Source organism: Meriones unguiculatus, chromosome 14 (genome assembly GCF_030254825.1).
Source record: "Meriones unguiculatus strain TT.TT164.6M chromosome 14, Bangor_MerUng_6.1, whole genome shotgun sequence".
Taxonomy (NCBI): domain Eukaryota; kingdom Metazoa; phylum Chordata; class Mammalia; order Rodentia; family Muridae; genus Meriones; species Meriones unguiculatus.
The window spans coordinates 89,083,691-89,333,290 of record NC_083361.1 but is presented as its reverse complement, the minus strand read 5'-3'; the positions used below and the strand labels follow the sequence as shown (position 1 = coordinate 89,333,290).

The window sequence follows — 249,600 nt, the reverse complement described above, 5'->3', positions numbered from 1 at the left end:
AGGGTTGGTGAAGATCATTTCCCAATCTGTAGGCAGTCGCTTTGTTTTGATGACTGTGTCCTTTGCTTTACAGAAGCTTTTCAGTTTCATGAGGTCCCATTTATTGATTGTTACTCTTAGAGCCTGTGCTGTTGGTGTTCTGTTCAGGAAGTTGTCTCTTGTGCCAATGAGTTCTAGGGTATTCCCCAGTTTTTCTTCTAACAGGTTTAGTGTGTCTGGTTTTATAGTGAGGTTTTTGATCCACTTGGACTTTAATTTTGTGCAGGGTGATAAGTATGGATCTATTTGCATTTTTCTACATGTAGACATCTAGTTAGACCAGAACCATTTGTTGAAGATGCTATCTTTTTTCCATTGTATTGTATTGTTTTGGCATCTTTGTCAAAAATCAGGTGTCCGTAAGTGTGTGGGTTTATTTATTACTTTTATTCGATTCCATTGATCCACCAGCCAGTTTCTATGCCAGTACCATGTTTGTTTGGTTGTTTTTGTTTTATTTATATTTATTTATTTATTTATTTATTTATTTATTTATTTATTTTTACTGTTGCTGTATAGTACAGCTTACGATCAGGGATGGAGATACCTCCAGAAGATCTTTTATTGCAGAGGATTGGTTTAGTGATTCTGGGTTTCTTGTTATTCCATATGAAGCTGAAAATTTTTCTTTCAAGGTCTGTAAAGAATTGTGTTGGTAATTTGATGGGCATTGCATTGAATCTGTAGATTGCTTTTGGTAAGATGGCCATTTTTACTATGTTAATCCTGCCAAGCCATGAGCATGGGAGATCTTTCCATTTTCTAATATCTTCTATTTCTTTCTTCAGAGACTGGATGCTTTTTTCATATAAGTCTTTGACTTGCTTGGTTGGAGTTTACACCAAGGTACTTTATGTCCTTGGTAGTTATAATGAAGGGTGTTGTTTCCCTAATTTCTTTCTCTGCTCATTTGTCCTTTGTATACAGGAGGGCTACTGATCTTTTTTAGTTAATTTTGTATCTGGCCACTTTGCTGAAGGTGTTTATCAGCTGTAGGAGTTCCCTGGTAGAATTTTTGGGGTCACTGATGTACACTATCCTATCATCTGCAAATAGTGATACTTTGACTACTTTTTTCCAAACTAACTCCTCTTTATCTTCTTTAATTGTCTTATTGCTCTAGCCAGGACTTCAAGAACTATGTTGAAGAGATATGGAGAGAGTGGGCAGCATTGCCTTGTCCCTGATTTCAGTGGGATTGATTGAAGTTTCTCTCAGTTTAGTTTGATGTTGGCTAGGGGGTACAGAGATAAACAGAATTCTCAATAGAGGAATGTTGAATGGCAGAGAAACACTTAAAGAAATGCTTAACATCCTTAGCCATCATGGAAATACAAATCAAAATAACCCTGAGATTTTTACCTTACACCTATCCGAATGGCTATGATCAAAATCTCAAGTGACAACACATGCTGGAGAGGATGGGGAGAAAAGGAAATCCTCCTCCATTGCTGGTGGGAATGTAAACTTGTACAACCACTTTGGAAATCAATCTGGTGCTTTCTCAGACAATTAGGAATATATCAAGATCCAGCTATAGAACTCCTAGGCATATATCCAAAAGATGCTCAAATATACAACAGGGACATTTGCTCAACCATGTTCATAGAAGCTTTATTTGTAATGGCCAGAATCTGGAAACAACCCAGATGTCCCTCATTGAGGAGTGGATACAGAATTGTGGTACATTTACACAATGGAATACTACTCAGCAATTAAAAACAAGGAAATCATGACATTTGTAGGCAAATGATGGGAACTAGAGAAGATCATCCTAAGTCAGGTATCCCAGAAGCAGAAAGACACACACAGTATATACTCACTTATAAGTGTATAAGTGGATATTAGACATGTAATATAGGATAAACATACTAAAATCTGTACACCTAAAGAAGTTAATCAAGGAGCACCCTGGGTAAGATGCTCAATCCTCACTCAGAAAAGCAAATGGGATGGACTTTGAAAGAGGGAGAAAACGGAACAGGACAGGAGCCTACCACAGAAAGATTCTGAAAGACTCTACCCAGCGTGGTATCAAAGCAGATGCTGAGACTCATAGCCAGACTTTGGGCAGAGTGCAGGGAATTTTATGAGAGAAGGGGGAGATAGAAAGACCTGGAGGGGACAGGAAGAGAGCAACAGAATAAAAAATTCTGGGTACCGAGGTCTTTTCTGAGACTGATACTCCAACCAAGGACCATGCATGGAGATAACCTAGAACCGCTGCACAGATGTAGTCCATGGCAGCTCAGTGTCCAAGTGGGTGTCCTAGTAATGGGAGCAGGGACTGTCTCTGACATGAACTGATTGGCCTGCCCTTTGATCACCTCCCCTTGAGTGGGGAGCAGCCTTACCATGCCACAGAGGAAGACAATGCTGCCAGTTCTGAGGAGACCTAATATAATAGACTAGGGTCAGATGGAAGGGGAGGAGGACCTCCCTTATCCTCCCTTATCATGGGAGGAGCATGAGGGGAGAAGTGGGAGGGAGGATGGGATTGGGAGGGGCAAAGGAGGGGGCTACAGCTGGGATACAAAGCGAATAAACCGTAATAAATAAATAAATAAATAAATAAATGTCAGTTTTCTCTATTTTCACATTACTCAAATACACATTCCCCTGCCCCCAGTCTTCCTCTTCCAGTTCTGCATTGGCTAGCCAGTTCTATGTGTGCTGAGCTGTCTTCCATTTCTGTGTGGCAGGTACAGAATTACAAAGGTGTGTGGATGCTGAGAACAGACAGTTCTTGAGTCCCTTAGACCCTCAGACTTACTCTGTTGATTGTTTTTTGTTTAGTCTTTTGCCACAAAACCCCTTTCCACTTCCTTTTCTCCCGAGGCCTTCACCATGAAAGTAAGGATTGCATTTGCCTCATTTTAAAATCTTTTATTACCTGGTCATTACTATATTCAGGCTGTCTTAACAGTTGCATTCATGCCACTCACAGTGTTTCTTTTTATTTTGCTAGTTTGTTTTCTTTTATAAGTTATCCAAACATATTTAAAATATAGTTTATTGTCTTTATTTAAAACAACCTTTATTTTATTAAATAAAAATAAAAACCAATTTAACAATAATGTCTTCCCATCTTGTCCTCTATGCCTAAGATACTTTTGTTAACATCTCACACACCGTCTTCTGAACCACTCAGTGACTGTTAATGGCTGCTGTCTTTATTCCAGGTACTAGTCTTATGTGCCTGACAAAAGCACATTGCAGACCATCTTCAGGTCAATCTTTTCTTTTCTTTTCTTTTCTTTTCTTTTCTTTTCTTTTCTTTTCTTTTCTTTTCTTTTCTTTTCTTTCTCTTTCTTTCTTTCTTTCTTTCTTTTTCTTTCTCTTTTTTTTTGAGGAGAGCTTTTTTACTTTCTTTCAAAGACAAGAAGCCTTTCTGTGATCAGAAATACAAGATAGATTTTTATCTTTTTTCTTTTCCTGTGAATCACTGCTGCTCAGTCAGTATGAATTGTCTCAGTTCACGTCTCGAAGTCCTACCACACTCATGGGTATGGACGGCCCTGGCTGCTGAAACTTAGTCCTGTTAGTGCACAGGGCGACAAAGACCCTCACCAGCACTTACAGAACATCCGACTGTCACATAGTACACCCTTGCATACCTCTAAGGTACGGTAGAGGAGACAAACATTTTCCCAAGTAGATGCACATATAATGTATACACATTCGTACACACATACCTTTATTCATGTGCTGGTCAAAATTTTTAAAAATGTACACATCTATCACAAAATGGTATCGAAGACTGGACACGTGTTTTGCTTGTCCCAGAAAGATGAAGCTCAGCAACAACAGCCCTGGAAGCCTGTTACCAGAGACTGTGGTAAGTCTTTTGCAGAGTCATGTTCTTGCAGTAAGCCCTGTGAAACCACCTTTCCAAAACGAAGGGGAAGTGACATGAAAGAAGCAGGCCTTGCTCATCTTTGCAAGAGAAATATGAGGAGGATCTTCACCCAAAAGTGCACAAACATCTGTGACTTCATTATCAATAAATGCTCCAACAAAAAATGAAAATTTTGTTGAGTCAATTTCTTTAACTTCTTTTTATTATTATTATTATTATTATTATTATTTCCAATGCAGTTTATTCAGGAACATTGAACAATCCTCGGACCCCGGGGAAAGCCAGCCCACAGCTTAAATAGCCTCTGGGTAGCCAACCCAGGCGTGCCACGGGGGCAATGCAGATAGGTCCACATACATGGAAGCAAGCCAGATCCTCAGCCTTAGCCAAATGTGGAATTGTTCATGACAGAGAGCACTCACCATCGGGAAGGTGGAAGGCGAAAACCAGCTCCATCTTTAAGGCATAGCATTCCGCAGCTCTCTACAGTTCCCCCTTTTTGTTTTTAAATTTATGTTTGCCTGTACATGTATATACGGAATCCAGAAGAGGACATTAGATCCCCTGGAACTGGAGTTACAGACAGCTGTGAGCCCCCATGTGGGTATCGGGAACCAAACTGAGGTCCTCACAAGAGTAGTAAGTGCTCTTAATTGTCGAGCCATCTCCCCCCTCCCCGTTTCTGTTCTTAATGATATTATTTTCTGCCTATGTTTACTTCTGTTAATTTTTAATAGTAGCTCTCCTTAAGCTGCTGGATGAAGCATCTCAGAAGACAGTTATGCTAGACTCGTGTCTGAAAGCATAGCAGTTTTGTTAATAGTGTCAGGGGCTGGCTGTCTCATGGAGTGGGTCTCAAGTTGGGCCAGTCACTGCTTTGCCCTCCCCTCAATCTCTGCTCTATCTTTAGCCCTACACTTTTTGCAGGTGAGACAAATTTTGGTTGAAGGTTTTATGGGTGGCTGGTGGGCCTCTCCCTGTCATAACTGTCTTCTGAGAGTGTTTTTCCAGCAGCTGATGGAAACAGGTGCAGAGAACCGCAGCCAACAATAGGCCACGCTTGGGAAGTTTTATGGAGAGTGGGAGGAAGAGTTGAGGGAGTCTGAGAGGTAAAGGACACCACAAGAAGAGCTACAGAATCAACTAACCTGGGCCCTTGGGAGCTCACAGAGACAGGGCCACCAACCAAAGAGCACACGTGGGCTGGATCTAGACACCCTACACATATGTAACAGATGTGCAGCTTGGTCATCATGTGGGTCCCTTAACAATGGGAGTAGGGGCTGTCTCTGACCCTGTTGCCTGCCTTTGGATCCCTTTCCCCTAGCTGGGCTGCCTTGTCTGGCCTAAGTGGAGAGAAGTGCTTAGTCCTGCTGTGGCTTGAGGTGCCAAGGTGGGTTGGTACCCCTGGGAGTCCTCCCCTTCTCTAAGAAGGGGAGGGGGATTGGGGCAGGTAGGGGTTGTGAGGGTAGGGCTGAGAGGAGAGGAGGGATCAGGCTGTATAGTGATTAAATAAAAATTAATTACAAATATTAGTTCTAACTGTGTACTCCTAATGAGTACAGTTTATTTTTTCATTTTTCCCCCTAGCTTTTTGGGATTGGGAACTTGGATTATTGATCTGGGATCTTTCCTTTTCTAATGTAGGTGTTCTTTTCTTAAAGTAGTTCACTACTTTAAACTGTGGCTCCATACATTTTTCCCTGTGTTATACTTTCATCTCTATTCATCCAGTCTTTGGGTATATACACAGGAATGGTAGCTGGGTCATGTAGTTATTATTTTCAGCTGATTTCTATAGTGTACACCAATTTTCACTTTCACCAGCAAGAAACAAAGAGTCCATTCTTCCATATCCTCATCAGCACTTGCTGGAATTTTTAAAAAAGTGTCATCATTCCGATTGAGGTGAAGTGGTCTCAAATAGCTTTAAATTGTTCATTTGTATGTCTTTTGAGAAATCGCCATTTAATTAACCTTTTTTTATTGGATGCTTTGGTTCTTCAGTGTTTATTACTTCTTTTTTATTTTATTTATTTATAAAAAATAATGTTTATTATTTTTTTTGAGGTAGGGTTTCTTTTATAGACCTGGCTTTCCTGGAACTCACTCTGTAGACCAGGCTGTCCTTGAACACACAGAAATCCACCTGCCTCTGCCTCCTGAGTGCTGGGATTAACGGCATGAGCTACCACCTGGCTGCAGTTTTTTTGTTTTTTTTTTTTTTTTGAAACAGGTTTTCATGTAACCCAGGCTAGCCTTGATCTTCAAATTTATATTGTAACCAAGGACGGCCTTGAGTTCCTGAGTCTCCTGCCTCTGCCTTTCTAGTATTGGGATTACAGGCAGGCACCATTTTGTACTGCAATTCCTTACATAGTATCGACCCCCCCCCCCCCCGCCTTCATGTATAGTTAGGAAAGATTGTTTCATCTCTCCAGTCTTTAAAATTTGTGTGCAGTTGCACATGCATGCAGAAGCGTGTGGGTCATCATGTGGGTCATGATGCGTGTTTGTAGATCGGAAGACAAGCTCACCTTCCACCTTGTTTGAGACAACACCTCCTGTTCACTGCTGCCCACGCCTGGTGCTCACCAGCATCTGGGGATTTTTCTGTTTCACTTCATCTCACTGCAGTGTGTTCAGGGGGTAGAAAATGAGCTCTTCAGGCTTGTGTGGCAAAGGTTTTTGCCCTGTCTCCCCCTTCTCCATCCTGCAGGCTGTCTTTTCCGTCTGTGGCCACTTCTTGAGATATTTACGTGCTGTCCAGCTTTCAGTTCTTTTGGGTGTGTGCCCAGAAATGGAATTGTCATAGAGTAATTTTGCCTTTTGAGCAATCGACATGCTGATTCCAGAGCAGTTGTTCTGTTTGAGATTGCCATCAACAAAACATAGTCTCTAACACCCTGGCCAGGACTTGTTATTTTTTGTTCTTTTAATCTTAATTTAAAATGTTAATGGTAGCTCTCCTAATGAGTACACAGTGGTATCTCACTGTGGTTTTGATTTGCATTAACTTGCACATTTTACTTTTAATGATGCAAGAATTTTAATCAGATTTTTCTTAGTTCTATTCCTTTTTCTTTGAGGTTGCATTGAGTATTGGCCCTCCGGGGTTGTCTCATAATTAGTTGGGGACTGAGTTTATGACTGAGTCTGAACACTTTTATGTATTCAGTTTTAGAATTTTATATGTTTCTCTTGAAATATTTAGTGTCTCAGCCTCTATTTTTATCTGAAAAATGGATATAATAGTAGTGCCTTTTATCATTGGGTTATTTTGAGAATTAAATGATACAGTTTGTGCTAACACTTCAAAACAGTGACAGGAATATAGGAAAGGCTTAACCCATGTGAATGTTACGATGTTATTGTGTTGCTAGATATCTAATTCTGCTCCTATGGCTATGTCTTTTTTTCTGGGGTTACTAATTATCCAGAGGTAGTGTTCCTCCTGGCACCAGTGAAAAGGTTTTCATTTCCCCTGGGGTTTACTGGACACGTGCGTGGTGACCCCAGGGGTGGCACCGGCACCTGCCTCCAGGAGTAGGATGCCCATGGTGTCTCAAGTATCTAGCTATAAAGGTCCTGCACAGGCCAAGAGCTGTGATACCCACACAAGCCGACGTGATCAGCATGCAGTCTTTTTTCCTGTTGCTCCTCTCTTTTCAGGATGAGTGGTTCTTTAGCTTTTCTCAGTCTCTCAGCTGACATTGTGATATAATAGGTGAGTTGAAGAACACTGGTGGTGGCAGAAAGAGGGACCGGCAGGTGTGCGTGCGTGTGCACGAGCATGCGTGCGTGCGTGCGTGTGCATATGTGTATCCGCAGAGGACAAGGACAGAGGCTGAATGAGGAAATGCATATGTGGGAGAAAGTAAAGGAGTAACACAGACAAATTATATGAGAGAGGGGTTATGGCATGTCAGAGCATAGATGGAGACATCACTGGAACTTATGGTGGACACTGGAAGAGAGAGAAATGAGAGTCCACAGAGGGGAGTAGAAAATGCTGGGAGGATACGGTGAAGAGTTGGTTCTTGATAAAAATTTGAAGCAGCTGGAACCAGACGGTAGGAGGCAAGGGGTGCCAGTGGACTGCTTACACAGATAGCTGAGATTTTGACCATCATCTCCTTTTGGTGGAATAAAGAAAATACTAGATAAATATTAATTTAGCAGTTTCATAGCTCATTTGTTCAAATATTTCATAAATGCTAGTGTGACAGATTCTTTGCTTTCTGTTATGAACTCCTGTCCTAAAGTGAGAATTATTTACATTTTTGTTTCATTTATTACTGTTATTGTATATATGTGCATATACACACATATATATGTGTCATTTGCATATGTGGCATGAGTGCTGCATGTATGGAGACAACTTGTGGGAGTTGGTTCTCTCCTGTGAGTTCCGCAGATCTAAGTCAGGTCCTTGGGCTTGTGTGTGCTTTTACCCGCTGAGCCACACAATGAGCTCAAGTGAGAACTGTTCAGGACTTTTTTTTTATTAGTAATCTGGGTGTCGGGTTTACTCAGCCTGGAAAGTCCACTTCATTCTGTCCACTGTCCTGCATTTTTGTAGAGCAGATGTAGACACTGATTGCTCACAGAGCTGGGACTTGCTACAATTTTGCTTTATCACAGGAGAACAGAGATGATCATCACCACACATGACATACTGGTCATTCCTATTTGGACACACTCTCCAAAATATTTATAGAGAATTAAACTGGTAAGAAGGTGGGCATTTTTCTTGAACTGCTTATTCATAAAAATGAAAAAAAAAAAAAGAGTCCTGATGAGCAGCAGAGGCTGTGAGGTCCAGTGCTTAGGGAGAGATTAGTAAGAACATGTAAATTTTTGCTAGGCAAGGGAAATACATTCAAGGGATCTATTTTGTACCACAGTGGCTGTGATTAATAAGAGCACATTATATATTTAAAATATATGTATTTAAATTAATTTTTAAAATGTCTCAGAAAGTAGATTTTAAATATTACCACTGAAAATAATATGAAACATTACATACAATACTTCACTTTATTAGATATGCCACAGTGATTATGTGTGTGTTTGTATAATGTAAACCACACATAAATTTTTATTAGTTAATTAAAAGTGACTTACCAATTCTCTAAAGAAGTGATGGTGAGTCAGAGACCTCAGTGCCTCTGCAGCATAAGTAATGCTGGCTTTAGACTGTGAAAATTTGGAACATGCTGGCTGAGTGCCTGTGAGTAGGAGTGAGGACAAAATTTGAATTTGTACCAATACATTTAAAGGTAAACATTTTCCAAATTGGAAACTGCACCCCATTAATATGTGCAATTAATGCATGTTAATGAGCAAAGTTAAAAAAGAAAGTTCTTGAGCCACAGCTCACAGTAAACCTGCTATAAATTGTGCTGCTGTGTCCATCAGGTGCATGGCTTCAGTGTGCAGGCTAGAGAGTCTGAATGGCGAAAAACACTTGAAATATGAAATGCATTTACAGGGAATATGGTAAAGTGAAATTTATGCTTGTGTAAATAAGTGTCTAGTAATTCAGGTAGGCAAAAACAAAACAAAAAAACCAAAATCAGCTCATGGAGTCATCTAGCAGTTACACAGGATGGATTTATGAGTACAATCTAATATGTTATTACATTAACATCTTCCAAATTCAGACTGTAGAGATACAAAAGGCCTTTGTGTAAGCCCAGACAGAAAGAATGGACAATAGCAAAATCTGTATTCAGGTAGGACTTGCAGAGCGAAGGAAAAGAACAGAGCTGGGATAGGAGCCACAAGGAAGCATGGTTCCTGCACGTCTTCCCTGCGGCTCCCACTCTAGCCTCCTTGGCACTATGGCTATTCTCCTCACTCTACCACGGCCCAGGAACTTCTGTAGATTACAGAGACAATCCCGCTTTGTTTCTGCTGAGACAGACGGTCTGTTTTCAAAGCACTCGCACGAAGTCTGCTGGGTGGTTCTGAGCCAGGCTAAGTCTGGGTCTGGTCTAGGCTTGGGTCCACCTGAGAGACGTGCTTGGGGGCGACTCTCTTCTCTTGGCTGCTTCTGTTTCAATTTCCAACTCTTTCCTCCTGGGAAAGGCGTTTCATTTGGTCCTGCCTGGGTGAAGAATGGGGTCTCAGGATGGTGTCCGTGGTGCTCAGGTGTTTGCTTTCGGAAAAGGTGCAGTGGGACGATGGCCAACCAACGCTGACGAGGCAACAGCAATTGCCCTCACTGTCTCGGCACACTCCCTAATGCTCATGGTGCCTCAAAGCTGACTATTGTCCTCTCGTTGCTGAGGAGAAAATAAAGGCACGCAAAAGTAAAGCAACATGGTTGAGACCACCTAGCTGGGCGCGGGTCTGTAAGTCAGTGTTCCCACCCACCTCACAGGCCCCTTCATCCACACCGCTCCTGAGCGCTTCTCTACCATTCTGGCTCTCTGGTCCCCTTTGTAAAGGGGGCCAGATATTTTATTGCTCTAAAATATCCCTTTTGAGCCCTCAGGAAGCTTTCTGTGAGATCACATGTGCCTTTTCGTGATCCTCACTCCCATGTTCAACCCATGAAAGCCTAGAGCCCATCAATGCTGTTTGGCAGAGAAACTGCAGGGCTGAGATACTGACCCTAGGAAGCACTCGGTGTAATGACAGTCCTTTCCAGTCAGTAGCATTCCTTGAAGAACTCCATCAACAGCTACTGAGACCCCTGCTTGGCATCTCAGTCTTGTGGTTGTACCATATAGTTGCAAGTGAAGAGCAGGGATTAAGTGAGGGCTTGTGTCTAGTGCATCCTGCTTTATTAAAAAAAAAAAAAAAAGAAAAAGAAAAAGAAATTAGTAGGTAGGAGAGTTGGGAGAAGTAGTAATGATTTAAATACCAAAATCTTGGGCTGGAGAGATGGCTCAGCCATTAAAGGCTAGGCTCACAACCATAAATACCAATATCTTTTCTTCTAAGGAAGATGGATCTGTTGTCTGGTGTGGCTTTCTGTTTCTGTAGACTTGAGACTGCCTGGAGGCGGGGCAGTCCCATCACAACCCCCTCCTTTAGTGCTCATTGAAATGAAGCTCAGTTGGAGAAAGTGTTCAAGAGATCTGGCTTGAGAGGTGTCATATGATAAATCTGCTTGGCCTTTACCTTTTTTGGGTCTGGTTCTGCTCTCTTCCTAGTGTCCACTTGGAGTCCCATTGTTCCTTCCTCGAAGGGCACTTGACCCAGAGGCAGGAAGATGGACTCTTGAACTGAGGATTTTACCCTTTGCATGGCTTCTTCCTTAGGGCTCCTGGAACATGTTTATTAGGATGTCTGTTTAGTTTTTATGTGATGCCTTTATAGTTTTGATTTTTTCTTTATTATCTATTTTATTTATTTATTTATTTATTTATTTGAGATAAGAACCTGTTCTCTAGCTCTGGTCTGCCTGGAGCTCATTGTGTATCACAAGCTAGCCTCAAAGTGCCCATCCTCCTGCCCCAACTTCCTAAATGCTGGGATTATAGCTACATATTAGCATGCTTAGCCCATGGAGTCTTCATCAAGGTCCTGTCTAGATAATTAATGACTAGCCTTTTCCATAGTCCAACTAGCTGACAGAGAATTAGCTACAGAGACAAACATTCCATGAGTGCTGGATAGCTAAGACAAGGAGGATTCAGAACACTTTTTAGTAACAGGGAGACTTGGTAACTTCTGGAATGAAGGAGCAAGTATGGAGAAAGCAGGGCTATGTTGGAGTTAGTAAAGGCCAAAGGGACAGAACACACTGATTCTCTGTTCTCAAGACAGTTTCACCAGAAGAGGGGACCATGGGATTCAGGGTTATGTGGCTAAGGAGATGTAGAATTGACCAGAAGGCATTTGGATGGAATTTCTGGAAGCACAGGTTCATGGCAATGGTGATGAAAACTGTTCCTTCAGATTCATTGGCTGCCCCTGTTCACTGCCTTCAAGGAGGTTATGAATCTGGGTCAGAGAGGACAGATTTATACCTTATCTGCCTTCCAGTTTCTACTTGGCTCTCCATGTCCATCACATAGGGTCATGAGGGCAACAGTCCCAAGAAATGCTCCAGGTAACAAGCAGAGAAACAATATGATTACATATAATCGAGTTTAAAGACTGTTTAGTTAATATGTCTTCAGGAAGGAGATATATTAAGAACACATTACAGAGTAGTGTGTCTTAGGGAGCTACTTTAAGGCTAGGGCAAACAAGAGGAAGGGGAGAGAAATTTAGGTAAACACAGAACAAAATGTGAGGAACAGACAAGTACACACTCGGTAGCAGGTAGTTTGTGCTTGTGTGGACATGTTAGAATGAATGTTAAATGATATGGTGGGTCAGAACACAGGGGACAGGGAGAATAGAGACAGGTGCAACTTCTACCAGTTCTTAAAGCACATTGCCACAGGAACTGTGTGCAGATAAGCCCTCAGGGCCAAAAGCCATTGCTCCACCCTAGCCACTATCCTCTAGATGAACTTCCTCGTGGGAACTCAGCAAGTCACAAGTTCACACCTGCGCTTGTGCCTCTGCACACACTCAGGAGTTCTTTGTCCCTTCACCAGCAGGGACTCAGCACTACAGTGAGCATCATGGTTCACAGCAACATCACCATCTTCCACCCCACAGTTTTTGTGCTACTTGGCATCCCCGGGTTAGAGGCTTATCACACCTGGTTGTCTATCCCCCTGTGCCTCATGTATGTCACTGCAGTCCTTGGGAACAGCATCCTGATAGTGGTCATTATCACAGAACGGGACCTTCATGAACCCATGTATATTTTTCTCTCCATGCTGGCCATCACAGACATCTTACTGTCCTCCACCACTGTGCCCAAGGCCCTTGCCATCTTTTGGCTCCATGCCCACAACATTGCCTTTGGTGCCTGTGTCACCCAAGTCTTCTTTGTCCACACAATGTTTGTGGGGGAGTCAGCCATCTTGTTAGCCATGGCCTTTGATCGCTTTGTGGCCATCTGTGCCCCACTGAGATATACAACAGTGCTAACGTGGCCCACAGTGGGGAGGATTGCTCTAGCCATTGTTGTCAGGAGCGTCTGTATTATCTTTCCTGTGATTTTCTTGCTGAAGCGGCTGCCGTTCTGCGGAACCAACATCGTCCCCCATTCCTACTGTGAGCACATTGGGGTGGCCCGCCTGGCTTGTGCCGACATCACGGTTAATATCTGGTACGGCTTCGCAGTGCCCATCGTCATGGTCATCCTGGATGTGATCCTCATTGCTGTGTCCTACTCACTCATTCTCCGGGCAGTGTTTGGTTTACCCTCCCAGGACGCCCGGCACAAGGCTCTTGGCACTTGTGGGTCGCACCTGTGTGTCATCCTCATGTTTTACGTCCCATCCTTCTTCACTTTACTGACCCACCGCTTTGGGCGAAACATTCCCCGACACGTGCATATCTTGCTGGCCAATCTTTATGTGGTGGTGCCACCGATGCTGAACCCCATTGTCTACGGGGTGAAGACTAAGCAGATCCGCGAGGGTGTAGTCCACTGGTTCTTGAACATCAAGACCCAGTGTTGTTCCTCTCCTTTGGGATGATTGGTCCCTGTGAATCTAAACATCCAGCTTCCTCAAGGAAGCTCACCAAGGAGCACACATCTCTGGACATGGAGGACTTTCCTCTGGCCTCATCCTTCTCCTTGTCCCACTTTTCTATTGTCTATTTTTTCTATTGTCCTCTTTATCTCTTTCTCTTGTTTAATGTTTGCTGCCTACTTCATACATATCGTTAAAAACAGAAATGATAAACTAAGTGTACAACTCTCTGATATGAGCATTTGACTGTCTCAGAAATTGGACATGTGATAGGAAGTAAGGCTATAAACAAATGAATACATTAGACATATCTAATATATGAGGAGGCTCTGGTATTTTACAGTCCCTAATATGATTTTTTAAAATAGAATCAAGTAAGCTTGGCTTGGTGGTTCATGCCTGTAATACCAGCACTCAGGAAACTGAGGCAGGAGGATTGATCTGGGTTTGAGAACAGCCTGGCTAACAGAGTCATTTTAAGACCAACCTTAGTTATAAAGCAAAACTCTGTCACAAATAAACATCAACAACCAAAAGAAAATAAAGTTCTCCACTAACTTCTGTGGTATCAGGTGTTTTTGTTTTTTTTTTTTTAAACTATGGAAAAGGCTAGTCATTAATTATCTAGACAGGACCTTGATGAAGACTCCATGGGCTAAGCATGGTAATATGTAGCTATAATCCCAGCATTTAGCATTTTTTTTGTTTGTTTAAAAAAAACAAAAACAAAAACAAAAAAAGCATGTATGTCCTTCTGCCTTTTCAGAAATTGTCTCATTCTTTAAATTTCACCTCAAAAACTACTTTGTCAACAGGGTAGTGGTGGTGCACACTTTTAGTCCCAGCACCCAGCGGGGCAGGGACAGGGGTTGGCATGGGAGGAAACTGCCTTGTCTCCCGAGTCTTTCCCATTTGATCCAGACAAGATAAGGCGCCTACTTTCGCCTGCCTAGTTCATCTTACACATTTTCTACATGTGCAGAATTAGATGTAGTGGGTTGCTCATTTCTTTGTAACCAGAAATGACTGCAAACACTTTGAAACCAGAAGAGTATGTATCTTTCATATTTCTACCATCACATGTGAAAAATGTCTGGCATTTAATGAACATTTGGGAAGTAAGTGAAAGTACGATGATCATCCTGAACTCAGAACATGAATCTCTAGGATGCTTTGGAATAGCCAAGAGCATCAGTCCACAAAAACAGTGATGGTTTAACATCACCAAGGCAAGTCAGCTGCTGCAGGCAGCTCTTACTTCTCACATGTGGGCTCTAACTCAGACACTAGGAAGAGACAGGGCAGGGAGATACAGGGATGCTCTTGGCTTCCCTACCTGGGGTATATGGAATGGTCACATTAGCAGAATTGTAGTATTCTCTAGAGACTCACTTTCTTGACCCTTGCTCCTTCATAATTACCTAGGAAAGATCATATCCATTTCTTCAGCTACCAGCTACTCTGTGAGCACTAAATTCATGACTTTACTCTAGAATTCATGTGTGTGAGTGTGTGTGTGTGAGTGTGTGTGTGTGAGTGTGTTTGCACACACACACACACACACACACATATACTTATTCACTGGATGTCACCTCTGGAACAGAACTTCCAAGCCACACACACACACACACACAAAAAAAAAAAAAAAAAAAAACAAAACCCTTTTTTTCTGTGTTCCTTTTAAATTAGGGCAATCTCACCAACTTTACCAAGCAGGGAACCCTAGAATCCTGTCAACTTCTTTCCTTCAGATCTGCTCTTCAGTAAGTTATTATCAGTACTACTAATGATGAAATTTCTTGCATAGTTATGTAGGTGAAGTAGATGGAGTCATATAAAATTTTATTTGAATTTTTCATTCTTTTCTGTGAATGAAAACCTGGAAATTCATTTAACATTTTTTAGTTTTCTCCTTTTCATATATAAAATAGATAGTTTGTGGTAACTATGGGGACTCTCATAGATTTATTGAGAAGGTTAAATGAGATAATCCATAAATATGCACACATATATCACTTATATAATCATAAACTTATGCAGCAAATATTTTACTAGTATTTAGTTATTTGTTTAATTATATTTTCATATGTAAATTTTATTAATTACAGTATATTCACCTTGTATCCTAGCTGCAGCCCCCTCCCTTGTGCCCTCCCAATCCCACTTTCCCTCCCTCTTCTCCTATTTCCCTCCCCAAGTTCACAGATACAGGAGGTCCTCCTCCCCTTCCGTCTGACCCTGGTTTATCAGGTCTCCTCAGAACTAGCTGCATTGTCTTCCCTTGTGGGCTGTAAGGCTGCTCCCACCTCAGGGGGAAGTGATCAAAGAGCCAACCACTGAGTTCATGTCAGAGATAGTCCCTGTTCCCCTTACCTGGATACCCTCTTGGACACTGAGCTGCCATGACTATATCTGTGCAGGGGTTCTAGGTTATCTCCATGCATGGTCCTCGGTTGGAGTATCAGTCTCAGAAAAGACCTCTGTGCCCAGATTTTTTGGTTCTGTTGCTCTCCTGGTGGAGCTCCTGTCCTCTCCAGGTCTTTCTATCTCCCCCTTCTCTCATAAAATTCCCTGTACTCTGCCCAAAGTTTGGCTATGAGTCTCAGCATCTACTTTAATACCCTGCAGGGTAGAGTCTTTCAGAGTCCCTCTGTGGTAGGCTCCTGTCCTGTTCCCTGTTTTCTCCCTATTTCAATGTCCATCCCATTTGCCTTTCGGAATGAAGATTTAGCATCTTAGTCAGGGTCTTCCTTCTTAATTAGCTTCTTTAGATGTACAGATTTTAGTCTGATTATCCTATATTATATGTCTAATATACACTTATAAGTAAGTATATACCCTGTGTGTCTTTCTTCCTCTGGGATACCTGACTCAGTATGATCTTCTCTAGTTCCCACCATTTGCCTGCAAAGTTCATGATTTCCTTATTTTTAATTACTGAGTAGTATTCTATTATGTAAATGTACCACAATTTCTGTGTCCATTCCTTAGTTGAGGGACATCTGGATTGTTTCCAGGTTCTGGCCATTATGAATAAAGCTTTTATGAACATGGTTGAACACATGTCCTTGTTGTATACTTGAGAATGTTTTGGATATATGCCTAGGAATAGTATAGCAGGATCTTGAAGTAGCACGATTACCAATTGTCTGAGAAAGCACCAGATTGATTTCCAGATTGGTTGTACAAGTCTACATTCTTACCAGCAATGAAGGAGGGTTCCCCTTTTTCCACATCCTCTCCAGCATGTGTTGTCACTGAGTTTTTGATCTTAGCCATTCTGATGGGTATAAGGTGAAATCTCAGGGGCATTTTGATTTGCACTTCTCTGGTAGCTAAGGATGTTGAGCATTTCTTTAACTGTTTCTCTGCCATTTTTATATTCCTCTATTGAGAATTCTCTATTTAGATGTTTACCCCATTTTTTAACTGGGTTACTTGATTTGTTGCTGTTTAACTTCTTGAGTTCTTTATACATTCTGGATATTAGCCCTCTGTCAGATATAGGGTTGGTGAAGATCCTTTCCCAGTCTGTAGGCAGTCATTTTGTTTTGAGGACGGTGTCCTTTGCTTTATAGAAGCTTTTCAGTTTCATGAGGTCCCATTTATTGATTGCTACTCTTAGAGCCTGTGCTGTTGGTGTTTTGTTCAGGAAGTTGCCTCCTGTGCTAATGAGTTCAAGGATCTTCCCCACTTTTTCTTCTAACAGATTTAGTGTGTCTGGTTTTATGTTGAGGTCTTTGATCCACTTGGACTTTAGTTTTGTGCAGCCTGATAAGTATGGATCTATTTTCATTTTTCTACATGTAGACATCCAGTTAGACCAGCAACATTTGTTGAAGATGCTATCTTTTTTCTATTGTATAGTTTGGCATTTTCGTCAAAAATCAGGTGTCCATAAGTGTGTGGTTTTATTTCTGGGTCTTCTATTTGATTCCATTGATCCACTATTCTGTTACTATGCCAATACCATGCAGTTTTTATTACTGTTGCTCTATAGTACAGCTTGACATCAGGGATGGAGATACCTCCAGATGTTCTTTTATTGTAGAGGATTGTTTTAGCAATTCTGGGTTTCTTGTTATTCCAAATGAAGTTAAGAATTTTTCTTTCAAGGTCTGTAAAGAATTGTGTTGGTAATTTGATGGGAATGACATTGAATCTGTAGATTGCTTTTGGTAAGATGGACATTTTTATTATGTTAATCCTGTGAAGCCATGAACATAGGAGATCTTTCCATCTTCTAATATCTTCTATTTCTTTCTTCAGAGACTGGAATTTTTTTTCATACAAGTCTTTGACTTGCTTGGCTAGAGTTACACCAAGGTACTTTATGTCCTTTGTGGCTATTATGAAGGGTGTTGTTTCCCTAATTTCTTTCTCTTCTCATTTGTCTTTTGTATACAGGAGGGCTACTGACTTTTTTTTAGTTGATTTTGTATCCAGCCACTTTACTGAAGGTGTTTATCAGCTGTAGGAGTTCCCCGGTAGAATTTTTGTGGTCACTGATGTATACTATAATATCATCTTCATATAGTGATACTTTGACTTCTTTTTTTCCAAACTGAATCCCCTTGATCTCCTTTAATTGTTTTATTGCTCTAGCAAGGACTTCAAGAACTATGTTGAAGAGATATGGAGGGAGTGGGCAGCCTTGCCTTGTCCCTGATTTCAGTGGGATTACTTTAAGTTTCTCTCCATTTAGTTTCATGTTGGCAATAGGCTTGCTGTATATTGTCTTTACTATGTTTAAGTAAGTGCCTTGTATCCCTGATCTCTCCAGGACTTTAAACATAAATGAATGTTGGATTTTGTCAAATGCTTTTTCAGCACCTATGGAGATTATCATGTGTTTTTTTTTTTTCTTCTAGCCCTTTACTCTCAGGTAATGTCTATCTTAGTGACTTAGGTGTGTTTCTTGTATGCAGCAGATTGTTGGGTCTTGTTTATTCATCCATTCTGTTAGTCTGTGTCTTTTATTGTTGAGGTTAGTCCATTTATGTTGAGAGAGATTAATTACCAGTGGCTGTTGATTGTGTTACTGTGTTTGTGTGCTTGGCTATATTTAGTTTTTCTGTAGTGAGGTTATTTATTTCCTGTGTTTTTCTGAATGTAGTTAGCTTTCCTAGGTTGTATTTTTTTCCTTCTAGTATCTTCTATAATGCTGGATTTGTGTGCAGGTATTGTTGAAATTTGTTTTTGTTGTTGAGTATCTTGTTTTCTCCATCTATGATGACTGACAGTTTTGCTGGGTATAGTAGCCTGGGCTGACATCTGTGTTCTCTTAGTGTCTGCATGATATCTGTGTAGGCCCTTCTGGCTTTCATAGTCTCTGTTGAGAAGTCAGGTCTGATCCTAATGGGTTTGCTATTATATGTTACTTGGCCTTTTTTCTTGCAGCTTTTATTATTTTTTCTTTGTTCTGTATACTTAGTGTTTTGATTATTATGTGGCAGGAGAATTTTCTTTTCTGGTCCAACTTATTAGGTGTTCTGTGGACATTTAGTATGCTTACAGGTCTTTCCTTTAAATGGGGGAAATTTTCTATAATTTTGTTGAAAATATTTTCTGGGCCTTGGAGACAGGAATTTTCTTTTTCCTCCATTCCTATTATTCTTAGGTTTTGTCTTTTCATGTTGTCTTGGATTTCTTGGACGGTCTATGTCAGGATTTTTTTAGATTTAACATTTTCTTTGATGGATACATTGATTTCTTCCATTGTATCTTCCACACCTGAGATTCTTTCTTCTATCTCTTGTAGTCTGTTGGTTATTCTTACCTTTGTATTTCCTTTTTTCTTCCTTAAGTTCTTCCTCTCTGTGATTTCTCCATTTGTGTTTTCTTTAATTTTTCTAATTCTGTCTTCAGATCTTGAGCAGTTTTGTTGATTTCCTTCACCTGTTTGACTGTGTTTTCCTGTTTTTCCTTCAATTCCTTCAGCTGTTTGTTTGAACATTCCTCTGTTTCTTTTATTTCTTTCAGTGAATTAATTATTTCCTCTCTGAAGGCCACAAGCCTTTTGTCTGCATCTTCCTGTATTCTTTACAGAGGCCATAATCTGTTTGAATTTATCTTCCTCTATTTCTTTATGCATTTTGTTTCCTATATTATCCTCTTCATAAGCAGAGATGTAAGGTCATCTTCTTAAATTTCACTTATGATAGGGTGTCCAGGGCTGATTGCTCCTGGATAACTGGGTTCTGGAGATGCCATATTGCTTTGGCTTTTGTTGTTTGAGGTTTTATGCTGTCATCCACCCATCTGGCTATCTCAGGTGTTGCTTGTTAATTTCTGGTGCCTCCTGGAATCCTGGGGCAGGGAGAAATCCTCTTGGCAGGAAGATGATTTTTCCTAAAGGAGGCCTCCTCAGCTTTTTGGGTTGGTTACCGAATGGCAGGTGCTTCTCAGGAATTGCCACAGCTCACCTCAGGCATATATACCTTAGTGGTAACTGCTGTCTTTGTTAGTCAAGGGGCTCTCCTCTCACCAGAAGAAGTCCTGGGGACAGCTGCCCTGCTGGTGGGTTTCTTGCTCTGAATTTAGTGAGCTGATGTTGCTGCTCTACACTGTGTTTTCTAGGCACATCCCTCTTGAAGAACCAGGGAGCCCTGCACCTTGGTCACTTTAGCTAGGGATAACTGGTTGCCTCTTGGAGCAGTATCTGCAGGACTGATCCCGTGGATCTCAGGCTTCTGTAGGTCTGAGGTAGGAGCTCTGTGCCCTGGTACCCAAGTGTTAATCAGTGGCAGGTGAGTGCACTGCCCTTGCATGAAGCAGGAGGCTAGAGCCTGGAGCCTGAAGGAACGCAGAAACTTTTCCGGAGCTGGGTGTCCTGAGGTTGGACCTGATGTTTTCCCTACCTGGGGTTTTCTCCTGACAGGTGACCCAGTCTGTGGTGTTTTGGGGTCCACAGTTCAGTCTGGGATGGTGAGTAGAGCATGCAGGTCCAGGTGAATGGCTCCCCACTGGTTACTGGGCTCCTGCAGGAACCAGGAAACTTTTCTTGAGAACTTTTCTGGAGAGGGGTTAGCTGAGTGCCCTGAGGTTAGACCTGATGTTTCCCTCACTGTGGGGTTTCCTCCTGACAGGGAAACCAGTCTCTAGTGCCCTAGGGCCCACAGTTCTGTCTGGGATGGTGAGTCGGGTTCCTGCCAGACCCCAAGATCTTTTCCAGGGATTGTCTGGGTGATCTGAGGTTGGCCCTGATTGTTTCCTTCACCATGAGATTTTCTCTCGACTGGAAATCCCAGTGTCTGGTGTTGTGGTGCCCACAGTTCAGTATGGGATGGTGATCAGAACATGCAGGCATGTCGCTCTGGGCTGGCAACCAAGAAACTTCTGGGACCCAGGAACTCTTCTGGGTTTTAGCTGGGTGACCTGAATCCAATATCTTCCCACACTGTGGGGTTTCCTCTCACTGGGGAAACACAATCACTGGTGTTTGATCTGTTGGTTGGTGTGCAGTCACTGCTGTCCTGCTCGTCAGACACAGTGTCCTCCTGGTGCTGCCATCTTGCATCTATCCTATAGTCTTATTTTTAACATTGCCCTTGCAAAGTACCAATGAACTTTGTCTCATTTCACCTCATAGTTTATATTAGTTTCTTCCTTCCTTCCTTCCTTCCTCCCTCCCTCCCTCCCTCCCCCTCCCTCCCTCCCTCCCTTCCTCCCTCCCTCCCTCCCTCCCTCCCTCCCTCCCTCCCTCCCCCCTTCTTTCCTCCCTCCCTCCCTCCCTCCCTCTCTCACTCCCTTCTTTCCTCCCTCCCTCCCTCCCTCCCTCCCTCCCTCTCTCCCTCCCTTCTTTCCTCCCTCCCTCCCTTCCTTTCTTCCAACCTTTTTTCCTTGCTTGTGTTTAGACAGTTTCTCTGTGTAGCTCTGATTGTCCTAGAACTCATTTTGTAGACCAGGCTGGCCTTGACCTCAGAGACCTACCTGCTTCTGATTTCTGATCTGGGATTAAAGGCATGTGCACCACCATGCCCAGCTTTAGTTTCTTAAATGAATATTTTGAATATTTTATCCTAATTACACATGACTCTGTGCGAAGCAGAGTTGTAAAGGCTGAACACGTCAAGCTGCTACTTTCTGTCAGATATTCAGACGATCGCTCATTAATTGCACGATGTTTCAGAATATTCATGTAGGCATGAAATAGTGACACATAGTTTGTAAGTTGATGATCCTTGGTCAGGTAAGAGTAGGGCGTACAGAAATCTTTTGAGTTTTGCACATGATCATCCAAAAGAAGACAGCATTCAGTTTTTCATTCATTCCTATGACCATTGATGCCTGTTTCCGTGTTCACAAAATTATTGTTGATTACACAGGAATTTATATTTGTATATAATCTGGTATTTCATTGCCAAAGCAATGTAAACTAAGTATTACTTTAACAATACTGACTTAACCATCCATCGCTATTTTAAAACATGCCACTGTACAGTAATACATTACTGTATAGCATAATAGATAGCATTAATGATGGTAGTAATGACTATTGTGAATGTGGGTATATAGTGGTCCCCACAAGAGGCTTACGTGATAAGGACTTGGTCTCAGTGCAACATATTTAGGTGAGACCTTTTTCCAAATTGTGATAAATTAGATGAATTATTGTTTTTTAATTAAAAATACTTATTTATTTAATTTTATGTGCATGAGCATTTCGTCTGCATGCATGTATGTGTACCACATGTGTGCCTGGTGCCAACAGAGGCCAGAAGAGATCAGCAGAGATACAGGAATTGGAGTTATAGATGGTTGTGGACCACCATGTAGATGCTGGGAGTCAAGCCCGTATCCTTTACAAAAAACCAGAGATCTTAACTGCTGAACCTGTCATCTCTCCAGCTCCTACAGGTGGGAGTTTTAAGATGTACTGGATTATGATGGCACTGGTTTTATCAGTGGATTCATCCACTAGTGAATTTATAATTTGGTATAATTGTTGGGAGGTTTCAGAAACCATTGCTCACCTGCAATTTCAGCGTCTTTGTGTAAAGATAAATCTCTCTCTCCCTCTTTCATTAAAGCCAGTAAAATATACACACATGCACGCACACTCTTGTGCTCATGTAAAGCGCCTCCCGATCTACTGTTTCTCCTTTATTCTACAAATTTCTATGTATATTGAAGAGTGTGGCTATAGGTGGAATCTTAATAATCTACGCATTGAGTAATAGCAGCTCAGATTCACTTAAATGCCCGCATGCTGGTGATCTGGAGCCACCAGCAGATGTATGTGCAGAGACTGTAGGCAGGGTTCCCTCTGGTTTCTGAGCTGGTGATCTCTGGAGACTAGCTCTACTGGGGTTTGCCTGTGTCTAACCAAGCTAGACATTCTCCACAGAATGCTGGTGAGGAAGCTATCTCCTGACCCAAAGGATTCTAAGATGAGGTACAAATATCACCCAATCCACTCCAGAGCAGGCATCATATGTGGAGGAAGAACGTTCCCTTCAGCTGGGGTGAGTTTCGGGGCTGTTTGGTTTCTAGGACTTCTAGGTTTTCCCTGCCTGATGTTGATCTTGATAGGATCTTTTATATCTTCTGGGGAGTGGGCTTTAGCAGACGCACTTGTTTTGACATCCTGAACAACTGTGTTGTGCAGGAGTGGGACTAGAGTTATTTTCCCCCAGAATATTAAAGTAGCTTAAATTGTTGAAATATTAGGAGCAGGTATATTAAAAATTATAACTTCTGTTTGCTTAAAACGTTTTCACTGATGCAGAATTAGGATAATATTATAATTTTGCTGGCCTCAATTCAAGAAATTCACCAAAAGAATTTAAAACTAAAGTCATAGAACCAATAATAAAATTGGATCTATAACTTGGTCTATAATTGGTCATTATTAATTCACAAAAATATGCATATGGGTTTCCATTTTTCTTTCATGCTTCAGACATGGCTCAGTATTGTGTTGTCACATACTTATCTGTGCTTCAAATTTTGATCCCTTGTTCATTGTAGACTTTTACTTAGTATTTTTTCTAAATATTATTTCTCTTGAGTGGTGACTTTTTTGTATACTTGGTAAATTTCTCACTCCCTTTATTTTAGGTGATTCAGCATCGGGAAGCCCAAGCCATAAAGAAATGACTTTTATAATATCTTGAATTCCTATGTGAACTTCAAATGGGAACACGATGTGTGTGTGTGTGTGCATATGTGCTCTTGTGCATGTGTAGAAATCAGAGGACTTCTGCACCCTGTCCTGTCACTCTCTGCCTTACTCCTTTGAGACTGTCTCTTGCTGAACCTGGAGCCTGGCAGCCAGCAAGCTTCGGTGATGCTCTTGTCTCCAACCTCCATAGTGCTGGGGTTATGGACTTGAACCCCTACATCTGGCTTTTTTAGTGTATAACAAGCACGTTTGCAGACTGAGCCAGTCTGAAGATGTCTGTAGATTCTCTTGCTGTTGCTGTAATTTTAGAAAGTAGATGGCAGAAGTTACTGAACAGAAACATTTGCAGAGTTAAAACTTTTAAAGGTGCTGGGCGATGGTAGAGGGTGCCTTTAATCTCAGCACTTAGGAGGCAGGGGCAGGTGAATCTTTGAGGCTAGCCTGGTCTACAGAGTGAGTTTCAAGACAGCCAGGGTTACACAGAGAAACCCTGTCTCAAAAACCAAAAACTAAACAAAAAACCCCAAACAACAACAACAAAAAATCAACCAACCAAAACCAAAACCAAAAAATCCCCAAAGCAAAAAGCAAACAAGCAAACAAAAAACAACAAAACAATAAATGTTTAAAAGCTATTGTCAAGTTACTGTCCAAAGTTTCCATATAAAGTTACATGTCTCAGCATTGAGTTTTCTTTTATGTTTTTAAGATGATGTATTTCATTTCTTTAAATTTATATGATTTTAACTTATTTAAATTTTATGTGATTGAGCATCTATTCATATGTATAGATCGATTTTATTATAGCGTATATCATACATATTGATTCTTTGCATGTTTAAAAATACTTCTTTATGTATTTTACCAACTTTTATTATTTCAGGACATTAAAATTTTTATTGCGAGCTTTGTCTATATCTTTCTTCTAGAATTACATTATTTTGATATCCTCCTCTGTTTTTACAAAATTACTGCTTTTTATTGGAGCTGGTTCTCTTATTTTACGCAGATCTTTCAAATGCCAAAAATGTTTTATCTTGAACACTCATTTTAATTTTAAATGTTTTTTATAGTTTTGCTTTTTAGGCATAACACTTTATTGGAAATTTCTATTTGTTCACCTAATAAGTTGGGAAATAATCTTATTCTCTTACGAAGTAACATAGTCAAATATCCCAGTGACATTAATTGAATGGTTTTCCCCCATTAAATTTAAATTGTAAATTCCCAATACGTTTCTATTAGTTGCTTTGACTTCTGTTACATTGTGCTGATTTGTTCACTAACAGTAATTAGTATTGATTTTGTGTTTCTCTGCTAGGCAGTATGTTAAGGAGTCTGTAAAATATATTTGATTTAATTCTGACAAGAAGAGTTTGAATAATTCACCATTTCAGAGCATGTCAAATTTCTAAAATGTAAAAACCTTGTCTTTTAAAATAAATCAGTAGCAAAAGTTTGGAAGTCTGGGATGTGAATTGAGGAGGACTTCCTGGGTGGTAAGAAATAGGCAAAAATTTGGAAGACTTTCAAAGTAGAAAAATTTGTTTTAGATGAGTAAAGTGCTTGCCAAAAAGCTCGCCAAAACTGGAAAATCGAAGTTCTGAGTGGAGCAGGCGACACTGTAAATTAGCGTTGACAACATGTCAAAGATGAAAAAGAGAGTAATGCAGGACTGTGCTATTTATGCCAAACAGGAAAGCTATGAAACTATTTAACATTACAAATTGAAGAGTGTTGGCTTTATCCTGTAAGTTAACAGGGCTATTAAAAAGAAAATATAGGGACTAGGGGGATGGCTCCAGGGGCAGGAGTGCTTGTGAAAGCAGGAGGGCCTGGGTTCAGATCACCAGCACCCATGCAATTAGCTGGACAAGTCTGTAAGCACCCGTAACTCCAGAGCTAGGAGGTGGGACAGAGAATCCTCAAAGTTTGGTGTCCACTCACCTAAAACTACACATTTTAGGTTCAGGGAGACATTCAGTCTCAAAAAAGTGCAGAGTGGTACAGAGAGTCACCGACCTCTTCTTCCTCTAGCCTTCTCATGCACATGTACACACACACACACACACACACCTTACACTCACCAAACCAAACCAAACCAAACCAAACCAAACCAAACCAAACCAAACCAAACCAAACCAAACCAAACCACAGAAGCGTTGTTTAGAGCCTGTCGCGAAGCCTGCGTCAGAGCTGCTGAGAGTACAGGGCTGAGGATGGCAAGTGTGGCGCAGCATAGGAGACAGGCGAATGGAACCAGCGAATGATCAAAGCCTGGGAAAGAGCTGTGTGGAAGTGAGAACGCGGATGTGCGCATGGGTTGCAGACACTGCCGAGGCACGGCCAGGAACACGTGTTTGCAATGCCGTTGTGGGGAGCGGAGCAGTAGCAGGATGCTTTCAGTCACCGCGGTGTTTGCTCACCCTCTTCCAGAACTCACAGCTGCTCCACCGACCGCCTCTCCATCTGTTAACCTTAATTTAATACTTTAGTTTTGTCTTCACAGGGCGGCTCCTAAAGCCAGCATGCTTGGAGCTAACTTCACCGTCATCCACCCGACTGTGTTCATTCTGCTTGGAATCCCAGGACTGGAGAAGCACCACCCCTGGCTTTCTAGTCCTTTTTGCCTCATGTACACTGCTGCCGTCTTGGGAAACCGAGCCCTCATCCTGGTTGTCCTGAGTGAACGCACCCTCCACGAGCCCATGTATGTCTTTCTCTCCATGCTGGCTGGCACTGACATTCTCTTGTCAACTACCACTGTGCCCAAGGCCTTGGCTATCTTTTGGTTCCATGCTGGGGAGATCCCTTTGATGCCTGCATTGCTCAGATGTTTTTCATCCATGTTGCCTTTGTGGCTGAGTCAGGAATCCTTCTGGCCAGGGCATTTGACCGCTATGTGGCTATTTGCACTCCTCTGAGATGCTCAGCCATCTTAACTCCTGTGGTAACTGGAAAAATGACCCTGGCCATCTGGGGACGAAGCATTGGAACCGTCTTCCCGATCGTATTTCTGCTGAAGAGGCTGTCATACTGCAGGACCAACGCCATCCCACACTCAGACTGTGAGCATGTTGGTGTAGCCAGGTCGGCCTGTGCCGGCATCACTGCAAATATCTGGTATGGCTTCTCAGTGCCCATGGCTTCGGTTGTGGTAGATGTTGCACTCATTGGTGTTTCATACACTTTGATCCTCCAGGCTGTGCTTAGACTTCCTTCCCAGGATGCCAGACACAAGGCCCTCAATACCTGTGGCTCTCACATTGGAGTCATTCTCCTCTTCTTCATACCATCATTTTTGACTTTCCTTACTCATCGCTTTGGCAAGAACATTCCTCACCATGTACACATTCTCCTGGCAAACCTCTGCGTGTTAGTTCCACCCATGCTTAACCCTGTCATCTATGGTGCGAAGACCAAGCAAATTAGGGACAGCATGACTCACATGTTGTCTTTTATGTGGAAGTCTTGAGAGCCATCACAATTCATAATGCTGTCTCAGTTTCTGTTAGCAAAAGGAGAGTAAGAGAGAAAACTTGCCATGAGTTCCCATGTTCAGGAACTGTGTTATCTGTTGCATAATTATTGCACGGCAGAATAAAATATATATGGGTTTAAATCATGGTTCTATTACATTCTGATGGTGAGCCACGGGGAGTTCATATCTTTTGGAAATTTAATCATAACCTGTAAAATAAATCCTTCTACCTATGTTCTAAGCTTCTTGTGAGAATTAAGTTGAGTATATGAACCACTTGGTATAATGCCTGGCATTGTATGGGTTCTCAATAGCTCCAATTCTAACTTGAAGCATGTTGCCTGAAAAAGATAGTTTCGATTTTATTTGTGTGAGATTTCTAGTGTCCAGAGGCCTCTCTTTCATCCCATGCTTGTCTGCTTAGACATACACCACAGCTGTCATCTTTTCCAGAACAGCTGCAATAAATAGAAAAGTAGGAGAAAAATATCACAGAGTGACTCAAGAAACACCAAAGTGTTTAAATATGTTAAGGTTGGGATTGATTGCATTTACGTGTAAGGGGATTTGATCTATCTATCTATCCATCTATCTATCTATCCATCCATCCATCCATATCTGCTTCTGCTTCATCTAGCAAGTGTGTCATGTGAAACAGCACAGGCACAGTCCATACAGAGCTGAGCATCTGGGCCAAATGCATGAACGAAGAATAAAGAGATCAGATCGCATCAGTCATATAAACATGGAATGTTATCTACACATCCTGATTCTAGGTCCATTATTGTTCCCTCCCCCCATCAGTTGTCCGGCTTTAAAATCTCAATAAATGTGATATTTCCAAATCAATAGTGCCAGCTTAGTCTGTGCACTGTGTATATGCCTCTTGCCCACAGAGACTGAAGGAGGTATCAATTTCTCCAGAACTGGAGTTACAGATTGTTTGGGCTGGGAACTGACCCCAAGGCCCCTGTAAGAACAGCCGGTGTTCTTCAACGCTGAACCATCTCTCCAGCATCTCACCCCTTGTTATATTCTGACACCTCCCACTCTAGTCCTTTCTCTATGCCCATGCTTTTTTGTTGTTTTGTGACCCACTGCACTTCCCCAGGATTGCCTGTGTTCATGAGTTTGGACCTACCATGGAGCATGGAGGGCTCAGCAGTGTAGATAGCTGAGAGTCCAGGAGAGAGCGCTTGCTGTTTTCAGTTATTTTGAACTATCTCTTGGCATTTTTCTTTCTGGGTCTCACAGTCATCTCAGAATAGACACGTCTACATTAGAAAGGATAGCCTACGCTACCCTATGTACCAAGTCATAAAACTTCAGGAAAATTAGCAAAAGAAACGTCACTGCTCTTTCATTTACAGTGTTGCTTGTGGCAATGAGAGCTGTTCTTCATGTAGTGGCTGTGTGGTTAAAATGTGAAATATCACTTAGAGTCTCATGCTGTCGAACACTCAGTCTTCTTTCCTGGTGCTAACATGTTGGACTAAGAGCTCCATAGGCTCTTGTTTTATTTTTCTTTCTTTATTTTGAGTCAGCGTCTTGCTATGTAGCTGGGGCTGGTCTTAAATTCACGGTGTAGACCAGGCTGGCCTCAAATTTGCAACCTTGAATGCTAGGATTACAGCCCCTATGCCTGGCTGTATGTTACTTTTTAATAGTTAAAATGTTTCCTTAGTTGAGCTGTTGGTTTCTTTGGGAAGATGTCTTTATTGGAGTCCCAGCTGACCTCTCATGGTTTGATTCCTTTGTGTGCCAATCAGCACAGCCCAATGTCCTCCAGAGACATAATTCTTAGTTTTTCTTAATTTTTCCCTTGGTCGCCTCTGTGTTCAGCTCTCTAACATGCTGGAAGATAGTCAGGAGTGTTAATGCTTTATTAGGAAGGTATTACCTTTACTCTGACCTTTGCTGTTAATCGCTTTATATGAACTGTTTATTGGGCGCCACATTCATAACACACACCTCTTCCTTAGGCATTTTACTTAACTGATAATTTGATTGGAATAGTTCTGCTTGAAGCTTTGAAAAAAAACCTTATTGTTTGACATTTTTCTAGAGGTAGTGGGTTTTTCCATGTCAGTAGGGTTCAGTTTATTTTTAATCCGATGTGTTTCTTCCCATAACGTGTGTGTACCCCGGCCTGTATAATGTGGGAATTAGGCTACACAGAGTAAGGAAACTCATGTTACAGGTAGGATTAAGATTGCCAAACAACAGATCTTAAATCAAGAATATTGCCCTGAGTTTCGTGAGTGAAATCCAATTTAGCTACAAGGGTCCAGCAAATGATGAAGAACCCCAGGGGTGCTGAGATTGGTGAGGCTAAGGGGAACAATGCAACTATTGCTAGTGTTGGAGGCAAAGCAGCACAGAAAGCCAGGAAATGTGGGCAAAGGAGTCAGAATCTTCCAGGGCCTGCAGAGCTATCTCCAGAAAGGCTCACAGCCCTGCCCATACCTTTATTTTAGCAAAAAAACACACTTCAGACTTCTGACCTGCAGGACTGGAGGAGAATAAAGACATTGTTTCAAGTCGGTGGGAATTAGTTGCTTTGGCTGCAGGAATCCAACACGCTCACCTTTACATCTTGTTTCCTCCTTGGAAAGTGACCAATTGTTTCGATATGTTTCCTGCTCAGTTCTCACTTAGCTCTTAGAAATGTGGTCTGATCTCACAGGGCAGGACAACCTTGAACCAACTGTGTCCTCATTCACTGAGCTCACTTCATTTTCTGTGCTAACTTGGTCACTATTAAAATTTCATGCTCATTATGTGGCTATTCACTTACTTCCAGCCATGTAAGGGGATGAGAGATTATAGAACACACAATCCTGTTAAACACCAGCTACTTAGGATAAAGGTTCCTGGAATTTATTGGAGTTTTCTCGCCTCTAGATGGGGCCACACAACTGGCTATTGTCAAGAAATATAAGCAGAAGTAATTTGTGCTCCTTTCATGGGGCATTAGGTATCCTGCACATTCCCACAACCTCTGGAGAACATGTTGATGATGGCAGCATTTAAGGTGAAAGGGTTTTAGAAGTCCAGGTAAAGACATGGAGGAGCACCATCAGCAGCCACTCGTCCGGAAAGATCACGGCGCTTTACAGTATGTGCGCGTTTGAACAGCACGGTCTTTTGCTGCACGAAGCAGCTCAGCACTTGAAGTTGTTCTACTGATGCTGGTGCTCAATTACTCTGATTCTCAGATCTGTTGTGTGCCAAGAAGCAGATTTAACAGGAATTTCAGAGGACAGGGCAGCTGTGTTTGGTCACCCTAACACTGCCCACAGACTAGCTGTTGTGTGCTTCATTGGGTGGATGACTGGGTTAGAATGGCTTCCGTGTTCATCTTTTACCCCAGCTCTTGTTTGAGATCCCGAAATTGCAGGTTTTGGATGAAACACCCACCTCACTGGGAAACGATGCAGCTTTTCTCCTACAGATGCCTGAATATGGCTCAGATTCAGCCTTCCTTAATTAAGGCGGATTACTTACGGTTGTGCTGTAGTTTGGACCTCCCTATGTCTTTCTGTACTAAACCACGTAGTTCTGAGTTCCTCATGGTTCTTATTGTTGCACGCCCAGAGCCTGTTTCCCAGGCATCTGATCATCAATCATGGATTCATTCATAGATGTCTCTAAAAGCTGTCACAGTTGTGTGTGTGCTTATGTGTGTGTATGCATGTGTGTTCAGATAAGTCCTTTCTATATAGTTCGGGCTAGCCTCAAAGTCATGATTCTCTTTACTCTGCATCCCAAGTGTTGGGATTTCAGGTGTGCGCCACCCCACTCACCTTCATTGTTTTTATCTACTGAGTAATACACCACCTTTTACATTCTCTTACTATTTGAGGCATCCATAGTAAAGTTGTTAGGTAGCTGCAGGAACAGGTACTCTGTGCTAGACGTATTGTTTTGTTCTTAGTTATACTACAGTTAAAAACTATAAATATTTCAGTGCTAAAAGGGCATATAGAATTTTAACAGGCTCTGAATTTTATTACCAAATAAATTATTCCTCTTTGGAAATCACATTTAGACACGTTCTCTTCTATCTATCTCTCTTTCACTACTTTCTCTTCTTCTCCCTTCTTTTCCCCCTACCCCCCCATTTCTTTTTCATTTCTTTCTGGTTTTAAGGTCACATCTAGGGCCCCAGGCATACTAGACGCACACTCTAGCACAGAGCTCAACTGTCTCTTGGTTCCTGAATGTTGTAGTCACATAGAGAAGTGTCAGCTCTGTCCATGCACAGATGAAGAAAGAAAACTGGAGAGGTCGGTGAACTGCAAATAAGGTAGTTTCTTCTTGTCCTTGGGATTGTTGTTGACAGACAGAATACAAGTTGTTCAAGCAGAATTGGAATTTATTAATTTATGGGACAGAAAGAAAAGCTTAGAACCAAGGTATTTGCCCATGCAAGTAGGATGTTAGATCTTTATTTTGAGTCCAATCTTCTATAATCATCTAACATTCCCAGCTTGTTGCATCAGAAGGGAACATGGCCAACAGACCTCAAGTGACTTAGAAAGTCATCTTCCGTTTGGATAACGTGTGTGTGCAGATTCCTTTCTAGGTGTGGGATATAGAAGTGGTTTGACTTATGAAATACATGAGTGGTGAACCTTCCCTCCCCATTGTTAGTATATTAATTATATTATTATATCACATCATGTTATATATTATATATGTTATTTTTTACTCTTATGTATAAGGTTTGTTTCATATGAAAGATGCCGTCCTGATTTTGTGCCTCCAGTTGAGCGACAGCATGACTTCTTACCACTAAGGGATTTCTTCAGCACAGGCAGAAATTGGAGAGCATCACGTGCCATAGCAAACACTTATGCAGTACAGGAGAAGAAGTCGGGTGCCTCGGGCATCTTCACTGACACTTGGTAAAGCTCGGGAGCCAGGAAGTAAAAAAACAGGTCAAAATGCGAGACTCCCCCTTTCCCTCTAGCTTCTTCACATCAGAGACAATTTCATGAATGGTATATCTCAACTCGTGGTTAGATCTAAATAGTTTTCTACATGTCCTGGGAAATAGCACTTTGGGGGGGTGTAGATGAAATATTTGTTAATATTAAGGTGAACATTTCTTCTGTTTTCTAGTCACAATCAATACCTGATTATGAATCTCAGAATAGGTTATAGGTTTGTGTGGTCTGAACAAGGTATATCTTTGTAGGCTCCTGGGCAGGCATACAAGCATTCACAAGGCATGATGTGGTGGTTTACTAAGCTTCCTTCCTTCCTGAGGCAAAAAAATCAGAGCTACTTAAAGCATTTTGTGCCAAGTTCGCTTGAATTGTTTGGGCTCACTGACATGGGGTGATGGCTCCCCGGAGAGGCTCAGAGTGGGCCTTGACAGAAGTACAAACATCATTTCAGCTCTGGTCTGTCATGCAAAGTGGTCTAGTGAGCTGCCAGAGCTTCATGAGACCTCTTCCTGGAAGGCAGGCACCAGGACTTCAGCCGCTCCCTTCCTCCAGGATGTGATGTTAATTTTTGGGAGTCCATTGTTTCAATAACCTTTTGCCAAAGGGAGGGTCGTGTTTCCTCTCCAACCAGGGTGATTACAACTGTTTTAATTCACTTGGCAGGTGGAGATCATAAGTAGTTTGTACCTTTCTTTTGGGGGCCGACTCTGCTCAGTTTCTGCATTCCGGTTAACTACCTTCCTTTTGCGAGTAGGAATGAAAGGGGATTGGCTGATAGCCAAAGGGAAGGACAGGGTGTCTCTTTAGAGTATCTCCTCCCTTTTTGTTAAGGATTGTTTTAGCTATGCTGGGCTTTTGTTTTTCTGTGTGAAACTGAGTATTGTCCTTTCAAGGTCTGTACAGAACTGTGTTGTAATTTTGATGGGAGTCTCATTAAATCTATAGATTGATTTCAGTAGAATGGCCATTTTATTGTGTTAATTATACCAATCCATGAGCATGACAGATCTTTACATCTTCTGATATCGTCTTCAATTTCTTTCTTTGTTTTTCCAATTCACTTTGCATCCTGATTGGAGCTCCCTCCTCCTCTTTTCCCAGCCCCCCTCATACACCACTCCCTTCATTCTCTCCTCTCCTTCTCCTCAGAGAAGGGGGAGGTCACCATGAGTATCTGCCTGCCCTGGCACATTAAGTTACTGCAGGACTAGACACATCCTCTCCCACTGAGGCCAGACAAGGCAGCCCAGTTAGGAATGTGGGATCCAAAGGGAGGCATCAGAGTCCGAGAGGGCCCCACTCTAGTTGTGGGGGAGGGCGCACATGAAGACCAAACTGCACATCTGCTACATATGTGCAGTGGCTTTAGGTCCAGCCCATGCATGCTCTTTGGTTGGTGGTTCCGTCTCTGTGAGCCCACATGGCCCAGGTTAGTTGACTCTGTAGGTCTTCCTGTGGTGTCCTTGACGCCTCCAGCTTCCTCAGTCATTCCCTCAACTCCTCCATTGGACTCCCCGAGTTCTGTGTAATGTTTTTCTGGGGGTCTCTGCATCTGCTTCCATCAGCTGCTGGGTGAAGGATCTCACAGGAGCTATGGTAGGCTCCTGTCTATAAGAACAGCATAGTAACATTAATAGGGTCAGGGATTGGTTCTCTCTCATGGGATGGGTCTCAAGTAGGGCCAGTCTTTGTTGGCCATTCCCTCAATCTCTGCTCTATCTTTGACCCTGCATGTCTGGTAGCAGGGCGAATTTGGGTTGAAGGTTCTGTGGTGGGTTGGTTTGCTTAGCTTTCCTCTGGAAGTTCTGTGTGGCTACAGGAGGTGGCCACTCAAGCTCCATATCCCCCACTTCTAGGAGTCTCAGCGAGGATGACCCCACAGACTTCCTGGTGCCTCCCCTATCCTGGATCTCTGGAACATCACAGAGATGCCCCATCTCTGATTTCAGTTCTCTCACAGGCCTTCTCTCTCCCAATTTCCCTACTCCTAATCTCCACCTCTGTTCCCCTCCCCATCCTTCTCCTACTCAGTTCCCTCTCTCCATCCACAATCCATGCCTATTTTATTTTCCTTTCTGAGTGAGATTCAAGCATCCTCCCTTGGGCCCACCTTGTAACTTAGCTTCTTTGGGTTTGTGAATTATAACACGTTTACCCTGTCCTTTATGGCTAATATCCACTTATAAGTGAGTACATACAGCATATGTCTTTTTGGGTTTGGGGTTCACTCAGGATGATATTTTCTAGCTCCATCCATTTTCCTGCAAACTTCATGATATCCTTTTTTTTTTTTTTTTTTGGTAATTGTTATTACTTACAATTTATTCACTTTGTATCCCAGTTGTAGCCCCCTCCTCACTTCCTCCTGGTCCCAACCTCTCTCCCTCGTTCTCCCCGATCCCTCTCCCCTAGTCCACTGATAGGGGAGGTCCTCCTTCCCCTACTGTCTGACCCTAGCCTATCAGGTCCCATTAGGACTGCGTGGATCCTCTCCCTCTGTGGACTGGCTAGGTCGTTCCACCAGGGAGAAGTGATCAAGGAGCAGGAAACCAAGTTCATGTCAGTTGCTGTCTCTTCTCCCCTTACTATGAAACCCACATGGAGACTGAGCTGTCTATGGGCTACATCTGGGGTCTAGGTTCTTTCTGTGCATGGTTTTTGGTTGATGCATCAGTCTTTGCAATCTCCTCTGGGCTCAGAATTTTTAGCTTTGTTGTTCTCCTTGTGGGACTCCTGTCTTCTCCAGGTCCTTCTATATCTCTCTTCTTTCATAAGACTCACTGTGCTCTGTCCAAAGTTTGGCTGTGAGTCTCTGAATCTCCTTTAATCTCCTGGGTGCAGTCTTTTAGGGGATGTCTGTGGTAGGCTCCCATCTTGCTTCCTCTTTTCTACAGCTTCTGGTGTCTATCCTGTTTTCCATTCTGAATAAGAATTAAGCATCTTCCCTAAGGTCCTCCTTGTTGTTTAGCTTCTTTAGGTCTGCAGATTTTAGTATGTTTATCCTATGTTATATAGCTAATATCCACGTATAAGTGAGTATATCCCATGTGTGTCTTTATGCTTCTGGGTTGCCTCACTCAGGATGATCTTTTCTAGTTCCATCCATTTGCCTGCAAATATCATGATATCCTTGTTTTTAATAGCTGAGTAGTATTCCATTGTGAAAATGTACCACAGTTTCTGTAACTATTCTTTAGTTGAGGGACATCTAGGTTGTTTCCAGATTCTGGTTATTATAAAATAAAGCTGCTATGAACATAGTTGAGCAAATGTCCTTGATGTATGGTTGAGCATCTTTTGGATATATGCCCAGGAGTGGTATAGCTGGATCTTGAGGTAGTACTACTCCGAGTTTTCTGAGAAAGCACCAGATTAATTTCCAAACTGGTTGTACAAGTTTACATTCCCACCAGCAGTGGAGGAGGGCTCTGCTGGGATCAGTAAGCAGGCATCTCTATGGCCAGCCCCAAGGGACATGACAAACTGGTTATCAGTCATTTGTGAAGCCACCAAGAAGACCACCTGCTGATCACCTGGAACCACTGTGCATGCCCTGGGTCACCTTATAAGAGAACTCCTGGAGCCCCTCCTCTCTCTTTCTCTTCTGCCTTGTCTCTCTGTGATGCCTTTCCCTTCCCTTCCCCTAATAAACCTCCCACGTGGAATCGGTCTCGTGGTGTGATTTGTGAACTCGTCGTGTAACCTTCACAGCCACTTGTTTCCTAACAGGTTCCCCTTTCTCCACAACCTCTCCAGCATGTGTTGTCACTTGAGTTTTTGATCTTAGCCATTCTGATCGGTGTGAGATGAAATCTCAGCGTCGTTTTGATTTGCATTTTCCTGATGACTAAGGATGTTGAACATTTTTTTTTTTTTTGCAGTAATAATTTTTAATTCAAACAGCCGGATGGTAACAAAGATTTTTTTTTTTGCCTTTTTAAACACATATTTACTTATTGGGGGTGGGACACAAGGCCCATGCGAAGAGCTGAGAACAACCAGCAAGAACTGGCTCGCTTCTTGCATTACGCAGGTAACAGAGATTGGATTTAAGGGCATCAGGCATGGCAGGAAGCACCTTTACCTTCTGAGCCCACCAGCCTGGAAACAAATACCTTATTTTACAAAAGAAAGTTGTCTCCTCTCTGGTGGAGGTCTCTTCAGCTCAGTTCCCTCCTACTTCATTCTCCCTGGTGAATAATCTTGGGTCTTCCATCCAGACTCTGACTGGCATCTCTGTTCCTGGCATAGCCATCTTCCTGATTCACCCTCCCGCTGAGCAGCAGCTACCCTCTGCCTCCTTTCAGCCCCTCTCCCCAACTACTAGAAAAGGCCAGTTTCATCCCTTTGTTTTCTGTTTGTTTGTTTGTGTGTTTTCAAGACAGGGTTTCTCTGGGTAGCCTTGGCTGTACTGAACTCGCTGTGTAGACCAGGCTATTCTAATTTACACCCATCTGCCTGTCTCTGCCTCCCTGAGTGCTGGATTAAAGGTGCACACCACCACACCTGGCTCAGTTTCATCCTTTTAAACAGCTCTCTCTTGCACAGGAGTCTTTTCAGCTCGTAGAGTCAATTTATGACCTCTATTTATTCAACATGTGTGCATTTCTGTTGGAAACTAATAGAACTGTTCTGTCTGCTTACAAAACTGCTTTGCAGGGCCTGGAAAGTTCTGAGGCCCCCAGGATCCTGCTGTTCAACCTCATCACCCAGGATTGCCATCCTTGTGGCCGTGGGACGCATTCCTGATGAGCGCACCAGAATCTTTCACAGCTCTACCCTACCGCACCCCAGGACAACCCCCGTGCCTGTTTCACATTCTGCCATCATCAAATCATTTGCAGTTGCCAGCCCTGCTTTCACAGCACACTGCGGCTCTCTCCCACGCCCAGCTGTGTGCCACCCTCTGCCTATGACAGACCTCAGCACATCCTTCTGTAAAGGTCCAGAAAACAATTATTTCTGCCTTCAGGTGGTCTTTGTTCTGACTGCTGAACTCTGCCACTGTGGAATAAATGGTGAGTAAGTAAGTCCAGCTGTCTTCTAATAGATCTTTCCTTCTGGAAACAGGTCACGAGCCAGCATCTGCATTTGCCAAACTCTGGTCCAAAGCATCCTTTCCCCTAAGGGCCAGTCTCCTCTTGTTTCCTGAAAAACCTGGCCACTTCTCTTCTATGAGGTGTTCTTCCCCATCTCTGCACACAGACTCCATTTTTTTACACTCCCTTTCTATAGATACGCTTTTTAGAGGTGGAGAAAACGCTCCTCCCAAAAGTCTCTTGCCTCCTTCTACGTGAAGGAAGCTATGTGATTCTAACTCTGGCCTTCATTTACTGCCCTTATTCCTCCCAGGAGACATGAAGCAACTTGGATCAGACTAGCCCATTCTTGCTAAGTGCATCAAATTGCCTACAGAGAACATATGAGTTCCTCAATCATGCCAGTGGGGCCACATTGCCTGGGTAAAGTCTGCCCGCTGCTGCCTGGGCCTGGGTGGTGAGCTCCTCCCACAACTGTCCCGTTCAGCTTATTCAGAAATAACTGTAATACTTTCTTCTTTATCTGACTTCTTTATTGTCTCTTGGTTGGTTCAGGAGTCCAGAAAGAAACAAGGATGCTATGTATTAGACATCACTGAACCCTGAAATTACACCAGCAGCCGCAGCTTCGGAATGTTGCTCAGCAATTTTCTTTGTGTAAAGTACAGAACAATTATACTACAATACACAGACCCAGAGAGGCTCAAGAAGGGGTGCAAGGATCTCCTTGGGAAGGGAAATAGATTTTGCAAGTAGACTAAGGGTGGGTAGATGGGAACAGAAGGGCTATTAGGAGGGTGAGGGAGGGGAGGAGTCAGAAAGAACTGGGAGAGATGTATGGAATAGGGGGACATTTAGGGCCCATGTGGAAGCCTAGTGCAGTGGAAACTTCATGGAACCTGTGAGGGTGACGCTGGTGAGGACTCCTTGTAAAGGACGCAGAGCCTGAACCAGCCATCTTTCATAACAAGTAAGGCTTCCAGTGGTGGGACCGGGACACCAACCCAACCACAAAACTTTTGACCCACAACCTGTTCTGACTTCAAGATGTGCTGAGGCCAGTGGTGGCTTAGAGCTCATGGGAATAGCCATCCAAAGACTGCTCTAACTTGAGGTCCAAGTCAAGAGAGGGAGCCCATGACCAACGCTTCCTGGATGAGCAGGAGAGACCTAGGGCAGATCCAAACACAATAGACAGAAAAAAAGTGAGTGAAATGATGTCTAATGATACTCTGTGGACTCATAGACTGCTGCTTAGCCCAGCTGTCACCAGAGAGGCTTCCTCTGGCAGGGGATGGGGGTAGATTCAGAGACTCACACCCACACATTAGGTAGAGCTGTGGAAGAGAGGGGAAAAAGGGTTGTAGGAGCTAGAGGGGTCAAGGCTACCATGAGAACATGGTCCAGAATCAACTAAACAAGACCCCTAGATGCTCACAGAGACTGCAGCAGCAATCATGAAGCCTGTATGGTGTCTACTTTAGGTCTCCTGCGTACATGCTGTGGTTGTGTAGTATGGGTTTTTGTGGGATTCCCAAAAGTGGGAGTAGGGGTGTTTCCGACATTTTGTCTGCTTTTGGGAGTGTTTTCCTCCTACTGGTTTGCCTCACCCAGCTCTGATATGAGGGTTTGTTCTTAATCTTATTGCATCTTGTGCTGTGCTTAGGTGATATCCCTGGGAGGCCTGCTCTTTTCTGAAGGGAAAGGGAGAAGCATTGGGCCTGGGAGGGAAGGGAGGTGTCAATGAGAGCTAGAAGGAGTGGAGGGAGGGGAGACTGCGATCAGGATGTACTGTATGAGAGGAGGATTAAAAGAAAATCTCCTATCAGGCCGGGGATTTAGCATAGGATGATAGTTACAAAATCAGGCAGAAAGGAAAAAAAAAGTGGGGTGTGTGTGTGTGTGTGTGTGATGTATATTTTTATGTATCTCACCTTCACCTTGACACAGTTCTTTGCTATTTAAAAAATTATATATAAACCATAGTTTTGGTTCAAGATCCTGTACTAGTCACCACCAGACCAAAGCAAAATGGAGTCACTTGTGCTAAGTCTCGTGTAAATCACCTGAGCTTTGTATTGGGCCATTATTTTTTTCCTATACAAGAAGTTCTAGTCAACTTGAGTCACTACAAAAAGAGAATATTCTTCAGTCTTAACCCTTTAGGGAAAGTAACAGAAAAGCTAATCTACTTTTTGCTGTTTCTCTTTCTTTAGCACTTTTCCTTAGCACTTTAGCCAACTACCTCTGCCCAGTTCATGGAAATGTTTATTCTATTTTATGAAGTGACTTGGTACTCAATTCTAAAATGATAAAATTTTAAAATTCAATTTAACGTATAAACTCAGTTTATTGTAGTTTTACCTTTTACTGCTGCATTCAGTAAGTATTCTTAGTGGGTAGAGTTGCTCTTATGCAAATATGAAATTTAGTTAGGGTCAAATTATTACCTAAAATATCAGTGATTTTGGAACATATTTTTGTGTTAAAATAAGCATGATCAACTATTTTCTACCTGAAAAGTTGTCTTCCTTCCTTCGTTCCTTCCTCCCTCTTCCTTTGTCTTTCTTCTGTTTTGTTTTTGTTTTTCAAGACAGTATTTTTCTGTGTAGCCCCGGAGGTCCTGGAGCTCACCCTGTAGACCAAGCTGGCCTTGAACTCAGAGATTTACCTGCATCATGCCAGTCAGAATATGAAGGTGCCAAGGGTTTCTAACTTTACAAAGAAATAGGTATTCTAGCCAGGTGTGGTGGCACACTCCTGTAATCTTAGCACTTGGGGAGGCAGGGGCAGACAGATCTCCATGAGTCCGAGGCCTGCCTGGTCTACAGAGTGAGTCCAGAACAGCCAAGGCTACACAGAGAAATCCTGTCTTGAAAAACGACAACAACAACAACAACAACAACAAAGAATTTAAATTTTTCTGTCTCCCATCCTTTCTGGTGTTATCCCATATTCCTAGTGTCTACCTTTCATTGACACGACTTCTCGTAATCGATATCTTTGCCTTCACTTTCTCATTGCTTTAGTGCATCCATCTAGGGTTCTGTCAAAACCCTAAACACCTTTTCTAGCAACCTCGTCGTCCAAAATCCAACCATGTTTTAACTTCCTAGTCAACCTCACGAAACTTTCCTAATTCATTTTCCACATATGTGCGTCATAAGATATCACAGAAAGTGAGAGTTGACATTTATGAAAATCTTCCAGCGTAACTTTGCATATTCAGTGTACTTTCCAAAGTAGATGAGCTTGAGTAGATGCCCCTGGAAATTGGGAGAGATGGAATTTTAACAAGGTATTTTGTTCTCAAAGTCTATTCTTTCTTTTTCCTGCAATGCCCCATTTAATGTTTGGACACTTATAGTCAGTTTACTTCCTGGACACATACTCACTCAAGCCAAACACCTTCTGGAAGCCCAGCCTCAGCTCCTGAGTCCTAAGGGCATATATCATGGGGTTAAGCGATGGGGGAATGATGATGTGCAGCATATTGAGGAGAACGGGGATGAGGGGAACCTTCCTTCTTGCTAGGTGAGTGACAGATACTACAATAAGAGCTGTGTAGTAAAAGAGAATGAGGATGAGGTGGGAGCTACAGGTACTGAGGGCCTTAGATATTGCTTCAGTGGAGTTGAGCCTGAGCACTGAGCGAATAATCAAAGCATAGGAAGCAAAGACCAGAATCATGTCACTTCCAACCACAAGCCAGCACAAGGCCAACTGGTAGAACCTGTTAACAGTGATATCATCACAGGCCAGACTAATGACACCCAAGTTAGAGCAAAGGCAGTGATCTATTTCATTCCTGGAACAGTACTGTCTATGGGCAGCTAGTACAGGCACGGGAATAGTCAACAGGCCGTTCCTGAGCAGCATGGATACTGTGGCTTTGATAACAAATGGTTCAGTGACGATGGAAGGATACTGAAGGGGATAACAGATGGCTACATATCTATCCACTGCCATACATAGGAAGATGCCCGACTCCATGAACATAAAAGAGTGGATAGCATAGATTTGAGCAAAACACTGAGGGAGGCTGATGGCTTTGTCATCAAACCACAGGATGGCCAGGATCTTGGGAATGCTGGTGGTAGCCAAGCCAATATCTACTGAAGCCAACATACCAAGAAACTTATACATTGGCTGGTGCAGGCTAGGCTCACGGTAGATGGTGATGAAGACTAGGAGATTAGCACCAAGAGCCACCATGTAAAGCAGAGTCAAAGGCAAGGAGAGCCAGTGCTGGAACTCATGAATGCCTGGGAATCCCAGCAGGACGAACTCAGACACCTGGAACTCTGAGCTGTTGGCTGCACACAGGTCAGTACTCATTTTGTGGGATGTCTTGTTCTCAGCATCCGCCTGTGGATTAAGGGGAAACAGAAAGACCATTGTTATCTAGGCTGAGCGCAAGGGAATAGGTCTCCCCTAATGTTGTGGGCATTTGAACATCCTGAATTCTCAATGAAACATTTAGAAAAATTCCAGATAGGAGCAAAACAACCCAAATGTTGATTGTTTGATTGTTGTTTTTGTTACCTTTTCCCCAATTTGTCTGGTGGTTTTTTATGTACTGTGATAAATATTTACTCAGTTCGACATATACATAATTTAAAACATTTGTTTCATATTCCACTATTCAAACATGTAACAGTTATAGAACATTATTTTTTCCTTAAAATTTTTACCAATATTCATGTCTGGAGGGCTGTTAATTCTTAATGATTGACATTTTGGTTTATAGCATAACTAATTTGTATGGAATTGGTTTTGCTGTTAATGAGAGGTATGCAGACAAATTGATTTTGAATAACTCAGCATGGGTTCTGCTTCAAATGGTTATTATGCCATTATTGTCATATAGTGAAGATACACATAAGCACACACACGTGTGCACATGGACACATATACACACAGAGCACAATTCTATTCTGGGAATCTACTGTTTTCATTTCTGGTTATTTTTGTATAAATATCAGTAAGTTTTTTTACACACAAAGTTTCATTCCTTTCACTGTTCTCTTTAATTTTAATTGACATTCATGTACTAGTTTTCTATATTAACTTCAGAATTTCTGTATCCATTTATAAAATAGCATTGTTTGGATGAATTTTGGGAAAAAAAGAGCCACTTTTGCATCAAGTCTTTAATTAACCTACATAGATGATTTCTTCCTTTATTTACATCTTTTGAAATTCTTGTTCCTATTACAATGGAACCCACTTGGATACTGAACTGCCATGGGCTACATCTGTGCAGGGGTTCTAGGTTATCTCCATGCATAGTCCTTGGTTGAAGTATCAATCTCAGGAAAGACTCCTGTGCTCAAATTTTTTGGTTCTGTTGCTCTCCTTGTGGAGCTCCTGTCCTCTCCAGCTCTTACTATTATTTCCTACTTCTTTCATAAGATTCCCTGCATTCTGCCCAAAGTTTGGCCATAAATCTCAACATCTGCTTTGATAGTCTACAGGGCAGAGCCTTTCAGAGGCCCTCTGTGGGACTGCTTCTGACATGAACTGATTGGCCTGCTCTTTGATCACCTCCCCCTGAGGGGGGAAGCAGCCTTACCAGGCCACAGAGGAAGACAATGCAGCCACTCCTGATGAGACCTAACAGACTAGGATCAGAAGGAAGAAAAAGAAACCCTCCCTTACCAATGGACTTGGGGAGGGGAGTGTGTGGAGAAGGGGGAGGAAGAGAGGGATTGGGGGGGGGAGGAGGGAGGGAACTAGAGGGGGGATACAAAGTAAATAAAGTATAATTAAAAATAACAATTCTGGCTAATCTTGTACCGGGTGGCTGGAGTGGGCAAGAGTGCTTGCTGCTTTTCCAAGGGCTGGAGTTTGTTTCTTAGCACTCATGTACATCACGGGACTCACAAAGACCTGTAATTACATAATTCCAGATAGAGGGAATTTGACATCTTTTTCTGGCCTCTGAGAGTACATGTACATACAGAGACACATACACACATACACATAACTAGTAAAAAATAAACCCTTAGAACGTCATGTGCGATGTTCTTACAATTATTAATATTTTGAGATTTTAAAAAAGAGAATATGATTATTTCGCTGTTATGTCCTTAAAGATACATTTTCTTGCATATGACCTTTATATTATTATTTTTGTTATTTTTGAATTCATTAACTTTGATAAGCTTGTGCTGTTTACATCTTGTATTTATTTGCTTACTTTTTGAGACAGAGTCTCGTATAACCCAGTTGGCCTCACACTCGCTCTGTATCCAAAGATGACTTTAAACTTCTGATTCTCCTGCCTCCACCTCTCAAGTGCTAGGGATATAGAGTTGTGCTACCACGCCCAGCTCATTTTGTGCTCCCTTTAAAAGTGTTGTGATTTTAAAACACTTTTGTATTGTATCAAGTAAATAATTACTGCTGGTTAAGAGTTCGTTATATTTGTTATTTTCCACAAGGCTGTTTTTGTCTTCCATTTCATCCATTTTGCTAATTTATCAATAATTTCCACAATTTCCAATTGCCGCTGTTTTTGAAACATTTTTCCTAGATAGAACAAAATGTTGCATAAACAGTATTTTTCCTTTTTCTAAACATTTATATCCCTTCAATTTTGTTTCCTGTCTTAATGAAGTGGTGAGAAGTTCATGGATAGAACATCAGTGTAAAACAATGCCACTATGCTCATATTTAAACCATCCATTATGTTAATGGAAAGTCAGTTAGAATTTACATTAAACACTGTATTTTTATTTTTTGTCTTCGACACTATGTATCTTTTATCAAACATAATAAAAGAGTCTTTGGCGTTTATTGTTACTGCTCTGGATAGACTCTGACTGCCGAGTCTCCTGGTCCATCAGTCGCTGATCAGTTCAGACGTCAGCCTCATTTATCTCTTGTTTCCTGATCACAGATACTGATCCCTACCTAAGTGAAGAACGGAGAGAAGGGAAGTATTGGAAAGGATGTATTTTAAAAAGAAAAGAAAATCAAGTTTGGGAGCCAGAGATGAGATCTATAGTCAGAGAGCAGCAAGGGCTCCAGGCCCTTCTCTGGTTTACTTACCCCTTCAGAAGGTGTGAAGAGGCTCCCTGTCAAAGGGCCTGTGTTCAGCCTCTCATCAGAAGACATCCTTTCCCTTGGTCCTCACATCTGGAATCAGGCGGTTTAACACAATTCTCCAAGTTGCCTGCTTTTGATGTGCTGATTGTTAGGCCCTCATTACTCAATCCTCAAGAGCCCAATGCTTTAAGTCTTGCCTTGGGAATAAGACTCAAGCTCTCATTGGCAGGTAGCCCTGGTCTCAGGCGTAGCCTCACAGACCATGTTTCACCTCAGGTTCCTCAGACATTAAGTCACTTCAGTCTCATTAATCACTGCCATAGTTATAGGAAGGTTTGGAAGGTTCTTTCCCTGTCAAGATAGTTATCTTTAGTTGTATCTCTTCTAAAGTCCTCACTCTGCTCTATCTACTCTTATTTGTATTCTTCAGACTTTTTTCTTTAATTTAAATTTTTATTTTTTTACAATTTATTCATTATGTATCCTGATTGAAGCCCTCTCCCTCAACTCCTCCAAAACCCCCTCATTCCCTCCCCCCATCCCCTTCCCCTAGTTCACTGAAAGGGGGAGTTCTCCTCCTCTGCTATCTGCCCATAGCTTATCAAGGACTGCGTGGATCCTCTTCCTTTGTGGCCTGGTAAGACTGCATCATCAGGGGCAAGTGATCAAAGAGTATTCAACTGAGTTCATGATAGAGGCAGCCCCTGTTCCCCTTACTCCGGGACCCACATAGAGACTGAGTTTCCAATCAGCTACATCTGAGCAGGAGTCTAGGTCCTCTCCATGCATGGTCCTTGGTTGGTGCATCAGCCTCTGAAGGACCTCCTCCTGGGCTCAGATTTTTTAGCTTTGTTGGTCTCCTTGTGGGACTCCTGCCCCTCTGTGTCCTTCTTCAGACTTTTAAATCTTACTGCCATTTCATTTGTCTTACCCCATGTGTTGTTCTTGCTAAGGACCTCAGAATGCCAAAATACTGGATATACTTTAGAACTTGATATTACTAAAATCCTTTCCCTGTTGATAGGTTCTTCCTATAAGACCTTGTCCTCTTTTTTATGACAAGTTTTTAAATGTTAAGTTAGAATAAAGAGCTGTGAGATTCTCCTTGACAGAAACACCAGTCTGTTTTCACCAACCAATCTCTTTTGAAAAGAAATGAATTAACACAGTGGTGGTTGTTCTTGTTGTGCAGTGCTAGACAGATGGCTCAGTGTTTAAGAGCACTGACTGCTCTTCTAGAGGACTTAAGTTCAATTCCCAGCACTCTATTGGTGGTCCACCACAATCTGTAACTCCACAGGCACCGGACACCAACTTAGGTGGTCCACACATATATGAGGGGGAAAAATTCATGCACAAATAAAAATAAATAGTTCTTTAAAAGTGTGCTCAATTTTTTTCTGTTATTAGTGGAATTAAATGACAACAGTGTAATGGGATGTAATTACACCTACGGTTCGGTCAAAGGTGATTACTTGGTGATGTCTGAAATGAACTAAGAATGACAGAATAATAAAATGGACCCCAGTAGGTTAGATCGTTTTACAAAAAAAATTGTACAACCTTGGGGATGGTCTTGTTGATCTTCAGCAGAAGCAAACACTTCTAAATTTAGAGGTGGGCCAGAATCCACAAGTTAATGCCCTAACCTGCTTCCTGGAGGAGTCTTCTAGGATTTCTGAGATGGGTAGTCAGGAAGCTAGTCTAGTGATGCTCAATGGTAAGTAAGAACAGGCAGACAGATCAAATCCATTGGCTGCCTCTGAGAGTCAAAGCTGTTCTGATGAAGAGCAGTGAGCACGAGAGCCCACAGTGAGGCTGCTGTCAGCCACTATAGCCACTGTGTAGCTAGTGGGTTACATGGTGCCCTAGGGGGTACTGCTACTTCCTGCCTGAGACAGGTAAGTATTGTGGATTTCAAGTAGTAGCTATGCCAATGAATGCAATTCACGCATCAATAGATATCACCAGAGTGAAATCTCTGGCCCGCCGCTGCCCAAATAACGACACGGAGGCCTTTCATTAACGTGAGAGCTTGGCCTGGCCTTAGTCTTATTCCCAACTAGCTCGTATCACTTAACCCGGTTATACTAACCTAAGTCCTGCCATGTGGCTCATTACCTCTCCTCAGTACCTGTACCTGTTTCTCCCTCTGTGTCTAGCTGGCAGATCCCTGCGCCTGAATCTTTCCCAGAGTTCTTATCTTTTCCTGGAAGTCCCACTCATCCTCTTCCGCTTTGCTATAGGCCTTTCATCTCTATATTGAACCACTGAGAAGGCGATGGGGAAACTGTTTACAAAACACTTAGACAGGTGATAATTCATAAAAATAACAATACCAAAGTCAGGTCTGTGCTCAGCTCTCTCCTGGCACAGAAATCAAGACAAGCTTTTCACAGTTCAGGAGATATTATTCCAACAGGGGCCTAGAACAGATGTGTAAGTGTGTGTGTGTGTGTGTGTGTGTGTGTGTGTGTTTGCTGGAGTGCTATACCATTGAGCTATATTCTAACCCAAATTTTAAACTCTGGATCCTTTGTTTAAAAATTCTCATACCAAAGGACTCACTTTATTATCACAGAAGCAACAGAAAAAGTAGTTATCTATTTTTTGGAGTGATGGATCCAGTTACCAAAGAGAAAAAGGGTAGGAGTTCTCCTCCTCTGCTATCTATCCATAGCTTATTAAGTCTCATCAGGACTGCCTGGTTCCTCTTTCTTTGTGGCCTGGTAAGGCTGCATCATCAGGGGCAAGTGATTCAAACCCAGAATCGTGAAACCAATCCTCTACAATAAAAGATCTTCTGAAGGTATCTCCATCCCTGATCTCAAGCTGTACTATAGAGCAACAATACTAAAAACTGTATGGTACTGGCATAGAAACTGGCTGGTGGATCAATGGAATCAAATAGAAGACCCTGAAATAAATCCACACACTTATGGACACCTGATTTTTGACAAAGAAGCCAAAACCATTCAATGGAAAAAAGACAGCATCTTCAACAAATGGTGCTGGTCCAACTGCAGAAAAATGAAAATATATCCATATTTATCACCCTGCACAAAACTAAAGTCCAAGTGGATCAAAGACCTCAACATAAAACCAGACACACTAAACACGTTAGAAGAAAAAATGGGGAAGATCCTTGAACTCATTGGCACAGGTGACAACTTCCTGCACAGAACACCAACAGCACAGGTTCTAAGAGCAACAATCAATAAATGGGACCTCATGAAACTGAAAAGCTTCTGTAAAGCAAAGGACACTGTTGTCAGAACAAAATGACAGCCTACAGATTGGGAAAAGATCTTCACCAACCCTATATCTGACAGAGGTCTATTAGTCAGAATATATAAAGAACTCAAGAAGCTAAACAGCAACAAATCAAGTAAGCTAATTTAAAAATGGGGTACAGAGCTAAACAGAGAATTCTCAATAGAGGAATATCGAAAGGCAGAGAAACACTTAAAGAAATGCTCAACATCCATAGCCATTAGAAAGATGCAAATCAAAATGACCCTGAGATTTCACCTGATACCCATCAGAATGGCTAAGAAGAAAAACTCAAGTGACAACACATGCTGGAGAGGTTGTGGAGAAAGGGGAACCCTCATCCACTGCTGGTGGGAATGTAAACTTGTACAACCACTCTGGAAATCAGTCTGGTGCTTTTTCAGACAATTAGGAATAGCACTACCTTAAGATCCAGCTATACCACTCCTATGTTGAGTTCTTCAGTCCACTTAGACTTGAGTTTTCTGCAGGTGATAAATATGTATCTATTTGCATTTTTCTACATATGGATACCCAGTTAGACCAGCACCATTTGTTGAAGATGTCTCCATTTTTGATGTGCTAAGGCATGTGCAGATCCGGGTACCCAGTTCTTCAGAAGAACACGGTGACTGAAGCTGCAACCCGGGGGAATGAAGGCAGGTTCAAGGAAGAGAAGCTTTTCTGGTTGCAGATGCTTTACAGATGAGTCTTCCACATGTCTGAACAGGTCAAGTCCAGCTGCATTATGGGACAAGAGTAAACACTGAACACAGCTGCCTCGAGCGAGATGGTAACTCTGCCACTAATGGCTTCTATTTCCAAACTGTCGGCTTTAAAGTTCTGTCCTTCCTGGCTGTGTAGGAAGTGCTGAAGGTGAGCAGTCTGTCACTGACACTCCCCCTGCGCCTCAGGACACAGTACTCCACAGTTGTTCCTGCCGTGGTCCACACCCCCAGTCTCCACCTCATTGCATGTCTGTTCCGGGGTTCCCGAACCCCTCCTTCCTCTTCTCTATGTCGACTCACCGTGGCAGACTTTAACTTCAGCTCATTCCAAGTTATCTTTGGTGCACAACTACCTCTGAGAAGAACTAATCCATTTCTGTTTGCTTCCCTAAGCCCATACACTCAACATTCACAGATGGGCGGCTTACACAGCCTTCCTAAACATCCGACTTCACATAGGTCCACATTATGTCACTATTTCTGTGAATAAACCCTTATCTATGTAATCTCATGGAAGTGTCTTTACTCATTCTTACAAATGATGACTTTTATTCTTTCTACAATCCCCATTGACTTTTTCTTTAACATCTCACAGGCATTCTTTTTTCTCAGCCACCAGTATGACTAACTGAGTTAACAATCTAACTTTCTGTTACCTGAATTTTCTAGACTTTCTAAATATTCAAGTTGGAGAAACGTTGGGTATGAACTCTGGTGGTAACACTCGATATATTTGTTATTAACTTCTTTTGAATTTACTTTTTGCCCTGAAATCACAAATTCCTCCTAAATTTTAACTCTCAGATATTTGTAAAATACTTCAGTGAATGTCATGCGTGGAATAAGTTACAAACTGGCAGGCAAGATTTCAGGTTTTTTTTTTTTATTTATTTCATTGCTTCAGGAGTTGAGTGTTACACATTTTGCTGTCACCTTGCATTGCTGTTGTAGTTACATGACCACACAGACCTGTCAAACATAACTTCTATGCTTCTTTCTACTTCCTGTCTTATCTAAATTGGTCTTTTTCATCCCACTAACATTCAGAGTCCAATGTCCTCTTCTCCAGAAGATCCACAGTGGTTTGTCAACTTTGATAATGAATCCTATATTTTATGATCTGCCTTTGTTTCTCTATAAGGTTTTTATTTGTCAGCATCTATAAAATCTTTCAGTGTCATAGTGTTTTATTTCGAAGGAAAGGATCGGATCTCAATAAACTTCTTAACCACAGGCCAGCTGGGCAGGCCCATCACGGTGTATAACATCAAATTTAATTAAATTTAAGCTACGCCTATTTCATATTCTAGTGATAAAACATTGGCAGTCCATTTAAGATTCTAAGCCTTGATTTATCCTCGGAGGTAAAATAAAGAAGATCAACCACACAAGCTTATTTTAAATATTAATCAAAGTATATATTCAAAGTCTAGACTGACATTATTCTATAAGATGTGGTTTTCATTATTACCAACATAAATTATTGACTGAAATCTCAAATTTCTTTCCTTTTCTCTTTCCATCCATAAATCTCTTTCTATGTTTCAAATGTCTGTATTTTGTTATCTTGTAAGAATTCATTGCTGTTGCATCCATGTGAGTTAGCAACAAAAACAAGTTTCTGTTTAATCTGGTTCAAGTGACTCACCTCTGAAGCATTAAAAGAAAAGTTCAGATGATACATTAGTGACCACATTTGTCTTAAGAGAAAGATGAATTCTGAAATAGTATTAATTTGTTCTGGGATTCACACACACACACACACACACACACACACACACACACACACAAAGTCAGAGGGAGGAGCAGACCTACTAGTCCACAGAGGAAGACTTTGCAGCCAGTCCCGAAGACACCTGATAGACCAGGGTCATATGAAAGGGAAGGAGGTCCTCCCCTATCAGTGGACTTGGAAACCAGCAGAGAGAAGATGAGGGAGGGAGGATGGGATTGCAAGGGAATGAGGGAGCGGGATACAGCTGGGATACAAAGTTAATAAACTGTAACTAATATTAAAAAATAAAATAATTCACCCATGAGTATTTAGTATCCCACACAAAGAGAAAGTTTGTTCTTTTTCTTAGCCATGTCCTTCTGATGTGAGCCTAGCCTGCTCTTCCCCCTCTCAGCAGAGAAGCAATAGCACCACTGAGCATTGGGGAAGTGAGTCCATGTCTTTTACAGGAGCATTCTCAGGGGTTCTGAGGGGGAATGGTGCTGTTCTTCAGCATCGGCTGCTTCTTTGTGCTCTGTGGCTTGTGTGCCCAGGGTAAAAGCCTGAAGATGCTGTGTAAGTAAGTGGTCCTTTGTGGGCCTTGCAAAAGCCAGAAAAGCCTTTGTCTCCAGGAATCTGAAGAGATAAATGCAGGATGTGGAAGACAGTTAGAAAATGACTGGACTGTATCTCCTCACATCATGCAGATCCAGCCCAATGCATCTGTCTTTTTTCAAGTCGTGCTTGAGTTCTGTAGGGCAGTGTGACCTGTCTCTTTTTGTTCCCATTTCTCACTGTTGTGTCCCTGATTACCTGCCCTTTAAGACCACCGAATCCTTGAAGAGTGGGGTTGATGCCTGACTTATGGGAGACTTCCCAGAGCATGATGCAGCATACCTGGAACCTAATTTGTTCTGCCAGTGGCTGGGTAAGTTAACACATGCTCAAAAGATTAAATTATGTAATAAATAAGGTCTTAAAAGACCTGAAATTATGGTAACTTGATGAAGAAGAGGCTGGACCCCAGAGACAGGAACATCATAATAAACAGAAGAGTGTCTACTGAGAGTTGACCACTGAACCTTGATGATCCCATCCTACAGGACACTGTGGTGCTTTATGGGAGAATGGGCTCTGCTGAATCTAGCTGTAAGAGACAAGAACAGTGTTCTAGATGTGTAGAGAGAAGCAGGGGTTTGGTCATTGGAGTCACTTCTCAGGCTGCCTCTAGAGGGCAGGAAGGCCCCTCTCTGTGCTGTGACCTGACTCTCTCCTTAATCTCCTTAACAGTGGCCTGGACTCCATGGAAGTATGGAAAAGGGAAAGAGACAAGAACACAGCCTCAGGTGCAGAATAGTGGGTCTGTGATAATTCCCTGATATAACAGGAAGAGAGCAAAGCACTCAGAGGCATGGCTCCACCTAACACATCTCAGAGAACCTAATAAGTCAGGCAGGACACTCTCTTCTTTGTCTCTGGGCTGTCCTTAAGCATGTGTCTTTGGAAGCTTTGTGTCAGCAGCGAGAGAGACTCAGTAACACAGGGAGAACTTAGGGCGAATCTTGCCAGGCTCAGGAAGGTTCCACTAAGCCTTCCCCCTCAGCTCCAAAGCTTCCAGGCACCTGTCCAGCCTCCACAGTGACACAGTGGTCTAGCTTTGGAGGGGTGAGGAGGGGGACTTTGTGCTGCATAGCAATTCCTGAATGTTGAAGAGAAAATTAAACACATCACTCAAGACCTGCACAGCTAAAGCTCCTGAAATGGTAAACACGATTAGTAGGCTCCTCCTGCGCCAGTGTGCTGTGAGGATGAGAAAATGTGAATGTACAGAAAGGCCTGTGAGTGTCTCCAGCTGACCATGAGGTTCGGCGAGATGGCTAGGTGTCTGTGCACTAGCAGTTAAACCCAGCAATGTGTCCTCTGTGATCTCTGTGTCTGTGTGCTTAGCTCTCCCTGACAGTGCCTCTGCCAGACCTGGGAAGAACAAACACGCTAAATCAGGGAAAATATCTAAAACTACTAAGAGGTGCTGGGCTGGAGAGAAAGTCCAGTCTGTCAAGCATCTGCAGTGCAGGCACTGTGGGCAGAGACAGCGATGCTCGACCTCACAGACCAGCCTGAGTCAGCGAGGTCAGGGTCAGTAAAAACCCATACTCCAAAACCATGAGGAGCAGAGAGAGCGAGGAGGACACCTGTCAACTACCTCTGGCTTCCTCATGCAGATACACCCATGTGTACATGTGCACACATGAACAAAACTATGTACATACACCACACGCACAGAGACACACTATCAGGTGCACTAAAGCAGTTGTATATGCAGAGTTTCAGCCCCATTAACCAAGCTGAGAAATATTTCTTGTCATAGAGCTGTGAAAAAAATCGGCAGTCAGTAGGCTGTCCTCAACCCCAAGTTCTAAATCTGACCTCATTTTCCACAGCCCAAGTTCTGTGCTTCATCTGGTTTCTGGTTGTGAAAGTTATGAAAGTCCCTTCATGATAATTCTTCAAAGGAGGGACCATGACTGTGAACAGGCTCTGGGAAATGGTGTTAATACAAATTGCCAGGTCCCGGGGGACTCACAGCACATCTGGTCAAAGCCTGAGTTAGCCTTGAGACTGGCTGCAGATGCATGCGATGAGTCGGCTTCCTAGAAGGATGGTGGATGGTCAGGACACAGGGCTAGTGGAGGCACCTGCCCGGGGCTGTGTGTCGAGGCTCTGGCAGCGCTGACTACGACCCTAAGCCTGAACATTCTGAGAGCCGCACTAGGAAACACCTGCTCTGTGCGCCATGAGCCTCAGAAGAGAGGATAGAGGCTTAAAGCACTTTCCAAAAGCAATCTAAATTTCATGGAACAGGAGAAGACAGTGAGATGGCTCAGTAGGTAAAGGTGCTTTCCATGAGAGCCTAGCAACATGAATTCTATTTCCAGACCAACATAAAGGTGGAAGGAGAGAATGGACTCCACAGAGTTGTCTGGTTCACACACATGCAAGATTTCTCTCTCTCTCAATTGGATGCATTAGTGTTCTCTTCATATATGTCTTTCACTTTCTTGGTTAGAGTTACATACCTAGATACCTTATATTATTTGTGGCTATTGTGAAGGGTGTTGTTTTCCTAATTTTTCTCTCAGCCCATTTGTCATTTGTATACTGGAAAGCTACTGATTTTTTTTTTTTAGTTAATTTTGTATCCAGACACTTTGCTTAAGGTGTTTATCAGCTGTAGGAGATCTGTGGTAGAATTATGGGGGTTGTTTGTTTGTGTTATCATGTCATCTCTGAATAGCAATATTTTGACTTCTTCCTTTCCAATTTCTATCCCCTTGGTCTCCTTTGCTTGTTTTATTGCTTTAGCCAGGACTTCAAGTACTATATTGAAGAGATGGAGAGTGTGGGCAGCCCTGTTTCTCAATTTAGTGGAATTACTTTGAGTTTCTCTCCATTGTTGGTTATTGGCTTGCTGTGTATTGCTTTTATTATGTTTTGGTATGGCCCTTGTATCCATGATCTCTCTGAGACTTTTATCATGAATGGGTGTTGGATTTTGTCAAAAGCCTTTTCTGGATCTAATGAGATGATCACGTGATTTTTTTCTTTCAGTTTGTTTATTGTGAATTACATTGATGGATTTTCATATGTTGGAGTACCACTGCATCCTTGGGATGAAGACTACTTGGTCATGGTGGATGATGTATTTGATGTGCTCTTGGATTTGGTTTTCAAGTATTTTATTGAGAATTTTTACATCAATGTACATTAGGGAAATTGGTTTGAATTTTTCTTTCATTGTTGATTTTTTGTGTGATTTATGCAGGGTGACTGTGGTCTCTGTAGAATTTTGTGCTAAAAATGTCTGGGCGTTGGCCTTTTTTGTTGTTGTAGTTGAGAGAATTTTGATGACTGCTTCTATTTCCTTAGGGGTCATAAAGCTGTTTAAACTGTTCATCTGATCTTTATTTAACTTTGGTAAGTAAAATCTATCAAGAAAATCATCCATTTCCTTTAGATCCTCCTATTTTGTGGAATACATACTTTTGAAGTAAGACCTAGTCATTCTTTGAATTTGTCAGTGTCTTTTGTCATGCCCCACTTTTCATTTTTGATTTTGTTGATTTGGATACTGTCTGTCTTTTAGTTAGTTTGGCTAGGGGTTTTTCTATCTTGTTGATTTCTTATTGAACCAGCTCTTGGTTAATTTCTTAGTTATTGATTTCAGCCCTGAGTTTGATTATTTTCTGATATCAACTTTTGTGTGTGTTTGTATCTTTTTGTAGTAGGGCTTTTATGTGTGCTTTTAAGTTGCTAGTATGAGAACTCTCCATTTTCTTTATGAAGGCATTTAGTACTATGAACTTTTCCCTTAGCACTGCTTTTATCATGTCCCATAAGTTTGAATATGTTGTGCCTTCATTTTTGCTAAGTTCTAGAAACACTTTATTTTCTTTATTTACTTCTTTCCTAGCCCAGTGATCATTGAGTAGAGAGTTGATCAGTTTCCATGAGTCTATAGGTTGTCTGTTGTTTCTGAAAAAGAGTTTTCCTTCTTCTGTTGTCCATCCTCTTTCCCTTTCTAAATGGGGATTCTGCATTTTAGCCAGTGTCCTCCTTCCTGATTAGTTTCTTTAGGTTTACAGATTCTAGTAGGGTTAGCCTATTTTACATGTCTTATATCTACTTATGCGTGAGTATGTACCCTATGTGTCTTTCTGCTTCCGGGATACCTCACTCAGGATGATCTTTTCCAGTTCCCACTATTTACCTGCTAATTTCATGATTTCCTTGTTTTTAATTGCTAAGTATTATTCCATTGTGTAGATGTACCACAATTTCTGTATCCATTCCTCCACTGAGGGGCATCTGACTGTTACAAATAAAGCTGCTACAAACATGGTTGAGCAAATGTCCTTATTGTGTATTTGAGCATATTTTGAATATATGCCTAGGAGTGGTATGGCTGGATCTTGAGGAAGCACTATTCTTAATTGTCTGAGAAAGGGCCAGATTGATTTCCAGAGTGGTTGTACAAGTTTACATTCCCACCAGCAGTGGAGGAGGGTTCCCCTTTCTCCACAGCCTCTCCAGCATGTGTTGTCAACTTGAGTTTTTGATCTTAGCCATTCTGATGGGTGTAAAAGTGAAATCTCAGGGTCGTTTTGATTTGCATTTCCATGATAGCTAAGGATGTTGAGCATTTCTTTAAGTGTTTCTCTGCCATTCAATATTCCTCTATTGAGAATTCTGTTTAGCTCTATACTCCATTTTTTAATTGGATTACTTGATTTGTTCCTGTTTAACTTCTTGAGTTCTTTATATATATACTGGATGTTATCCTTCTGTCAGATATAGGGTTGGCGAAGATCCTTTCCCAATCTGTAGGTAGTCGTTTTGTTCTGATGACAGTGTTCTTTGCCTCTGAAAGACTTATGGCCAAACTTTGGGCATAGTGCAGGGAATCTTATGAAAGAAGTGGGAAACAGTGAGAGCTGGAGAGAACAGGAGCTCTACAAGGAGAGCAACAGAACCAAAAAATCTGGGTATAGGGGTCTTTTTCTGAGACTCCAACCAAGGACCATTCATGGAGATAACCTAGAACCCCTGCACAGATGTAGCCCATCTTAGTTCAGGGTCCAAGTGGGTTTCATAATAATAGGAACAGGGAGTGTCGTTGACATAAACTGATTGGCCTGCTCTTTGATCACCTCACCCTGAGGGGGGGGGGCAGCCTTACCAGGCCACAGAGGAAGACAATGTGGCTACCCCTGATGAGACCTGATAGACTAGGATCAGAAGGAAGGAGAGGAAGACCTCCCCTGTCAGCGGACTTGGGGAAGAACATGTGTGGAGAAGGGGAAGAAAAGGTGGGATTGGGAAGGGAGGAGGGAGGGAGCTATGTGGGGATACAAAGTGAATAAAGTAAAATTAATAAAAATTAAAATAAAAATATCAAAAAAGAAATACAGTTTTAATCCATTGTGGTTTGATAAGATATAAAGTGTTTTTTGATTTTCTTGTGTCTGTTGAGGCTTTCTTTGTGCCCAAGAAGATGATCAGTTTTAGAGGAGGTCCAGTGAAGTGGGAAGAAGAGTGTATATTCTTTCTTGTTTAGGTGAAACATTCTGTAGACATCTGTTAGGTCCATTTGATCCATGGCATCTGGTAGTTTCATTTTTTCTTCGTTTAGTTTCTATCTCGATTTGTCCATCGGAGAGAGTAGGATGTTGGAGTCTCCCGCTATCAGGTGTGGTTTCCACGTGAGGTTTAGTGTTAATAGTGTTTCTTTTACGAATGTGGATGCCCTGGCATTTGGGGCTTAGATGTTCAGAATTGAGATGTTATCTTGGTGGATTTTACTTTGATTAGTATGCAGTGTTCTTCCCCATATTTTTAATTTTGATTGAAAGTCTATTTTATTAGATATGAGAATAACTATTCCAGATCGCTTTTTGGGTCTGTTTGATTGTAAAATCTTTTTCAAGCCTTTTACTCTGAGTTAATGTCTATATTTATTTCTGAGATTTTTTTTTAAGCAGTACATTGATGGATTTTGTTTTCACATTCATTCTGCTAGCCTGTGTCTTGTTATTGAGGATTTGAGTTCATTGATGTTGAGAAATATTAATGACCAATGATTGTTACTTCCTGTTATTTTAATGTTGATGTTGACAGAGTGTATATGTGTGTTGTGTGTGTGTTTCCATTCCTTTGGTTTTTCTGATGCAGGATTATCTATTTGTGGTGTTTTTCTGGGTGTGGTTAGCCTTCCTGGCTTGGCATTTTCCTAGTAGTATCTTCTGTAGGGCTGGATTTGTAGATAGATATTGTTTAAATTTGTTTTTGTCTTTGAATATCTTTTTTCTCCATTTATGGTGATTAAAAGTTTTCTTGGGCATAGTAGTTGGGGCTGACATCTGCTGTCTCTTAGTGCTTGTAGGCTATCTGTCCAGGTCCTTCTGACTTTGTTGAAAAGTCAGATGTAATTCTGATAGGTCTGCCTTTATATAAGAATTGGCCTTTTCCCCTTGCAGCTTTTAATATTCTTTGTTCTGTGCATTTAGTGTTTTGAATATTATGTGGCAGGGTGATTTTCTTTTCTGATCCAATCTATTTGGTGTTGTATAAGCTTATTGTGTGTTTATAGGCATTTCTTTAGGTTGGGGAAATTTTCTTCTATGATTTTATTGAGAATATTTTCTGTGCCTTGGAGCTGGGAGTCTTCTATCCCTATTATTCTTAGGTATGGTCTTTTTTTTTCATATTGTCCCAGATTTCTGTTCTGTTCTCTTCTGTAGGTTTTCCATCTCCAGGATTGCCTCAGATTGTGTCTTCTTTATTGCTTTTGCTTCCATTTTCAGGTCTTGAACAGTTTTATTTATTTCCTTCTCCTGTATGACTGTATTCTTTTGTATTTCTTTATGGGATTTATTCAATTTCTTCACCTATTTCTTTGAGGGATTTATTTTCTTCTTTCACAGCCTCTATCATTTTCATGACATGAAATTTAAGATTTTTTTTTCTTGTGCTTCAGGTGTAATAGGGTATCCAGCCAAGGCTTGCTGAGGTAGGATAGCTGGGTCCTGGTGGTGATACATGGCTCTGTGCTTTGTTGCTTGTGTTCTCATGCTGGCTTCTAGCCACTTGGTTGTCCCTGGTGTTATCAAACCTAGTGGTGCCTCATGGAAGTTGGCCTCTTGAATTGTAGGTAGAGTTGGTGGTATATGCAGATGGAGATGTGGCCCAGGTAAGGGAGCACACCCTGACAATCTATATCTGTTAACAATCACACCTACTATTTACTGGGGAATGGCAAATTCTTGAGATATCATCAGATGTGGCATTAGGCACACTGTTTTTGTGCAAGAAATATCTGAAAACTAGTACCAATTAGTGTTCATAAAAAAAGCAAAACTAAAGATAAAAAGGTAGAAATTGAATTAGAAATAATGCAACTTCCCGTATAAATCCAACTAAAAAACATATCTATCCTTTTCTATAAGTCAGACTATACAAACTTACCTTGGCTAGATATAAGAAAGAAAGAAATGATCTTATGTAAAGTTATTTTTTTCATTTTCAATTGATTATAAAATTATTTCTACTAGAACAATAAAACAAGGATAACGATTTTATCCATTCCCTTTCTAGATACCTCAAGGAATATGGTGGTTTGAGCGATGGAAGAGATGATTTGATCCTGCATAAGAGACAAGACAGCACTGACATGTAAGGTAAGGTGGGAATCCAGGATGGTAACCAAGGAGCCAGGATAACTGTGCCTCAGTCATCTGATGCCTCTACAGCAGACTTGTATGGAAGCTGCATTGTAGTCAGCAACATAAACTTACTGAGACTTTCCTAGATTCTGGCTCATATAGACAATGATGGAAATATACACATATTTTCAAAATCTTTACCTTGATAATATTTGTTTTCTAAATGTGCACTATACAGCTCACACTGGAAGATGGAAGACCCAACAGAAAGTGGAAGTGCTCCTGACTCTGAGAAGCTGGCAGAATCTAAGTTTTGAATATCAGGCTTGCAGTAATCCCACTGGAAGGCGTCCTTCTGCCTGTATTAGACACCCATGTCTGCACACACCCCACCATCTCTTCTGCAATATTCCTCATTCCGAGCCAATATCAGCAGCTACCAGAGCAGCTCCACATTGCTACTTATGAAAGCTGGTTACACTATTTAGAGCAGCTTCTCAGAGACGCTGAAGGGAATTTTCATGCCCTAAGCTCCACCCCATCCCTTCTCTCCGCAATGGCCACAGGGGCTAAGGCCACTTCAGCTATCTGAACTGGGAGCATACAGCTTATTCCTCGTGGAGTCAGATAAGAAACCACAGAAGACAAACACAACATAGAAGCAATGCTAGGGGAGAAAAGGAAGTTAAGTAAAATAGAAATGACATAGGGTATTTTAATCAGCTATTCTGAACATCTGAAAGCAAATATTTCTAGAGTTAAGACCTTGACTATTAAAAATGAAGAATACTCTTAGAAAAATGTGTTTAAGGGAGGAGTGTAATGGAGACACTTCTTGACTTCTTCAGAAGTTGCATAACTCAGCCTTAGGGAGGCTCGCAAGATGGCAGTGCCTGGACAACTCTGACCAGCAGCACAGCAGGATCGGCACAGTCAGTACTCGAGGCCCTAAAACACAAGTGACTGTGTTTCCCAGGTGAGAGGATACCCCACGGTGGGGGATTCAATCATCTTTAACTCACCCAGCTAAACCGCAGAATTGATCCCGGTTCCACCAGGTGCTTGGTTGCAGGCCCAGAGCCACAAGCCAGTGTGCTCTGATCACTGTCCCAGACTGAACTGTGGGCCCCACAACATCAGAGACTGGGATTTCCAGTCGAGAGATAACCCCACAGTGCAGCAAACGATTGGGACGGACCTTAGGTCACCCAGACAATTCCTGGAAAAGACCCAGGGTTCTGTGGGTACCCAGCAGCTAGCCCAGACCCGAGCTAGGGAACACAGGCGCCAGCACAGAGTCCTGCCTGCACGCCGGACTCGCTGCCCCAGATAGAACTGTGGGTCCCAGGGCACCCGAGATTGCGCTTCTCTGTTGGGTGCAAACCCACAGGGAGGGGAACAGCAGGTCTGATCTCACCGATACCACCACCCTGAAAAGGTCTCGGGAAAAATTAAAATTTCGGCAGAGGCACAGGTGCCCAATCGCCAGAAAGGCGGAGCCACGCTCTTCTGTGCCTTCGGGTTCTACTTGCCATCCCAGACAGAACAGCAGTCCCCAAAGCATAGTCTGGGTTTCCCTGTCAGGAGGAAACCCCACAGTGGGGGGATCATCAGGTCCAACAATCAGGACACCCAGCTCCAGAAGACTTCACGCAGGCTCTAGGCATTAGCCTTCTACTGCAGACATGAGCGCCATGCTCACCTGCCATTGAGTTCTGCTAGGGCACAGGGGCACAGAGCTGCATCGTCAGACCTACAAAAGCCTGAGAGCCATTAGAGCAGCCCTCAGATACTGCTCCAAGGTGCGACCAGTTATCCCTAGCTAAACTGACAAAACTGTGAGAATCCCTGGTTCTTCAAGAGGGCTGCACCCAACAATTATACCTTAAGAGCAACAGCTGTAGCTCACTAAATTCAGAGCAAGAAACCCAGCAGCAGGGCAGCCATCACCAGGACCTCCCTGGTGAGAGGAGAGCCTTCCTGAACACCACAGTTACCGCATAGGTCCATACACCTAAAGGGATCTGTGACAATTCCTGAGAAGCACCACCATTTTGTTGACCATACCCAAAAAACTGAGGAGAACTCCTTCAGAACCCCATCAAGTGGATTCTCCCCACCCCAGGACCCAGCAGGCACCAGAAATTAACACCTGAGACAACACCTGAGACAGAGAGATGGGTAGAGGCCAGCAAAAAAGCACAACCAATAAAAGGCAAAGTAATATGGCATCCCCAGAACCCAGTTATCCAGGGGCAAGTTGCCCTAAACACCCTAACATAAGTGAAAGTCAAGAAGATGACCTTACATCTATGCTTATGAAGAGGTTAATGAAGGAAGCAAATAAAATGCGTAAAGAATTAGGGGAAGATATAATAAAACAGATTATGGCCATCCGAAAAGAAATACAGGAAGATGCAGCCAGTTTGTGGCTTTCAGAGAGGAAATGAGTAAATCACTGAAAGAAATAAAAGAAACAGAGGAATGTTCAAGGAAACAGGCAAGGAATTGAAGGAAAAACAGGAAAATACAGTTAGACAAGTGAAGGAAATCAACAAGACAGTTCAAGTTCTGAAGATAGAATTGGAAAAATTAAAACACAAATGGAGGAAATTGTGGAGAGAAAGAACTTAGGGAAGAAAACAAGAACTACAGAGGTAAGAATAACCAACAGACTACAAGAGATGGAAGAAAGAATCTCAGGTGTGGAAGATACAATGGAAGAAATCAATGTATCCATCAAAGAAAATAATAAATCTAAAAAATTCCTGATACAAACCATCCAAGAAATCCAAGATAACATAAAAGACAAAACCTAAGAATAATAGGAATAGAGGAAAAAGAAGATTCCCATCTAAAAGGCCCAGAAAATATTTTCAACAAAATCATAGAAGAAAATTTCCCCAACTTAAAGGAGAGGCCTATAAGAATACAAGAAGCCTACAGAACACCTAATAAATTAGACCAGAAAAGAAATCCTCCCACCACATAATAATCAAAACAGCAAGTATACAGAACAAAGAAAAAATACTAAAAGCTGCAAGGGAAAAATGCCAAGTAACATACAATGGCAAACCCATCAGAATCACACCTGACTTCTCAACAGAAACTATGAAAGCCAGAAGGGCCTGGATGCATATCATGCAGACCCTAAGAGAACACAGATGTCAGCCCAGGCTACTGTACCCAGCAAAACTCAGTTCTCATAGATGGAGAAAACAAGATATTCAATGACGAAAACAAATTTCAACAATAGCTACACACAAATCCAGTGTTACAGAAGATACTAGAAGGAAAAATACAACCCAAGAAAACTAACTACTTTCAAGAAAACAGAGGAAATAAATAACCTCACTATAACAAAACAAAAAGTAGCCAAACACACAAACACACTACCATGCCCAACATCAATATCAAAGGATCTAACAACCACTGGTCATTAATCTCCTTCAACATCAATGGAGTCAATTCTCCAATAAAAAGACACAGACTAACAGAATGGATGTGTAAACAAGACCCAACAATCTGTTGCACACAAGAAACACACCTAAGTCACAAAGATAGACATTACCTGAGACTAAAGGCTGAAAGATGGTTTTCCAAGCAAATGGACCCAAGAAGCAAGCAGGAGTAGCCATTCTAATATCTGATAAAATAGACTTTCAACCAAAATTAATCAAAAGAGATGGGGAAGGACACTTCATACTCATCAAGGGAAAAATCTACCAGGAAGATATCACAATCCTGAACATCTATGCCCCAAATGTAAGGGCACCCACATTTGTAAAAGAAACATTAATAAAACTTAAATCACACATAGATGCCCACACATTAATAGTGGGAGACTTCAACACCCCACTCTAAACAAAGGACCAGTCAACAAAACAGAAATTAAACAAAGAAACAATAACTCTGACAGAGGTCATGAATCAAAAGGACCTCACAGACATCTATAGAGCCTTTCACCCAAACACAAAAGAATTCACCTTCTTCTCAGCACCTCATGGAACCTTCCCCAAAGTAGACCATATAGTTGGTCACAAAGCAAGACTCAACAGATACAAGAAGATTGAAATAATCCTTTGTATCCTGTCTGATCACCATGGACTAAAGCTGGACCTTAATGACAAAAATAGCAAAAGGCCTACACACACATGGAAACTGAACAACTTGCTACTAAATGACAGCTGGGTCAGAGAAGAAATAAAGAAAGAAATTAAAATCTTCCTAGAATTCAATGAAAATGAAGGCACAACATACCCAAACTTATGGGACACAATGAAAGCAGTGCTAAGAGGAAACTTCATAGCACTATGTGCCTTCAAAAAGAAATTCGAAACATCTCATGCAAGCAACTTAATGGCTCACCCAAAAGCCCTAGAAAAAAAGAAGCAGACACACCAAAGAGGAGTAGTCGGCTGGAAATAATCAAACTCAGGGTTGAAATCAATAAATTAGAAACAAATAAAACAACTCAAAGAATCAATAAAACGAAGAGCTGGTTCTTTGAGAAAATCAACAAGATAGACAAACCCTTAGGCAAACCAACTAAAAGGCAGAGAGACACTATCCAAATAAACAAAATCAGAAACGAAAAGGGGGACATAACCATATTCACTGAAGAAATCCAAACAACCATTAGGACATACTTTAAAAGCTTATATGCCAAAAAATTTGAAAATCTTAATGAAATGGACAATTTTCTTGACCAATTCCACATGCCAATGCTGAATCAAGACCAGGTAAATCAATTAAATCCCCCTATATCCCCTAAAAAAATAGAAGCTGTCATCAAAAGTCTCCCATGCAAAAAAAGCCCAGGACCAGATAGTTTCAGCGCAGAATTCTACCAGACTTTCAAAGAAGTGCTAACACCAATACTCTTCAAACTATTCTACAAAATAGAAAAAGAAGGAACACTACCAAACTCATTCTATGAAGCCACAGTCACCTTGGTACCTAAATCTCACAAAGACCCAACAAACAAACAGAATCTCAGGCCAATCTCTCTTATGAACATCGATGCAAAAATACTCAACAAAATACTTACAAACTGAATCCAAGAACACATCAAAGATATCATCCACTATGACCAAGTAGGCTTCATCCCAGGAATGCAGGGGTGGTTCAATGTACAGAAATCCATCAATGTGACCCACCACATAAACAAACTGAAGAAGGAAAACCACATGATCATCTCCTTAGATGCTGCAAAGGCATTTGACAAAATCCAACATCCATTCATGTTTAAAGTCTTGGAAAGAACAGGGATACAAGGCACATATCTGAACATAGTAAAGGCAATATTCAGCAAGCCCATAGCCAATATCAAACTCAATGGAGAGAAACTTAAATCAATCCCACTGAAATCAGGGACAAGGCAAGGCTGCCCACTCTGTCCATATCTCTTCAACATTGTTCTTGAAGTCCTTGCTAGAGCAATAAGACAATTAAAGTAGATCAAGGGGATACAAATGGGAAAGGAAGAAGTCAAAGTATCACTATTTGCAGATGATATTATAATATACCTGAGTGACCCCAAAAATTCTACTAGGGAACTTCTACAGCTTATTAACACCTTCAGCAAAGTGGCCGGATGCAAAATTAACTGAAAAAAATCAGTAGCCCTCCTCTATACAAAAGACAAAATGGCCAAGAAAGAAATTTGGGAAACAACACCCTTCACAATAGCCACAAAGGACATAAAGTACCTTGGTGTGAACCTAACCAAGCAAGTCAAAGACTTGTATGAAAAAAAAAATTCCAGTCTCTGAAGAAAGAATTAGAACAAGATATCAGAAGATGGGAAGATCTCCTATGCTCATGGCTTGGCAGGATTAATGTAGTAAAAATGTCCATCTTACCAAAAGCAATCTACAGATTCAATGCAATTCCCATCAAATTACCAACACAATTCTTTACAGACCTTGAAAGAAAAATTCCCACTTTCATATGGAACAACAAAAAACCCAGAATTGCTAAAACAATTCTCTACAGTAAAAGATCTTCTGGAGGTATCTCCATCCCTGATCTCAAGCTGTGTAATAGAGCAACAGTACTAAAAACTGCATGGTACTGGTGGATCAATGGAATCAAATAGAAGACCCTGAAATAAACCCACACACTTATGGACACTTGATTTTTGACAAAGATGCCAAAACCATACAATGGAAAAAAGATAGCATCTTCAACAAAGGTGCTGGTCTAACTGGATGTCTACATGTAGAAAAATGAAAATAGATCCATACTTATCACCTTTCACAAAGCTGAAGTCCAAGTGGATCAAAGACCTCAATATAAAACCAGACACACTAAACTCCTTAGAAGAAAAATTGGGGAAGAGCCTTGACCTCATTGGCACAGGAGACAAGTTCCTGAACAGAACACCAACAGCACAGGCTCTAAGAGCAACAATCAATAAATGGGACCTCATGAAACTGAAAAGCTTCTGTAAAGCAAAGGACACTGTCATCAGAACAAAACGACTGCCTACAGATTGGGAAAGGATCTTTACCAACCCTATATCTGACAGAGGACTAATTTCCAGTATATATAAAGAACTCAAGAAGTTAAACAGCAACATATCAAGTAATCCAATTAAAAAATGGGGTACAGAGCTAAACAGAGAATTTTCAATAGAGGAATATTGAATGGCAGAGAAACACTTAAAGAAATGCTCAACATCCTTAGCTATCATGGAAATGCAAATCAAAACGACCTTAAGATTTCACCTTACACCCATCAGAATGGCCAAGATGAAAAACTCAAGTGACAACACATGCTGGAGAGGTTGTGGAGAAAGGGGAACCCTTCTCCACTGCTGGTGGGAATGTAAACTTGTACAACCACTCTGGAAAGCAATCTGGCACCTTCTCAGACAACTAGGAATAGAGCTTCCCGAAGGTCCAGCTATACCACTCCTAGGCATATACCCAAAAGAGGCTCAAGTACATAATAAGGACATTTGCTCAACCATGTTTGTAGCAGCTTTATTTGTAATAGCCATAAGCTGGAAACAACCCAGATGCCCCTCAGTGGAGGAATGGATACAGAAATTGTGGTACATCTACACAATGGAATATTACTCAGCAATAAAAAAACAAAAACAAAAACAAAACAAAACAAAAAAACAAAACAAGAAAATCATGAAATTTGCAGGTAAATGGGATCTGGAAAAGATCATCCTGAGTGAGCTATCCCAGAAGCAGAAAGATGAACACGGTATATACTCACTCATATAGACATGTAATATAGGATAAACCTACTAAAATCTGTACATTTAAAGAAACTAATCAAGAGAGAGGACTCTTGCTAAAATGCTCAATCCCTATCCAGAAAGGCAAAGAGGATGGACATCAGAAGAAGGAGAAAATAGGGAACAAATCAGGAGCCTGACACAGGGCCTCTGAAAGCTTCTGCCCTGCAGACTATCAAAGCAGATGCTGAGACTTATGGCCAACCTTTAGGCAGAGTGTAGTGAATCTTATGAAAGAAGTGGGAAATAGTAAGCCCTGGAGAGGACAGGAGCTCCACAAAGAGAGCAAGAGAACCAAAAAAATATGAGCACAGGTTTTTTTTTTTTTTTTTTTTTTTTTCTTTCTCTGAGACTGATACTCCAACCAAGGACCATGCATGAAGATAACGAAGATAACCTAGAACCCCTGCACAGATGGCAGTTCAGGGTCCAAGTGGGTTTCATAGTAATAGGAACAGGGACTGTCTCTGACATGAACTGATTGGCCTGCTCTTTAATTACCTCCCCCTGAGGGGGGAGCAGCCTTACCAGGCCACAGAAGAAGACAATGCAGCCAGTCCTGATGAGACCTAATTGACTAGGATCAGAAGGAAGGAAAAGAAGTCCTCCCCTATCAGTGGACTTGGGGAGGGGCATGTATGCAGAGGAGGAAGGAAAGGAGGAATTGGGACAGGAGGAGGGAGGGAACCATAGGGGGGATACAAAGTGAGTAAAGTGTAATTAATAAAAAATTAAAAAACAAAAACAAAATCAGCCTTAGGTTAGAGCTGACAAAGATTCATGTAGTCTTACTTATTGGGAAGAAAGACTGACAACCAGTTCTAGAGAAATGACTAAGCAAATTGAATCTTATCCATATGTGGAAATATTATGCACCCACCAAAACACATAATCACAAGATGGCTGGTATTATCTTTAAAATAAAATAAGTAAGTTGCAAAAAAAAGAATTTTCATAACAATGAATAATTTTAAACTGAAAATTGTTCAAAATTCAATATATTCGATTTGAGCAGATGAAGGGGTTCAGTGGGTAAAGTGTTTTGCTAAGCAAGCGCAAGGCCTTGAGTTCGGATCCCCAACACCCGTATAAAAGCCAAGTGTGGAGGTGTATGTCTGCAATCCCAGCTCTACCCGGGTGGGGCTGGGCAGATGCTGACATCTTACTACTCAGCCAGCAAAGCCCAGACAGCCTCCAGGCTTACTGAGAGCCCCGCTCCGGGTGGGGCTGGGCAGATGCTGACATCTTACTACTCAGCCAGCAAAGCCCAGACAGCCTCCAGGCTTACTGAGAGCCCCGCTCCGGGTGGGGCTGGGCAGATGCTGACATCTTACTACTCAGCCAGCAAAGCCCAGACAGCCTCCAGGCTTACTGAGAGTCCCGCTCCAAAACTGGGGTAAGGAACACTAAAGCAAGACAAGTCTTTCTTCAAAAATGCACCAGAATCTTTTTCTTTATGGTGATATCCTCACCTTTAAACAATTTTTTTTTCTGGTTACCTGGTTACTGATTTACATTATGGTGATATTTTCAGAGTCTTTTACACCTGGAAGTTCTTCCTATTGTGTACCTAACATACCTTAGGTTTAAACTATAACACACTAATTCTTGATAATATTAATAACATATATATATCATGCCAGGGTGGTTGTATCATATTTCTTTTGATAGCACTTAGAAGAATGCCTGGAGTGAGTGGCAGATAAAATAGGTGTTGATCAATTCCTGATGGCGTTACAGCCAGTAAACCTCTTGTAAATTAAAGATGCTGCAAGTCACGAATGTTCTTCACACGCCTACCGCGTTGACCACACTAGCTTACTAGCAACGTGAAGAGTAGATTTCAGCTGCTTACTTCCACGGGCGCGCAGTTTCCTGACAACCACATTTCAGAGACAGTGCAGCACTTACAAGGGCATACTATCACATACATTAACTCGGAAAAGATCAAAATTCAAAACCAAATGGCTTGGGATGAGTGAATATCACTTTTGCACCATGGTGAAACTGGAAAATAGGAAGTTGAGAACCAAGTGTATTTATGTGATGAATGAATAGATGTGGTCTCCACCTCAACACAAATTAAATAGTCGTTGGCCGTAGGAGGGAAAGAACTATAAACAGAAGCATTAGTCTCAAAGGAAGCTGTAGACACTGGTATGATGAAGTCTATGAAGTTCCACAGTCCTGGGCATCAGCATTCACTTGGGAATGACTTCATCAAAAACAGACTCCTGTAGTGCAAATTCAGATGAAGAGAGCTCACCGTGTGGCAGCTATGGAGCAGGAAATGTCCGGCGTGATGGGGGCTGGTGGACAGAGGAACTTCTACTGAGATCCATTTTTTTTTTTTTTAATTCATTGGCTAAACCAATAGCACCTCATAAGCTGGACCAAGCTGAATATTATTTAAAACTTAGATATTTTGTACATTTTGGACATATTTTTGTATTCTTAAGTCACTAACCACTGGGATTGTGATGAGTTTAGAAGGAAAAATAACTTAGAATGAGGGAGCCTTTTGTTTAACCACAAGAGAACGGCTACAATAAACTTCTAATAATTATGCTACTAGCACATGGAATTGAAGCACCAACTAAATGAAACAGTGTTTAACTGGGGCCTTAGAACAGTTTATATGAATGAGAGGTGAAAAGACCAGAGCACTATGAGGCTCATGGCACACAGAGCATGCGTTTCCTAGTGCAGCTCTCAGGATGTTCAGGCTTAGGGTCGTAGTCAGCACTGCCAGAGCCTCAACACACAGCTCCAGGCAGGTGCCTCCACTAGCCCTGTGTCCTGCCCATCCACCATCCTTCTAGGAAGCCGGCTCATCCCATGCGTCTGCCGCCAGTCTCAAGGCTAACTCAGGCTTTGACCAGATGTGCTGTGAGTCCCCCGGGACCTGGCAATTTGTATTAACACCATTTCCCAGAGCCTGTTCACAGTCATGGTCGCTCCTTTCAGGACTCATCAGGAAAGAACTTACATAATTTTCACAACCAGGAACCAGATGAAGCACAGAACTTGGGCTGTGGAAAATGAGGTCAGATTTAGTATTTGGTGTTGGAGGAAGCTTACTGACTGCTGATTTTTTTTCACAGCTCTATGACAAGAAATATTTCTCAGCTTGGTTGATGGGGCTGAACCTCTGCAAATACATGCTCTAATACATCTTGGTAGTGTGAGTATGTGCATGCATGTGTGCATGTGTGTGTGTGTGTGTGTGTGTGTGTGTGGTGTATGCCCATGGTTCTGTGGATGTGTGCACATGTACACATAAGTGTATCTGCATGAGGAAGCCAGAGGTAGTTGACAGGTGTCCTCCTCGCTCTCTCTGCTCCTCATGGTTTTGGAGTATGGGTTTTTACTGACCCTGACCTCGCTGACTCAGGCTGGTCTGTGAGGTCGAGCATCGCTGTCTCTGCCCACAGTGCCTGCACTGCAGATGCTTGACAGACTGGACTTTCTCTCCAGCCCAGCACCTCTTAGTAGTTTTAGATATTTTCCCTGATTTAGCGTGTTTGTTCTTCCCAGGTCTGGCAGAGGCACTGTCAGGGAGAGCTAAGCACACAGACACAGAGATCACAGAGGACACATTGCTGGGTTTAACTGCTAGTGCACAGACACCTAGCCATCTCGCCGAACCTCATGGTCAGCTGGAGACACTCACAGGCCTTTCTGTACATTCACATTTTCTCATCCTCACAGCACACTGGCGCAGGAGGAGGCTACTAATCGTGTTTACCATTTCAGGAGCTTTAGCTGTGCAGGTCTTGAGTGATGTGTTTAATTTTCTCTTCAACATTCAGGAATTGCTATGCAGCACAAAGTCTCCCTTCTCACCCCTCCAAAGCTAGACCACTGTGTCACTGTGGAGGCTGGACAGGTGCCTGGAAGCTCTGGGGCAGAAGGGGAAGCCTTAGCGGTAACGTCTTGGGTTTGGCAAGATTCCTCTTTCCAAGGACTATACTTGCTGTTGAGTCTGTCTCCCTCAGAGCTGAGTCAAAGTTTCCCGTTCAAGAGCACATTCTTGAGGACAGGCCAGATAAAAGAAAGACAGTGTCCTGCCTGACATATTAGGTTCTCCGAGATATGTTAGGTGGAGCCATGCCTCTGAGTGCTTTGCTCTCTTCCTGTTATATCAGGGAATTATCACAGACCCACTATTTCTGCACCTGAGGCTGTGTTCTTATCTCTTTCCCTTTTCCATACTTCCATGGAGTCCAGGCCACTGTTAAGGAGATTAAGGAGAGAGTCAGGTCACAGCACAGAGAGGGGCCTTCCTGCCCTCTAGAGGCAGCCTGAGAAGTGACTCCAAGGACCAAACCCCTGCTTCTCTCTACACATCTAGAACACTGTTCTTGTCTCTTACAGCTAGATTCAGCAGAGCCCATTCTCCCATAAAGCACCACAGTGTCCTGTAGGATGGGATCATCAAGGCTCAGTGGTCAACTCTCAGTAGACACTCTTCTGTTTATTGTGATGTTCCTGTCTCTGAAGTCCAGCCTCTTCTTCACCAAGTTACCATAATTTCAGGTCATTTAAGACCTTATTTATTATATAACTTCAACATTTGAGCATGTGTTTCCTTACCCAGCCACTGGCAGAACAAATTAGGTATGCTGCATTGTGCTCTGGGAAGTCTCCCATAAGTCAGGCATCGACCCCACTCTTCAGGGGTTGGATGGTCTTAAAGGGCAGGTAATCAGGGACACAACAGTGAGAGGATTATAATTGGGAACAAAAAGAGACAGGTCACACTGCCCTACAGAACTCAAGCATGACTTGACAAAAGACAGACGCATTGGGCTGGATCTGCATGATGTGAGGAGATACAGTCCAGTTCTTTTCTAACTGTCTTCCACATCCTGCATTTATCTCTTCAGATTCCTGGAGACAAAGGCTTTTCTGGTTTTTGCAAGGCTCACAAAGGACCACTAACTTACACAGCATCTTTAGGCTTTTACCCTGGACACACAAGCCACAGAGCACAAAGAGGCAGCCGATGCTGAAGAACAGCACCATTCCCCCTCAGAACCCCTGAGAGTGCTCCTGTAAAAGACATGGACTTCTCCAGCGCACAGTGGTGCTATTGCTTCTCTGCTGAACGGTGGAAAAGCAGGCTGGGCTCGCATCAGAAGGGCATGGCTAAGAAAGAGAATAAACTTTCTCTTTGTGTGGGATAGTAAATACTCATGGGTGAATTTTTGTGCTTGGATAGATTTCCATGGAGCTCTCAACAGAACTATCACTATTCCTTTAAGGGAATGGTGAAGAAAAACAGACTGGAAATATGTTCTCATAGGCTATTGGCCCTTTATAGCTGTTATATGGAGAGTCTCAGGGCATTATTATAGTCATTACTGACTTATGGAAAAGTCATTCAGAATAATCTATTGATGTGCAAATCGAAGAACTCAGTTATGCCTGACCTTATAGATATGTGCCTGAGCCCCTGCAGACATTAATCCTATTTTAGAGTTCATCTGCCTCTTAATGGAGATAGAAAGTCACAAAATATCATCCCATATTTTTGTTGGAACTGTGGAGGAGTGAATCACATGGACCAGACTAAACATTTTTTTTTCTGTGCCTGTTTTTAACATGCATAGAGACAGTGGTAATGAATTATTATAATGTGACAGCAAGAGACAGGCATATGAAAAATTTGAAACACTGGGGAGTCTTCACTGCCATGAAAAATGATAAATTATAAGGGAATTTTTTCTTAATCATCTTTTATTATTAGTGTTAATAACAGTACCCGTAATTTATAGAATGACATGAATCTAGATTTTGAATGTATTACTTGATAGATACTTATAGCAACTTTCACAGATAATATTATTTTACTGTTATATGAGAAATAAAGTGCTAGGAATTTTAAGTAAACTGACAAAGTTTTATACTGGAATACAAAATAGACACAATTTAGATTTTTTTGAAATTAATTTATTTGTTGTGAAGGCCCAACTTGAGGTTATGGAGTTTAATGATATCTAATTCTAAGAGTGTAAGACACAGAAATAATTTTTATAATAATGAAAAATCAGAATGACATAAAAAATAAAGGATGAACATAAAATATGAGCAATATTATCAGGGTTGGAACACTGCTGTGAGTCTGTGAAGGAGAGGACACTGGATTCTGGACGAATGGACGAGAGGGTTCAATTCTGACAAAGGACAGAGGAGACAGGAGCACAAGGCTCCCATGTAAAGTAGGCCTGAGTGATTGTATACATACAGGAGCTCTGGCAACAGCAGAACATACGTGTATTGGAAACAAGCAACTGCTAGGAAAGCAATGCCGTGAGGATGAACTCAAACTCTGGCATGGCAGGCTGAATCACCCCATACCTCATATTCACCACAGTGGTTTACATAGAGAAGTGATAAGGTAATAGCTGAATTTTAGAAAGATCCTGTGACTTCAAAGTGGAGAGTTGGTTAAGATAACACCTAAGAAAAATACAGGTACAGTAGAAAAATTCAGGCTAGAGAAACATGGAGTATGTACTCAGGCATGGAACTGGGGACTGAGAAAAAAGAATGACTTTGAAATATTGGCGGTAAAGTGAGTGGGGACTGTTGAAATGGGAAAAGTCATCATTTGTAAGATGAGTAAAGACACATTAGGGATACATAGATAAGGGTTTATTCACAGAAATAGTGACATAATGTGGACCTATGTGAAGTCGGATGTTTAGGAAGGCTGTGTAAGCCGCCCATCTGTGAATGTTGAGTGTATGGGCTTAGGGAAGCAAACAGAAATGGATTAGTTCTTCTCAGAGGTAGTTGTGCACCAAAGATAACTTGGAATGAGCTGAAGTTAAAGTCTGCCACGGTGAGTCGACATAGAGAAGAGGAAGGAGGGGTTCGGGAACCCGGAAACAGACATGCAATGAGGTGGAGACTGGGGGTGTGGACCACGGCAGGAACAACTGTGGAGTACTGTGTCCTGAGGCGCAGGGGGAGTGTCAGTGACAGACTGCTCACCTTCAGCACTTCCTACACAGCCAGGAAGGACAGAACTTTAAAGCCGACAGTTTGGAAATAGAAGCCATTAGTGGCAGAGTTACCATCTCGCTCGAGGCAGCTGTGTTCAGTGTTTCCTCTTGTCCCATAATGCAGCTGGACTCGACCTGTTCAGACGTGTGGAAGACTCATCTGTAAAGCATCTGCAACCAGAAAGGCTTCTCTTCCTTGAACCTGCCTTCATTCCCCCGGGTTGCAGCTTCAGTCACCGTGTTCTTCTGAAGAACTGGGTACCCGGATCTGCACATGCCTTAGCACATCAAGAATGGAGACATCATGACTCTGGGGTCTTTCCACTCTTCTTCCTCTGCTCTGCTGATCATGACCCTCAGCAATTCCAGCTGGAGGCAACCTCAGGCCCCTTTCTTCCTAGTAGGGATTCCAGGCCTGGAGGAAAGCCAGCACTGGATAGCGTTGCCCCTGGGTGTCCTTTACTTCCTTGCTCTGGTGGGCAATGTGACTATTATCTGCATCATCTGGGCTGACTCATCCTTGCACCAACCCATGTACCTTTTTCTGGCCATGCTTGCTGCAATTGACCTGGTCTTGGCCTCCTCCACTGCACCCAAAGCCCTCACGGTGCTCCTGGCTCATGCCCATGAGATTGGGTACATTGTCTGCCTGACTCAGATGTTCTTCATTCACGCCTTCTCCTCCATGGAGTCAGGCATACTCGTGGCCATGGCCCTGGACCGCTATGTCGCCATCTGCCACCCACTGCGCCATTCCACCATCCTGCATCCAGGGATTATAGGGCGCATTGGGACGGTGGTGCTGGTACGCGGACTGGTCCTCCTCATCCCCTTCCCCATCCTTTTGCAGAAGCTTGTCTTCTGCAGGGCCACTGTTATAAGCCATGCCTACTGTGAGCACATGGCCGTGGTAAAGCTGGCCTGTTCTGAGACCACAGTGAATCGAGCCTACGGGCTGTCAGTGGCTCTGCTGGTTGTTGGGCTTGATGTCCTGGCCATTGGCATTTCCTATGCCCTCATCCTCCAGGATGTGCTGAAGGTCCCAGGGGGCGAAGCCAGACTCAAGGCCTTCAGCACATGTGGGTCTCATGTTTGTGTCATTCTCATCTTCTACGTGCCTGGAATGTTCTCCTTCCTCACTCACCGCTTTGGCCACCATGTTCCCCATCATGTCCATGTTCTGCTGGCCACGCTCTATCTCCTTGTGCCACCTGCCCTCAATCCTCTTGTGTATGGGGTAAAGACTCGACAGATCCGTCAGCGCGTTCTCAGGCTGTTCTACACAAAAGCATCCGTTTGAGCACATCCTGTATATTGGAGCTCATGGCTGGCATGGACTGTGTGAGCAGAAGCCATTCTACAGTGAACATTCCTACGTCCTATTGTCTGTGCATTGAAAACCCACAGGCACGTGGCTCAACAGTGTGTTGTGATGTCTTTAGATATCTGTGTTTTTGGATATGTCTTCTTCATCTTTTTATTCTTTATCTCAACAATTCTCCACTGTCAGGGGATGAGGGTTTTTTTGTTTTGTTTTGTTTTGTTTTTCCATAATCCAATAACTGATCACATAGCACTGTCTGGAATGAGAATGGCCAAGTCCCAGTCTGTGCCTGGTTTAGGGTTGAGAGTGTCTTTGAAATCTCTAAGGCACTTCATTGTGTGCATATCAGATGCTGACAGTGTTTCTTAAAGGAAACAAAACCGTCGCATCCTGAAGTAGCTCCTTTCATTGTAACATAGATGTTACTTCTTTGTTTAAAACAAACATAATTGAAGCAGGTACTGTATGTAACTTATTCTTGGAGAGAAAAGATTTTCTAGGAATAATTGCATTTCCATGTAGTTATTTCCTTTTTAAAAAAAGCTTGTTTTAAAATTTATTCATATTTTTTGCTTAACAAAAACTCCAGACAATATGAAGTATTGACTATGCTTTCTTTATAAGTGTTAATTTTATAAAAGCAATTGTATATTATTTGCATCTAACAAAGCTAGCAAATTGTACTAGGCTCTGATGCACAGCTTTGGTCTAATAACTTCGTTATTTAAAATGAGTTTCTCTCTTGGAAACATTAAATATAGTGTGACATCAATCATCTCATCCGCCCCTGGAGGTGGGACCCAGTTACAAACTGCTGGAAGACTGCCATACTCGGAGTTGGAAATACATCTAAGATCCTTTGTGCTTTGAAATTATAAGGTATTTTGCTCAGCCCCAAAGAAGTCAAAATGTTGCTACATTGGGTTAGAATGCTCAGGTAATGGAGGTGTGCTGTGGTGAAGAAGCTGGTTAGGGTTTCTGCTCTCACCGTTTTTTTGGTATATTTTACAGCTGGTGGATACTTTTTTTTTTTTTTTTCAGAGAGACTGAACATTGTTTAGTTTGGCTGGCATTTGAGATGAGATAATGAGGATGGATAGGAATGATTCTCCCCTCAGGAAGAATTAGGCTTTTATTAATAGGTATGTCTAGACCTTAAACTCTTCAAATTATTCTAGGGAAACCCAGGATATGACATAGTTTACTCATTGGGAAAAAATATTTTTGACCTTAGAGGCATTTTGTTTGTCCTGCATATAAAAGGAGGAATGTTCTCTTTCTCATTACTAACATCCCTTGGTGTTTCCTGAGCTCTGAAAAGGCTTTCTTCATCCACATGATGGTAGTGTAATTCTGGTTGAGGATGAGAGAGTAATAGGACAGAAGAGCCTGTATCTTTGATGCTGCCTGGAACAAAAACTGTGACTTGAATCTGAAACAGAAATAAACTTGTGTTTGGATTAGGTCACAATATGTTTGTGAAATCTTTGTTGCAACACACTAACCTATAGCTTAAAAAGTGTGTGTTGGAACTCATGAGATGGTTCAGTAAAGCAATTGCCACAAACACATGAAGATCTAGAATTAATGTAAAGCCATGCATGTTGGCATGTCTAATTCTGATGCTTTTCTGGGAGAGAGAAGGCAGAAGCTTGCAGGCCAGATAATCTGCTATATTCAGTCTTGTAACAAAGAAGATGCCCAAAAAACTATGATATTTGTTAGTTTCCCCTATCTTTTTCATTTTATTTATTCTGATGTTATTATTATTATTTTCTTACTCTTGTTCATTTCCAAGTTAATTTATTCTTAGTTTTTCTAAATTATTAAGTTGTCAACTTAGATGACTGATTCTTTTAAAAAATTACTTATTTATTACAGTTTATTCATTTTTTATCCCAGCTGCTCCTTCCTTCATCCCCTCCCAATCTCACCCTCCCCTCTTCATCTCCTCCCATGCCCCTCTCCAAGTCCACTGATAGGAGAGGTTCTCCTCCTCTTCCCTCTGACCCTAGCCTATCAGGTCTCATCATGACTGGCTGCATTGTCCTCCTCTGTGTCCTGGCAAGGCTACTCCCCTATCAGGAGGAGGTGATCAAAGAGCAGGCCACTGAGTTCATGTCAGAGACAGTCCCTGTTCCCATAACTAGGGAACCCACTTGGAGACTGAGCTGCCATGGACTACATCTGTTCAGGGGTTCTAGGTTATCTTCATGCATGGTCCTTGTTTGGAGGATCAGTCTTAGAAAAGATACCTGTGCCCAGATTTTTTGTTTCTGTTGCTCTCCTTGTGGAGCTCCTGAGATGACTGATCTTTTAAAATTTAATTTATCTATTTATATGTCTGTATATCAGCACTGCTGTACAGTGTTTTTGGAAGCCAGAAAAGGTCATCATATCCCTTGGGACTGGAGTTACCGACAGTTGTGAGCTGCAGTGTGGGTGCTGGGAATCAAATTTGAATCCTCTGGAAGAGCAGCCCATGCTCTTAACTGCTGAGCCATCTCTCTATTTCATATTTTGATTTAAAAAAATCTCCTTTGTTTTCAATTTTAATACTTGAATCTATAATTTTTCTCTATTTTCCTTTTATTTGTATTCCATACATTTGCCATGCACCTTTATCAATTAGTTCGAACTAACTATAGTTACATTCCTACTTTACTTGTGATTTCTCTCTTGATCCATGGGTTATTTAGATGCATTTTTGACTGTTTAGTAGTATTTGATGCCTTTATGTTGTCATTGTTTTTTTTTCAGTTTGGTGAGCATATAATCTGCAACATTTGTTTTGAAATTTATTGTGACACAGAATAAAACAACAACAACAACATTCCCTCCCTGTCTCTCTAATTCCTATGTAGGACTATTTAGAAGCCCTGAATTCTTTCATGCAGAAGGTGAGAACAGATCACCCCACTGTTTTATATGAGAGACTGGATGCCTCCATTTAAACTCAATAGTCCTGAAAAATGATGTACTGAGCCTTACCACCAGTGCCCAGGAGCAGGGACCTCCACCTACAGGAAGAAAATAGCAGCAACTACCTTTATTATCTGAGGTCAAGTAAGAGTAGTTGGGGAATGAGAGGACCAGTGGAGAAACAGACTGGAGTGACATAGAGAACATCGTTTGAATTTAAAATTGTGTTTCTAGTTGTTTGAAGTTCAAGTGCCTTAATGGGAGAAAGACTGTAAATATGTTTATGTTTAAACTTGGACACAATGATCTGCAAAAAATGGGTAAAGACACAGGACCTATACTACAGTTGGAGGCAGTGATGTTGCTTTTAGCTCAGAGAAAACTGAGTGTTTAGGATTATACAATAATCTTACTCAAGTTTAGTTACTTGGGTGTGTGCGTGTGCACACAGACATGTGCACATGGATGTGTGTACGTGGGGTGGCCAGAGGTCGATATCAGGTGTGTTTTCCATCACTACAGTCTTATTTATGTTTCTGAGACAGGCTCTCTGGCCCTCACTGGCCGCCTGGCCAGCCAACCCCTGGGTGGCTCTTGTCTCTACCTCTAGTGCTGGGATTGCAAATACATGCTGCCATATATGGCTTTTTAAAGGATTTGGGTGTTGGAGAGCTGAACGCATGTTCTCAGACAGTGCAGCCAGCACTCACTGAGTATCTCCTCTACTCTCTGAAAAAAATCCCCTAAGGCACAAGCCAGAACTGTGCTGTGAAGCAGTCCTTAATGGCTGATTCTGTGATTAGGTTTCAAAACTATTAAACTAAAGCCATTTGAAATATTCAGAGCACTGATGCTTTTTTTTTTTAAACCAAATGCCATCATCTTTGTTCTGTGAAACATCTCTTTAATGGAAAATTGAAAATATCAACAAGTGTTTTACTATGTCATTATAATCTAACAAAGCTTCAGTGAATGGTGGGGCCGAAGAACTATTGGGTTTACTTAAAGAAAAAGTGATTGTAGTTCATTGTAAAAGAATTTCTTTGATTATTGAGCAGAAATTGATTATCCATTGAATGTGTATTGAGAGGGAGAGACAGAGTGTAGGCAGACAGACAGACAGACAGACAGACACACACACACACACACACACACACACAGAGAGAGAGAGAGAGAGAGAGAGAGAGAGAGAGAGAGAATGCTACATTTCAATCTTCCTGTGGCTGAAAGTGACTGATTTGGGTCCTAGCCATTCAATTGCTTTTGCTTTCTATGAGAAATGTTCACAGTTCCATGGTCTTGGACATGAGACACACATTAAATCTGGTTACATAACTGCTTACCTGTACACATGGGAAAATTTTGCTTGCCCCTTTACTTAAAAATTCCATTTTAGCTGGGCAGTGGTAGTGGTACTGGCTCCCAGTAGTCTCAGCACTCAGGAGGCAGAGGGAGGTGCATCTCTGAGTTCGAGGCCAGCCTGGTCTATGGAGTGAGTTGCAGGACTTCGAGAGCTGCACAGAGAAACCTTGTCTAAAAAAAAAAAAAAAAAAAAAAATCCGTGTTTATCTTGAAGATCCTGTTCAGTCATATCTCACTCACCAATTTCCAATTTCAAGGCACTACATTAACACGTGGTGCTCTGTGCTGGACAGGATGCTCTGGACAGAACAAATTGAGAAAGATCCAGTCATGCGACTCTTTAATGAGTCTCTTCTGATACACCCTAGAAGCTAGGTGCCTGCCAGTGAGTGCAGCCAACCCAGTTTTAGAATTTTGCAATTGCTTTTTACATTGTTAACCACAACATTAACATCTGACTTTTCCTCCTTGCAGACCTTTTTCCAACTTTCATTTTCCAACGTTAAATAGGCTTTAACAAAGTTGGAGCCCAGTTGATGCTATTGCGTATCACAGTTTCCCACAAGTTGCCAGGCTCAGTGAAGGTGGTGAAGAAGCAAGCCAGACACTTAGAGGGGCTCAGAAGCAAACTCACATACAGGCAAAGAAAACAGGGAGCACAGGTGAAGAGCAGCCTGTCTTACGGTTCCTGCACTATAATAATGTTCTCCCAGCAGAAGTCTTTGAATACTCTGTTGGGTGGATAAGATAAAGTAGGATTTCAAGTTGCTGAGATTTGCATATTTTCTAAGTATCTTTTGAAAGATTTATTTTATTTTCTTAACCGTGCGTGAGTGTGTGTGCGTGTGTGTGTGTGTGCGTGCGTGCGTGCGTGTGTGTGTCTGTGTGTGTGTGAGATGTGTGTATGTATGTGGATGTCTTGGGTATACGAATGCCAGTGGAAGCCAGAAAAAGATATGGGATCCCTCGGAGCTGCAGTTAGAGGCAGTTGTGAACTCCGTTCTTCTGGGAGGGCAGGAAATGCTCTCAACCTTTGTGCCATCATCCCGGGCCCCATATTTTGTCATTTAATAGGAAACCCATGAATTGTCTCCTCGGAACTACAGACTGTCTGTGACCTCAGAGTTTGGGACATCAAGGTTGTGCAGTCACCTAAGCTAAGCAACAGTGCGTTAGTGCCAGGAAGGAGACTCTTCATTATTGGCAAGGCAACAGTGCCTCCGTGTGGCTGGTACCTGGAATAACAGTACAGGAGTGAATTCCAGTTCTCCACTGCGATTTTACCTTTGAAAGGGCAACATGGATTGCTGCAGCCATGAATCATCTGAAGGAATGGGCAGGCATGGGAGCATTAGCAGGCCTTCTGGTGTTGGTCTCCTTGGTTTGCCTGTGGTATATATGCAAGATTAGAGTCTCACAACAGTGTGATGCAGCCATGATCATTCAGGCCTTTACAGCCATTGAAGCAGGACATTCTCCCCAAGCATGGTTGGATACCATAAAAAGCTAAAATGATACGCTCAGGATGCGAGGCTAAGCACTGCACTCAGGGTCAGCTGCTTTGGACCCAGAGAAGAGCATGTCTGATTGCATGCGGGTTGATACCCCAGGTCCCGCCTCTGAGAAAAAGGTATCGGACGGGTCTGATGCTCTTTGGGTGGATGACACCTAAATGAACATCGGTACAAAGTCCCAATTTATTTCTAATATCAGAGATCAGACCTCTACTCTTGCCTGATGCGTCTAAAATAAAAAGGGGGAACTGTAGAGAGCTGCGGAATGCTATGCCTTAAAGATGGAGCTGGTTTCCACCTTCCACCTTCCTGATGGTGAGGGCTCTCTGTCACGAACAATTCCACATTTGGGTAAGGCTGAGGATCTGGCTTGCTTCCATGTATGTGGACCTATCTGCATTGCCCACGTGGCACGCCTGGGTTGGCTACCCAGAGGCTATTTAAGCTGTGGGCTGGCTTTCCCCAGGGTCAGATGATTGTTCAAGGTTCCTGAATAAACTGCATTGAAAAAAAAAAGAAAGGGTTGACAACTCTGTTTTCAGAAATCACTGAGGGATTTTTAGAACTTAATGGGTGGGCCAGCCACTTTATGAAGATTCCGTACTTTCTGCTTAGAGATCATACAGGGCTTTTAGTGGTTAATTTACTAAATAAAAGACACTAAAACATATGCTCTGATTTTCTCTTCTCTGGTGACATTTAAAGCCAATATTCGACCAATCATATATGTCAAGCATTCATCAGGACAGCATATATTCTCAGTATTTAACAACCTATCACTTAGCCAATATATATCTGGGGTCATTTTTATACAAATGAAATATATGATAAGTTTATTCAGCCTGCTATTGAACCTGGAATTAACTACATAATTCAGGTTGTTTTTAAAATTTATATCTTAATTCCCCAGGCCCCCAAGTTCTAGACCTAAAGATATGCGCCACCATATGTAGTTATGCTAACATCAATTTATTTCTTCATCTACAGTTAAGTATTAGTCTTTGGTTTTAAAAACTATAGCTAGTTGCTTATAGATAACCTACTTTTAGAAGGATTTATGGTCAAAATAGCCTGTGAAAACTCCTGACACAGGTCCTCACCTCTCATTCTGCTTCTCCAGATCCAGTCGTCCAGGCTCATCCCCACCTCTGCACCTGCTGCGGTCTCTCTTCTTTCTCTGACCTTATCCCAAATGGATCAGGAGGCTCTTATCCTCTAACCATCCTTCCTAATTATATACCTCAGCCTCCAATATCAACAGGCATCCCCCGGAACACACCAATTGAGCAGAATGGAGAAAGAGACAAGGTAATTGAAGACCTTCACCAATCCCTCCTCTCCTCCAAATTCAATCCCCTAGTCTCATCCCTCACTCTGCAATGGATCACCTGCGGCATCCTTCCTTCCTCCACTGCCAGCATCTCCTGTGGATCCCACAGAGCATCCTCTGCTAACCTCCCTCCCATCACTCCTTGCTTTATCTCAGCACCCGGCTATAGCAGGCATACCATGCCAACCCACTAGTCACTCGTACCAGGGAAGCAGGCAGGTGTCTTCAGATCTTCCCCTCTCACTCCATTCTTCAAGAGCCAGTCCCCGGGTCTCACCCCAGCACTACCGCAGACCTTCTCGACTGACCACTCCTTACTCTCTACCTCCATTCCAAAGAGGCTAAATAAGCAGATCCTGGTGGAGCATTCTGCTTTCTTCTCCACTGCGAATCTCCCACCCAATCCTATCTTATTCCCATTCTTTTTTTTTTTTTTTTTCAATGCAGTTTATTCAGGAACCTTGAACAATCATCTGACCCTGGGGAAAGCCAGCCCACAGCTTAAATAGCCTCTGGGTAGCCAACCCAGGTGTGCCACGTGGGCAATGCAGATAGGTCCACATACATGGAAGCAAGCCAGATCCTCAGCCTTACCCAAATGTGGAATTGTTCGTGACAGAGAGCCCTCACCATCGGGAAGGTGGAAGGTGGAAACCAGCTCCATCTTTAAGGCATAGCATTCCGCAGCTCTCTACAGTTCCCCCTTTTTGTTTTAGACGCATCAGGCAAGAGTAGAGGTCTGATCTCTGATATTAGAAATACATTGGGACTTTGTACCGATGTTCATTTAGGTGTCATCCACCCAAAGAGCATCAGACCCGTCCGATACCTTTTTCTCAGAGGCGGGACCTGGGGTATCAACCCGCATGCAATCAGACATGCTCTTCTCTGGGTCCAAAGCGGCTGACCCTGAGTGCAGTGCTTAGCCTCGCATCCTGAGCATAACATTTTAGCTTTTTATGGTATCCAACCATGCTTGGGGAGAATGTCCTGCTTCAATGGCTGTAAAGGCCTGAATGATCATGGCTGCATCACACTGTTGTGAGACTCTAATCTTGCATATATACCACAGGCAAACCAAGGAGACCAACACCAGAAAGCCTGCTAACACTCCCATGCCCGCCCATTCCTTCAGATGATTCATGGCTGCAGCAATCCATGATGATAATCCTGTGGCTAGTCCTGCGTCCACTCTGGTAGAATTTACTGTGACAATGGCCACTCTCAGCTGCTCAGTGTCATATCCTAATACCCAGAAGCACATTTTACCTGGAATCCCCAGTGGTCACATCTGTCAGGTCCACAGAAAATTTTCTACCAAACAACATAGTGACCACACTCTTCAAAAATCCAGATAAGAAACAGAAACCAAGGAACAAATCAGCAGCCAACAAAGACAAAATCAGCCATCTTCACATAGACCTGTAATCATCCTGATGCCAGATACCTACATACCAACATAGAATCACAATCAATAACATCCAAGACAGTATGTGTCCAGTAGAGCTCAGTAACCCTGTGGCAGCAGGTTCTGGATATCCCAACACAGCAGAAGCAGAAGAAAAAGACCTCAAAACATCCCTTATGAAGATGAAAGAGATATTTTTTAAATCTTTTTAAAATTAATTACAATTTATTCACTTTGTATCCACCTGTAGCTCCCTCCTTCTTCCGATTCCAATCCCACCCTCCCTCTCCCTTCTTCACCTATGTCCTTCCCCCAGTCCACTGATAGGGGAGGTCTTCCTCCCCTTCCTTCTGATCCTAGTCTATCAGTTCTCATTAGAACTGGCTGCATTGTCTTCCTCTATGGCCTGGTAAGGCTGCTCTCTCCTCAGGGGGAAGTGATCAAAGAGCAGGTCAATCAGTTTATGTCAGAGACAGTCCCTGTTCCCATTACAATGGAACCCACTTGGACACTGAACTGCCATGGACTCCATCTGTGCAGGGGTTCTAGGTTATCTCCATGAATGGTCCTTGGTTGGAGTATCAGTCTCAGAAAAGACCTCTGTGCCCAGATTTTTTGGTTCTGTTGTTCTCCTTGTGGAGCTCCTGTCCTCTCCAGGTCTTACTATTTCCCCCTTCTTTCATAGGATTCCCTGCACTCTGTCCAAAGTTTGACTATGAGTCTCAGTATCTGCTTTGACACCCTGCAGGGTAGAGTCTTTCAGAGGCTCTCTGTGGTAGGCTCCTGTCCTGTTCCCTGTTTTCTCCCTCTTCTGATGTCCATCCTCTTTACCTTGATGAAAGAGATCTTTAAAGAGGAAATGAACAAATCCCTTAAAGAAATCCAGTAAAACACAGAGAGAAGGAATGAAGAAACTGTTCAAGACCTGAAAATGAAAATAGAATAAATAAAGAAAACTCAATCTGACAAAATTCTGGAAATGAAAATTTTAAGAATTTAAATAATAACTAGAGAGATAAGTTTCATCAACAAAATACAAGAGATGGAAGCGAGAAAGAAACTTAGCTGCTGAAGATATGATAGAAGAAATGGATACGTCAGTCAAAGAAAATGCTAAATCTAAAAAAATCCTAACAGAAAACATCCAACACATCAGGGGCACTATGAAAAGACCAAATCTTAGAAGGTAGGGAAAGAGGAAGGAGAAGAAATATGGATCAAAGGTTGAGAAAATATTTTTCACAAAAATTACATTAGAAAGGTTCATAGCCTAAAGAAGAAGATGCCTATAAATGTCCAAAAAGCATACAAAATACCCCTATGTACAAAGTAATAAAGGCACTAAATAGTCATAACAAAGAAAGAATATTAACATCTGAAAGGGGAAATACCAAGTATCATAACAGCACACTATTAGAATTACATTTGACTTTTCAATAAAGACTCTAAAAGCTAGAAGATTCTAGACAGATTCTGCAGACTCTAAGAGACCACAGACCAGACGATTATACTTAAAAGTCATTCAGTCACCAAATATGGAGAAAATAAAACATTTCATGATAAGACAAAATTTAAGCAATATTTATCTACAAATTTCTCCCTAAAGAAGTTACTAGAAGGAAATCCCCAAACCAAGGAGGTTAACTACAACCATGAAAACACAGGGAATAATCTCAGACCAGCAAAATCAAACAATGGAAGCACATGACTACACACACACACACACACACACACACACACGCGCGCGCGCATCACACCACACCACCACAACCACAATCAAAATAACAGTAACTAACAAAAATTGATTATTGGTATCTCTTAACATCAATTGTCTCCATTACCCAATAAAAGGACACAGCCCAACAGAAGGATGCAAAACCAGGATCCATCTTTCTGCTGCATCCAGGATACACATGGCACGCACACACTTATAAGTGAATATTAGATCTTTAGTACAGGATAACCATACTACAATCCAAGGGCCCAAAGAACCTAAGCAACAGGAGGCCCCAAGGGAGGGTGTCGGAATGTTCACTCAGAAGGGGAAATACAATAGACAGCAGAAGTGGACGAAGAGAGGGGACTAGACAGGAGATGAAATGGGGAGGGAAATGAAGGTAGGGATCAGATGTGAGGAAAATGGGGGAGGAAGGTGAGAGAGCTAGGAACAAGAAGGGAAATTGAGGGGGGACTTCTCTTTGTCAAGGTGGAGGCCTGCAACAGGGTAGGCTTCTGGGAGGACATGGGTCTGACTCTAGCTGAGACTCCTAACAGGGGGGACATGCAGACTGAAGTGACCACCTATAGCCAGGTAAGACTAGTGGAAGGAGGGAAACAACAACCCACCAACAAAACCTTAGATCCAAAAATTACCCTGCCTACAAGAAGTGTGGGGCTAAGGAGGGAACAAAGACTGAGGGAATGTCCAATCAATAATTAGCCCAACCTGAGCCCCACTTCATGGTAGAGAGCCAGCCCCTGACACTAATAATGATGCTCTGCTATGCTTGCAGACAGGAGCCTAACTTGTCTATCCTCTGGGAGACTCTGGCCAGCAGAGGATCTAGACAGATGCTGGGACTTGCAGCCAAGCATCATTAACCAAAGTTAAGTGATTTAACCAAAGTTAAATCAAGATTGTGTAAGCAATCTAAATAGACCTAAGGAATAGAAGCACTCATTAGAAGTCTCCCAATAACAACAACAACAAACCCAGGGCCAGATGGTTTTAGCACAGGAAGCCCACTAGATTTCAAAAAAGAGTTAATGCCAATAATCTTCAAATTTTTCCACATAATAAAGCGGAAGAAACATTCAATTCATCTTATGAGACCATTGTTTTCCTGATACTCAAACCACATACAGAACCAACAAATAATGAGAATCATGGACTGACTCCCCTTATGAACATAGGTGCAAAAATACTTAATAAAACACCTGCAAACAGAATCTAAGAACATATAAAAAGATTATCTACTATGATCAAGTAGACTTTATGCCAAAGATGCAGAGATGGTTCAATATATGAACATCAATAAATGTATAAATTATATAAATAAACTGAAAGGAAAAAACCCACATGATCATCTCATTAGATGCAAAAAAGGCCTTTGACAAAATCTAACACCCTTTCATTATAAAATTGCTGGAGAAATCAGGGATACAAAGAATATACCTCAACATAAAAAGGCAGTTTACAGCAAGCACATAGCCAACATCAATGTAAATGAAGAGAAACTCAAAATAATCCGACTAAAATTAGGAACAGGACAAGGTTGTCCACTTTCTCTATATCTATTCAACATAGTACTTGAAGTCTTAGCTAGAGCAGTAATACAACTGAAGGAAAACAAGGGTATATACATTTGAAAGGAAAAAGTCAAATTATCATTATTTGCAGATGATATGATAGTATGCATAGTGACCTTAAAATTTCCACCACGGGACTTCTACAAGTCACAAACACTTGCAGCGAAGTAGCTGGATATAAAATTAACTCACAAAAATCAGTAGCTCTCCTATTTACAAATAACAAATGGACTGAGAAAGAAATTAGGGAAACAACACCTTTCACAGTAGGCTCAAGTAATATAAAATATCTTGGGGTATTGCTAATCAAGCAAGAGAAAGACTTGTATCATAAAAACTTCAAGTCATTGAAGAAGACATCAGAAAATGGAAAGATTCCTCATGATTATGGATTAGAAGGATTAACATAGTAAAAATGGCCATCCTACCAAAAGCAATCTATAGATTCAATGCAATATTCAGCAAAATTCCAACACAATTCTTCACAGATCTTGAAAGGACAATTCTCAACTGCACATGAAAAACAAATTCTGAACAATAAAAGAACTGCTGGTGGGATCACCACTCCAGATTTCAAGTTGTTCTACAAAACTATAGTAATAAAAACAGACGTGTTGATCAGTGCATTAAAACTGAGGATTCTGACATAAATCCACACACCTATGGACACCTTATTTTTGATAAAGAAGCCAGAAATGCACACTGGAAAAAAGACAGCATCTTCAACAAATGGTGCCAGTTGAACTGGATGTCTGTAGGTATCACCCTAAACAGAATTCAACTTCAAAGACCTCAGCATAAAACCATGCACATTGATCCTGATAGAAAAAAAGAGTAAGGAAGAGCCTTGAATGCATTGGCACAGGAGAATACTTTCTCAAGAGAACATTGTTAGTGCAGGTACTAAAATCATCAATTAATAAATGGGACCTCTTGAAACTACAACGTTTCTGTATAGAAAAGGAACTCTCAGTTGAGTTTTTTGTTTTAGTCATTCTGATTGGTGTAAGATGGAATCTCAAGGGTTGTTTTGATTTGCATTTCTCTAATGACTAAGGATGTTAAGCATTTCTTTAAGTGTTTCTCTACCATTCCTCTGTTGAGAATTCTCAGATGCAGCCAGTCCATGCGGATCTCTGAGTGAGGGGAGCAGGGGCTGCCTCTATCATGAACTCAGTTGACTGCTCTTTGATCACTCGCCCCTGATGATGCAGCCTTGCCAGACCGTGGAGGACGAGAATCCAAGCAGTCCCGAAGAGACTTAACAAGATGGAAATGGCAGATGGCAATAGTGGAGAACTTCCCCTTTCAGTGGACTAGGGAAGGGGATGAGGGGAAGAGGAAGGGAGGGTAGGATTGGGAAGAGTTGAGGGAGAGGGTTTCAATCGGGATATATAATGAATAAATTGTGAAGAAAAAAATAAAAAGAAAAAAAAAGAAAAGGAACTGTCTGACAAAGTGGTAGCCTACAGATTGAGAAAAGATTATTACCAACTATATCTGATTGGTATCAATAAATAATTGATCAAATAATTCAATTAAAAATGAGATACAGATATAAACAGAGAATTCTCATTAGAGGAATCTCAAATGGCTGAGAAACACTTAAAGGAATGTTCAACATTCTTAGCCATCAGGAAAATGTATATGAAAACCATTTTGTGATTCCATCTTAAATTCTATCTGTCAGAATGGCTAAGATAAAAAATATCACAAGTGATAGCTCATGCTGGTGAGGAACTCACAGAGACTGAAGCAGCAAACACAGGGTCTGCATATATATTTTAGCTTTCAGTTCAGTGTTTTTATGGACTCCTGAGCGTGTGAATGAGTGGGTCTCTGATTCTTGTGCTTTCTCTTAAGCCTCTTTTCCTCCTGTTAGTTTGCCTTGTCCAACTTCAATGTGATTTAAAAAAATATTTGGTGTGCTTTGTTATTATCCCCTAAAAGCTTGTTCTTTTCTAATGGAAGACAGAAAGAAAGTGGAAGCAGATAGGAGGGAACATGGTGGGGGGAGGGTCTGGGAAGAGTAGATGAAGGAGAAACTGTAATCAGGATATATTGTATTAATAATATATTTTCAATAAAGCTGAAAAATAACCCGTGATTGTTATTTCTGCTTTTTTAAGATGAAGAACAATTACCAAAAAAATAAGTTACAGATTCAACTAAGGGAAACGAGATTCATGAATGAGAAATTAGTCATGCTTGTCTCCTTATTTCCCTTTATCCTACCATATTGTCAGGATTTAAGCTATAATTTTAGACTCTGAGTCAATTCAGACTCTGAGTCAATTTATACTTCAAGTTATAGATAGTAGGGACAGAGCAAGATTGAACCAGCAAGTCCAAGTGAAGTGAAATAACAATGACTTGTCACCCAACATGCTATTTCATACTGCAGGTCGGCACTTAGGACCCAGGCTTCTCTTTCACGGGTCCTTCATGCTCTGGTACCTGAGTTTCTTACTGTAGGTCTCTGTGGGATCTAGGGATGTGAGGAGAAAGAATCAGTAGGTTTTAGGGGGCCCAAATTGAGAGACTTGCATCATTTTATCTTTCATTCCATTGACCAAATTCCTCACAGAGATCCAGCTGTCTTTGAGAAAGTCGAATAGGTTCATTTCTGTTACCCACCCTGTAATGGAGGTCCCTCAAATGTTAATCTTGTTATTGGATGCAGAATAAAGTTCAAGATTTTCTTTGTGTGTGGCCCTGATCTAGGACCTCCTCCCTCAGATTGTAGCCCAGTGCTGACCTCCTTGTTTGCCTCCTCCAGGCTCATTCTTAAGCAGACCAGGAGAACCCATTTATACTCACTAGGACAATCAAAGCAGCATTGCTAGCTCCTTTTTTTTTTTTTTCATCTTTAATCATTCCTTCCATGTGGATGAGAAGAAGAAAGTTTCGATTTGTAAGCTATATTTAGAAAGGAGAAAGGAACTTCAACTTTCTTCTAACTTGGTCCTTAAGCTAGGCTTATCTGATATATTCTTCAAATCTGCCTTGACAGTCTCTTCTGATGCTATCAGGAGCCTGGTATTTTATGCAAACATACACATTTCACACACACACACACACACACACACACACACACACACACTGCATCTTTCTGTTTAACATTTGAGTTTATACAGAATTCTGTAGAAATAATGTATGTTTTTTTTCTATGCCCATTCTAGCTCTCAAATAATGACAAGGAGACATATTACGACTATGACTGAACTTCAAAGCACTGTAGCTAGGTGGATCCTCATCTATTCTAACCTGTCTATGTTGGTCTAGACTGCTTCCCAGCCATTGGCCCTTCCTGCCATCTAGTCTCAGCCTGGATTCTCCTGACCCATGTTGTTCCTCATGGTGGCTCTCTCATGGTATCCTCCTCCTCATGGTGGCCTTCTCCATTGGTCTCTCTCTCTCTCTGTTCCACCTGACAATCTCTAATGGATTGGAAGTCTCATCTCAACTTTCTTATCCTGCCCACCTATTGACTACTCAGCTCTTTATTAAGCATCAGAGATGATGGAGAACAATTTTTACACAACCTTGAGACAGGAGGAGAGTCTTCTATAATAATGAGAGCGCCCACATCTGGACTGAAACCAGATCTCTGGACACAAAAATCAGCATCTGAATACACAGTACACAACCACCCTCTCTTAGTCCAATAAAAGGCTCTTTATCTTATGATAATAAACTATACATAATAAAATATTTATGAAAACTATCAAGTAAGAATTCCATTCACAATGTCCAGCCTATTTGTATTTGGCAATCTTGGAGAAAGTACTCTTCTATCTGTCTTATCTTGGTGACTCCAGAGTTCTGTATTTAAAAGATTTTCTATCATAACTTGTATTTTTCAACCTAAAAACATCTACTTAGACGTAAAAACATTTTTTATCCTAAACAACTTAAGCTTATTTGTGAGACTATGACTATATAGTCTTCAACACCTGAGAAGGATAAAGATTATGTGAATAGACAGGAAGGGCAGTCACTAAAGATTCCTCGGGAACATTGGGGCATCACCTTCAGCCTTCTGGCCTACTAAATGACAGACTTTTCTTGTGAAGCAGGAATTATCAAAGACTGCTTGCCTTGTCTTATGGCTGGTCACAGGACTTTGTTTTTAGGACATGGTCAGAGGAGAGAACTAGGCACATCACTATGCCAGGGAATGAAATGCTTGGTAGATTTTTCATCAAAACTATTGTGTTTACTCTGGGCTCTTTTCATTCCCAGGTTCTGCCACAAACTATTGCTATATAATTAGGCCGGTGATGTTTGCATTCACACTAAACATATCTAGATTTTCTCTAATACTATTCTTTAAACAATTGGTATAATTGTTCATATAAAAATTTTGTTTTGTTAATTATTACTCATAACATAGAGACAATGTAAAATATCCAATAGGATTGCATAGTCTACACATAAATACTGTGGCACTCATATTAAGGACTTGAACAGCAAATCTGCAGTATCAGTGGGATACTGGAATGGGAACCATTCCCCTATGGATCCTAGAAGTTGACTGTGCTTGGATGCTATTATGATTAATTTTAATTGGTATTTAGACACAATCTAGAATTATCTGGAAAGGAAGTCTCAGGGAGGGACTGCCTACATGAGGCTGAATGTTGGGCATGTCTGTGGGGGATTATCTTGATGCGTTAGTTGAAATGGGAAGATCTAGTGTAGGTGGCAACGTTCCCTAGGAAGGGATTGGGACCTATACAGAAGTGGAAAAAGAAAGCTGGTCACTCTTGTGATAATTCATTATTCTCTGCTCTTCACTATGAATGTGACACGACCAGCTGCTTCAAGTTTCTATCTTGACCTTTTCACATTAATGGATAGTAACCTGGAATTGTGAACAACAGAAATCCATTCTTTTTAAAGTTACTTTTGTCACAGTCACAGGAAAGAAAATCTAGAGGCTTAGAATAAGAACTATACCCTATTTCAGGTACTGAGGGTTTCCCTAAATCTACACTTACTCTTTCTTAAATTTATTTTTATTTTATTATTATTAGTTTTAAGACAGTGTCTTTGTAGGCATAAGGTTATTGTATAATTCAAATGCTGATTTCTGTACCCCCCCCCATATCTGGCTGCAATCCTTGTTCTGAGAATCTTCTGTCTTAGTGTCGTATAAACACTGCTCCCCAATTGCCCCCGATATGCCAATAAAGCAGCTTACTGACAATCACTGAGCAGGGGATAGAATAGGGCTGGACTTTCTGCCAGCCAGGGGGGAAGGAGTTAGAGGAGCAACTAGGGGATTCAGTCAAGGGAGAGGTCCAAGAGACATCAGTAGAAAGAGCTGAAACAGGAAAAGCTATAAAGTACAAGTTATCTCTGGGGTGTGTGTTGGGATGAAGCCAAATTAACTGGTCAGTTCTTGTGCTGTGAAGCTTGTTAAAATAATATAGTAGAATCTCAATTATTTTTGTGAAAGCCAGGTTAAAAATAGAAACTGAGAAACACAGTTTTATAAAAATAACGGTTATGGGTCTCTCTATAGCCCTGTCTGTCCTGGAACTTGCTTTGTAGACCGGGCTTGCCTTAAACTTAGAGGTCCACTTGCCACAACATCTGACTTATGCTTGCTTTTATAAGTGTGTACACATCAGCCAAGAGAGGAATATTATTTGGTCCATGAGTTTTCTCTCCTCATAGTTGTTGGGGTACATTCTCCATGATTGACTTTTTCCTATACTGTTGACTTAATAGTTCTAAGGAACCCTGAAATTCCATAATCAACTACTGTAACCTAGTAGATCTGTCAACACTTTTGAGATCATTACACAAACTTTCTCTTCATTTCTTCCACATCCTTAATACTAACTATTTCCTTATGTAATTTCATTAACTTTAAGTTCTTAGATACATGGCTTGCATAGATCACCTGATTAATAAACCAGTTATAATGAATACCAAGTTTCATTCTTCCTCTTCTCTACAGAATGGTGGATGGAACTCTGTTTAAATGCTTTCATCAAAAAGCCACTTTACATTCACTGTTGTCATAGTGAGACTTGGATCTGAGGTTCCACACCCTGGCTATGTCTCTGCCTGATTTCTGAATTTGAAAAATAATTTAAATTCTCCATATTTAAATTTTTCTCACATATATAAATGAGTATTTTTATTTCTGTTTAATTATGTTTATGGAAACATCAACTATCTTCAACTGCTATCACTTAGTATATTCATCTCTTCCTTCCTTGTTATCCTCCCTCTTTCTATCCCCTCTATTACTCGTGAAAACTGTATATATTTAGGGCTGAGAGTGTAATTCAGTGGCAGAACACTTGCCTGGCACACATGAAGCCCTGAGTTTATCTTGTACATGCCCAAAAGAGTAGTGTATAATTCACATGTGTGCAAGATGTGATGTTTTGATAGTTATGCATGGTGAACTGAGTACTAACATTCAGATAATTCATATATCCATTATTTCACAGAGTTTTCAGGGTGTGTGTGTGTGTGTTGAGAACACTTAACTACATGTGGTGATGCACTTTTATAATCCCAGCACTCAGGGAGGCATAGGCAGGCTGATCTCTGTGGGTTCGAGGCCAGCCTGGTCTATAAAGTGAGCCCAAGACAGCCAGGGCTACACAGAAAAACCCTGTCTCAAAAAAACCAAAGAGATAGATAGATAGATAGATAGATAGATAGATAGATAGATAGATAGATAGATAGATAGATAGAGAGTTGGCTCATATCTGTAATCTTCAGGGGACCGAGGTGGAAGTGCAGCTGTGGTATGAGGCACTATCTCCAAAACAAAAAGAAAGAAAGAAAAAAGAAAGAAAGCACACATGCAAACATTGCCATAGAAAACGTGAAGAACTCTTGCTCCATGTACTGTACATTGACCTCTGGGGCTTTCTCATCCTTCAGCCTCCATCTGCCTCCTTCCCCCACTCCTCACCCTTTGTAACTGCTATTTTATTGTCTGTTTCCATGAATTCAACTCATTTAGACTCCACACACAGTGGGTATGCACAATAGACATCTCTGTTTCTGGCAATTTTTACTGTGTTTTAACATTTTTTTTTAATTTAGTCTCTTCAGGTCTTTGTGACCTTTTGTAATACTTGCAACGAATTTTATAATTTTTTCCTCTTGGGAAATGGGCCACAGGGCCACTTTAAGTTACCTAATAACAGCACTAACTCCAGGGGAGAAAAGATACACAGAGGAGCATCTACAACACTATGTTGCAGCCAACAGCCAGGAGCAGTGGCAGTTCTGAAGTTGGTGAGTTTCAGGTGTGGCAGGGAATCTGCGTGAAGGAGACACTGAGGACTGAGTGGGCGTTTAGGGGGTTGGTATGGAAAGGAGACAGAGTTATTTCAACAGGGCTTAGAGTACAGGTGCTGACCCTTCCGAAGCACTTCGATCCTGGTGCAAGGCACACTGACCTAACAGTGATTTTCTTAAGAGGTAAAGCTGGGTCATCGGCTGGTGGACCCAACACTGATGTAAGCTCAGCCCCATCATGAGAGGACATAGTGAGAGGTGTCATCCGTGCTCTGTGGAATGGGACCTCATCCAATTCATGTGCTGAATTTCCTGGCCCCTTAATCTTACACTTACTCATTTTCAGATAGTTAGTAATTACTATTTGTAGTTTATATACCACCCAGTGTGTAGGATTCTGAATGGGCTGAAGGTTAACACCTTTAGCTCATCAATTTCCTTTTCAAATATCTCATGATTCTCTATAGTGTCTATGTGTACCTTCAGAATGACTTCTAGGGAAACAAAAATAGCAAAACAAAACAAAACAAAAAACTATCTAAGCCCTAATTTTCAATGACCGTGAGTCACAGAAGCATGTTTTTGATAAAAGAATAAGTAAATGGAATTTATGTTCTAATGACATTGTAATAAATATCAGAAATAGCTGTGGAGAGAAACAGATTTTTGCTTTATAATAAGATCATGGGAGACTAAGAGTAGTCACGGGGAGGCAGTTTATTTTACAAGTTTGACAAGTTATGCATTAGCCTTGGAGGGCAGGAGTGTAAGAATAATAAAATTCTGGACACATGGCCCTGCTTCCATTTCCTCACTATTGAACAATTAGGAGTGTACAATTTTACACTCTAAATAGGTTACATATTTTTCTCTGTCATAACAAAAATATGGGGTTCTTTCAGCTCTATATTTCATGCCTATTTATTTTAAAGTCTATCAGGCTCTCATCATGTCTGCAGGTCACGGGCAAGGTCGGCTGGAGATCATTTTCTCCTCTGAAGTGTTTGGTTTGGGGGAGGCTGTAATGAGACTAGCAGAGTGTGGATGCGGCAAGAGCTCGGGGAGGAGATCGTAGCAGGGGTCACGCATTTGCTCCTCATTTGTAGCTAGACCAAGCTTGATTGAGACCCCTTGAAACTACACAGTCAGATGTCATTTCTTTCACTTTTACTGTGATGGAATGAAATCTGGAAAGAGCTTATCTCTTTGTTATTAATTTGTTAACTACAAAAGCATCCGCTCACAGTCTTTGTCTAACAACTGTCACTTGGCATTTGCAGAGGAGACTCTTTTCTACCAGGCGTTTGTGCATTTAAAATTTTGGTTTCAACAATTTTTTTCTTTTTTTGAGAAAGTAAGAGATGGGTTCTGGAAACTCAATCCATTTAATTTAAGCTGAAGAAACCAGGAGGAATTAAAACAAGAAAGAAAAGAAAATAATTAGCAAAAGTCTTCTTTTACATGAACACCCTGAATGCTTCCAATCTTAACTGTGCGAGGATCTGAAGTCCCCAAGCTTAGGTAATTCTCCTTGGACCCTGGGTAAGGCTGAGTTCTAGAAATCAATACACCAGTTGAACTTGCCTTGTTGATTTTAACTTAGTTCATTTTGACTAAGGACATTCAGATCTACGTCTACTGAGCTTGTCAATACAGAGGCAGAGGTAGAGTATGCAAGGGAGAGAAAGCATCTCCCCCATGTGGGAGAACAGCACTCGAGAAGATTTAAGGCAGAGGGCCACGGCCTCTGCTGGCAATGCCACCAGGGTTCTTCTGAGATCTGACAGGATTGTTGGGATTGTTTATTGTGTATTTTACGGAAGGGTGAGTAAGACAAAAGCCATTTCCTCATCCTGTGCGTAACCTTCCATAAACTGAACCTAACTCAAAAACGTGTGAGAGAAGAATTCGATGCACTTGCAAGGCTGAATCCCGAAGCAGGCGCCTTTAGCACGGGCGCGAAACAGCACACACTGCCACAGGGGCTGCTGCGCAGCTTAGTCCCTGAGTCTTATCCCTAAAGAGAAACAGCCAGAACCCCAACAGGTGAGATTTCAGAATGTGAATCCACATCCTGGGATGATTGGCTCCGGTGTGTAAGGCAACACTGGCAATTTTGCTGACCAGAAAATGGCTTCTTATGTAGCCTTATTTGCCTGACACTAACGAGCTCCCGTTATTCCTTTGATAGATGTCAACTCAAGTTTTGGTTACTTTTCTTAAGCAAATTTATTTCTAATCCTTGAGAGTTCTCTTTCGAAGGAGTTACAGTCTACAGAGTACTGGAGAATTTCTGTCCCTATAGGGAAGCTTTACCGTGGGAGTGGGAAGAGGGAAGAAAAGAGAAATGGTGGGATGGGTATGGTCAAAAGACCATATTTCTCCTCTTGAATGAAAACATCATTATGACACCCATCTCTAGATGCAGAGACTATGTTCCTGAAAGATTTAAGATAAAACATATTTTGAAGGATAGAATGAGGAAGAGAGACTAGTACGGGGGTCATTGCTGAAAGAGAACAGCTATTTAATGGTCTTATTCATGGACATTGTCTGAGCTGGGTTTGGTGATGCACACTCTTAATTCCAGCACTCTGGAGGCAGAGGCAGGTAGATCTCTGAGTTTGAGGCCAGCATGATCTATAAAAAATGTTTCAAGACAGCCAGGGATACACAAAGAAACCCTGTCTCAAAAAACAAAACAAAACAAAACAAAACAAAACAAAACAGAACATTGTCTGCCTTACCACCAGCAACACACCCATCCTTGTGAGAAGCCAAAGAAAAAAAAGTGTTTTTTGAAGATGAAGCCACCTGGAAAATCACTCTTCAGAGACAATTAAAACAGAAAGACACTATCCATTCATCTCTGAAAATATCTACGAACACCCAATTTATTCTATCTCAGAGAAAAAAGCCATTTCTCTTTAAATTATGATATTTTTGAAATTATAACTACATCATTTCCTCTTCTCTTTGCCTCCAACCCCTCCCACATAACTCTCTTCTCTCTCAAATATATACATATGTGTGAATGTGTGTTTATACACATATGTGTGTGTATGAACTTGTTTTTAGGGAGTCATTTCTATCCATTTGACTTATGCTAGCTTTCATTCAATAACATAAAAATGGCACCATTGCTGATGCCCCACATAGCCACGTTATATCCTTTGTGGGAGATCCAACTTTCTGCTATTTTAGTTTGCTTTGTCCTATTACAAACCTACTTATGGAAGGCCACAATTTTGCCATGTTCCAGCAGGGAAACTTTCTCATGAGGGAAACTGATACTCTGTACCTGTCACTGTTTCATGAAGTTCTCACTAGTCTTACATCTCGTAAATCTTTCCAGCATTCTCCAGCACTGTATCCCAGCACATGCTTCCATTTCCTCTGACATGGAAATATCAGTCCCACCTGAAAATTCCCGTTCTTAAATTCAGACTTTAAAACATGTTTTCCCTAACATACAGTATAGCCAGTATACTGTATGCTAATACTTCTTTTCTTTTTCCAATACAAGAAGAAGCACATTTTCATACTTGAAATTTCTCCTCATTTTCAGGCATATTATAGTTTGAACTATTGTTGGGAAGCTTGAAGATTGTTGGGAAGCTATCTGGACACTTCGCAAATTTCTCAGGGTTTTGTGATTTTATGGTATTTCTGTGTGTGCAAATGTGTATGTGCATGTGTGTTTGCATTTTGTAGTTTTTAATTGGCCCTTTTTTCTGTTCTTTTAGTTTTGTTTTACTTGGTTTGGTTTAGTTGCCTGTTTGATTTCTAATGAGGGAGAGGGGGAGGAAGGAAGAAAGAGAGAGAGAGAATGAGAGAGAAGATGTGGATTCAGGTAGTCAGGAGTGTGGGGAAGGATATGGAAGTAGTTGGGAATGAAAAACCATGATCAAAATAAAAAGACAAAAAATGTCTTTGCCCCCAAACAAGTTAATCTTCCTGCTTTTAAAACTCAGTATTTCCCCTCTTCCCATTTGTCAGGAAAATTTAATTCTTTGTGCCATAAAAGCTAAAACAGGTCATCTTTGGCATTGTGATGATGTGGAAGACTTGTTTCCTATTTCTTAAGTTTGTCTCATATTACCTTGATCAATGGCATCTGTCAATATGAATGGCCCGAATAAAATATGCCTAATCCTTTTCTTTTAAAAACTATTTTTAAATTGCATGCATGTGTGTATGTGTGGTCAATGTGCACCAATGTGATTTTGGAAGCCAAGGTTGATTTGGGATGCCTTCCACTAACAACCATCTCCCTAATTCTTTCAAATTTTTTGAAAGAAGAGAATGAATTAATGAATATAAAATATTCAGCACAGTGCTTTTTTGATAAGCAATGATGATAATGATGGTGATTTAAAACTTCACTGGGACAGGTTCAAGCATGACGGAAACTTGAGCTCTTTTCTATCTAGAACTTACCTTTTTATGTTCATTCACTGCCTTCATTATATCAGTCTCTGGATTTCTGGCTTGACTGACATTTCTTCCATGGCATTATCCAGCAACAACTCTGAAGCTCTTGTCTCTGATTTCCTCCTCATCTGCTTCCCTAACTATCAGACCTGGCAGCACTGGCTGTCCCTGCCCCTCAGCCTCCTCTTCCTCCTGGCCATGGGGGCCAATGCCACCCTTCTCATCACCATCAGGATGGAGGCCTCTTTGCACGAGCCCATGTACTACCTGCTCGGCCTTCTCTCCCTGCTGGACCTTGTGCTCTGCCTCACTGTCATACCTAAGGTCCTGGCCATCTTCTGGTTTGACAACAGGTCCATCAGCTTCTCTGCCTGCTTCCTCCAGATGTTTGTCATGAACAGTTTCCTGACAATGGAGTCCTGCACTTTCATGGTCATGGCCTATGACCGCTATGTGGCCATCTGCAAGCCTCTGCAGTACCCATCCATCATCACTGACCAGTTTGTGGTTAGGGCTGCCATCTTCATTATAAGCAGGAATGCCCTTTTTTCTCTACCTGTCCCCATCCTTTCTGCCAGGCTGAAGTACTGTGCTCAGAACATCATCAAGAACTGCATCTGTACCAACCTGTCTGTGTCTAAACTGTCTTGTGATAACATCAGCCTCAATAAACTATACCAGCTTGTAGCAGGTTGGACCCTGCTTGGCTCTGACCTCATCCTCATAGTTATCTCCTACTCTTTTATCTTCAATGTTGTGCTCAGGATCAAAGCTGAGGGAGCTGTGGCAAAGGCCCTCAGCACCTGTGGCTCCCACTTCATCCTCATCCTCTTCTTCAGCACAGTCCTGCTGGTGCTGGTCATCACTAACCTGGCCAGGGAGAGGATTCCCCCGGATGTCCCCATCCTGCTCAACATCCTGCATCACCTCATCCCCCCAGCTCTGAATCCCATTGTTTATGGGGTGAGAACCAGGGAGATCAAGCAGGGAATCCGAAACCTGCTTAGGAGGTGGTAAGCGGCACCCAGTCACCTTCAGAACTCTTAATAAATAGTGGGAAATAGGAAACCATTTTTATATTGGAAATAAATTAACATTTCAAATTCCTAAATGACTTCGACTCTGATTTTTACAAACATCTTAGGCATCGCGAAAACCATTCACTTAGGAATTCTTTTCTCTACTGCAGTTTTAAAGGAAAAATTGCTATGAACAATGAACACAAGTTTTCATGACATTCAGGAAAAAGACTTCCAGGATTTGTAAGGGACACAGAATCATTTCCTGTCTGATTCAGTGTGGCAGAACCCTACCTGGGTTTTGTGCCATAAAGGGATATTTTGGGCAAAACAGACAGTGATGTGAGATGTATCGCTCTTGGGGTGGAACTCTTTTATTTAATTAAATTTTTATTTTTTACATCAATTACATTTTATTTGCTTTGAATCCCAGCTGTAGCCCCCCCCTCATTCCCTCCCAATGCTACCCTCCCTCCTTCATCTCCTCCCATGCCCCTTTCTAAGTCCACTGATAGGGGTGGTCCTCTTCCCCTTCCCTCTGACCGTAGCTCATCAGGTCTCATCAGGACTGGCTGCAATGTCCTCCTCTGTAGCCTGGAAAGGCTGCTCCCCCATGGAGGGGTGTCAAAGAGCCAGCCACTGAGTTCATGTCAGAGACAGTTCCTGTTCCCCTTACTAGGGAACCCACTTGGATACTGAGCTGCCACGGGTGGAGTTCTTTATCCTGAGCACATCAGCTCTTTTATTTTTGGAAGATGTGCCTTTCGGTGGCTCCTGGATATGTCCCTCTCTTTTATCTGCTGTACTCCTCCCTCCCAGATCCAGGCCAGTCTCACTTTATACATATCTGATGGAAGAGACTTCATATTTTTAAATTAAAAGTATTTGTTTGCGTTATGTGTATAAGTGTTGTGCCTGCCAGGCCACCCGGTATCTGGGGAGGCCAAAGAGAGCACTGGGTCTCGAATGTAGAAATAGAGACAGTTGTTAGGTCCCACATGGGTGTTGGGAGCTAATCTTGGGTCCTGTGCAAGAACAGAAGCCACCACTGAGCTAGCACTTGTTACAGACGTAGAACTTTCATCCAGTTTCTGATGTCAGCTGTGTCTACTCACGACCCATCCCAGGTACAAACGAGACGATTTGTCTGTCAGTTCTACTCCCTGTGGCCTCACCGTTTGTCTTGAGCAGTGCTTGATAAAGAGTACCCATAGTTTCCTGCCCTCTCAATGGGTCCAGTGCTAACCTTTCAGATCAGAAAACATACAATATCCTACAGTTTGGGCAGGTCGTATTTAGGAATACATACATATATGCACACAATGACAGTAAAAATATCTTGTGGATTTGAAAGAGAGCAGAGGCATATGGGTGTCTGGAGGGAAGAAAGGGAAGAGAGAGATATTGTAACTATATTGGAATCTCAAAAAGAAATAGAAAGAAGATGTGATTAACGGTGTGTTGGATGTGCTGACTTCTCTGAATTGACCCTTATTCAATATACAACACACGTTGTTCTTTACAAATATGCACAGTATTGTGTATCAATAGAAACGTGTGGTATTTCTTTCATTAAACTAATATTTATAAAACAGATGTATTCAATTTGTTGTCTTGTTCTTTCTTTACACTAAGAAAAATACAAACATTTAAAAGATCTGGAGGGGACAGGAGCTCCACAAGGAGAACTCAGTCCAAGTGGGTTCCCTAGTAATGGGAGCAGGGACTGTCTCTGACATGAACTCAGTGGCTGCTCTTTAATCACTCACCCCCCCCGGGGGGGCAGCCTTACCAGGCCACAGAGGAAGACAATGCAGCCACTCCTGATGAGACCTGATAGGCTAGAGTCAGAGAGAAGGGGAGGAGGACCCCCCTATCAGTGGACTGGGGTAGAGGCATGGGAGGAGATGAGGGAGGAAGGGTGTGTTTGGGAGGGGATGAGGGAGGGGACTACAGCTCGGATACAAAGTGAATAAACTGTAATAAAAATATATTTAAATTTAAAAAACACAAAGCAACTTAAAAATAAGTTTACTATATAAAAACATAAATTTTACTTAAACATCTTATTATTTCAAGGGTAAGCTGCTACAGTCCCTACTTCACTTCCAAGCACTATATGTAAGTAAGAAAGTAGCATCTATGTTACAGTGAATGCTGGTATTCCACACTGTGAATATTCTGGCTGTTTTAAGGGACCGTTTGTCACGGAGGAGCCGTTGATCTGGATTTGATTGTGCTTAGAGGTTTTGAAGACACTCTAAGCAGTGAGTCAGGCTGAGACTCATCGTTCTCATTCCAGATAGTATTGTGTGATCAGTTATTGGGGGAAAGCATGAACGATGGCATAACTAGAGCTGTCACGTACTTCTCCCATCTCCCAATCCTTCTGTCAAAAGTGGAGAATTATTGGGGTTGGAAAGAACGGTAAGAAGAAAGGGAAATATTCATAAGCAAAGCTATCCAGATACATCTCAATAGACTATTAAGCCAGCTATAGCCCCCTCACTCACTCCCTCCCAATTCTACCCTCCCTCCTTCATCTCTGTGGGTATTCTCTGCAAGGACAACTAGAAGGAAGAATGTTCACTGCAGAAAGACTTTTTTCATATACTCCACACCAGCAATGAGCTTTTGGCTGAGTCCTCTATAGCCAACAATTATAATGTACTAATAATTTTAATTAATATAAAATTAAAAAGGCATTTATAATTTTATAAATTAAAATTATTATAATTATTTATAATTATAATATTTATAATTAATGATACCATTAATAATTAGAATGTATTCAAATTTATGGTTTTGTGTAGTGAGTACTCAGGAGCACTCAGGAGTATGCCTGACTCCATGGAAGAGTACTCAGTGAGTACTCAGAGCACTCACTGGTGGATCTGTGGAGTCTTCACCCCATACACAAGAGGATTGAGGGCAGGTGGCACAAGGAGATAGAGCGTGGCCAGCAGAACATGGACATGATGGGGAACATGGTGGCCAAAGCGGTGAGTGAGGAAGGAGAACATTCCAGGCACGTAGAAGATGAGAATGACACAAACATGAGACCCACATGTGCTGAAGGCCTTGAGTCTGGCTTCGCCCCCTGGGACCTTCAGCACAGCCTGGAGGATGAGGGCATAGGAAATGCCAATGGCCAGGACATCAAGCCCAACAACCAGCAGAGCCACTGACAGCCCGTAGGCTCGATTGACTGTGGTCTCAGAACAGGCCAGCTTTACCACGGCCATGTGCTCACAGTAGGCATGGCTTATAACAGTGGCCCTGCAGAAGACAAGCTTCTGCAAAAGGATGGGAAAGGGGATGAGGAGGACCAGTCCACGCACCAGCACCACCGTCCCAATGCGCCCTATAATCCCTGGATGCAGGATGGTGGAATGGCGCAGTGGGTGGCAGATGGCGACATAGCGGTCCAGGGCCATGGCCACGAGTATGCCTGACTCCATGGAGGAGAAGGCGTGAATGAAGAACATCTGAGTCAGGCAGACAATGTACCCAATCTCATGGGCATGAGCCAGGAGCACCGTGAGGGCTTTGGGTGCAGTGGAGGAGGCCAAGACCAGGTCAATTGCAGCAAGCATGGCCAGAAAAAGGTACATGGGTTGGTGCAAGGATGAGTCAGCCCAGATGATGCAGATAATAGTCACATTGCCCACCAGAGCAAGGAAGTAAAGGACACCCAGGGGCAACGCTATCCAGTGCTGGCTTTCCTCCAGGCCTGGAATCCCTACTAGGAAGAAAGGGGCCTGAGGTTGCCTCCAGCTGGAATTGCTGAGGGTCATGATCAGCAGAGCAGAGGAAGTAGAGTGGAAAGACCCCAGAGTCATGATGTCTCCATTCTTGATGTGCTAAGGCATGTGCAGATCCGGGTACCCAGTTCTTCAGAAGAACACGGTGACTGAAGCTGCAACCCGGGGGAATGAATTCAAGGAAGAGAAGCCTTTCTGGTTGCAGATGCTTTACAGATGAGTCTTCCACACGTCTGAACAGGTCAAGTCCAGCTGCATTATGGGACAAGAGTAAACACTGAACACAGCTGCCTCGAGCGAGATGGTAACTGCCACTAATGGCTTCTATTTCCAAACTGTCGGCTTTAAAGTTCTGTCCTTCCTGGCTGTGTAGGAAGTGCTGAAGGTGAGCAGTCTGTCACTGACACTCCCTCCTGCACCTCAGGACACAGTACTCCACAGTTGTTCCTGCCGTGGTCCACACCCCCAGTCTCCACCTCATTGCATGTCTGTTCCGGGGTTCCCTAACCCCTCCTTCCTCTTCTCTATGTCGACTCACCGTGGCAGACTTTAACTAGTATCTATTTTATACTATAGTATAAAACTTTGGCAGGTACTCAAAATTTCTAACCCTTTTTTTCTCATGTAACAGTAAAATAATATTATCCATGCGACTTGTACATATCTACCAAGTTAGTAATGCATTCAAGATCTAGATTCATGTCATTCTACAAATTGTAGCTACTGTTGTTAACACTAATAATAAAAGATGATTAAGAACAAAATCCCAAATGTTTTTAAACTTTCTTGGCAGTGAAGATGCCCCTCTGTTTCAAACGTTTCATATGCCTGTCTCTCGCTGTCATATAATAATTCATTACTAGTTCCTTTATGTATGTTAAAAACAGGCACAGAAAAAAAATGTTTAGCCAGGTCCACGTGATTCACTCCTCCACAGTTCCAACAAAAATATGGGATGATATGTTTGTGACCTTCTATCTCCATTAAGAGGCAGATGCACTCTAAAATAGGACTAATGTCTGCAGGGGCTCAGGCACATATCTATAAGGTCAGGCATAACTGAGTTCTTCGATTTGCACATCAATAGATTATTCTGAATGACTTTTCCATAAGTCAGTAATGACTATAATAATGCCCTGAGACTCTCCATATAACAGCTATAAAGGGCCAATAGCCTATGAGAACATATTTCCAGTCTGTTTTTCTTCACCATTCCCTTAAAGGAATAGTGATAGTTCTGTTGAGAGCTCCATGGAGATCTATCCAAGCACAAAAATTCACCCATGAGTATTTACTATCCCACACAAAGAGAAAGTTTGTTCTCTTTGTTAGCCATGTCCTTCTGATGCGAGCCCAGTCTTCTTTTCCACCGTTCAGCAGAGAAGCAATAGCACCACTGTGCGCTGGAGAAGTCCATGTCTTTTACAGGAGCACTCTCAGGGGTTCTGAGGGGGAATGGTGCTGTTCTTCAGCATCGGCTGCCTCTTTGTGCTCTGTGGCTTGTGTGTCCAGGGTAAAAGCCTGAAGATGCTGTGTAAGTAAGTGGTCCTTTGTGAGCCTTGCAAAAACCAGAAAAGCCTTTGTCTCCAGGAATCTGAAGAGATAAATGCTTTAACTCTGACCAGGCTGTGGAAGACAGCTAGAAAAGGACTGGACTGTATCTCCTCACATCATGCAGATTCAGCCAACATGTCTGTCTTTTTTCAAGTCGTGCTTGAGTTCTGTAGGGCAGTGTGACCTGTCTCTTTTTGTTCCCAATTATAATCCTCTCACTGTTGTGTCCCTGATTACCTGCCCTTTAAGACCATCCAACCCCTGAAGAGTGGGGTCGATGCCTGACTTATGGGAGACTTCCCAGAGCACAATGCAGCATACCTAATTTGTTCTGCCAGTGTCTGGGTAAGGAAACACATGCTCAAATGTTGAAGTTATGTAATAAATAAGGTCTTAAATGACCTGAAATTATGGTAACTTGGTGAAGAAGAGGCTGGACTTCAGAGACAGGAACATCACAATAAACAGAAGAGTGTCTACTGAGAGTTGACCACTGAGCCTTGATGATCCCATCCTACAGGACACTGTGGTGCTTTATGGGAGAATAGGCTCTGCTGAATCTAGCTGTAAGAGACAAGAACAGTGTTCTAGATGTGTAGAGAGAAGCAGGGGTTTGGTCCTTGGAGTCGCTTCTCAGGCTGCCTCTAGAAGGCAGGAAGGCCCCTCTCTGTGCTGTGACCTGACTCTCTCCTTAATCTCCTTAACAGTGGCCTGGACTCCATGGAAGTATGGAAAAGGGAAAGAGACAAGAACACAGCCTCAGGTGCAGAAATAGTGGGTCTGTGACAATTCCCTGATATAATAGGAAGAGAGTAAAGCACTCAGAGGCATGGCTCCACCTAACACATCTCAGAGAACCTAATAAGTCAGGCAGGACACTCTCTTCTTTGTCTCTGGGCTGTCCTCAAGCATGTGTCTTTGGAAGCTTTGTGTCAGCAGTGAGGGAGACTCAGCAACACAGAGAGAACTTAGAAAGGGCGAATCTTGCCAGGCTCAGGAAAGTTCCACTAAGCCTTCCCCGTCAGCTCCAAAGCTTTCAGGCACCTGTCCAGCCTCCACAGTGACACAGTGGTCTAGCTTTGGAGGGGTGAGAAGGGGGACTTTGTGCTGCATAGCAATTCCTGAATGTTGAAGAGAAAATTAAACACATCACTCAAGACCTGCACAGCTAAAGCTCCTGAAATGGTAAACACGATTAGTAGGCTCCTCCTGCGCCAGTGTGCTGTGAGGATGAGAAAATGTGAATGTACAGAAAGGCCTGTGAGTGTCTCCAGATGACCATGAGGTTCGGCGAGATGGCTAGGTGTCTGTGCACTAGCAGTTAAACCCAGCAATGTGTCCTCTGTGATCTCTGTGTCTGTGTGCTTAGCTCTCCCTTACAGTGCCTCTGCCAGACCTGGGAAGAACAAACATTCTGACTCAAGGGGAAAACTATTAAGAGGTGCTGGGCTGGTGAGAAAGGTCAGCCAATCAGATGTCTGCTGTGCCGGCACTGTGGGCAGAGACAGCAGATGCTCTACCTCACAGACCAGCCTGAGTCAGTGAGGTCAGGCTCAGTGATATATCCATAGTAATAAACATGAGAAGTAAAGAGAGTGAGGAGGACCCCTGTCATCTACCTCTGGCTTTCTCATGCAGATGCATTCATGTGCAAAAGTGCAAACATCCACAAAACCATGTGCGTACGCCACATGCACGCACACACATTTGAGCACACACATGCGTGTCCACACAGGCATGCACATACCTGCGGACATGCAAACGTGCGCATAAGCAAATTACCAGGATGTTTTAAACTGGTGTTATTTTCAGAGTTAGAGTTCTGTCAACCAAGCTGAGAAAGAACCATCGCCACAGAGCTGTGAAAAAATCAGCAGTCAGTCGGCTGCTCAACACCAAATACTAAATCTGACCTCATTTTCCACAGCCCAAGTTCTGTGCTTCATCTGGTTTCTGGTTGTGAAAGTTATGAAAGTCCCTTCATGATAATTCCTCAAAGGAGGGACCATGACTGTGAACAGGCTCTGGGAAATGGTGTTAATACAAATTGCCAGGTCCCGGGGGACTCACAGCACATCTGGTCAAAGCCTGAGTTAGCCGTCAGACTGGCCGGAGGTGCATGCGATGAGTCAGCTTCCTAGAAGGATGGTGGATGGGCAGGACACAGGGCTAGTGGGGGCACCTGCCCGGGGCTGTGTGTGAGGCTCTGGCAGCGCTGACTACGACCCTAAGCCTGAACATCCTGAGAGCTGCACTAGGAAACGCCTGCTCTGTGCGCCATGAGCTTCAAATTACTCATTCTCATAAACCAGTCATAGGCCCCAGTTAAACAGGTTTTTTTTTTTCTTTTATTTGGTGCTTCAATTCCAAGTGTTAGAAGCATAATTATTGGAAGTTTATTGTACCCATTTTCTTGTAGTTAAAGAAAAGGCTCCCTCATTCTAAATTGTCCTATCTCCTCAATTCAGCACATTCCCAAAGATTAGTAACTTAAGGATACAGAAATGTGTACCACATTATCTCAGGTTTAAACAATACTAAACACTCACTCCAGCATATGGGTTATATTGGGTTAGCCAAGCTTCCAAGAAAACTGGATCCCAGCGGACTTTCTCTGTCTGCCAAGCCTCTGCTACACATTACATTTATTGCTCCCATACTTACTGCACAGTAAAGTATCTTCATTTAAATTTGCTCTACAAGAGTCTCTTTGTGATGAAGTCAGACCCAAGTAAATGCTGATTGCCTCAAATTGGAGCTTCATGGATATCACCATACCCACTGTTTGCATGTTTATTTTTTTTGGCGGGGGACTAATGCTTCTGCTTATATTCCTTTCCCTTCTGTAGTCACCAACTATTTAATTGAAGTTGGGTGGGAGATCACATGAAATGGAAGTTTCTGGTTTCTTTGAAGACTGAGTTTGTTATGTGATGTTTTGCCAGGGTTGGCCTGTAAGAGGGCACGTGATGTTTTGCTGTGGGCTCTCACATGTGAAAGGCATGACTTGGCCAGCTGAGAACATCCATGGTGGACTCTGAGGAGGGGACATATATAGAGGCCCACGAGCAGTTAGACATCGCTTTTTGGATCAACATTGCTACACTGATCTTCGTGCCTTGACGCTTGACTCCACAGAGAGAAATGTTCCAGAGCGCTTCTCCAGGCAATCCGACTGAGTCCCGCAGCTTTTGCTGACTTCATGTTGATGCTTGGTGTTGGCCTTTGGACTGGACTGCTGGCATTCTAACTACTGAGTCTGAAAAAAGCCTCAAGACACATTGGCCCTTACCATCAGGAAGTGGATAAAAGAAGTCTATAGCTCTTTTCCCTACTAATCTCCTACCTAGGGTTGCCTGGGGCTGGGAGGGAGGCAAAGGTGCTTAAGAACCCTAAATAAAGAAGATTTGATGAAAAATCTAAGCCTACATGTGGTGCCCAATGTTACATCCATCCATTCATCACATAAATAGATAGAGCTCTCAACTTTCTATTTTCTGGTTTTATGACGGTACAAAAATGATAGGCATTCATCCCAAGCCATATAGTTTTGAATTTTGATCTTTTCTAAGTCAGTGTGATAGCATTCTCTTGTAAGTGCTGGGCAGTGTCACTGAAGTGTGAATTGAGGATAACCAGGTACTCATGAAAGTAAACTGCTGAAATCTACAGTGCACTTTGCTAGTAAGTCAGTGTGTTCAATAGCTTAGGTTTATAAAAAACTTTTGTGACTTGCAACACCTTTAATTTACAAGAGGTTTATCGGCTATCGAACCATCATAAATTGATGGTTTATATACTATTCCAGGCACTCTTCTAAGTGTTATCAAAAGAGAGAATATGACCACCTTGGGGTAATACATATTAAGTAGAGTGTAACATAAATATTATTGACAGAGTGTTGTAGTTTAAAGCTAAGGTGTATTAGGTACACAGTGGGAAGTCCTTCCAGGTGTAGGGGACTCAGAAAATACCTCCCTGATGCAAATCACCAACCAGAAGAATTGGTTAAAAGTGGAAGTACATGTGTGTCTTCCTCTGCTGTTCTTTACCTCAATTGTTGGGTCTCTCAGTACACCTGGAGCCATTATTTTGGCTATACTGACTGAGCAGTAAAGCCCCAGCATCCACCTTTCTCCATCCCACTAGATCTGGGATTACAGATGTACACCTCCACACTTGGCTTTTATATGGGCATGAAGATGCAAACTCAGGTCCTGGAGCTTGTTTAACAAACACTTTACCCACCAAACCTCTTTCTCTGCTCCAACTGAATGTATTTCAAAATTTGTACAATTTTCAGTTTAAGATTTTCACTGTTATGCAACTCCATAAAAAAATCAAGAAGTGGGGATACAGAGATGGCTCAGTGATTAAGATTACTGATTGCTCTTCCAGAGGACAGGATTCAATTCCAAGAACTCACATGGTAGCTCACAACTCTCATTAACTCCACAATCTGACACCCTCACACAGACATACATGCAGGCAAACACCAATACATATAAAATAAAGAATATATATATATGTATATGTATATATATTTAAAATCCAAGAAGGTCTGCATTATACCTCTCACTTAAACATATTTTCTAAGAGTATTCTTCATCTTTAAATAGTCAAGGTCTTAACTCTAGAAATATTTGCTTTCAGATGTTCAGAATAGCTGATTAAAATATCCTATGTCATTTCTATTTTACTTAACTTCCTTTTCTTCCCCAGCATTGCTTCTATGTTGTGTTTGTCTTCTGTGGTTTCTTATCTAACTCCATGAGGAATAAGCTGTATGCTCCCAGTTCAGATGGCTGAAGTGGTCTTAGCCCCTGTGGCCATTGCGGAGAGAAGGGATGGGGTGGAGCTTAGGGCATGAAAATTCCCTTCAGCGTCTCTGAGAAGCTGCTCTAAATAGTGCAACCAGCTTTCATAAGTAGCAATGTGGAGCTGCTCTGGTAGCTGCTGATATTGGCTCGGAATGAGGAATATTGCAGAAGAGATGGTGGGGTGTGTGCAGACATGTGTGTCTAATACAGGCAGAAGGACGCCTTCCAGTGGGATTACTGCAAGCCTGATATTCAAAACTTAGATTCTGCCAGCTTCTCAGAGTCAGGAGCACTTCCACTTTCTGTTGGGTCTTCCATCTTCCAGTGTGAGCTGTATAGTGCACATTTAGAAAACAAATATTATCAAGGTAAAGATTTTGAAAATATGTGTATATTTTCATCATTGTCTATATGAGCCAGAATCTAGGAAAGTCTCAGTAAGTTTATGTTGCTGACTACAATGCAGCTTCCATACAAGTCTGCTGTACAGGCATCAGATGACTGAGGCACAGTTATCCTGGCTCCTTGGTTGCTCTCCCCACTCTACCTTACAGGTCAGTGCCGTCTTGCCTCTTAGGCAGGATCAGATCATCTCTTCCATCGCTCAAGCCACCACATTCCTCTGGAGTTTCTAGACAGTATATTAATATAATTCTTTATCATTGTTTTATTGTTCCAGGAAAATAATTTCATAACCAATTTAAAATGATAAAGATAACTTTGCATAAGAGAATTTATTTCTTTAAGCTTACTATCATCTAGCCAAGGTAAGTTTCTATAGTCTGAACTATAGGAAAGGATAAATATGTTTTTATTTGGATTTATATGGGAGGTTGCATTATTTCTAATTCAATTTCTACCTTTTATATCTTCCCTGTTTTGCTTTTCCTTATTAACATTAATTGGTGCTAATTTTCAGATATTTCTTACACAAAAATAATATGCCTAGTGTCATATTTGATGACATTTGAAAAATTTGCCATTCCAGAGTAAATAGTCAGTATGTTTGTTAATAAAAAGTAGATATAGATTCTCTGCTTTAAGGAAGGTGTTAGAGAAAAGCAGGATGTGGGCTGGGTGGTGGTACCTGGGTTGTCGTTTGCTAGAGAGCTTGTCTTTGGAAGACATCTGTGTGATGGCCTGTGCTGGGACAAAGCATGTGTCGATTATCCCTGTCTTTTATGGGTTTCCATTCTGAAGCAAAGTAGATCAACTCACAAAAAAATCCCTAAAGGGAGAGATATTTTTTTATTGTAATTTTCAATGGGAACCAAATAAAATAAGTTCCCATATGCCGTCTACAGGTAAGAGATGACATTGAATTAACATCAAGATCACCTCGAGGTATTATCAAAGCGAAAGGACAAGTGCCCTTCGGTACTGTCCCATGCTGTGCCCAATAGCTTTTGGGTAACTCGTGGTTTCTATTACATTTTTGCTCTAGACTTTACAGTGCTGGGAAGCCTGTGTAGGGCGATCATATAGTGGGCAAAACAGAAAGTAAATGAGCTTCTTTCTACCTCCAAGATGCCTTCAGCTACTCACGCTTTACTCCTTGCCTTCGAGAAAGTCACTGCTATTCTACAGATAAGGGAGGGAAGCTGAGCATAGGAGACGCCAGCCCTCATCAGGGACACTCAGTGCTCAGTTAAATTTCCAAGTGTGGGCTTTCTCAGAGCATCAAAAGTGTAGTTTTATCAGGGCATATCCATCTAGTCTCAGAGAATAGCCCTGGTGTGGAAACCAAGTAAACCTTCAGTTCGTTAACTGTTTCGTAGGTCAGTTATTGCTTATGAGGCAACTAACGGGGAGCTGCCTAATGACTGTAGGAGAAGTCACGGGAGTCAGTGGCTGCCGTCCACAAGCTGCTCCTGAAAGCTCTTGTTCTCATTTCACCCATTGTCTGGGGCGTTAGTGGATGTCTTTGTCACATCTTATCACTGTCATCAAATGTCTCCAAAGAAATCACCAGATACAGTCTAGTGATTCACTGGGGTCTGGCTTCTGACTTGCCTGTGATAACGTCTCTTGGAAGAAGGAAGGTCCAGTGAAGTCTTCATGGCTGGTCAACTTGAAGGCCTGAATATTTTGTTTCAGGGAAAGGAAAATTTAATAGGGAGCGATTACAGACTTCATGTTTTCACTACTGTGATTAAGAAAAAGTAGCTTTACTAACTATGCCTTTGACCTTTGCTGTGTGAAATTAAACAACAATGGCATTCCATTTTAAGAATGCTGATAATATGATTTATTTATCAAGTTAGGCATAAAGAATTAAAAAGCAGCATAAACTGTTATTATCCAAATAAAACCAGGAAATACAGCTTTCTGTCAGTTCTTAGAGGCCGTTAGAGAACGGATGCACACGTGGGACAATGCCAGATACGCTCTTGTGATTTTAAAATTATTTATTCATTGTATGTGTGGGGCTGAGAAGTGTCCCAGGCAAGCCACGGCACACGTGTGAAAGAGAAAGGAGAACCTGTGGGAGTCAGTTCTCTTCTTCCGCCATGTTGGTCCAGGGATTGAACTCAGGTCATTAGTTTGTCAGCAAGCGCTTTTACCTTCTGAGCCAACTCCTAGGCCCTCCTACTACATTTTAATGATTAGCTGGGAAATATACTGCCTCTTTGTGGATATTCATAGTGTGTGGATGATTTATATTTTATCTAGCCCCAAGGTTTTCTGGTGTCAGCCAGGATCAGAAGGCAATACATGGAAGCACAAAGCAACACTTCCTCTATCCTGGTCTCTGACTTCCTCCTCATCTGCTTCCCTAACTATCAGACCTGGCAGCACTGGCTGTCCCTGCCCCTCAGCCTCCTCTTCCTCCTGGCCATGGGGGACAATGCCACCCTTCTCATCACCATCAGGATGGAGGCCTCTTTGCACGAGCCCATGTACTACCTGCTCAGCCTTCTCTCCCTGCTGGACCTTGTGCTCTGCCTCACTGTCATACCTAAGGTCCTGGCCATCTTCTGGTTTGACAACAGGTCCATCAGCTTCTCTGCCTGCTTCCTCCAGATGTTTGTCATGAACAGTTTCCTGACAATGGAGTCCTGCACCTTCATGGTCATGGCCTATGACCGCTACGTGGCCATCTGCAAGCCTCTGCAGTACCCATCCATCATCACTGACCAGTTTGTGGTTAGGGCTGCCATCTTTGTGGCAGCCCGAAATGGAATTCTTACTATGCCGATCCCCATACTTTCTTCTCAACTGAGATATTGTGCACGAATTATCAAGAACTGCATCTGCACCAACATGTCTGTTTCCAAACTCTCTTGTGATGACATTACCTTTAACAAACTCTACCAGTTTGTCATAGGCTGGACCCTGCTGGGCTCTGACCTCATCCTTATTATCCTGTCTTATTCTTTTATTCTGAAGGCTGTGCTCAGGATCAAAGCTGAGGGAGCTGTGGCAAAGGCCCTCAGCACCTGTGGCTCCCACTTCATCCTCATCCTCTTCTTCAGCACAGTCCTGCTGGTGCTGGTCATCACTAACCTGGCCAGGGAGAGGATTCCCCCGGATGTCCCCATCCTGCTCAACATCCTGCATCACCTCATCCCCCCAGCTCTGAATCCCATTGTTTATGGGGTGAGAACCAGGGAGATCAAGCAGGGAATCCGAAACCTGCTTAGGCGATTATAAGAAATAAGATGAGTCGTGGCCTGGGGACAGATACCGTTAATCAGAAACAGTATCTGTGTTGCGCAGAACCTTTAAACATTGACTGTAGGATAGGTACAGGTATTTGCTCCTCTGAATTTCCACTGACACAACGTGAGTGTTTCCCTACAGCCCCATCTGGAGAGCTGCAGCAGTCACATACGGTTGACAGAGGTGGCTTGACACAGACTTGACTCGGTTGGACTGATCCTTAAATTGCATTAAATATTCATACATGCACACAAGGTGTTTGTATTACATCACCTCTTCCAACTGAGCCCCCCCATCATCCTGCTCCCAACGTCATGTCTTTTTTTTTTTTCCCTCAAAGCTCACGTAATCCAATCAGAAAGAAAAACTTGGGGAATGGGTGGGCTCTCTTAAAAACTGTTTAGTCGATTTAATAGATTGGTGTGGGGCTGGAGGCTGAATATAGGACTTTGCACAGGGAAGCAAGTGCTCCATCAGTGAGCTACACCACATCTTAAGCACTCACGTTACTAAGTCCCTTAAAACCTTCAGTGCACATGTGTAACTTTTAATTGTTAAGTAATCGTGTTGAAATAGGACCTGATGGAGCGAAGCTGAGCTCTATGAGACAGTAAAGCCACCACAGATATGAGAAGAATGAGAGCTGAGAGCTGAGCTGCCTGGGTTAGGCCTGGTTCCTGGTTTCTGTTGCACCCAAACCCTGAGGGTCTTGCATTGTGGAGTAATTTGAAAACTTCCATGGCCTCATCTATGTGAGAGGGACTTGCTATATTTTTCATATAATGTATAACTGTAATTTCAATAGTTTCAGCACTTTCCTGATTGTTAAATTGTTTGTGTGTACTTACATGTCAGATCTCCTGTTTCTCCCTAATGCTGCTCATTCCTGTTTCCTGCTTTGAATGATACCCTGACAGATCTTACTAACATTTTATTTGTTCATTGTTTAGTTGAACCAAAAATTTATTTTGAAATGATGTCATATAGAAGTAAAGAGTGAATTAACATTACAGAACTAATTTGATTTTATTATTCTACATCAAACTTAACTTTGATTTTATTTCATTCTTTCTTGTATTGAAAATAGATTATTTTCACACAGTGGAGTCTGATTAGTCTCCTCTCTCCCAACTTTTCTCGGTTCCTTCCCTCTTCCCCTTCCATCCAGATTTACTCCCTTTCTGCCTCATTTTAAACAATAATCATCTAAGGAATAAAACCAAAACAAAATAACATAATATAAAACAAAAGCAAACAAGTCAAACAGGAGAAAATAAGCAACTGGAAGAATAAGGGCAGAGGAAGCAGCATAAGAAAAATGTATAGACACAGAGATACATATGTTCGCGGACACAGGAAGCCGTAAGACCACAAGACAAAGGACCTGTAAAGCATGGCACAGCATGGCGTGCTGGGCACACAGCCTGTCTTAAGGGTGTCTTGTTCCCCAGTGAGACTTCGCTGGAACACGTTTTCAGTGGTTATCGCTTGGAGAGAGCTCCTGGGTTAGGGAAGGATGCCTGTGCTCCTTGCTGCACTCACCTCGAGGACTGAGTCTGCTGCAAACTCCTCTGGGCCCTGTGTCTGCAGTGCCTCAGCCTCTGTGAGCTCATATGAGCATCTAGTGCTGTTCAGTTAGTTTAGTTTCCTTGCTGTCCTCCACCCCCTCTGGCTTTTACACTCTTTCCATTTCCTCTTCCACAGGGTTCTTTGGGCCCTGAGGGGAAGGACTTGACAGAAACACCCTGTTTGGTATGTATGTTTTAAGCAAAATTGTTTGTCCTTTCTTGAACTGTTTTATCAATGCCTGACTTCATGTCGTCCTCTCTGACTTTTCCATCAGATTTAAGTCACCATCTGTCCCCCCCCCTTTTTTCACTTGTTGTCTTGGATGTATACATTTTTTTTTCTCTCTATGTTAAGACCAGCTTGTCAGTCACACAGCTGCAAGATCCAGGCATCTGAGTTGGTTGACTTTGCTAAACATGGATTCTAATACCTGCAGTCCAGGTCATACTCATACTGCAAGTGTTAGTGACGGCTTGATAGGCATTAACTTATCAGAAGCCAGACCTCTTTTGGACAAGTAATTGAGAACTTCCTGTGTGTTATTTCTAAGGGCCACTTGAGAATGGCTTTTGACACACTGATCTAGGATATTATATTATATTATATTATATTATATTATATTATATTATATTATATTATATGGAGATTTGTAAATAAATTTAACATTTATATAATATTTCCTCTCACCTAAAATAGCTTTGATTTTCTTCCTGTTTCATAACATCAAAGTTTGATTCTAACCAAAAGATAGAATGCTTCAAACAATCTTCTATCATCTCTCCCTTCACACTCAGCTGTTGGTTCAGTTTTTTTCTGAGATTATATCCCCCACTTACTGATAATCCTGCTTTAAGCGTATTCTCCTTTTAAAAACGTGACTCTACTGTGTCACTTACAGACCATGCCTACCTTTCAGGCCTCTGTTATCCACGCACAATGCCCTCCTTCACTCACCAGTGGAGTTAACTTGCCCCTCAGTCACGGGTGTGCCCATCCCTAAACTCACCGTGCCATGCGAAGTGCATTATTAATCTTCTCAACTTTACATAGTTTAGAGAAGCTAAAATAAAATGCTCTATGTGTTGTGGGTCTTTTCCTGGATAAAAGTGATTAAAACATCACATCTTGTTTCTTATTTCCTTTGACTGTTTCTTAGGGAAAGACTCATTATTTATATAATACATTCCAAAAAAAAAAAAAAAAAAAAGCACCAAACAAAAGAAGAGAACAAAACTCCCAAGACTTCTTCCCTTGGAAGGAGGCTGAGTTTTGTGTAAACTCTGGCATCTTTTATCTCAATTTAAGCTCTGGTTTTCTCATCTAAGAGGAAAACATTTACCTTCTTATCATGTGATTGAAGGTCCTAAAAGACTTAATTCATGAGGTGATTCTCAACCAGACCTCAAATATGCAATTATCTTCTAAATGCAAACTCCTGGCTTCACTTCCATTTGCTTCTTAGATTCAAGAGCTGCTGGTCTTTATTTTCTAACACACCACCTCACAGGTCATAGGCCTGCCTGCCTGCCTGCCTGCTGTGCCTTCTGTGCCTGCCTGCTGTGCCTGCCTGCTGTGCCTACTGTACCATTTACGGCCTCTAGTTAGAGTTTTTCTCACTGGGTCATCTTTGTCTTTTGAAATTTTATTTATTTATTTATTTATTTATTACAATTTATCACTTTGTATCCTGGCTGCAGCCCCCTCCCTCTTCTCCTCAATCCTTTGGCCTCATTTTAAATGTTGGCAGTTGACTCCCAGTATTACTGAGATGGGCTCAGTCTAAACACAATGTCCTTTACAACAGAAGATTAAGGTCTAACCATGGGGCTGTGAATATAGCTCAGTAGAGCATGTGTCTGTATAATCTGGCAGGTTCTAGGTCCTAGAGCTGAGCTTGGCAGCATTGCGTAAGTAGGTAAATAAAGCTTTGCGTATGAAGCTAGAACAATGACTCAGTGGGTAAAATATTAGTTGAGCAAGCACAAAGACCCGAGGTCTGATCCCCAGAACCCCTATGTAGGGCTGGCATGGCTGCATATGCATGTATGCAGTGCTGGGGCAGAGGCAGAAGGTCCAGAGCAACATGTTAGTCACCATGGTGGAAACGGGTGAACTTAAAGTTCAGAAAGAGGCTGTGTCCCAAGAAAAGTAAGGTGAAGAAGTGACCAAGGAAAGACATCTTGATTTCAACCTCTAGCCTCCATAGACACATTCATGGGCAAGCACATCTGCACACATGTGAACACACGTGCACAGACAACAACTCCAAAGTAGTTAGTTAGAAGATAAAGCTCTATTTCTTCCCTTGTTACCTGTAATCCACATTCCCTCCCTTCCCCTTCATTCTGCCCTTTCCCACTTCTCCCTTCCCCTACCATTTCCTTCTTTCTTTTCTTTCCTTGCCCACAGAATTACATATGCCAGGCAGCACACTACCACCGAGTTATACCCATGGCCCTATGATTTTTTTAATTCCTCTTATTTGCTTGTAACCTTTCCCTGAGACCATGTAGAAATAATTTCTGTGAAGGTAAAAGTCAGCGATTAAATAATGTTCCATCAAATACCTAGAAACTTGGTATTCTATAACAGGTGTATTGCTTACTCCCCTTCCAAACTGTTTTCTGTTTCTTTTATTTTTTATTATTTTTTTATTAATTACACTTTATTCACTTTGTATCCTCCCATAAGCCCCTCCTGATCCCACCCTCCCACCCCCTTCTTCACGCATTCCCCTCCCCAAGTCCACTGACAGGGGAGGTCTTCCTCTCCTTCCTTCTGATCCCAGTCTATCAGATCTCATCAGGATAACTCTGTGAAGTATATTCTCCCTTCCACCTTTATGTTGGTCTGGAAATAGAATTCGTGTTGCTAGGCTCTCATGGAAAGCACCTTCACCTACTGAGCCATCTCACTGTCTTCTCCTATTCCATGAAATTTAGATTGCTTTTGGAAAGTGCTTTAAGGTTCTATCCTCTCTTCCTCTGTGTATTTAAATGCATGTCCACCCCTTCGCCATTGCTGTAGAAGGCACAAAGTCCTGTGCTCACAGACAAGCACTAGGGAAACCAGGAATGTTAAACGCTCAGGGTTGTCTCCTCAAAGAAAGAGATACATAACCTGTTTTCCACCCAGAAGTCTGGGGAGGATGGCATTAAGAACCTGGTTCCCTCTGTGCCATCTCTATGACAAGAACACACCAGAGTCTCCTGTAGACCCTTAAGATGACACACGTGGTTTATCTATAGAAGCTGTCTTCATGGAAGAAGTGACATGTACTTTGAAAAGAGTTTCATCTTAATTGTGCCTTAAGCTTTAATGTGCACAGGGAAATTGTCTTACAGAAACTTTCTTCCAAGTTGTTTTGTACTTAAGTATGCCTAAAATAAACTGCCTGATGTCAGAATTTCACAGTTTGAACCAGCACTGGCTACTGAGTCATGCTGAACCTGACCTTCTTCTTGACTTATGAGAATTGATACTCTGTTGGCTGTAAAGTTTTCAGAAATCCCACACACATTGAAATTATTTAACCTTACACCCATTGGAATGGCCAAGATGAAAAACTCAAGTGACAACACATGCTGGAGAGGCTGTGGAGAAAGGGGAACCCTCCTCCACTGCTGGTGGGAATGTAAATTTGTACCACTCTGGAAAGCAATCTGGCACTTTCTAAGACAACTAGGAATAGCGCTTCCTCAAGATCCAGCCATACCACTCCTAGGCATGTATCCAAAAGAGGCTCAAGTACACAGAAAGGACATTTGCTCAACCATGTTTGTATCAGCTTTATTTGTAATAGCCAGAAGCTGGAAACAGCCCCGATGCCCCTCAGCTGAAGAATGGATGCAGAAATTGTGGTACATCTACACAATGGAATACAATGAAAAACAAGGGAATCATGAAATTCTCAGGTAAATGGTGGGACCTGGAAAGGATCATCCTGAGTGAGCTGTCCCAGAAGCAGAAAGACACACATGGTATATACTCACTCATATAGACATGTAATATAGGATAAACCTATTAAAATCTGTACAACTAAGGAAACTAATCAAGAGAGAGGACCCTGACTAAAACGCTCAATCCCCATCCTGAAAGGCAAAGAGGTTGGACATCAGAAGGAGAAAACAGGAAACAACCTAGGAACCTGCCACAGAGGGCTTCTGAAAGGCTCTGCCCTGCAGACTATCAAAGCAGATGCTGAGACTTATGGCCAACTGTTGGGCAGAGTGCACAGAATCTTATGTAAGAAGTGGGAAATAGTAAGAGCTGGAGAGGATGGGAACCACACAAGGAGAGCAACAGAACCAGAAAATTTGAACACAGGGGTCTTCCCAGAGACTCATACTCCAACCAAGGACTATTCATGGAGATAACCTAGAACCCCGTGGGTTACATAGTAATGGGAAGAGGGACTGCCTCTGACATAATCTGATTGGCCTGCTCTTTGATCACCTCCCCCTGAGGGGGGAGCAGCCTTACCAGGCCACAGAAGATGACAATGCAGCCACTCCTGATGAGATCTGATAGACTGGGATCAGAAGGAAGGAGAAGAGGACCTCCCCTATCAGTGGACTTGGGGAGGGACATGCATGAAGAAGGGGGTGGGAGGGTGGGATCAGGAGGGGCTTATGGGAGGACACAAAGTGAATAAAGTGTAATTAATAAAAATAAAAATAAAAAATAATAATAATAAAAGAAATTATTTAGATTTGTACTAGTAGGAATATAGGCAAGTAGTTGTGTTTTTGTAGCTACAACACTTTCATAACTAGAGCTCATGAGCACCTGATCACCCAAAGCATTTTATGTATTATTATTGTTATTATTATTACTTATTATTTTGCATTTTGAAATACAAGGAAGGTAATATTGCTGTAATGGGCAATTGTGTGGATCTCAGCCTTGAGCACCAGTAAATGAGAAGTAAGGTAATCATATATTATGTGTAAACTATTAATTAGCTGAATAAGATATTAACTTGGACATATACAGCTGCATGGGTACCTTTAGAAATATGCACTCCAGGCTTCACAGGCATGAACACATGCTGTGATACATGAACCCTTTGATATTCTTGGAGCATGGTTAATCTGCCTCTAACTTCTCAAATGCTTCCACAATATTTCTTCCAGAAAAATCAGGGCAGGTTTCAAATATTCTTTGGTGATGTCCCTGGAGGCTTGTGAGGGACAAAACAACACGATGAAGTTTCTATTATTTCCATATAGTGCTTCAGCTACAATGTATGTGTTGTACCTTATCTTGTTTTAGTAACAGTGCATATGTCCTTGCTTCAGCCAAAAATTATGTTCCATTCTCCCACATCTTCATCTTATTTTGACTCTTACACGTTTCATGAAGTCACAGTCCTAGATGAAATCATGTTTTCCTTTCAGTTACTGCTGCTCCACACCCACCCACACACTAAATACCCGGGACACGGACTACCAAATCCCTGTGTCTTCTGTCACCTTTGTCTGTCTTCTACTGACCAAGTGTCTCCTACACCTCACTTTCCAGACTGCGGGTCTCAGGGGCGGCTCAGAGCAGGGAAGCAGCCACAGTAAGGCAAAACTGCCCTCATGTTCAAATGCTCAGCATCCCTGTGTGGAAGGCCCAGGACTTGAGTGAGCTTCCTGAGGCAGCAGCAGAAGTAGCCAGCAATGGTGAGGAGCCACATGGGCATTAGTTGAATTTTAATGTTCTGTGCTAATTTGTGTTGCCATTTAGCAGCCTGAGTCACTAATTCCACCACGTTTCCCTAAGCACCAGCCATGTGTCACTGTTTACAGATGATCGCTTCAATGTGAGATTCAGTTGCCACGTAGTTATGAGGAGAGGACTCCTAAATCATGACAAATTAGCTCATTAAGGCAGTGATTACTCCCTCTTCTCAAAGGTAGGTATGTGAACATGAACATCAGTCATATGCTAATTCTACCTCAAGTGTCTTAGCTCTAAAAAATTCTCACTTTACATACCAGGTAAGCCACTATTCTCATTCCTGATCACGACTTCTCCTGCACATATAGACCCAGAAGTGGTAAAGATAAGTAATATGTTAATTCTACTTTTAATTCTCTTAAGGGCCATTGTACCAATTTCTATAATGGCAGTAGTAGTTTATATTACCAGCAGCAATATATATATATATATATATATATATATATATATATATATATGTCCCTGATATCTGGAATTGTTGCCATCATTTCCTATTTTTCCCTTGGTGATGGTTATTCTAACAGGACTGAGATAGACTCTGAATATAGTTTTCCTTAGATTTTCCTAGTCACTGGGGCTGGAGCGATGGTTCAGCAGTTAAAGGCACACACTGGTCTTGCTGAGGACTCAAGTTTGGCTCCAGCATCCACGCCAGGTGGCTTTTAATCCCCTGTAACTCCAGGTTTCGGGACTCCAATGCTCTCTTCTGGGACCTGTAAGCACTGTACTCTTGTGCAAATACCCTCCCTTCCCCACATACAAATGATTAAGATAAAATGATGTAAAAACCATGCATGTTCTCTGCCCCTCAGCGATACTCCTTCCCTTTGGAAGCAGGACATTTAAGCTTTTGCTATACCCAGTCATCTCCAGAGAGACCACATATGACTTTAAAGCAGAAATCTCTTTGTTACTATTTGTTTGTTTATTTACATTAGATGTGTCTTTGTATCTTCAGAGAGACAGAATCCCATGGGAGCAACATTTCCAAACCTGAGTCTTTCCAATCACAGGAGAGTGGTTATTACATAGCTAACATTTTTATAAAAGCACCCAAATACCAAAGCCACAAACACAGGACCAGTGAGAAGTTGAGGAGCCACACATTCTGTCCAAACAATGATGTGGTCAAATCTGCTCTCAGAGGAAACTTAGCAAGTTCTTCAGGAACTGTGCTTCAGAAAACCAAGTTCGAGTGATCCTTGAAGTTTGTCCTTTGACTTTGTTCTGTATTTCAGGATGTTATTACACCCTGTGAATGTTAGTACATGAAGACACTGAGGACAATTGGTGTCAGAAGAACTTGAGTAGCCAGGTTGGGGGTCAGCTGACCCCATAGGGCATGTCTGTATTCTTGCTCACTGACAGAAACAAAAAGGAAGGAAACCCAAATTGTCTTCTGTCTTTATGTGCTTTGATCCTCCCAAGAAAGGTGGCTACCTTGATTTGATGGTATGTGCATGGTCTTTTAAAAATTCTTTATTATTATTTACAATTTATTCACCTTGTATCCCAGTTGTAGCTTCCTCCCCTATCTCCTTCTGGTCCTACCCTCCCTCCTTCTTACTCTTCTATCTTTCTTCCGTAGTCCACTGATAGGGGAAGTCCTCCTGTCTTCTCTGGGTCCTTTTATATCCTTCCTCTTCTATAAGCCTCCCTGCACTCTGTGAAAAGTTTGGCTGTGAGGTTTGTACCTGCTTTGATCCCCTGCTGGTTGGAGTCTTTTAGGGGACATCTGTGGTAGGCTCCGGGCCTGTTTCTTCTCTTCTACCACTTCCAGTGTCTATACTGTGATCCCTTCTGAATGAGAATTAAGCATCTTCCCTAGGATCCTCCTTGTTGTTTAATCTATATGAGCATGGTCTTATTGTAGTATGCTAAAGCAGTCTTGGTTCACGTCCCTGGTCCCTGGGAGGCCTGCTCTTTTCTGAGGGGAGGTGGAGGGGAGAGGTGGGTATCTGGGAGAGGGGAGGTGGAGGGGAGAGGTGGGTATCTGGGAGAGGGGAGGTGGAGGGGAGAGGTGGGTATCTGGGAGAGGGGAGGTGGAGGGGAGAGGTGGGTATCTGGGAGAGGGGAGGTGGAGGGGAGAGGTGGGTATCTGGGAGAGGGGAGGTGGAGGGGAGAGGTGGGTATCTGGGAGAGGGGAGGTGGAGGGGAGAGGTGGGTATCTGGGAGAGGGGAGGTGGAGGGGAGAGGTGGGTATCTGGGAGAGGGGAGGTGGAGGGGAGAGGTGGGTATCTGGGAGAGGGGAGGGAGGGAAAACTGTGATCAGGATGTTATGTATGAGAGAAGAATTTTAAAAAAAAACAAGAAAGAAAGAAAGAAATGTGGCTACGATGTATAGATTCACAGAGAGAAATAAGATTATGAGAAAGAAGTCTAGAATTCCCCAAAATCAGAGAGAGAGAGAGAGAGAGAGAGAGAGAGAGAGAGAGAGAGAGAGAGAGAGAGATTATACTGGAAGGCTAAAGATCAGCTAGAACTGTGCATATGCAACTTAAGATAAAGATGAAGGGAGAAGCGGTCAATTGATATGAAACTGATCAGAAAACTTCTATGTGAAGCCTGTTTTCTGTATTCAGAAAAAAGAAACATCTCTAAAGGTTGCCTGGGAAGAGCTTTACATCCTGTATCATAGAAATTCCGAACATTCCCCAAATCCAGATATAAGTGATGAGTTTGCCTCACAAGAAGAGAGCACAGCTCATCCTAACAACTTGACCTCTTAGAAAAAAAATAGAGAATAGGTGATTCCTTTAGTTATTTATTATATTAGGGGTCTTACTATATCCTATATAATCTTTTATATTTTTACAGAAAATGCAGAGATTCTTTTTGGTCATTACCAAATACATAAGAGTGTTGGTGCACCTGTGTTTTTGTGTTGATTTTTCACTCTTCAATCATTTTAAATTTTTCTGACCACTAACTATCATAATTTTAAGTTAGTTCTTTGACTATTTATCATGACTTTTTCTATCCCCTTTATCTACCTTCCCACATATCAAGCCCCTCTCCTCTATACTTGTTCATTTTCCAGATTTGACTTTTGGTTTGTTGTGTAACATGCGTAATTAGGGTCATCTGTGTGACTGTTGCGTCGGGGATGCCCACTGGAACCTCATGGAGCATCAGCAGGTGCACAGGTGAAGGCAATGACTCTCCCTTCTTTACTCTCTCCAGAGTGAATGGTTCCGCAGTTAGGGCAAGCTCCCCTAAGTCTCCCCTCCGTCCACACCTGGCTATTGATGGGCATCTTCTCATGCAGACCAGTGTGCCACTGTAGTTGTTGAGAGTCCGTGTTGACCAGAAGATGTCCTCTAGCAGCTCCTCTCTCTGTACGGTGGCTCTCACCTGTACCTCTCTGTACCTTCTTGTACACTGTTCCCCGAGCCTTGAAGGGGATGGTATCAAGGTCTCGTTTAGGGCTGAGCACTAGCCAACCACCACTCGTTCTCTGGACCAGCAGGAGCAAGTCTCCTCTTCCATCCCTGGTCATCAGAGAGACGGGCTTCTCCTGGTGAGGGTCACAGTGGTAAGTGTCTGTGGGCTCCTCTGGGTAAGGTTCATAGTGGTAAGTGTCTGGGCTTCTCCGGGTGAGGTACACAGTGGTAAGTGTCTGTGGGCTCCTCTGGGTAGGGTTCATAGTGGTAAGTGTCTGGGCTTCTCCGGGTGAGGGTCATAGTGGTAAGTGTCTGCGGGTGTAAACATATCTTAGAAGGTAATCAGTGCTGTGGCAGTTTATTCAAACAACAGAACTGAGTCCTCAGCTCATTCTATGGCCGTCACCGCCGTGGTCTTCTCAGTGGGTTTACAGTGTCAGGTGTGGATTCTCTGCTGTGGAATGGGCCTCCAAAGCAAAGGGTGGTAAGTTACCCCCAAACAGTAATGACAGGATAGTACAGGTGCTCACACCTTGCTTGTCAGGCTGACATCACACTTTGCATAGCTTGACGCTTATCCCCAGCAAGCCTACATGGCACGTTCTGTAGATACAAAAGGTAGAAGGTAGGGAAGAGGCTTCCACTTCAGCCCCAGCTTGTGTCTTTGTATCGTGGACCTGAGTATGTTTCACCAATAAATGATGTTTTACTCTCTGCTTCATTTACAGTTTGTTGTGTGTTAGGCAGTAGGAAAAGAAAAGAAAGACGTTTAAAGTGATAAACCAAAAAAAAAAAAAAAAAAAAAAAATCACTTTTTCTGAGAAGTGGAGCTTTTGATAGAAGTATGACGGGAGCAAGTAAGAGTTCATTATTTGGGGACAAAAGGATTCATTTTAAGGGAAAGGAATGACGCAAGTGAAGCTCAGAGTGATTTACACAAGGAAAAACACCCTCTAAGTGTGGCTGCATCTGAGACCAAACTGTGAGGTTCACCTTAGAATATGATGAAAGGAAGAATATTATAGAAAGGAAGTTATTTTCAGTTATGAGTGCTAATGAAAATTACTTAAGATTTTTTGGCTCTGTTGCTCTCCATGTGGAGCTCCTGCCCCCTCCAGGTCTCTCTGTCTCCCCGTTCTTTCATAAGATTCCCTGCACTCTGCCCCTGCACAGATGTAGCCCATGGCAGATCAGTGTCCAAGTGGGTTCTCTAGTAATGGGAAGAGGGACTGTCTCTGACATGAATTCAGTAGCCTGCTCTTTGATCACCTCCCCCGCGGGGAAGGTGGGTACAGCTTTACCAGGCCACAGAGAAAGACAATGCAGCCGGTCCTGATGAGACCTAATAGACTAGGATCACATGAAAGGGGAGAAGGACCTCCCCAATCAGTGGACTGGGGAGGGACAAGGGTGGAGATGAGGAAGGGAAGGTGGGGTTGAGAAGGGATGAGGGAGGGGGCTACAGAGGGGATACAGAGTGAATAAACCGTAATTAATAAAAAAAAGAAAATTACTTCAGAAGAAAGTTGTGTGGTCCAAATAGATGGAAATGGAATACATTATTCTGTTGATGAACACTGGAACCCTCGAATTGTTGCCTGTTTCTTTTCAGATACTTTCAGCCTTACCTGCCATCATGATATCCTCTCCCAACAACACAGGGACCCAGGTGACAGAATTTCTGATGATCTGCTTCCCAGGGATGCAAGACACACAGCACTGTTTTCCATCCTCTTGGCTCCTCTCCTGGTTTTGGCTCTTACAGCCAACTTTGTGTTGTTATTCACCATCCACCAGGAAGCATCTTTGCATGGGCCCATGTACTATCTGCTTGCCATCCTCTCTGTGCTTGATGTCATTCTCTGCCTCACGGTCATCCCCAAGGTCAGACCCTCCAGGCCTCTCAGTTTTCATCTTCAGCAGCTATGTAGGTCTTTGTTTTCCTTGTGTGAATCCTCTTACTCCTGAAGAAAAATGCTCAGTGTGTCACTCCACCCTTAGGCCTGATCCCTCTCAGCTTCAAGCTGTGTTGCCGCTTATTCTTAATGCCAACTTTTGAAGCATTATCTCCCAGTGTATGCCTCCTTTCCTGATGTCTGTTAGTTATATTTTAAAACCCAAACTTCTCCTTAATTACAGAGATTCTCTCATTGTCTCTGAAACTTCCTACTCGTCTATCCAAGGGATCTGGAATGTACTCACTAAAGTTTGATTGGCTTTGTATGCCATGTACTTAGGAAGCATACTGGGAAAGATTCCTTAAAGTATGAAGGGATGGTAGAGTGTCCAATGTAAACATTGGGTTTACTGTCTTTGATCCTCCTGGGACTCATGCATCATTAGATGGCAGATGACTCCCCCGGAACTGGTTTAGAATCAAGGAGTTCGACTGAAGAGATATGAATAAATGCTTTTACAATGAAAGCTTGATCTAGACTTAGAACAAAGTGTAAACTAGAGTGTGTAGATCAGCAGTTCTCAATCTGTGGGTTGGGATGGCTTTGAGGGTTGAATGAACCTTTCACAAAGGCCACATAACAGATATCCTGCACATCACCTGTTTACATTATAATTCATAACAATAGTAAAATTACAGTTTTAAAGTAGCAACAAAAATAATTTCATGGTTGGGGGTTACTACGACTTGAGGAAGGGTATTAAAAAGATCACAGCGTCAGGGAGGTTGCCGTGAATCAATACAGACTTGGAAAGTTTTTCCACTTAGAATATATCCTTGCGGTTTTAGGACTTGGATGGTTTTAACCATTTACCTTGCAGATTTCCTGAGGCTAGATGTTTTAGGATGATAATGAATGCACAGAAAATTGAGAGTGATAATTCCGGCAGGTCCTGCTTATCTTCTGGTTCAACATGAAACCCATCAGCTTTGCGGGCTGCTTTCTGCAGATGTTCATCATGAATACCTTCTTACCTATGGAATCCTCTACCTTTCTGGTCATGGCTTATGATCGCTATGTGGCCATCTGCCATCCACTGCGCTACCCATCCATCATCACAGAACAGTTTGTCATTAATGCAGCCGTTTTTATTGTTTTCCGCAATCTTCTAGCTACACTGCCCACTCCAGTTCTGGCTGCTAGACTCAATTACTGTGCCAGCAATGTGGTGGAGAACTGCATTTGTGCCAATATTTCTGTAGCAAAGCTTTCTTGTGGGGACACTCACCTAAATAAGCTCTATCAATTTGTGAGTGTTTGGTGTCTGCTAGGTTCTGACCTGGTGCTCATCTTGCTCTCTTACTGCTTCATCTTGAGGGTTGTTTTGTGTCAGCAGTCAGGAGGGGCAGTCACCAAGGCCTTGAGCACTTGCGGTTCACATCTCATCCTCATACTTTTCTTCTACACACTTTTGCTAGTCTTCATCTTCACAAACAAGGCAGGAAAGAAGATACCCTCAGAGGTACCGATTCTCCTCAATGTGCTGCATCATCTCATCCCACCTGCCCTCAACCCCATTGTGTATGGAGTACGAACCCAGGAAATCAAGCAGGGGATCATCAAACTATTCAAGCACTAGTTCTGAGATATATGAGCCAAAGAAGGATGTGTGGAAGTGATATTGAAAATTTGGGAATATTTTATTGTTGGTTTGATGTGGATACTGCAATGACAAAATACAATGTTTATGCCGCTCCTTTCATCTTGAACTTACAATGTCAGAATTACCATCACAATGTTTATTCACACTCTCCTCTATGAATATATGATAAACCAAAATTTAAAGATCCATTGACTGTCTTTGATCATGGTCCATCCATCAATTATGCAGCCATTAAATATGAATTTATCAGCTTCTGTGTGTTTTTCAATCTTTATATTCTTAGTGGGTCTCAAATTGTTTTAATTTTTATTTTTGTTAATTACAGTTTATTCACTTTGTATCCCAGCTGTAGACTCCTTCCCCCTCCCCTCCCAATCTCCCTTTCCTCTTCTTCTCTTATGCCCCACCCCCAGTCCAATGATAGGGGAGGTCCTCCTTCCCTTCCATCTGACCCTAGCTTATCAGGACTCATCAGGACTGGCTTCATTGTCTTTCTCTGTGGACTGGTAAGGCTGATTCTCCCTTAGGTGGAGGTGATCAAAGAGCCAGCCCATGAGGTCATGTTAGAGATGGTCCCTGTTCCTATTACTGGGGAACCCTCTTGGACATTGAGCTGCCATGTGTCTCAAAATTTATAGGATAGTGATTAAGGGACACTTTCAAAGAGACACGGGGCATATGAATAGGATTGGGAAAACCAAGAGGGCTTCTTTCGGGTTTTTTTTGTTTTGTTTTGTTTTGTTTTGTTTTTTCTTTTTGAGGGCTTCTTTCAATACTGCAGTTTAAAAATGATTGATAAGCAGCTTGGACCAGGGGTGTGAGTGAAAATTGAAGTTATGAGTTACAAGTTTTTCAGAGAATCAATAAATTGAGGAGATATGTGCTTTTAAGCCTGTCAGAATAGCCCTCAGTAGCAAGTATCTGCCTCTGAAAGGCTGAGGACTCATCCTGTGTTTAGATGATCTTGCCACTAGACCACTGATAGTAGCGGTGTCAGTTTCATTCGAGGAAAATTCCATTAAAACCCAACACACATTCATGCCTTATAACCCCCAAATGAAAATGTATGTAAGACCACAATCAGAAAAATTCCCTACGTCTGGGTCACTTTTCCTGGTATGAAATATCTCATTAATTGTCTGTATAAGGCATAGTGTCATATTATGGCCCGTTCTGTTCACATAGTATAGAGGAAGGAAACAAATCAATATTGAACTTTCTCCTGCGGTCTTCCAGCTCATGTTAGATTCACTGTGACTACAGCGATAACAGAAATGATGTACAGGGCTGTAGTAGGGAATCGGTTTTTGTAGGTGTAGCTGTATATGACAGCTCTAGTTCTAGAATGTTTGTGGGCCCTCCAAACTGATTTCCAAAGTAGCTGCTCCAGTCTACTCTTCCACTAACAACCTTATAAGGGTTCCCCTTCCCATAACTGGGCAAGCGTTAGTTGTCAATTGTGCTTTTACGATGTATGATTCCCTAAATATGTCTCACTTTTCGTGAAATGAAATATCTCCTTAATTGTCTGTATGAAGTATAGCTTATATGTTTTATCAAATTTGTTCACATCCTATATAATAACAAAACAAATCAACATTGAAATTTTCCTGTGACTTCAAGATCGCTGCAGCTGAACAGTTAGCACCTGCTTGGAAATGTAAGTGCATTTATGTCTTTTTTTTTAAGCAGAAGTCATAATTGCACCTAAAATTGTGTCATTATATTGTTTATATAATATACTCTTTATTATTAAACAGACTACTATAGCTAACAAAATCTCACTCTTACAAATGTTAATATGTTAATATGCCTTAATTGAACATATTTATAACTCAATACCAATGATTCTCTAAAAAAAAAAAATCTCACCTCGTTGCAAAACTAGATTTTTTTTTAGATTCCTTCTCACTCCACTCATAATGGCCATTATTAAAAAGAAAATACAAAACCTTTTAGCAAACAGAAATTGAAATTTTCTCTAATATCTACTCAATTCATTCAAGCAGCAACATACTCTTGCTTTCAGTAGTTGGATGCAACTGGGTCCATTGATGTAGATATACGAACACTCTTTTGGCTCACTTTAATTTTGACCTGTGCGTATTTGGAAATGTTCCTTATTCCTCTTTCAATTGTCATTGCAGAAACAACACAGGAAGTGTCAGTTCTTGTGCTTGGAGGCTCTCAGTGTGAACTATGACTGTTTTAGGAAGCTCAATCATTTTGTAGACACCTAGGGACTGAAAATGCATTTTGAAACAACTGATTTTCTTCCTCGTGTATCAGACAAAGATCGTACAAATGACTTACACTCTTTATTTGTTCCAATAAAGAGTTGTGCAGCTACTCGTGATGAGACCTGATAGAAGACTAGGATCAGAAGGAAGGAGAGGAAGACCTCCCTTATCAGTGGACTTGGGGAGGGGCATGTGTGGAGAAGGGGGAGTGAGGGTGGGATTGGGAGGGGAGGAGGGAGGGGACCACAGGGGATACAAAGTAAATAAAGTGTAATTAAGAAAAATTTTAAAAAAAGAGTTGCGCAAAGCCTTTAATGAAGACTTTGACTCTCAAGCATCTTAGATTTTTCCTCTTTCAAGATATTGCTTGCACATATGAGTAACTCATTTTATTTTCTAGTGGTCTCTTTGTAAAAGAAAATTTAAAAAAAAGCTCTCAAAATTCCTTGGATCCTGTTAACAATCTTAGATTATTCCAGAGATCTGGATTTGTTTATATTTTGCCTAAATATCATCTGAGTTTCTTAGTAATTGGACATTTCCATTCATCTTTGTACTCTAATCTCGAATAAGACTTCTGAATAAAAAAATAAAGCTGATTGGAAAAGTTCTGCACAACTAATAACGGACTGTAGCACACTGTCATTTCTAAGTGTCTTTGTATATATAGACACAGGTAAACAGGACCCCAACACAGCACACAGGGTATTTGTGAGACTTAGAAATGAGTTTCCAACCACGGCAATAGTGTGAAGTCATGACGTACAAAGCCTGATGTGATGACACCTTCTCCTAAACCCGGTAAAATGCGTGTTATATGTCATTTCTTCAAAGAGCTCTGCCCACTGAGAGCTTTGGCTAATAACAAAGAAACTTTGCTTGAAATCACAGGAAGATGGAAGAAAGGTGCTGGCCAGAGTAGACATAAACAAAGCAGACTTAGCTCTAAGCTCTAGACAGTTTCCGCCACTCAGATCTGACTCTTAACATGCTGCATTCTGTTCACAAACTCGTTGCACAGTTGCATTAGTTTTAGCTACGGGCTGGGCTTCAGGTGAGGCTACTAATGTCTACAGTAACAAGAAAAATAAAAGTGCACATTATCAGCGTAGAAGCAGCTTGAGATTCTAGCAATGCACCCATCCATTTGGATCCTCCTATTTTTGATAAATTAGAACGATAAATGTTGGAAACAATTAAAAAGTCGCAGGGACATGGATGTTTGTTTGATTTTTGTTCTTTCAAGACAGTGATTCACCATGTAGCTCTGACTGTCCTAGAAATTACTCTGTAGACCGGGCTGACCTCAAACGCAGACATCCACCTGCCTCTGCTTTCCTAGGGCTGGGATTGATGTCAGGTAGAGGGGTATTAAGTATTTTTCGAGGAAATGTAGAGTCAGAAACTTCTTTTTTTAGAGTTGGTACTTACTTTCCTCATTGGAATTTTCCAGGTTAGTGCTTCAGCCAATTTTCTAACAACAAAACAACCCATCATGCATTAGGGGTGCAGAGATGTTTACCACCTCTTCTTCAGCAATCTCTTGATTCCTTGCTTGATCTCCTGGGTTCTCACTCCATAAACAATGGGATTAAGGGCTGCAGGGATGACATGGTGCAGGACATTGAGCAAGACTGGCACATCTGGAGAGACCTTCCTCTTAGCTACATGCGTGAGAATAAAGACTAAAAGAATGGTGCTAAAGAACAGGATAAGAATGAAGTGAGAGCCACATGTGCTCAGAGCTTTGGCTACAGCACCCTCTGCCTTGAGTCTCAGCACAGCTCTTAGTATGAGTGTGTAGGAGAGGAAGATGAGGATGAGGTCTGATCCCAGCAGAGTCCAGCCTCCCGCAAACTGATAAAGCCGATTGACAGTGACATCGTCACAAGAGAGTCTAGAGACAGACATGTTGGCACAGATGCAGTTCTCAATGACGTTTCTCCTACAGTAATGGAGTCGTGCTGAGAGAATGGGGATAGGCAAAGGAATAAAAGTATTCCTGACCAAAATAAATGTGGCAGCCTTGACTACAAATTGGTCAGTGATGATGGATGGATATCTCAATGGGTGACAAATGGCAATATAACGGTCAAAGGCCATGATCATAAATGTGCAAGATTCCATAGCAAGAAAGCTGTTCATGATATACATCTGGAGGAAACAGGCAGAAAAGCTAATGGGCCTGAGATCAAACCAGAAGATGGCTAGTACCTTGGGGATGACGCTGAGGCAAAGTACAATGTCCAGCATGGAAAGGAGGCTGAGCAGGTAGTACATGGGCTCATGTAGAGAGGCCTCCATCCGGATGGTGATCAGAAGGATAGCATTAGCCCCCATGGCTAGGAGGAAAAGAAGGCTGAGTGGCAGGGAGAGCCAGAGCTGCCAGCTGGGAGAACTGATAAAACAATTCAGGAGGAAGTCTGAAACTCCAGTAGAGATGCTATCATTCTTGAATGATGCCATATTTATTTTCATGTGGTCCTATAAGTTTCTTTTAGTGAGCTGTAAAATTAGGACTTAGATAATTAGGTTTTGACTTTGGATATATGAGGGTAGAGCAAGCTGCTTTATTTAGACATATGTAGCCAGTTATCCAGGTCATCTGAATGTATCTGTTTATCTCTGGTCCCTTCTTACTAGACATTACTACCACCTTAACCAGTGCGGTGGGCTGAGGTAGTAGGATTTATCTATACATTTGATTTTACCTTCAAAGGAGCAGGTTCATCTTTACAGAAAGTAAAACTGAGAAAAACAGTTCAGAAATTGTTATCACATGCAGGTGAAATTACATTTCTTACATGTATGTTCCCCCATTTTCTTTTAAATGCTCACATAAACTGTCATCCAATTTAACTGCTATAGTGTAACACAATAATATACAGAGCTTGGCACAAAATGGACTCAGATAAATGTCTTTAGTTTCCACAGCATTCTAGACTTAACTGTATTTGTTTTACTTTAATTACATTTTTTATCTACTCTACAATGAAAAGAGTCAATTCTTTTGTCTCAAAAATTCATTTTTATTTGGCGAGAATGTACCTTATAAAATAGTTTGCTTTTAGGAGTCCTAACTTCTGGACCAAAGGAGAATAAGTAACTGCAATGCTACAGGGGAGCAGTGGGTGTCATTAAACCCGATGAAAGATCACGTGCTTTGATTGAAGGGGTGCAAGAGTGATTGAGTTCACCTGTGAAAGCCTTCCATCCCTGCTCATGTTCATGTCCACCTTGAATCATCCAGATACATAGTTCCACCCTTCTTACGCTGTAAGACTCTTCTCATGTAGGATTTGTCCTTAGCATTCTTTAGGCTCTAGTGTCTCATAACTGAAAACTAAACTGTCTTTACTTGTAAGGTGGTAAAACTCTGTTTCCCAGTGGGATTATGGCGATAACAAATGAATGGCCCATGATAAGAGCTGGCACATAGAGTGAGGTTGTGGTAAAGTAGTGAGTATATATAGCTGCCTCCCAAGAGTGAGCACAGATTTTTTTTTTTTGAGATGGCTAAATACCACACTGGGAAGAAATATAGAAAAAAGTGTAATTAATAGAAAACAACACTTTCACTGACATCAAATATTTTAATGTTCATCTCCCCTCCTCCCAAAAAAATGAGTGACCTCAAAGAGCATTGTAGCTTGGTGAGTTGTGCTATTCAAGGATCTTTCAAGTCAGCCCATTGCACTAACTCTTTCTAGGAGGTATCAGTGTCTGATGGGGTATAGTTGATTCTAAGACAGTGAACTGAAGACAGTGTCAGGTGCCTGTAGTTTCAACACTTGGGAGGCTGAGGTAGGAGGGATCCCCCAGTTCAAGGCCAGCCTGGGCTACATATAGAGACACCCTTATAAAAGAACGCCATCAGGCTTCAATTATTATGAAACTTATAGTTTTAAAATTGGAATATGTTAGACAAAACTAGTTCTGGAATTGGGGTACAGTAGAAAGGAACCAAAGTTGTAGTGAAACTGGAGAGACAGAACTCTATATTTTCACACTCATCAAAACATCTTTTTTTTTTTGTCAAGACGTTCCTATCGTAGCCTGTGTCTATTGATACCTCTTTTAGTCCCCAAATGCAATTCCAGTTGCTTGCTGGCTTCTTACTGACTGTCTCCATTAGTGATGCTAGCAGCCCAGTAGAGACAGGACGGGCCTCCCTTCCCAGGGCGCCTCTCTTCAGTCCTCCTCAGCTCTGTTTCTTCAGGCAGGTCTGCCAGAACGAGTTCTCCAAAAGGATATGTAAATGTGTAGAGGAAAAGTTTTCTAAACCTTTATTTTTAAAACTTTGCTAACCATAATGAGTATATTAGTGACAATATTTAAGTAATAGGTATAATGATAACAGCCTTGTAAAATACAAAATTAATTTAATCATATTGTCTCATTCATGACTCACAATGTTCTGGGGAAGGTTAGGTAAGTTGCTCACTTTAATAATCTTTTACCTGGGCAAGAGTCTGAGTTTTTAATATATATATATATATATATATATATATATATATATATATAGAGAGAGAGAGAGAGAGAGAGAGAGAGAGAGAGAGAGATAAAAGTATTGAAGAAATAGTAGTCTAGATCTCTTTAGATCCAAGGACAGTGGAAAAAAACACATCTGTCTGCTGTGGTGCCAAGGTGACAAATTTATACACACATGTATACACACGCATATATAAAATATATTCATTATTTATCATCTATCAATCAATCTCTGTCTGTCTGTCTGCCTGCCTGTCTCTTTATCTACCGCCTATCTATTTATATTCTGGTGTCCATCCTCTTTGCCTTTCGGGATGGGGATTGAGCATTTTAGCTGGAGTCCTCCCTCTTGATTAGTTTATTTAGGTGTACAGATTTTAGTAGGTTTATCCTATATTATATGTCTATGTGAGTGAGTATATACTGTGTGTGTCTTTCTGCTTCTGGGACAGCTCACTCAGTATGATCCTTTCCAGGTCTCACCATTTACCTGCAAATTTCATGATTTCCTTGTTTTTCATTGCTGAGTAATATTCCATTGTGTAGATGTACCACAATTTCTGTATCCATTCTTCAGTATCTATCAACCTACCTCTCTACCAATCTGCATTTTTCTATGGTGGCCTGCTCCAATCTTAAGGATAGGTTGCTAGCATTTGGACTCCTCCTATCCTTTTCATTGATCATAAGTCTCAATTTATTTCTTCATCCATTTTTTTGTATTGGTTTCCCTTGTTTTTTTTTTTTTTTTTTTCTTCTTGGTTTCAGGGGCGAAACCTAAAAGTTTAATTAAAAATTACAAAGCTGTTTCCATAGCAAGATCCCCTACTTATTTTTTCATTTCATAACTCCATATCCCAAACCTCAATCTCAGCTTCTCTTTCTCATCAGGTCAGAACTGTGCTTAATGGAGTGAAAATAGTGAAGAACAATGGAGGCTGGCCTTAAGCTAACCTATGGAATGTACCTCCCAGTCTGAGTTTGTAACTAAAGAGCTTTCCCTGTGACCTGGCCGTTATAAGATCCACCTGTTCTTATCTATTTCAATGCGCCTACTTGTGAATTTGAGGCAGAAATCATGTACCTGCTAAGCCCACAGTTTGTGACAACTGACCTAATTCCTGTTTTTCTTTTATCTGCAGCAATGCAATTTCAGTCTAATTAAAAATACCTTTATTATCACTATATTCATCTTTAAGAAATTATTATTTGTTGCTTCCTCACCTTCTGACTAATTTCTTGGAAAATTTACATTTATCTCTTAGAAAACATAGCCCCTGATCTCATTGTGACCAAAAAAATTCCCTTGTGGAATCACAAAGGATTCCTGAAAATAATGAAGGGCTTTCATATTGAAAACAGGAATAATTTCGAGTTTACCTCTGGAGGCTATCATCAAATACAAGATCTGGTGACTGAAGCATGAGGTCTGATGAAGGAGCCTAGAGGAAGATGAATACTTTTGTGTCCACAGAGCTTTTTTTTTTTTTTTTTTTTTTTTTTATTTTTTTTTTTTTTTTTTATTTATTTTTTTTTTTTTTTATTTATTTTTTTTTTTTTTCAATGCAGTTTATTCAGGAACATTGAACAATCCTCGGACCCCGGGGAAAGCCAGCCCACAGATTAAATAGCCTCTGGGTAGCCAACCCAGGCGTGCCACGGGGGCAATGCAGATAGGTCCACATACATGGAAGCAAGCCAGATCCTCGGCCTTAGCCAAATGTGGAGTTGTTCCTGACAGAGAGCACTCACCATCGGGAAGGTGGAGGGCGGAAACCAGCTCCATCTTTAAGGCATAGCATTCTGCAGCTCTCTACAGTTCCCCCTTTTTGTTTTAGACGCATCAGGCAAGAGTAGAGGTCTGATCTCTGATATTAGAAATAAATTGGGACTTTGTACAGATGTTCATTTAGGTGTCATCCACCCAAAGAGCATCGGACCCGTCCGATACCTTTTTCTCAGAGGCGGGACCTGGGGCATCAACCCGCATGCAATCAGACATGCTCTTCTCTGGGTCCAAAGCGGCTGACCCTGAGTGCAGTGCTTAGCCTCGCATCCTGAGCGTATCATTTTAGCTTTTTATGGTATCCAACCATGCTTGGGGAGAATGCCTTGCTTCAATGGCTGTAAAGGCCTGAATGATCATGGCTGCATCACACTGTTGTGAGACTCTAATCTTGCATATATACCACAGGCAAACCAAGGAGACCAACACCAGAAGGCCTGCTAACACTCCCATGCCCGCCCATTCCTTCAGATGATTCATGGCTGCAGCAATCCATGTTGATAATCCTGTGGCTAGTCCTGCGTCCACTCCGGTAGAATTTACTGTGACAATGGCCACTCTCAGCTGCTCCATCGTAGTATCGAATTCTCCAGTCCAATTACATAATGTAACACTTTTCATCATTAGATAAAATGTCTGAGGCTGACATATGATCGTTTTTATCTCTTTCCTTCTCACTCATGCTTCCATTTTCCCTCTTCCTCCCCTGCATTGTCTTCAGCTAGAGTTCCCACTCAGCAAGTATGGACTTGTCTACGCAGCCTAAGAAGTTAAGTACCTCAGAACACATCTGTTGCATCACTTAGCCTTGGTTTGCAAGTAGAGCTTACCCATGACAGTGTTAAGGCTGACACTGGGATCTAATGTCTGTGGTTCTAGCCAGGGACATGATGAGGAATCCTAGGAAGCTTATGTCCAAAACCAAAACAAAGACCCAGTGGCCAGAGCCATTCTCTAGGCTGGCAAGACCATTGACCACCACTAGAGAAGCTCTGTCCTGAGAGTGAGGGTATCGTTACCTCTCCCCTGGCTTCCTGAAGTTCAAACAGGAAGGTATGGAATCTGTTCTGATGTGCTTTAGACATTATTAGTGCACAGAATAGGAGGTAGCTCCTGGTTTCTTTATATATAATTTCTAGCTTTAGAGGTAACATTTAAGCAATTTGAACTCTTGTTAAAACTAGCTGAACTATCCCCAACACCAAAACACAGCTTTTGCCCCCACCTATGATGTTACATCTACCCAAATTATTTACTACTCAACAATCCACTTAAAATCTATTCTTCACCGCGATCTCTGAATTTCTGTAGCCAAAGCTGAGAATAACAGATTCTTCTGCCTGTGCTCTACATGGTGCGTGTGCAGTGTAGGTCTCCATTTCTGACTTCCACTGGAGGAGTCAGAAGAAGAAGGAAGAGAAGGAAGAGGAAGAAGAAGAAGAAGAGGAGGAGGAGGTGAAGGGGAAGAAAAAAGAGAGAGAGAGAGATTGAGAGAGAAAGAGTAAAAGCCAGTTCCTCACATTTGTTTCTTAATTCCAGAAAGACGGTCTCTACTCTTTCCATAATTCTGATTCAGCAAAAGAAAGCACAGGTCCAGGTCTAAAGAGTTAGGTCTCTGATCTTCTGCAGAGTCCTAGTGTAGACACTCTTTGGCACCCTCTACTCAGAATCACTTACCAAGAATGTGAAGCATGGGTTCTGGATCCATGGATGCTACAGTTCTGGCTAGTTCCAGAAGTGGCCTTGGTAGTTATACAGCTAGAGCCTCGGGGATCTTATCCACTGTGATTTTTTTCCCCCAGATCCCTTGGGGAGTGGCAAGCAGACAGGCAGGAAAAGAATATTATTTTCTTTCTATAGGTAAGGAATTTGCCCTGGTAATTCAGCCCTACATTGGCTGTCTGTCCTGCAGGGACTGTGTCAATCTCATAGGTATAGGGTTTGTACACACACATCTGTATGTGCTCAGGATTAGCTGCACATGCTCATTTGGCACCTTCTATGGAGTCCACAAGCTCAGTCTGTGTGGGCTTCCTGAATATGCCTGTCAGATAAACAGTGCATAAAGCTGAATGAATCAAAGTTAACTTATAATAGTCATTGTCATAGAAATTTTCATAAAAATGCAAGAGAAACAGTTTTAAAAAAACCTCACTGAGAAGGTTTAGTGCAAGCTGCTTATTACTCAATGGAAATAATTTAATGAAGCAAAAGGCTTTGCTTTTTACCTAACCAATTACTTTACTCAATCTATTTTGGGCTATATTTTCTAATTATTTGTAAATTTGATAATTTTTGTTAGCTATCATATGAAATGTTTTTTTAAGATGGGGTTTCTCTGTGAAGCCCTGGCTGTCCTAGACCTTGCTCTGGAAACTAGGCTGGCCTCGAACTCAGAGATCAGCCTCCCTGTGGCTCCCAAGTGCTGCAATGAAAGGTTTGTGCAACCACTGCCTGATTTGTATCAGACATTTTGAGACTTTGCTTTTTTTGGATACCAGATCTTATAAATTTCCACTTTTGTTAAGTATACTCAGGATTCATTATAAAATGTAAATAAGTTATTTGAGAATAATTTGCTTTTGGGGGATCAAGACTTGGTTCTTAAGATTTGTTACAAAAGACCAAGAACGGTCCTTAATCTATGATTACTTTTGATCTATTCCCGAGGAAAGACTCTTGAATATCTGTTAAGTGCCCTGAGAATTGTCTTCCTTTGTGGCTGCAGTGGGTAGCTCTCAGGACTGGGTACTCTGGTCCATAATCCTTGGTGCCTGCCTCTCTTCCTCAGCTCATGCCGTTTCCTTACACACATGCACTGGAGGTAGGGTCTTTACCTACCTCACTGGAGGTAGGGTCTCTGCAGACTTTCACATCTCTCCATGCACTCCTTTCTCCTACAAAGCTCTGGTCTGTCAAATGTAGCAATTTTAATATTTCCCAACTTTTAAGTACTCCCCTCAACTCAGAGATTCTGCTGAACGTCTCCAATCCTACCTTCCTCTCTGTTTACCAGACTGAGAATTCTTTCAAGGCAGGATATCATTCGTTATCCACATTTCATGCTCTTGACTTTACTGGTGTCTTCAAACTTGTTGCTTAACATATTCCATGCAGATAGGTTGTCTGGGTGGACAGCAGACGTTAGTCATTCTGTTTCTTCTTGACTAGACCCCGAAGTCTACTGGGAGATTAGACTGTAATGTCATCCTCTTTTGCACCGAAGTAGCATGGTATTCAGAACTCAATATCTTTCATGACCTCCTTATCTCAACTCTCAGGGGTTTCTTGGTTTTATTTGATGAAAAGAGGGTATTAAAAATAAAATTGCTTAATCAAAATGGCCCTGAGATTTCACCTTACACCCATCAGAATGGCTAAGATCAAAAACTCAAGTGACAACACATGCTGGAGAGGTTGTGGAGAAAGGGGAATCCTCCTCCATTGCTGGTGGGGATGTAAACTTGTACAACCATTTTGGAAATCAATCTGGCACTTTCTCAGACAATTAGGAAGAGTGATTCCTCAAGAGCCAGCTATTCCACTCCTAGGCATATATCCAAAAGATGCTCAAGTATACAACAAGGACATTTGCTCAACCATGTTTGTATCAGTTTTATTCATAATAGCCAGAATGCAGAAACAACCCAGATGTCCATCAACAGAATGGATACAGAAGCTGTGGTACTTTTACACAATAGAATACTACTCAGGAATTAAAAACAAGTAGATCATGAAATTTGCAGGCAAATGGTAGGACCTAAAAAACATCATCCTCAGTGAGCAATTCCAGAAGCAGAAAGACACACACAGTATATACTTACTTATAAGTGGATATTAGACATATAATATAGGACAAACATACTAAAATCTGTACACCTAAAGATGCTAAACAAAAAGGAGGTCCCAGAGTAAGATGATCAGTCCTTACCTAGAAAGACAAATAGGATGGACAATGGAAGAAGAGAAAACGAGAAGCAGGACAGAAGCCTACCACAGAGGGCCTCTGAAAGACTCTACCTAGCAGTGTATCAAAACAAATGCTGAGACTCATAACCAAAGTTTGGGCAGAGTGCAAGGAATCATATGAAAGAAAGGGGAGTTAGTAAGACCTGGGGAGGACAGGAACTCCACAAGGACCAAATATATCTGGGCACAGGTGTCTTTTATGAGACTGTTTCTCTAACCAAGGACCATGCATGGATATAACCTAGAACCCCAGCTCAGATGTAGCCCAAGGAAGCTCAGTATCCAAGTGGGTTCCATAGTAAGGAGAACAGCAACTGTCTTTGATATGAACAAGTGGCTGGCTCTTTGACTTCCCCAACCCCCATGGGAGAAGCAGCCTAGCTAGGCCACAGAGGAGGACATTGCAGCCAGTCCTGGTGAGACCTGATGAGCTAGGGTCAGATGGAAGGCAAGGAGGACCTCCCCTATAAGTGGACTTAGAGAGGGGCAGGGAGGAGATGATGGAGGGAGGGTGGGATTGGGAGGGAATGAGGGAGGGAGCTACAACTGGGATACAAAGTAAATAAACTGTAATTAATAAAATATAAAAATTTAATTAAAAATAAAATTGCTTGAATCCATGGTTATTAACTAGTAGTAAATGCCATGTAGCACAGTTTAACAGGGACTATGATGGGATAATTTTATGTTTCAGAGTAAAGTTTATATCATTTTAAATATTGCAATCAAGAAGATCTAGTGGACAAAGAGCTACTCGCTGAGAAATAACAATGAATGACAAGTCATAAAAGAGAAAATGAAGTTAGGGTTTTTGTCAAGTGGTAAAGGAGGTGGTTTAGATAGTGTTTGGAGGAGGAGACAGTCAAGTCAGGCTGGTCAGCCATTGTTAGCATTTTCTTTCTGTTATGAGCGAATTGTGCAGCAATGCATATTGGACATATAACCGTCCTCGCACGGTTTGAAATAGCTGCTCTGGTGACTATATTGGACTACACTACAGGAAAGTAAAGGGGGACTACAGCAAAAACTTTCTCCCTCTCCCAGTAGGACACTGCAATAATCCAAATGGAGATGAGATGATTTTGTGACAGAAAACAAGAACAGAAGACATCAAAAGTGGGATTCTAAGGCAGAGAGGATCTGACGAAGGGGCAGGTTTCATTATGAGAAAAATGGGAGACACAGTAACTTTAAAGTTTGTCTCATGTGATTGCAAGCATGGAGTTTCATTAGTTAGGACAAGGAAGTCTCTTGGACTCATACTTCCTAGTCCACAAATGAGCAGAAGGTGTTCATGCTTTTATGCGCTGGTCCATGGCCAGATAGTTTTCTGGCCATATTCTCCTGCATTATCCAATCTCTTCATCCGACTACTCTCTGTGCTTAGTTTTCTAGTACCTTCTAACAAAACAATATCTCTTTAATTTAGGGCTTCCAAAATAGCTGATTTATGGGCTTTAACTAATTTTTATTGTATTGTAATGTACTTGATTTTCAAGTTTCTGCCTTAGCCATTAGACTGTGCTCTTCTTGAGTAAAGGGAAACTTTTTTTTTAATCTTAGAGTTTCATTTTCTGGTAATTTGTTGGTCACAAAATGACTTTCAGTAAATAGTTTTGAATGCTTGAAGGTACATGTTGATTTAAATATGAATTGAATATTTTAAAATTAAATATATTAAAATTACCGTATTACAATTATTCTTCCAAAACCTGTGTACTTTCCCATCTTCCTTTTTTCCTTCCTTCCTTCCTTCTTTCCTTCCTTCCTTCCTTCCTTCCTTCCTTCCTTCCTTCCTTCCTTCCTTCCTTCTTCCTCTTTCTCTCTCTCTTTCTTGGTAGACTCAATGTGAAATTTATTACTTAACATGATTTGATGAAATATAGGAGAGCACAGTGGATGTTCTTGGGAATGTGGGACTGGGGACTTGTCCAGGGGACTATGATTGTACACATATTTGACCCCACAGCCATCAGGGATGAGTAGTTTTTCAGTTACCATGACTTCAAATTTATCCATATTAAACTTAGTGATAATATATCTTCTGGGAGCAAAGGAACCCTAGCTTGGCTTTCCACAGGGCCTCAACAACATGTTTAATATTTTTAGCTTGGTGCAGATGGACATGACAACCTGGCTAATGTGCAACTTGGCTGCGGTGCTCAGGGTTTTCCCAAAGGTACCACACATACCTGTCTGGAGCCTGTCATCCCAGCACAAGACAACATATTGATGACACAGATGACATAGGGCCTTATTCAAATATGAAAACCATCCTTGTCACAACTATTTATTATGTATTTTTTTGTGTGTGAAAATATGGTCAGGACTTCCAGGGCTTTGGAGGAAAGTTGCTCATTTAATCTGAGACCATGTGGCCATAAAGTGGGAATTCACCAACATTCAAAGTCAAAGATAAAGATCTTGGCAGTAGGGATACCTTGGCAGAAGTAGGATTTTGGGAATGACTTGTAAACCGCTAATGCCAGGAGAGGCAGTGGCCCATTTCGTGGCATGCTGGGGAAAAAAAACTCATTTCATTATTTGAATATTAATTCTTTCCCACTGCCTCTAATTTTCCTTGTGATTTGGGTTTTGATGTTTGACTTACAGAAACATCACACTCACTGATCTGGGGAGAAAGCTGAGCTATTATACATCTAATTCTTTAGTATTTTCTAGAAAAGTGCACTAGAAACCATTGGAAGGAAAGTTTGTAGGTGATATTGTCAGCCATGTCCAGAGAGGAGACTAGGGCTGCGTTTCTGTCATTCTCTGCCTTTGAGTGTGACTTTGAGCATTTTGCAGTTAACAAGAGAGCTGATTCCTCGGAGAGGCTAACTCCCCTTCTAAAAGTCAGCAGTTCTTTGTCTGGGGTGGGGCCCTGTGGACACCCCACTTCCACGTTAACATGTTCATTGGCTTGTTGTTGAGCTGTTCTTATTTGTGTACAAAAAGCCATTAGAACCGAAATTTCAGGTTAAGAGTCATGTGTTGGTTGTAGGGTCCCTGGCCTTTGTTTTGTAGAGTTTTAAAGATCCCTTCACCTTTTCCTACACCCATCCCTCTATTCATATCACTTTCTATTCTTTTCTCCAGCTGCTATCTGTCTGTCTCCCGGTCCTGCCTGTGAGCATCCAGATTACCTTCTCAGAGCATCACTGGGATCTCTAAAGAGCTTCACGCAGGTGACCTTTCAGAGTGACTTGAAGATCATTGTCCCCAGCGTGTAGACACTCCAGACATAGAGCCTTGATCAAAATCCTTCTGAAGCCAAATTAGAATATAAAGAAAGTGGACTCGAGGAGAGGCAAGGGGGGAGAAGAGATAAGGAAGGTGCTTTTCCCACAATTTATTGTTGTTCTGATCCCTTCTGTCCTGCAGAAATGTAATAAAATGTGTTTCTAGTGTTTGCTTCTGACTGGATGTCATTATTTTCTTCTTGGACTGTTATGGAATATCTTGGAGCAAATTTCAGTGGATTTTTGGGTTAAGCATGCGTAGTACTCTCTCCCTTATCTGTTTTGTCCTGACTCCATAGACAACAGGGTTCAAGGCAGGAGGAACGACAACATACAGATTGGCTAGAAGTATGTGGATGTAATGAGGGATATTGTGGCCAAAGCGGTGTGTCATGAATGAGAAGAGAGCTGGCAGGTAAAAGGCCAACATGACAGTGACATGGGAGCCGCATGTGCTCAGTGCCTTAAGCCGAGCGTCCCAAGATGGAAGCCGGAAGACTGCTTGGAGAATCTGTATGTAGGAAAATCCAATCACAGATAGGTCAATATATCCCACTGAGAAAGCAACTAATCCATAAATAACATTGACCCTGATACTGGCACATGCTAGCTTTGCCAAACCCATGTGCTCACAGTAGGTGTGGGGTACAATCCGAACACCACAGAAAGGCAACCTCAAGATAAGAAATATGAATGGAGTCACAAACACCACAGTCCTGAGGATGATGACTGCACCCAGAATAGCTATGACCTTGTTGGTGAGGATCGTGCTGTACCGCAGTGGGTTACAGATAGCGATATAGCGATCGATGGCCATAACCGTCAGCACCACAGATTCCAGGCCGGTGCATATGTGGATGGTATACATCTGAGTAATGCAGGCCCCAAACACAATCTCCCTGAGATTGAACCAGAAAATGCCCAGCATCTTGGGGACGGTGGCTGTGGATAAGCCCAAGTCAGTGCATGCCAACATGGCCAGGAAGTAGAACATGGGTTGGTGGAGGCTGCGTTCGGTGTGGATCACAAATAAGATGATGATGTTCCCCAGGACAGCTATTAGATACACTGCAAAGAAGGGAAAGCCGATCCACAGATGTTCACCTTCCAGCCCAGGGATCCCTGTCAGGAGGAAGGAGGGCGGGTGGAACTGTGTCCTGTTGGAATGAAGCATCTTAGTGGGAACTGATCGCAGATGCATTTCTTGCGGTTTCCTGGCTTCCACTGAGATACGCTAGCTCCTTTCGTGGTGTGCTGTGTAATTCTTTCAGAACCGGAAAACCCATTCCTTAATTCCATAGTACAGCACTTGAGACCTACAAAGGGAATAGGAGATACTTTAGCTTCAGAAACTTTGCCTCACATTCATAGAAAACCGTGTAGAATACTCCCAGATTTACAACAAACACTCAATTCTGTCTTTTATCTCTTTAGCTTTAAAGGAAGAACGTATGTACATTAATTTAGCAACTATTTATTGATAATTACATGAGCTAATCAGATTATAATATATGTAACTGGTATGGAGTCCTTCCCTTCCTCCATCCCTTCCTTTCTCCTTCCTTCCCTTGACTGCACTCTGTCTGTGTGCATGTACAGTCTACATCATGTCAGTGGACTGGGGTTAGGAGATGGTGAGTCAGGTTGTGGAGGGAAATGATACATTTCTTGCAAAGCAGAAGAGGAATTGATGTACATATGGGCGGAAAGCCAGTAGGATGGGGGTGAGATAGCTGCGCAGTGGTTTGGATTCAGGCTTTGGAATGGAATTAAGAAATTTAGAGACAACTGGAGACTATCACACAATTCCATAAAACAATGCTCCCTCTTAGAAGTGTAAAATCCTGTTGTACACTGATATTATGATCATTGCACAATCAGCACTAGATACAAATTTATTCAGACTTTGTGATTCATGGTCTTTTAACCTTTATGGTGCATTATGTAAATAGGCAGTTGCTTCCTGCTATTGTAAAGTGGTAACTAATGTCAGAATCTTTTTTTTTTTTTTTTTTAAGATGGAGCACTATGAAGAGCAGTTACTTGCTTCCACTGTGTCTAGTTTTTGTGATACCGTACGTGATGGTATTTCTAAATTAGCTATTGGCTATCTGGCTGAAAAAACTGAGTTCAGCGGTGAACTCTTTAATTCCATTCCATAGTCTAAATCCAAATCCGTTATCTTGTTTTGTGGTCTGAGTCATTACTGTTCCATGGTGTGGATGAAGCTTGTAACATGAAGTAATGGGTGTGAGCAAATTAGCCTATTGCTTACCTATAAACTGCAGAGGGTGAATTGTGTTAGACTCTAGGCCACAGGTGGTAGCCAGACATTTCTAAAATATGAGCTCTGGAGAGGCATACATTGTAGTTCAAAATCTAAAGTAATATGATATAAAGTTCAGTTTAAATTTGTCATTAACCTCACTTAAACCCCTATGTTGGCCATGAAATTGCTTTCTCCTGCTACCATGACTAACTGGTATTTGGTGTCATCTAAAAAGACAAGTGGAAATGTAAAAGAAGAAAAAGCCACCACCTGTGGCAGATGACCTGTTGCCAGGAGGATTTCCTTTGTGTATACAATACCCTGTTCTTTGTTCATATGCTTCTGACTGCATGTGTTGAAACTGATTTGTTTCACTGTGGATGACTTCACTGACTTGTCACTGTGGATGCTGGTGTCTGATTTTGAGCAATGAATCCGAGTTCTTTTCAAATCGACCCCCACCACCATGCACCTCCATATCTACTGGCTGACTCGCTGGAGTCCAGCTACTATCTGGAGACCCTTCTATCAGCATTACTGGAATTTACTCACCCACCTCTGACCAGTGTCTGAGCAGTCATCTGTGAAGAGCTGGATGCCACAGACTGCAACCTGAGGGGACAAGTTCTCAGTAGCTAGAGCCAAGGAGTTTAATAAGACCTTTAGTCCTCTGGGGAGAGCCTCCTCCCATTGAGCTGTGTCTGAGGCCCTAAATACGGCACAGAAAATTCCCATCTCTGAGGATCTCTGTGTTCTGCTTCTGGGTTCCAATGGCCAGTTATCTGTCCATCACCCAGGGAATACTCTCCCCTGAGTGTGTCCCACAGGCTAGCTACCCAGAGGCATAATGGCTTCACACTTACACTTCAAATCTCACTGTGGTGGAGGTGAAGTCACTTTTGGCAAAGAAGCAGTAATGGCAGGCAGGTAAAGAATACTGGAGGGAAGCCCCACTGTTTTGTTAAAGTCTTCTCTGAAATATGCATAAATTAATAAGCAATGGAGAGAGATGATTCTAATTCATTTCCAAACCTGGCTATACACACATACGCATATAAATAATATATATTTATAAAATATATGTTATAGAATATATTTTATACAATATAATTTATGCATAAATTACATTAAATTATAAGAAATATGATTATATAAATATACACATTTATATAAAATATAAATATAAAATATATTTTATAAATATATCTTAAAATTTTGTGAGCATTTGTTGCCCCTAATTCTAAATATTAATTAATAAAAACAAAAATAAATAGACATGTATTAATTGATGTTCTTCTGCCTGCACTATTGGTGTTCTGTTCAGGAAGTTGTCAACTGTGCCAATGCATTCAAGGCTTTTCCCCACATGTCAGTGTATCTGGCTTTATGCTGAGGTCTTTCAGCCACTTGGGCTTGAGTTTTCTGCAGGTTGATAAAAATAGATCTATTTGCGTTCTTTTACATACCAACATCAAGTTAGACCAGTTCCAATTTTTGAAGATGATTTCTTATTTCCATTGTATATTTCTGGCTTTCTTTTTGTAAAAAATCAGGTGTCCATAGATGTGTGGATTTACCTCTCAGTCTTTGATTCAATTCCATCAATCAACATATCTATTTCTATGCCAATACCATGCAGTTTTTATTACTGCAGCTCTGTAGTAGAGCTTAAATTTAAAAAATGGTAATATCTCTGGAAGTTCTTTTACTGTATAGGGTTGTTTTAGCTATCTTGGAATTTTGGGTTTTCCTTATGAAGTTGAGTATAGCAAAGACTCCTAGTAATGGGGGACACAGAACCTAAACAGGCCATCATCTGTATCCAGGCAAGACCACAAGTGGAGGGATTGGGCAACAACCCAGCCACAAAACCTTCAACTTACACTTTGTCCTGCCTGCAGAGTGTTTTGGGACTGAAGCCTAGCAAAATCGTCATCAGAGAGACCAGAAAGACTTCATCCAGCAGCTGATGGGAGTAGATGCAGAGTCCCAGAGCCAAACATTAGGCAAAGCGTGGGGGAGTCCTCCAGGGGAGGGAGAAGAAGGATCTAAGGAACCAGAGGGGTCAGGGATAGCACAAGAACATGGCTCCCATACTAACTGACTGGGACTCGGGGCTCGCAGAGATCAGGAAGCCTCTAGGGATCTGACAACGTCCTCTGCATATATAAGGGCGAGTATCTTGGTGTTCTTACGGGATTTCTAACAGTGGGATCAGGAGCTGTCTCTGGCTCTTTTGCCTGCTAGTGGAACTGTGTTCCTCCTCCCGGGCTGCCTTACCCAGCCTTGATGTCTTGATGCATGTCTGGTTTTATTGTAGTTTGTTATGCTGTGTTCAGTTGGTGTCCCTGGGAGGCCTGCTATTTTCTGAGGGGAAGCAGGTGCATGTGTGTGTGTGCGTGTGTGTGTGCGTGTGTGTGTGCGTGTGTGTGCGTGTGTGTGTGTGTGTGTGTGTGTGTGTGTGAAATGGTGTGAGGGGAAGAGGGGTGCGGGCAGATCTAGGGGAGAGAACAGGTGGGGGAAGACAGTGGGTTAAGGGGAGAGAGGAGAAACCTGTAGTTGGAGTGTAATATATGAGAGAAGAATAAACAAACAAACAAATAACAAAAACTCGAGCCAGGTGGTGGCAGCACACGCCTTTAATCTCAGTACTCAGGAGGCAGAGGTAGGAGGATCTCTGTGAGTTTGGGACCGGTCTGGGATACAGAGCAAGTTCCAGGACATCCAGGGCTGCACAGAGAAACCCTGCCTCAAAAAAGCCCCAAACCACAGGAGCCTACCGCAGAGGGCCTCTGAGAGGCTCTACCTAGCAGTGTGTCTTGAGAAGGAAACTGGAAAGCAGCTCGAAGGATAAGAACGTGGTGAGAGGCAACCGGGATCATGTCCCCAAGGATATGGAAAATTCCTGAGTCCGTAGATGAGGTTCATCCTGATGGGTGCGCAGGCTTATCAGGCAAGACCCATGTGCTCACAGTATGTGCGGGGTATAATGTGTCCACCAGAGGGCAGTCTCAGAAAGAGAAACGCAAACGGAGACATGAGATTTGATTTCTTCCAGTAACGACAGAGAAGAAAAGGCTGAAGCGGTCGTAAGCCATGCCCTCCAGCAAAACAGTTTCCATGCCTGTAAACACATGGATGAAGAACATCTGTGCAAGGCGGTCCCTGAAACTGATCTCCTGGACTCTGAATCAGCATTCTGGGGATGGTGGATGCGGATAGACACAGATCAATCAAAGACAATGTGGCCAGAAAGTAGAAAATGGGCTAGTGGAGGCTGTGTTCACGCTTGATCACACAGAGAGTGGTGATGTTTCCCACGAGGGAAATGGGAAAACAATCCATATATGAAAAACTTCTAGTCCTGGGATCCCTGGCAGGATAAAGAAGGAGGTGGAAACCGATGCTATTGATAAAAGGCATTCTCCTAGTAAATGTCTCAGAATTCTTGTTAAGGGAGGCTGTCCTTTCATTAAACTCCTCCATGATCAGGGTCCTGGGAGATGGGAAACATCCATCAGTGTGCAGAATAAAACGGTATAAATGTGAACTGATTTTCTTCAAAAGTAAGTGAGCAATCCACTTTTGGTGGAAGGTTTTCTTTCAGTATTCAACTCTCAGGTCACACTATCCCTGAAGGAGCTCAGGTCAGGCATCTTGAGTCAAGGACTAAAGTAAAGGTCATGGGGAATGGTGTTCACTGGCGTGCATCTCATGACTTGCCCAGCCTGCTTTCTTTTTTCTTTTCTTTTTAAAAGTTTTTTTCATTAATTAATTTATTTATTTATTCATTTTACAGCCTGGTTGCATCCCCTACAGAAGCTGGAGAGAAAGCTGATAATGTAGAAGGAAGAGGACAGCATTTGCTAGTGTTGAGGGGAAGATGACAGTCTAAGAACTCAGAAGCTGTCTGTGGTACTTGACTAACACCCAGTGCCGTCTTGGGGGGTGGTTTACAACAGGACACTTTGTGAGCAGAAGCAAGCTGCCAGAAGAGTAAGAGGCAGGACTAGTTTTGCACAGTGTCGTTTAGAGCTACCAGGACAGTACCCCTTTAAAGAATTAGCCAGAGTACTTGTTCTGGTGGAGCTAGGTGATACCAGCAGTGGTTAATATGTACAACCCACAAGCAGGTCATTTTGGAGGCCACATTGCTTTAGACGGGCTCATTGACAAAGAGCTTAGTCCCGCAGCTCTCTGTAAAACCTGAGTTGATGATAGGGCATTTCCCTTGTAGCACCCATAAACGCTGTGGTCACTGATCTTGTCATTTCTTTTTACACGTTTCTTTCTTTCTTTCTTTCTTTCTTTCTTTCTTTCTTTCTTTCTTTCTTTCTTTCTTTCTTTTTTCCTTCCTTCCTTCCTTCCTTCCTTCCTTCCTTCCTTCCTTTAGCCTCCTCCCTTGTCCCCTCCCAATCCTACTCTCCCTCCTTCATCTCCTCCTATGCCCCTCCCCAAGGCCACTATAGGGGAGGTCCTCCTCCCCTTCCATCTGATGCTAATCTATTAGGTCGCATCAAAACTGGCTGCATTGTCTCCCCCCAGAGGGGAAGGTTATTAAAGAGCCACCCCATGAGTTTAGGTCAAAGACAGTCCCTGTTCCCATTACTAGGGAACCCACTTGGACACTAAGCTGCCATGGACTACATCTGTGCAGGGGTTCTAGGTTATCTCCATGCATGGTCCTTGGTTGGAGTATCAGTCTCAGAAAAGACCTCTGTGCTCAGATTCTTTTGGTTCTGTTCTCCTTGTGGAGCTCCTGTTTCCTCCAGGTCTTTCAATCTCCCCCTTCTTTCATGAGATTCTCTGCACTCTGCCCAAAGTTTGACTATGAGTCTCAGGATCTGCTTTGATACCCTGCTGTGTAGAGTTTTTCAGAGGCCCTCTGTGGTAGGCTCCACTTCTGTTCCCTGTTTTCTTCTTCCAATGTCCATCCCGTTGCCTTTCTGAGTAAGGATCGATCATCTTACCCCGGGTCCTCCTTCTTACTTAGCTTCTTTAGGTGTATAGATTTTAGTATGTTTATCCTATATTATATGTCTAATATCCACTTATATACCATGTGTGTCTTTCTGCTTCTGGGATACCTCACTCAGGATGACCTTTTCTAGTTCCCACTATTTGCCTGCAAATTTCATGATTTCCTTGTTCTTAATTGCTGAGTAGTATTCACAGTTTCTGTATCTATTCCTCCACTGAGGGACAACTAGGCTGTTGAGCAAATGTCCTTGTTGTATACTTGAGCATATTTTGGATATATGCCTAGGAGTGGTATAGCTGGATCTTGAGGAATCACTATTCCTAATTTTCTGAGAAAACTCCAGATTGATTTCCAAAGTGATTGTACAAGTTTACATTCCCACCAACAATGGAGGAGGCTGCCCCCTTCTCCACATCCTCTTCAGCATGTGTTGTCAATTTGATTGAGTTTTCAATAAGATTGAGTTTTCAATCTTTCAATACCCATTCTGATGGGTATAAGGTGAAATATCAGGATCATTTTGATTCGCATTTCTCTGATAGCTAAGGATGTTGAGCATTTCTTTAAGTGTTTCTCTGCTATTCAATATTCCTCTATAGAGAATTCTCTATTTAGTTCTGTACCCCATTTTTAATTGGATTACTTGATTTGTTGCTTTTTAGCTTCTTGTGTTCCTTATTTATTCTGGATATTAGTCCTCTGTCAGATATAGGGTTGGTGAAGATCCTTTCCCAATCTGTCATTTTGTTCTGATGACAGTGTATTTGCTTTACAGAAGCTTTTCAGTTTCATGAGGTCCCATTTATTAATTGTTGCTCTTAGAGCCTGTGCTGTTGGGGTTCTGTTCAGGAAGCTCTTTCTGGCCCTTGCAGAACATTTAGTGAATTTGTTTAGACCTGAAACTACTTAGACATAAAATGGTTAAATTTCTTTTTGTTACATTTACTTCCTTAGGAACTTTGATTAATTTCTTTACTTTATAAATCAGTTTATTTTCCTGTAAAATTGGGAGAACAGATCCAACTAATGTCTTTATTTTCAGAGTGAACAAGATTAATGGTTGTGACAGAAGTAGCTCAAAAGGTAACCAAAAAATATTATTGATGGTTCCTAGAATTTTAATCTAAGAGCCTAAGAAAAGACCATTATTTAAAATGAGGTCATTGTTGTCTAGAAGATGAATGGCTTTTTGGTGAAGGGCTGCTATCAGACCAGACATTTACACTTCCCTAGTTGTCTATTTATACTACCACAATCCAATACTTTCAGTTTCAAGAGAACCAGGCTCTCCTCTTACCACCCCTCTTCAGCCTTCCTCAGCTTCGTGGAATCAAAAAAGCTGAATGACCTGGGAAGGAGGGTTTATTCAGGCTACTTTAAGACAGAGACATGAAGGATAGCAGAGTCACAGGCTGAGGCTGGCTTTTCTAGCCAGACTCAGCAGTTTAGGTATGGTTCCCCAACATAGTGGGAAATAGGTGGTAAAAATAGATGGTATGAGTTTTAAACAATAAGGGCTATGAATGCGGCAGGAGCAGACAATAGTGAAGATGAAACTACTCATGAGATTGTATTTGGATACTGACATCAGTCATACTCTACCTTTACCCAAACATGCAGCGTTCATCTGCAAATTTTCTTCTGCTTGAGAAGCACAGCAAACCTCACTGCTGGCCTCGATAATTGGTCAGTTTTCTAGCCCTTGTAATTTTCATTTTTATTGAAGTATGTTTGAACCCATGTTTTCATAAGCGATAAAGGAATGGCATTGCCTCAGGGAGAGACTGAGAGAAGAAAGAAGGGAAGGAGTAAAGGAGGGAGAGAGAGGAAGGAAGGAAAGAGAAAAGCACCAAACAAAGCATACAAGTCTTCATGCACTCCACAGCCCTGTACCAATCCTACTGAGCCTCATTCTCCTGTGTAGAGACAGGTTCTCAGGATAATAGTTAAGAAAAGGGAGGGTTTTAGCTCTCTGCCTCTTCTCTGCTGTCTCTTCTGTATCCTGCCTGAATTCTGATGTCTCTAACATTTTATTTTCCAGTCTTCATATGAAGCTGAATAGCACTATGGCTTAGGTTCTTAAAAATGGTCCTTTCAAGCCTCTGGGCTTCCAGCTTCACTGATCCCACAGAGAGAAACCTTATAGTGAGTCTAGACATGTCCTAGGATCCCTAAACACAATTTTCAGAACACTTTAAAGGTGCATAAACTTGTGTCCAAGGATATAACATTCTATTCCTCCCCATGGCATAGTAGAGAAACACAGTACAGATATGATACTTTAGCTCAGAGGAGATGTGGTGGGAAAGGTGAGGAAGGGAAATACACCGAGGGAAGATGACAATGACAAGGTTGTTGTGGATATAAATATGATTTTGTTTTGGTCCCAGGTGTGGGATGTGTGACTGGTTCAGATGGTCCACAGTAGCAGATGATTTGTCTCATGAGGGCTCTGAGAAGAGCTCTTTGCAGCTGCAGATAGTTTGAATCTGAGGACTCTGGAGAAAGAGTAAATTCCAGATCCCAGAGAGTGGAGCAAGAGAAAAACAAGTGGAGCTGCTTCCCCCTTGCAGCTCCTCGTTGCTGTATGAGACAGGAAGCTGGAGAGCTCCTGAAATAGGATTGGACTGGCTCCAAGGAACCTGATGACCCTAACCAGCAGGAAGCAGCTAAGAAAAAAATGTACTCTTTCTCCCACTAATCCTTTCTCATTCCTACATGGTGCTGGGGTGTTGGAAAGGATTGCGGTACAGCAGGGAGAAAAAGACATAAGAAAAGATATAAGACATAAGATATATAAGATATAAGAAGAGTTAAAAAAAAACTAATGCCAACCCTCATCCTTGAATGTCTAGCATATACTTTGATGCTCATGACATAATATAGTGAGTGACTAACTTCTTGAAGATTTTGGAGTTTGCATCAAATTTCTTTATTTTTGGTTCTGTTTTTTTTAGACAGTGTTTCTATGTATATCCCTGGCTGTCCTGGAACTCATCCTGACTAGGCTGGGATTGAACTTGGGGATTCACATTTCTCTTCTTCCCAAGTGCTGAGGTTAAAGGCATGTGCCACCAGGCCCAGCATCAATTTTGATTTTTAAATACTTACCACTCCATCTTTTGTGGTTTCTTCTTTAAAATGTGCTGAATATTTTATTCCTGTTATGTCTTCTGTTCACATGGAGAATTTCCCACAATAGCCATACTTTCATTTTTGAAGGAGTGAGTATACAATAAGCATGAACAAAAGGATAAGACAGAAAGCAACAGAAAGACTAGAACATCCTAGCAAATGCTCTCACCATCTAGTATAAACTGGCTGGAGAAGCTGTGGTAACCAAATACCTGCACCCCTGATGGATAAAGAGGGTCCTGGGCACAGGGCCTTTTTCTGGCCGATGAGTCCGGTGGGCTGTTCCCACCACAGACACACTAAGGTAATCATGCCTACATCTGAATTGGGGCACAACCCCGCCTCTAAAGCCAGGTCCTTAGCGAGCATCAAGAGGACACGCCAGGCCGCCGCCATGACGCATGTTGTCATTTTTATACTCGTGGGCAACACTTACACTATGTTCCTGGAGCCACGTCATGGGTGAATTCTACATCGTTTTACTTAGTTATTGAACATAACAGACTTCGACAGTCTGCGGCTTAAAATATTGCTCTTTCTCTCTTAGCTCAAAGTTTTTTCATAGAGTGAGGAATTACTTCGGTCTGAAAGGCTTTGTTTTATTTTTATGAGACTTTCCTTTGAGATAAACCACAATTTAGGTTGATGGTTAAAGTCTGACAGCAACTTATGATTCAAAACTGAGAGCTAACTTCCACTCTTTTACTTACAGCCTCTTATCATTCAGTAAGCCAACTGGGCTCACTCGTGATGGTTCCAGGCTTTTAAGTAATTTGGTCTTAATTTACACTCCTTAAGGCTTTGCTTGCATCACATTTACTAATTTCATAAGAGGTTATATTCCTACCCAAACTCAGAAAGTTGGAAAAATAACTTTACTTCTCTTTTATTTTTAAAATATATTTATTTTTTTACTAATCACAGTTAATTCACTTTGTATCCCAGCTGTAGCCCCCTTCTCCTCTCCATCCCAATCCCACTCTCTCCCTCCCTCTTCTTCTCTTATGCTCCTTCTCCAGTCTAATGATAGGGGAGGTCCTCCTCCCCTTCCATCTAACCCTAGTCTATCAGGTCTCATCACGACTGGCTTCATTGTCTTCCTTTGTAGACTGGTAAGACTGCTCCCCCCTCAGGTGAAGGTGATCAAAGAGCCAGCCCATGAGTTCATATCAGAGACAGTCCCTTTCCCTATTACTGGGGACACTGAGTTGCCATGGGCTACTTCTGTGCAAGGGTTCTAGGTTATCTCCATACATGGTCCTTGGTTGGAGTATCAGCCTCAGAAAAGACCCCTGTGCCCAGATTTTTTGGTTCTGTTGCTCCTTGTGGAACTCCTGTTTCCTCCAGGTCTTTCTATCTCCCCCTTCTCTCATAAGAGTCCCTGTACTCTGCCCAGAGTTTGGCTATGAGTTCAGGGATGGAGATACCTCCAGAAGATCTTTTATTTTACAGGATGGTTTTAGGTATTCTAGTTTGTTGTTTGTTTGTTTTGTTTTTCCATATGAACTTGAGAATTGTTCTTTTATGGTCTGTAAAGAATTGTGTTGGTATTTTGATGGGAATTGCATTGAATCTGAAGATTGCTTTTGGCAGGATGGCCATTTTTACTATGTCAATCCTATTGATCCATGAGCATGAGAGATCTTTCCATCTTCTGATATTTTCTTCAATTTCTTTCTTCAGAGACTTGGAGTTTTTTTCATGCAAGTCTTTCACTTGTTTGGTTAGAGTTAATCCAAGACACTTTATGTTATTTGTGGTTATTGTTTCCCTGATTTCTTTCACAGCCCTTTTTTTTCCTTCTGTGTACATGAAGGCTACTGATTTTTTTTTTTAAGTTTAATTTTGTATCTAGTCACTTTGCTTAAGGTATTTATCAGCTGAAGGAGTTCTCTGGTAGAAATTTTGGGGACACTAAATCTGTTAGAAGAAATAGTGGAGAAGAACCTTAAACTCATTGGCACAGGAGACAATTTCTTGGACAGAACACCAGGAATTCAGGCTCTAAAATCAACAATAATAGATTTATTTTATTTAAATGGGACCTCACAAAACTGAAAAGCTTCTGTAAAGCAAAGAGCATGGTCAACAGAACAGAATGACAACCTCCAGACTGGGAAAACATCTTCACTAACCTTACATCTGACAGAGGGCTAACATCCAGACTCAAGAAATTAAGCACCAACAAACCAAATAATCCAATTAAAAAATGCAGTACAGAGCTAAACAGAGAATTCTCAACAAAGGAATATCGAATGGCAGAGAAACACTTAAAGAAATGCTCAACATCCTTAGTCATCAGGGAAATGCAAATCAATACAACTCTGAGATTCCATCAGAATGGCTAAGATCAAAAACTCAAGTGACAATACGTGCTGGAGAGGATGTGGAGAAAGGGGAACCCTCCTCCATTGCTGGTGGGATTGTAAACTTGTACAACTACTTTGGAAATCAATCTGGTGCTTTCTCAGACAGTTAGGAATAGTGCTACCTCAAGGTCCAGCCATACCACTCCTAGGCATACATCCAAAAGATGCTCAATCATACAATAAGGAAATTTGGTCAGCTATGTTCATAGCAGCTTTTTTCGCAATATCCAGAATCTGCAAACAATGTAGATGTACTTCATTCGAAGAATGGATACAGAAATTGTGGTATATTTACACAGTGGAATATCATTCAGCTATTAAAAACAAGGAAATCATAAAAATTTCAGGCAAATGGATAGAACCAGAAAAGATCATTATGAGTGATGTATCCTAGAAGCAGAGAGACATGTAAGGTATATGCTCACTTTTAAGTGAATATTAGCTATATAATACAGGATAACTATACTAAAATCTACAGTCCTAAAAAAGCTAAACAACAAGGAGGACCCTGGGGAAGATGCTTAATTCTCATTCAGAAGGGAAAAGAGGGTAGATGCTGGAGGAAGTGGTAGAAGAGAAGGAACAGGACTGGGACATAGAAGACTCCATCCAGCAGGGGATCAAAGTAGATGCAGAGACTCACAGCCAAACTTTGGACAGAGCACAGGGAGTCTTATGGAAGTAGGGGTTATAAAAGGACCCAGAGGGGACAGGAGCCACATAAGAAGACCAACAAAGCCAAAAACAAAACCCAGGGTCCCTGGGGGACTGCAGAGACTTACACATCAACCAAAGACTATACATAGAGAAGATCCCCTGCTCAGATGTAGCCCACAGACAGCTCAGTCTCCATGTGGGTTCCCTAGTAAGAGAAGAGGAGACAGTCTCTGCCATGAACTCAGCTGCCTGTTCTTTGATCGCTTCTCCCTGGTAGGGTGACCTAGCCAGCCCACAGAGAAAGAGGATCCAGGCAGTCCTAATGGAATCTGATATGCTCAGGTCAGACTTGGCCTAGGGAAGAGGAATAGGTGAGGAAAAGGGAGGGAGGGTGGAACTGGGAGAAGATGAGGGAGGAGGCTACAACTGGAATACAAAGTGAATAAACTGTAAATAATAATAATAATAATAATAAATTTGACTCTATCTTTGCTTGAACAAAATTTTGCTTAAGATTTTTAGAGAAACTTGTCACTCTGTTTTGACTGCCAGTTTTAAAAGTCAGGGATGCAGAGCTTATCTACTTTAGCTGTTTCCTTTTTAAAAATTCTTTATTAATTGCACTTTATTCATTCTGTATTCCCCTGTGGCTCCCTCCCTCCTCCTGTCCCAATCCCTCCCTTCCTCCACCCTCTGCATGCATGCCCCTCCCCAAGTCCACTGATAGGGGAGGTCTTCTTTTCCTTCCTTCTGATCCTAGTCAATTAGGTCCCATCAGGAGTGGCTGCATAGTATCCAAGTGGGTTCCATTGTAATAAGAACAGGGACTGTCTCTGACATGAACTGATTGGCCTGCTCTTTAATTACCTCCCCCATGAGGGAGAAGCAGCATTACCAGGCCACAGAAGAAGACAATGTAGCTGTTTCTTATATTTACCTTTTTATAGTGCAAAACTTTATGATTTTTTTACACAAACTTATTCCTGCTCCTTCCTCCTTTTCTTTTATCTTTTGAAGTTTATGAATATCTTTGTAAGTATTTTTTTTTCCCGGTTCCTGTTAAAAGTCATCCAGTTCAAACCTCAGCACACAAACAAGTTCTTGCTTTCTGTCATGTGGCTAAATTGCACCTGAATTTCTGTTTCACAGTTAGTTCCCCCTCTGTATTTACATGGCCATCACCTAAATCTATGTCTATCATGACCACATGACCTCTATTTAAACATCTCTATGAAAGAAATATTATTACCTGCAAGAGATCTAGAACTAGACAGTTCTAACAGTAAGTTTTTCTTTCATCAAATTACAGACATCTTCCTTGAAATGTGCTGTTGAATGACATGTTCTGCCAAGTTTCAATAGAGGATACAACATGCCTTTAATAGTCTCTGTCAATAATATACACACATATATATTATAGATATATATCTTTAGGATAGCAGTTACTAGGGAGGCTGAGACATAAAAATTTCAGGCCAGCAGTAAGCCTGGGCTACACAGTAAGACCCTGATATTCAACTTTAGTAATTTTAACTAATTTATTACCTTTTGTTAATAACTTAAGTTCTTTTATACCCTATCCTTTCATTCCTTGAACAAATCATCTCTCACTCAATCTTTTTAACGAAAAGACTCTTCACCCGCTGCTGGATCTGCTTGGTTCTGATCCCATAAATGACTGGGTTGAGAGCAGGAGGGATGACCACATAGAGATTAGCCAGAAATATGTGGATGTACTGAGGGATGTCATGACCAAAGCGATGAGTAAGGAAGGAGAAAAGGGCTGGGCCGAAGAAAGCTAAGATGACACAGATATGGGAGCTACACGTGTTAAGAGCCTTCAGGCGAGCGTCTTGAGAAGGGAGGCAGAAGACGGCATACAAGATCCGAGCATAGGAAACTATAATAAGAAGCACATCCAGGAGCAAAATGGAAATATTTCCAAGACCAAAGTAGACATTGGCTCTGATGCTGGCACAGGCCAGTCGTGCCACGCCCATGTGCTCACAGTAGGTATGTGGGATGATTCTATGTCCACAGTAAGGCAGCCTCAGGAGGAGAAAGATGATGGGAACAATCATGCATAGGCTTCTTATAACCACCACAGCAGCAATCATACTGATGATTCTGTTGGTGAGGATTGTGGTGTACCTGAGAGGGTTGCAGATAGCCACGTAGCGATCAAAGCCCATGGCAAGGAGTACAATGCTCTCCATGACTGTGAAAAAATGGATAAAAAAGACTTGAGCAACACAGCACCCAAAGCACAGCTCCTGGAGTCTGAACCAGAAAATGCCCAACATCTTCGGGATCGTAGCAGTAGAGAGACTTAGGTCAATCATAGACAGCATAGCCAGAAAGTAGAACATGGGTTGGTGAAGGCTCCTGTCAGTCCATATGACAAACAGAATGATAAGGTTTCCAATAAGAGCAATCAGATACACGACGCAGAAGGGAAAGCCCAGCCAGAACTGTGCAGCTTCCAGTCCTGGAATCCCCAGCAACAGGAAGGACGGAGGGTGGGTCTCAGAGAGGTTGGGTGAGGGCATTCTTCTGCAGGCTGATGCCGGGCATGGTTTAAAGATGGTCACCAGTTTCCGTGTGGTGGTTCATCCAGACTTCATTGAGATCTACAAAAAAAAAATTAAAGAGTCTTCAGTGTGTTGATAGTAAAAATACATTTCTACCATGGCTTTAATTCTGAATACCCCGTGTTCAGCTTTGAGTAGATAATCCTGGTAACCCTGTTCACCTTCACTTCAAGCATGAGAAGCTGAGCTGCCAGATGAGCTGCTCCTAAAATTGGTGTTTAGAACGAGGAAGAGCGTGAACCCCCCTCTTTTTAAGAGCTAGATATTAGTATGAGAAAATAAAGCTGGTAAGTACTACAGTGACAACTGATATCACTAGTTTATATCTACGATGGAAAAACATTGCACCTACCATTATTACCTGTGTTATATCATATAGTTATAATTTGCTGACAAAAATTCTAATGCATCTGGTTTCATGGAGAAGTGTTTAGTAAATTAATGAACTCTCTGGTACTTCCCATGCCAATAAGCAGGGGGCAGCGTGTCAAGATTTCAAAACAAGTTGAAATTAATGATGTGACCTAGTCTAGATCTATCTTTGTAATTTGGTTACTAGAAGCAGTACAAAGAGAGAGGAAGAAATGAGTCTGAGGAAGATTAGATTATACAACATTTCCTCAAAGGGCAAAAAAATCTGCATGATTTAGTCTACTGTATTTTGGGGTTTTTGTAAAGCCATGATAATTATAACAGAAGGTGTAGCGCCCCCAAAGTGAATAACTTGAGAAGGAGAAAAGGACAGGAAAGGCAAACTGAGAGTCTACAAGCAGACTGCCCTGTCTCATAAGATCTTGGTGTTTAAACACAAAGTAGCCTCAGTTAGATTATTTAGCAAAAGGAAATGGTGGTCCATGCAGCATCCCCCCGGTTACGCTCCTTTGTAAGAGCCTGCTGACTTCTAGGTGAAAATACGAAGCATCAAATCATGGAGCTTTGGTGCAGAATTTGAGGGCTCAATTCTCACCTCTATCTTTAATTCTGACATCTTCATTCTCAGGTCTCCTGAACTATCCTCAGTTTCTTACAGGGTAAGGGAGCTGATTTCAATTTCAGGAAGACACACTTAAGAAAGCCTGTGGGTTTCCAAATGTGAGGTATCCGCTGTCCTCTCGTGGAGCTGCAATGCACTCTCCTCTTGACACTGTGTGACAATGTGCATGGAGGCGCATTACCGTCGAGGGAAGTGCACCCAGGCATTTTTATTGCGGCCTCATTACATAAGCAGAGGTGCTTGGGTACTTCATGGCTGTCATGACATTGTATTCCTACTTTCCAGGTTAACTGATGTGACTTGATAAAAACAATCTCCACACAAGGTCATGCGCTCAGTAAATTTTTGTTAAGTATGCATTTTTAATTAATTCTTTGAGAAGTCCATATAATGTTTCTTAAATCTTTTGAAAATTTCTTTATTTATTTCATTTACATGGTTTAAAACTTTTTATATTAATTACAGTTTATTCACTTTGTATCCCAGCTGTAGCTCCCTCCTTCATTCCCTCCCAGTCCCACCCTCCCTCCTCATCTCCTCTCCTGCCCCTCTCCAAGTCCACTGATAGGGAAGGTCCTCTTCCCCTTCCATCTGACCCTAGTTTATCAGGTCTCATCAGGACTGGCTGCATTGTCTTCCTCTGTGGCCTGGTCAGGCTGCTACCCCTCAGGGAGAGGTGATCAAAGAGCCAGCCACTGAGTTCATGTCAGAGACAGCCCCTGTTCCCATTACTAGGGAACCCACTTGGATATTGAGCTGCCATGGGCTACATCTGTGCAGGGGTTCTAGGTTATCTCCATGAATGGTCCTTGGTTGGAGTATCAGTCTCAGAAAAGACCCCTGTGCCCAGATATTTTAGTTCTGTTGCTCTCCTTGTGGTGCTCCTGTCCCCTCCTGTGTCTTTCTATCTCCTCCTTCTTTCATAAGATTCCTTGCACTCTGCCCAAAGTTTGGCTATGAGTCTTAGCATCTGCTTGGTATCTTCTGGGTAGAGTCTTTCAGAGGACCTCTGTGGTAGGCTCATGTCCTGTTCTCTGTTTACACCCTCTTCCGATGTCAGTCCCATTTGCCTTTCTGAGTGAGGATTGATCATCTTACCTAGGGTCCTCCTTCTTGCTTAGCTTCTGGAGAGGATGTGGAGAAAGGGGAACCAAAGTAAAACCACTTTGGGAATCAATCTGGTACTTTCTCAGACAATTAGGAATAGTGCTTCCTCCAGATCCAGTTATACCACTCCTAGGCATATATTCAAAGATGCTCAAGTATACAATAAGGACACTTGCTCAATCATGTTCATAGCAGCTCTATTCATAATAGCCATAATCTAGAAACAACCCAGATGTCCCTCAACTGAGAAATGGATACAGAAATTGTGTGGAATATTACTCAACAACTAAAAACAAGGAAATCGTGAAATTTGCAGGCAAATGGTAGGAACTAGAAAAGATCATCCTGAGTGAGGTATCCCAGTAGCAAAAAGACACACATGCTGTGTACTCATTTATAAGTGGATATTAGACATATAAGATAGGATAAACCATATGATTTTTTTTTAAATTTTGATTCTATGGCCTGCCTGGCTGCACCCTACAGTAAGACATTTCATTTCCAATTCCCACTTTGAACAAATACATGAAGATTACCCCCTGGAAGCCCAGAGTAATAACAGCTTCACACTCTGCAAATCAAGGTTCTTTATTCTGTGCTTGCAAACTTAGTTCCTTAGAGTACTTGTTGCTCCTGCTATATCTGAGTTTTTGACCCCATGCCTCATCTTCTTATCTTGTACTTAACTATAAATTCCAATATCCAGCTTTGAGTTTAGTTTAATCCTTCTGAAATATGAAGAATAAGGAGATGCCCAACAACTAACACACAATTGTGACTCTTCTACTATGTCAAAGTATTGAATTCACTCAATATATAAAGAGCTAAAATGTGTTGTTCTAACCTCTAAATATTATGAATTTTTCTCTGTGGTTGCTTTTGTCACCAAAAAGACAGCAACTATAAGAAAACTAATTAAGATCACAGGGTATTTGGTGATATTAGGCTATGACACAGGATTAGATTCTGCTTCTGTTCTTAGCTTATTGAGTGTATGCAAGCTACATCACATCCTGGGTTTCCACTTCATGTAGATAAGTGCATGTTGGTGTTTATCATTGAGTTGAATAAGTGAAATTATATATATTTGAAATATTGTGGGTGACAAATAATTTTCTTTCCAACGTATTCCAAGGTCTTCCCCCTAAACTTGCCCTACACCATTGCTGCATGACATGGTGCTCACCACTCTGGCATTACATGTCTTATGCACTGTCACCCAAGAATAACTGTTTCTTTGCTTGGGTACGCTTTTCTAATTATATTTTTATTACTTAAAAGTTCCATGAATATTAACTTTAACTCGGTTCTTTAGACCCTAAATTCTAAGCATATATTGCAAAGACTTACCAAGATTCCTTTCTTTTTCAGTGAGTCATGCAACAGTTGTGTAGTCAGCTCTAAGATACAGAAACACGGCTTAAAAGGAGCCTTTAGTAAGCCTCCAGGAGACAGTGACAAACTGTGTGTGAGTGTGTGTGTGTGTGTGTGTGTGTGTGTGTGTGTGTGTGTTCAAGCCCTGGGGCAGGTGGTTACTAATAATGTCCCCAGAGGCTACAGTCCCTCTAGCAAAGTGAACAGCGATTCCCCTTGCATCAGGTGAAGAGCCACCCTGGCTAATCTCACTGAACAATGTTCCCGTATTTCATTAGCTGCCCCTCCTTTTCTTAAAGAAACATAATTTTATTTTATTATTTTTCATATAATTTATTTTAACTTTATTTTATGTGCATTAGTGTGAAGGAGTCAGATCCCTTGGAATTGGTGTTACAGACAGTTGTGAGCTGCCATGTGGGTGCTGGGAATTGAACCCGGGTCTTTTGGAAGAGCAGACAGGGCTCTTAACCACTGAGCCACCTCTCCAGCCCCAATTGCCCATTTTTGTTGTTATTTCACGTATCATTTTCAGCAATTCCCATTTTGTCTTTTGTTTTCTTTCTCCTTTCCCAGCCCCTTCTCCCCGAGCCTGCACAGTGCTTGCTCTCCCTGCTTTGGAATCTATTGGGAGTTTATACATGCATTGGTATTTTTATTTTTAGAAAATATATGCCATAAAACTTAGCATTTTAAAATCTGCTGTTCAGTGGTGCATAGGGCAATCGGAAAGCTGTTTTATTATCACTTCTATGTGGTTCCAATTTTTTGTCTTTCCAAAAGCAAAACACTGATGTTTCAATTACGCAGTTACTTCTCATCCCTCCTTCCACTCCCTGGGAAACATTACTTTCTGTCTTTATGATTTTTAAATTGGTTCATTTTGGATATTTCATATAATAGGGCCACATGACATAATCTGCTCAACTATTTTCTCTGTTTGTTTGAATGTCTTTCTTTACATCAGCATTACAATTTTGAGTACTATAGCTTGTGTTTGGATTTGATCTTTCTTGATGTATCTTTATTCTCAGTATTTATTGGCTTCTATACTCTTTCCAGTATATCATGCATTTGACCCAAATTAATCTTTCATAGTGTCTTCATTCTTTCTTCCTCCTTACCCACTCCTGTTAGGCTACTTCCTAAGTCTCACTTCCATTTTCCTCTCTCTCTCTCTCTTTCTCTCTCTCTTTTATAAAATCTTGAATCCACAATTGAGAGTAAAATGTTATTTTTTTCTTTCTGTCTTTTTTTTTTTTCAGAAAATATGATGATGTTAAATTTCATCCATTTTCTAGGATATGATATAACTGTATTCTTTCTTATCCTATTACACCCCAATATATACACACAACCCATTATTTTAATCTCTTCAGTGGACGGTGGACTCCTAGTCATCACAGCATTGTAAATACTGTTGTCTTCTCTCCGTGTATGCTTGTATTAGTTGACTAGATCAGGAAGATGTGCCACAGACACACGATCAGTATGTTCCTTTTACCTTATTGTTTTCTTTAACAACAAATACTCCAACAGGGCGTGGGAGTGAAGTCTGCTGTGGCCCATCATAGCTGAGGTAGCCACATTTATTTCATGTTTCTGTTGTGGTAGAGAGGCTTCCGGGAGCAGCTTTCTGACCCTCTTTTAGTTGTGCCTACGTGGATCACTGTAACTACCTTGGGGTTTTTAGTAACAGACTATAGAAATGATCCCTGAAAGCATAGTTTTGCTTGGGCTTTTTAATAGTCCCTATTCTTTGTGTTGAAGCACTTGCTGAAGATTGTACAAATACAGGTAGTACTATGTCACAGACGGGGTTACAGGTGGATTTAAGCTGCATGTGGGTGCTTGGAAGCAAACTCAAATATTCTGGAAAAGCTATAACTGCCCAGCAGTCTTCCCATCCTGCAAGAAGGTTATTGGTACTGGTTTTGCCAATCAGTTTTTTTTTTTTATGACCTCAGAAGATTAGGTGAGAAAGCAAAAACAGACAAAAGGCTTTGTGAAAGGAATAAAAGGGAGCTACTACCACATAGATAATAAAGGCTAATATCTAAAAGAAATAAGATGATAGAAATATTAATATCTAAAAGAGGTAAAAACGATGTTAAGATATCAGACAGACTGATAAAAAATATGGAAAGGACAGTGGGGCATTTCTCAAAGAAAGATATTTATTATACCAATGGCTATATAAACTTCATTTTTCTCTGTTATTATTTATTTGAGAATCTCATGAAATGCCTTTTGAGCATATTCATTCCTCCCCCTTCTCTTTCAAATCTCCTATACTTACCCTGAATTCATCAAGAACAGTTGATAATACCCATGTATTCATGGATCTGTGGTCTTCTACTGGAGCATTCCTAACCCACCAGGAACATGTTCTGTCATGTGTGAGATCATAGATGGACTGAAAGAAGCTGTCTTTAGTAAAATGAGCCAAGTACAGAAAGTCACTATAAATGTCCCAGTTATTAAAAATCATGACATCATGAAATTTGCAAACAAATGACTGGAATGAGGAAAGATCATCCTGAGCAAGGTAACCCAGACCAGAAAGACGAACATGCTATGTACTCATTTATAGGTGGATATTAGCTGTGTGGTACAGGATAAACATATACAGTCCACAGACCCAAAGAAGCCAGATAACAAGGATGGCCCAGGGACACTTGACTCTCACTGAGGAGAGGAGATAGAATAGACATCAGGATGGGTGGGTGGAGGGGGGGAACTGGGTAGAGGAGGGGGTGAGGAGGGGAGCTTGAGGGATCAAGTGGCAGGGAGGACAGAGGGAAAAAGTATGGGAAGAGAGAACTGGAACTGATATGTGGGGGCATCTCTGGGATGAGCTAGAAACCCAGGACAATGGAAACTCCACAGAATCTATGAGGGTGGCCATCGCTAAGACTCTCAGAAATGAGGAGTATGGAGCCTGAGACCAGGAGTGACTTCCAGTGGAGGGACTGGGATGCCAACCCATTCCGCAAATCTTAGACCCATAAGTTTTTCTACTAACAAGATATGTAGAGATAAAGCAGAAATTATGGGAATGAGCATTAACGACTGTCCCAGCTTGAGACCCATCCCCTGAGAGAAAAGCCACCCCTGACACTATCAATGACATTCTGCTATACTTCCAGACAGGTGCCTAGCATAACTCTCATATAAGAAGCTTCACACAGCAAATGATGGAAACAGATGCAGAGAACCACAGCCAAACATTAGGCAGAGCTTGGGGAATTCCATGGGAGAGGGGGACGAAGGGTTGAAAGAGCCAGAGATGTCCGGGACACCACAAGGAAACATAAAGAACCAGTTAACCTGGACACATAGGGGGCCAGAGAGATGGGACCACCAAGCAGAAAGCATACACGGGACGGACCTAGGCCCTCTGCACACATTAATATTGTGCAGCTCTGTCTTCACATGAGATTCCTAAGAGCAGACGCAGGGCTGTCTCTGACCCTGTTGCCCACTTTCATATCCCTCTCTCCTAAGCTGGCTGCCACAATAGGAGAAGATTTACTTAGTCTTACTACAACTTGATATGCCTAGCTGTGTTGATATCCATGGAAGGCCTCCCTTTTGCGGAGCCTCTTCAGAGGAGAAAGGAAGAACAGGAGGACGGCAATAAGGTGAGAAGAAGTAAGGTGAGAAGGAGACATTGGGAAGAGAAGAGGGAGGCGAAGCTGCGAAAGTGATGTAAGATAGATAAAATAACAATAAAAAGTTAGAGCCAATCTGGGGGCGGTGGTGCATGTCTTTAATCTCAGCACTAAGGAGGCAGAGGCAGGCAGATCTCTGTGGGTTCAAGGCCAGCCTGGTTCACAGAGTGAGTTCCAGCACAGCCAGGGCTGCAAAGAGAAACCCCCTATCTCAAACAACAACAACAAAGTTAGAGCCATCAGTCTTTATTATTGTATATAATATTTGATACTGCTAATTTCTTCCATCATTTTTTAAGGATTCTGCTTGCTAAGAGTTCAATTTTGGTATGTTTCAGAGTGTCTTCTTAATTCGCTCTGTTGGGGATCATATGTTTGTGCTATAATCCACTAATGTCTTTCTATTCTTCTTATGCTCATTTTTGCTTTTTCCTGATTACTTTAAATGGCTATTTATCTCACTTTTGGTGTTTCTTTTGACTGCTGGGTTTGTGTAAAGGGAGTCTTTCGATACAGCTGTTGATGCATCCCAGCAGTTTTCACAGAACAAACACTTCTTCAATGTCTATAGATGTCTGTCATTAGTGAGACACACTGAGGTAAACCAGGTTTTGTCATAGAAATACAATATTGGAAAACCGGAATTTATCCATAAGCAAAACAAACTACAGAGGGGTAAAAGGGCTCTGTGAAGAGGGGAACGGCTGAGGACGAGCAGGAGATAACAGCAAGTGTCACAGAGATACAGTAGGAGTATAAAAGTTTAATTTGGAAATCTTAAGTCAAACACATCTACCAGTGAAAACAAAGGCAGAGGTAATTAGCAAGAAGGAAAAGAGCAGCAATGGGCCCTTGCCTTTGTATCTTGAGTATACAAGAAGTGACTGAAAGGAAGGGTTCTCTAGAGACCACGCACTGCACTCTGTCAAGGTCCCATGATACCATGACTGCACTCTTAGGAGAATTGCACCTACAGAATAAATATAAGTTCCTTCTGCTCAGCAAGCAAATGGTATGCCCGAGAATTATCCTCAAAGATACTTCATGGAGATTTAGAAACCAAGGTAAGCCATATTGTACTTAGACTAAGAAAAAACATTAAGGGTCATGAAGAAAGGGCTTCTTCCCAGCTAGATGAAGATATGGATGGACGGTGGATGTGTGAGCACCAGATGTGGAAAAATACATGCTCATGCAGCCTCCAAAGCCTGTGCCTTCACTGCATAAACTTTTTGGTATGACCATACAAATTCTCACATGTAAAACTTAGGAAAATCTGAAGATGGCTTTGCAATCAATATAATTGCTTACATGTGTTTGAACTGCAAGAAAAGGTAGAATGTACTTCTCTGTCTTCAAGGTACATCAAGGAGATCCAAAACCATGTTTTTGAATCATTGAATTTATGTATAAGTGAATCATGAAACGTGGCTCTTTAGACATTTATAAAACAGGATCCAGGAAACAGAGAGGGTACAAGTTGGCCATGGGATTGTAGAATTAGGTACAGAAAATACAGTTTATGTACTTACCTTTTCTGTGCTTCTAAGTGGACACATGGATGTGTAAGAACATGATGTCCTCTTGAAAGTTACATATGCATAAGGTTCTTTCTGTGGTTTTAGGCCCAGTGTTCTGTTTCTACTCTGTAGAGCCACTGCCGTTGAACAGAACACTAGTCAGTTATGACTCATCAATCTACCGAGTCTTACTAAGGTCAAGAAAGAACCACAGATTCCTCTATTTTTTTTTTTTACATATTTATTAGTCATTGTGCTTCCATTTTCCCCACATTGATCTTATTCTTTATCTATTAAAAAAAAAAAACAGATTTTATCCATTACCTGGAGTGCTTTTCAATGTGAGGAATACTTCGGAGTAGAAAGCTCAGCTGGCAAAGGCTTGCCTTCTAAGCCTGAGGAGCTGATTGTGATCCTCCACAGCCAATGTAAATAGCTGGACCTTTTGGCACACAGCTATAATACCAGAGCAGGGGAGGTGGAGACAGGTGGGTACCTGGGGATTGTTGACCAACCAGTTGAGCTTACTAGGTGAGCTCTAGGCTAATGAGAGAAGTTGTGCTAAAATAAATTTAAGATAAATAAACAGTAGAGATGGCACCTAAGGGAACAGCCCTGGGGCTTATCTATGATTATGCCTCAGAGGCGTGCCCACATTCCATCTCTTCATTCTCTCTGGGCAGAAGCCCTTTCTCCACCCCCAACCCCTTAATATTTTCTCTCAGTCTAAATAGGATATGACTTACCTTGGTTTCTAAATTTGTATGAAATATCAGTGAAGATCATCCTGGGGTGCACTATTTGCTTGCTGAACAGAAGGGATTTATGCACACATCCATGCCCATCCTCACACACATTTGTGCACACTTGTGTGTACACAGAGACATGCACCCCCATCACCAAAGTTCCGATCTTCTTCTGAGACTTTTTCTTCACCACAAAATGGTATGACTTAAGAGCGTGTATGGCCAGCTTTACCTAAAATTGTCTTCAGATTGCCTGCTGACACCAGGACTTGTAGAATCCCCGTGAACACACGATGGAATGAATTGTGAAACTGTTTCCCCAACTGTCTTACTGTGGATGCTCTCAGCAAATGAAAAAACAAAAAAGGACTATAACTTTATGTCAGTGAGCTTCATGTACCGAATTTAAGAACTTTCGTTTCTTTTTTGTTAGTATCAGCAGCCTAGAAGATACACACATGCTCCTGCACACATACACACATACACATACACATGGAAACAGTTTTCCTCAATTTCTAAAGTTGTCAAATTACTTTTCTTTTCCACTGTGTCTCACAGATTTTGAATGGGCACCTCTAGGAATGCATGTGTGTCAGTATGTGTTTAAAGTGAGAGATACTGGTATCCTTACTGTTTTTTAAGTCCCAAGATAAAACTATTTTTTAAATTTATTTGAAAAAGTTTCATATATTTATGTTACATTCCTTCCTTCCTCTCATCTCTCCAAGACTTCCCTTACTCACCCATATCAACCATATCCCAAGGCAGATTACAGTCATAAACATATTTGGTAGACACCTTGAATTTTTCAAGAGTCTTGTTAAAATTGAATATATTCTTGTGTCCAATTATACATAATACAACCAGTTTCTTTCACATTATTAGCACAACATTTTTGTGAATAGGTGTGAAGCAATGAGCTTCATGCTGGTATCCTTCATTTTAACTTACTACTTGTTCAGCATTTACTGTAATCGCAATATCCATTAATGTGACCCTGGGATAGACCAAAAAAGACTAAGCAGAGACAGCTTGTGTTCTTCCGGTTCTTCTCACCTCTACACAAGGCAGAAGCACACTGGGGATTGTGTCACTATCTTCCAATATCTGGTCCTATCTGGAAGTTTCTTTACTGGAGGCACCTATTTACTTACTGAACAAATGAAAGCCTTCTCTATATTAAGACAGTCTTTCCATTTATGTTTTTACCGTAGCTACAAGAGAGAACAAAACGATCTTTGCCAAGTATTACTTCTCCTTCTCATTGTCTTTATCTACTTTCCAAACCTGGTGAGACTTTGTAACGGAGTTATAATAAACACGAGTGACCTTTTCCTATACTATAAATTTAAACAATTACAACTTACCTCTTCATATACCTATAAAAACGTGAACTCCTACATGACACAACCTTTTCATGCAACCAAAAAAAGGAAGGTAAGTCTTAGACCCAGGCCAGCTCTGTAACCCCCCACACAGACACCATTGTACAGAACACAATTGGGGGTGTTAGCTTCTCAGATAAGGAAAGGTCAAGATAACAAATACCTGAGTAATTCTCACACATTCTAAGCAGAAGCATGTGTAACTCTACCTGTAAGGTGATTGTGGAACGTCATCCATCCATCGCCTGCATCCTTGGCCACACTGCAGTCTGCATTTCTTCCCCACCCCTCCTCTTTGTGTCAGTCTTTATTATTACATGAGTTCAGTGCAGTAATAGTGGCCCGATAGCTGATGTCGTGTGAAGTTCAGGAGGCTTGCACATAAAACGAGTATTTCGCTCGTTCTCCAAATATGAACAGAAGATTAAAAGGCTTTTTTTATATTTGATCAGGAATGAAGACAAATGGCTGAGTAGACAGACAATCACACTAATTGGACTACAGTGTATCACCTGCATTATGCACACCACCTATGAATGAGAATGTCTCTGTCTAATGACACACAAGTCCATCCTTCTTCCTTCCTCCTGCTGGGCATCCCAGGGCTAGAAGATGCACACATCTGGATTGGACTTCCCTTTTGTTTTCTCTATCTCATTGCAGTCCTGGGGAACACTACTGTTTTATTTGTGATCCAAACTGAACGTAGTCTTCATGAGCCCATGTACTACTTCCTAGCTATGTTGGATTCCATTGACCTGGGTCTGACCACGGCCACCATCCCCAAAGTGTTGGGCATCTTCTGGTTCAATCCCAGGGAACTATCCTTTGGAGGATGCCTTTCTCAGATGTTCTTCATCCACTTCCTCACGGCCATGGAAAGCATTATGTTGTTGGCCATGGGCTTTGACCGTTACATTGCATTTGCCAGCCTCTTCAGTATACTGTCATCTTCACCAACCAAGTTATTGGTGTCATCGCAGGTGTCGCTGTCCTGCAAAGCCTATACATGGTTGCTCCGCTGGTGTTTCTCCTCCTGAGGCTGCCTTACTGCGGACACCACATCATCCCTCATACCTACTGTGAGCACATGGGCATTGCCCGTCTAGCTTGTGCCAGCATCAAAGTCAACATCATGTTTGGTCTTAGCAACATCGTTCTCTTATTACTGGATGTGGTTCTTATTATTCTATCCTACGTCAGGATCCTCCATGCAGTGTTCTGCCTGCCCTCCCAGGAGGCCAGACTCAAGGCTCTGAATACCTGTGGATCTCATATAAGTGTTATCTTAACCTTTTTCACCCCAGCATTTTTCTCTTTCTTGACACATCGTTTTGGCCATAATGTGCCCCAATATATCCACATTTTCTTGGCCAATCTCTATGTGGTTGTCCCCCCAGCTCTCAATCCTGTGATCTATGGGGTAAGGACAAAGCAGATTCGTGAGCCAGTGCTGAGGATTTTGTTTCAGAAAGATCACTAGCCAACAGCAGTTTGGAGAGTTTGTTCCACAGTTTGTCTCATGTTATTGAAAATAGTTATTTCGTGTCTAGTCCATAGAAAACTGGAAAACAGACAAAAATACGTGCCCAAAAATGGAGAAAAAAAGAGAAGAAGAAGAAATGTCATTTAAGAATGAATCAAACATCTTATTTTTCAAGGTAGTTCTTATGAAAATCTATTTTTGTAGGCATTTCATTTATACTGTCAGATCTTGCAGACGGCCCTTATGTAGGACAGTTTCCTCTTTTGAAGTGAATTTATTGATGTTCAGGAATGTTAAATAATCTATTTGAATTTAATCCTTAGCAGGAAGTACTAATTTAGGCCAAATAAGATTTCTCCCAATTGTGACCCTTTCCTTTCTCCAGGGTTTTTCAGAATTTAATACAATGCAAAATATTCCTGATCATTGAAAAGCCATTATGAATAGATTAAGTGGCTTCTAGGATGACGGTAATGGTGATAATGATATTAAAAACTTACCCCAATATAACATAACATCACATCAGTTTAGTATAAATACGCCATGTACACAGATACATTTATAAGACTACTCATTCATTCATTGTATTTACTAGGAGACTACTTAGCTGTTAGGGGAATTTTCTCATGCACATAAAGAAGCAAGCACAGGAAAATCATTAAAAGTGAATGTAATGGACAAGGTTGACAATGTAGCTTTGATAAAGCATGGAATACACAGTCATAAATAAATATTTATTTTAAACAAACAATAATTATGATAGATTTGATAGAAGAGATATGATCCATGATAACACGCACGTATATAATGTACAACATTTACATGTACACAGATACTACATGCAAATGTATATATTTAAACAGTTTTCATAGTCCTTGTGATTCTTTTCTTGAATAGTAGAATGATGAAGACAGTGTGTTAGGAAGTCACTTTCATGGGAAAATAAGAAATTACTTTAAAAGTGCTGTATATAAACATTTATTTCTGAAGATTTAGAAGGTTTTGGAATGGATAGGGGAAGGGTGCATGAAGTCCTAAGCTGGAGCTACTGGAAAACGATTGCTCCTGGAGGGGGGAAGGGCGCATTTTCTTCAGCGATGCCGATTCTGACATGCTACCCATACTCCAGCAGATGGCCCTACATCCACGCGCATGCAAGCAGCACGGAGAGGGAACATGAAGTAGAGAGCAAGAACTGGTGACAGGATGGGAGAGGAATTGGACGGGTGGAATGGTGCATGGATTTGACCAAAATACCTTATATGCATATATAAAATTCTCAAACAATACAAATAAATTTGAATAAAACACCAGGAAGAAAAATTTTAAAGTTACTTCTGTGTTTCTATACTTCATACACACAAAAATATTTTAGAAAGTATAATTTAGAAATACAAATAAATATTTAAAGTTGTTTTGGAGAAAGTTGGGTTTAGGAAAAAGATCTTGAAAAATGATGCATTGTCATAATCAGGACAGAATTACACAGCAAATGCTTTCTTGATTTTATAGTACTTGTGTTTGTGGACACAGGATCTGCATAAGACTAGGCTCACTAACATCCTGACACGGGGAAGTGGCCTGAGGTCCCACCTTTCTCTGAGAACATACAGACATATAATGGTAGCTAGGAGGAACTAGGAAGCTAGGACTCATGAGACCTGACTCCTCTATCAACAAGCCTTTAATGGTCACTAGGAGAAAAAGACACTTTTTTTTCCCCATGATGTAACTACTGGTAAGGAGTCCAGGCTCTTGTAAAGTTATCCCTCACCCTGGATCCTGTGACAAAGGTTAATAAAATGTTGTGTATCACAAAAGAAAAAGGAAAGGAAAGGAATAAAAATAAGAAAATACTAAAATTAAAGCTGAGAAGGGTATCAATGATAGTGGATATTTTGATTTTTATTTCTCTGAAGGATGTCATGGGAATTTTGAATGAGATTGCACTAAATCTGTAAATCACTTTTAGTAGGATCTCTACAGGGCTGAAAAATAGTTCTCAAAAGAAGAAATAAAAATGGCTAATAAATATGATTAAAAGTGTACAACATCCTTAGTAACTAGGAAAAGTCAAATTAAAAGTACTACTTTGAGATTTTTGTCTTACTCAGGTCATTATGGCCAAGGTTTAAATAAGAATTAAAAAGACAGCAAATCCTATATTATATGTCTAATATCCACTTATGAGTGAGTATATACCATGTATGTCTTTCTGCTTCTGGGTTACCTCACTCATTATGCTCTTTTCTAGTTCCCACCATTTGCCTGCAAATTTCATGATTTCCTTGTTTTTAATTGCTGAGTAATATTCCACTGTATAAATGTACCACAGTTTCTGTATCCATTCCTCTGTTGAGGGGCATCTGGATTGTTTCCAGCCTCTGTCTATTATGAATAAAGCTGCTACGAATATAGTTGAGCAAGTGTCCTTGTGGTATGTGGACCATATTTTGGGGGTGGTATAGCTGGATCTTGAGGTAGCACTATTCCTAATTTTCTGAGAAAGCAAGCTAAACAACAAGGAAGACCCTAGGCAAGATGCTTAATCCTTATTGAGAAGGGCAAATGCAATAGAAATTGGAAGCAGGAGAAAACAGGGAACAGGACAGGATGGCCTCAGAGGCCACAGATGGTCTCTGAAAGACTCTGTTGATCAAGGTATTGAAGCAGAGGCTGAGACTCAAAGCCAAACTTGGGGCAGAGTGCAAGGAATCTTATGGAAGAAGGGGAAGATAGAAATACCTGGAGGGGACAGGAGCTCCACAAGCTCAACAGAGCCCATAAAACTGAGCCCTGGGGGCCCTGCAGAGACTGATGCCCCAAGGACAATGCATGGAGAAGAACTAAAACCCTGGCTCAGATGTAGCCCATAGACTCAGTCTCCAAGTGGGTACCCTAGTAAGGGGAGCAGGGGCTGTCTCTGGCATGAGCTCAGTGGCAGGCTCTCTGATCACCTCCCGCTGGGGAGGTGCAGCTTTGCCAGGCCACAGAGGAAGACAATGCAACCAGTCCTGATGAGACCTGATAGGTTAGGGTCAAATAGAAGGGAAGGAGGACCTCCCCTATCAAAAGGGAGAGAGGGAGGGGTTGGAAGGAAATAAGGGAGGGGGCCACAGCCAGCTGGGATACAAATTGAATAAATTGTAATAAATAAAAAAAAAAAAAGACAACAAATCCTAGTGACAGTCCAAGGAAAGGGAACCCTCATTCACTTTTGGTGAAACTGTAAACTAGTCCATGCACTATAGTGTGGAGAATTCTCAAAAGATCTAAAAATAGATATACCGTGTGACTTAGCTATATCAGTTTTTGCAATAAACCCTAAGGACTCCGTCACCCCCTCTAACTCCTTCCACGTTGCTCCAATTCCTTTAAAATTTATTATTTATTTTTAGTTATAATTGTTATACACAGACACACAGAAATACACAGGCGCACAGATACACAAGCACACACACACCACATACTGTATTTGTATCTGAACATATGTGTATGTGTTTAGGGCTGACCATTTGAGACTGGATAATTTATCAAGGAGCCTGTACCTAGAGGAAACTGGTTCACCCTGTCTCAGCAGCCATTTATTGCATGTAGCTTTTCATTTGAAGTCAAATATCAGCTGAGTGGGACTACTGTATATGCCTGGAGGGGTGCATGTTCTAGCCCCAAATCACCTCCAGATTATCAGAGACAAGTTATCCGGAACTGCACTTCCAAACAGAGTAATAGCAATGAGTCCAGACAAACGGGTGTGTATGCACGATGTTGACTGAGGGGCTAGCGAGCCAAACATGTTTCTCACTGGAGTCTTTGACAAGGTGGAAGCCTGTATAATTGTTTCATTAAAATTAGCGCTTAACAAATGGAAAAATTATTCGGATTCTGAAGCTCTAATTATCATAACGGTGAAACACCATTTAAATGTGAAAAATATCAGAGAGTTGGACCAAATTGTACTAGTAGTTCTTTCATTACAAAAGATGTTTTCAGGGAGCCTTTGCTCCAGAAGTGGCCATACCATTGTTGCTTTGGGGAAAAAAATGCCATCCATTTTCATAGCTTCCAAAATAGATTTCAGTACTTCAAAAGCTAAGAATGAAAATGAAATTTCTCTGTCAAAATAATGGCTTTTGTCAAACTTCTGGAAAAGATTGTACATTGAAGTGGAAGTTTCATCATTTTTTTTTGTCAAGTCAGAAGAACTTTAACTCTGTAGTGGGACAGGCATAATTCTTAAAGAAAATTATAAGCCACTGATGTACTCTGGCTTATAAATCAAATGTGAAGTGTTTGGAGCCACAAGGGGAAGGAGATAAGATTCTTCCAACTCTGATTTCTGTTCTGTAGAACAGAACTGGGCATCAAATTTCTACTTACAGAACAGAGAGTTTAGGAATCTGAACAAAAACAGATAGTTAGGCATTTAAGTCTGTCTGGTTATTTTTTTCTTCATAATCTTTTGTCTCATCCCCACTTCATGAAACCTTAGTGGCTCCCGTAACCTGTATCAACAACAACAACAAAAAGCAAGATTTCCTGACACTTATCACTTTGTTTTCATCTTTGATTGACTTAGTTTGCTCTGTACTTAAGGATCTTGATTCTTCGTCTCATTTGTCTGAACCGGATATAATGTTTGGGCCATATCAGGAACCATTGTTTATTACCATGTATGGTCATTAGAATAGTGTGATATTGACACAGAGATAGAAAACTAACAAGTGGGTATAGAAGTAGACTTTCCTATGTAATGACACTTGCTCGGTAGCAAAAGCATCACACTGTGCGGTGTGGGAGCGGTAGACTTTTGAAAGAAATGGTTTGACTCAACTGAAAAATTCATAAGGAAAATTGATCCTTATTTTACACCAGATGTTAAAATCAATCCTGGATGAAACATTAGCCCAAAGGTAAAGGTAAGAATCCACAGAACATTTTCATGGCACTGGGTCAGGGAAAGAATTCTTCAAGAGGACCCCAAGAATATTAATCTTAATAGGAAACAGTGATAGGACTTTGTTAACAGTTAAATTTTTAATTACTTGAATTTAACCATTAAATTAATGAAAAATAATCTGTATGTATAGTGAAGTTAGAACAAATTTCTGAGAAAGACTGGTAGGCAGCCCATAAAAATAGCTTTATAATTGCCTAAGACAAGTGACTTGATTCTAAAGATTAGACAAGAAAATTAAGTGGTATCTAGTTAATAAAGAAAGGGAGATGATCAATAGCAAACGATTTCACATTAGCAACTAGGGAAATAAGTATCACAACCACAGCACACTGTATCTGTACTTAGTATAATGACACCAAGTGAGAGAACACCCATTCTCCAAGCTACCAACAAAACTGTTGCTATTTCTACAGGTGCACATCAATGGTAAATATAGTTGACAAGGCTGTAATTAGGAAACAATGTTGGAAAACTGTTACTTTCTATCTGTGCTAAAATTATTTTTATCACATAGCAATCATGTTCTGGGGAGTTACAAATTGAGACTAGATATCTCTCAAGCAACATGTAAAGAAATATTAAACACATTATGATTGTAACAGTAAAACTGGATAAAAGTCAAATGTCTGCCTACAATGGATAACTTAGTGTATTTACTTCATGCAATACAGGCAAGAAATTACAGGTATTTGAAACCATATGAATAAATCTCACAAACTTATGTTTGAGTAAAAGTACATCTCAGTATATCTGTATAATGTATCTAATATAAAATTTGTAAGCTTATCTCAAGAAATTGGATAAAAATTACTTTGGGGGTGATTAACTGGTCAAAGCAAGAAGACCTATTGTGTACTGAGAGCAGTTCAGCATATTGTGTGCTGAGTGAGGTCACAAGTTCAGGACTCTGTAAAGTGTGCCCACCAACTTGTCAATATTCTTTGTGGTATGCTTCAAAATATAATACTTTGGATCATACCAAATTAGCATGTTGATGTTACTTTGTAGCTCCAAATCTAGCAATTCCATAAGATAAATACTGTCTTACGCACTGGAGTTGGGGGTGGTGTCTCATTCACCACCCCAATGATATGAATTTAGGCAGAAGGTTGGGGAGCCTTGAGAATAGAAAGGGCTCTAAAAGGGAGAGAGAACAAGGAGAAAGTGGTAGATGCCATTCAGGAGGAGCTGCAAAGGTCAAGTGAGCTTTGTGGAGATGGCTCACCATTTTGCCTGGCCATGACGGTGTACCTTGGAGAGGCACAGCCCAAGGCCCTTCATTTCTGATGGCTTCTTGCTGCTGTTGCCCTTCTCATGTTTGTCATTCTATATTCTATATTCTCATCTATCTGGCATGGTGTGACTGAGTGTGGGGAAGCATTCACTGCCTGTAGTCTGGAGTGATTGTTTCTTGGGCAATAGCCTGCTCTATTAGGCACTGTTCCTGCAATTTTCCTGAAAATGAACTTTTATAAAATAATGCTGTATAGATGAATTAATGATTTTATAGAATTCTTGATTTGATTTAAGTCATTTTAGGAAGTTAGCATAGGTGATAGAACGTTTAAGGAGGTAGCTTAAGTTATCTTACCAGAAAGTTATCATAAAGCTAGAATTAGGACTATAATGTTGCCCCCTCCCTTCTAGAACAGTGAGGGCTGCATAGGTTAGAAAAGGAGTCCAGTGAGCTTTCATGCATTACAAACATGTAATTATACTAGGGAGAGAAAAATGCGCTTGGGACAAGTTAATGATCAAGGTGAACATTTCACCTTAAGTTGGGTCTAAATTTCTGGTTTTGTGAGCTAGGGATGTGGTCACAGGTTTTGGTGTGTGCATACAAAGGCAGAGTTATGAACAAAATGTAATGATTCTGTTATGAATGGAGATTAAATGTTTAGCCAGTCTAGCTGTGTAAGGCTTCAAAAATAAGACATAAGATGGATGGATGGTCTCTTTTTTGGTAAATACAGACTGTCACAGTTGAGCATAGAACCTGCTACTATAGACTTGGCTTGCTTAAACTTTGTTAGTCAATGACAAAAGAATTATTGCTTTTGGGTTATGATGAACTTGTGGAGAGAAAGGTAGATGGGAAAATGTTAAAAATTCTTAAAGTGATACATTTGTTCTAATGTAGACTAGGTCAAGGGTAGAAAATCAGCACATTTTAACTGTGCAGTGCTCCCCATGGATATATAAACTGATGCGATTACAGAAAATACATTTTAGTGAATTCTATTTTAATATCTATTTTAACAGAGAAGGTTCAGAAACTGTTTCCTCAATAATTTTAGTAAACTTTGAGATATGTACATGACATATGGTAGGATTATGAAGCTGAACTCTTTCAACCCTGGAGAGTAGATACAATTCCATAGTGACAGCTCAGAAAGTGATAAAGAGTATGTCCAACTTCTCATGGTTCAGTAGGGAAAACTTAGGACAATTTGAGAGCTGCCTATACCTTGTTCAAATTTGTTCTAAATATAGATCTTGTTTTCACAGTGCTAAATTTACACCCTCTCCTTCAGAGACCTAGGGGACCTCTATATGTGGTGCCCCAAACATATCATATTTTGTCCATTACTTGAAATGTCTCAAGAGAAAATAGTAAGCTTGTTACACACGCTCATTATTTAAACATAACACAGCTCTTTCTTAGTGGTAGCAGCCATGAATGGGGCTTTAAAACCATACAGCATTGGGGTGAGTTTGTGTGGCCCAAAGGAAGTAACTGCAGAGGCTACACAAAATGCTACAGTTACACAGGGATTTGAACCTGAGAGCATTGAGTAGAATTTGCAGAATTCCCGAAGAGAACAGATTTCTAAGTTGTTTTCAAGATAGAGAGGAAGGGGTAAAAATCAGGTGCTGTTTTGGTACTGGGAAATAGAGACTCCAGCATGCTGACAAGGACTAAAGATTATAGCACTGACAAGTTTATTTCTATATAATTAAAGAGAAACCTCTCTCCTTTCCACAGGTGGTGGAGTGCTCCTTAGGAAGGGGTAAGAATTTTTATCAACCAAAATGTGTTAGTTCAGGGAGAGTAAAGAATTCCTGTGACCATGTAACCCAGCTCAACAACGAGGACGTTCCTAACACTGGTGAAACACGCTGTGATTTCAGCGACTTCACAGTCTCCCTAGAATATTTTATCTGCCAGGATAAGCAATATTTCTTGAGCCCACATTTACATATGTATTTATACATTTTATTCATGTAGATACATTATATATACATATGTTATACACACATATACGTGTACATATGTATTCTTACACTGTAAAATAACAGGAAAGTAATTATATGGATCTACTACAGATACTTTTGATTCTCCAAAGCTATGATTTTTTAACGTCTTTATGGTGATTGATAACATCTAGAAATGACATTTGTTGTTTTTTAGATGAATTTTTATTTTTCAATGTTTGCTTTAACAACAATTTGTTCTGATGTTTATTTTTAAGAGGTAAAACCATTCAAAAGGAGGTTTGGGAATTTATTGACTAATTATTCCATCTTACATTTTTCCATGCACTACATACAGTAGTGAACAAAACAGGAATTTCCTTTCCAGAGTCACAACACATAATACCAACTGCTACAGAGATGGAAAAGCTAGAAAAGTCTGTGTGAAACCAAGGTTGTGGAGGAGATAGAAAATCACAGAGTTACGGTGTTGAGTTGGAGGATTGGAGGCTTTGTGTTAATTCTGCAGACATGTGGAACTGTTGAATAAGAGGGTGAGCTGTTTAAATGACAAGCTGTCCAGAAGTTCATGTTTGTTGAGCCTGAGAAGCCTGAGGTAGGTCTATGTGGACGGATACGCTCTCATTTAGGGCAGTAGTGGGCACATCCAGTGATTTAAACACATTCTAATAGCATAGTATTTTCCAAGAAAATAGAAAGATGTTGTGTTTTGCCCTGAACTAGATGGAAGAATATAGGAAGTAGTGAAGGGTGGTTAATTAATTATTTTTTTAATTACAGTTTATTCACATTGTATCCCAGCTGCAGCCCCCTCCCTCATACCCAGCACCATCTTCCCTCCTTCATCTCCCCATGCCCCTCCCCAGTCCACTGATAGGGGAGGTTCTCCTCCCCTTCCCTCTGACCCTAGCCTACCAGATCTCATCAGGACTGCCTGCTTTGTCTTCCTCTGTGGCCTGGTAAGGCTGCTCCCCACTCAGGGGGAGGTGATCAAAGAGCAGGCCAATCAGTTCATGTCAGAGACAGTCTCTATTCCCAGTACTATGGAACCCACTTGGAGACTGAGCTGCCACAGGCTACATCTGTGCAGGGGTTCTAGGTTATCTCCATGCATGGTCCTTGGTTGGAGTATCAGTCTCAGAAAAGACCCCTTTGCCAGAATTTTTGGTTCTGTTGCTCTCCTTGTGGAGCTCCTGTCCTTTCCAGGTCTTACTATCTCCCCCTTCTTTCATAAGATTCCATGCACTCTGCCCAAAGTTTGGCTATGAGTCTCAGCATATATTTTGATACCCTGCTGGGTATAGTCTTTCAGAGGCCCAGTGTGGTAGGCTCCTGTCCTGTTCCCTGTGTTCTCCCTCTTCTGATATCCATCCTGTTTGCCTTTCTAAATGAGGATTGATCATCTTACCCAGGGTTTTTCTTCTTGCTTAGCTTCATTAGGTGTATAGATTTTAGTATGTTTATCCTATATAATATTTCTAATATCCACTTATAAACAAGTACATTCCATGTGTGTTTCTGCTTCTGGGATACCTCACTCAGGATGATCTTTTCTGGATCCCACCATTTGCCTGAGAATTTCATGATTTCCATGTTTTTAATTGCCGAGTAGTATTCCATTGTGTAAATGTACCACAATTTCTGTATCCATTCCTCAGTTGAGGGACATCTGGGTTGTTTCCAGGTTCTGGCTTTTACGAATAAAGCTGCTATGAACATGGTTGAGCAAATGTCCTTGTTGTGTATTTGAGCTTCTTTTGGATATATGCCCAGGAGTGGTATAGCTGGATCTCAAGGTAGCACTACTCCTAATTATCTGAGAAAGCTCCAGATTTATTTCCAAAGTAGTCATACAAGTTTACGTTCCCACCAGCAATGGAGGAGGGTTCCCCTTCCTCCACAACCTCACCAGTATGTGTTGTTACTTGAGTTTTTGATCTTAGCTGTTCTGATGGGTATAAGGTGAAATCTCAGAGTCACTTTGATTTGCATTTCCCTGATGACTAAGGATGTTGAGCATTTCCTTAAGTGTTTCTCTGCCCTAACTCTCATATAGAAAAAAATATAAAAATATTAATAATTATTGGGATAGTTTGTTGTGGTATTCTGGGTTGTGTTGAAATTTTCCATGATTTATTTCAAGTTAAAAGCATTTTATATTTGATAGAAATGCTTTTGAAATGTTCTGAATTTCTGAATTAACACGTAAGCTCAAAAATAGAGAGATAACTAGTTACACCACAATAAAAAATTAAAAAAAATGAGAAGCAATGTAAAGTGATGTTTGCAGATTTAAACATTACAGAAGATACAAACACTGTAATACAGATCCAAGGAAAACTGATACTTCAACTTGATAAGGCAAGCTAAGTAATAACTAAAGAGCTCAAATGGAAGTTTTAAAAATGCTTTTCTTCCATAAAGAAACTAGAGTCCAATGGTTTTCATTAGCAATGTTTTCTACAGATCTTGGTTCTCAAAGTAGAAGAGAAAGCTGAGAAGTGAGTAGTCCTCACACACTGGTTACAGCTTACTGAAGACCGCATCCTCCTGAATACAAGAGCCTAAGGTCACTTGGGTGATGATGGCAAGAAGACAAAAGAAGGGTAAACAGTTTCTGGTGTGATAGGCAAAATGATATATGTTTAAGCTTATCTATGTGTGATCACTATAAATTATATAAATGTGTATGATACTAATCCACATAGATTTGAAGATATAGAACCAGAAAAGTTAAAGATAAAAGTGAATCATTTTTAAATATAGATATTATAAAAATTTTTTTTACCAGCAAGAAAAAAAGAAGATATAGTGAAAAATGCATGATCATGCTCAGTAAGTTGTAACTTTATGTTTATTTTTTGCCTTCTCATATACAAAGATATGCTTTGATTTCTCAGATTTGGAGAATCCAACCTTACCAAAACTTACACAAGCATTTAACCATGTCTCCAGTATAACAGATTTGTGTAGTGTACAATGCTTGCCTTCTTTAATAAATATAACCCAGGAAATACCCTGAAAAGATTTCTTGGGTAAAGGAAATGTTGTAAGGATTTTACAAATTCAATGCTATTTAAACAAAGCTCACAATTTGGAAATTGATTGAAGGGGTTAATATCAAGCACTAATGACTGACCTGTAAATATGAGACCAGGTATCAATAGAATTGACAGTATAAAGCCAAGCCAGGCCAGGGCGTGGACGCCAGTTTGCACTCTTAATTTAGTAATAAGCTTAGAAATATAAAGGAGGATAGAGGAATGTATTCTTGATACAAACTATACATTTTTCCTTTATTATTTGTTATGAAAAAAGTGCATTTATGTTTTGTGTCTAGAAAAATACATTGCCGCTGCTGGACTCTATTACCAGCACAGTGACGTGTTCTCAACTGATCACCATGCATGGGGTCAACACTTCCAGCCTGACACCGAGATACTTGATCCTCAATGGGATACCTAGATTGGAAGCTGCACACGTCTGGATCTCTCTGCCCTTTTGCTTCATGTACCTTATTTCTGTCACAGGGAACTGTGGGCTTATCTACCTCATCAGCCATGAGGAGGCCCTGCACCGGCCCATGTACTACTTCCTAGCCATGTTGTCTGCTACAGATGTTTCTGGATGTAATACAATTGTCCCCATATGTTATGCATCTTTTGGTTCAGTCTCAAGGAGATTGATTTCAATGCCTGCCTTGCACAGATGTTTTTTATCCACATGTTGACAGGCATGGAGTCTGGCGTGCTCATGCTCATGCTCATGGCCCTCGACCGCTATGTGGCCATCTGCTATCCATTACGCTATTCCACCATCCTCACCAACGCCGTGATTACCAAGGTCGGACTGGCAACACTCCTTCGAAGTGTGTTACTCATGATCCCCTTTACTTTCTTGATCAAGCGTCTTCCCTACTGTAGAGGAAACCTCATCCACCATACTTACTGTGACCACATGGCTGTGGCAAAACTATCCTGTGGCAATATTAAGATTAATGCTATCTATGGTCTTATAGCGGCGATACTTATCGGGGGCTTTGACATGTTTTGTATCTCCGTGTCTTATGCCATGATTATCCATGCTGTGGTGAAGCTGTCTTCTGCAGATGCTCGCCGTAAAGCCTTCAGTACCTGCACATCACACATATGTGCCATTGTTATTACCTATGTCCCAGCCTTCTTCAACTTCTTCATTCATCGCTTCGGGGGAACAGCCATACCCCATCATGTCCACATTATCATAGCCAACCTGTACCTGTTGCTACCTCCTACCTTGAATCCAATTGTGTATGGAGTAAAGACCAAGCAGATCCGTGAAGGAGTGATCAAACTGTTTTTTAGACAAAAAGATATTTGAGTAAGAGATAAATCTATGCTAACAAAGTTTGTGTTTAACATAAATATCCAGAAAATTATTGAGGGAGAAAGGCATGCAAAATTCAAACCAAGACTACAGTAGAAAATACAGGTATAGGTAAATATTCTGTCTTAAAATGCACAAAACAACAATGTTGACTACAAAATCCTTGATTTCATAGAAAGAAGACAGGAAACAAGTATGCTTTTACCATAGGTGCGTTAAAGTTTATGAAACACATATAGAGCAGGGAAGCTCGGACATCTAACGTGAGGCCAACCCTTGATAATAGATACACATATGCTTAGCTCTATGAGGAGTGCAGAGGGAAAAATGAGGTGTCAGGTAGCCTCAAGATGCCGGGGTGGTGGGAAAGTACATGGACAGAGCTCCAGCATCACAGGGGAGTGCCTCCCCAGGGGGCGTCTCCTGAGCTTCCGTGTCCGTTCAAGGTGCGTTTATATGCCTTGCCTCATACTTACATGACACTTATGACTCTAGAAATGATGTCTCTGGCTCTTAACCTGGACATTCTGGAGTTTGTGTGGAATCTGACTACTGAATCAGTGCCAGTGAGCATGTGAATGAGACTGGAGAGGTGTAGATATTGAAGGTCAACACAGTCTGAGGTCTTCTCAACCTTTATGTCAAAAGGCATTCTGAAAGATGCAATGTCACTATGTGACATCTGCTAGAGGAGAGAGTGCATAAGTGGAGGGAAAGGTACTTGAAGAACATCTTCATGGTCCCTTGAACAAAGAGTCTGGGCTTGGCTTTCTTACCTGTCTGAAATGTAGGTGAAAAAACAACAGAGTGATAGTGACAGTGCAAAAGAGAAACCTCATTAGATTTCTGGAAATAACTGATAAAAAGTTCATGCGAGAAAAAGGATGGAAGTGTTTCGAGAAATAGTATATATTACAAAGTGATAAAGTGTAAGAAGACACGTCACGAGATGATTGGAGTCATCAGAATGTTTTGACAAAACAATATAAATAGTTAGAGATAATAATTATGTTGAGGATTCCAAGATGGCGGCGAGCAGAGCGCACTGTTTTGGAGAGGCAGAAGACATGAATCTCCGTAATTGGTGAGTGGAGAGTCAATCAAAGCTAGAATTTGGACTGTGGGGCTTTCTAAAGGAGAGGGGCCACCACAGAAGCGTGGAGTGCTAGTAGATTTAGATCGGGCGCGGACTTCTCCGGGAAGGAAATAGGGCGCTTCCCTTGCCCGGGCCTCCCGCGGGGAAACCCGCACACAGCACCAGGCAGCTGAGCACAAAACTCACATCCAGGAGATCAAGGCAGCAGAGACAGTGCTCCGGGCCCCTTACAGCAGTGGTCTGCTGTAACCACCCGTTGAACACCCAACCCCTCCTGGGACACGTCCCGCTCAGGGCCCTTCGGTCCCGAGGATTGTCCCCTCCCCCATCCCGCTGACGTGATCCCTCGGCTTAGACCGCAGCAGGAAGTGCAGCAGAGCTCACACCCCAAGCGGCCAGAGCGCAGTAACCCTAGAAACCTCCACACAGGAGGAGCGCAGGCCCGATCACAAAGCTCCAACCACTGAGCGTTAACCACAGAGACTCAGATCCACAATACAATTCTTCCTGGATACCAAAGCCGCAAAGCTCAGTGCCTGGGACCCAAGACGGGCGGAGGCAGGGCTCCAGACCCCGCAGCCGCAGCAGAGAGCAGTAACGGCCTGCTGAACGCCACCACTCAGAGGAGAACACACCTGACGCGCACTCATTCTTCAACAGCGCTTGCGATCCCTTAGCGCCTGCAACAACTTCAGTGCCTACAAAGCACCCCTCTCACACACTGAAGGCCTCTTCATTCACCAACTCCCTGTCCCTTAGGACACACCCACAAGCACACGCTCAAACACACGCTACCCCGCATTTGCCCTTCTGCGCCTGCGAACTTTCCTTCTACAGGTATAGCTGAATAACCAACGCACACACTGAAACCACTAGACCTCACTAGACCTTCATTTTCCTGAAGAATTCTCCAGATACCAGAGAAAAACCAGTCTGACCTGCAGAATCCAGGAACAGACAGTGAACACGACAGATAACCAAATGGCCAGAGGTCGGCGAAAGAACACAACCAATGCAAATCATGATATCATGGCTTCACCGGCAACCTCCAAAATTATTGGACACTCCAACTCAGCAGAAACAGAAAAAGAAAATTATTTTAAAGCAATGATTATCCAGTTATTTGAGGCACATAAAGAGGAAACCAAAAAATCTCTCAGAGAAATAGTCATAGAGATTCAAACAGTTAAAGAGGATACAAAAAAATCCCTTAACGATTTGGCCTCCCAAATAGAAACAAAGACAAATGAGGTGAACGAAGAAGCTCTTAAAGAAACACATGCAAATATAGCCAAACAATTGGAGGCAGAAGCAGAGGCACTAAAAGAGGAAACAAACAAAAAAATAGAGTCCATCTTGGAGACACAGGAATCCACACTCAAACAGATGAAGGAAATGTTGCAAGACATGAAAACAGAATTAGAATCAATAAAGAAAACACAAACTGAGAAAACCCTGGAACTGAAGAACTTAGAGAAAAGAGAAGGAATCTCAAAGGTAAGCATCACTAATAGAATTCAAGAGATGGAAGAGATAATCTCGGGTGCTGAAGATACACTCACAGAAATTGATACTTCTCTCAAAGCAAAAATAAAATCAGAAAAATCCCAAACACAAACCATCCAAGAAATCAAGGATGCCATGAAAAGGCAAAATATAAGAATAATAGGAATTGAAGAAGAAGAGGAGTCCAGGTTACAAGGTCCAGAAAATACTTTCAAGAAAATCATAGAAGAAAATTTTCCCAACCTAAAGAAAGAGATGTCCACAAACATACAAGAGGCCTACAGAACACCAAATAGACTAGACCAGAGAAGAAACTCCTCATGCCACATCATAGTCAAAACACTTAATCTACAGAACAAAGAAAAGATACTAAAAGCAGCAAGGGAAAAAGGCCAAGTAACATATAAAGGCAAACCTATCAGAATCACACCGGAATTCTCATCAGAAACTATGAAAGCCAGAAGGGCCTGGGGAGATATCATGTGGGCCCTAAGGGACCACAGGTGCCAACCTAGACTACTTTACCCAGCAAAGCTTTCAATCCATAAGCTTTCAAACCATAGATGGAGAAAATAAAATATTCCACGACAAAACTAAATTTAAGCAATATTTGAACAGCAACCCAGCCCTACAGAAGATACTAGAAGGAAAATTCCAATCCAATGAAAACAAATACACCCAAGAAAACATAGGTTAAAGATATTTTCCAACAAAAGTCAAAAGCAAACAAGCAATGATTCACAGTAACATCGCCAACTCCACAATAATAGGAAATAACATTCAATGGTCATTAATATCTATCAACATCAATGGACTCAACTCTCCAATAAAAAGACACAGACTAACAGAATGGGTGCGGAAACAGGAACCAACAGTCTGCTGCATCCAAGAAACACACCTAAGCAACAAAGATAAATATTACCTCAGATTAAAAGGCTGGAAAACAGTTTTTCAAGCAAATGGACCCAAAAAACAAGCAGGAGTGGCTATCCTAATATCTAATAAAATAGATTTTCAACCAAAACTAATCAAAAAAGACATAGAGGGGCACTACATTTTCATCAAAGGAAAAATTCACCAAGAAGACATCACAATTCTAAACATCTATGCCCCAAATAAAAGAGCACCCACATTCATAAATGAAACATTATTAAAGCTTAAACCACACATGGATGACAATACCCTAATAGTGGGTGACTTCAACACCCCACACTCACCAAGGGACAGATCAACTAGACAGACACCAAATAGGGAAATAAAAGCACTCACAGAATCCCTAAATCAAATGGACCTAATAGACATCTATAGATCTTTCCACCCAAACTCAAAAGAGTATACCTTCTTTTCAGCACCTCATGGAACCTTCTCCAAAATAGACCATATAGTTGGTCACAAAGCAAGCCTCAACAGATATAAAAAGATTGAGATAATCCCTTGTATTCTATCGGACCACCATGGACTAAAGCTGGACATCAACAACAATGGAAACAACAAAAAGCCGACACGCACATGGAAACTGAACAACTTACTACTCAATGACAGCTGGGTTAAGGAAGAAATAAATAAAGAAATTAAAGACTTCTTAGAATTCAATGAAAATGAAGGCACAACATACCCAAATTTATGGGACACATTGAAAGCAGTGCTCAGAGGAAAATTTATAGCACTAAGTGCCTTCAAGAAGAAATTTTTAACATCACATACAAGTAACTTAATGGCCCAACTGAAAACCCTAGAAAAAAAAAGAAGCAGATACACCCAAGAGGAGCAGAAGGCTGGAAATAATCAAACTCAGGGCTGAAATCAATCAATTAGAAACAAATAAAACTATTCAAAGAATCAATGAAACAAAAAGCTGGTTCTTTGAGAAAATCAACAAGATAGACAAACCCTTAGCCAAGCTAACTAAAAAGCAGAGAGAATCTATCCAAATCAGCAAAATCAGAAATGAAAAGGGGGACATAACTACAGACACTGAAGAAATTCAAACAATTATTAAGTCATACTACAAAAGCCTATACGCCACAAAATTTGAAAATTTAAACGAAATGGACAATTTTCTTGATAGATTCCATCTACCAACATTAAGTCAAGATCAGATAGAAAGACTGAATAGACCTATATCCCCCAAGGAAATTGAAGCAGTCATTAACAGCCTCCCCTCCAAAAAAAGCCCTGGGCCAGATGGTTTCAGCACAGAATTCTACCAGACCTTCAAAGAAGTGCTAATACCAATTCTCCTCAAACTATTCCACAAAATAGAAACAGAAGGAACACTACCAAACTCATTCTATGAAGCGACAGTTACCTTGATACCTAAACCACACAAAGACCCAATAAAAAAAGAGAACTTCAGACCTATCTCTCTTATGAATATTGATGCAAATATACTCAATAAAATACTTGCAAACCGAATCCAAGAACACATCAAAGATATCATCCATCATGACCAAGTAGGCTTCATCCCAGGCATGCAAGGGTGGTTCAACATACGGAAATCCATCAATGTAATCCACCACATAAACAAACTGAAGGAGAAAAACCACATGATCATCTCCTTGGATGCCGAAAAAGCATTTGACAAAGTCCAACACCCATTCATGTTTAAAGTATTGGAGAGATCAGGGATACAAGGCACATACTTAAACATAGTAAAGGCAATATACAGCAAGCCTACAGCCAACATCAAACTCAATGGAGAGAAACTTAAATCAATCCCACTGAAATCAGGGACAAGACAAGGCTGCCCATTGTCTCCATATCTCTTCAACATAGTACTTGAAGTCCTAGCCAGAGCAATAAGACAACTAAAGGAGATCAAGGGGATACAAATTGGAAAGGAAGAGGTCAAAGTGTCACTATTTGCAGATGATATGATAGTATACATGAGTGACCCCAAAAATTCAACCAGAGAACTCCTTCAGCTGATAAACACCTTCAGCAAAGTGGCTGGATACAAAATCAACTCAAAAAAATCAGAAGCCCTCCTGTATACCAAAGACAAAAGGGCCGAGAAAGAAATTAGGGAAACAGCACCCTTCACAATAGCCACTAATAACATAAAGTACCTTGGGGTGACACTAACCAAGCAAGTGAAAGACCTGTTTGAGAAAAACTTCAAGTCTCTGAAGAAAGAAATTGAAGAAGATCTCAAGATGGAAAGATCTCCCGTGCTCATGGATTGGTAGGATTAACATAGTGAAAATGGCCATCCTGCCAAAAGCAATCTACAGATTCAATGCAATTCCCATCAAAATACCAACTCAATTCTTTTCAGACCTTGAAAAAAAGATTCTCAGCTTCATATGGAGAAACAAAAAACCTAGAATCTCCAAAACAACCCTATACAACAACAGATCATCTGGAGGTATCTCCATTCCTGATCTCATGCTGTACTACAGAGCAATAGTAATAAAAACTGCATGGTATTGGCATCGAAACAGAAAGGAGGATCAATGGAACGGAATTGAAGACCCAGAAATAAACCCACACACCTATGAATACTCAATTTTTGACAAAGCAGCCAAAACCATTCAATGGAAAAAAGATAGCATCTTCAACAGATGGTGCTGGTCTAATTGGATGTCTACATGCAGAAAAATGAAAATAGATCCACATTTATCAACCTGCACAAAACTAAAGTCCAAGTGGATCAAAGACCTCAACATAAAACCAGATACGCTAAATCTGTTAGAAGAAAAAGTAGGGAACAGCCTAGAACTCATTGGCACAGGAGACAACTTCCTGAACAGAACTCCAACAGCACAGGTTTTAAGAGCAACAATCAATAAATGGGACCTCATGAAACTGAAAAGCTTCTGTAAAGCAAAGGACACCGTCATCAAAACAAAATGACTGCCTACAGATTGGGAAAGAATCTTCACCAACCCTCTATCTGACAGAGGGCTGATATCCAGTATATACAAAGAACTAAAGAAGCTGAAAAGCAGCAAAACAAGTAATCAAACTAAAACATGGGGAACGGAGCTAAACAGAGAATTCTCTGTAGAGGAATATCAAATGGCAGAGAAACACTTAAAGAAATGCTCAACGTCATTAGCCATTAGGGAAATGCAAATCAAAACGACCCTAAGATTTCACCTTACACCCATCAGAATGGCCAAGATGAAAAACACAAATGACAACACATGCTGGAGAGGTTGTGGAGAAAGGGGAACCCTCCTCCATTGCTCGTGGGAATGTAATCTGGTACAACCACTTTGGAAGTCAATCTGTCGCTTTCTCAGACAATTAGGAATAGCGCTTCCTCAAGATCCAGCTATACCACTGCTAGGCATATACCCAAAATTTGCTCAAGTACACAATAAGGACATTTGCTCAACCATGTTTGTAGCAGCTTTATTTGTAATAGCCAGAACCTGGAAACAACCCAGATGTCCATCAACGGAGGAATAGATACAGAAATTGTGGTATTTCTACACAATGGAATACTACTCAGCAATCAAAAAGGAGGAAATCATGAAATTTGCAGGCAAATGGTGGGATCTAGAAAAGATCATTCTGAGTGAAGTATCCCAGAAGGAGAAAGACAAACATGGAATATACTCGCTTATATAGACCTAAAAGATAGGATAAATATAATGAAATCTATACACCTAAAGAAGATAATCAAGAAAGCGGACACGGGGTATGATGATCTATCCTCATTTAGAAAGACAAATGGGATATGCATTGAACGTATGACAGGAGTCTACCGCAGAAAGCATTTGAAAGACTCTACCCAGCAGTGCTCCAAAATAGATACTAAGACTCACAACCAAACCTTCGGAAGAGTGCAGGGAATCATATGAAAGAAGGGGAGTTTGATGTGGAAAGGGTAGGAGCTCCACAAGGACCAAACGTATCTGGGCACAGGGTCTTTTCTGAGATGGACACTCAACCAAAGTCCATGAGAGGATAAAACCTAGAACCTCTGCTCAGATGTGACCCGTGATAGCTCAGTAATCAATTGGTTTCCCATAGTAAGGGGAACAAGGACTATTTCTAACATGAACTCAACGACTGGCTCTTTGACCTCCCCACCTCCCAAGGGAGGAGCAGTACTGTTAGGCCACAGAGGAGGACTTTGCAGCCAGTCCGGAAAATACCTGACAAAAGCAAGTCATATGAAAGGGGAGGAGGTCCTCCCCTATTAGTGGACTTGGAAAGGGACAGGGAGGAGATGAGGGAGGGAGGGTGGGATTGGGGAGGGAATGAGGGATACAGCTGGGATACAGAATTAACAAAATGTAACTAATGAGAAAAATAAAATTATGGAAAAAAAACAAAAAAAATAATTATGTTGATAAAATTATATTCTTATCTGTTAACATAAAGAATATATTTTAATATCACATGACGTCATGGCCATCCTCTTGGGAAATATATTAATCACACCATGTACATTATTGCATTATAATTGTCATATTTGGAAACAGAACCTGGGTTTTTTAAGGAACTCTAACCAACTTTGCAAATTTTTCTGTAATAAAACCCATAAAATCGTCATCAGTAAAGTTTTTTAAATTACTTTTTTGAATTTGGTCAACTTAACCAGGCGCTCTCCCATTAGCCATATGTAGGCACAGTTAATCTAAATACAAAAGGGCACAAATACAAAAGGGCACACCAACCCACCCACAACACCCTCAACACAAAATTGGTCCTGCCAACAAGATGTGCATGGATAAAAGATGGAGAGAGATTGAGGGAAATGGTCCAACATGAAACCCACCTCATGGAAGAGACACAATCCCTGATGCCAATGATACTCTGCTTTCCTTGCAGAGAGGAACCTAGCAGAAATGTCATCTCAGAGGCTTCATCTATTAGATAATGGAAACAGATGCAAAGACCTATGGTCAAACATTAGGCAGAACTCAGGGAATTAGGGAAAGAATTTAGGGAGCTGGAGGGGTCAAGGACACCACAAGAAGACCTACTTTGCCAACTAACGTTGGCCCATGAGGGCTCACAGAGATCGAACCAATCAAATAGCAGACATGGGCTACACACATGAAGCTGATGGACTGCTTGGTCCTCAAGTGGGTCCCCTAACAACTGGAGTCGGGGTTCCTGCTAACATGGACTCTGTTGCCTCCCTCTGGATCCTGTTTCCCCAGCAGGGCTGCCTTGTCTTGCCTCAGGGAAAGAGGAGGCACTTAGTCCTGATGCGACTTGATGTGCCAGGGTGCATTGGTACTGGGGATGCGGAGTGTGGTGGAGGTGGGGTACATGGGAAGTCAGAGGGACTGGGGGGAGAGGACAGTGTGTGGTTGGGGTTGAGACTTAAAATGATCAAATAATTAAATTAATGACAAAAGAAAACATTGTGCTAAGTAAAAAAACAACTCTGTCTGACTTTCTACAGGGAAATATTATTTAAGTGTAGACAAAGAGGCATCTCAAAAATTATTTGGTCACTGTCTTAGTCACTCTTCTATTTTAGTGAAGAGACACCATGGTCACAGCAACTCTCATAAGGGATAGCATAAGATTGGGGCTGGCTTACAGTTTCAGAGGTTCAGTTCTTATTATCATCATGGCAGGAGGCATGGTGAAATACAGAGAGACACGGTGTTCAAGAAGTAACTGAGCTTTCTACCTCTGGATCCACAGACAGGAGGAGGAGTGCAACATGGCCTGGCTTGGGCTAGTGAAACCTCAAATCCCACCCCAAGAGACACACTTCCTCTAACAAGGCCACATCTCCTGATCCTTCTTAAGTAGTGCCACACCCTGATAACTAATCATTCAAATATCTGGGCCTGTGGCTGCCATGCTTTTGCAAACAAACACAACCTTGAGCTGTACAATGTGAGGAGCTGCAGATACTGAAGCAAGGATTGAAAGTGTGTAAATCTAATACTCATGTTTAAAATTACCAAAACAGGAATGTTTAAACAATAGAGAATACTGGGATGATTACTGAAATTTGTGAAGTGGGCTTTCAAACCCTATGCTTGGGTTGCCTGGAGTTCACTTTGTAATGTAGACCTAAAAGACTCCTTCAGCCACTCTCCTGCCCAGGACTCCAAAGAGATAAGGTTAACATTTAGGTGAACCGCATCAGACAAATCCTTATTCATGTTTGCTTTTGAGACAAGATCTCTTGTGGTCCATCGTAACCTTGTTCTTTGTAACCTGGCTTCAGCTCCTGACCCTCCTGTTGGCTCTGAGCTCCTGAAGCAAAGGAAGCAAACTAAGCAATTAAACTAAACTGAGTGAGACAACAAGAATGTGTGCTCTGCCAATGCCTATTCCACAGCGACCCTGTTTCTGTGTTTCCACCTCCCAAACATTTTCAGACCTGGGACTTAGGTTCTTGAAGTTGAAACATTCTGGGATTTTTCACTTTCAGAATGAGTAATGCTGTCAAACTCTGGTCAAGAAACTGAGTAAAGTGAAATACCTTTAGCCTCACACAAAAATTTTATCCATGAACCCAAGCTCATTCCAAAGCATTCCTAAGTTTCTAACTACTCCTCTCCAGCAAAATCTGATAAATGAATCACACCCAAGATCAGGCTTTCTCCCAGGTCTATCAAGCAGGTTCTCTGGGCTGTGGGATCCGAACCACCCACACCTGACCTGATGCTTTCAGGAGGCTGGCTGAAATGGTACTGAGGTAATATTGCTTCACAGTCAGTGTCATGTTATGGATGCTGACATCTAATCTGCTGAGTAGACTGTTGTCTGTATTTAGAATGTCCTCATGGTGGGGGTGGGGGGAGAAAGCCTTGTAAAAGAACTTTTATTCGTCTGTTTCAATTTTGGCTTGGAGGATTACTGCCTCTGTCTGCTAACCTAGGCCGATTCCTGGAAGCTTCTAGCATCCCTACAATCTAACGCAGGCCTAGAAATGTTTTCAGCTTCTGAGCATCACTGCTAAATAAGCTCACCCCTTCTTGTTCTTTCTGAGCTCATAGCTGGCTGGTTCAACTCAGCTGTTCTGGCTTAAACTCCTCTCCCAAGCTAACTTATTCCCCTGAATTGCTCTGCTTGGCTTCAAGTTGAGTCCAGCATTGTCTTCTAAGATTTTGTCTCCTTGTCATTCTCTGGCTTGTTCTACCTTCCCCTGTGTCTAGCTTGTTCTCTCATTCAACCTGTCTCTGTAAAACTCTCCCAGTAAAACTACTTCTTCTGCCTCTCTGCATTGCTCATCAGGGAACTCCTTTTCCTAGCTCTTCTCCTAAGATTTGAGCATGTCATATTCTGCCAAATTTTCTCTGATTTGGCACTTTTTCTGCTATTCAATTGAACATCACTTTCAGAAGTGCTTTCTCCTACAAACTATCTTTACCTTCATTGCTTGGGATTAAAGGCCTGTAGCACCACACCTGGACCTAAGGTTTTCTTTACCTGAAGCTTGCTCTGTACCAGGCTGGCCTAAACTCAGATCAGAACTCTGTCTTCTGGATTAAAGGAGTGTGTGTATTCCAGCCTGATTACCCAGACCTAGAAGGTCTTTGGATGTGATCTCTTGCCAGAATAGCTATGCTCTGAATTAATATTCCTCTACATGACCTTGAACAGAAAATCTGTTTCTTCAGTGTATATCAGCAAGGAGGGGACCTAGCATTGCCCAACTGTATCAATATAATAATTATTATTATTATACCCTCAGCAAACTCTCTAATTAGGTGTAATGACCTTTTATACTGCCATCAGCTCTTTGGTGTTTAACAGCTTTGCAGGTGATTGAATCACTCAGTGAATTCCAATATGTTGACAAAATCACACTGAACTTAATCTGCTTTTGAAGCAATTAAACTAGATTTCTGTTTCTCTATGTTTAAGCAGAATAAACATTGTTGGCAGCACAATCTTACTTACTTTTTCACTGTATTATCCCCACTATTTGTGGGATCAATTCTCTGTAGGTTTATACTGATTTTTGGCTTTTTGTGTGTCTGGGTATGTGTGGGTCTGTGTGCATCAGTAATGCAATCTTAGGCCTTGCACATTTTGGCCAAGTCCTTTACCTCTGTCATGTATTGTTGGGAGCCGCGTGAGAGTCTCGCCGGCAGAAACCCACGTGGACACAGAATCCTCCCGCAACAAAATCTTTATTACAGTCACGCGATGGAAAACGGAGAGGAGAGGGGCCGCCCAGTGGCGTCCCGCGGGCTGCGGCCCCGGGCGGGGAAATGGGGAAGGAGGAGAGGGAAGAGAAGAGGGGAGGAGAGGGGAGGAGAGGGGAGGAGAGCGGGAGCCCCCGATGTGGCGCTGTTTATATAAGCCCGGGTCGCACCTGAGTGACAGGGTAGAAGCCCCGCCTCACCCACTGCAGAACCAGGCAGTTAGGTCTGCGCTGAAAATTGGGGGGGAGGGGAAAGGTCTGAGAGAGGGGAGTGCTGGTGATCAGAGGAGCATTTCTCCCCCCCCCCCCCCCCCCCCCCGAACAAGTCCCTGGGTGACCCGAGATCAAAGTCCTCACCACCTGCGATGTTCCCTGTCATTTAGAAAGCGTCACCATTGTTTTCCTGGGTTCAGAGGACCTTCCACTCACCGAGTGCGACGGTTTAGCTCTTCCACAGCTTAGGAACTGTGTGTGCTTGTCGCCATCTTGGCTTCACCCCTCCACCAGTCTGTTTCTAAGGCATGTTTTTTGTACCAAAATAGGTAACAATCAGGTAGCCAGTTGTAGGAAGCAAAGGGGACATTAGTACATCATTTTGACTTGCTAAACATTATCAATTTTGTTCCAAGTGTATTGTGTTGTATCTAGGTAGCTAGATAAAACATGCTAAGCTGATTGACTGGGATTTAGGGTAGGAGAGCTCTTGGGGGCTTTCCAGCTTTTTGGGAGTTAAAAAAAAAAAGCAATCTTACCTGTAACAGAACGTACATTTATCTTCAATTCAAGTAGTAATGCATTTGCCATCTATTGTTTTATTTGAAGCAGCAAGCATTGGACCATTGAATTATATCCCATTCTTCAGCATAGAGCCTGGAAACCCGAACTTACTTTTACCTCGTACTCAAGATGGGTACTGGGAGGTGAAATGGCTTCTGATGTGCAAAAGTTAACAGAGGAGCTATAGTTACACTAAGAACTGAGATAGGCCTCAACTGAGCGAGCACAGAGTGTGAGCAGGTTGAACAGCTTACAAAAGTAATATCAGCCAGAAGCCATTGCTCATTTTTCACATCATAAAGCCTGGAAGAATAGGGCCTACTCTGAAGGAAGTGTGATATCAGTGTGAGAGTTTTAATGTGTTTGGACTAGTTCTGCAGAATGCTACCTTCGATTGTTACACAGAATGTGAGGCAAAGCCAAAATTACGACATTCCTTATGGCCTCAAATGATCCCTCCAGTTTAATCACAGCCACCCAATGGTGCTTTCTGTGGGTGGCAATCTGCATCCTTTCCCTTTTATCACCATATTTACCCGCTTCTCTCTGCATGTTCTGAGCACTGATACAGAGTAGTTTTTGGTTTGAAATGGAATTTTTTACTAAGAGTCTTTCCAGTGTGGTCCTAGAAGAGAGGTTCTCAGCCTTCCTAATTATGTAACCTTTTCATACAGCTCCTCAGGTGGTGGTGACCCCAGCTATAAAAACATTTTATGTCATTTCCTACCTGTAAGTTTACACCGTTATGAATGATAACGTCAGTATGTGATATACAGGATATTGTCTACGCAACCCTTGTGAAAGGGCTGTTCATCCCCCGGAGGCCAAGCCCCACAGGTTGAGAACACTGTCACAGAGCTTCAGTACCCAGTGATTAAATTCTGTTTGGAAAGAATTTCTAATTGCACCTGGCATTAACGAGGCCTGATGTTCACTGCACTTCCTCTATGGATGGGTGACATTTTCATCACAATAGCAGGGTTTGTGGTTGTCCAGCTTAATGACAAGCTTAACATACATGTGGGACCTGTGCACTCAAATGGGTATACTGAGGCTGATACAGGGTTTTGCTATTAGGAGCCCAGACACTTTGACAATCACAGCTTCTGCAAGACTCATCTCAGCCTTTTTCAATAGCCTGTGATGAACACGTGATGACACTGATCTCCAGGCTGACCTTCAACCTTTCTGATTCAATCTCACACCAAGTACAAATGAGTCTAAAAGCCAGGATTTCTCTTCAGTCAATGTACACAAAGTAGAGACAGGGGAGGTGGTTATTCCCTGGAAGAACGGTCTCCTGATTTAAGAAGTGTGTGGGCAATGATGCACTCTCTGCATCTATGAGGCCAATGTTGCTACAATTTCCAGGAAACACTCTCAAGGACATTCAACACTGACTTGCGTCCATGCCATAAAATAAGAGACAGACAGAGTGTAAAGTAACAGAATTTATTTGGTATAAAAACTTGGGGAGGGGAGTTTGTGAGGAAGGGGAAAGAAGGGAGGGATTGGGAGGGGTGGAGGGAGGGAACTAGAGGGGGGATACAAAGTAAATAAATTAAAAATAAAAAAATAAACTGCCACTCAAATACAATGGATAAAAATGTCCCTACAATGTGTTCTATGCAGCAAAGCCAAAGGAAAGACTTTACAGGACTCAACTATAAAAGTCACTTTGACCAGCACCTTGATGGCTCAGTGGAAATCCTTCATCAGAAGCTCATGGGTGGCCAGTTAGATTCTACCCTGCTCAGATTCCATGAGTTCCAGTAGAGGGCACTGCAGACTTCCCCCAGGAACCCAGATGCTTTCTGGGATTTAACTTGTCCTAGGATCCTGGGCAGTTTCTCCCACAACCAATCCTTCTTAGGGACTGAGCAAGGCTAGGCAAGAACACAGAGGAAGGGTGGACCACGCTTGAAGGGTGAGTCATTTTGTCCAGCTTGGAGCAGGTTCTGATCCAAGGGCCTCAAGTTCATTGTGAGTCCACAGAACCCAGGGTCAGTGAATGGTGTGAATGTTAGTAAGCAGTGAGAAGTCCCCATTCTTGCTTGTTCTTCCTCTTCTTCTTAGACTTTCGTCTCCCTACCTGACTGCAGAGCTGCCCAGGGTTCATGGGGTCCTGAACATTCAGGAGCTTGGCAGCACTGGGACATGGGAAATTCTCCTTGTCAGGGGCGGCTCTGCCCCTGTCCTCTTTGTGTCTGGATGGGTGAATCACAACTGCATTGGCTGGCAGAGTGGGCTGAATTTTCCTGAGGTTCAGCACTGGGTACGGGCGGTTTTGTTCCTGAAGCACTTTCCATTGGTCTAAGGAGATTTCTCTGGTCACTGAATACTTCCTTTGATCTCTTGTCTCTTCTTCACGTTCTTGTATGCAAGACTCAGTGTTGAGCTTTTTCTGCCAGGTCTGAGATTCGGGGCCTTGTTTACTGAGAGCCTTGTTTACTCTGCCTACAGGTGCATTGACACTGTCCTTCTTGAGATCAGTCTGCTGGACATAGAAGAGCACATAGGCAGGCTCACTCAGAACAGAAGTCACATTGCAGCTGGTGACCCTGGAATCATCCATCTTATACCACTTTCCATTGCCGGCTTTGACATAACAGAAGTAATGTCCACTGTGACAAGACGCACCATTGTGGACCAGCACAGCATAGAGGGCATACATCAATGGTCTCCTACTAGGCCGAGACATGTAAGGCTGCAGGTCAAGGAACTCTGGGTAGCTCACTATACTATCCACTTTGTCAAACGTGAAGCCTGAGAAGCGGTTTAACACTAACAGCAAGACCTTGGGGGCAGTTTGAACTGTCAGGGTCTTCAAAGCTGGCGTTTTCTCCTGACAACTATGACAGTAATATGCATTGTCTCCACACAGCTCTTCTGCCTCCACTAAATTCTCCAAGGCTTCCTTCACACTCTGAGCCATTCTGATATCCAGAGGGATGTCCAGGAAGGGATCAAAGGAATCTGAGGTGCCCTGGCAGTGGAGACACTCGATCTGAGACCTCCAGGAGCCACCAAATATGTCAGGAACTAAGGTGCTGTCCTTAGAGTCGGGTTCCATGCTTGTGCTCCCTAGAAGGCAAGATTCATGCATGGCATTCAAGGTGAACATCAGAAACTCGTGGGCGTCTTCCTGCTGGGACTTGTGGAAGGCAGCAGTCAGCTTGCGTGAGGGCTGCATGACATCCCTGGAGTGGAAAAAACTGTGGATCACATGGGCTTCCATGGCACACATCCAGCAGTCTTCCGGGTGACAACAGCTCTGGGAGTGCTCCCCGGACAGCAGGTAGCTGGCCAGAGGTGGTGTGTGTGTGAGGCACTGCAGGGCTGCGTTCAGGTAGCAGCTGTTGCCTATGTTCTGCAGCCCTGCTCCCACATCCTGGAGCATCTCCCAGCTTGGACTGTGTGTCCCGCTGTCAGCCAGCTCTTCTGCCATTTGAGCTTTACTCTGGTGCTGGGTGACCACAGCAGGTGAAAACACAACTGGATCTTCTGCAGGGCAAGAATACAAAGAGAATTTAGAAAATCCTCCTGACATATGATAATCAACACACTAAATGTACAGAACAAAGAGAGAATATTAAGAGCAGCAAGGGAAAAAGGCCAAGTCACAGACAAAGGCAAATCTATCAGAATTACCCCTGACTTCCCACCAGAAACTCTAAAAGCCAGAAGGGCCTAAGCAGATGTCTTACAGACACTAAGAGACCACAGATGTCAGCCCTGACTATATATCCAGCAAAACTTTTAATTACCATAGATGCAGGAAAGAAGACATTCCATGGGTGGGGGGAGGGGGACAACAGATTTAAAAACATCCATTCACAAATCCAGCCCTACAGAAGATACTTGAAAGAACCCAAAAAACCTAACTACACCCAGAAAAACACAGAAAATAACCTCACATCAGCAAAAACAAAACAAGGGATGAACACCCACACCCACACCAACACCCACACCCACACATTCTCTCTCTTTCTCTCTCTCTATCACCATCAAGATCAAAATAACAGGAAGTTACAACCACTGGTTATTAATATCTCTCAACATCAATAGCCTCCACTCCCCAGTAGAAAGACACAGGCTATCAGAATGGATGCAAAAACAGAACTAAGCATTCTGCTGCATACAAGAAACATTCCTCAGTAATGAAGATAAATATTAGTTCAAAGTAAAGGGCTTGAAAAAGACTTTCCAAGCAAACAGACCCAAGAGGCTAGCTGGAGTAGCCATTCTAGTATCTAATAAAATAGACTTTCAATCAAAATTAATCAAAAGAGATGGGGAAGGACACTTCCTATGCATCAAATGAAAAATACACTGAGATAATATTTCAGTTTTGAACATCTATGCCCCCAAAGCAAAGGGCACCCACATTCATAAAAGACATATTACTAGAGCTTAAGTCACACATTGAACCCCACACATTAGTCGTGGTAGACTCTAACACCCCATGCTCACCGATGGACAGACCATCAAGACAGAAAAATAATCAAACTAATATTCCTAATGAATCAAATGGACCTAACAGAAATCTTGAGAACATTTCACCCAAACACAAAGGAATAGACCTTCTCAGCACCTCACAGAACCTTCTCCATATACTCGGTCACAAAGAGAGCTGCAAAAGATACAAGATCAAAATAACCCCTTGAATCAATCAGACCACAATGGATTAAAGCAGGAACTTGACAAAAACAGAAACGACAGAGAGCCTACAACAGAAAGCTTATGGAATTGAACATCTGCCTACTCAATGACCACTGGGGCAGGGATAAAATAAAGAAAGAAACTGAGGGATTTCTAGAATTCATTGAAAATACAGGCATAACATTCCCAACTCATGGGACACAATGAAAGCAGTGTTAAGAGGAAAGTTCATAGAACTAAGTGTCTTCATAAAGAAATTGGACAGATGCCATACCAGGAACTTAACAGCACGCCTGAAAGCCCCAGGACAAAAAGAAACAAACACACCAAAGAGGAGTAGATGACAGGAAATAACCAAACTCAGGGCTTAAATCAATAAATTGGAAACAAAGAGAACATTACAAAGAATCAATGAAACCAAGAGCTGGTTCTTTAAGAATATCAACAAGATAGACAAAGCCTTAGCCAAACTAACTAAAAGACAGAGGGAGAGTATCCAAGTTAATAAAATCAGAGATGAAAAGGGGAACATAATGACAGTCACTGAGGAAATCCATAAAAATCTTTAGATCTTACTTCAAAAAACTGTACTTGGCAAAATTGGAAAATCTAAAGGAAATGAACAATTTTCTGGATACATTTCACTTACCAAAGGTAAACTAAGATCAAGTAAACAGTTTAAACAGTTTTATAAAACTTACAGAAATAGAAGCAGTCATCAAGTCTCTCAAAAAATCAATCAAACAAACAAACAAACAAACAGACAGACAGACAGACAGACAAAATCCACGGCCAGATGATTTTAGTGCAAAATTCTACCAGACATTCAAAGAAGAGGTAATACCAATACTCCTCCAACTATTCCACAAAATAGAAACACAAGGAACATTGTCAAACTCATTCCATGATGCCACAATCACACAAAGACTAAACAAAGAAAGAGAATTTCAGATCAATTTCCCTCATGAACATTGATGCAAAAAATACTTTCAAACCAAATTCAAGAACACATCAATTACACCATCCAACATGATCAAGTAGGCTTCATTCTAGGGATGCAGGGATGGTTCAACTTATGAAAATCCAAAAGCGTAATCCATCATACAAACAAATTCAAAGAAACACACACACACACGATCATCTCATTAGATGAAGAAAATGTCTTTAACAAAATCCAACACCCCTTTCATGATGAAAAACTTGGAAAGATTAGGGATACAAGGCCCATACCTTAATATAATAAAGGCTGTATGCAGCAATCTGACTGACAATATGTAAGATTGACTTCAGCTATAAATAGAATAATATCAGATTAACCAGTCAGGAAAATACTAATTGAATCTTCAGTGCTAATTCAAAATGCAAAGGATTATTAGAGCATTAGCAACAAGATCAGCAGCAGTAGAGAAATGGATTAGAAATAAAGGCTGATATTATATTTCATGTTTATGGTGCTACTCTGATAGGAGAGTAACTTCTAAAAGTTTTAAGAAAAATCAAAGTGTCAGATGTTTTAATCATGGTAAACTGGGACCTTTGAAAGTGATTGATTGTAGGCAAGGTGTTCCTAGAAACAATGTTTCTTTCGCTAGATAATCCTAAAAGAAGGCCCCAACCTTCTGGATTACAGAGCTGCAACAGACTAATGAACGCAAATCAACAAGGAGTACACAAGGTAACCCTTGCTTCAGGAAACACCCAAGGGGGGAATGTCACAGCCTCCCCACCCTGGACACCAAATCTGACTCAATAGTTCTCAGAGTCAGAGAAACTCATCCACAGAGCAATTAAAAGATGTAGTGCCTATTGTTAAAAACAAGACTTATCTAGATGTAATCAAGGCTAGAACAGCTTCAGCAAATAAAACAAAAAATCCAGGAGAGACCATAACACAAGTATTTTGGCAAATGGCTATGAATGAGGAGAGAACAATGCTAAAAATACAAACAAATGGCACTGGGCAATGCTTAGGGAGAGTTAGAGAAAAGTGGGAGGTCAGAGAAAAGAACATGGAGGTGACAGGAGCTCCACAAGAATACCAACAGAGACAACTAACCCGGGCCCAGAGGGTCCTGCCGAAACTGAAGCATCAACCAAGGACCACGCATGGACTGGACGTAGGCCCCTACAAAAGTGGAGCCAATGGCCTCATGTAGGTCCTCTACAGGGGAAGAGGACACACTCAGTCCTGGGGCGACGTGATAAGTTGTGATGGATGGGACAGGGGCTCTCCTTTTCCGAGGAATAGGGGAGGGGCAGAGGGAAGAGAGAGGGGGGTGGGACTGGCAGGCAAGGAGAAGTGGGGCTACGACGAAGATGTAAAGTGAAAAAAAATTTTAAATGGGGTGTGGGAGAGAGAGAATGAATTTAGGGTCAACAGCATTGTTGGAGGACATGCAAGGTATAAACGCCTAACCGTGAGACTCACCTTCTGAGAACAGTTGAGCAGCCTCTATGTAGGCAGGTGGCCCTTCCAAATCCCGTGCTGGAGTCGTCTACGGGAGCAGAAGATCTCTTTCCCTTCGGAAATGCCTCCAAGTGAGGATCAGTCTCCAGTGTTCACTCTTTTATACTTCAGTCCTGTGGCCACGCCCTCTAGCCCACCCAGGAAGAGAAAATTCCCTACAAGGCTTTAATTGACTCAGGCGATTTGGGTGTGGTTCCTGCCAAACACCCCTGAGATCTGATCTCTTTGGAGCTTGTTTCCCTACACATGGCTCCATTTTCTTAGGCGTCTTAAGCTTGGGTTTCCCTATTATAAAACATCAAATAAAGAAAAGATGAGTATACCAGCCATACAAGCATTTCCCTCACGTTGTTAATCCCACCGAAGAAGAGTAGAGACCCATTGTTGTTTGTTTGTTCGTTTGTTGTTTTTAATTTTTGGTAGAAGTAACCAAGCTTTACTCCTATGCACAGCAAAGTCAGTTTGATGCTGCCTTCCCCTAATGTGGGGCATAGGCTATTGGCAGGAAGTTAACTTTCTAGGCTCCTTCTATAGGGCAAAATCTGCCGGGTTCAGAAAGAATTTTGGCAACCCAGAAACTTGGCAAGTAAAGTACAAGAGCAGGTCGCCATTTTGAGATTATTTTTCAGAACATGTTATGGTTTGGGGTGGCTGTGGGTCAAGGCACAGCGAGGGTGTGCATAAGGTGAATCCCAGGAGGTCAAGGTAAGATCAGGTCGCATTCTAAGAAACAGAAACAAGCTTGTTTTTACCTTGTAACAAGATGGCTTCAGATCTTAAGACAGTGTCAATCTGGTCCATTCCGTCTTAGACAGGACTTCAGATGAGGGAGAATGGGACAAAACCCTGTTTTGAAGTAGCTTCAGGGTGAAGGAGAAAAGTGCCCCGAGGCAAAGGTTCTTTCAGGAGCTTATGATTGTTGGTAAGATTATTGGGGACTGTGATGGCCACACTTGGTTGGGAATTTGACCACTTCTGGAAGTCACCAAAAAAACGATATTGGAGGATACACTGGTAAGAGTGTTTTTCTCCTGTGCAGTGGAAAGACAACTTCTGGCTGAATCTTTGAGGAAGACACACCTTACATCCAGAACTTTAATCTAGATCCAATCTGGGCAATACCTTCTGCTGGAAGCCTGTACAACCACTGGGAAGAATGAAGTTTTTGCTCTTTGCCTGCTTGTTCTTGCCTTGCTAGCAAATTCATGCTTTTTTTTTTTTTAAATACAATGGTAAATAAGTTTAATACTTCATACTAGTGCAGTAATTAATGCCACCATTATGAGGACTCCTCATACTGAAATGTATAGTTATTGTTCTATGGTTGTGTTAAAATGCCATCACGCGGAGCAGTTTACAGAAGGAAGAGTTTATTTGTGTGAAGAGTTTAAGTTAGCCTGAGTATAACTCCATTTTGAAATGAGGAGCCATCTTGACTGGGAGCTGAATTCAGGTACCAGGAAATATCACAAAATATGCACCTGGTAAAAAACAAAGTTAACTTTCCTAGCAACAGCCTTCAGGAAATATCACAGAATAACTGCTTCATAGAAAATAGAGACAAACTCCCTGGCAATAATCAATGGAAACTGGATGGGAATTGGGTGGGAGAATTTTCCTCAATGTTTCAGATATAGTTTAGAAAAATAGCCATTGTGATTATATGCCTTAGCCATTGTGCAGAAAAGGTCACCCTGCCCTGCTAAACTTTACCCAATGCTGTAACTCCAAGGCCTGTGCCCCCCTGCTTGCTGCCATGGAAACCTCCTGCTCACAGACTTTCCCTCTAAAAATCCTGTTCACCCCTGCACAGAGGTAGCCCATGGCAGTTCAGTGTCCAAGTGGGTTCCATAGTAATGGGAACAGGGACTGTCTCTGACATGAACTGTTGGCCTGCTCTTTGATCACCTCCCCCTGAGGGGGGAGCAGCCTTACCAGGCCACAGAAGACAATGCAGCCACCCCTGATGAGACCTAATTGATAGGATCAGAAGGAAGGAGAGGAAGACTTCCCATATCAGTGGACTTGGGTGGGGCATGTGTACAGAGGGGGAGGAAGGGAGGCATTGGGATTGGGATGGGAGGAGGGAGGGAACCACAGGGGGGATACAAAGTGATTAAAGAGTAATTAATAAAGAATTAAAAAAAACTCCTCTTCACTCAGAACTCGGGGTCCCACTTCTCTACTACTGCATCAGTGAGACTTGGGTCCTGAGTTCGATCACTCTCCTAATAAAGCTCTCTTGCTATTGCATAGAGTCGTCTCCTGGTGGTCTCTGAGGGTCCTGTGAACCTGGCATTACAGTGCTGTGGTTCCTGAGGCATGGTAGAGAAGCATAGAAAGGAGCAGGTGCTTTGAAAGCCAGAACAGATAGCTGAGAGCTCACATTCTTTATCACAAGCGCAAACAGAGAGAACAAATGGGAAGCAGCCTTTAATCTCAAAGCCTGTTCCCCAATGATATCCTTCCTTCAGCAAGGGTGTACCACCTAAGCCTTCCCAAACAGTGTTACCACTTGGGGACAAAGTGTTCAAATATCTGAGACTCTGAAAACATCTCTCTTCCAAACCATCACACTCAGTCACCAATAACAAAGATATCTGTTATTGCTGCTTCTGTTAAATATCTCACAGCAGTGAGATGCTAGAATTCCACAAAGGGAGGAAAAAGGCATTAAAACAGAAACATTCTCATTTTTTCACAGGCAATGTCCTGATCTACATCTAGATAATTCCACATAATCTACAGAACCTCATGACTGATAAGCAAATTTTTTTTATAACCAAATACAGTATTTATTGAATCGTATTTTAAAAATGTGTATCACTGTATGATTTATCTACCATCTTTCTGCCCGGCTGGATACCTAGCTATGTCCTACATGTCTCATAAGTACACAGTATCATCAGCTAATTAGTGGCATAGTGATGCAGTCTAGTTAAAAGTTCACAGAACTCTTCTTCATGTCCATTCTAATATAAGTGGTCATCATATAATGTGATCCAGGTAACTTTTTTAAAAGGCCCTAATCTGTCCCTTAATTCTCTAAGAATGGTGATAAACTGTTTTATAACTGCTTAAAAGTACCGAAGGATGGCAGTCAGTCAGTGACGACACTGGGCTTGGGAGAGAAGGCAAACAGGACAAAGACTATCCTGCAATTTGAATAATCATAGTAAAAATACTTCTGAACAAAGGCTTTCAGAGTCACACTGTATCTGAGAGATTCTATGTTCATTAAAAAAGATGTTTTAAGAATTTCTTATATTGATCATTTAAATTATGTGATTTTATGTGTGTGTTCATGTGTGTGCATGTGTATATGGCTGCACACACATGCACATGTGGAGGTCAGGGGTCAACTGTGCATTTTTGTCAATCACTCGTCAGCCTATCTTCTAAGAAACTTGCGCACTTAACCCAGAGTGCGGCCATTGAGCTAGGCTTTCCATGAGGCTAGCTGCAGCATTCCTGCCTCTGTTCCCCCCCACTGAGATGATGAACACATCCGTTTACCTCCTTGTGTGGATAAGCAAATTTTTTAAAGACACTAAATCCCTCATAAATCTCATTTAGTTGTATGCTGGAAGTTTTTAATTTTAAAAATATTTTAATATCAATACTATGTGTGATACACTAAATTTTAAAAAGTGCAAAGAAAATTCTAGTTATACTTAGTAAAGAGTACTCCCTTGGGAGTAATTGTCTGATAAAAATAGTGTATCAGACAATTCTCAGTGGCTCAGTTCCCAGCAGCTCAGCTAGTGTCCTTAGCATCCAGATGATTCTTAGGCCACTTGCTCCCACACATATGGGAAATCACCTTTCCTTGGAGGTTACAGTAAACAGAGAACCAATTGGCTTTTCCTTCCCAATTCAGAGTCTCTCTGTCTCTCTCTGTTTCTCTCTGTGTGTTCCTTTCTCTCTCTCTCTCTAACACACACACACACACACACACACACACATTCATATGCAAATACACACACATACAAACCAAACACCCATACATGGAGAGGAAAATGGGAGAGAGAGAGAGGGAAGGAGGAAGAAAGAATAAGAGAATAACATATTCATTCTGCTGCTTGCCTACAAAGCTCTCAGTATAGGTCTCATTCATCTGAATGCTAAAGATGTGATTTAGACTTAACCGTTAGAGATTTGATTTCCTGGGGAACAGCACTAATTTTTAGGGTAAGTATCATATTTCTACATTGGGGTTGTATTTTTATCAGAAAAGAAATGAATACAGGTTATGACACTAAGGAGAGAGTGGTAATGAGTTCCAGATACTCTTATCTCCTAACATTTGAAAATGCTAAATCTTAATATGCTGCAGCTCAACGTTATATGCTCAGTTTTGACTTTTAATTAAGAGGAGGATGCAGCCTTGCCAGGCCAGAGAGGAAGATGATGCAGCCAGCTTTGATGAGACCTGATAAGCTAGGATCAGATAGAAGGGAAGAAGGTCCTCCTTTATCAGGGGACTAGAGAATGGGCATAGAGGGAAAAGAGGAGGGTGGGTGAGACTGGGAGGAGAGGAGGGAGGTGGCCACAGCCAGAATACAAAGTGAATAAATTGCAATAAATAAATGCATAATAAAAAATTTAAAAATGCTTAATAAATATAAATTTAGAAAAAAAATTCAGCTTTTGACTTCTAAAACATAATTTGAATAGGGAGTGGTCTAAAAGGAAGCTCTGAGACAAGGAGCCAACATCAGTTATAAGAGAAATCTGTTTATTGTGTGGCAAGTAAGTCAAAAAGGAATGACATGGTTTCATCACACATTTGTTATTTCTTATACTTTTTTCTTTTTAACGAACTGCTTTTATTCCAAAGTTATGATATATGAATTATCTTTCAAACAAGTGTCCCTGGAATTCATAATTCAGTCTTTATTTTTGGAAAGAAAACTATATAAAACTAAATAAAGGATGTGAGAAAAGGCAAATGAATTACATTAGCCTCAACTTTACAATAGAGAACTCTATTGGGTTGTCACCTAGGTCTCTTCCAAACTATCTAAAAGAGACTCTAAATTTAAAATTAATAATTTTAAGTTAAAGAGTCCATTGTCTTTCCTCCAATGGCCTTCTCATGGGGCCATAACTGCTCCCATGACTGCATTTGCTCCTTTGTTACTACTTTCTGCCCGACACCGAGATCAATGTGGCTACTTCTTCATACCTGTGCTTCCTTCCTGAATCTATTTCATGGTCAGAGCTTCATTTGATTCAATCAAATCATCTATTATATCCAGTGTTCCCTCTCTTGCTACCTATATTAATTTGTGAACTCTTGTCCTAATATCTAGTATGTTTTTACCACAGAATATAAAGACATATTATGTACTTAACATACAAAAGCTTAGCTTGATTACATAACCTGAAAAAAAAATTGAATCAATGGTTCTGTGAAGTTGTGATACAGATAGAAAATAAAACACCCTGTTGTTAGGGGAACATCAGTTCCTTTGGTTTATGCAAATCATCTTCATTCTCATCCAACCCACTCTAGAGTCCACTAGACTGGAAGCTAATGTGAGGGAAATGCTGGCTTTTGAAGTTGTAGTTCTACTGACTCATTATCATTTGTCTACTTTGTTGCTCATCTGGTAGGGGTTAGGAAGAAATTTAATATTGATAGCACTTCATTTTTACTTTTGAGAGAGTCCTGTGGTCTTGATTTAAAGAATGTATTGTTACAAACAGATGATTTATATTCTGGGCTATTTAATAATTTTTCTGAGTATAATAGAGGAGTTTAAGCTAAGAAGAAGTTGAAATCATTGCCAGAAGGACCATAAAGTAAAACCTTTTAAAGTGAGATACATTAGAACTACTGGTGTTTGCTGGTATTGCAGTACAGACCAGACATCATGTGAATGAGTAATGACTGGGACACAGCAAATGTTTCGTCCATTAGAGGCCACCTGTAGTCTGTGGACTGGATGACGTGACAGCAACCCAGATTCGGGGACCCGCCTTAACCTTCTGAAATCTAACACTAAAGGTATGCACACAAACTGTATGTATCACACACAGAACTTTGGGGGAGCACATGCAGTCAGATAGAGATAGACCCCCAAGATAAACAATTATCGGGAAGAAAAGTATGTTTGTTATATAGTCTATGATCTTTAGGGGTACTTTTCTGTTTACAGAGATGCTCTACCATGAACTCCCAACACTCATTATGTCACTTGGAAGTGTCAGCAGCCTGACTCCAGCTTCATTCCTCCTCAATGGCATCCCTGGTCTGGAAGAGGCTCATCTGTGGCTCTCCTTCCCGCTGTTTACCATGGACAGCATTGCTCTCACAGGGAACTTTGGACTCATCTATCTTATATACTCGGAAAGGCCTATGTACATCTTCCTCGCCCTTCTTTCGTTCACAGATGTGCTCATGTGCACCAGCACTGTTCCCAACACGCTTTTCCTCTTCTGGTTCGGTCTGAAGGAGATTGACTTCAAGGCCTGCCTGGCCCAGATGTTCTTCGTGCACACCTTCACAGGAATGGAGTCCGGGGTGCTGATGCTCATGGCCCTGGACCGCTATGTGGCCATCTGTTACCCTCTGCGCTACGCCACCATCCTCACTAATGTGGTCATTGCCAAGGCAGGGACGCTCACTTTCCTCAGAGCCGTATTTCTCGTCATCCCTTTCACTTTCCTCACCAAGCGCCTGCCGTACTGCAGGGGTAATGTCATCCCCCACACCTACTGTGACCACATGTCTGTTGCTAAAATATCCTGTGGCAATGTTCAGATCAATGCCATCTATGGCCTGATGGTTGCCCTCTTGATTGGGGACTTCGACATCCTGTGCATCTCAGTTTCCTACACCATGATCCTGAGGGCAGTGGTCAGCCTGTCCTCAGCAGACGCCCGGCAGAAGGCCTTCAGCACCTGCACTGCCCACATCTGCGCCATCGTCATCACCTACGTCCCGGCCTTCTTCACTTTCTTCACGCACTGCTTTGGGCGGCACACCGTCCCTCCCCACATACACATCATTATGACTATGTATAATGATAGTCCCTCCACCTGCTCATGCCTCCCACCGTGAACCCTATCGTGAAAGGAGTGAAGACCAAACAGATACGGGAGAGCGTCGTTAGGTTCTTGATGAAAGGAAAAGAAAATTCTTCTCATAAAAGTTAATGGACACATCTGAGAGGCCATAGGTCCCCTAGGCTGCCTCAGGTCAGAGAAACCTTTAAACCTCGTGTCCGGCTATAAGATGGGAATAAATATGGCGTGGATCCTTCTGCCTGTTTTGAACTGCAGTCATTCTTCTGCAAGTAGGGAGCCTGTTATGAACTCAGAATCTCTCCCCTTGATCTCTGGAAATTCCCTGCTTTCAGTCTTCATGGACAGGTATCTCTCTCCTGAGTTACGATCTTCCAAACATGAGAGTGGTTGGATCACTAGGCCTGGAGTTGACGCTTTCACAAATATTGATAACTGGAAACAGATGGCCTATCTTTAGTAACATTTGTGTTTGTTTTCTCAACTTTCTGCTCGAAAAATCACTTGGAGTTTATTGTTATTCCCTCTGTTATATGTTTTCTAATCTCAGATTTTCCAGATATATATTCATTTGTAATTCATTAAAAAAAACTTTTAAGAGATATGAATCATGGAACACCTATACTTCCCAGAGGTAGGTATGACAGCAGTATTCATCAGTATCAAACTAACTGAAAGAATAGTTTGGACTTAATCAAATATACTAATGAATGAAAGACATGAGATACTTGCTTTCATATTTCAGGCAAACTAATGTGTGTCATTAGAAATTAGAATAAAATCTGCCTTGTAGACTAAGGCACCAAGTAAAGAAAGTATGTCAGAGATGCTTTTAATTTAGTCTTTGTCATGGATGACAGGTGATAAATCATGGATCTTTTATTTATGATGTGAACTTTTTCTTCACACCCACTTTTCTTCAATATAATTTTTGTTTCTGATAATATGAACTGAGCAATACCCTATCTAATCTTTGAAACATTTCTTTCTACCACTTATGCTAGCTCTGCATGATTCATGAATGTACATATTTTCTTTTTATTTCAGAAGAATGTTAAAATTAGTAGAAATTATATTTGCATGTTTGGTACAAATTATAATAAAAATGTAGATAAGATCACACTGAAAAAAATTCCTTTGTTCAAAATCTTCTTCACCTAAATCATACACAGAATGTTCTTTTAAACAGGTTGTGCTCTTTTAAACATGTATGTGCTTACACTGTTCCTCTGACAATTCTCCTCCAAGGTGTGCTTGAACTTTAAATAAATTATTAATCACTCTGTTACATACAGTGAGAATTTAACTCAGTTATTACCTTTGTATCTGTTCTCTCTAGATAGTGTATAAGCCATCTGCTACACGTATGTTCTACTATCAAATGTGTGGTACACAGTATGTGTGGATAATTGTTAACACCAAATCAATGTAAGGAGCCATATATTTGATTTTTCTGATACTAAGAAGATTTGTTTGATCTGATTCTAGGACTCTTCCTGAACTTATTTATAATTTCAGAAGAGTAATTGAAAACTAATAAACAATTCTTGACTTGGTACTATCATATCATACTAAGGAGTGTAGAGTATGAACTGATCACTTTACGACCAATCCAGGATTTTAATTCCTTCACATTGATCCAGTGATATTAACCTATCTTTTCAGAGATGTCTGAGAATATATTTTCTTAGTTAAACAGTAGAGACATTTGTTTGGAATAGGATCATTTAGAAAATTTAAAACACTGAAAAATTACATTGTATATGAGAACAAGTGATGGTTAAAATGCCTTAGGAGAGGATAATAAAATTGCAAAGGTATCATAGAAAGGAAGAAGAAAAAAACCCACAGCAATAAAATCTAAAAGTAAGCCTGTCCAAATTGTGCACATCCATAACACCAGCTTTTCAATAGACGGAAGTTAGAATTGTGAGCTCTAGGCCATCCTAGACACACAGTAAGAAATGGTTTAAAAATCAGACAAAAAGAATAATTCAGAGCATTATGGATATTGTGTCTAGGAAGAAAACTGTCTTCAGTATCTAAGAGTATCTGAAAAATCATAAATAGGAGCAACTGTTAAAATAAAAAAGTCTATCTAAAGTGCCATAAAATGTGTTCTTTCCAATCCACCTTTAGGTTTGAAAGATAAGCAGCAGCAGCTGACACATTTACAGAACACAATGTGATATATGGGCACAATCTGCGTATAGTTAAATGACAAAGTTGGATTGGAAGCATGTCTGTAACCTTACACGCTATTTTTTTTCTCAAAATAAAACTCAAAACCCTACCATCTCCCAACTCTACAATAGAACTACCGATGATATTCTTTATACTGATAGAGTTTTACATGTTGGCTCGCCTTGTCTTCTGCTCAAAATGCTCAGAGGTTCTGGTAAACACTGTTCTGCTATCAACATCTATGAGCTCAGCGATTTAGATCTCACATGTAGTTGAAATAGTACAGTACTTGTCTTTTCCTGACGGGTATTCTTCAGGATAATGTCCTCCAAGACCATTTATGTTCCCACAGTAGGTCATTTTTTGGTAATGGGGCATTCACATTCATTGCATGTATATATTACATCTTCTGAATGTCTGTTGATGAACCCTCAGATTTTGATTGAATTTCTAGCCAGTGTATATTGTATGTTGGAATGATATGTTTCATTCTCATTTTTATATTTTTAACAGACTCCTATATTTTTCTTTTTTAATTTCTCCAAAAACCAAAGCAAAATATGGAGGGCAGAGGGTACTCTGAACAGGTCTGAGTGGTGCTTTTAACCAAATTACTGTGGATGAAAAACAAACAAACAAGAATTGTTCACAGGATGCTCTCCCTGGAGGATGTCTGGAGTCTGGGCAAGGCAGAACTGATAAGCATTATAAAGGCCCCCTTACATTGTAAGAATGTAAAAATTTTGAGAGACATAACATTCTGTTTTTCTCCAGGGAAAATTAACACAGAAGAAACCAAACAGTACATCAGATAAAATGATAAATTATCAGTCCATTTCTTGTTTTTACACAATTTATTACATAAATTGTCTGTTATAAGATTTTGTTTAATGAAACACATGTACAAACACAAGAAAACATGAAATTCATCCTGGCTTAATCATGGGTAGCCTAAGGCAAGCAAATTAAACACACACACTCATTGCATGGGTTTAAGTTTTGAAACTATTTTATAATTATATCAATTTCTCCCTTCCTTTTCTTCTTCCATCCCATTCACAGGCCCCACCCCTTTGCTATCTTGCATGCAATGGCCTCATTCTATAATTTCAGTTACACACACACACACACACACACACACACACACACACGTGTGTGTGTGTTCCTAAATATAAATACAACCCTCTCTGTCCATATACTATTACTTGTCTGTATATAATTTCAGCAGGAAAATTAATGGCTACAGCCAATTCAGCTCTGGAAACAACTTTTTCAAGAAAATGGTATTGTCTTTATGTTCAAAGGTAAGTATAGAAATGCTACTGAAAGCAGACCTTTCTACACTCTTGAAGCAAATGCAGGTCATAAATCAGTCCAGAAGGTAATTTTGTAGAATGTTTTAAAGAGCTTCAGGGTTTAAGGCCATTCCCTGGCTACATAAGTGTTTTGGGTCTATCCTTTGTCTAAAAACAACAAAAAAGCTTTAGGATATTCTCAAGTTGGTCATGAAAACACATGCCTAGAATCCCAGTATTCAAGAGGTTGAGTCATGAGGATCACGAGTTGTAGCCCAGGCCAGGCTGTCAGCCCAGACCCTGTCTCAGAAAGAATAAACCAAAAAGATATTCCTATAGATACATGGGAATGCTATCATAGACATAGCAGTTTTATTTTTTGTTACCAAGTGTTGTTATTTTAAATTTACTATTAAATATTATCATAGATATGTACTATTAAATATTATCATTGCCTGCAAAAAAAAATAAAAGAACATAGGAGACTTTAGTCCATTTGGGGTTTCTTTTTTATGTATGTACCAGTGAGGGCCTAATTTTTTAACTTCAAATATAAATACCCATGTTTCTCAACATCATTATCACAGAGACTATTGTTTCCCTGTTGTATCATATTTACTAATTAATAAAAAATCAGTATCAGGGCAGGAAAGATTGATCAGTGGTAAAAAGTGCTGGCTGCTATTTAGGAGACCTAGGTTCAATTTGCAGCACCCATATGAAACTCACAACCATCTCTACCTCCAGTTCTGTGGGATTTACTGCCCTCTTCTAGCCTCTACGGGTGCCAGGTATGCATGTGGTACATGTATGTACGTACATGAAGACAAAATATTCATGCACATAAAAATAAAATGATAAGGTAAACAATTAAAAACAAATTTGGCTATAAATGTGTGGATTTATTTGTGCTTTTATATTTTGTATCATTGATCCACGTTTTGTTTTGTTTTTTTATGGCATTATCAAGCTTTGGGTGACTCTAGCATGTGTTTTGTTTGAAGTCAGACAGTAACTTTTCTGCTTTGCTCCTTTTGCCCGAAGTTGCTTTGGCTAATTGATATGCTTTGTGGTTATTTTTAGTCTGTCCCTCCAAAGACTTTTGTTGCAGGTTATTTGATCCCATTGTGAACCTTGAGACTGCAAAAGCATGTGTCTTGTTTGATGTGACTCAGCCTTAGCACCCACATTTAATACAACAATTTTTTGTTTATTGTAAACAAGTGGTTAAGGTGTGGCTCAGCCCTAGCACACCCTTTAATCCAAGAGCTTTCCTTATACAGAATTATATAAAGTTAATCCTAGGTCATTAGGCAGAGCATGAAATCAGCTGACAGGGAGTAAACTGAAAGGGTATTTTAAGATAGTGTGGAGAAGAAAAAGATTTTAGCTTTTTTCCTTCTGGGATGTGAGCTGAGTGGAAAGACCTTCTCCTTCAGCTGAGTTGGAAGATCAGCCGGGCGCTTTCTCTGCCTCTCTGAGATAGTAAGTTTTCACTCCAGCATCTGGCTCCTGAGTCTTTATTGGTAAAATTGAAAAATTGGGATTTTTTTTGTTTTAAAAGCAACATTTTGTATTCAGTTCCAATGATTTACCAGTTGGTTTCTATGCCAGTACCATGCAGTTTTTAATATTGTTGCTCTATAGTACCACTTGAGATCAGGAATGGCGATACCTCCAGATCTTTTATTGTAGAGGATTGTTTTAGTGATTCAGGGTATTTTCTTATTCCATATGACGTTGAGAGTCTTTCTTTCAAGGTCTGTAAAGAATTGTGTTGGTAATTTGATGAGAATTGCATTGAATCTGTAGATTGCTTTTGGTAAGATGGCCATTTTCACTATATTAATCCTGCCAAGCCATGAGCATGGGAGATCTTTCCATTTTCTGATATCTTCTTCTAATCTTTCTTCAGAGACTGAAATTTGTTTTTCATACAAGTCTTTGACTTGCTTGGTTAGGGTCACACCAAGGTACTTTATGTCCTTTGTGGCTATTGTGAAAGGTGTTATTTCCCTAATTTCTTTCTCAGCCCTTTTGTCTTTCGTATACAGGAGTGCTACTGATTTTTTTTTTTTTTGAGTTAAATTTGTATCCAGCCACTTTGCTGAAGATGTTTATCAGCTGTAGGAGTTCTCTGGTAGAATTTTTGGGGTCACTCAGGTATACTATCATATCATCTGCAAATACTTTGACTTCATCCTTTCCAATTTGTATCCCCTTGAACTCCTTTAATTGTCTTATAAATCTCCACACTTATGGACACCCGATTCTTGACAAAGATGCCAAAACCATTCAATGGAAAAAAGGATAACATCTTCAACAAATGGTGCTGGTCTAACTGAATGTCTACATGTAGAAAAATGCAAATAGATCCATACTTATCACCCTGCACAAAACTAAAGTCCAAGTGGATCAAAGACCTCAACATAAAACCAGACACACTAAATCGGTTAGAAGAAAAAGTGGGGAAAAGCTTTGAACTCATTGGCACAGGAAAAAGCTTCCTGAACAGAATACCAACAGCACAGGCTCCAAGAGCAACAACAATCAATAAATGGAACCTCATGAAACTGAAAAGCTTCTATAAAGCAAAGGACACAGTCATCAGAACAAAACAACATCCTACAGATTGGGAAAGGATCTTCACCAACCCTTTATCTGACAGAGGACTCATATCCAGTATATATAAAGTACTAAATAAGTTAAACAGCAATAAATCAAGCAATCCAATTAAAAATAGGATAGGGAGCTAAACAGAGAATTCTCAGTAGAGGAATATCGAATGGCAGAGAAACATGTAAACATATGTTCAACATCCTTAGTCATCAGGGAAATGCAAATCAAAACAACCCTGAGATTTCACCTGACACCCATCAGAATGACCAAGATGAAAAACTCAAGTGACAACACATGCTGGAGAGGATGTGGAGAAAGGAGAATCCTCCTCCATTGCTGGTGGGAATGTAAACTTGTAGAACCACTTTGGAAATCAATCTGGTGCTTTCTCAGATAATTAGGAATAGTGCTTCCTCAAGATCCAGCTATACCACTCCTAGGCATATACCCAAAAGAGGCTCAAGTACACAACAAAGACATTTGCTCAACCATTTTTGTAGCAGTTTTATTTTTAATAGCCAGAATCTGGAAACAACCCAGATGCCTTTCATTTGAGGAATGGATGCACAAATTGTGGCACATCTACACAATGGAATATTACTCAGCAATAAAAATCAAAGAAATCATGAAATTTTCAGGCAATGGTGGGAACTAGAAAAGATCATCCTGAATGAAGTATCCCAGAAACAGAAAGACACACAGAGCATATACTCACTCATAAGTGGGTAGTAGATATATAATATAGGATAAACATACTAAAATCTGTACACATAAAGAAACTAATCAAGAAAGAACTCTGGCTAAGATGCTCGATCAACATTCAGAAAGGCAAAGAGGATGGACATTAGAAGAGTGAGAAAACAGGGAACAGCACAGGAGCCTACCACAGAGGGCCACTGAATGACTCTACCCTGCAGGGTAGCAAAGCAGATGCTGAGACTCATAGTCAAACTTTGGACAGAGTGCAGGGAATCTTATGAAAGAAGGGGGAGATAGAAAGACCTGGAGAGGACAGGAGCTCCACAAAGAGAGCAACAGAACCAAAAAATCTGGGCACAGGGGTCTTCTCTGAGACTGATACTCCAACCAAGAACCATTCATGGAGATAACCTAGAACCCCTGCACAGATGTAGCCCATGGCAGTTCAGTGTCCAAATGGGTTCCCTAGTAATGGGAACAGGGAATGTCTCTGACATGAACTGATTGGCATGTTCTTTGATCACCTCCCCATGGGGGGGGGAAAGCCTTACCAGGCCACAGAGGAAGACAATGCAGCCACTACTGATGAGACCTGATAGACTAGGATCAGAAGGAAGGAGGAGAGGATCTCCTCTACCAGTGGACTTGGGGAGGTGCATGGGTGGAGAAGGGAGAGGGAGGGAGGGTAGGAATGAGAAGGGAGGAAGGAGGGAGCTACAGGGGGACAAAAAATAAATAAACTGTAATTAATAAAAATTAAAATTTGAAAAAGCAATATTTTGGCTCTCCAACTTAAAGTCCAACCCCAAGGTCAGAGAGATCACTCCAGCTTCAGACAAACTGAGAAGCCATCAGATTTTATAAATCATCTGCGAAGTCTTCACAGAAAGAGTTGAGAATGGGGAAGTACCATAATAGAAGGCTTTAGGACCCTGTTTAGAGCTACTCTAGATGGCTTGAAAACAGATGCTTACAATGAAAAGCTAAATAGCTTAACTAAAATGGGCTCAATAGCAATTTTGATTATTATCATTTTGGCATTTTATAGTTTATCTTAATAGACATAGTGTCTTTCAGTAACCACTCAAATTATAGGTGGTCTCCCCTGAGCATTTATTACTCAAGATTTTTATAAACGGGAAGACCCAGATGAAACAAATGGGAACATTAGATCATTAAGCCACTAAATTGCTAGGATAGAGATATCTTAGGAGGCTTAATTGTCATCCTGACTCGTGGAGAAGAGAGAGAATGCATCCAAACATAAGATTCACAGAAATATCTAAGGGACACTGTTTAATATTTTACTCTCTGCCTGGAATGGATCACAGAAGATTTCATCTTGATGGAACAGAGGCCCCTAAAAAGGGAGAAATTAATAATTTTACAACAATTAGATAATCACCGATTAGACATGAGACACATACATTAATTCATTTAGAAGCTCTTAGAATATTCTGTTTTGTTTTGTTTTGTTTTGTAATTCCAAAGAATACTGGGATTTGTAGACTCCTTCAGGATCTAAAAGCAATTAATAAAACCATGAAAACTTGGGGCTTGTCCCAACATGCCTCCCAATTGCCCTGATATACCCATAAATACCTCACAATTAGTTTTAGACATCAAAGATGTCCATGGGGCTCATGATGTCCATGAACCATGGGGTTCATGAAGCGAGATGTTAACGGGAACAGCTGCCGGTGGGGACCGAGCGAGGGAGGCGCAGAAGAAATACTGGAAAGAGGCACGGTTAGGAAGGCGACCATGGGTCCTTTCCCACACATAGGTTACAAAACCTTCCCCTCTACAACCTGCCTCTCCCCTTTGCCTTGCAAGGTCCTTGTCAAGATCTCTTCCTACATGCTCCCATAACATCGCTATCACCAAGCCAATTTGTGCTACCTCCAACCGCTCTTCTCTGGGGCAGTACTGGTTCCTGTATTAAATGCACTTTTCAAGGTTTCTGCACCCCTGCAATGATCCCCTTCCCGATCTATCTCCATGCTCCTGAAGAACTCCCTTTAAAGCTAAGAGGAGACTGAAAGAAAAGATAGATCTTCACCCCTCTGCTTGTCAGACTGGGTCTTACCCTCTTACTGGGTACGACTGGCTCATCCAGTTCCATCATCTGGCCAGCAACTTCCTGGACAAGCTCAACTAGGTGCCTCCACCATGGGCATTCTCGAGCACCTTCAGTGACAGGAAACCTCCCTAGTGGAGGTTGTGCTCCAAAACTGCAGGGCTTTGGGCTTGATGATTGCTGAAGAGGGAGGGACTTGCATTGTGTTGGGGGATAAATGCTGTTTCTAACTAATCTGGCTGGGGTAAAAGGGCATATGAGTGCTCAAAGATCTACACCAGGATCGCTGCACACACTATGTGCCAACCACCCCAACCCCATAGTATTCAAAACCTCTTGTATCTTGGCCTCTTTCTCTCTTTGGCTTCATACTGGTCATTGGAGCCCTCCACAGGGATCATTGGACTCCTGAGCCTCCTGACACCCTGCCTCATGCAATTTTTAAAAGGGCAGATAAGAAGCATTACAAAAATCACTGCCAACCAGGTTCTGGTTCAGTACCCAGCCATTCCCAGCACAGAGGCTGAGGACCATGATGACACTCTCCCTTATAAAATAAAACGGGGGATATGTTGGAAGACCCTGCTTCAGAGGTTGCAGACTGCCATGTCAGGGCAGCTCTCCAAGCCTGGTGCAAACCTGAGGACTCCTCTTCTCAGCAGGGTTTCATCTTTCCTTCCTGACCTTATCTGGAGAGCGTGAGCCATACATCTTCCACCTGAGGAATGCCACGTAGTTTTTGGCTAAAATTAAAAGTTAAACTTTTTAACTGTTGGAAAGATCTGCCTAGAAAGCACCCAGGATTCCTGGAAGGTGACTTCATGTAAAAGAGACATTCTCATCACCTTAAGCCCTCACCAATGATATACCCACCCTGGAAATCCCTGTCCCTCCCCCCGCAAAAACTATATAGCTGTTGTTCACCCTAAACATAATTATCTGGTTCACTGAAGCTGATCCCGGAAGTCAGTCATTACATCACACTCATGGCTGCCCAAAGCCTGCTCCTTCCTCCTCTGCTGCCCTCGCCCTCCTGGGCAGTGACCAATAGCCCTTGAGAATTGAGCCCACACTCTCATATGTTATATCTGATTATGTCTTCATTGTGTCTATTTTTCAAAACTATAAAATAAATGTGAATGTACATATAAATATGAGTTAAATGTACACACATACACATACAGATATGTACTCTGTGTTGAGATGTCATTACATTGAAATATGAACAAGGTAAATAAAGAAAAGATAAATGTATGTGTCTATCAGAAATTTTTTAATAATCCACACCTGGAAGAGAATATGTAATTTTGGTACAATTTCCCTAGTTTCACTTGTGCTTGAAGATTAAATAAATGCTGAAATTATCTCAAAAGTCCCAAAGGATCTTATCTCTTTGATCACAGTCTTCTGAGACACTGAACTACAAAGACCCAATCAAGTGCACACTCTCCAGGCTAGAGAACACTCAGAATGAAGCAGCAATGCTGGATGGATATAGATCCCTTTATGTTCAGGCTCTGGAGCATATACACTGCTCTGCTCTTTCCTAGCACTGAGGTAAGTTTGGGGGACTTCTAATGACTCTCATTTTCAAAAATTGAAAAAAAAGTTTGTCCACAAAACCGAAGAGATGCAAATAACAGAGGTTCCATAGACCCCTACAATACATTACCATTCATCTAGGAGGAAAGGGATGAAAAGCTTCCACAATTGTAAGGCAACGGTAAAACAACTTCATAATTCATTGGAGACAAGAAAGTTCAAGTAGTCATGGACTGCAACAAGAGGGAACTATGTTCTCTTTATTTTGAATAATACGTAGCTATGCTCAGGTTTGCATCTTGCCAAACTGCCCTTTTTGGGAGGAGGTAGAATAATACAAAACAAGACTTGAAAGCAACTGCTGAAAGTGGCCCCTCTGCAAAATCCACACACCACCAGAGCCACACAGCATCTTTGCAAAGGAGTCCCAGATGAGGCTGCAGCTATCTCACAGACATGTGCCGTGTGGAGAGATCTCTCAGTGAGAGACTGGCCGTCCCTGACTTCTCACATCTGTCCTGTTTCTCCCTAAGTTACAACTAAGGGTAAGGCTTCTCTGTCCTGCGTTTGAAAATCGTGTTCTTGTGTCATCAGGATTTGTTGAACTTGTTACACTCAGCTTATGAAACTGCCCAACAGTATTAGACTCTGTCACTCATGGTCACAGGCACAAGCAGCGAATGTGCAGCTGAAAATTCAAACTTTCACTTGGTTCATGCCTTGGTACTTTAAAATTTGTCACCCTGTGTCTGTGTTTCTTCATCTGCACAATGAAAACATAACATTTATATGTGTCAGTTAGATCTGAATACAGGAGTGAGCCTGCTCTGAAATATTAGTAGCCTAAATGTATAGGATTTTGCCTAATTACTTAATATTTCCCCCATATCAGAATGGTATCAGGAATGTCTTTGGCAATCAACTTATCAAGATAATGAACTAGCATACGCTTTATCACATGTATTACAGTTAATGTAAGAGCTAATATACAGCAATTGCTAACTGCCAGGCACTGTGCAAATCCACATTTTTCTTGTGAACACATCTATAGTTTGCAGAGCTAGAGAGTTCCTTCCTTTATGGGCTCTAAAATTTTTACATAGAATCATTTCCTCCTTCACAGTCAAGTCTGTTTTCTTATTCTGTATTGCAAAGAAACTTTAATTCACACTCAGGGTCCACGCCTCTCTATTGTAAGTATGTTATATGAAGAAGCTCTTCCATTTTTACAGAATAGATTTTCAGCATCTGCATTTTTTTCTTCTTTGGAATATATTCTAGTGCCATGAATAGTGCTGAAAAGAACCAATCACTGACACTGGAAATCTGAGACAAAAGTCCCTGTATTGAGGGAGGCGCAGAGAAAACCATATTTGTCTGTAATATAATGGGCGTTGCGGGTAAATTTCTGTTACTCACTAACCTAAGAGAGAGAATGCATTTCCGGGCCTCTTGATTAATTTTAAATTTTAAGCAGACTGCACACCCAACATGTCATCTCTCCAAATATCCTGAGGTTTTTGATGATGCAGCTGTGGTACCTTCTGGCTTTGTTAGGGTTGAGATATTTAAGGTACTTTCCAAACACACAGAATTCCAGTGGGCACTAGCATAGAAAACTTTTAGCAACAGTAGCTGTAAGGGAAATCAGGGAGATTTCCCTGGATTTTGTTCCAGATTTAAAGATTTTTAATATATTTTTCTGTCTTACGTGCACATGTGAATTGTTGGAGGACATAGAAACTAGTATTTCTTTTTGTAATAGAGTGCATAATAATAATAATGATTATTGCTTCTATCAATGGAATATTCATTATTCATAATCTTAGTACATTGTAAAAAACTACTTTTACATAATCTGGCCAACATTCTGAGCTTGATGTACTTATTATATTATTGTAGGGAATGAAAGCTAAACCATAAATTGTCTAATCAATTGTTCAATAACATATATCATGTGAAGTGAAAAATGACAGTAGACTATGAAGTTATATAAAATCCTGCAAAAATTTAATGATTGTTCATTTTAATAGCATTATTTATTTTCTAAGCCCCCTCTTACCTTTCATTTTTATTCTTTCCCAGGAAACTGACACTATTATTGAGCATAAAATGGTCTCATCCCACCAGCCATTATGTCTGGAGCCAACAGCTCCTGCCTGACCCCAGATTTCTTTACCCTGAATGGTGTCCCCGGGCTGGAAGCTGCACATGTCTGGATCTCTCTGCCTTTCTGCTTCATGTACCTGATTGCTGTCGTGGGGAACTGCGGGCTCATCTACCTCATTGGCCATGAGGAGGCTCTGCACCGGCCCATGTACTACTTCCTGGCCCTGCTCTCCTTCACTGATGTAAGCTGGTGCACCACCACTGTGCCCAACATGCTGTGCATTTTCTGGTTCAACCTCAAGGAGATTGGGTTTAATTCCTGCCTGGCCCAGATGTTCTTTGCCCACATGTTGACTGGAATGGAGTCTGGCGTGCTCATGCTCATGGCCCTGGACCGCTACGTGGCCATCTGCTACCCTCTACATTACACCACCATCCTCACCAACCCTGTGATCGCCAAGGCTGGTCTTGCTACCTTCTTGAGGAGTGTGATGCTCATCTTCCCCTTCACTCTCCTCACCAAGCGCCTGCCCTATTGCCGAGGAAGCCTTATCCCCCATACTTACTGTGATCACATGTCTGTGGCCAAGGTGTCCTGTGGCAACGCCAAGGTCAACGCAGTCTATGGCCTCATGGTCGCTCTACTGATTGGTGTGTTTGACATTTGCTGCATCTCCGTGTCTTACACTATGATACTGCGCGCAGTGGTGAACCTGTCCTCTGCCGATGCTCGTCACAAGGCCTTCAGCACCTGCACAGCTCACATCTGTGCTATTGTGGTCACTTACGTGCCTGCCTTTTTCACGTTCTTCGCTCACCGTTTTGGAGGACACACTATTCCCCACCACATCCACATCATAGTGGCCAACCTCTACCTGCTGCTGCCCCCTACCATGAACCCAATTGTTTATGGAGTCAAAACCAAGCAGATCCGGGAAAGCATGATCAAGTTTTTGCTTGGAGACAAAATGGACATTGCCTAGAACAGATGTATGTTAAGAGCAGTTACACTGTTTATGATGGGGAGAACAGTGGAGAAAGCAGTCTTAAAAGATGAGTGAAATAGTATTAAGTCATCTGACATGTAAAGTTCTGAGAGCCTTGCAATTTTAGATTATGAGATATACTTTTTTCATGGCTCCTTCTCTTGTTTTATTTTTTTTTTACTGTCATCATTTATTACAATTTTTTATTTGTATCCCTGCTATGTCCCCCTCCCTCGTCTGCTCCCAATCCCACCCTTCTTCCCTCTTCTCCCCCTATGCCTCTCCCTTAGTCCACTGATAAGTGAGGTCTTCCTCCTCTTCTGTTTGACTGAAACTACCTAAATGTCCCTCAGAGGAGGAATAGATACAGAAATTGTGGTACATTTACTCAATCGAATACTACTCAGCTATTAAAAACAAGGAAATCATGAAATATTCTTTATAAGGAAAGTTCTGCCAACATATAGAAAGTAGTAATTAATGTGCAATGTACCCATTCCTTATAAATTTTTTGTATCTATGTAAATGGAAAAGGAATGAGACTATGTATGTAGGCTAAATGTCTATCTGTGTTATGTGTTTAAAAGATAAACTTGCAGTAATTTGGGACAATCTTGTCCTCTTCATTAAGGACAAACTCTACTCCACTCAGATGTAGCCTGTGGTAGCTCAGTAACCAATTGGTTTCCCAAAGCGAGGGGAACAAGGACTATTTCTAAAAGGAACTCAATGACTGGCTCTTTGGCCTCCCCACCCCCAAGGGAGGAGCAGTCCTGTTAGGCCACAGAGGAGGGCTTTGCAGCCAGTCCTGAAGATACCTGATAAAACAGGATCAGATGAATGGGGAGGAGGTCCCCCCTATCAGTGGACTTGGAAAGGGGCACGGTGGAGATGAGGGAGGGGCTGGGAGGGAATGAGGGATCGGGACACAGCTGGGATACAGAGTTAATAAAATGTAACTGACAAAAAAAATAAAAAATAAATAAAAAAAGTAATCAAGTATGTTGCTGATGTAGAAAACATGAAATCAGTTATGCATCACATGTAAGACAAGCTACATTTTAATATTTTGTGGACAATCCAAATTCTATTTATTAGATTCATAATTACTTTCTTTTTAAACATTTTCAAGAGTTCTATCCTTTCCTGAATATTCAATTTCATGGAGATTAAACTCCATGACAACTGCATCTACGAGATGTACTTGCGCTACTTATCAAGGAGGTAAAATCATCCCTTTACAATGGTACTTTTTATTATTTCATTCATTCACTCATTCTTGAGACACTGAATATGATTGACTAATACTATTAGCTATAAATGCATCTAATTTGAAGTATTCGCATGTTGAATACTGAAGGTGAAGTATTCCCGTGTTGCGTGGCATTGAGAATAGACACACTGGCAAGGGAAACATGAAATGAAACATATATGAAAAGGAGAAGATAGAATTAAAATAAATGCAATTTGGAAGAGGAACATTTTGGTAGACACAAACTAAGATATTTTCTTGGTTTTGGATTCAGTTAGTCTGAAGATTAATATCTTTGAATTATAAGAATTACACATAGTTGAGTTAATGAATTTCTATAAGTCTATAAATGTCAACTTTTATACTTTTCTTAAACATGAAATAAGGTTCCCAAAAAATGTATCAGGATAATTATACATGCCAATTCTTTATTAAACAATATATCATGATTTCTGGTTTACTCTAATCATTTAATATACTATGACATTATGTATGAGTTGTTAATTTCAACTCAGATTCATTCTGATCACTAGTGTCTGATAAAAAATCTTTCTTATGGAGTTCCTGTCCTCTCCAGCTCTTACTAGGAACTCCACAAGGAGAGCAACAGAACAAGAAAATTTTAACACAGGGAACTTCCCAGAGACTCATACTCCAACCAAGGACTATTCATGGAGATAATCTAGAACCCTGACAATGCAGCCACTTCTGATGAGAACTGATAGACTAAGATCAGAAAGAAGGAGAGGAGGACCTCCCCTATCAGTGGACTTGGGGAGGGGCATGCATGCAGGAAGGGGGGGGGAGGGTGGGACCAGGAGGGGAGGAGGGAGGGGCGTATGGGGGGATACAAAATGAATAAAGTGTAATTAATAAAAGTTAAAAAAAATCTTTCTTAGTTTTCTACAACTAACCTTTCATTGGCTTATCACAAGCATGCTAACATAGGCCAAAAAGTGTTATTTCTTTTTCATTTAAATAATTTTCAGACAATAGATTTTGATTATATTTTTCCTGTCTCCCAACTCCTACCAGATCCTGTCTACTTCCCTGCCCATTTGACTTCATGTTTCTTTTTTCTCTCAAAAGAACAAAACAGAAAAGTTAAAACAACCAACTAACAACAATGACAATAATAGCAAAACCATAAACAATTAGACAAATATACCCAAACAAAAGATGCACAAAAACATGAAGTCCATTTTGTTGGCCAAGTATTCCTTGCCATGGGACTCTTGGGATGTGATTGATATACCCAGTGACAATATATTGGAGAAAACTGATGTTTCTCTTTCCCAGGAGGTATCAGTTGCAACTAGCATTTTGGTTAGGGTTGGGACATTGTGTCTACTCCCCTTCTCGGTGCTTAGATTTTTGTGTGCTTTTAACTCATGCAGGTCTTGTATGTGCTGTCACAGTCTCTGTGAGTTCATATGTGTATCACTCCTATTGTTTCCAGAATATACCCTTGGATCCATCCACCTCCTCTAGTTTACAATCTCCCCAACCTCTTCTCTATAGAGAATTCTGAGCCATCAGGGGAGAAGTTTGCCTAAATCCTACTTAGGTCTGAGTGCTCCAAAGTTGTTCACGTTCTGCACATAGCTCAAGTATGGGTCCCTGTCTCAATTCTCCTCTCCTGCAAGAGGCGGCTTCCCCGATGAGCAACCATTTTTTAAAGGTCCTCTACATGCCTGACTCTATCTCCTTTAGTGAGACAGGAAAATGATTACAAAACTGTATTGAATTCTGTAGAGACAGAGATGTCTTGGGAAGACTTTAATTAACACTGAGTAAAAGACCATTGTTACTTAAGGAGGCAGTGAATAAAGACTCGACAGGGAATGTGGACTATGAGATAAATCTTGAGAGTTTGTGAGTACTTAGGGAGTAGAGGAAAAGAAGAAGTATGTGTTAAATGTTAGGAGTAAGGAAACATTTTCAGTTATAAATGTTTCACAAAGTGGAAGACCAAAAGTGTGGTGAGAACAGCAGTAGACGGCCTGTCAGGGAGAGCCTAAGCAGTGTTTCTGCTCAGGACACCAGACACGCCAGCCCTGTCCTTCACATTTGAGTTAGTAAGTTTTTAGATTAACACTTAACCCTAGCCTACCACCCAGGACACAGTGTCTTTGATGGCTCGGATTCTCTCATAGCCTCTGCCTCCTGAATCCTTGCTTCTTCTTCCAGTGTCTTCTCAGCTTTTTCAGTTTTTCTGTTAAAAAAAAAATCCAGTTATCCAGATTCTGCTCACTACCCAAGTGTTCTGATTGTACTCTTACAGGTTCTTGTTAGGACTCATCCTTGAGAGAGTAGAGCCTCTCCATCCTTTTCCATGAAACTACTTTCTTTCAAGATAGATTATTTTCAAGGTTATAAGAGCCACAATAACACCAAAATATGTTTTCCAGGTAATATATTTAATCCTAAATATATTTGATCCTAAAAAGACATCTGAACATAACCATAATTTTTACACATTTTATACTTAGGCAAACTGAGGCACCGAGATACTGAGAGGGTAAAAGCTCAATGAAAATGGCAAAAAGCAGTTGGCAGAGCTGGGGTCTTTACAGAGGCTGTGCGCTTCTAGCATCCTGCATTTTAATAACTGAAACATGGCAGACTGTTTGCCCCCGTGTCTGAAGATGTAAAAAGTTTACAGCACAATCTTTATGACAGTAATGGCGAAAAGTCCCGGTCCTAACCCGGATGTGGGTAAAGTGATAAGTGGATTGAGACTAAGGAGAGGCTCAGCGAGTGAAGTGCTTGCTGTGTGAGCCTGATGAACTGAATTCAACCCCTGGGGCTTACAGTGGCAGCAGAGAGCAGACCCCTGAAAGCTGTTCTCTGACCTTCACATATGAATCACGGCATGCACACACTAGTACACACAACACAAACAGTGATAACAGATAAAAGAAAACATGTGAAATGCTTTAAAATACTAGGAGCTGCTATCAGATTCTTAAAGGCCCCACACTGTGCACAATAACATGATAAACCACTTGTTCTTTTTTTTTCCCAACTTATCCCCAAAAGTGACTCCCACAAATGGCTGGTAGAGAAACTTATGTGATTGAATTGTTTATAAAATATTCCTCCTCCTGGATTTGTTCCCATTGACAATGGGAATATACATTTTTATGTTCTTTGCTCAAAGGGGACCACAATATAAATATCTGTGCTGACTAGCACAGTCACCATGATATTACAAGCCCCCAATATTGTTTATTCATGTAGCCCTCCTGTGGTTATGTAGCGTTCTCTTTCCAGTGTAAATTGTACTCCATCAAATATCATGTCAGTATCTGAAGTTTCTTTTCAGTATCCCTTCACGTTTCCCCTGAGAGAAGACAGGATCCAGGCATGAATGGTGCGACCAGCAGACCTCCAGCTACTCCTGTCATCCTGAGGATGGCTCCAGATTCCAGAGAAGTACAGGTCCAGCCCATGTTTCACTGCTCTGCTCTCCTTTTGAAGAGACCTGAAGGACCTCAGGACCACACAGGTCAGAAAGCTACAACCTGACTTCCTGCTTACAGGTCAAACTGCGGCACAACCCGCAGAGAAGAGCTGTAGGCTACTTGAGAACAACTAGCTTCCATCCCACGACCTAGGGCTTCCCCACACACAGGCCCAGGAAGTCCAACAGGCTCCAAAAACAACCAGCCAATGCCTGGGACAACCAGATGGCTAAAGGCCAGCTTAAGAACACAGTCAACAAAAATCAGCAACAAGCTCAGGGTGCCCTAACACAGCTCAAACACAAGAAAATAACCTTAAATCTAAGTTTATGAAGATGATAGATGCATTTAAAGAGGAAACAAATAAATCCCTTAAAGAAATAAAGGGAAATACAATCAAACAAATAGAGGCCCTTAAAGAAAAAAATGAATAATTCACCTAAAGAAATACAGGGAAAAACAATCAAACAGGTGTTAAAAAAAAGGAAGAAAAGTGTTCAAGACCCAAAAATGGAAATAGAATCAGAAAAGAAAACACAAACTTTAGAAATCCTGGAGATGAAAACTTAAGGAAGAGAACAGGAACCACAGAGATAAACATCACCAACAGAATTCAAGAGGTGGGGTAGACACTCTCAGGTGGAGAACATACAGTTGATGTAATTCATGCATCTGTCAAAGAAAAGAGTAAAAAAAATTCCCAACAGAAAAAATCCAAGAAATCAAGTCTACCATGAGAAGACAAAATCCGAGAATAATCACTATGTACTTTTTAAAAACCTGTTTGACTAAATCCCTTGGCTCAGTTGGAATCCAGTGTAAAGAAGGTTGTTTTCTCAAAAACAAACAAACAAACAAACAAACCAAACAAAGGGTAGTATCATCAAATGTGACAGTCTTTTGTTTGTTAATTTTATGTCCTACAAATTTACCAAAGTTGTGACAAAGTTTGATAGTCGTGTGTGTGTGTGTGTGTGTGTGTGTGTGTGTGTGTCTGTGTCTGTATGTGTATGTGCAGTATGTGTGTGTGCAGGAGTGTGTGCACAGTGTGTGTGTCAGTGTGTGAGTGCGTGCACATGCCACCAAACAACAGAAGTTATTTAAGTTTTCTCGTGCTGTTTGGATGTCTTTTATTTTGTTCTCTTATGTAATTGCTCAAATATCATCCTTCTGTTGAGTAGAAATGGTGAGATTCCTTGTTCCAGATGTTAAACTTTCATTGTCTCCTGTTTGGTACATGATTAGGCTTAGGTTTACCCACGTTTATTGTATTGACCCTTATTCTGAATATAACTGATTTACTTTTAGATTTCCATCCTGAACAATGCTTAGTTAAATGGTCATAAGCTTTTAGCTTTCATTTTGTTGGTAACGTGTTTATTGATTTATATAGGTGGGACATTTATTGTGTCTATGAGATGAAGTTCATAAATTTTAAGGGGAGTTTTGGGTCTATGGTATAAAGCATTTCTCAGCAGAAAGATTAACTCCTTCTAATGTCGGTAAGAGAATTGACATGTGACCTCTGCGGGATGAGAGTTGGGACACCGGCTGTGGTGAAGTAATCACCAACATGAGGTTGATGAGTTTAAAACGAGACATTGAGATACTGGGTTAGATACTGCAGTGCGGGATTGGCATCACTGTGCAAAAGCCTGGTCTCAGAAGTCAGGACTAATTTGGGCAGGAGGTACAGGTTGAAAGGATGAGTTTGGAACAGAACAGAGTTAATTTAAGTACTCATGGGAACTGTAAATAAGAATAGGCAGTCTACAGTTTTGACATAGATTCCTGTGGTTTATAAGAAATTTATTGGACCTCCCCTATCAGTGGACTTGGGGAGGGGCATGCTCGAAGAAGGGGGAGGGAGGGGCTTATGGGGGATACAAAGTGAATAAACTGTAATTAATAAAATAAAAAAAAGACTACTGTGAATAAGAGTGGGGAAAAAAAAGAAATTTATTGTAATTGATGTGGATGAAGAGTATTATGACATCATATAACTTCATGAAAGTTCAGGATATAATGCTAAAAATTAAAATTAGTGATAACTAGATGCCTTAATATATTTTTTTGAAACAAGGTCTCTCTCTCTTCATAGCTCTGGCTGTTCTGAAAATCAATATGTAAAGAGGTTGGATTCTAACTTACAAAAATCCACCTGCCTCTGCCTCCCAAGTACTGAGATTTGAGGCATTTACACCACACCAAGCAGATGCCCTAATTTTTAAAGAGTAAATGTAATATTGACTAATACGATGATAAAATATAAATATTTACATACCTTTAATTAGAATTTTTTGTCTGTGTGTTTTATTTATTGAAATAATAAAAGTGGAAATCCCCATCAAAATATCAACACAATTTTTCACAGACCTTGAAAGAACAATTCTAAACTTCATATTGGAAAAACAAAAACCCAGAAAACAAAAACAATCCTATTCAATAATAGAACTTCTAGAGATAGCACCATAACTGACCTCAAGCTATATTACAAAGCAATAGTAATAAAAGCTGCATGGTATTGGCATAGAAATTGGCTGGTTGTTCAATGGAATAGAATCAAAGACCCAGAAATAAATCTACACACCTATGCACACCTGATTTTTCACTAAGGAACCAAAACCATGCAATGGAAAAAATACAGCATCTTCAACAAATGATGCTGGTCTAACTAGATGTTTACAGATAGAAAAATGCAAATAGATCCATATTTATCACCCTGCACAAAATTCAAGCCCGAATGGATCAAAGACCTCAACATAAAATCAGATATACTAACTCTGCTAGAGGAGAAAATAGGTAAAAGCCTTGACCTCGTTGGCACTGGAGACAACTTGCTGAATAGAATACCAACAGCTCAGCCTCTCACATCTACAATTAATAAATGGAACCTCTTGAAACTTGATAGCTTCTGTAAAGGAAAGGACACTATCAACAGAACAAAATGGCAGACTACAGATTGGAAAAAGATCTTCACCAATCTTTCATCCTACCAAGGGCTAATATCCAGAATATATAAAGAACTCAAGAAAGTAAACACCAACAAACCAAATAACACAATTTAAAAATGGGGTACAGAGCTATACGGAGAATTCTCAACAGAGGAATCTCGAATGTCAGAGAAACACTTAAAGAAATGCTCAATGTCCTTAGTCACCAGGGAAATGAAAGTCAAAACGACCTTGAGAGTACACCCATCAGAATGACAAGATCAAAAACACAAGTGACAACACATGCTGTAATGGATGTGGAGAAAGAGGAAACCTCTTCCATTGTTTGTGGAAGTGCAAACTTGTAAAACCACTTTGGAAATCAATCTGGTGCTTTCTTAGAAAACTAGGAATAATCATACCCAAGATCCAGCTATAACACTCTCCGGTATTCACCTGAAAGATGCTCCACCATTCAACAAAGACATTTGCTCAACCATGTTTATAATATCCAGATGCTGAAAACAACCTAGATGTCCCTCAATCAAAGAATAGAAAAAGAAACTGTGGTACATTTACACAACAGAATACTACTCAGTCATTAAAAACAAGGAAATCATGAAATTTGTAGGCAAATCGATGGAACTAGAAAAGGCCATCCTGAAAGAGGTAACATAGACCCAGAAATACACACATGGTATATAAGTGCTTATAAGTGATTTTGGTCATATAGTACAGGATAGACATTCTACAATGCACTGACCCCAAGAACATAAGCCCAATGGGCATATTGGCCTCATGTGGGTCCACTAGTTAGGGGAATGAGAGATTTCTCTGATGTGGACTATGTTGCCTGCTTTATGATCACTTGCCCTGATGGGACTGCCTTACAGGGCTACAGGGGAAGAAGATAAACCTGGTCCTCATGTGAATAGATGAGCTGGGGTGTGTGGGTAGAAGGGCTCCCCTATTCTGAGGCATAAGGAGAAGGAGATGCAGAAGAGAGGGTAGGATTAGGAGTAGAGGAGGGAGGGGCCAATGACTGAGATGTAAATTGAATTGATTTTTAATTACTCAAAAAGAAAATAAAGATGTGTTTGAGAGAGAATAAGCAACTTGAACTTTTTTTTATTAAAAATAGATTTTTTTTCTTACATAGTCTGTCTTGATTATGTTATCCCATTTCTCTACTCTTCCCAGTTCCTCCTCACATCCTCTCTTGTACAGATCTACCCTTTCTGTCTCTCATTAGTAAACAAATAGTCTTTTAGAGGAAATAGTAAAATGAAATAAAATGATATAAAGTGAGGTCTAACACATGAGAATAAGACAAAATATATAGAAGGAAACAGCCCAAGAGAAGACAAAAGATACAAAGACCCACTCATTCACATACTCAAGAATCCCACTAAACTTACACCGTAATGTTCATTCAAAGGATCTGTAGGGTAAAAATAAGATCCTCTCTCTCTCTCCCTCTCTGTCTCTCTCTCTCTCTCTCTCATTCTCTCTCCTACATATGTGTGTGGGGTATATAAAGACAAACAAAATAAAAACAATAAAAATAGGAAAAGCCAGAGACAGCTTATGAGACAAGAAATTCCAAAGATGCCCTTGAGCTCTTCTTCTGTTGGCCATCTACTGCTGAGCATGAAGCCTATAAAAAAAAAAAAAGAGTAGTTTGTTTCTCCAGCTTGTTTCCCTTGTCTTGGAGGACATTAGCAAGTGGTTATCAATGGAAGATTATTTCTGCATTAGGGCTGGGGGATGTGTCTCCACCTCTCCTTTTAGCTCTAGAACTTGGTGACAAGAGATGGCTAATTAGGACTCTGTCTCCCACATTACTTAGTTATTTTATACTTTTATATTGGCCTCATATATGTATATACTATTGTATCAAGTTTCCAAAATTTCCATTCAAATGGCCATTAATTGTAGCTGTCCCTTTCCATATCACCTCCCTTGCTCTCCTCTTCTCTTCCATTGTCCACTTGATTCTCCTGTTCCATCTAGTCTTTTTCTTTATCTGTCAATAACTATCTATTCTATTTCCCTTTCCTAAGGCTATCCACCTGTTTTGCCAATTCCCTTATTAAATACTAACCTCTGTGGTTGGTTTTCATCGACTTAATGACTAATATCTATATATACATGAATATGCACCATATTTATCTTTCTGGATCTGGGTTACCTCACTCAGATTATTTTTTTTCCTAGTTCTGTCCACTCCCCCATGGATTTCACTATTCTTCTTTTTTAATGGCTGAGTAATACTATATTATAATGTGTAACTGTACTCCATTTTCTTTATCAATTTCTGTTTAAGAGCATCTAGGTTGTTTCCAATTTCCGGCTATTATGACTACAGCAGCAAGGAACATGGTTGGACAACTGTCTCTGTGATGGGATTAAGTGTTCTTTGGAAATTTGCCCAAGAGTGGTGGGGCTGGACCTTGAGTTAAATTGATGCCTATATTCTTGAGTAACTGTCAAACTAATACCACAGTGGTTGTACAAGTTTGCAGACCCATCATTAGTGGATGATTCCTCCCCTTCTTCCATGCCATTGCCATATAAGCTTATAAATATATCTTTTATTGGTCCGATTCAATTGTTGTATAGTGACTTGTTGCCTAGATCTGCTAACCTGGGCCCAGTCCTGGAAGCTTCTAGCCTCCATACAATCTAATCTAGGCCTAGAAGGTTTTTAACCTCTGAAAGTTACTGCTGAATAAACTCACCATTTTTGAACTCTGGCTGGCTGGTTCAACTCAGCTTTTCTGGCTCAAACCCCTCTCCAACTGACTGAATGAAATTGGCTTTTCTCAGCTTCTGACCGAATTCTCTGCTTGGCCACATACTAACTTTACCAATATGTTCTAATCTTCTTGCTCTTTCCTATTCTCTAAATCATTCTGTCTTCACCTATGTCTAACTTCTTCTCTTTCTGCAACTTGTCTCTGTACAACTGTCCAGGAAAAACTGCCTTCTCCCTCTTCCTCTTCACTGCTCTCCTGAGTCCTCTTTTTCCTGTTTCTTCTGGTGAGAGTTGGATGTAGGATTAGATTTTTTTAAAACACCTACTTGATCTAGAGTTCTTAAATACCTTTACCTTCCTTACAAACACCCCTTCCCAGACCGTAGGTAGGAGATTGGTAGGGAAATGAGCTGTAGACCTTTTTTAGCTACTTCCTGCTGATTAGGGTCCTTGGATTCTTTGGTGATAAACCAATCTTAGTAATCAAGATAGCAACAGTAGGGTGAAACAGCAAAGCAGCAAACTACAACACAAGCAGCAGCAAACAGCAAAAAAGAGCAGCAGTGGTGGTGCCACTCAACAGAAGTGGAAAGGCTCTGCCAAAACAGCATGAGAGCATTCCTCTCTTCGAAAAGCAATGCAAACTGTTGCAAAAAATAACAATGCAAAAAGAGTTGTCTCACTGTTTGTGGGCTTCTATTTATCCCTTCTCAGCGTACACATGAGGATGTTTTCTGGCTGGCAAAAACCATACCCCTCAGAAGAGATGGTTTCTAGCTGACAAACATCAATTGCCTTTTCATGGAGCTGTTTTCCGTGGGGGAGGGGGGAGGGACACGAAGACATTCCCACATCCCACACTTGGGACGAAAAACAACAACAACAACAACAAAAACATATTCACATGACACATCTGACTTTCTAAAGAAACCAGAAACTTCCACTTTGGTTGGACACCTCTTATCTCTGGCTCATTCTGTCAAACCTGTCCCTGATTTATCACTTTGTCTGCCCCTCAATTAGACATCAATCTCAAACAGGAGTGCTTCCTTCTACAAACTAACTTTACCTTCATTGTTTAGTAGTAAAGGTGTGTGCTAAGGACATGTCTGTGTTCCAGGTAGAGGGGTTAAAGGTGTGTGGCATGTCTGCATCCCAGCTGGATCACATACACCTGGGTGTTAGGATGTGACTGAACCCTTGCCATGGCAGCCATGTTTCTGGATTAAAATTCCTCTGCATGAACTTCTATCTAAGTTATTGATCTTTGCCATTCTAATAGGTGTAAGATGAAATCTCAGAGTGGTTTTGATTTGCATTTCCCTGATGACTAGGGATGTTGAACATTTTTTAAAGTATTTCTCAGTCATTTGAGTTTCCGCTTTTTTTTTTTTTGTTATTGCAGCTATGACTTTTTTTTTTTTTTTATCAGTTACATTTTATTAACTCTGTATCCCAGCCGTGTCCCGATCCCTCATTCCCTCCCAGTCCCTCCCTCCCTCCCTCATCTCCATCGTGCCCCTTTCCAAGTCCACTGATAGGGGGGACCTCCTCCCCATTCATCTGATCCTGTTTTATCAGGTATCTTCAGGACTGGCTGCAAAGCCCTCCTCTGTGGCCTAACAGGACTGCTCCTCCCTTCGGGGGTGGGGAGACCAAAGAGCCAGTCATTGAGTTCTTGTTAGAAATAGTCCCTGTTCCCCTCACTTTGGGAAACCAATTGGTTACTGAGCTACCACAGGCTACATCTGAGTGGAGGTTCACCACTCTGGAAAGATATCTGGCGCTTTCTAAGACAAATAGGAATAGTGCTTCCTCCAGACCCAGCTATACCACTGCTAGGTATATACCCAAAGTTTGTTCAAGTACACAAAAAGGACACTTGCTCAATCATGTTTATAGCAGCTCTATTTGTAATAGCCAGAACCTGGAAACAACCCAGATGTCCATCAACGCTGGAATGGGTACAGAAATTGTGGTATTTTTATACAATGGAATACTACTCAGCAATCAAAAGGGAGGAAATCATGAAGTTTGCAGGCAAATGGTGGGATCTAGAAAAGATCATTCTGAGTGAAATATCCCAGAAGGAGAAAGAGTTTCCGCTTTTGAGAATTCTGTTTTGATCTGTTTGTAATTTTTAAATAAGAGTTACTTATTTTCTTGATACCTAGGTTTTTTAGTACTTTATGTATTTCAGATATTAACCCCATATTAGAGGTTTAGTTGCTTAAAGAAATCTTTTTCCACTCTGTAGACCACCACTTTGTCCAAATGACAATGTGCTTTGCCATGCAGATGATTTTCCTTTTCATGGCATCCCATTTATTAATTGGTGATCTTAGTGCCTGTGCTAATGATGCTCTGTTCAGAAGGTCTTCTCTGCCGGTGAAGGCAAGGCTATTCCCTGCTTTCTCTTCTGTCAGGTTCATTGTATCTGGTGTTACATTGAGGTCTTTGATTGATACGGAGTTGAGTTTTGTTCAGGTGATAAGTACGGATCTATTTGGATCCTTCTACATGGAGCTAACCAGTTTGACCAATACTATTTTTCAAAGATGCTGTCTCTTTTCTAATGTGTTTTTTTCTGGCTTCTTTTTCACAAATCAAGTGTCCATAGGTATGTGGATTCATGTCTGGGTTTTCAGCTTGGTTCCACTGATCAAAGTGTCTGATTTTGTGCCAATACCATGTTGCTTTTATTATTGTACCTCTGTCGTACAACTTGAAATCCAGGCTGGTGATACCTCCAATAGTTCTTTTATTATTAGGGATTGTTGCTTAGCTATCCTAAATTTTTGTGTTTCCATATGAAGCTGAGAATTGTTGTTTCAAAAGAATTTTGTTGGAATTTTGATAAGGACTGCATTGAATCTGAAGATTGCTTTTGGTAGGATGGCCATTTATGCTGTATTAATCCTACCAACCCGTTAGCACTCAAGAACTTTCCCTGTTCTGATATAGTCTTCAGATTCTTCAAAGACTTGAAGTTCTGCACCATGCAAATCTTTCACTTGCTTGGATAGCGATATCCCAAGATATTTTATATTCTTTGTGGCTATTTTGAAAGGTGTTATTTTTTAAATTTTTTTCAGTTCATTTTTTCTATTTATAAATAGAAATATATAGGAGGGTTACTGAATTTGTGAGTTAATTTTGTATCTTGTTGCTTTGCAGTAAGTGTTTATCAACTGTAGTTCTCTGGTGGATATTGTAAGCTCACTTATGTATAGTATCATATCACATGCAAATAAGAGGCTTTGACTTCTTCCTTTCAAGTTTGTATCTCCTCCATCCTTTTCAGCTGTCTTATTGCTTTAGCTAACATTTCAAATACTGTGTTGAGTAGGTATGGAGATAGTGGACAACCTTGTGTTTGTCCGAATTTTAGTGGTATTTCTTTGAGTTTCTCTCCATGTCAGTTGATGATGGCTATGGGCTTAACATAAACTGCCTTTATTTTCTTGAAGTATATTTTTTGTGTCTCTAATCGCTCCAAGACTTTTTTAATTAATTTACTTTTTATTAATTACAATTTATTCATTTTGTATCCCAGCTGTGGCCCCTCCCTCTTCCCTTCCTAATCCCACCTTTCCTCCCTCTTCTCCTTCTATGCCCCTCCCTCGGCACTCCAAGACTTTTATGATTATGTGTCTTTTTCTCTTTCAGTTTGTTTATATGGTCAATTGCATTTATTGATTTACATATGTTGAACCATCTTTGCATCTCTGGGATAAAGCCTACTTGGTCATGGTGGATGGTCTTTTTGGTAGGTTCTTGGATTTGGTTTGCCTTCTCAGGACAAGACAGAGTTCCAAGTTGGGTAATACGTAGTTTTAGATAAAAATCAAAAAGATGAAAAAGTAATATAAGATCTTGAGCATGAGGATTGGAAATAATTTAATACCATGATTTACAACTACCATCTTACAAAAGAGGGTAAATCCACATGTAACTCTAACACTGTGGTCATATGGGCTAGCTTTAGGGTGATCAAATTACTTTTCTGTATATTACATATGTGAATAGTATTACAATTCCTGCCCCCCTCCAAAAAATCAATATGGCCAGAGTGTGGGAGCAAAGTAGCAGCCACATCCCCATTAGTATTGTTATATTCAGTGGCCTCTGTGTTCAGACATGTCTTTCTGAATCAGATTCACTTCAGTGGCTAGATTCCTTAGGATATCAATTGTACTTAGGATATTCGTCATGAATGTGGCTAAATTTTATAATGTTTACTATAAATAGACATATGAATAAAGCTTGGATTCAAATATAGAAAAAATTCCTTACCTTTTGATTGAATTTCTTCTCCTTCCTCTCAGCATATTATTCTTATATTTGGTCTTTTCACAGTGTTCCAGATATCCTGGATATTTAGTCCCAGGAAAATTTTAGATTTAACGTTTTCTTTGACTGGGATATTTATTTCTTCCGTTGTGTCTTCAGTGTGCTGAGATTCTCTCTTCCGTCTCTTCTATTCTGTGGATAAGATCTGCCTCTGAGGCTCCTGTTTGATTTTCTAAATCTTTCATTTCCAGATTTCCCTCAGTTTTGGGGTATTGTTGTTGTTGTACTTCCACTTTTAAGTCTTGAACTGCTTTATTCATTTTACCCACAGTTTGTGTTTTCATGTGTTTATGTAGGGGATTAATTCATTTCCTTTTTAAGGTCCTCTGTCATAGCCATAATTACCATGTTAAGATCTCTGTTTTGTGCTGTCCCCTATTGCAATGCTTAGGACTTACTGTGGTAGGGTTGCTGTGATCTAACAAGCATTGTGTACTGGCTGGTTTGGGGTTTTCATACGAGTATCTACAAATATGGGTCTGGAAATACTGTAATTATAGGTGCTCACATTTGGTATTATCTTTGTTAGGTGAGTGTTTATTTTTTATTTCTGTTACCTTCTCTGGTCCTTAGGAGGATGTGATGGCTGTGTTGCCTGGTGTCAAATTCTTCTGGGATTCTACCGAGTGTGGCCACCAGAGCTTCCAGCTAAAATGTGTTTTAGATATCAGGAGTTGACACTTAAAAATGGGGATCAGCCCAGGGGAAAGACTGCGAAGGTCCACGGGAAGGAGGAAAGCAAGGTGTTACACCAGGATCTGCTTGGTCCCTTAGGAATGGGAGCAGAGAGTGGGGAGAGGCCATAACAGGTGGTCTCCTACAGAGATGGGAAGGAGACTGGGAGGTTAGATACTGAGAAGAGGGAGAGTGAGGATCTGAAGCTCACCTACCTGCTTCTCTGGCCTACCTGCTTGTCTGGCAAGCATGGCTGGCAGGGTCTTAGTGAATGCCTGCTGAACTGAGGCCCGGTATAAAGCAATGTTAGGAAAGAAAGGTTGGAGGGGGAGAACTGTCTGATCCACTGTCGCTGGGAGGTGGGGCAGGGAGGAAAGGAAGGTGGTAGCAGCTGGTCTGTTACAGAGTTAGGGGTGAAACTGGGGATTTGGAAGAGTGGAGAAGAGGTGAAGATCGTCAAGCTACCCGCTTTTCTGTTTCAAGTCTTAAAATGCATTTTAAATATGTAATCACTATGTATGTGTCTGACAGAACATTCAACACTTTTATAAATTAAATTTCATTATTATCAATCATAATGTATCAGAGATTTATAATAGGGTTAATCTGTGTTACCTTTTATGAATAAAAGTGTATTGATTATGTACACAGTCCTATAATCACAATCTAATTCATGGAAATCTGTTTTACTTTTACAGGAAATTAGAAAAAATACCTATATAGAAAATAATTTATTACACATTCCCATTTTTATTGAGATAAAAATCATGCTAATGCTAAAGCTCGTCTTTTTAGGTGGTTTGAAAGCAGATGGCCTAGTTCAGACTTCCAAGCAAGCAGCCACTACGTCATTCCTGGGTAGCGCAGAGGAATTCCCAGAAGGAAGCTCTATGGCTGATGGTCAGCCTCTCTCACTGTCGTGCTCAACATCCATTTCCTGGCAACAAACAATTGACCTTGTGACACTGCGCATCGCCTGCTTGGCACACGCGCTTTTGTACACTAGACAGCCTCATGCCGCTCCCTTCGCTCATCTTAGTGTCAAGGGCAACCGTGCTCCCGCCATGCCAGGACTTTACTTCTTCACAGGTTTTCACTGTACTTCATATTCTGACTTTTACACTTTCTATTAACTTGAATTTTTAGCAATAGTAAGGTTTTTTTTTTGCTAAATTTAGCATTTCTTTCATTCCTTAAATAAGCCAAAATTTTAAAATATCAATTCTATTTTCCATTTTAAAGTTTACATCACGATGCTATTACATACATCATCAGTTAGTAAAATGATGATGGTAATGAGACTGATACTATTATCACAGGGTTACTTTTTATCTTAAAAACTACATTTCCTTATGTGTGGAAGGGGAGGTCCTAGGACAACTTGTCTAAGGCATTTCTTTCCTTCCACCATGTGCCTCCTGGTGATCAAACTCAGGTCCTCAGGCTCGGCACAATCTTTACCCACTAAGCCATCCCACTGGCCCCTTCCCCTTAACGTCTTTCCAGAATAAACTTTTTAAATTATCATTTATTACAATTTATTCAATTTGTACCCTGGCTGCGGCCCTGACCTGGTCTCCTCCCAATCCCATGCTCCCTCCATCTTCTCCCCTATGTCCCTCCCCTAGCCCACTGCAGAATAGACTTTATTTCATGTGTCCACATCAGCATTTAAAGGGCACATACTGTGCTTACTTCTTAACAGGAGATACTAAAGATATTGACACACAAGTTTTTGTTCAAATCTTTAGTTTGAGTCATGATGCATGTATATTGATAGTAGTTAATGTTTTTGTGTCTTGTGACAATTATATTCATTTAAACTCTTGAGTGAATACAAGATTTTGCCCACATATCAACAACAGTGTAGAGGGATCCTTGTACCAATGGGGAAAAAAAAATACTTTTTTTTTTTTTTTACTTCTGTGTATCTGTGAGGAGGCACCCCAGAGCTGTAGTTGGTAAGCTGCTGTGGTTTTATTGGATACCCGCTTTACTGAGTGATAGCTGTAGTTGGTAAGCCGCTGTGGTTTTATTGGATACCCTCTTTACTGAGTGATAGCTGTAGTTGGTAAGCCGCTGTGGTTTTATTGGATACCCTCTTTACTGAGTGATAGCTGTAGTTGGTAAGCCGCTGTGGTTTTATTGGATACCCTGTTTACTGAGTGATAGCTGTAGTTGGTAAGCCGCTGTGGTTTTATTGGATACCCTCTTTAGTGAGTGATAACGTGAACACGCTGCAAGATTTATTTTTCTGGTCAAAAAAAAAGTATTTAATAAGCTTTAGCTTGAACTATGTACAGAGAAATTGGAAAAACTTACAATGTCACTACAAGATTATGTAAAACATTTATCTACTCAGACATTTCTTGTAAACAAATAGTTATGTTAAGCCCTTCCACTGTAATATAATGCTGTTAATAAAATTTATTCACTACTTAAAGCTTTATACTTTAAATCATTTCTTTTCAATTTTTAAGATAATGAATATTTTTAAATTTATTTATTATTAATTACAGTTTATTCACTTTAATTCCCAGCTGTAGCACCCTCCCATATCCCCTCCCAATCCCACCCTCCCTCTCTTATCTCCTCCCATGCCCCTCCCCAAGTCCACTAGTCCTAGCCTATCAGGTCTCATGAGAACTGGCTGCATTGTCCTCCTCTGTGGGTAATCAAAGAGCCAGCCACTGAGTTCATGTCAGAGACAGCCCCTCTTTCCCTTACTAGGGAACCTACTTAGACACTGAGCTGCCATGGGCTACATCTGTGCCTGGGTTCTAGGTTATCTACATGCATGGTCCTTGGTTGGAGTATCTCTAGAAAAAAAGACCCCTGTTGATCTCCTTGAGGAGCTCCTGTCCCCTGTAAGTATTTCTGTCTCCCCCTTCTTTCATAAGATTCCCTGTACTCTGCCCAAAGTTTGGCTATGAGCCTCAACAACTGCTTTGATACCCTGCTGGATAGAGTCTTTCAGAGGCCCTCTGTGGTAGGCTCCTGTGCTGTTCCCTGTTTTCTCACTCTTCCGATGTCCGTCCGTTTGCCTTTCTGAGCAAGGACTGAGCATCTTATCCAGGGTCCTCCTTCCTGATTAGCTTCTTTAGGTGTACAGATTTTAATATGTTTATCCTACAATATATGTCTAATATCTGCTAATAAGTGAATATATACCATGTGTGTCTTTCTGCTTCTGGGATACCTCACTCAGGATGATCTTTTCTAGTTCCCACCATTTACTTGCAAATTTCATTATTTCCTTGTTTTTTATTGCTAAGTAATATTCCATTGTGTAGATGTACCACAATTTCTGTATCCATTCCTCAACTGAAAGGCATCTGGGCTGTTTCCAGCTTCTGGCTATTACAAATAAAGCTGCTACAAACATGGTTGAGCAAATGTCCTTGTATACTTGAGCATATTTTGGATATATGCCTAGTAGTGCTATAGCTTGATCTTGAGGAAGCACTATTCCTAATTGTCTGAGAAAGTGCCAGATTGATTTCCAAAGTGGTTATACAAGTTTACATTCCCACCAGCAGTGGAGGAGGGTTCCCATTTCTCCACATCCTCTCCAGCATGTGTTGTCACTTGAGTTTTTGATCTTAGCCATTCTGATAGGTATAAGGTGAAATCTCAGGGTTGTTAAAAATGGCCATTTTATCACAAGCAATCATTTGCATCTCTCTGATGACTAAGGAGGCTGAGCATTTCTTTAAGTGTTTCTCTGGCATTCCATATCCCTCCATTGAGAATTCTCTGTTTAGCTCTGTACCCCGTTTTTTGATTTGATTACTTTGTTTGCTGGTGTTTAACTTCTGGGAATTTACTATATTTTTAGAGAAAATTTAAGCCACCCTTTTTCAGTAAAGAAGATGTAGCCTAAAAAAAAATCACAAAGAGGCAAAATGGTAGAAGTAACTCAGGTTTTTTTCAAATTAAATTAAATAGAAGGAATAAGTTCTCTGGTTTAAAATGGATAATTCCACAGATCTTGGCCAATATACTCAAAATTGTCTCGCTGTTGTAGCCAGTAGCACAAACTACTGAAATGTACACCCTGAAAATCCTTCTCTTAGATTTTGGAACACAAATGTCATCATGATGTTACTCTCTGTCCTGAAGATTTTTTTTTTTTTTTTTTTTTTTGCTTGAGCTATTTCATTTTATTTTTTTATTTTTTTCGGAGCAAGTTAATTCTTTTTTTTTTTATTTTTTTTATCAGTTACATTTTATTAACTCTGTATCCCAGCCGTGTCCCGATCCCTCATTCCCTCCCAGTCCCTCCCTCCCTCCCTCCCTCATCTCCACCGTGCCCCTTTCCAAGTCCACTGATAGGGGGGACCTCCTCCCCATTCATCTGATCCTGTTTTATCAGGTATCTTCAGGACTGGCTGCAAAGCCCTCCTCTGTGGCCTAACAGGACTGCTCCTCCCTTCGGGGGTGGGGAGACCAAAGAGCCAGTCATGGAGTTCCTGTTAGAAATAGTCCCTGTTCCCCTCACTTTGGGGAACCAATTGGTTACTGAGCTACCACAGGCTACATCTGAGTGGAGGTTCTAGGTTATATCCATACATGGTCCTTGGTTGAATGTCAGTCTCAGAAAAGACCCTGTGCCCAGATATATTTGGTCCTTGTGGAGCTCCTATCCTTTCCCCATCAGACTAACTCCCCTTCTTTCTTATGATTCCCTGTACTCTGCCAAAGGTTTGGTCATGAGTCTTTGCTTTGAAAACACTGCTAGTTAGAGTCTTTCAGATGCGCTCAGTAGACTCCTGTCATACGTTCAATGCACATCCCATCTGTCTTTCTAAATGAGGATTGATCATCTTACCCCATGTCCGCTCAATTGATTATCTTTTTTAGGTGTATAGATTTCATTATGTTTATCATATCTTATAGGTTTATATAAGTGAGTATATCCCATGTTTGTCTTTCTCCTTCTGGGATATTTCACTCAGAATGATCTTTTCTAGATCCCACCATTTGCCTGCAAATTTCATAATTTCCTCCTTTTTGATTGCTGAGTAGTATTCCATTGTATAAAAATACCACAATTTCTGTACCCATTCCACCGTTGATGGACATCTGGGTTGTTTCCAGGTTCTGGCTGTTTCCAGGTTCTGGCTATTACAAATAGAGCTGCTATAAACATGGTTGAGCAAGTGTCCAACCTGGATACATCAAGCAATGTTTTGACTTTTTCTTCTTCTAAATTTCAGTTGATTCCTGACATCAAATCACACCTCTCACAGGGTCTATAGTATTTACTTTACCACTTGTTGTCATTGGAGATATAAAGGGTAAATGTAGAGAAAAAAAGAGAGTGTGTTCTCATTCATAGTTACTCTTAAGATAGAGGCCAGTTGCTCTGTATAAGCCTTGTCTGAGCTCTTTGCTCTTGAGTGCATACACCATGGGGTTCAGAGCAGGGGGGATAACATTGTGCAGCACATTCAGCAGAACCGGGATAAGAGGAATTTTCATTCCTGCACTATGAGTGATGGACAGGACAATGATGACTGTGTAGAAGAAAAGGATTAAGATGAGGTGAGAAGTGCAGGTGCTTAAGGCCTTAGATGCAGCTTCTGCAGAGTTCAGCTTCAACACAGACCAAAGAATCAAAGCGTATGAAATCACAATCAAACCCAGGTCACTTCCCATGACTGCCCAAGCCAGGAGTAGCTGGTTGATGCTGTTGATTTTCCTGTCGTCACAGGAAAGGCTAGTGACCCCCAGGATAGAGCACAGGCAGTGTTCGATTTTATTCCTGGAACAGTAATTTCTCTGGGCAGCCAACACAGGTACTGACAAGGGAGCCACACAGTTTCTGAGGGCCATAAACACAGTTGCTTTGACCACAAAAGAGTCAGTAACAATTGAAGAGTACCTCAGTGGTCTGCAAATCGCCATATACCTATCTATGGCCATGCAGACAAAGATCCCTGACTCCATGGCAACAAAAACATGGATGGCGTACATCTGAGCAAAGCACTCTGGGAGTCTGATAGCTTTATCATTGAACCATAAAATGGCTAAAATCTTAGGCATGATGGTGGTTGCCAAGCCCATGTCTACTATAGCCAGGATGCCCAGGAAATGGTACATAGGCTGGTGTAGTGACACTTCCTGGTAGATTACAGTAATGATAAGCGTGTTGGCTGTGAGAGCCAAGATATAGAGCAAAGCCAGGGGCAAGGAGAGCCAGTGCTGCCAGCTGTGGATGCCTGGAAATCCCATCAGAATGAACTCAGACACTTGGAAGCCAGAACTGTTGGAATCAGTCAGATCCTGGGACATCTCTTGCTAAGAGAAAAAAGGTTAATATTGTTAATTTAGATTAGCAATGTGTTTATCAGAAAAAAATGTTTACTCTCGATCATTGCGTTTAGGTTTTTGCAACTTCATTATTCTTATCCTGTTATCTGTATTACTCACATGTGATTATGAAATGAGATCATCTCTGGTAGGTGGCACATTCTATCTGTTAACTCAACAAGTCATCCTTCAACTTCCATAAAAAGGTTTATTTGTCCTGTCTCAGTACAGACACATGGGCTATTACAGACACTCAGAACCTTGTTCAACAGTCATTTGTGGTGACTATATGAGCAATAAAAAGAGCGGGAATGTGATATCACATCCCAACTTTTAAATTTGATTTTGCTAATGTGCTACTTGCTTCCTTCAGCTAATGTGTTTAGAAAGTCTTTCATACATGAAGACTTCTTACATATGAAATTACATTATGACATAATGTAATAAAAACATGTTTTATTTATATACTTAATTTAAAATGATGAGATTGTATATATTTAGTTTAAATATTTTATTGTCCTGATTCAATTGTTGTGGATGTAAACATGGTTTTGTTTTGATCCCAGGTGTAGGATATGGGACTGATTCAGATTGTTCACAGCAGCAAACTATTTGCCTCGTGGGAGCTCTGGGAAGGGTGCTTTCCCAGCTGAAGATAGTTTAATTCTGAGGATTCTGGGAGGGAATAAATGCCAGAATCCATTGCTGGGGAAGATCTGAGAAAAAAGAAGGCTGCCGGTGCTCACCCCTGCTTCTCCTGGTGGCTGTTGTTGCAGTTTGAGTAGTCAGAGATCTCCCGAAAAGAAGATTGGAGTTGCCCCAAGGAACCCGAAGTCCCTAACCAGCAGGAAATAGCTCAGAAAAACTATGCCTCCCACCCCCACTAACCTCCTTTCTCTCCTACCAGGTGTTGAGGTGTTAGAAGGGACTGGGGTGGAAGGGAGGTAGGGGCTTAAGAAACATAAATAAAATAGTTTTTGAAAAGTACGCCTACAGCCTATTTATTCTAAGGAATTCAATTTAGAAAACATTAATGTCCTCTCTAAAGTTAGACATCCATTTAAAAAGTGGAATTTTTTTAAAGGCCTATGGTGTCTAGGCTCTTTTGATCGTGTTTGTAAGTAACTTACCCTATCTATGACAATTATTTTAGTTCTTGGAACAGTCCATGCAAACATTCTATAACTCATGGAACACAAATAAAAAATTATGCATAGAAAATTGTCGTTTCAGGTAGGGTATACATACTGTAAGAATGTGGGTGCAGTTGTAGCAGTCCTGCTGTAATAGAATCCTACTGGGAATCACACTAAAGCCCCAATGCTAAATTCAACCCCCATCCTTTAGGAAAGTCCGCCTTCTTCCCTCTCTGATCTAATGTGGATATGCCTGTAGCATTTGTTAAAATTCCTTCTTAGACTAAACTTCCAGACATCACAGAAGGATACTTCATGTATAGGGAAATCTGACGTATCAAATTGTTCCTTATCCAATTTTTCTACCTCTTTTCCATTTTTCACTGGAATGTAATTAGATATTGCTCAAGACAACATTTTTGCAAGCAAAAAACTAATACAAGACAAGTATGTTTATAAGGGTAGTCTCAGAGACGGCTTCCTGAGCCATGATAAAATCTTAGAGCTAAACATGATTAGCAATAAATGTCAAGTGCATCAATCTTTAAAGATAATGATGATAGTTTTCACAGAGGAAAAGACAAATGGCCCCCACCTGAGCCGTGGGTGGTCTTTGCTCTTAGAAGGCTTATTTCCAACTTTCTATTTTAAAGTTTATGCTCCAGCAAATTTACTTACAGACTTAACTTCCTCAACAAAACTCATCTTTTTCTTTAAGACAAATAAATATCCTTTCAGGTTGTTATAAGGTGAAATTCAGGGAGTCCTTTGGAAGAGCAGGGAGATAGAAGGACCCAGAGGGGACAGGAGCTCCAAAAGGAGACCAACAAAACTAACAAATCTGAGCCCAGGATGGGGCTGCAGAGAATGATGCACCAGCCAAGGACCATGCATAGAGAGGACCTAGACCCCCTGCTAAGATGCAGCCAATAGGCAGCTCAGTCTCCATGTGGGTTCCCTAGGAAGGGGAGCAGGGGCTGTCTCTGACATGGACTCTGTTGCCTGCTTTTTGATCACTTCCCCCTGGTGGGGTGGCCTTGCCAAGCCACAGAGGAAGAGGATGCAGGCAGTCCTGATGAGACTTGATAGTCTGGGGTCAGATGGTAGGGGAGGAGGGCTCCCCCTTTCTGAAAACTAGGGGAGAAGGATGTGGGAAAAAGGAGGGAAGTTTGGGGCCAGGAGAAGAGGGGTCTACAATTGGGGTATAAAGTGAATAAACTATAAAAATAAATTTAAATAATAATAAGCTTGAGGTAAAAAAGTTTTATTATGGGAATCCACCTACTTTATCATTTAGCACACACAAAATAACACAACTTTTAAAGCATATATTTAATTAATACTTATCTTTTCAGAATTGACCATGATATTATAATCCTACTGATGTCAACAAGCATTTACAAATGATTGAGAAACCAATGAATGGATGAAATATAATAGAATTTTAAAGATTATTACATTATGGTCTATAAATAATTTTATTTAAAATATGGAGATCATTATCAGCAGAGCTAAAATTTTAAAATATTCCTTGTAAAGAAAAATAAATAAAAATTTTCAATAAATTTTTTGTTATAAAATGGAGGAATCATAAGGAACCCTTATAGCAGTAGAAAAAGAAAGCACCAAGAACATTTTTTGTTTGTTTGTTTGTTTGTTTGAGCAATCCCATCAGTTATTTAAAATCTAGGAGGAGGATCAGTGAGATGGTTCAGCAGATAAAGCTACTTGTCCTGAAGCCGGACAGCCTGAGTTTAATGCCTGAGGTTCTCACAGTTGAAGGGAAAACCAGCTCTCAGAAATGGCCCCTGACTTCCATACCATTGCCAGGCAAGTGTGTACCTACACACATGCATGTACACACACACACATTTACACAGAAAAATAAACGTAATAATTTGTTTAAAATTAGAGAATTCATAAAAGTGAATGTTGTCCACACTTGCTGTATTTGCAATAATGTAATAAAACTTACAAAAAGTACGTGTGTACAATACTCCTAAAGTCACTTTGGAAAAACAATGCAAATGATTAAAATATACTACAAATGTTAATGATGAGATATCAATTTCTGCCAAATATTAGGGACCAAAGGAAGAACAGCTGGATGATGCTCACTTTTAGGAATGATAGAGTAAATGTTTGCATAGAGTAATTAAAAAAGAAGAAGAAGAAAGAAAGAAAGAAAGAAAGAAAGAAAGAAAGAAAGAAAGAAAAAGGAAAAAATCAGAGCTATTACATCTATCACATCTCTGTCCTGCAACTAAGACCAAGCACGGACCAACTATGGAATAATTAGAATTGGTGCTATCAAATTGCTTTATCTCTACACTCAACACAGTCTTCATAAGAAAAATAGTGGGGCATTCTGGAAATGCCTTCCTCAATCTGTTAGCCCAGAGGATAAAATAACACAATAGAGGACCTAATTGACACAGTCTAGGAGCTGATTCTGAGTCCCTGCTGGGTCCCACTGTGCTAATAATCTACAGTCTATACAATGTCCTATAATTTTCATGGCAGACAAAGAAATTAATGCTGACCTTTTTTATATGAAAAGCCTTTCCTTTTACCGAAAAATTGTCATCAAGTTCTTTCTAACAGACTTATAGATTTTTTTTTTTTATTTCATGAATGCACTATTCCAGGTCCATCTGTTTGCATTGGTATGTATTCAACATTACATTTAAATTTTTTCTTTACAAAATATTAAGAAAACTAAGGACTCAGATCTAGAGAGATGGCTCAGTGGTTGGGAGCACTGATGGCTCTTTGAAAAAAGGGTTTGATGCTCAGCACCCCCCTGACTCACAGCTATCTGAAACTGCAGCTCCGGGAGAGTCAATGCCCTTTTCTGGCATCCGGAGACACTGCATGCCCACGGTGCACACTCAGACATGCAAGCACTCAAACACACAGCAACAGAGTAAAAGAAAATAAAGCTTTCTAAAGAGAAAGCTTGTCTATGCGCAGACATACGGTTCTGCAAACATGTATACACTGTAACTGATTGCTCTGCAACTACTTGAGGGAGCTCCTCTTCTGAGGAAAAGAAGGGGGGGGGAGGAGGCTTGGACTGGGGGGGAAGAGGGATGGGGCTACACCAAGGATGTAAAGTGAATTAAAAAATGAATAATAAAAATATTTAGAAAGGCAAAAAAAAAAAAAAAGAAATTTGCTTGAATAGTTAAAGTACTTACTATAATGTATAAGCATATAGAAAGCATTCATATTAAAAACTAGAAAGGCAGGAAGGGTAGGTCTGGGAGGGGAGGAGGGGCGGGGTTACAACAAGCATGTAAAGAGAATTTTTAAAACCCACCAAACAAGATATTAAAATAAACTGTAAAAAAACAAATAAACAAATAAAAAATAAATAATATTTTTTAAAAATTAGAAAAGTTAAAAAAAGAAATGTATTTGAATAGTTAAAGTAGTTACTGTAATCTAATATGCATATGGAAAGCATGCATATTAAAACATGAATTCGTTATCAAAGTGAAAACACTTGTGTAGCCAAGAAATACAATCAATTTGGTCACGTTACCTGCGCACCATTTTCGCTTTCCCTTCTCCAGGATAAAGCAGAACACACTAGCAGCTAACACTGTGAGTCAATTGTTTCTTTTAAACCTAATCGTTAGTTACAGACCCGCAAGGATCTACAAAATGAAACGGTGAGAGAGACGGCTTCAGCCACAAGGCTGGCTGGAGAGATGGGACAGCCTGCTGCAAGCCCGGGCTGGTTTTCAACACTTGCACACCA

General features: G+C 41.2%; 13 protein-coding genes and 5 pseudogenes across 15 annotated transcripts; 10 read left to right on the top strand and 8 right to left on the bottom strand.

Annotated features, from left to right (window-relative positions):
* The first annotated feature begins 10,856 nt into the window (after window positions 1-10,856).
* On the top strand, window positions 10,857-13,458 carry LOC110566600 (olfactory receptor 52B2). Of its 3 annotated transcripts, none has more exons than XM_021664468.1 (2): window positions 10,857-10,867; window positions 12,501-13,458. In XM_021664468.1, the coding sequence occupies exons 1-2, from the start codon at window positions 10,857-10,859 to the stop codon at window positions 13,456-13,458; spliced, it is 969 nt and encodes a 322-aa protein (XP_021520143.1). The 3 variants fall into 3 exon arrangements, with proteins under 3 accessions (XP_021520143.1, XP_021520142.1, XP_021520144.1); XM_021664467.1 differs by lacking the exon at window positions 10,857-10,867 and adding an exon at window positions 11,197-11,207; XM_021664469.2 differs by lacking the exon at window positions 10,857-10,867 and having other exon boundaries at window positions 12,487-13,458.
* Window positions 13,459-26,106: 12,648 nt separating this feature from the next.
* On the top strand, window positions 26,107-27,056 carry LOC110566601 (olfactory receptor 52B2-like; annotated as a pseudogene).
* Window positions 27,057-40,428: 13,372 nt separating this feature from the next.
* Window positions 40,429-41,394, bottom strand: LOC110566604 (olfactory receptor 56B34). The gene has a single exon (XM_021664472.2). It carries the CDS (start codon window positions 41,392-41,394, stop codon window positions 40,429-40,431), a length of 966 nt encoding a protein of 321 aa, XP_021520147.2.
* Window positions 41,395-72,615: 31,221 nt separating this feature from the next.
* LOC132647067 (olfactory receptor 52L1) lies at window positions 72,616-73,611 on the top strand. Its single transcript, XM_060366301.1, has one exon. It carries the CDS (start codon window positions 72,616-72,618, stop codon window positions 73,609-73,611), a length of 996 nt encoding a protein of 331 aa, XP_060222284.1.
* Window positions 73,612-97,267: 23,656 nt separating this feature from the next.
* On the top strand, window positions 97,268-98,209 carry LOC110543387 (olfactory receptor 56A4). Its single transcript, XM_060366299.1, has one exon. The coding sequence runs from the start codon at window positions 97,268-97,270 to the stop codon at window positions 98,207-98,209; it is 942 nt and encodes a 313-aa protein (XP_060222282.1).
* Window positions 98,210-101,093: 2,884 nt separating this feature from the next.
* Window positions 101,094-102,053, bottom strand: LOC110544848 (olfactory receptor 52L1). Its single transcript, XM_021630655.2, has one exon. It carries the CDS (start codon window positions 102,051-102,053, stop codon window positions 101,094-101,096), a length of 960 nt encoding a protein of 319 aa, XP_021486330.2.
* Window positions 102,054-111,054: 9,001 nt separating this feature from the next.
* LOC110540598 (olfactory receptor 56A4-like) lies at window positions 111,055-112,003 on the top strand. Its single transcript, XM_060366298.1, has one exon. It carries the CDS (start codon window positions 111,065-111,067, stop codon window positions 112,001-112,003), a length of 939 nt encoding a protein of 312 aa, XP_060222281.1. The 5' UTR covers window positions 111,055-111,064.
* Window positions 112,004-124,327: 12,324 nt separating this feature from the next.
* LOC110540600 (olfactory receptor 56A4-like) lies at window positions 124,328-126,228 on the top strand (annotated as a pseudogene).
* A 3,782-nt stretch (window positions 126,229-130,010) lies between these two features.
* On the bottom strand, window positions 130,011-130,958 carry LOC110540604 (olfactory receptor 56A3). Its single transcript, XM_021627357.2, has one exon. The coding sequence runs from the start codon at window positions 130,956-130,958 to the stop codon at window positions 130,011-130,013; it is 948 nt and encodes a 315-aa protein (XP_021483032.1).
* A 5,796-nt stretch (window positions 130,959-136,754) lies between these two features.
* LOC110540601 (large ribosomal subunit protein uL16-like) lies at window positions 136,755-141,254 on the bottom strand (annotated as a pseudogene).
* A 958-nt stretch (window positions 141,255-142,212) lies between these two features.
* LOC110540603 (olfactory receptor 52E5) lies at window positions 142,213-143,154 on the bottom strand. Its single transcript, XM_021627356.2, has one exon. It carries the CDS (start codon window positions 143,152-143,154, stop codon window positions 142,213-142,215), a length of 942 nt encoding a protein of 313 aa, XP_021483031.2.
* Window positions 143,155-156,998: 13,844 nt separating this feature from the next.
* Window positions 156,999-157,965, bottom strand: LOC110540602 (olfactory receptor 52E8-like; annotated as a pseudogene).
* Window positions 157,966-169,318: 11,353 nt separating this feature from the next.
* LOC110540599 (olfactory receptor 52E8-like) lies at window positions 169,319-170,265 on the top strand. Its single transcript, XM_021627352.2, is given in 2 exon segments — window positions 169,319-169,700; window positions 169,703-170,265. Coding segments are annotated over 2 exon segments (945 nt in total).
* Window positions 170,266-181,847: 11,582 nt separating this feature from the next.
* LOC110540605 (olfactory receptor 52N2-like) lies at window positions 181,848-182,803 on the top strand (annotated as a pseudogene).
* A 14,490-nt stretch (window positions 182,804-197,293) lies between these two features.
* LOC110558328 (ubiquitin carboxyl-terminal hydrolase 17-like protein B) lies at window positions 197,294-203,200 on the bottom strand. The gene is made up of 2 exons (XM_021653170.1): window positions 203,152-203,200; window positions 197,294-198,774 (listed from the first exon to the last, which is right to left on the bottom strand). Exons 1-2 carry the CDS (start codon window positions 203,198-203,200, stop codon window positions 197,294-197,296), a joined length of 1,530 nt encoding a protein of 509 aa, XP_021508845.1.
* Window positions 203,201-208,595: 5,395 nt separating this feature from the next.
* On the top strand, window positions 208,596-209,468 carry LOC110558341 (olfactory receptor 52N1-like). Its single transcript, XM_021653186.2, has one exon. The coding sequence runs from the start codon at window positions 208,596-208,598 to the stop codon at window positions 209,466-209,468; it is 873 nt and encodes a 290-aa protein (XP_021508861.1).
* A 12,517-nt stretch (window positions 209,469-221,985) lies between these two features.
* Window positions 221,986-222,942, top strand: LOC110558340 (olfactory receptor 52N2). Its single transcript, XM_021653185.1, has one exon. The coding sequence runs from the start codon at window positions 221,986-221,988 to the stop codon at window positions 222,940-222,942; it is 957 nt and encodes a 318-aa protein (XP_021508860.1).
* Window positions 222,943-243,714: 20,772 nt separating this feature from the next.
* LOC110558326 (putative olfactory receptor 56B2) lies at window positions 243,715-244,680 on the bottom strand. The gene has a single exon (XM_021653169.1). The coding sequence runs from the start codon at window positions 244,678-244,680 to the stop codon at window positions 243,715-243,717; it is 966 nt and encodes a 321-aa protein (XP_021508844.1).
* Window positions 244,681-249,600: the final 4,920 nt, after the last annotated feature.

Excerpts from the sequence above, each read along its gene's own strand:
- LOC110540604 (XM_021627357.2), bottom strand. The coding sequence starts at position 130,958 with ATGGCATCATTCAAGAATGATAGCATCTCTACTGGAGTTTCAGACTTC.
- LOC110558340 (XM_021653185.1), top strand. The coding sequence starts at position 221,986 with ATGTCTGGAGCCAACAGCTCCTGCCTGACCCCAGATTTCTTTACCCTG.
- LOC110558341 (XM_021653186.2), top strand. The coding sequence starts at position 208,596 with ATGTCACTTGGAAGTGTCAGCAGCCTGACTCCAGCTTCATTCCTCCTC.
- LOC132647067 (XM_060366301.1), top strand. The coding sequence starts at position 72,616 with ATGACTCTGGGGTCTTTCCACTCTTCTTCCTCTGCTCTGCTGATCATG.
- LOC110566604 (XM_021664472.2), bottom strand. The coding sequence starts at position 41,394 with ATGAGTACTGACCTGTGTGCAGCCAACAGCTCAGAGTTCCAGGTGTCT.
- LOC110540603 (XM_021627356.2), bottom strand. The coding sequence starts at position 143,154 with ATGCTTCATTCCAACAGGACACAGTTCCACCCGCCCTCCTTCCTCCTG.
- LOC110558326 (XM_021653169.1), bottom strand. The coding sequence starts at position 244,680 with ATGTCCCAGGATCTGACTGATTCCAACAGTTCTGGCTTCCAAGTGTCT.
- LOC110543387 (XM_060366299.1), top strand. The coding sequence starts at position 97,268 with ATGGCATTATCCAGCAACAACTCTGAAGCTCTTGTCTCTGATTTCCTC.
- LOC110544848 (XM_021630655.2), bottom strand. The coding sequence starts at position 102,053 with ATGACTCTGGGGTCTTTCCACTCTACTTCCTCTGCTCTGCTGATCATG.
- LOC110558328 (XM_021653170.1), bottom strand. The coding sequence starts at position 203,200 with ATGGACCAGATTGACACTGTCTTAAGATCTGAAGCCATCTTGTTACAA. Across the intron at positions 198,775-203,151 it reads TGAAGCCATCTTGTTACAAG|AAGATCCAGTTGTGTTTTCA; the intron begins GTAAAAACAAGC and ends CTTGCCCTGCAG.
- LOC110540598 (XM_060366298.1), top strand. The coding sequence starts at position 111,065 with ATGGAAGCACAAAGCAACACTTCCTCTATCCTGGTCTCTGACTTCCTC.